This window comes from Heterocephalus glaber, unplaced genomic scaffold (genome assembly GCF_053883595.1).
Source record: "Heterocephalus glaber isolate CG9 unplaced genomic scaffold, H.glaber_assembly_v1.0 deba00000122, whole genome shotgun sequence".
Lineage (NCBI taxonomy): Eukaryota > Metazoa > Chordata > Mammalia > Rodentia > Bathyergidae > Heterocephalus > Heterocephalus glaber.
The window spans coordinates 88,674,654-88,960,210 of record NW_028258138.1 but is presented as its reverse complement, the minus strand read 5'-3'; the positions used below and the strand labels follow the sequence as shown (position 1 = coordinate 88,960,210).

Below are 285,557 nucleotides of genomic sequence, written 5' to 3'. Positions count from 1 at the left end.
TTCAGAGAGGCATCTTGGTCCTGATACATTGCCACCTCCTCAGAAACTCTCATTAAGCATTGAGATACTGTGACAAATTAATTGAAATTGAAATCACCTAAAGTTTTGACTTCCTTCAGCAATTCTTCACCTTCATGCAAAAGTGTTGCTTAGAATATTAACACTGCCTTGTTGCTCCTAGCTTCTGTGTGTTTCCAAGTGATAGAAAGTGATGGCTCAGTAAATGATAAGAGAAGCTGCTTGCATCTGTGCATCCCGGATGGTAGGTATAGTCTTTTTGTAATCTATAGCCTCAGTCACAATGCAATGCCCTCTGCATAGAGATGTTCACTGTTGAATGAGTGAATAAATAAGGAAGTTAGCTTAAACTCTTTTTTTCAGGAAGGTGGTAATCTTTTTCCATTTCAAAAATCATCTTCTTATACATCATCTTAGTGGGCCTTCATCATCATTCTTCCCGGTCCCCAGCATATGTCCCATACAAGGCAGATGTTCAGCAAATATTGGATGGATGAATGGATGGATGGACAGATGCATATTTGGATAAACAATTGCATCATACAGAAAACATCCATCTTATGTGATCCCTATAGCAATACTAGAAGGTAGGGAGAATAGGTATTACCATTGTTCTGTTCTCTAGGTGAGTACACTGAGGCCCTGAGAAGCTAGTGGCCTTGCTCAGGATTTTAGATATTGATTGTTCAGTGTCAAGCCCCATAGACTACGCTCAGAGTTCTTTCCACCATGAGAATTGGTGTTGCTTTGGATTTAAGAACATAGGCTGGCAAGTCAGATAACCTTAGCATCTACACCCTGGCACTTGCCACTTCCTTGATGTCTGACCTTTGACAAGTCCCTCATCTCCCGGCATCTCCGCTTCCTGTCTGTGAATAGGGGCAGGGGTGAGGGGAAATGATAGAGCCTACCTCTGAAGAGCACTGAATGGGGATTAGGTGGCACAGTGTGCAGTCACACTCACTTGAGTCCCTGACATGAGTCATGGCGAATGGTGATGGGTGCTGTCACTGTGTTCACTCCCATGTGACCTCTTCAGAGGACAAAGGACTGGAAAAGGTAGTGTTCAAGGGTGGGTCTTTGGGTTGCACTGGGAAAAATGACAGTATAATATCCCTGCCCTGGGCAGGTAGGAAAGAAACAGAGCAAAGAGACAGAGAATCCATTCAATCTCCCTTTCGTGGGAGCCTGAGCATGTGGGAGCAATGGGAGGAGCCAGCAGTGGGGAGGAATGACATACTTCCATTCATCCCCTTCTCTGGGATCCAGCCCTGTAAGCAGCTGGGAGCTGCTTTCCTCCCACACCCTGGCGGGCCATTCTACTGGTGTTGCAAGGCTGACTTGTAAAGATATGGAGAAATAAATACCATAGGGAAAGTAATATCTCGTCCAAATGAGCTGGGGTGTAAGAGGGAAAGGCACTGCATAAGTAAGCTGATAGCATGGTAGGGCTGAGAGAGTGTCCGTTGGGCCACAATGGCTTTTTCAACATTGTGCCCTCAGCTTTCACAGCCTGGCACATGGTGGCCATTCAGCAGATGTCTGGTGAATGGATAAATTCATTTACTCCAACCCTTTGTTTTACAAGTGAGGGCCCTATTGTCACCCAGCCACATAACAGGTTTTCAGCCTGAATTTCTTAATACAATGGAGGTACTCAAGATCTTCAAGGATTTCAGTCTAGCAGTATGGCTTACAAATGGCAGGACAAAAAGAAGCTCTCAAGAGAAGTTCCAGGCACTGAAGTTTAGTGAAAAGGAAGTGTTTGGTATGTCCCGACTCCCCCAGAAAGTAGATATGTGAACACTTAAGATGCGAAGGAAGAAGGAAAGGCCAAGCTGAGTCTGCCTCAAGGGAAAAAGACCGATAAGGCAGGTAAAGAAAAGTCTGTCCATGTAGGTAAGAATACTGAGCAACCAGGGCCAGGGATTTAGCTCAGTGGTTTCGCCTCCTGCTGCACAAGTGCAAGGACCCGAGTTCGATCCCTGATACCAAAAAAAAAAAAAGAATTCTGAGCAACCAAGGTAAACATTCACTTGGGTGTGACAGACTCATCTCTTGTAAACCTGTGAAATGCTATCAAGTGATTGAAGACTTTTTTCTTGCCAGTGTAATTCACCAAAAAGGTGTGTGAATGTCATTAGATTTCCTAGTCCTTTGAGTTTTTTTTCTTCCATTAGTAATGCTGGTTTATATTGGGTTACTCCTGGGCCGGGGATTTAGCTCAGTGGTTCCGGTGCCTGCCTCGCAAGCGCAAGGTCCAGAGTTCAATCCCCGGTACCAAAAAATAAAAATAAAAGAAAGTAAAAAAAAAAAAAAAAAAAAAAAAAAAAAATATATATATATATATATATATATATATATATATATATACTGGGTTACTCCTACTCTGACAACAAATAACTCGTATCTGTAGCACTTAAAAATTTGCAAAACATATTAGTGTACATTAAAGGACTTCATTGGTTTCTCCCAACAATCGCATGAGGTTGCCTTTTGATAGCGACTGTGGGGGCAAACTGAGGCCCAGAAGGGTCATATGCATTCCAACCCAAATCCCAAACTCTTCTCATTTTCACCAGCTGCTTTGGTTTTGGTGGAAAGCTACCCAGCATCAATAATACAAGCCACCAAGTCACAGCTGGGTGTGTCATCGGCATGTCCTAAACTTGAATGTGCACGCAGAGCTCTTGCAGTCATGTTGAAAGGCAGATCCTGATTCAGTAGGCCTGGAGTGAGGCCTTTCTAATAAGACTCCTGGCAAAGCCAGTTCTGCAAAACTTTGTTATCTTGCTGTCAGTCGGTTGTCAATCAGACAAAGAGGAAGTGTGTCCGAGGGTTTCTGTTTTAATTTTTTTTTATCTTATTATATGTGCCATAATGGGTTTTGGGGTTTCTGCAGCTGGTTCACATTCAGAAATCTTCTCTCCTCTTGCTTAGCACCAGTGAAAACGGCCACAAGGGGTCAAAACATATATCCAAGAATTCTCTAGAAGCGCCTTCTCAGGTATCATTTGGATTCGAAATCTAGTACCAAAATATTATGAATTTTATCTGGAGATCAGGGCAAAAGTAATAGTCTTTGGCAGAATAGCCTGAGCAGAAGTTTGCATAAAACAAAAGCAAACAAGATACTGGTTGATTGGAGAAGTGGCGATTTGAACTTTGTCTTTAAAAATCACTTGAAAAGTAAATAAGATGCTCATAGTGTGGGGTGTTCTTATGAAGACAGTCAGACCCAGCAGCTGACCTGAGGGGTTCGGAATGATCCGGATGAGGGAGGAGGAGAACCCCAAGGCAGGAAGATAGACTTGCATGGTGGTTCTCAGCCCGGGCTGCTACCTATGAAAGCCTGACCCAACCCCAGGGATTCTCAATTGCTTGATCTGGGACAGCCGTTTTTAAATGTTCCAGGAAAGTTCATTATTCCACTAAGGTTGAGAACCACTGCCCTAAAAGGAAAATGTAGTTTGTCCGAGGATGGGAGGAGGAATGAAGTCTTTGTGACAGTATCAGTGTGTAGACCGTTATGGGTGTTCACCACAGTTGTGTTCTTGCTGCAAGCCCTGAAATGTGGATGCTGAAGCTGTTCTGGGAGAAATACAAGGTTCGCTTCCTGTGAGTTCTAAACACATTTTTATCAGCCAGTGAGTACGTAACATTGCATCATGTGTTTCTGTTTAAAAGTGATTACTATATATGGATTCACTAAGTTGCACTCACAAGAACGACCTGAACTGAGGGGAATGAAGCTTGCATAGCAATCACAGTCTTGTTGCACGTAGGTACGTGGGTGGCACTGCCTTCAGCGCTACCTTTTGGGGACCATCTGAAACAGTGAAAGCACCAAGAAAAATTGGAAAAACATGGCACCAGATGGACGTCCTCTAGGAGCATGTTGTGTGGGGTGACTCCAATTTTTTGTAACCCTGTTCGCTTCTATAAATGACCCTAAAATGCAAGTATTGATTTGGGGGTTACAAACAGGTTTGAGCAAGTAGGTGAATTTGCATGTGTAGACACATAATAGGTGAACGCACACAGACAGCGATATCATGTTTGGGTCGAGGAGGGGGGCCCAGCAACAGACAAGGAGCAAAGGGAGCCCCGGTATCTCCCCAGCCCCTCCAATCGCCCACATGACCTGTTTCCCTTGCTACCAGGGTCTGAAGGCTCCAGATAGCCTTCTCTGTCTCATACGCATTACGAAATGAAAGCCATTCAGTTCGTGCCATGAAACCACAACAGTTCAGAATGCTGAGTTATGCCAGGAACCTGGGGCTTGCCATGGCTCTGGAAGTCTTTTATTGCAGGACTGATTTATAATACCCAAGGAGATGTGTGGAGAGCAATTACGTAAAGGCTGTTTCTCTAGGGTAGGGAAGAACAGCACGGTTTAAATGAAAAATGCAGTGCGAAGTCAAAACTTCCAATCGTTGTGTGTAATTACAGACCACGGTAAATCAATTGTACAAACGCAGTACCAACCTGATCGTATTCCAACACCCACAGGGTCAGGTTGTGACAGTTTCGAATTCAAGAAGAGGATGTAGGTGACTTGGGGTGTGCGGAGCCTCAATAACGTGCCTGGAATCACATGGTGATTCAATCAAATGTAATCAAGAAGCCAGGAGAGCCTAACCCATCCAATTTCTCTTAATTAACAACAACAAAAAAAACTCAGCTAATTAGCAGTGTAAGCTCAAATTGTAGTGGTTTTTTTTTTTGAATGGTCATTTATGTGTTATTGTTACATTTGACATTTAGATTGAATGCTTTAATGAAAACAAGAACCAATTCCCTAATCAGTAAATTGCCTGCCTAGCGCCTTGCTGGGAATCATTCATTCTCCTCCTTTTTTGGAGGAGCTAAGTTAAGAATTAGTCAGGACTGCATAATACATTCCTAATTATTTATAACCCCTTCTTAAGGCTAGGGAGAAAAGAAAAGGGTTGTTGTTTGATCAAGGCGAAGTTTAGTGTTTTCAGGCTCGGAGAATCTTAGTTCCAGTCACCCGTTTGGCTGCCAGTCAAAGTTGGCAGCAGGATTTAGGGTCCTAATGATGCTGGTCCTTGCCCGATCACTGCTGTCACCATGTAAGCCATCTTCCCTCTTCTCTGTGAGCCTTTAAGCTCCACAGGCGCTGAAGACTTTGCCCTATGGTTCAGTTCAAGACAGGATCTGGATGTGGTTTTAAATCCTTGGCTCCTTTCAAGCAATAGACTGGCTTCTTCTCTTGATGATCCTTCCTCCTGGTGACAAGGTGTAAAAAGATACCCTGAGGATTTGCTTGGTAACTTTGGCCATGGCCTTGGGACAGATGCGCTGAAAGGGTCTTGATGGCTCAATCATGAAATCCAGGCTATTTGCAGTTGTGAGTTTGGATTGCCTTGCCGGTCCCACCCTCAGCAGCAGTCTGGGAGCTGTTAAGCACAGGGTGGATGTCACATTGTGTAAATCTACAGCGCTTCTGAGCTGGGTGTGGTGGTGCATGCCTGTGATCCCAGCTCTCTGGGAGGCTGAGCCAAGAAGATTGCAAGTTTGAACCCAGCCTGGGCAACTTAAAAATTTAGTAAGACCCTGTCTCAAAATATAAAATGTTAAAAAGGGCTGAGGATGTAGCTCAGTATGAAGGCCCTAGGTTCAGTCCTCAATGCCACAAAGAAAAAGGGCTTCCTCCATGGGTATGCAAGCTGATGGAACCCCAGTTAAACATCCAGGGTCTTTTTTTTTTTTTTGGTACCAGGGATCGAACTTGGGTCCTTGCGCTTGCACAGCAGGCGGTGAAATCACTGGGCTAAATCCCCAGCCCCAGGGTCATTTTTTGAGAAGAGTGTAGGAGGGAGTCTTTTGATATCAAAAATCTGGATTTTTCTACCATTTCTCCACCCTGAATACAGTAACTAAACAGCATTTTTGAGAGTTACATTGGAAACCTTTAAAGGAAATACCTGTTTAAATCTCCTCCTGGCCACTCACTTATCACCATTGCTTTCTTTACTTGATGTCATAAACATCAGTTCTGAGTAAACTGCAGTTCTGAGTAAACCCATTCCTGGGCATCTCTTCACTCTGTGTAGATAGAAATTCACAGACAAAGCTAAGGATTAAATACATATAGATAGAACTGTAGACATGAAAAGGAACAATCCAGAAAAGTGGAGATTAACCCAACGTGCAGGAGATTGGGGCATGGCTGTGTTGTCCCCACAGTCCCCTGAGTTGGCGCAAACATCTGCTTTAATGGGTGTCACCTCACGTCCATAGTAGATGACACTGGTTTTGAGAGACTGGAAGGAGAAGATGTAGACATTTTCCTTTAGGGCCACTTGATTTGAAGCTAAAATTGTGAATGCGATCCTACTGATTTCTATAAAAAGTATATATTGGCTTCTTGTCTAACCTATTTCATAAATAATGATGCTGTGAAGTCAAACAGCAGTTATCTAAAATAGATTTTCCACTGGATGACACCTAGTTTTGCCATTTTAAAAACTGACAAAAGAGAACAAATGAAATGGACCCAAGATTAATGCAGTAATAGAAGTCTGCCAGAAACATTCTAATTTATTTCTTAAAAGCCCAGTGTTTAAGTGATAATGTGAAGGCAGAAGCATACATCTGTACTCCGCCCAAAGGCTGAGCCACGTGGAGGTAATAAGAGCTGATACCGGCGACAAGGACTCACAGCACTGCAATGACTTCTCAGGGCTGACCCTGCACCATTCTCCTTCCATTTAAATGGGGGAAGAGATACAGCCAAGTGTATTTGCCAGCCTTGTTGGGATGCTCTTTGCAGCTCTCTCTTCTTCTAGTCTCGGTTTGGTTTGGTTTGGTTTGCATGGGAAAGTAGACACTTTCCCTCACAGAAAGCATGCGGCTTCCCCTTGGGCTTGCCAGGAACACCCCATCCACCGACCACATCTATGCTTTGTCACATGTCCTCTCATCCCCGTCCCCCCAGAATGAGGCAGAGTCTGAGGCTGTTTAGGGGAATCATCTTCTGGTGTCCAGATGTTCTGAGCACTGCTTTTCCAAACATCTGAAGAAGAAGCAGAAAGCAAGCATGCACAGTTGAGGATTTTAACCTTCCAGATTTGCCTGTAATCTGTTTTCCCAATGCAATGACTGCACAGCATGTGACTTTTAACCTTAATAATTAGTTCTCCCCTTTCCTCCTCTCCCTTCCCCCTACTTACACGGATCTGTCTGTGATGATCAATGTGACTGGTGTTCTATTTCCTTTGCATGATAGCACTGATCAGATACTCTGGTTTTGTATTTTTGAAAATGTATTCTTGCAATACTATTAATCTTTTCTTCCCCAAAGATTCCCACTGCAGGGCCTCAGATTACTGGTTGTAGTGCCACAAAACCAACCAAAGAAGAGGAATCCAGAGTCTAATGTCATTTCACTACTGATCCTTGCTTAGATGTTTGCTTGCTTGCTTTCTCTCTTTCTTTTTCCTCTTTCTTTCTTTCTTTCGTAGCAAATGCCTGAAATCATTCATACAAGTAATGTTAGCAGAACTTTCCTCTTAATATTGAAAGCGTCTAATAGTAGCTAAGATGCTCTGAAAGCAATGTTCTCAGAAGAAATTCGGATGGAACCTAAAATATGCCAGATAAGCCTGCCTGCACCTCAGGGGATGGACAAACACACCCCACCCTACTCCAATCCCTTTGAAACAATAGTCTTTTATAGTTTACTGTGGATTGAGCTTTTTCCTCTTAAATTTGACAAGCATCAAACCATGTCCTACAGCAAAACTTTAAAATTATATATTGTGAGTCCCTAAAATTGATGTTTCCAGCCTAAGTGCTACTGGCATTTCTAGATTTCTTTTGGGAGCAAGTCTAGGAAATATTGTTAAAATACATCATTTGTAACATCTAAGGTATTCTTCCTACCTTGCTTTGTCTTTACTGATGTAAAGGGACACATAGCGTGTGTCACCTGAGTCATAGGGAAGTGGCCAGCACCTTCTCATTCAGAAAAGAAAACCTAAGTTGATATTTTGAAATAATGTAAAATATGTGGTCTCATTCTTATCCAATTCCTAAATTTCATACCTTTTCAGATCCCTACATTGGGGTGACTTATTTTTACAAAGTTGAGTTGTACCAACTACTGGATTGAATTCTATCACGTCTAAAAATTTGAAAATCTAACCATACGTATGTTTTCCCCTGAGAAAGGCAACATCTTGAGTTGAAAAGGTAGACAAATAGAAATGTTAAAGTTTTAAATTATTTCTATGTGCCCGGATTCATAGGGCATGATGAGGGCACAGAACCCAGCCTTGGGTTGAGGCCATAAGTTACTTGGTTTAGTGAAAGAAGGCCATATTAAGAATCTAGGAATATGGGCTGGGGATTTAGCTCAGTGGTTCCGGCACCTGCCTTGCAAGCGCAAGGACCAGAGTTCAATCCCTGGTACCAAAAAAAAAAAAAAAGAATCTAGGAATATGTAATGCCTGTACTCAAAAGAACATCAAATTTCTAACAGTTTCAGCAGCCCAGATTCTAGAATCTATAATAAAACATTAAAGCTAAAATCACATGGGAACACACAGTGTAGCTCAGAGATGGCACAGAGCCTGTCTGCGCGGGGATGCCAGCATGTGCGGTCCTGAGTTTCCCAACATCCCATCATAAAGACTGCACAGAGCAGCGGTCATCTGTCACACGAGAGGGCACTCGGTCAATAGCACATAAGGACCAGGTGAGTTGATGGTCCATATTTAAGACGTGGGATCCCCATTCAAACAATCATACATCAAATCTGCCAATTTAAAAATGTCTGTGCCTTTAGCATAGATCTTAATTTACATTAATTTAAATTTATCTCCTATGAACGCCAATATTGTCTGCGTACACATAAAATTCATTCATAGTACAGTATTTCTTCCAACTAACAAGGCTTGGTGTACACAAGGATTTTCAGGTCTTTGCTACCCTGGAGCTCACAGCTCACAGTTTAGAAATTACTAAATTAAATTCTTTCAGGAGGCTTCTAAGTCTAAGTGTGAAGAATTTACACTGATCATTTTTAAAGCACAAATTGCATTCAATGTGTACATTTAAGAAGAGCACAGAAGTATGCAGTGTATCTTTGAAAGATCTCAGTAATGTTAGTTTGGATCAAATTTTGGTGCAAGAGGCAGACTGTTTGCCTCTGTAAGTCACTCCTTCAGAGCGAGATAACCTGCCAGTGAACCAAGGAAATAGTTGGTCGTGCCTCCTAAACCTCCCTTTATCTACAAACCCTGCTATTTCCCATATTAGAAGGTAGTTCTACTTAATTTTCTTCAAAGAGTACTAAGTATCCTGAAAAATCTGTCTGAATCTTATCTCAACAATTAAAAATCAAAGCAACTTTGGTCAGGGGAAATGAGAATGCAATTTGAATTCCAGGCTTTTACGAAAATACTTAAAAGAACAGGATCCAGAGCCAGGCATCATATGTTCCCTAAAAATGTACTGAAAGGGGTCTCATTAAACATGCTGGGAGATAAAAATAAGAAGAAATCATAAGGTTAGATTTAAGACCCTTTATATTTCTGCCCCACTCACTGTTCAGCTGCCATAGCAAGATTATTTTTGGCTGTTTTTTTCATATTTCAGCTAGACTTAATACTTATTGTGTACTTTTGGGTCACTTGAATTTATAAATGTTCCCTAAAACTGTAAAGTCCTAATGATATATATATGTTTTTTCCTAATGATATAGGTATGGAGACCTACATAGAGAGAGACCTAAAATTTCTCATAGAGATTGAACGATACCCAGTACTAAGTATTAGTAGTTTCATTTGTTCAAGAGCAAAAGAGACACAATTTTGCTCCCCTGGGAAATGCTCAGTATGATTTTGAATATAATGAATCCATCCTGAAATATGCTGTCCCTCCAGCCACGCTACGGTAATGATCAAACACGTAGTACAAACTTAGAACCTCAGTTCTGCTTGCCCATTTCTGATCTCTGGCGAGTCTGTAAATGTGTCCTTAACTCGGCAGCACTGAACATTACTGTGGGCAGCTGACACCTGAAGGAATCATTAGCTGTTGGTGACAACACAGGAGTCAACAAGCAGGAGCATTCAAAAGCCTCTGGCCAGAATCATTCTGGGGCAGCTTCCACAGCTAAAAAGCTTCTCTCAAGTCTGTTTTTACTACTTTTCACTCCTGACTCATAGGGATTTTTTCCCCCCAGATGTCCACCTCTTCTCCTATGTGTCATCACTTCAGATGTGTTTAAGAAAAATAAAAGGCAGCAGTGGGATGACCATGGGCATTGGTACCTGACCTCTGGCCACCTCATTAGCTGCACAACTGTGTGGCCCATTTTCTTGTAACCTCTTCCACCCATGCTAGTTATTATTCCTTCTGCTGCTTGCTATAAAAACAAATCACTCCAGAACAAGAGGTGACACCAAAATCAGCTTTGTGCTCACTGCTGTCTTCATGTGAAGTGGCACTGTTGGCAGGGCACCTGTCGCCTGTCGTAGTCTCCTCCCCTCAGGAGGACAACCTGTGCTGCCCGTGGTCCTCGGTTCTTTTTGGAGGAATGAGGCATCTGCCTGCGTGACTTTACTTTGGTTCAGGTGTGATGCTCAGCCGGGCTCTAAAACTTCACTGCAGATCAGAAGCACGGAGCCAGGTATGGTTGTTCTCGAAGGGTGGTTCTGAGAGAGATAGTCCTGAGTTTGGTGACAGCTGTAGGCCCCAAAAGGCTTCTACTGTCATATAGAGGAGGTGGAGCTTTTGATAAAAAGTCTGAGAAATAGCCCTGGCACCTCAGATACAATTGATTTTTTTTTTTTTTTTTTTGTACCGGGGATCGAACTCCGGTCCTTGCTATTGCAAGGCAGGTGGCGGAACCACTGAGCTAAATCCCCAGCCCTTTTTCGGTTGTTTTTAGAGGCAGATGTCAAGTTCGTGCCCTATGCCCTGTGACTCAGGAAAATGTTTTTTTAAAAAGTTGTACCTGACACATGTAGGTAGGTCCTTATGTGACAATCTCTGTAAGCCCATTAAGTTAGATAAATATTTAGTTTCAAAGTTCAGTAGCCAGCAGTGTCCTGGAATTCTGGCAGCCTCCCAAAAGACGTGCTTCAGTGGTAGCGGGAAAGGGTGATTTTAAGAAATTTTTAGGTGGAAAGAAGAAAACTGGCTATATCCACTAATGGAATTTAGTGGCTATCTATGTCTATCTAATATTATTCTCAGCATCCTAGCTGTAACCACCCATGGCTGTCAGTTAATTAGTGCTTCAGGTAGTGCCTGCAGCCAGCCAGTACTGAGGTCTCCACCAGCTCAGAGCTGTGGGCCCTCTTTCCCAAAGCCAATTGTACGGGTTCAGGCTCTAATCCCAGCTGGAGGATGGAAGAGGAACCCCATTTCCACTTGGGACACACCCAGCTGGCCTCGATCAGAGGCCCTACCTCTCTGAAATGGTCACAGAGGTGCCAGGAAGCTGAGCTGTCCCAACTGAAATGTCCCCTGCTCAGCCCAGCCCTAGACAAGTCTGCCTGATTTTATATAAACACGGAGGTGGGCATGAAGTGGATTTTCTGAATGTCTGGCTTTTCTTCCTGTTGGCTTCCCTCTTCATTTTTGTTGCTACTTCCTTTTTACTTATTTATTTATTTTTCTTTCTCTTCTTTTTCCCCATGCTAATCTATTCCAATCAGATAGCAGTGCATTTTCCAGGGAGCCTATTAAATGAATTTCTTCCCTCATCTATTTAGCAAAAATGCAAGTTGTTTGAGGTCATTTTTAAAAAAACAATGTCCCCTTTGCATATTTTTTAAGGTAGATGATAGTACCTTGCCTTGGATAAAATTTACTCAAATTAGAAATTTCTCGAGTTACAAATACTAAACCCGGCAGCCCCTTTTCTTCTCCTTTTTTGTTAACGAAGAAGTTTGCAGTGCTTCGGATCATGCCCACTAGGGCTGCCCCTCTGGCCAGATGGAAATGGTGACCACATGGGAACCTGGTCACTGAGTGCTGTCAGCAGCACACACACACACACACACACACACACACACCCGCCCCACTACAGCCCAGTTAGACTTTTTCGTAACACCTTTCAGCTCTGGTCTTTATCTTTTAAATGGGGCCACAGTGATCAGCAGCCCAGGCCTTTCTCGGGGTGCTGGCCCAGAAGAAATGCAGCTTTTGCAAAAAGGCAGGACCCCTTGCCATTAGGATATCTGGTCTACCTACTGAAAAACACAGAAAGGTCAATGCCAGAAAAACAGTAATCCAAATTTGGGAGAGCAAATGTCTCCCTGGAAGGGATAGAGCCTGAGACAGAATTGAATGGCTTCCCTGAAAAATGTTTTAAAATGCATGTGGCTTAATCCCATGCTAGTACAGCAGCAGTCAAAATAAACCAGACCTGTCAGGAACTGGCACTGAGAGAATGTTATGAATAGACTTATTTTGTGAAGTTGTCACTTTACACACCCAGAAAAACCAACCAAGGGTAACCTTGGCTCCCTGGGCGTTGATGTCAGTTAAATACCTCCTTTGAATGCCTTCAATTCAATTTGGCTAGTTATGTGAGTTTTGTTGCTATTTCCTAGTTTTCTGGGAAATAAATTAAAGACCGGGGCTGTGCAGATGTTGCCCTCTGTGGAAGGGCTGAACATGCTGGTAAAACCCATCCCCAGCCAACTGAGAGCCCCATGGGCTTCTCAATGGAAAGCCTTGTTACCTGAAACTGTTTGCAGTATACAGCTTGGCATGAATCTAGGAGGCCAAGGGAAAGAATTGGGCCTTTCACTCGCAGCTGCTGGTGTCCCCCACCCTGAGGTCACGTTAGTGCAGGGGCCCCTCACTGAGCTGGTGCCACCCTTCAGAGCTAATAGTCCCCTGATTCCTAATCAGAAGGGTGAACTCATCTCCTCCTAGTTCAGCCTCCCATGTCTCCTGAATGGCAACCAGCCTGCCACCCTTCAGGAAGTCCTCCCTAATACACCAGTAATGTCAGAGTTTGTGCTTAAAAGGAAAAAAATGTCCAGCATGTTCTCTTCACTTTGGCAGACAGCCACTTTGCCAGGGGCGCCTGGACCCATTGCTCCAAATCCCCATCTCCAGAGTTAGAACTGAAACCAAATGCACACCACACACAGGCCAAGCCAGGTGTGTGGGTCACATAGGTGTGGCCCACCAAGAGGTCCACACAGCATCCTGTTTAAGGGAAAGACCCTGCCAGGCCTGCGTTCCACCCACTGTGCCCACGGGCAGAGTCGGAAGGCAGTCAGGGGACCACAGGGTGCAAAGGTACTGTGGATTCTGCGTCCCAGGCTAAAGGGGGGGCAATAACCTATTTCATTTTATTTTTTTTTTCAGTTCTCTCAGGCCAGGCACACCACAGCCCTTTGAAACGATCTGTGTCCCTTACCCCACCCATGAATGTGCCAAACCAGCCTCTAGGACATGGATGGATGTCTCATGAGGACTTACGAGCTAGAGGACCCCAGTGCCTCCCTTCCGATCATGCCCCCCTGTCTCCACAAAGCAGTGTAGCCTCTTCAGGAAGTGGTGGGAGTGAACACTTAGAAGATCAGACCACTGCTCGTAACACATTCCAAGAAGAAGGTAGTGGTATGAAAGGTGAGTGACTACTGAGGGACCATGCAGTCCCTCCCTTTGTTCGCAGTTAGAAGGCTACACAGAGGAGATAGTCAGCGAAAGAGAGGAAGAGCCCAGCCCCTCTCCCAGGCCTGTGGCATCAAGCCCTCCCTGAAAGGCTGGCCCTACAGGAAAGGGCCTGGAAACCCTTCCACCAGAGCAAGAGAGTCAACACCTTCTGCTTCATTTTCAATGCACCGAAATCCTCAGACAAGCGCATGATCCCACCAGCTACCGGAACAGGGTCATCCGTCCCTAAACCTGCTGAGCTGCCCCAGCCTCTGGCCCACCACTGTGGCCGGATCCCTGTCACTAATTCAGAAAAACAAACCATTGATCTGATTTTTCTTTTCCTTTCTAAATGTCTCAGTGCAGAATTGTAGCACTTCCTTTCTCTCTCCATTATTCTTTGATATCCAAAGAAACCTCTCCACTCTTTTCTCTGCCTGGGCCATGAAAATGCTCCCAGAGGACCTGAAAGTGTCCTCAGCCTGGTAATGGATTTGCATATAGGTGGTCTCCTCTCTTCTAAAGAGCCTCATCAAGAGATAGAGATCTCTGAGTGACCCATGATAGGCTGGAAGAGGATTTGGTGCCTTCTGTACTCCTAGACTCCAGTTGTTTAAGGCCTGCAGGTCCTTAGGGAGAGACAGATGGATAGTAACGGACAGTAGGGAGACAGGAGCCGGGCCGGCTCTGGGGACTCCAGTGCCGAGGGGATGGCTTTGTGCTAGATGAACACGGCCCTGGGGTTTGCTACTCTGATCTTTCCCTTGCTCTTGACCACCGCTGACATGGGGGACTCTGTGCCCAGTCCCCTCCCACCTGGTGTCAGCAGCTGAAAACCACCACCCTTTGATCCAGGCCTGCCCCACACACCCCCTTCCTCATCCACCGTGGTGCCTGTGTTGAGCGCTGGAGGAATTATGTGTGGCTTGCTGTTTTCCTCTGGTACAAATGGGTCTTCACAGGTGTGTGACAGGCAGCAAATGCAGTAGGTCTTTTGGGCATGAAGGCGATGCCTGTCCTCTTTCTCCTTTACTGTTTCCAGGCCACTGCTCCACAGTTTTGGAGAATGAGCTAAATCCATTCCTGAGTTTATGCTATGAGGTTTCCAGAAGCCCAGCCCCAGGTCACAGGTGGCAGGGGGAGGCTCAGCCATGCTCTTGGTAGGCCTGGCCTGGCATCCATCACTGAGCCCAGGATGCCTGAGGGAACTTCCCTCAGCTTCTTTGCAGGTGAAGTTGTTGTCCCAGTGGCCCACGTCTGAGACAGCGGAGATGAGGGTTCTAACGGGTACCTGTGAGAAGAGGCCTCAGCCTGGGCCCTGACAACAAGGGTCAGCCTGAGGAGAGGCTGATCTCCAAAAGGCCCTCCTAGGGAAGAAAGCTGTTCCCTCTGCCTGGCGTCTGCATATTTGTTTTCTTTCTTCCTCCTTTTATTTTCTTTGCTTTTCTTTATTTTGTTTACTTTTGTTTGAGGCCCTCTGTCTGCCGCATACATTCTCCCAAAATCAGTAAAGATATCTTTGTTGTGAGCAGGCATTTTGAGGTAAGACATGGATAAAGATAACATATTCTTAAAGAGACATGAATGAGAGAATAACCAAATAAACATCTAATCCTTGTTTTAGGATAAAAGCCAAAATTTGCTGAAGTTCAAGGAATATCCTATAGATACTCTTATTTGATTTCTTTCTCTAGAATTGGTGAAAATTATCTCAGAGCTTATTTAATCAGAAAATGACACAGACAACGCTGCCACATCTAAGACTTTCTTTATAGGCCCACAGATTTTGGTTGCAAAGTGGGCTGTTTGGTGCCCAGACAAAACAAAAGACCCTTTTCTATGTATTCCTACCTTTTTTGACCTATTGAAATTTTCCTTCTTCCAAAGAATTAGTTAGGATTCAGAGTATAAAATCACTAGCAAGTTAAGTGGCAAAAGAAAATTTGAAGGAAAGAACGTTATAGATGATGAAGGATTCTACTTGTTGGAAAAGTATATTTGCAGTTCACTTGACATGTTAGGTGGTGGGAATGTCCCAGAAACATTAGCCTTCCAAAGTGTCCTGGGGGCCAGTATCTATTAAGCCCCAGTTCCCCTCCCCAGCCCTGCCATGACACATCCTCTGCGAAGAACTCTTCTTCATCAAAGATTATTCAACATGGTACCCTAGGAGCGTGTTCAAGAAGCAACCCTTAGCACACAATCCCAAGGGCTTGTCATCTGATCTCCTTGTCTAAGAGCAGATCCTAGTTTAAATTTCCAAATTAATTCACACTTCTTTAAGAGATGACCTATGAAAACCAAGTGAAGTGCTTCTAAAAGGAGCCACATCTTCCACTTGGACCTACATCCTTTCCTTCGGCCCTCTGGCAGGAATAGGATCCATACCTCAGGATGCCATCCTTGGACTCCCCAGTTATATGAACAAGGAGTCTGTAGTAGAGTTTGGAAAAATCCGCAAACCTTCAGGAAAGGCATGCTGCCTGGATATTATACCTTGGGGAAAGAATAGAAAGTCACCATCGTTGAACTTGGTTTGGTGTGAGTTCATCTTTCTGGTCAACAGGTGTGCATACTTTGCTGAAATAGTATCTTCATCCTTCCCTGCCTTTCCTTCCTGTTCAGCTAGACAGACAACCCAGGTTTAGCCACAGTCACCCCTCAGGAATGCACCTCTTGGGTCAAGAATGTGCAATAAGCTCTTGTTCTTTATTTTTCACATCCATTGATCTAGCCCTCTTTTTCCTCTTGAGGTCAGCGCTCTCTGCCACTAAGTTCTTTCCCAGGTAGACCTGCTCCTACACTCAGAAGAGTAATATCATCTGCCTACATTGCTGTGTTTTCCTTTTATAGTAAAAACCTGCCCTGATGGTTTAAATTGGCTCCAAGTTCAGACTGAACACCCCTTCCATCTGAAGTGGCCTAGGCACAATCTCAAGCTAAAGGAAAAATGGGATCCAACCACTCAACTTGAAACTAACCCAAGAAGAGTGGAGAATGAGCTGGAATATGAAATTTCTCCCCTGTCCCATTCCCTGTGGAGACTGCTGGTTGTACATGTTTGAATTAAATATGATGGTTGTGGTTTCTAAATCCAATTGTTCTTGTTCTTTCCAAAACTTCCACTGTGACCTATCCCGGGGAGAAACTCCAGCTGTGAGTTGATACTCAGTTATGATGCCCTTCACTTCCTGGGCAGCACACAAGCAGAATAAGCTCTCTTTGTCCCTGTCTCCTACGATGGCTTCGGGTGGAAGGGTGGAGATTTCCCTGATTTCCCAGAAGGCAGAGCGGCCAGCTGGCGGAAGAAGCCCATTTGCCCTCACATCAGCATCTCATCCTCAATGATCTTATCAACCCACCTGAAGACTTACCAGAAAGCCAGGGCTGTTGATGAGTGATGCAGCCGAGAGAAGGGAGGATTTACAGGTTTGCTTTGGTCCTCAGTCAAGTGGGTGATGTTTTTTAGCACCTGCAGAGAGGGGCTTGGACAAGTGGGCTCTGGGGGCTCATTCTTCTATGAGCAGCAAGCAGGTGCCTAATGCAGGGGCACTGCTGTGAAGCCGTGCTGTCTTAGAGATTTGCCCTGGGTCAGGGCAGGCACCAAAAAGGGTCTTGATTCAAAGAGAGGGGAGGTCGAGGAAAGCCCCTAGAGGAAGGGAGCATGGAGCAGAGCCTCAGAGCATGGATGGCATGAAGGAAAGATGTTGGGTGCAGAGGGAACAGCATTGTGGAAGCATGAGGAGGAAGTGGAGGAGAGGGGCTGGCCAGGGCAGTCCTGTTTGTCTTTTATCCTGCAGTGATCACAGGAGTTTGTGCAGCAGAATCACCTAGATTTGTATATTAGAGAGGGAGCCTGAAAGCAGTGCCGAAGATGTACCAAGGTGCAGAAGCCAAGGGGATTCCAGATTTGGAGACCAGTAGACAGAGGATCTTTCAGTCATTAGGGAAGAAAATTAAGTTGGACCCAGGCAAACAGTAGTGGCCATGGAGACAGAGGAGTGTGGTGACGGGGTGTGCAGGAGCAATTGCTAAGTGGAGACAGTGGTGGAGTAGGAGGTGTCTAGAATGATGCCCAGGTTCCTGCCCCAGACGTCTAGATGACCCTAATGTCACCTTATAGCAAAGGATCCGGGAGAGGAGAAACAGATGATGGGGACAGCTTGGGTCTCGGGGAATCTGGGCACCTGTAGATCATCCCAGTGGAGGTGAGCGAGCCCCTCAGTGGTCCCCCTGGACCACCATGCTCCTCCTGGGTGGTTATCTGTGTGGGGGGGTACGATAGCTGGTGGGTTCTCGTCTCTTCACTATCACAAATAAACATCAGCTGGGCATTCTTACAATGTGCGGCTTTCCATCAGCACAGAAATGGGGACCGAGATTGATGTCTTGTTTGCCTAGCGACACAGTAAACAGAAAAGAAGGGACTCTTGGCTTCTGCAGCCTTGCCAGACACATAACAGTTAAGAATGGAGGTGGCCAGGGACTGAATGTATGTGGTTTGCCTTTTCTAAGGATTCCTTCTTAGATAAGAAACTTGGGGAAACTTTCTCCACCGCAAAGAAAAGAAATCGTCTACTCTGGTATAGCCAGTGTGAGGCTTGGAGTTGTTTTTGAAAGGTAGACCTTTAATCTTCTGCCTCTCTTGGAATGAGGCTAGGAAACTATGGAGAGGTGAGATCCTTTTTAAGAAAAGGAAACCTGTCGGAGCCCTTTGGAGGCGAGGTTGTGCATACGGTATCTCAGGGCCATGAAGAGCTGAGTGATGGCGTGGGAGTGACACAGCTCTGTGACTGCCTGGGACACTTTCAGCATGGCCGTCATCGAAACTAGTCATTATTTCCTGAATGTTGACTTCCCCAGGAGCTGCCTGGAATTCATTCCACTTGAACACATCTGTTGCATATCCTTTATTCCCGGGCACCAGCATGTGACCTGAATGCATGGGTCCTCAGGGCGCAGAGGGGGTTGTGCTCATTGATGTCTGAAAAGCGAATCCCTAGGATTCCCCCAGGTCCTGAGGGTCTGGGACTTGTCACCTCCACTCCTTGCCCAGCACAAGGGTTTTCAGGACGGCTCTGGCTCGCAGAGAGCAGCTTCCAGTGCAGTGCACACCCACTGTCTTACGATGCAGAGCAGCTCGCAGAAGAGCTGTGGACGTCATGGTGCGTGGGACAGCAGAGAGACATTTGCTCCCTGTGTTTGCATCTCAGACCCCCCAATGGGCCTTTCCTCTGTGCCTTCCAAGACCCATCTATGTCCCCATGTGCTCAGAACTCATCCTGGAACCCACCATAGATGTCTGTGTCCCAGGGTCAAGGAGCATGTTGGGGAAGATCCAGCTCCAAAGGAACCCAAGACTGCGCTTCCTCCAGAGGCTGGGACAACAGTAGGCTGGTCATTTGCTCTGAGATAAAGACAGGCTTTGGCAGTCTTGATGGTGTCACCAAACTTCTGCTTTGTTCCTGTCTCACTCCGCTTATTCTCAGCTGGCTTTCTTCCTCCCTCCCTCAGAGACCAGGGATACAGTCCAGTCTTGGAGAGAGGGAGCTCTCTGCAATTAGCCTGGCTCTCTGTGTGAATGGGAGTTGATCTTCCATCCACAGGTACTAAGAGCGCCACCCACGAGGCCTCCTGGGGGAAGCCGGCTGTGTGTTCCTCCTACATACGCCTTACCTTCTGCTCTTCACGCTGTTCCCCACTCTCAGCCCACCCCTCCTCTCTCTCCCCTCTCTCTCCTGAGACCCTATTTGTGGTTGGGTGCCACATGGCTTGTTGACATAGCTGGTATTTGCAGCCATTCCTACAGCAGGCTGAAAAGAACCCCGGAGTCTCATTGGAGCCCAGCTTCTGTGAGCTGTTGGACACGCCACACCACCGCTCTGTGCCTGACTTGGCCAAGCTCTAAAAGGAAAATAGGAATTGGCACAATTTAAAACATGATCCCTTTGATAAAAACCAGTGGGTAAATATGGAACATACACAAGACAAGTGTAGCGCTTGAAGGTAAGAAGGTAAGAAGGTAAGCCAGAGTGAACTGCAGTGAGATCTTGAGGGACATCGACCAGGGCAAGGGCACCAACATCATGCATGTGGAGATGGTGCTGTCACTCAAGGACTTCCTACCTGCCCACCTTTCTTCTTATCCCTTCCCCTAAAGGCCTGCCATCCCCAGGCCCCCCTTGGCTCTTTCCTTATCTCATTTTGATATTTCTTCCTTGAGTAATCTCACCTATTTCCATGGCTAAAACAGCCACTGTGCATTATTGACAAGGCAAGTTGTTCTCCTGCTCAGACTTCCCTTGCAAGAGCTTGACCAGTTCTCTCCTCCCCCTGCATGATCCAAAGGCAGTGACACTCAGGTGATCAAAACACTGATCCCCTGTGGGTTCTGACTCACCAGACCCGAACCAAAGGAGCCACCTTCTGCTCCTTGCTGTCTCCCATACCCTGCTCTTCCCTGATCATCCAGTACCATCACGTTATATCCTTTGCTTCTCCTCTGTTGCCCCTCCCGAGCCCTAAGCTCATATCTCATATCTCAGTCATCTGCTGCCCCTGCGGTGTGTTCCTCATCTTTAGCCATTCCCCACTGTTCCCCCAACCACTTGCTCTGCCCAGCATGCTCTGGCTCTGTGCTTTGTTCCCACTGCTTCTGCTTCCTGGGATGGCTTCCTTGGTCTTCCCAGGGAACTCCAAATTGCTGCTACTCTTGGCAGCAGGTTACAGGAAGCTGTCCCTCACTCCCTATGGCAGCCCCAAATGCTCATTCTTCGCTGCTCCCCTGGAATGCTGAGTATACTCAGCACCCAGGCTGCAGCCACTGTCCTTTACATGTGTGAGCCAGCAATATTTTCTGGATTAAAAGCTCCCTGCTGGCAAGAATGCGCCTTCCCCAAACCTGGCCCCCATAGAACGCACCCTGTCACCCAGCAAGGAGTTCAGCCTGGCTGTAGCCAAACATCTTTCCCTTTCTCACCCTCCATGAGAGTGACTTTCAGCTCTGAGGCCTCCACTAGTATATCCAGCTGTGTACCCACCTGCCAGAGGTGGGAGCCCTGGACATACATGTGCCTTCATTTCCCTCCCAGCCTCTCCCATTTGCCTCCATAGACCGGGACAGGGGATCGGAGGTTGAAGTTGGTGGTGCCTTTTAACACTGCTTCCAGTGGGGTGGCAGGTGGGCCACAGGAAAGGACCTGAGCTGTCCAAGCTCATCCCTGCCGACCTCTTACCGAACCTAGCATCCGAGTCATTGGGATTCCTGGCTTGAGGTGACACAGTCAGGGCTCTGGGTGGTCTGGTTTGCTTCCCTCTTGATGGAGTTTTGTTTCAGTCCCTGACAAGCGAAAGCGCCTCTCCAAGCAGGGGAGAAAGGTTAGCAAGCTTCATTCTTCAGTTCCAGTTGCAGGAAGGAGAGCGCCTAGGCAAGGAGGCCTGAGCAGGCACTCAGCAGCAGCCACCTGTGCCTGCCTTGGGGAACAGAGGCCAGGGGAGCTTACATCTCTCAGGAATGCGCCCAGAGGCAGCTGTGGAAGAAGGCCTAACGCCCGGTGTGGCCTTGTATGGAGCCTTTCCCAGGAAGCCTGCTCCCGGGACTTGCATTTTGATGAAACAAGTGAGCCAGGCTCTCCCGTCCCTCTCCACAGGGGAACTCAAGCTATCAGAAGAGTCACACAGGAAGGAGCCACCCTGAGAACTACTCCTCCTTGACTCGGGACGCCCTGTTGTCACCTTGGATTGGAAAGCACCCATCTGCCATGATTTCTTGTCTGAGCTGTGGGGCATTCAGTGAAAATTTGGTCCGTCAAGTTGGTCCTGGCTCTTTTGTGGGCACGGTGGCCTCGTGTGATACGCAAGTGTGGCCCTGGGTTGCCCAGGCGTCCTCTGACTCCTGATGGTTACATTTTCTGAGCAGTGACCTGGGACTTCTCAAAGATGTGACTAGCACACATGAAACCCGGTGACAGAGTGGTAACATGCAGTTGGCCTGAGCTGGAGCTGTCGTGGGCTTCACGGCTGCTGGCTCTGCAGCAGCCTTAGCGGTCTTTCAACAGAAACGCACACATGGTGGAGAGCAGAGTCTGGTCCGACACACTCCAGGATGTCACAGGAGGGAAAGCACCAGGCTCCGGAGTTGCTGTGTCCCGGACTCCTGATGCAAGCCTGTAGGGGATGGTACCATGTCCCTGGAAAGCTTGGTTTGTCTGTGGTTAATGACGGTTCCAAGGGGACTCTCCTTTGTCACAGTAGATTGACGGGCTTCCAAGCACAAAATGAAGTGATTTCTAGCCCGAAATAACTCAGTCTGTTCTTAAAATGCCATCCGATGTCTAATTCTAATTCTCTGGAAATTCTCCTCCGTTGCTCTTCACAAAAGAACCCCAGCAGGCCACATCCCCTCCTGTATCTTGGCTCTTCGGGTCATTCCCTAATCCAGGAGGCAGAGCCTGAGTTCAGCGTTGGTCGGGTGTCTTTCTTCTCAACATTGAAAAATCAGAAGGTTCTCTCCTGTTTTCAAATGTGTGTGGTTCATCAGTGCCTTAGAATAAAACACTTAGCAATCAATAACATGGAATCTTGCAATCAACCCGGTTAGTACTGAACAGATAATACTTAATAGAAAACGTGCACAACACCCAATTCCTTAACATTTCAAAGTGCTTTTTGCAGTCTTGCTCTGTTTGGTCCTTTTTTTTTTTTTTTTTTTATGAAAATTGATACAGTGTAGGAAAGAGCCTGTTCTAGACTGCATTCACCACCTAATTGCCCTGAGATCTAGGCTTCGTGACAATGTTTGCCATCTCTAAAATAGAAGTATGAGATGATTCAGGAAATTTTTCAAAGATTCTACAACTCCAAAATGCTGACTTAAAAGATTATGGCCAAAGGCTTTGTTCTGTTTGTACATAGCAAGGTAATAATTCTGTGGATTTTCAAGTACAGTTACCTTTTAACTTTCTTAACTCTAGAATCTTGGGGTTTATTTCAGATGTGCTTTGGAATTTCCATTATCGCTTGGTTTGACCAATCTTTGGATCTTCCAAGTTGTGGTATATTTTTATTGACGTTCAAGGAAAAGGTCAAAAATCATCAGATACATTCCGTTGCTCGCAGAAGTGACCAAACAGACACCCTACAAAAGTGCTAGCACTGGGGTCCGGGCGCCCTTCAACCCACTGGGGTGTTGGAAGGCAGAACAAAGTTCAGGCTAGGAATTCCAGTGCCTCCGCTGGTGGGGTACGACTGTGCCCCTGCTTTCTTGTCTCTGTGGAAGTGGCCGGAACAGCGCATAGAGGCCTGGCCCAAACCTGAGCTATAGACTCAGTGTGTCTAGTTGAACATCTGAGTCAGTTCTTTCCAAATCAACAAGGAATTGATCCCGCCCAGCTTTTTTAGGCATGCGCTTCTTTGGGCTCCTTTCAGAAGCTATGGGTAACCCTTGCCCGGCAAACTCCACAAGCCCACGGACCCCAAGTTAACAGCCCCTGGTCTGAAGTAGGATAAAAGCCCACCCATGAGGTGGTCAGGGTCAGCCCGAGACTTGTGCACCACCCATCGTGTGCTGCCAAAGTTAAACAAACAGTAACATAAAGATTTTTTTTCCTCTTTTCTCGCAACCATCACCCTCTTCCTTCCTCCCTTGCTCCCTCTGTCTCATCTTCCCTGCACCTTTTGTCACTCCTTCCATCCCCTTCGTTTCTCTCTTCTTCCCACCCTCGCGCATCTTGCATCCTAGATGTTCCAGCCTGGTTGAAGAGCCTGCGCCTGCACAAGTACGCCGCATTGTTCTCCCAGATGACCTACGAGGAGATGATGGCCCTCACCGAGTGCCAGCTGGAGGCTCAGGTGCGTCAGGCTTTGTGGCCCTCTGTGCCCACCATACTCTAGGGACCGGCAGGTGCTGGGAGCATCAGAGGGGGTGAGGCTGGGCGCCTGCCTGCGGGTCCCATAGCAGATGGAGGCCACGCAAGCGACCTCAGGGAAGAGGCTGGGGGTAGCGAGCGTTAGGATGAGACCCAGTCCAAGCACACTCCACGTTCCAGGGTACCAGGGAGGCATCCTCGGATTCTCCTGGGAGAAGTGGTGTTGAGCCAGCGGCCCAGAGAGTCAGGGTCTCTGCTTTGTCGCTCTCGGCTCGCCACCTCTGTCACCCTCCCCCCAGGACTTGTTTAAGTAGGGACCACTCTGCTGTCTGTTGCCCAGTCTGGTCACTAACAGTTAACTTCTAACTGGACTGATCCTGGAGGTGCTACAAACACTTAATTGAGATTGTAGTCAATTGTTTAAAATATTTTTCTTCTAGCCACCTTGAATAACATATACCAGCGATTAAGAATGAGATCTCCAGGCTGGGGATTTAGCTCAGTGGTTTTTCTGCCTGCTGCACAAGCCCAAGGACCCGAGTTCAATCCTCGGTACCAAAAAAAAATGAGATCTCCCTAAGTCTCAGACTTCCCTTCCCTGCTGCGTGCCACAAAAGGACAAAGTTCCTCCTCCCTTCTGAGGCACCTTTCCCAAGCGTGATGTCGAAGGCCAAGTCTACAAAACCCCCAGAGTTAAGCAGTTCTCTTACCATTCTGAACTCAAGTCAATAGAGCTGACCACCACCCTCTTATCCCTTGTTTAAAATGCTATTTGCATGTTTCAAGTTGACCTCGGTTTCCTTTGAGCAGTGATTTTAAACAACTGGTGGTCAGCATGGGCTAATAATACTTCCCCCGCAGGAAGGGTACCACTGGGGTGTGGCTGCTCCGATGCCTGCTGGCCTCTGAGCTCTGGTTTCTCCTTGCTGACTCAGTACCCTCGATTAACCTCTGTGGGCCTGGCTGAATACCAGCATTGAGAGCAAGACAAAGCCCGAAGTCACTGCACATTCTCAGAGAATGAAAGGCACTAATTTCAACTTCCTGACATTGCTCCCACTGCGTTTTGGATCTCGGTCACTTCTTGAGATCTCAGGGATTGATGAGAACCATTCTTAAGAGCATGTTTGTGTTTGGGTCAGAGTTGAGGGAAAAAACATCTAAGTCATCAGTTGTTCAACTTGAGAAGAAATGAGGCACACAGAGGCCAAAGCCAGAGGCTGGCACCAACTTTTCAGAGTAGTTAATTCATTTGATCCCACAGTTAAGGTGAAACAGAAATGCAGGATTTCATTTTAAAGAGTGGACTCATTCATTGCTTGAGACTTAATTATTCTGATTAAAGGAGATGTTGCTGTTGTACTTCCTCCCATTTAAAAAATTATATGCAGGGCCGGGGATTTAGCTCAGTGGTTTCACTGCCTGCTGTGCAAGCGCGAGGACCCGAGTTCGATCCCCGGTACCAAAAAAAAAAAAGTAAAAACTTATATGCAATAGTTGCAAAAGGTGCCCCAGAAGTTTGTATCAGAAGCCTGATTAGAAAAAGGACCTTCTACTAGGGAATTGGCAGTGTTTGCAGCCGACAAAGGTCTACTGGAATCCTTAGGCTCATAGTTCAGATAAAATCCACAGCTCTCTACTGTGAATTCTAACCTTAATCCAAACTGATGAGTGAATTACGGCCTGAAATTAATTTTCTATTCTGGTTTTCCTTATGGAAACAAAAGAGGGCTGTTAAGAGAACTTTTCTTATGACACCACATGTAGACCGTACTGGGCTTCATATTTCCTGAAGATGTGTAAAAAGGAAAGGTTTGAGGGGACCCAAGAGGGGCTGAAATGATGGAGGTGGAAGGAGAGGTGTGTGACCCTAAATTCTCTTAAGAGCCTGAAGAAGTGTCATGCTGGGGGTGGGGGGCAGCTGGCTCTTCTGCAGCTCACTGTCCCAAAAGTCACAGGCAAACCTTCAGCCAGATAGAGAATACAGCAAGAGGTCTGTGACAGTGGGTAGCAAGCGAGAGAGACAGATGCATACTGGCCAGCCTGCCAGCACTCGTAGCAGAAAGGATAAAGTCCCTTGTAGCCACTGAGAGGGTCTCTGAGCTGGTCCTTGAAAGGGTGTTTGGAAACATAACTTGTGTTTAATTACAGAATGTTACCAAAGGCGCGAGACACAAAATCGTCATCAGTATTCAGAAGCTCAAAGAAAGACAAAACCTCCTGAAGTCTCTGGAAAGGGTAAGTTCTCAGTGGATGAGGGCGCATTTCTACCTTCAGCGTGGCAAAGTGGGCCACAAAACATTCCCAGAGGAGAGCGTCCTTAGCAGGTTCTAGATAAGCTCTCATGGCTTCCTTAGAAAACAGGAAGTGATTTTGAAGTGAGGTTCCTGGTTCTCCATGCTTCTTTGGATCCTGACACCGGCCAACCCAGGCCTCTGATGAGGTCAAGTGCACCTTTGGTGTCCATTTGCAAGGAGACAGGCGAGGAATTAAGTAAAAATTATAAAAGAAAGAGCAGGTCAGGGGACATGCAAGAGTGCTTCCCTCTCTCCCTCTAGCCAGAGGGTCTGCTTTTGCTAATAGCTACCCCTGCCTGAGTGGTAAAACTCAACAGGTACACCCCAAGTTCCTAAGACGGGGGCAAAAGCATTGGGCGGGCAGGCAGAGCCAGCGATATGGAGACTAACTTTAGACTGACTTAACAGCGTGAGTCCCTGTGCCTCGGATAGGAACCACCTCCAAAATGGGAAATGCTGAAAGCAGCTTATTGCGTTGTGACAGATAGTTTTGGTGCCACTGTCCCTTCTTGTCTGCTTTCTGCTCGGCTTCTCTCCTTATCTTGCCTGGTGATGGCATCCTGGTAACAAGTGTTGTTTTGAGGACATGGTGACTGTATGAACTCACGTAAGGTCCAGAGATTCCATAGCTGTTGGCAGCTTCAGAGCGGAGTGACCCCTTCCCAGTAACCCAGGGAGCTTTAGCATGGGCCAAATACTGAGCTTGGCAAGGTGAAGCGAGTTGAGTGAACACAAACATGTTAATGGCATGGAATTTTAACTTATTCACAAAGGGGGTGTGTAATTTATATACACTCTGTAAAGTTATATTAATGCATGGCCCATAGCTATGTTATATATATTCAGAGAATTTCTTTTAAAACCTCTGGGTGGACAGACGAGCAGGGCTGGTTAAGGTGGGCTCTCCGTGTGAACTGCACACTCAGTGAGCTGAGGCTTTGTTGTTCATCATTTCCTGCTAACTCCTTTGCCGAGCAGCTTGGCTAACAGTGATTGTGGTCATTTTTAATCTAAGAAACTGTTCTGTTTTGGGGGACCACCCCAAAGGCCAGTTTATTCCCTTGTCTGTTAGAAACTACAGAAAATATTTTGCATGAGGAGTAGATTGCTAAGTATCTTGGTGCAAGAATGCTTTGCCCTTTCTGATTTCCGGTGCATCCTCAGGAACTCATCTATGCCCTCCTGAGATAGGAACATTGAGTCTCTGTTGCTGGGTCCCCTGCAGCTGTAGGCTCCGTCGATGTGGAGCCAGGCAGCAAAGTAGTTCGGGTAGCCCGAGGTGCCACGGCGTGCCAGCTGCCCTTTGATAAGTCGGTCATGGTCCGTGTCCCACAGTCACACCTAGAATAACACCAGCTCCTCAAAAATGCTGTCCCCCCTGTCTCCGTGGGATGGGAGAAAGAAAAGACATCCAGTGTGTGATGGCAGGGACTGGCCCACAGCAAAGCCACCGTGAGTTTGTTCACTGCATTCTTGGAGACAGGAAGCACTGCCTGTTCTGCGGTCAGGTGCTTATTCCAGAACCCCCGATGCTTGGCCACCCTGCCCTAGGACCCCGGCCTCTCTACCTGTTTAAGGAAGGGGCTTGTTGTTTCCACATTAGCATAGTGACAGACTCAGGCCAGACATTGGCAGGCAGCGCTTGGGCGGATGACACTGTTGGAAATGCTGTTGTCACACCCTTACCTGCTTCTGACATTCTTATGTCACATAGAACCCAGATTTCTAAGGAGATGCCTGGGGCCCCATCCACAGCTAGTTCATAATCAGGGGGTGTGGGCGGCCCCCAGCTCTTCTATGCGATGTACTGAGTGCTTGCTAGGCTGCTGCTTGGACTCGCTCTGCCCTCTCCTACCGCGGGTGTGCCTTGGAACAGACAGCCACGCTAGCTAATGACCTCACGGTGCAGTGCCACCTGTGTCACTAAGCCTCTCGGGGAGTCTTGTGGGCATGAAGTAGACGGCTCTGCGAAGGTGAGGAGGGACAGCTCGCTAGGAGCCAGCTGTCGCTGGGAGGGGAGTGTGGCAAGGACAGAGGATGAGGAGGGAGATCGTCAGGGGGAGTCCAGGGACTGTCAGGAAGTTCGGGCTTGGGTGTTGTGACATTTGGGGACAGAAATACAGAAGGGGTTGCTGGGCTGGGAAAAGGAGTTGGCTTGATGGGTTGGATCTGAGGGGCTACGGGACACCCCGGGGAATGGCAGGTCAGTGGCCGGAGGAGCAGGTCTGGAGTCCTGGACACAGCAGGGCCAAGACCACTCTCGGACCACCTCTAATTGGCAGTCGAGACTCCCGGAAGTGCGTGTCCAGTGGGAGGAGTGAGGGCAGACCCTGAGGGGCACCCAGTGACAGCACTGTGGCCGGGCCCTGAGCCCTGCCCGTGGGTCAGCAGTGTAGAGATCAAGAGATCCCCCCAGTGGCACAGACATGTCACACAGACACAAATGCTGCCCCCTGGAACGGTCTACCAGCTGGTCACGGCCACCATGATGAGAAAGGTTTCAGGAGAAAGGAAGGGGACAGACACAGAAAGCCGCCGTCCGGGAGGGTGTCGATCAGACTTCTCGAGCTGTTCGGTAGGAAAGGAAGATCAGACTGGTTAGTGGCAGAGATCTTTCAATGTCTTCGTCCTTCCTTTTCACCTCTCCCCCAAAGTGTGAAATGGAACACACACACACACTCACACTCAGCCTGCTTCTGCTTATTTCCGGTTAGAGGGGCAGAGTCCTTCTCTGGAAGCCTGAGCTTTTTCTTCACATGCACTTAGACCTCATCCTTGAGGACAGATCTGAGACCCTGTTTTCATCAACTGCTCCAGAGAAACCACAGTTAAATTAATAACACTAAACAATAACTATTTCCCAAGTACTCAGAACTTAGTACGAAGTACTAAGGTCTGATAATAGTAAGGTGCATGGGGTATTCCTTTTTTTTAGGTTTTACACACATCTGTGCAGCTGGGCCTGTCCTCCTCAGAGTCGGGACAGCAGCCTGTCCTGAGGGTACAATGTGCTCCACAGTCATCTCTGGGCCCCCGAACCTCATGCTGTCCCTCATGCTGCTCACTGCCCCTCTCTTCCTGAATCCCCCATGCAGTCATAGGTGGCGGTTCCTCTTGCCTGTCCCCAAAGCTTCCTGTCCTGACATCACTCCATGGGGGTCCTGGTATGGTAAGAATTTGAGGATGAGGAAGACAACTTACTTGTTCTGTGTCCCCAGGAAGAGTCTGGCTGAGGGTCGAGCTTGGCAGCTGTGAGTGAGTGAAAACTCACCACAGGCATCCTGTTATTACGTGGGAAAGATGAGGCCAGGGACATGTCACGCACGTGCTGGGGACACTTGGCCTGAAGCCATCTTTCCCAAATGCCTTATTGTCCCGTGTCAGAGAGGCACTTACCCAGCCTTCTTCCAAGGCCGAGGGAGCCAGGCCAGGCAGGGCTGGGTGACTTTGTCCCTCCTGTCGGTCCCCTGAGCAGTCGCTGTGCTGCTGTGTCGTGGACCACATTCCCGTTATCCGCTTCCACACGAGCCCCTTGCTTGGCCTTGTTAGTTACTGGACAGCTTCATTTCGCCTCTTTGCGTTTATAATGTGGATATATTTCTGGTATGAAGGATCAATAGAGGCTTCTCAATGTGGAGATTAATTCCCACAGCCAGGCACAAGTGCCACGCGGAGCCCATTCAGGCCACTTCTCCTGTTGCTTCTTGGGGTAGGCCCTCGGCATCGAGGTGAGGAATTCGTTTTTAAGAGGCAGGATGTGGGGCCCGCTGGTCCAGCCAGGCGTTTGGTTAGCTGACTGTAACCCAAGTGTTTCTTGAGACAATGGCTAGAAGTCTAGAGGGGAAAAACTAAAGCAAAACTCTGCATGGTTTCTGGGAAGTTAGGTTTTACAGCAAGTGCCGAGCATTATTTATTTTCTTTGTGGTTGCTCTTTTGTCTGTGGATCCCCCAATACCTAGGATCGATTTGGGGTTGGAGCCTGCGTGTGTTTGCTGGGGCGAGAGCGGGTGGGGCTTGGTGGCATAGTCGACGGCCTCAGACATTCATTTGCTCACACACAGGTGACACACACTGGGGTCAGGAGACAGGTGGTTCTGTCCTCACACCTAGACTCAAAGCCTAGGCTGAGCTGTTCCTGCCTCCTGCATGCCACCACACTTGGCAGGAAGGAAGTAGGCTCTCTACGGCCCTCTTCCAATAGGCAAATGAGAGCCAGGCGTGGTAGCACACACCTGTAATCCCAGCTCTCGGGAGGCTGAGGCAGGAGGATCACCACGAGTTTGAGGCTAGCCTGGGCTCCATAGTGAGCTCAAGGCCAGCCTGGGCTACATAGCAAGACCTTGTCTCAAACACACACACACCCAGAGCAAATGACTCCCTAACATAGGCTGAACAGTGGCTCTGGCCAGGTTTGGACACTACCACTGGCTAATTAGAATTGCACTTTAGGGTCGGGCATTTAGCCCAGTGGAACCGCACCTGCCTTACAAGTACAAAGTCCTAAGTTCGATTGCCCATGCCAGAAAAAAAAAAAATTGCACTTCCTTCATAAAACCCTCATGCCAGATAGGCTAAGCTCCACTTCAAACCCTCTCCCCAAACAAACCAGGCTCCTGGCAGTGATAGGCATGGCTGCTGGCATCCCCTGCTGCCCAGAGTTGAGACACCCCTGGCCCTGGCTGCCACCCCCCTCTCTAGGTTGATTCCCTGGAAAGGTTTGGGTGCGGAAACAACTGTACTGTTGGGGTCTGTAATCTCCAACATCCTTGGGAAGAGAGGATCCCAGGAATGGTTCAGGTCCTTATGCGTCAGGCTTTTAAAATTATGACCCTGCTAGACTGGTGCAACCACTGTGGAAATCAGTGTGGAGATACCTCAGACATCTAGGATTGGAAGTCACATTTGACCCAGCTATTCCCCTACTGGGTATCTTCCCCAAAGAATTAAAACAATCATACCACAGTGATATATCCACACCCATGTTCATAGCGGCACAGTTTGTAATAGCTAAAACTTGGAAACAGCCCAAGTGCCAATCAACTGGAGACTGGATAAAGAAAATGTGGGGTTTTTTTATAAAATGGACTACTACTCAGCCATAAAGAACGAGAAACTAGAGACATTTATAGCTAAGTGGGTGTACATTGAGGCCATACTCTTAATGAAATAAATAGGACACATATGTGTAAATACCGAATAGTTTCTCTGGTGTGAAAAAATATGTAAATAAGAATCAATGTATAATTGATATTGTGAAATAGGAAGAAAATGTCTGAAAGGAATAGGGGAAGTGTGAGGAAAAGAGGAAGAGACAAAATATGAGAAAAGGAAAAAATGGAAACAAAGTCTTTGTAAATAGGGAACGGTGGAGGGGGTGAAGGGAGGGCAGAGGAATAGAGAAAAAATAAGAACCAAGATACTCATGTAAAGGTACAAGATCCTGGGCCGGGGATTTAGCTCAGTGGTTTCGCCGCCTGCTGCGCAGACACAAGGACCCGAGTTCAATCCCCAGTACCAAAAATAAATAAATAAATAAATATATATATATATATATATATATATATATATATATATATATTATGACCCTCTGAGCTCTCCAAAGATTGAGTGCTTCATTAATAATCAGGGCCCTGGCTGGCAGTGTCCTTCCTGGGTCACAGGAAGAGCTGGCCCTGCAGAAGAGTGTGGCAGGGGTCAGCCCACCCAGCAAGCCAGAGAAGACCCTGGGCTGACCCCTGCCACACTCTGAGCCCCTGGCCTGTCCTGAGTGTCTTTAGCTGCACTGTGCTGGCTGCCTCAGTGTCCTGAATCGATTTAAAACATTTCCCTTTCATGGTCATTTTGACTTTGGGGAAGAGCCAGATCCGGTGATTAAGGTGAAGGAAGACACAGCATTGTGTTTTTATGAGCTGCCTTTCTGTTGGATGGTGCTCAGCAGCAACATTCACTATATTTTTTAATCACACCCCATAAAGACACTCAAGAAAGAGGATTCCAGAGCTGCTGCGGAAAGTGGCAAGAACCATGAGATATGTGTGTTTAAAGAAAAGGGGAGGATCTTGAGGGGGACTCATGGCAATGTCTTTTACTGTACTAAGTATTTTTAATTTAACTGTATATTTTAATCACACTGCATATAATAATTATACATTCTGTTATACTATACATTAAATGTATTTCCCTCCAGAATCCTCCCTTTAAAACTGTGTCTTCTGGCCGGGGATTTAGCTCAGTTGTTCCGTCCGGCGCCTGCCTTGAAAGTGCAAGGACCTGTCTCTTCCCTGCTAATAAGCTTCCCTAATTTCTGTCTCATTCGGAATCAATTCTAACGCCGCAGTCGCTATGATCCGGCTGCAGGACCCCTGTCCCTCCAGGCCCTGGAGCCTGTGCCTGTCTTCATCACCTGTGCTGGTGGCATCGTGGGCTGAGGGAAGGTGTGCGTGACCCAGTTCCTTTCTTTAGAACAAGGCAGGAGCAAGCTGCCAGCCACACTCTGGCCCCACATTGTCACACAGTTTATAAAGTGTGTGAGTGTAATGTAAGAAATGCAGCACGCTGGCAGGCTGAGGCAGGAGGATCGTCATTTCTAACAACAAGGTTTCCAGGTGATAGGGATTTTCGAACTGTGCAAATCTATCTCCCAGGTTTTCTACTGTGCTGAGGCTACGGGTTACACTGGCCACTTTTCCAAAGAGCATCTTGACCCAGGGCCAGTGGAACACAGCAAGAGACAGGGAGGCTGGCGAGTGAGGCTCCCACCCCGAGCCTCATGCAGTCTTCTCCTCTCCCCGCAGGACATCATCGAGGGGGGCAGCCTGCGCATCCCACTGCAGGAGCTGCACCAGATGATCCTGACCCCCATCAAGGCCTACAGCCCCCCGAGCACCACCACTGACGCACGCCGCCGGGAGGCCTCCCTGCTGGGCCCCGAGAGCCCGAGCCCTGACGGCAAGGATGCAGTGGCCACCAGCGCCTCAGCCAGCGCCACGGCCGGGGCCAGCGGAGGGCTGCAGCTGCACCAGCTGAGCAGCTGCGACGGGGAGCTGACCGTGGCGCCCCTGCCAGAGGGTGACCTTCCCGGGCAGTTCACGCGTGTCATGGGGAAAGGTGAGTGCCCCGGGCCTGCCTGTGCTGACTCATAGGCAGGAGGGGGCTGGGGTTCCTGACCCCTCAGCCGATCTCCGTGGGCCTTGGGCCCTGGAGATAGGAAGGGTGGTGTGCTTAATCCTTGGAATAACCCATCCTGCTGAGGAGGAAACTGAGGCACGCAGGCCGAAGGTGTCTCGGCAACATGTACATTTTCTTGCTTCCTGCCTACTCTCCCTCTGTCTGGAACCAGGGCCCCTCCTGCCCCATGGGAAGCCTCAATGGCATCCTATCCGGTGGTGTGGCTTGACGGCATACACCTCAGAAGGTGCTTGTGCAGTGCCCAGCCTGTGCATCTGTAATGTGACAGCCTTGCCTGAGCCCTCCTTCCCTCACCGTTTTCTTCACCTGCGTCATTGCTTCCTCGCCCTCCAAGTCTCAGCTGAGTCCTCCTTGGGCTGGTAAGGCTGCCTGACCCCAGGGCCGAGTGAGGCTCTCACAGCCCTTCTTTGCCCGGTTCACCCTGGGTTGCAGCCATCCAAGTGCTTGTCTGTACCCCATTCGCCCACAGCACTGCCAGCCACTTTCCGCGGGCCCAGAACACCCCACGGGTCGCACAGTACCTGGCTGACGGGAGGAGCCTGCTGCGTGCGCGTGACATCTCGGGGCGGCTGTGATCCCCAAGTGGCCCTTCAGGTGACAGTGCCCTTGCTGTCTGCCTGGCCTCCAGCTCCCCATGGTCCAGCGCTAGAATGTTGTGTTTGGTGGGATGTTTCATCAGAACTCTTAAATTATTTTTTAAATGTGGAGAATGCCAGTACTTTTCCTTTGGAATGGGGAAGCGGCGTCCTCCTTTCTTGTCCAATATTCTGGATCATTTAAAAGAACCAAGCTATCACCAAAAGAAATGGACTTCTGAGCTTAGAGTTGCAGTGGGAAACCCCACCCCATAAGTCCTTGCAGAGACTTAGACCCCAAAGCTCAGGCTCAGAAGGAGCTCTCAGCCTCCCTGGGGCTGGAGTGGTCAGAGGAGCCCTGCTGGCCCCGTGGGTGACACGGGGTTGGTGCCCCTTCCTGAGGGGGCACAGCCTTTCTTAGGGAGCCGTGCTTAATTTGACAAAGTCCCCCTCTATCAAGAGACATCCGGTGGCTTCTGAGTTTTTGTTCTTCCAAACAGTGCAGTACTGAAAACCTGTGTCCAGAGACGTGAAGTAAGCGGGATTCGGGCCAGGTTGGTTAGGGGAAGGAAGGAACCGGATACAGAAACGGTGCCCAGCTTCCCAGCTTAATCTGACGTGACGAGGACAGGGCGGGCCTTGGACACAGTCGTGCGGAATCCAGTGCCTGCGTGCGACCAGAGCCCTAGTACTTCCTTGAGAGTGGGAGAACCATGTGTGTAGAATGAGTGCATCCCTCAGAAAATCCCCCTGCACGTCTGAGTGGCAGGTTTCCCGTGCTGCCCACACGCCTGGCAGCCTGACAGCGCCACCGCCTCGCCAGAGGGGAGGTGCCGCTCGCTCATGAACTGGTGTCCACCTGCTCCCGGAGGAGGCATGACAGGCTGCAGTGAGGGGGACGCACCCAGGGGCTCCTGGACAGGGTCCTACAGCCCTCACTGCAGTGCAATGGAGGGGCCTCCGGGCCCTTCCATGCAATCCATCCGCGGTGCAAGTGGCTTTGGATTTTTTCTGATTCCCCCTCACTGCTTCCTCCAGTGTGCACGCAGCTCTTGGTCTCCAGGCCCGACGAGGAGAACATAAGCTCCTACCTGCAGCTCATCGACAAGTGTCTCATCCACGAGGTGAGTCGCCCCACTGCCACACCAGTGTCCTGCCTGCCTAGCAGTGCTCCTCGGAGCTTCTACAATAGCTCACTGTCTCCGTGTGCTGTGGGTTGGCAGCTGATGGCTGTTTGGATTTGTGATTTGTGTCAGAACTGCATTTGCCATTCGTCCCCCTGAGGGAGACTGAGGCAGGCCGGGTTGGTTCCTGCCAGACCCTCAGACACAGCTGGTGTTTGCCCCTCGGGGATACTTACAGAGAGGGAGTCGGGCCCCAGGTCTGGGCATCCAGTTCCTTGGGCACATATACCCTCCACCAAAAGCAAGACTTAGAGACAGGTCTGTCCCCTGGTCTGATGCCGCCCACCCTGGTGGAGGGACAGGCACACGCCTCCCTCTGGGGGCCATCATAGCTGCTCCCCGAGTTCCCCCCTCTTCCCTGTGAGCTCTCGTGTGCCTGATGCGGCTGGCCAGCCAAAGTCCTTTGTCACCGTGTGAGCACAGTGGAGCTGGTGGGGTGCTCAGACAAGCTGTACTCTGAAATACTCAACTGTTCCAAAGTCCTGGCTTTTTCACTGAAAAAACAAAATCTTCTCGCTAATGGTTTCCCCAGAGCAGCCAGCAGTCTAGTGACTGCCGAAGCCTCCGAGGGGGAACTTTGTTGGTGCCTTTATTTCGGAAAGTGACAAGGCCCTCTGCCCACAGGCCAAGACCAGCCTTCTGCTGGGTCCAATCCCAACGCTGCCTTTGTTTGGGTTACACCAAAGTGACAGAAAGAAGGCAAGCACACATGGAAGGAGACTACCACCCATTCCTTCCATAGATATTTACTGAGCAGCTTCTAGAAAAGCAACATGGAACCTGCACTCTGTCCCACACCCGCCCAAGGCCCGAGGCCCAGATACTGCAGGACGGGCACCTTCCACCTCACCTCGGGCCACCCAAGTCCTCCTGAGGCCTCTGTGGAGCAAGGCTGGGTCCCCAGGCTTGGAGCATTGGCCTGTAAGGGGCATCTGGCTTCCTGTCATGCTGGGCACCTGGCACTGTCTTCCTCCTTTGCCTCCTTGGCAGCCACAAGTGACTCAGTGCAGAGATCTCACGTGCTGGTTGCTGGAGGGCAGGAAGGAGCTTGTGACCAGTCTGTATGCCCACATTTCACGTTCACAGACTGGGGAGCCCGTGCTCTGCTTTGGAAGGGAAAACGTTGTTCAAGCTCTGATTATATTTCAGTTCAAGGAAGAGCAGAAGTGCGCAAAACACAGCCTCCCTGGTGGAGGAGACACACTGGCTCCTTCCTGGCTGAGGCCACTGGGCCGGGACACAGGGCTCCCTTTCACAGCTAGGGCATGTGCTCCTCAGCTGCCCAGACGCGGAGGTGTTGACTGAGCAGGAGTCTCCCTTTCTCCGGGAGACAAAGGCACCACTCCCTGGAGCAGCTCAGGGAGGACAGGGATGCTCTCATGTGGCTTCTGAGACCAGTCACCCCAAGCTTTTCATTACTCGTACCCTGAGGTGTCTCTGGGAAGCTGGGTTCTCACAGCGTGGCCGCCATCTTCCCCCAGGCAGGCCATGTCCAGGCCTGACAGGGACATGGGACACAACTGGCTGGCTCATGGTTATCTGGGGAGTCTGTAGCCATGGACTCTTCTCCTCCAGACTCCCCACTTAGCTGCTCCCTGGCCTGACTCAGGGCTGCCGGTGGGGAACTGTAGTCAGACAGTAGGTATCGCGGCCATTAGTCAAGGCCCATAACAGAGCACAGCTCTGAAGACACAGAAACCAGCTCTCAGAAGTCCCTGGGGCTGCCACAGTCTGACTGGCCTGATACTGTCCAGCAGAGAAGAGCCAGGCACCTCACCCAGCTCTGCTAAAGTCCCCAAACTGATTTAAGGAAGCCTGGATGTCCTGTGAGCTAGCTTCGTAACCATTCCCTCCCACGCTGGCCACCATGGAGATGTTGCACGTTATGACATCCTTGGAAGGACACCTATGAAGTGAGCCGTTTTCTCCCTTGTCACTTGGAAACGCAGCAGGCCAGTGGTCCTTCTGGCTTCAGACCAGCTCTGTCTTGTGGTACTGAGGCTGTGAAGTCAGACCGCTGCTGTTGGGGCTGAAGGTCACTGCTGAACACCACGTGTGAGGAACGGGCACTGAGCACCCCAAAGGGCGGCTGGCAGCAGCGTGTGTGGTGCTGTGACTAAGCGCGCATTCTAAGTATGCTCGGTGCTTTCTGGGTGGTGTCTCCTGTCACCTGCGTGGCACCTCTCAGAGCAAGGTATTAATTTTATACCCAGCTGGCAGAAGATGTGCAGGGACCCAGGCTCTGCCCGTCTCCATCTAGAGCCTTCCTCAGATACACAGGGCTGGACTGCTCCCCAAGCCATGGCGACCAGCACAGCTGCAACTGGTGTCAACATCTGGCATTCAGCTGGTCAAAAGTAGACTCCATCCTCTTCCTGTGTAGATGCAGGAGAAACACCTGCCTCCTGCCCAGTCGTTGCAGGAGAGGGGCCAGGGAAGACCACATCCTCACCGTCCAGCTCTGAGGCCACTGAAACCACCTTGGGGTGCACCTCTTCCTCTAGTAGGGTACTGAGTCCTGCGGTTGGGTCACCCTCCTTGGTGAACACCCTCAACAGCATCTGGGTGCACAAGAGGAAGGAGCTTCCTCGAGGATCGTCAGTAACATTGTCACCGTGTGTTCAACAGCTCTTTGCTTTTGTCTACAGAGCTCTCCCGTGTTTAGGTCCTTAAAAGATTAAGCATCCTCATGGAAAATTAAGCTGTCGGTTTTTTCTTCATTTAAGGAATCTGTTTCCTTTTTGGGAAGGAGTCTCTTAGTCAGTCACTCTAATATTTATTACTACAGTACTTAAAAGGATTTCATGCCCTACTGACAAAGCTACTTGGAAGTGTTATCTCCATCATCGTTATTGCTAATCAAGTCTGGTGAATTTCCACAGTATGTGTACTAGTCCGAACCTCCAGGCACCTGGCAGGGGACCCCTGTATCACCTGGGCTCCTTACCATCTGGGACTCCACGCATCTGTGCTGCACCTGCTGAGTCACAAGGGCACTTGCTGCACATACAAGTGTCCCAGACATCCCTCCAGATCTATGCAGTCAGCTCTGGGTGTGGGCGGGGCCTCTGGGCTGATTTGAATATCTTGTGAATTTGAGAGTCCCTGCCTTGGGAACTCATGACCCTGGGCTGTGGGGAGCTCCCAGGCTCTACGTAAAGGACACACAATGTAGAGATGTATATGGGACAGTGAGCAAAACATACCTACACACCAATTCACTAGAAAAGGCCTGAGAAGACATCAGATCTCCGTTTCAGCCAGGACTGGTGCACTGGGGTTTTCTGTAGGACACAGAGCCACTTAACTAGAGATTTCTCAGCAAAACTTCAAAACGCAGAGAAGCTGCTCCATGCTCTGAAGCCCCACGGACCCCTCCAGCATGACCACGCACCATCAAGCAGATTGATTTGTGGAGTGGTTTACACTTTCTATTGATGATGAAAATGCAGGGAGCCTGCAAAGTCTGGGGTATTCAACAATCAATTTTATGATTCATTCTGGGTTAATGACCAACAATGGTCCAGAGAGCAGTCAGAGGAGGGGAAGGTGGGCACAGATCTGCCCAAATGCAGCCAGAAACAATGGTTGTCAAGAGCATAACACATCTGCCTTACCAGGTGCCCCCAATGCCAAATAACGCAAATCCTCCACACAGGTGGCTCTCAAATTACACTGACTGCTGTCTTGGACCAGACTCAAAACAGGTGAAGAAAAGGCAACTGCAGAGATGCTCGTGCTTCCCCCTATTAACTGCATGTTTCTTCCTCTACTGCCAGGCTGTCTCGCCCATTTAACAGTCCTGTTTGTCTTTGCAGGCGTTCACAGAGACGCAGAAGAAAAGATTGTTGTCATGGAAACAGCAGGTGCAGAAGCTTTTCCGGTCTTTCCCTCGGAAAACCCTCCTGGACATATCAGGGTATCGACAGCAAAGAAAGTAAGTTGAGATTTCATCCTTCGGGATGCACAGCGGTTCCTCAATATGTCAGCTGCCTGCCCTCTTCCTGGGACAGGGAAGGGACATCATTCTTGCTCATGAGGATGCTTCCATGCCACATTCCTTAAACACGAGGGGCTGGGGAAAGGCTCTCAGGGAGCAAGTGGAGGGTGAGTTCCTGGGTGTCCGCAGAGCACAGGTGGCTGACTCGCCAAAGGGGGCTCTGGGAGGACAAAAATGGGCTCTTCCATCAGCACCTTAAGTGGTAGTATAATTTTTTCTCCCTCTCTAGCTGCAGACAAGCTAATTATAGTTGGTGGCAGGGTGAAGAGCCCAGTGCTGGTCTATTTTGGTCTGAGCCGAGGTCTAATAGTGGAGCCAGTACCATTCTTGATTTTTCATAGTACTTCAGCGTCTTGGCTGCAGTTAAAAATAAGCCTGCTTGTACTTAGAATCTGTTCCCTTCATATGGCTTTAAATTGAGGATCTGGTTGCATATTAAAGGTGAACTGCAGATTTACAGGAGAAACGAAGTGAAGCGGGGAGGGTTAAGTGCTAAACAGTGACAGGGAGGGGCCAGGGATTTAGCTCAATGGTTCCACCACCTGCTGCACAAGTGCAAGGACCCGAGTTCGATCCCCGGTACCAAAAACAAAACAAAACAGTGACAGGGAGTCATTGGGGAATGGAAAAGCAAATACCCTGAAAATAATCCACGTTCCATGTTACATTTTAAAACATGAGCAGATAAAAACTTCTTCACTCGCACCTAGTGGCTTCTGAAATCATTTCATTTCTCTGCATATGTAGATCTGTGTTATTAAAATTTGGGGCATTTATTTGCATAAGTGTGCCTTAGAACATCACTGTTTTGTATTAAAGGAAATAAGACCAGCTGGAGTTTGTGAAAGGTCTTCATGCAAGATTTATTTAAATATTAGTGTTATCGGGGGCCAGGGATTTAGCTGAGTGACATCACACCTGCCTTGCAAGCACAAGGTCCTGAGTTTGATCCCCGATACCAGAAAAAAAAACTAGTGTTATCACAGTAGCACTTGTTATTTATTAGGCAAACATTTATTAGCACATACTATGTGCCAAGCACTTTAACGCAGCCTCATCCTTGTGACAGCCCTATGGCATAGGGCTTCTGGGATGGACCTCAGTCTACAGATGGCTTGGTAGGCAGTGGTCATGGGCCAGCGCCAGCCCTGGACAGAGCCTCTGCACCACGGTGGAGCCGGGTGACACTCGTGATCTCAGGCTGATGTGCAGAAAGAGCGGATCCAGCAAAGCTATTGCTGGTGCCCTGACCCAAGTGCTCCAGGACTCCAGCCCTGGTAGCCAGGGCAAGACCATCACTGGGGATGCTGGGTGCTCACGCATCATGTGCTCTCCCCTCCTAACCGCACCACGATCTCCCATGTAACCGGAGGAGGCCCCACCTCTTCAGCACCAGGCCCCGGGGAGGTGGGGTTCAAGAGGAAGGAGGTGTTCAGAGGCTGAAGTTGAAGACAGCGTCTTGAAGCTCTTTGCCCCTCCTCTCCAGAGTCCCTAACCCTGGCTCTGTCAGCCCTGGTCGGGGGCGGCACGGGCAGCTCACCCCGACCTCTCCAGGGCGGCACCAGCTGTGGCTTGGACTAGGCTCTCCCGGTACTCCAGGTCAGGTCCTGACAGATCCCTTTCTACTGACAAGAATGGATTCCGTCACCAACTGTGGATGTTCAGTTGGATGTCCCTAAAACCCTGGAAACTGTTCTTCTAAGTATTTCCTCTGGGATCTTTTTATTCTATTAATTTGCTTTGAAAGACCTACTTCTCCAGTAATAAAAGGTAACTGCAGCCCAGCCCCTGCTTGAATGATCACAAATCCCAAATTAATTGCTTATTAATGTTGCTTTATCAGTGTCTTTTCATGCACCGTAAGGTAATGGACTCCGTTAGATCTGGAGAGGGACAGAACAAGAAGATGAGAAAGGAAACCTTACTTTTGTCACTTTCTTGCCTCCCGGGAAAACATCATTATGTCTTTAAGCCTAGCGATGTAAGTAACCTAGGCGTTCACTCTAAGGGCTTAGGGGTGCTCAGCAAATCCCCCCCACTCCAGAATGTCCTGTTCCCCTGTCCCAAATAGCCAAGTTCTAATTCTAGGATTCCCGGGGTCCCTCATTTCCTGAGTGATCATCCTATCTCAGAATCCTCTCTACATTATATTGCTTAAGAATATGTCAGGTGTGGTGGTGCGCGCCTGCAATCCCAGCGCCGGAGAGGCTGAGGCCAGAGAAGCACCGTGAGTTCAAGGCCAGCCTGAACTACAAAGCAAGACCCTGTCTCAAAAAACAAAAAAAAGCAGCCTTCCTGGAAGCATACATCCTTTTTAGCAACACTCCTTGACTGCTGTTTTGCATATGAAATAAGGTTTTAAAAATCCAGCCAAAAAGGAAAGTGAGAAAAAGCTATCCACGCTAAGGAAAGATCTTAACAGAGTACTGAATCAGCTACCAGGTGGCCAAACTCCTGACTCCAGAAACCCACAGACTGATCTTCAGCTAGGAAACAACACCTGGTGCCCCGGGTCCCTGTCACCACCTGCAGGACGTCGGAGCACCATCCCCCAGAGGAAACTGCCCACTGAAGTCGCTCTGCCCTTTCCTGGCTTGCATTTCTTCCCTCACATCAGAAGTCTCCAGGGCCAGTGATTTAGCTCAGTGGTTCCCCCACCTGCCTCGCAAGCCAGTGTTCAATCTCCAGTACCAAAAAAAGAAAAGTCTCCAACCCATGAGCAGCTCAGAGACTGAGAACTTGGTGAGGTGAGCATCCAGCCGGAAACCAGAAGTTTCCCTGGCCCCGGGAGCCTGGAAGTGGAGAGGCACAGACTGGAATTCTCTTCCTGCCCCCTTTCCCCCTAGGAAATTCGGAATCCTGGAGAGAAGAGAATCATTTGCTGAGCAGCACCGCCCCTTCCCAACACCATATGCGCACTCACACACCCTCCTGCCCAGGAAACTGCCCTGCAGGCCCCTGGCCCTGGGAGCCCCGCACGCACGGCTACGTCACCGCTGCCATCCAGACACGCCGGTCTGCCCCATCTAGCGGCCGCCAACAGGAGTGGCCCAACCTCAGTGACTAAAGCTGACTCTCTTGGAAAGAATGTGCTGGTTCCTGCAACCCCGCTGGCCTGCAGCCTCCAGAACCAGGCCTGGTGGAGAAGCCGAGTTCTTGAGCGCTGAGCTCACCAGCCCGGCTAGGGGACTGCGGAGCCTCCTCGGCCCTGTGCGGGGAGGGCCTGGCATGGGGGACAGGCGTGCCCTGGCCCCGGGGCACTTGCAAGCACCATCATTTGTGGGCCCCGGGACGGGGCCACTGCCCCTCTGGACAGTCTCCTGGAGGCAGAGACATCGTGCATTGGCCAGTTATCCAGCAGGAGCTGATCGGCCGTGGGCCACCCAGGTTGGAGGGACGTCCCAGAGCCTCTCCCCTCCCAGCCACCACGCAGAAGGATCAGAGACGGACCACAGTGCCCTGGGGGGTGGCCCCAGCTTGCTGCTGTCTCGGTCACAGCCGCTCAAAGGCCACCCTGCCCTCACCCGCATGCAGCCCCATAGGTGGACAGACTGGGAAGGCAGGAGAGGGTGCCGCTTAGCCTGTGGGGCTCCTGGCCTGGCGCTGCCCCCTGCTGGCTGTGTGTCCTTGGCAAAATTATTAAGCTGTTTCCTTTCTCTAGCTGATCAAAGATGACAGTGAATGCTTACACATTTTTTTAAATTACAGTCAAAAATATGCATCCCTCTCAGAATCCTCCCCTTCACTTCAGACACACTTATCCCATCGTTCTTGCCACTCTCCGCGGCAGCTCTGGAGTCCCCTTTCCTGAGTCTTTAGTGGCGTGTGGATGCAGGACATTGAACTTTCGTGATCCTTGTGACTTTGGGGAAGAGATGGAAGTCAAATGGTGCCAGATCCGGTGAATAAGGTGGATGAGGACGCAGCGTCATGTTATTTGACAGAAACTGCTGTAAACGTTTGAACAAAGAACAGTGATCAAGAAATAGTGGGAGGGCCGGGGATTTAGCTCAGTGGTTCCAGCGCCTGCTGCGCAAGTTCAATCCCCGGTACCAAAAAAAAAAAAAAGAAAAAGAAATAGTGGGAAAAAATGTATTAGAAGAAAAGACGCATTACCATCCATCCCCCTCAAATACTCTCCATCTCTTTGATACACTTATTCCATCCTCCTTGGCAGTGTGCTTTCCCTGTATAAGGATTTTTTCAGTTTAAATGTCCACCGTATTTTTTATCACGGCTGTCCCCCATAGGGCTGAGGTCTAGGACAGGCCCTGGGCCACTTACCACTCTTCTATAGCTGCTGTACCCACTGTGTCCTCTCCTTGGCACGGAGCTCGACCGGCAGTCCCCCTACGGCACCCGGGGCGGGGGAGGACCGGGAGGACTGACGTCTCGCACTCTCCCTTTTGCAGCCGGGGCTTCGGGCAGTCCAACTCCCTTCCGACGGCTGGCTCTGTGGGCGGCGGCATGGGGAGGCGGAACCCGCGCCAGTACCAGATCCCCTCTCGGAACGTCCCCTCCGCCCGCCTGGGCCTTCTGGGCGCCAGCGGATTCGTCAGCTCCAACCAGCGCCACATGGCAGCCAACCCCACCATCATGAAACAAGGAAGACAGGTTGGTCCAGTCCCCGGGGGCTGGGAAGGTGGCCAGGCCTTCAGACTGTCCCCAGATGACCCCAAGGTGAGGGATGGTGGTTTGTGGGATTTCCCTGCCACACATAGCAAGCTGCTCCATGTTAGCCTCAGAGGATAGCACATGATACCTTTAGAAGGACCTCCTGCCTTAGCCTCCCAGAGTGCTGGGATCACAGGCTTGACAAATAGCTCTCTGGTCAAGGTTCTCAGCTGTGAGTGAGAAGCCACAGGAATAAGGCTGAGAGAGGAAATGTCCCTAGCCAGTCACGGTCAGGCTAGAGCTGACCTCGTGGTCCCATGGCCCTGCCGGCTGGCACTGGGATCAGCGAGACAGGAAGGGTCCGAGGCTCTTGGACCCCAGATCCATCCAAGGCAAAGTCACTGTGCGAACACACGCTCTGAGTGGGGCCTGCCTGTTGCTGCTCAGAAATTCTGTTCTTCTCCCTCTCCCTCCAGTAAATGGCAAGAATCTCAAAAAGAAAAACCAAACAAGACCCTTGAAAAGAGACTGCGCTGCTCATTGCCAGCATTTTCCCCAGGCCCCCACTTCCTAGAAAAGTGACAAGGAGAAGCCAGAGATGTGGAGCAGTGCAGGTCCGAAGGCCCGGGGAGAGCGTGAGCCAGCCAGGCCAGGACCCAGCCAGCAGGCGCAGGGCCTCCAGCTCTCCTGCAGTCTCCGCCCTGGGTTCTGGCTGGGCCCTGCTCCCCACCCTGGGCACCTGGACTAGCAGCCCCCTTGTGTGTTTCTCCTAGAACCTCTGGTTCGCCAACCCCGGTGGCAGCAACAGCATGCCCAGCCGCACACACAGCTCAGTGCAGAGGACCCGCTCACTGCCCGTGCACACGTCTCCACAGAACATGCTGATGTTCCAGCAGCCAGGTACGCGCCCCAGGGTCCCCAGTTCCTTCCCTGGGCTCCCCAAGGGAGAATCCTCAGCCTCCACTGATACCAAGGTCTTAGGAGCTGCTGGGACTCTCTTCTAAACTGCGCCTCACTGGCAGGACCGGCACCTGCTTGGCTGGAACAATCATACGATCTGATGGGATATTTTTGATGCTACTCGTATTTCTAGTTTGATTAAACCAGAGGAATCACTGCAGGGTTCCGTGACAGGGAGGGGTGGGAGTGAGAAGGAGAGTAAATGTGTTCATGTTGACCCTGGTCCGGGCGGCCTTGGGAACCCAGGACTGTTGGATCGCCGCGCCTCCTGAAGCGCTGGAGTTATGCGCGGCCTCACGAAGCCGCAAAGCAGTCCCCCACCTGTCTGGATGCCTCCGCCTCCACTACAAGGTGGCAACCCAGAGATAAGGTGTCCCTGCAGGGAAATACCCACCCGGGCAGGCGGCACGGGACAGCAAGTCCTGTGGGAGCCCAGGAAAGGAAGGGTCCGGTGGTCCTGGTGGGCAAGGCAACTCCCTCCAGGGAGAGGGGCGGAGGTGGACAGAGGCCAGGCGGGGTCACAGGCGGCGTCACAGGGGCAGGATCCCAGGAACCAGAGCGTCACAGCGTGTCTCAGAAGCCGAGGCGCCTGCGGGGACCAGGGGCGCTGTTTGGACGCAGCTGGATGTGGGGCTCTGAATCCGAGTGGGGGAGCTCAGACCCTGGCTCCTGGGATGGGGACCCAGGGAGAGCTGAGCAGGAAGTGGGGAGGAGGTGCCCCAGGCGACGCCCACCAGGGGAGGCCAGCAGCTACACTGGGCCTTCTCAGTGTTTCCCGCCCTGTTTGTTCTCTCCTGCATCCCTTTCCCCAGCCCCCTCTTTGTTGTCTGTGCTTTCCCCAAGGCCCAGGCAGTTTGCTTCTAAGACACTGTCTCCGACCGACCACCCCTGTGGGCCCCTCCCCTGCTTCATATCAGTGCTGAGCTACCAGCTCACACTAGGCCAGCTGCGAGCCTTAGCTTTTGCCCACTCCATTCGAGGCCTCCTATTCCCATGGCTGAACAATCCAGTGCTCCAGCAGGGCTGCTGAGCCAGGTGACCTCCCTCTGCCTGCCTGTCCTAGCCCACAGCCCCATGTTCCAGGGCAGCCACTTAGTTTTCCTTCAGTCTTTCTGCAGAGTGGTTGCCCCCAGGTGTCTGAATACATTTGCTTCATATGCGGTTTTTTGTTTTAAACTCATCCCTTTCTCAACCATTATGAAGCCACCTCCAGCCAGGCCTTCGTGAACTATAGCGTTTCTAATATTGGCCCAAGCACACCACCCACCAAGGCGAGTCCACATCTCCTGAGTGCAGGTAGCCTGGTTGGCGCCCGGAGCCACCCCGAGTGCCACGAAAGGCAATCTGCACCACGCTGGGTGGCCAGGTGCACTGGACTCAGGACCCCTGGAGAGAAGGGAGGCTGCAGAGGTCTCTGCCAAGGGCATTGCTCCTCACCATTTGTCCAGGCTGCAAGTGCGTGCCCTCCCTTGACAGTTAGGCATGGTTGTCAAGACCAGTGTCACCATGTGAGCTTCCTCTGCTTCAGGAAGAGCTGGCCTCCTCCTCAGGGATGGCGCCTGTAACCTTCACGCCGACCTCTGGCACATGAGACTTCTGGGAACTTGTGGCCAGGCACTGGGACCAGACTGCAAGGACTTTATCAGGATGGCAGAGATCGGCAGGACAGAGTGGGCTTCGTCTTTACACAGAGAGGAAACAGACTGTAAGATGGGCATGGGGGCACACGCCTGTAATCCTAGCACTTGAGAGGCTGAGGCAGGAGGATCGCTGCAAGTTCCAGGCCAGGCTGGCTGCATAGTGAGTTCAAGGCCAGCCTGAACCACATGAGGCCCTCTTAAAAACAACAACAACAACAACAAAACAAAGAGGGTTGTGACTGATCCACAATCCAAACTTGAACATTCAGAAAACGGCCTTACAGTAGAAGGTAATGTTTTTCCCTCTGGCCCTCAGATGCCATCAAGCGTTTATTTCAAATCACATGGGCAAATCTCGAAGACGACTGTGCATTCAAAGGAAGTATTGACTCTGTGAACTTAAAAATCACTCCATCTTGATGGAAGCCCTTAAATATCACCAAAGAATACAGAGCACCCTGGGCTCTGAATCAGTGATCAGCCACCCTGCTTGGATTTCCAAATGCTTCCCTCTTCCTGAGTGCACAGTCCAAGGCCCCTGGGGACAACAGCTCACTGGCCTTGGCCATGAGTGAGGAACACTCGGCTGGGCCCCTGGGGTGAGAGGACGAGACCTCACTCACTCACCCTGGGGGACATGAGCTTGAAATGAGTGTGGAACCCAGCACGAAGGGCTTCCCGGCTGGGGAGCATGTTGGGAACTGTGTGGAGAGCGACCCCTTACCTGGGAGCAGCTCTGCCCCTTCTCCTTACTCAGCAGAGCAGGCTCAGCGTCATGGCAAAGTGAGGTCCAAACCTTTCCCCGGACCGCCTGGCCTGTCACTTGCTCTAAAGTCCTGAATAAATCTGCTTGTGACACTCAGCTTCAAGCCCTGGCAAAGGGCACTGTGGAATTGCACCTTGGGTGCCACCGATGTGACGCTCAGCCACACGGGCTCCTCGGGCAAGACCCTGCACCGACAACACCTCTTGGGGAGCTGGAGCTTTCCCCACGGGAGGCATCATAACCCGGGCCTGAGACTGGACTGCTGTGTACTTGTACAGCGTCTGAAAAGGCACAGCTAGAAAGACTTGAGGTAGCCTTTGCCCTGGGAATCCTCACTAAATTCTGGAATGCTCTAATGGTGAGGAAAGGAAGAATTTCTAGTTGTCTTCATCGCTTTCTCGTTGCTAAGACACAAACCTGACACCCTCAACCTAAAGGAGGAAAGGCTTATTTTATCTCAGTCTCCGTTCACGGTCGGTCAGCTCCAGAGCAGAATCGGCACTGCAGAGGGGCCCAGCGGAAGACTGCTCATGGCAGGGTGGCCGGGAAGCAGAGTGAGGGGAGCAGCCCCACCCCCAGCGACCACATCCCCTCCCAACAGCAAGTCCACTGTAAGCGCCACAAGCCAGCCACCCTCCAAAAGCCCCACCTACCAGCCTTCAGGGGACCTCCTTGATCCAAACCATAGCACTAGTACAGGCTGAATTCTGTGTCCAGAATGCTTGGAACTAGAGTGTTTCAGAGATCAGAGCTGTTCGGGTTTTGAAATATTTGCATAGATTTTACAATGAAGCAAGCCTAACCTGAAAATCTGAAATGCTTCAAAATCTAAAATGTGGGCGCATCATGTCTATATGCAGAGCTTCAGACAGCCGATTCTGAGATAAGGGCTGCTCAGCCTGTACTCAGAGCTGTGCGTGAGCTGAAGAGCCACCCTGCCTTGACACCACGAGGAGGCTTGGGTGGCGCGGGTCTTTCCCCTTTGCCTCGCACTGTGTCTGCCTGGGCCACTGCAGCTGAGGCTGGATTCGTGACGGAGCCTTCGGGTTTAGTAGCAACAGCAGAGGTGGCCTGGCACTTCGTGTGGGCCCACGGGCCAGGAGCTGCCCAATGCCCCTCCCTGGCTTTAGTGAGAGCTTTGCCCACCACACCACACACGGCTGAGAACCGCAGCCTATGATGGAAGCTGCCATCTACCCAGCTCATCTCCCTCTGTCTTCTGTGCACGGCGAGATGCCATGGATCTGTTTTTATCAAATACACAATTAAAAAGTCACACTATTGGGAAACTCTGCAGTGGGAACATATGGGCTTCTCCTGAGAGTTAGAACTGCTCAGAGCATGTCGGGGTCACGGCTCCCCAGGGCAGAGCAGGGGACGGCCGGCAAAGCAAGCTCCCCTACTTGCCACCTAAAAGAGCAGCCACCAGGGCGCGGAGATTTTGGAGCACAGAGCCCTACGTTTCTCAGCCCCCCTTTTGGAATGAGCAATCCCGAGCTTGGAAAATGGCACTTTGCTGCATACTGGCAAGAAACCCTGCAGCTGAGACACTTCTCTCCAAATGTCGAGCATCTTTATTTATCCAAATCTCTCCACAGTGTTTGTTTAAAGGGGAGCGCTAGAGAGTAAACGAAATCTTACAATGAGCATATGGATGGCTATAATTGCTGAGGTTTTTTTTTTCTCATATTTGCTAACTAGCTATATATAAAATTGTGTTTCTATTTTATAGATTTCACACCCCAAAGGCTAATTTTTTTCCATGCATATGATTTTCACATGAATGGATGAAAATACGAAAATACTCTTCCCTCTGGGATTGTTAAGATTGTCTAATTGCCCCAACCTCGCTCCTAGCAGCAACCAGTGGGTGGGCACAGGAGAGATTCCTGTCATTGTGTCTGGCTCCCCACTTCCCTGGGAGCTCGAATGGCCCTGTCCACTCAGGAGCGAACTTAGTCTGCTCCCCTGTGCCTGCCCTGCCGATCCATTTTGCCACCTTCTCTTTGAGAATTTTAAATAACGGAAACAACATCTGCCTCTGAACTAACTGGGAAACACATATTGCAAAAGAGTTTAAGTTAAAGGAAACGGATACTTTTTGGTTTAGCCATTGGTTTCCACTTCCTGTCCCACCAAGCCACCAACGTCCTTCATGTGCCCCCTGGTGGAGAAGTGAGGAAGCGGGCAAATGGCCTGAAATCTGCGGGGGAGTTTTCCCCACTTGTTTTCAGGGGGAGGAACTGAGGCGGGAGGAAGCAAACAGCGGTGGGAGGGTCTCACAGGAAGGCGTGGCAATGCTGAAACTTGGCAGTCACCTAGACCAGACTCCAGAGCTTTCTTCCGCCTCCCTTCATAGGACTGCATGGTGTTTGGCCACCAGAATTCCCTTCCACTTCGATCCATTTTTACAGGGTGTTAGCAAATTATAGTACATGTTCCAGTGATTGAAACTGTATTACAGTGATCAAGGCTGCTATGAGGCCCCTCAGAACACCCCCTCCCATTTCCCATGGTTCTCACCACTTTCTGCAGCAGCTCTGGAAGTCCTCATTCCTGAGTGTCTTTAGGAGGCATGATCAAAAATATAGTGAATATGGCTGCTGAGCGTCATCCAACAGAAAGGCAGCCTTGTAAAAACATGACTCTGTGTCCTCATCCACCTTATTCACCAGATCTGGAACCATGCGACTTCTGGCTCTTCCCCAAAGTCACAATGACCGTGAAAGGGAAGTATATTGAATCAGTTGAGGACATTAAGGCAGCCATGACAGCACAACTAAAGACACTCAGGAAAGAGGATTCCAGAGCTGCTCCAGAAAGCAGCAAGAACAGTGGGATGAGTGTGTTTGAAGCAAGGGGGGAGTATTTTGAAGGGGATCAGTACTATGGTAAATTTTTTTAGTGTAATCATTCACCGTATTTTTTAATCACACTGTGTATGAATCTTACAAGAGATGTGGGACAAGAAAGATGCTCACAGGCCCCAAGGGGTGAGGGGCAGGGCCCAGCAGGGAAGAGGATGGGGCTCCGGGGCTGCCCCCAGAGGGAGGGTGCAGATGTGCCCCGGAGTGGGCATCTCATCCTGCCCTGCCCCAGTGCCTGGAGCTCAGGGTGGGGACTCACAGTCAGCATGCAGGTCACTGGCTCTGGGGACCCAGGTCTTGTCCCTGCTCCATGTTAGCCGCTGGCCTCTCCCATCCCCACCTTGGGACTGGGTTTGCCCGGCTCACTCAACAGGTGTGTCCTACCTGCTCTTCTAATGAAGCAGAGATGCACGGGCCTGGGCCTGGGCCTGGGCCTGGGCACTGGAAGCAGAGCTAAGTTCACTGTGTCTGTGTCAGTGGAGGCTGAGTCCTTCCTGAGGAGACAGTGGAGCCCACCCTGCAAAGGCAGGAAGAGACAGAGCCACAAGAACATTGGTGGACTCCTTTCCGGTCCACCCTTCTGTCACTCTTAGGCAGAAGCTTTCTTTCTCCCAATAAATTTTTCCTACTCTTAAAAAAAAAAAAGAACATTGGTGGACTGGCATTCTGGCCAGAGGGAACTGCAATGCAAAGGCCCTGGGGTAGGAAAGAGGGCTTAGGAGGGGACAGGGGAGAGGTTAGGAGGCAGGGAGGTGACAAGGGACCAGATCCCGTGGGACCTTGCCGGCCTCAGCCGGGGTTGGCTCTTGCTCAGGCAGTTTGCCCCTGGAGGCTTCTGAGCGGCAGTGAGAGACCATGACTCTGAGCAGCTATTTTTAGTCCCCAGTTTTCTTCCAGCACCTGTGGCCACAGTGCAGAGTCTGACAGCCCTCAGACAGCGGTTCGACCTGTGTGACTTGTCTTTCAGGCTGGCCCCGAAGGTCCCCATGTCCTGCTGGGGAGGCCTCACCTGGCGGTGCAGCCACGTGGCATCGCCATCCTTTCTCCTGTCCTTAGAGTCCCTGTCACCAGCATAACCCTTTGTCCCTGCAGAATTCCAGCTTCCAGTGACTGAGCCCGACATCAACAACAGGCTGGAGTCCCTGTGCCTCAGTATGACCGAGCACGCCCTGGGAGGTGAGTGTCCTTTCCAGTCTCACTCCCCGAGCTGTCTGCCGTCCGCACCCTGGTGGCAGCTCGGGAAGGGGAAGGGCTCAGAGAGAATGGGCAAGTGTGGATGACCTGCATCTGGCCGCCTCCTGCCCCACGGCTCTCAGCACTGCTCCAGAGACACAAAGCCCTGCCCCTGTCCCCAGCACCTCCTGCCCAAGTCCCAGCCAACACCGGGAGCTGGAGTGGCTTTCAGTGGGAACATCCACTGCAGCATTGGACACTTTCCTGCTCGGCACTAGGTCCCCAAGGCCCAGCCAAGTGTATCCCAGCATGCTCTAAAAATAGTTTTTTTGAAACAAAGATCCTGCTTGTTTTTCTAACTCCCTGTTGCAAGCAGCTTGCCTGACGCCTGGAGCCCTGAGCAGCCCAAGCTGTCCCTCACCATGTCACAGGGACAGGTTGGATGCGCCTGTCCCCAGCCAAGCCAGGAGCAGGGCTGGGTATGATGGGCTGGAGATTCTGGTCTGCAGTCGTCCTGGGGTCCCTCCATGCCCTGCTCTAAGCACTCACCTTTCATCAGCTACATATTTGTGGACAGGAAGCAGGCAAGGGATGGGAGCGACGTCTTCGCCTTTCCTAGGACTCTGAGCCTTCTCAGCCCTCTCCAGTCTGCACACACGTTCCTGCCCCAGGACAGGCCACCACCCAGCTAGGGCCAAGCCCTGTGCCCCCTGGCAGCAATGAGCAGAAAGGCTGTTGTTGTCAGCTTCCTCTCCAGACAGCTCTGTCCCCAGACCTGGGGGTTTCTGATTTTTAGTCCCAGAAAACACGATCTTATCCTGAAACCAAATATGAAATAGATAAATGTCCTGCATGGAGCAGAGTGGAGGTCTGGGGCGACAGCTGCCCAACTTCAGTACCAAGAGGGTCCAGAGCCGTCATGACCAAACAGGTGGAGAAAAGACCCCACCTCTTCCGCAGCTTCCCCCACCCCGGGGGTGCCTCGGAACGCCATTTGCAAACCACTGCTCTCCCTGGCCATTCGGGTCCTAGACATCTGACAGCCTCACTGGGCCATGCCTGGTACCTCTGCCTTACCAAGGAGACTGGGTCAGGTCACGGCCCCTAACAGGTCCTGGTGGATAGGGACTGAGGAAATGTGAAGCAGAGCCAGTGGCCTTAAAAGGGAAAGCAGCAGTCATCCTGCTGCTGTGTGGACACGCCTTGAAAACATGACACTCAGTGAGTGTCGGAGCCTGTCAGCATGAAATGCCCAGCCTAGGTTGGTCTACATACAGGGACAGGGCACACATTAGTGTCGCAGGGGCTGGGTAGGTGGGACTTGAGCGTGACTCAAGGCGGGGAATAAGAGATCTCTTTTGGGGCTGATGAAAATGCTCTGGCATTAGAGAGCGCTGCTGGTCATATGCCTTTGTGACTATACAAAAACCAGCATGATCTGCCGCCTGCCTCGCAAGTGCAAGGACCCAAGTTCAATCCCCAGTACCAAAAAAAAAAAACCAGTGTGAAATTTATGGTCTGCAGCTTTGTCAATTTAAGCTTTTCAAAGGAAGTGATGCCGTTCATGGGTCGTGAGTTAGGACAGCGCCTCCTGAGTCCACACTGGCCCCTGCCCAGGCCCTCCTGCCCGAGGGATAGGGAGCCCGGCTCTGCAGAGTCAGCGGGACCATGGCCCTTCTCCCTGAGGTTTGGTAGAGCTCTGATAATTGGCATTTTGGAAGCTTTTCAAACTGCTGGGTCCTAACATTACCATCATCAGTGACAAGAAGGCCAAGTGCTCTTTATTAAGGCGAGGTCTTCGTGAAAAAGGCTTCATTTTTTTTTTTTTTTAACCTGCTCTATTTTTACAGAATGCCTCTCTGAACTGATGGGGTTTGGCTAATGTTTTCATCTTGTTAATCTCCTAAGCCCTTTTATTGCTGTGTTTTTTCTCAATAATCCCCTCTGTTGGGAAGTTGTGTAAGCAGTTTCCTGAGCAGAGGATGGAAATGAAGCACAGGGTGGCCTGGCTGGCACTGTGGCCATGTGTCTGTCGTGCCACGAGGACAGCGCTCTGCTGGCTGGCCCCTTCCAGGATAGGATGCAGGGAAAAAGACTTTGGGGACAGAATGCCAGTGAATTGCCATTTAGGGGCAGGAAAACAAAGTAAAAGCAGATCTCTGCTTGCAACTCAGTATCGAGGTCTTGGGACATCACATCTCAGGGCAGCCATTCTAGGAGAACCTCCAGGTCCTGTGTGCCCATAATTTGGGGCTTTTCTCAGTCTCCTCCAGTAACTGCTACCCTCCTGGTGCTGGGCCCAGCCAGGTTTGTCCTTGGCCTTCCTTCCCCATATACTGTTTCTTCTCCCTGGGGTGCTGGGTGGCTCTGCCATATTGGTTGCCACATCTCTAAGGCAGTCATCAAGCATTGTTGGGTTTGCCCTGGTTAGTGGGCTGGGCATTTGGGAAAGTGAAATGCCAAGTCTGGCCCTGGTCTTCCTCCTGCAGAGAGCCCTGTAGGCAGAGGCACTCATAGCTGCAGAAGCGAGATCCTCTTGCAGTATGTCGAGGGTCATGTGTGGAGAGTTACACGTGGTGCATCCTCTGAGGTTCTGGGATTCACACTTCACCTTGCTCTTTCTTCTCACCTTCTCTACTTACGCTTTCTTGGGACTTACCAGCTCCTAAGAACTGGAGACTTTGTGTAAATTCCTTTATCGAGGCGCTGAGCTGGCATTTGTTGAAAATGTCATGGTCCCATGGGCGTGCCGCCCCCTGGAGTTGTCAGCACATAGCTTGCACAGCTGTAGTGACTCTGGACTCCCTCATTGGTCTTTTTCCTGAAGATGGACAGTCAGCCTTGGACAGTGAGTCCTGCAATGCATTTCAGGTTGGGTTAGTTGAGATCTTTGTGTTTCTAGCTCCGCCTGTTTATAGTTATAGAGGTTTGGCCTCAGCGAGTGACCCTGGCAAGAGTGTGCACTGTGTTCCAGAGATGAGGGAAGTCTCCCAGCACATGGGACCTTGACACACACCTATGGGCGTGTATGCACACACGCATGCACACCTGATCTCCCAAGACCAGTTATGGCTGCAGCACCACAATACAGAAGGCTCAGGGTGACCCTGCAGAAGGTGAGGAGTTAGCAACTGGAAGTCCACACCTGTGGTCCTCTAGGACTGATGCTCTAACAGCTCAAACACTCTTGAGAGCCGCTGCTTTTCTTAAAAACTTCTCCCCAGACTGTACGGAATTTAGCAAGTATGCACACACAAATACAGGCAAAACCGGAGATGGCTGAATAAGACCAGTGGGTTGTATCCGGCTTGGTGTCTTAACTGTGTTACTATGCTGTCCTTTTGCAGATTGTCACCACTGGGGGGAACCTGGCAGGGTACTCGTGGCCTGTCTCCAGACCAGTTTTTACAGCTGTACATGAACCCATTCATTATTAGCCCAGTAAGAATTTCAATTAAAGAAGCATTTCTCCTCCAAGTCCCAGCTGCCAACTAGGGAAGCCCTGGGTGGGCTCGTCACTTCTCCAGACCTCTTAACCCCCACCCCCAGCTCTTCCCTGGAACGCGCTCCCGCCAAGTTCTGCCTAGTGAAAGACCTGCTGTGTCTTGTAGGCCAGCACCACCATGTTGGGGCTTGGATTGAGCCACATTGGCTGGCTTTAAGGTATCAGCCAAAGCTGGTAGGCACTGCAGCACCCCCTTGGGCTCAACCAGCGCTCACTGAACACTGCCTTTCCCCTGCCTATGCTGGCTGATCTGTGCCTCTTCCTGCCCACTAGGCAAGCACCTTGTCAACTTCAGCATGGGCCCCTGTAGGGTCCTCTCAACTGGCCCTTCTGCCACCTGCCTTGTCCTCCTTCAAACCATCTGGCACAGCCGCCAGAGGAGCCATTGTAAAACCAGAGCTGGCTGGTCATTCTCCAGCTACAGCATCCACACTCCTGCTCCTGGTACAGAGACCCTTGGGGGCTGCTCCAGGGACTCCCCTGAGATGCTACATAAGCAGACAGCTTGGCCATCTATCTCACTCATGGCCCCTGTGATGTGCCTGCCCCCCACTTTGTAGCTCCAGTTCTCTAATCTGGGGCCATGGTAGATCCAGGGTGGCCTTGTCCTCTCCTACTCACACAGGCTCTCTCGGGGCCAAGTGACCACCCATCTGCCTCTGGTGTGCCCGCCTTTGATCAGAGTTGTGGAACAGAGAGGGGAGATCAGTGTGCATCAGCTGTATCTCCCTGGTTTGCCACTTCATCCCCAGTCTTTCATGAGGGACTTGGGGTGAGGGGAACATGAACTATACAGGTCACTTGTGTGTCTATTTCAGCCCATCTCCTGCCACTCAGTCCCCTGCCCTTCATCCTTGTATTACTTTCCTGTCTCTAGGATACAATACCAACACCTACACCTTAAAGGAGCAAGGCTTATTTTGGCTCACCTTTCCAATGGGTTCAGTTCATGGCTATCTGACTCCAAAGCAAAAACAGGATGCCAGAGGGCATAGTAGAGGAAAAGCTATTCAACTCATGGCACCCAAGAGGCAGGAGAGAGGGGAGAAGCCAAGGTCAAGAATCTACTCTTGGGCTGGGGATTTAGCTCAGTGGTTCCGTTGCCTGCTTCACAAGCGCAAAGACCCAAGTTCTATCCCCAGTACCAAAAAAAAAAAATCTACTCTTCCAGGTCACATCCCCAGTAACGTACCTCCAACCAAGCCTCACCTCCTAACAGCGCACTCATCCATGAACTCATCCATGGAATCCACTGATGAGTGTTGCACCCCATGATCCAATCACCTTCCACAAACTCAGGGGGTGTTTTAGATCTAAACCATACAATCCTAAATCTCTGACCCAGCACCACCATTTGATTGTTGTCAAGCTTATGCATGTGCCAAAGACCCTTTCCCGCCACCCCCTCCTACATCCTTCTTGCCTGGAAAATTCTTTCTCCTACCAGCATGGTCTCCAAAAGTCATTTTTATCTCTCTGAAACTGACTGTATCTATGGCCAACTTAAATATTCCCTCCACCATGTTCTTTGTTTTGGTACATATTCCTTCGTGCAATGGTCACTCGAAGCTTCGTCATCTCCTTATGTGTCTGCACCCTGCCTGGCCTGTTAGGAGGTGAGGATCCCATCTTCTCATCATGGCTCCTAGGTTTAATATGCACCACCACCACCACCACCACCCCCGGCAAAAGTAGCTGTTCCTCAGATTTTGAGTAGCATTTGTAAACTAATCCCTTATCTGTTTCCGGTCTAGGGACACAATGTACGTGCAGATTGGTATCTGTGGGGCAACATGGAAAGGTTTTGTTCGCCTCTAACCTCGGTGTGGTGCTTTCCTTCCCAGATGGGGTTGACCGGACCTCCACAATCTAGAAGCTGAAGATGAGAGGGACCGCACTGGCTGTGAACTTGACTTCAGGGTTGCACAGAATCCTCCAAGATATTTTGCAGCCTTTTCCCCCTGGTCCCTCGCCCATTTTGATTTTGTGAGAGTGTAGGTCATCCTTGTAAACATATCAGTAGACCCGGGATTGGTTGTCATTTGTTTCTGTATGGGATAGTTTGGTGTGCAGGGTTGGGAGGGGTCTCTAGGGAAATAGGGGACTGAGAGGGGTTGGAGAGATGCAAGTGGCTTCCTAGGTGGAAACGGGGGGGAAGGGTACTGCCATGAAAGAGATGAGAGAGAGACAGGACCTGGGGAGCCCCCTCAGAGGACCTGGCTTCCCCGTCAGGCCATAGAAGAGGATACACGTGACCAAAGCAAGATGGTGGCTCGTCTGTGTGTGTCTCCCCTGACTGGATTTCCCTGAGCGGCTTGCTTGAAACAGCTGCACAAGAGGGCCACATGGCAACAGGGGCAAGAAAGAAGAAATTCCCTCTAGCAAAATTTCAGATAAACTTTGACTTGTGTATTGTTTACATAAGAATTTTAAAGGGTACATAATGTGTAAAGAGTTTGGGTGGAACTTCTCTTCATACTATGGTTTTTGTAAAGGATCTATTGTTATGGATTCATTTTTTTCCCCTCTATTTTTATAATAGCAGCAGGATTGTCTTTTAAAACAGCTGCCAAGCTCTGCTTTTTGGGAAGAAGGATGTAGTCACACAAGCCTGAGCTGTCGCCTCTCACCATTAAGGGGCGGAGCATGTGAGTGGACTCCGGAAAGAGCACAAGACTAGGCCAGGGTAAAGCATGAAGGCACCATGTGATCCATCTCAGATCCACTCACAGGTCACCCAGAGAGTCTAAAAAAGCCTGCAGCCTCTTTCTGGGCTGGATTTGCTTCTCATCTAAAGACCTCTGTCTTCCCACCCACCATGGGCTTCATCCCAGCCTCTTGGCCTTGCTCCAAAACACACAGGTGAGTGCAAGTTCCCCTGGAGGAGGAAGGGCGCCGCTGGATGCTTTCCCCTGGCAAGAGGCCTGATGCCTGGAGGATATGCTCGAAATGTCTACAGTGGGGTCGGTCATAGGAACTTGAGTCTGGGGGCTGCAGCCCCTTCACTCTGGCCCTGAGGAGGAGGAGAGAAACGCCCAGCAACAGTGGCCAGAGGGCCAGCCAGCAAGTGTCAGAGGGTGCAGAGAGACACTGGGCCACATGGCCCAGCCCCACTGTGCAGGTGGCCACGGAGAGCAGGAGTAGGAAAGGTGAAGCGCGACAGCTCCATCCAGACCGAGTCAGTCAGATTTGCCATATTGTTCGCTGATTTCTCCATCCACGCAGAAGGGCAAAAACCCCACCCATTACACGGTGAGAGATTAACAAACTGTGGTACCACAGAGTAATAGCTCTGTTTCTTAAGGGCAAGAAAGACTGTTGCAGAATTTGACACAGTGAAGGGAATTAGAGGAAAGCAAAAAGGAACTGTTCTCTGCACTGGAAAATTGGGTTGTGTAAATGATGGTATGAATGCTCAGCCGGAGGCGCGATCAGGGAGCTGGTACAAGGCCTGCGTATTACATGGGTGGATTTGGTGCTTTTTTTCTTAAGAGAAGTCAGAGTCAAAGAGATCAGACCGTGGAAATTACTGCGCTTGCTTACGATTATTTTTCTAAAGAAGAGTTAATGAAGTACACATAGACTTAAATGGCCTTGATAAAATCCAAACAGCTTTTTTACCTTCAAGATTAAAAATGTACACCCGAAGAGCTGAGAGCACGGTAACCAGTCGGAGCCTTTGGTGAGCACAGGAAGTTGGAGTCCATAATTGCATGCAGTGCTGTTAAAAAGGAAAAGCAGAAGCTTCCTACCCCTCCGTGGGTGACTCAGTCCTGAAGGTGTAAATCTGTGTGCAGGAGAAGGCAGCATTTTTTTAGTTGATTTTTTTTTTAACCAAGTGCCATTAACATCCATCCTGGCCATTCCTTGTCAGCACGGCATAATGTCAGGAATGTGCAGGGATGGACGATCACCTGGAAGGCAGGAAGAGTAAGGCAAAATGTCGAAGGCCAGAGGTAAGGCCAGAGGGTTTGAGGATGTGTTTTGGGCATGCTGAGAAAGTTAACGAAGAGGAGAGAAAATGATGGTTTTACATGTTGAGAGAGGAGGAGGACTGTTTGGATCTGCAGCAGAACCCGTACGTACGTCTATGAAGACTCATCCAGAAAACAGATTGTGAACACAATCACCTTAGCATGAATCCTTTAAAAGGAAGATGACCTTAAAGTATTTGCAAATCTGAATTTCTATTTATTCCTTCACTGAATATAGAAACAATGGTTATCTGATTATTAGAGATATTATTTTGGATATGTTACTTATTAACTTGCTATGGCTGGTAACCATGATAAAGTCTGTTATTAATAACAACATAATTCTTTTTTTAAAAAAGAAAAGAAAAGCTTATTTTTCATTGACTATGTATAGATTTATCTACTTAGTTGTGTTTTTTGCTATGTCAGTGTTTTAGTTGTTGTTTTTCCTTTTTTGAGTGTTCTGATGAATTCTAGGAGCCTGTCCCCGCCTTGTTTTGAGTCCTGTGTTGACTGCAGGTATACAGCTCAATTTAAAAATCCTAAAGCAAAAAGAATTTTATTTATAAAAGAATCCAACAGTTGCATGCCTAAGGCTGTGAAGTCGGATATTTAGTAATAAAGCGGCAGTGCCTTTTTTTGTATTTACCCATTGACCCCCCCCAATGCAACTGTTTTATATTAATAGTAAACAATTTAAAATCTCAGAGTAAAATCTATTTCACTACATGGATTTCTCCCCCCTTGTTCTGATTTAAGCAGTGTGTGCCGGCATCTCTATGCTGTCCGAGGGACGGCGGTGTATACAATATTGTTATCATGTACGATGTTTTTTGGTGCTTTTTACTCATAGTAGTTTCTTACCAGAAACAGTAGGAAGAAACACATGAATTGTGTACAAGACATGAAACATGCTGCTGATACGTTTTTTTCCACTTGCTTTTTGAGTTTGACTTTTTCAGCGAGAGCCAGGGAGCCGAGTGGACTCTGCTGGGTCTGCCTGCCAGGGGGGCTGTTGGCACCAAGCTCTCAAATCCTAGAGACAGTGGGTCCCTCCTAGGTACTTGGGATCAGAGCTGCACCCAGGTCCACCTCCCATTCGCTTGAAGTGACACTGAGGGAAACCAGGTTTCCTTTTGAGGTGGCTGCCTTTTATGCAGTGGGAGCCTTCTCTCCGGGTCTTTGTTCTGCACCTCTTGTAGCTGCCACAGGTGCAAGGTTTGCATATGCGTACCCCCGGGAACCTGGGCCGTTGGCCACAGAAGGGCAGCGAGGGGAGGACACGCAGGCCCCGTGCGCTTCCCCCAAATTATGCGCCGCTGCCTGCTGTGGCCTGGGTTCGGGGAGCAGCCTCTAGGAGACACCCGCTTGGTGCGCCTGCCTTTTACAAGCAGCACCTGCGGAAGGCTCATTTGCACATGGAGCTGTGATAACACTAATGTTGTGTTCTCTTTCTTTTTCACAAGTCATCAGAGATGTTTGCAAAGTGAGTTTTTGGGTTTTTTTGTAATCCCTTTATCTTTACTTAAAGGTGAATGTGTATTCCTCTGGGAGGAATAGGAAGAAAACAGGAATGTTAATAATGTCAAACAGAAGACTTCCTCCCTTATTAATATATAACCCTCATGTATTTATGCCTAATGTAAGCTGACTTTTAAAAAGCTTTCTTTTGTTGCATGCCCCATGCAGGCATCTGTATTGTATATGCATGCCTTTCGTCCTGTTTTCCTGTATAAAGTTAGTGAACAAAGAAATATTTTTGCCTAGTTCATGTTGCCAAGCAATGCATATTTTTTAAATTTGTCATATATGGAAACAGCATGTTTGTTACATGTAAAAGCTTTACTGATATACAGATATACTAATGTTTGAAGATGCTGTTCTTTGCAAGTGTACAGTTTTCAAATGTTACCAGTGAAACACCCTTGTGGTTTAAACTTGCTACAATGTATTTATTACTCATTTCCTCCATGTAACTAAGAATCATGGCTATATTTCATATCAACATTATATTGAAAGTGAAAGGGAAATGATTAATACAAGGTTTTGTAACACTGGTGTGTGTCTTTTATTCTTTTGTCAGCATGATCAATTAGTAAGCAAGAACTGAGTCTTAGAAATAAGCCAGTAAGAAAGCAGAAACATGAAATCCATTAATGTTCTCACTTGACCCTGCTATACAAACTGTCTTCACATATGAGCTACTATACTTCCTTAACGGCTTGGGAGAGAGGGGTATCAAAATTTAGGCAGTTTGATCTGTCCCCAGAAGAGCCAATAAATGTTGTTGCCCGAGTTAGGGACAAGTCTCTAAATCAAACTCTATAACCTTGCAGTTACTATTGTATAGCACCCTCCCATGTTTACTGCCTTGGAAATAAGTCACACCTTAATTGTGGTATAAAGAAACAGCAGCTTCCTTGGAGTTTTACCTCCACGTGGCATGGACTATAATGGAAACACTTGTAATACTACCTTGCTATATAATCTATATAAAGGTAAGTTCTAAAGTTAAGCATATGGCTGTAGAACAGCCAGATTTGCATTCTGACCTTAGCATTGTCTAGCTATGTTACATTATACAAGTTACTGAACCACATTAGTCACCTTTCCATCGCTTTGACAAAATACCTGAAATGCACAACTTAGAGGAGCAATGGTTCATTTTGGCGTGCAATTTCAAAGGTTTCAGTACACAGCCAGCTAGGTCCAAAGCAGAAATACCATGGTGGAAGGGCTTGACAGAGGAGAGCAAGGAGTGGCCAGGGACAAAATATATCCTTCAAAGTCACACCCACGGTGACCTGCTTCATCCAGTTAGACCCCACCTCCTAATGAACTCATACGGACTAGCCCACCTGATGAAGTTAGTGACCTCACCGTCCGTCCGCCTCTAGGCAACTCAAGCCATCAGGTGGATACTCAGGGTTTCCGTTCTGTTTTGGCCTGTGATATTCAAAGTTGATGTAATTGGACATTGAGTCCAAAAAGAAGTAAAAAGAAAACAGGCAGTAGAGAGTATTGCCACCATAACCTAGGAATCCCAGGGTTCTCTGAGGCAGCCACAATTTGACACTGTGATGATCGCACAAGTGAGTCCCTTTCTACCAGCCTCAGCTGCTCCGGAGACACGAAACATCCAAATTAGTCCCTGGAATCATAAAGAAATGCCTTGGAAGCTAAGATCTAATGTGAAGTTCCTCGTAAAGTTGAATTCTAGGAACCCGAACGAGCTGGAGTATTGTAAAGGAAGATGAGATGAGCAAAGGAGAGAGGATTTGAACTTTATCCCCAGGGATTAAAGGGAGAGCCAGGGCAGCACTTTCTTATCCATAGTCTGATGCTTCTCTGGGAAAGCAGAGAGATTCAGCCTGGACCCGACCACCCTGGAGCACCCACACTGTCATATCCCCCTTCCCAGCAGGCAGTGCCAGCACATTAAACCCGCACAGCCATCTTGCAGAGAGTTCCATGGGCTTCTACACACACCATTCCCAGGCACCCCAGTCTCTGCCTCCCCACACTGCTGCTCAAGCCATCTGTAAATTCCACTTGTGGTACTGGTTGGTTTTACCAGCTCACAGAGTCTGGTTCTTTTGTAAGATACAATAAAAATGAAATGAAACTTAACATCTCCCTCACCACGTTCTATTAAATTCAACAGGCAAAATGACGCTGTCAAATCCCTCCAGAGGACCCCATTCTGCTTCCCTCAGAGCTCAGGTGAGCCTGCAGGGTCCTTGTGGGAGATCACCGGGGGTCTGGTGGAAGCCACCAGTGGATGGCTGGACCCCACCCTCCATTCTCCTACAGAGAGCCTTGGTTCTGAGGGATGCCTAGAAGTTGACCCAAGAACGAGTGACTTGATCCCTAGTCATTTCCCAGGACTGAAAACAAGAGTTAGGAAAGGGGAGATGGGGGAGAAAACAAGAGTCCAGTACTGCTAGTGGGAGGTGAGATCCGGAACGGGAAGTCTTCGGAAATGAGTATCTCAGAACAGTTTCCAAAGCAACCCTTGGAGTGTGGTTTCCACGTTCCCAGCCTCAGGGCCTGGCCCTGATGGGTTGAGAATGGAGAATGCAAATATGGATGAGGAGGCACTTGGGTGTTGGCAAAACTTAAGCATGCCATCCTGTGAGAGCTGAGCACCCCACTGGGGCAAATGATGTCCCCTGTGTTCTCCCAGCCTCCAGCCTGGCCCAGTGGCTCCCTACAGCCAGCCTCACCCCTGGGGTTCTGGTCCACAGACGCTGACATCTCTATGATATAAACCCAGGAATTCAATGTCTGAGAATTTCCTGCCTGGAACATTTTTCACTCTTAAGTGGTTTCTACTTCAATTTTTTAAAACCAGGGGAGGAACATCTTGGCGACTTTATAAAGCTTGTGCTTTATAAAAAGACTGCTCTGTGTTTACATTCGACTCAAAGTACATGTTTTTCAGTGTGTGGCACAGCATTTTGAGGTTTGACTTTTTTTTAAGTCGGATCTGGGAGAAACAAGATCTGAGCCTTGAAGAGTGAAGGGGTCCCCTAAGAGATACTGGCACTGGAGCTGCCAGTGAACCCTCCTGCAGGGGCACAGCCGGCCGAGTGTCCCTGTTTGCTCTAATGTCCTTAGGAGAAATGTGCAGGTTGTTTTGTGCCATAAAACTTTTTTTTTTTTTTTGGTACCAGAGATCGAACTCGGATCCTTGCGGTTGCTCAGCAGGCGGCAAAACCACTGAGCTAAATCCCCGGCCCTATAAAACTCTTTTAACAGGAGCAAACAAATGAGGTCAGATGAACCTACAAAACTCCCAAATCAAATCTGTCCAATTGGACCTCACCACTTTGCTTTCCGTTAAGTTTACGCAGATCTGACCACTGGGAAGAGAATCAACATTAATTCCCTGTACCCAGCTGGGTTTCTTTTAACATTAGCCCATGAGTCTGTTACTCATTCAAATGTGCAAAGACAGCAGGACATGGGTGAGAGAATGCAATCCATACATGACAAAGCGTTTCTCTCCAGCTATGTCCAACAGGGCAGAGCACAGGCCTTCTATGCCTCCTCTCCTGCCTTTGCATCACCACCAAAAGCACCAGAAGCAAGGACCATTTTTAGCGTATGAACCAAGACAGTAGCTAAGTAAGACCCTCCTACAATCATCAGCCCACAGAAAGAAACTACCTTACAAGAGCTAAAGAAACCAGGTGAGAGACCATATTACCTAGGTTTAGCCTATTATTAAGAAAAGACACATTGAAGGAGACAGGAAAGAGAGAGTGGCCTGAATTACTCTTCCCCCAACTCCAAGCAGCACAGCATGGAGAGAGGGGACTCCCACTTGGGGAGGGAAAGGGATCTAAGTCCACACATTAGACTTGAAACTCAGTACCAGGCTGAGTACCACTGGTGGACTGAGCCGCCAGACCTGTGTTTCCCAGGGGACCAAAGGACTGCCTCTACCACCCCTCCCCTGCCTTGGACAGGACAACACAAAGTAAGGCTGCAGCTTCTCAGGGGCGGGAGCAGGAAGTGTGCAGGAAGAACGCATGGGAACTCAAGTGCCAGGCCAGTGAAACCCAACACTGGGCAGATCCAATGGTCCCATCGGGAGCCGGAGCCTCTGGACCTGCCCAGGTGCCCCCATTACTCAGACTTCTATTCCAGTCAACATCATCTGTGGCTGAATGCAGCACTCTCTGGCCACAAAGAGGCCACAGCAGTGGGCAGCTCACAGCAGCATGGGCCTTGGTCCTGCTCCTGTGCTATGCTGATTGCAGGCAGCTCTGGGTCCTGGGTTTAACAGTGTTGCAGCATGGATGGCCACAGGGCTGGCTACACCATCCCTCCCCCATCACAAGAAGCATAACTTGAAGAGAGTAATTATCTGCTTGGTGAAAGAAGAGGAAGAAAGTCACCAAGGAGCCTGAAGCCAGTACCTCCACAGGGAGGTCCAAAGTGCATAGAATCCCATGGATATGGGTGAAAGCCTGCTGAAACAGACTGCCCTTCCTAGGTACTCTTAGCTCATTCTGAAGAACACACCAACTGTGGGTTTAGGACAAACTTGGGATTGGATTTCCCTCTAATGTTGAAACAGTGACGAACACCAACCATGAACTTGCAGTAAACTTGTGCTTAAAGAGCCATCTAGTCCTGAAAGGCAGTCTCAGAAAAAAGGACCAGCCTGCTTAAAATTTCCGGAAGGACAAGTACAGACATATGTTGACAAGCATCAGAAACTTTCAGGAAAGCATAACTTCATCTAACAGACAAAATAAGTTACCCAAAATACACCATAAAGCAATCAATATGTGCAAACTCTAAGAGAATTCAAAGTAATTGTTTTAAGCAGATTCAGTGAACTTCAAGAAAACACAGAAATATGATTAAGTGTTCTACTGGAGAAACTTAACAGGGAAATGAAAGTAATTTTTAAAAATCAACCAAAAATCCTTGATCTGAAATGTACACTAAGCAAAATTTAAAATACAATAGAAGGCATCAATGATAGAATAGCTTAGAAGAACCAGTGAGCTCAAAGATAGGCTATTTGAAAATATACAGATGGAGGAGGGGAAAAAAGTGAAGCAGAATAAAAAACTCTTAAGGAAACTTGGGGATGGCATGAAAAGAGCAAGTGCTCAGGTTATTGGGGTTCAAGAGGAACTTGAGAACCCCAAAAGGGTAGAAAGCTTCTTTGAAGAGATAACAGAAAAGTTCCCAAACTTAGAGGAGACAAATATCCAGATACAGGAAGGTCAAAGTCACCAGTCAGATCCCATTCAGCCAAACTCTAAATATGAAGGGAGTTCCTCTAAGGAAAGCACTATATACTGAAAAGAGAGATTGATTTGGCAAGAGGAAATTAACTATTGTAAATATATACATAGCCAATACCAGAACAGCCAAATATATAAAGCAAATATTAATAGGCCTAAAAGAAGAGACTGACTTCAATAAAACAACACCAAGGAACTTTAACATCTCACTTTCAGCAATGCACAGGACACCTAGACACCTAGACAATCAACAGAGAAACAGCAGAATTACACAGCACTCTAGACCAGAGGAGCCAGAACACACCTACAGAATCGCCTACTCAAAAGGCACATGGAACATTCTCCAGGATATATCTTATCAGGCCACAATGCAATAACAAGTAAATGAATGACAAGAAAACTCGGAGCTACACAAATACATGGAAATTAAACAACTGACTTCTCAGCAACTAATGTATCAAGGAAAAAGGAAACTTAAAAGTTCCTTGGAACACATGAAAATGAAAACAGAACATATTAAAGCCTATGGGAAAGAGTAAAAGTAACACCAAGACAGACATCTGTAACCATCAGTGAGCAGACAGATTTCACCTCAAGGGACTAAAAAAAAGCAAGAACAATCCCAACCCAAAACTAGCATAAGAAAATACATAATAAAAATCATTTCAGAAATAAATTAGAACCTAAAACACAAGCCACTGAAAACAATACAAAAAAATCAGTTTTTTAAAAAGATAAATTAAATTGAGAAACCCTTAGCTGGACCAAGAAAGGAGAAAACTAAAGTTAATAAAATCATAAGTGAGAAGGAGATTTTATAACTGATGCCTCATAAATACAAAATAAAAATTATCAACTCTACACCAAATTTGATAATTAAGAATAAGTTCCTAAACACATACACCTTACCAAAATTGAAGAGACAGAAAATCTGAATACACGATAGTGAATAAGATTGCATCAATAATCAAAAGTTTTCCAGCAAAAAAAAGCCCAGGAACCAGAAATCTTCACTGGTGAATTCTATCAAATATTTTAAAAAGAACAAATACAAATTCTTGTTCAATTATTCCAAAAAACTAAAGAAGAAATTCAATCTATGAGGTCAGCATTACCCTGATAACAAAATCAGAGATGGGCACAACAGAAAAAGAAAGTCAGAGGCCAATATCTTGATTTTATGGATGCAAAGTTCCTTAATCAAAACTAGCAAACTAAATCCAACAGTACACTTAAACAATTATTCATTATTAGTGGGAGTCATTGCAGGATACAAGGATGGTTCCAAACACACAAATCAATAAGCCTAATAGACCACATCCTAGGAAGGGCAAAAGCATATGAAAGTCTCAACAGATTCAGAAGAAAACCATTGATACAATTCAACATCTCTTCATGATTAAAAAAAAAACTCTGAACAAACTAGGTATAAAAGGAACACTCTCAGCATAATAGAGGCCATATATAAGGAGTATAGAGTTAACATACTGCATGAGAAAACGCTGAGAACTTTCCCTATAAAATCTGCAATGAGCATGCCCCCTTGGAAATGAATAAGTCAGTTGTCACTGTTTGTGGATGACATAATCTTACACGTAGAAACTCCAAAGACTGTACCAAAGACACTCAGAAAGTCCAAGGACCCAAGTTTGATCCCTGGTACCTAAAAAACAAATAAAAACACTCAGAAAAAAAATACATGAATTTGGGAAAGTTGCAGGATAGAAATCAACATATAAAAAATCACAATATTGCTACGTTGTATATATGAATATATGTAGCTGTCAGTCTCAGGTCCCTCCTGCCCCAGGCATCAGGCTCTTGCCTCTTAGCAGGCAGAGGAGGCCCGGGCTGGCTCATCTTGCCTTTACTCACCCACACACAGGCACAAGCAATCAAGGTAACACAAGATTCATCTGCTTCCCAATATCATTAGCACATGCTTTGTAAACAACTTAACCTCAGCTGTCTTAACTTTTTCCTAGAACCTGCAATGTGCAATCACCCCTGAGTGCAGCCTTTCTCCTTTATGATCACAGACGAGGCCAATTAGGGCTCAATTCTCCTCTGAGATATATATATGAGATATGCCAATAGCAAGTTACCTGAAGATCAAAAAAGCAATTCCATTTTCAGTAGATACAAAACAAGATACCTAGGAATAAAGTTAACCAAGGAGTGAAAGATCTCTACAATTGAAATTATAAAACCTTAGTGAAAGGAAGAGGACCCCAAAATGGAAAGACACATCATGTTCATGGACTTTAACAATCAATATCGTTAAAATGTTAGGGGCCGGGGATTTGGCTCAGTGGCACCGCACCTGCCTGGCGAGTGCAAGGTCCTGAGTTCAATCCCTGGTATCAAAAAACGTTGTTAAAATGTTCATATTATCCAAAGCAATCTATTAGATTCAATGCAATTCCCATAAAAATACCAATGACACTCTTCAGAGAACTAAAAAATAATCCTAAAATTCATATAGAACCACAAAAAACACTGAATAGCCAAAGCGATTCTAAGGAAAAAGAAGAAAGCAGGAGGGACTACACACCTGACTTCAAAATACACGGCAAAGCTACAGGAATTGAAACAGCACTGTATCAGCATAAAGACAGACATGTGGACCGATGAAACAGAATAGAGCCAAGAAATGAACAGAGAGACCCAAAGCTGGGTAGAATCCCATGGCATATGACCACAAAGTCGGCGAGAGAGATTTAAAGAATTGCGCAACTTTAAGGGCAAGCAAGTCTGAAACTGTACAGCAGCAGCTGACAAGCCGGGCAGAAACTGATGTTTCCCTCTTGAGACAGATTTTCCCAGAAACCTCCATTTTTGTTCTTAGTCCCTTCATCTGATTGGATGAGACCCACCTCCATCATCAATCATCAAGGGTAATCTCCTTCGCGTCAAGAAACGGCAGAGTGAACCACAGGTACAAAACACCTTCAGAGCAACACCTAGATCGGTGTTTAATACCTGGGGAAATGAGGCCTGAAACCACCTATCAGAGGTGTCACCTGTCATTCTGCTAGTTGATGCCAGGTTCCTTTGTATAGATTTACGCTTCCTGCAATGAGGGATGAGAGTGCTTTCTTTCCTATACTCTAACAAGGTATTTACCACCTTTTTCACATTCTCCCCTCTAACACACATCAAATACTACATCACCTTTCTCTTGTATTTCTCTCCAGTGGGGTGAGTGTCTGTTTACATCCTCATTTACATTTTCTTTGGGCATTCTCAGTATAAAGTATGAAATCTGAGTCCAAACATAGTTCCATGGCTACAGTATTTATTAAATAACCTTCCTTCCCTCCATTGATCTGCCATGTCACCAACTTCCTTTGTGCATTCTTTGTCTATTTCTGGGCTTCCTACTTATTTCAAAATGTGTATTCCTGCATCCACATACCCCATTGTTTTCATTACTGCAACTTTAAAATTTCATGTAATATCAAATAGGGAGATGGATATTTAGGAAGATCATTCTGACCTCATTGTTGGAAATGGATGGCCAAGGGCAGAGGAGGGGAGCCACCAGTGGCTAGATCTTCCTTCAGACAATTCACAAACTCAACAGTGTGGCAGAGGGGACCCAGAGAACCAGACCAACCTGTGAGACTCTAAGGAGACAGCAGTGGGCATAAAGGAAGACCAAAGAGTGCAGACCCCATATGAGTACTTGCTGTAAGGAGACTTTGATGAATCTGCAAGTCTTTTGTATTAGTCAGCTTTCCCGTTGCTGGGACACAATACCCAACACCTACACCTTAAAGGAGGAGAGGCTTACTTTGCCTCATGGTTTCAGGGGATTCAGTCCATGGTCAGTTAGCTCCAAGGCAGAAACATCATGGTGGTAGGGCATGGCAGAGCAAAGCTGCTTAGTTCATGGAGGCCAGGAAGCAGAGCAGGGAACAGTGCAGAGAGGAAGGGACAAGGAACCAGATATAGTCCTCAAAGCCACACCATGATGAGCCACTCAGACACAACAAGTGTGTGTGCCACCAATCCCCTGGGCCAATCGAGCTGAACCTGCACACTTTTCCTCTCCAACACTGGTCGCAGGCTGAGACACAGCGTTACTGTGGGCAGAGGAATCCTGCAGAATGGCCATCGTGGGACATCTGTTCAAATAGGACCCCTTGTTGAGGGACAATGGTCCACACAGCCATGGGTGTCAACCTTCCCGCACATTGTGCCACCTGGCAGCGATCCCCGGCCCAGAGCCTCTGGCTTCCTTGTTCAGAAGCACGGTCTCGGCAGGGTACGAAGCCCCAGGTGCTTCCCACGGGCAGCGCTGGGGAAACCACTTCTCTACTTCCAAGGTGCAGGTGCTGTGCTGCTGCAGGCTGCGCAGGGGTGGGCAAGGGAGCAGTGCGCAACAAGCCAGGGCCCTGCCACTCCCCGGGGTCCTCCCTGTCCTCAGAACTTCAAGGTGTCAGCAGTGCAGCTCAGCCACCTCTCCCACCCCTCCCCAGCTGGTGATGCTTTGCCCACCACGGAGGCCCTGTTCTGAAATGTTACCTTAATTAGGTTAATGAATTGGGCTCCCTGGCCTGCGGAACACGTGGACCGAGTGACGAATTAGTCAGAATTTCCCAACACGATTACCCTCGTATCCATCAGGGGAAGTCAGATTACAGGGTGCTAGCGGACACCCCAAAACCTCAGTGGCTTAAAACCACAGAGGCTCCTCTCTCCCCAGGCTGCGTGTCCCCCTTCCAAAGGTGCGTGGCCACTCAAACTCCAAGGGGACTGGGACCTGTGACCCCACCCTGCCCGGAGAGGCGCAGGGTGAGGACCCCAGCTGTCACACAGGCCACCCGAGCCCACGCAGCCCCTCGGGACAGCGAGGTCCCCTCCAGTGGGGACATCAGCCTGTGGCAGACAAACTCCGGTCGCGTTACCTGGCCTGGCTGCTTCTCTGGAAGGCCTAAGCGGTGCAGGCAAGGTGGTGGCCTCCCGTCCCCTGCCACACTGCGGCTGGCCGCAGTCCCCCGAGGCAGGCCCAGACTCGCGTTGGTGCCACTCCTGCCCAGCTGCCGCGGACTCCAGGCGGCTGACTTCCTCCATGGCTCTGCTCCAGCCAGGCTGAGGATCAAAGTCCCCGGAGCCTGGCCCGCCCCCCACCGCCCAGCAAGTGGCTTCTGAGCCGGGCTCTTGCCGGCAGGGGCTGTCAGAGGCTGCTGTGACTCAGTCTCCCTTCAAAGGCTGGGTTCAGCGGTAGCCTGCAGGAGGCCAGTCCGCCCGAACGTTTGAGGCACTGCCTCAGAAACTGGAGTGCGGCACCAGCGCCCACTCGCTCTCCCACCCACTTCCACTGCCAGTGAGCTGCCTCAGCTTACCCTCCCGCCCCGCCTGCGAGGCCCCTCCCCGCGTGGACCCGCCTTCTCCCGGGCCCGGGCTCCTCCCAGGAGGGCCCTCCCCCTTCCAGCCTCAGCCCAGGCACAATTTTCAGGGTGCTTTGCTTTTTCAAATTTTTTTTTTTGTACCAGGGATCGAACTCGGGACCTTGGACTTGCGAGGCAGGCGCAGGAACCACTGAGCTAAATCCCTGGCCCTGTTTTGATTTTAATATTTGTACTGGCCGGGCTTGGTGGGACACACCTATAATCTCAGCACTCGGGAGGCTGAAGCAGGAGGATCATCGAGAGTTCGAGGCCAGCCTGGGCTACATAGTGAGACCTGACTCAAAAACAAAAATTATATGGAATATTAGTATATTCCCCCTACCTGGGTACCTCAAGGAAGTTCTGCAAGCTGCCGGCTGAGTCCCTGGGGTCACGGAGCCTGGGGTCCCCCCTCCAGCTCAGCCCTGCCACACTCCCCAGCTGCGGGTCCTCAGGTGAGAGACTGTGCCACTGTGCCTCAGTGTCCTTGTCCAGGAAATGGGGGTGCCCGGCAGCGGGGTGTCCAGGAGGACTGAGCGGGCTGTGTGCGCAGCGCCCCGGAAGAGCACCTGACACAGGTGTGCTTCCGATGTCCCCCAGTCCACATCCCGCAGCCAGCGAGAGCCCTCTGATCAGCGGGCAGGCAGAGCTCGGGGCCTTCCCAGCCCCTCCCGGCTGAAGCACCCACAAAAGCCAAGCTGCCTGTGGCAGATCCTCTCTCCACTGCCTGGGGATCCACGGGTCGCCAGCAGGGGGGCTGGGTTCAGACTCCTGGGACGTCGCCCGGTGCGTCCGAGAGAACAGCCGTCCGGCCCACCTTGGGCGGTCGCCCTGCAGGGCCATGTGCCCAGACGTGGGGTCCTTCCTTCTGCCTGGAGAGAGAAATGAGGGAGGCTGGACGGGCAGCAGGTCCTAGCCCGGGACAGGGACACCGTCGAATGGGCACATTCTGCAAATGTGAGGTCGGGCCCTGCAGGCCAGGCAGCGGAACCCTCAGGGCAGAGCCAAAGTGATTTAGACCTCACAACCCAGACTCCTGCATGCACACGCACCCTTACAAGTGCACACAGTGCAAAGTCCCCCCAACACGCACACGTGCACACAGGTGCACCATGCACACACCCAGGGTTGTTATGCAGGCTCTGCAACACTTTTACTAATGACAATCCCTCAGGGCCTAACAAGGAGGGGAAATGTCACCTTTTGCTTTTTCCCTGGCCGATCTGTCAAAAGGAGGCCCAGTGAGGAAGGAAGTGGCAGGGCAGCTGGCGCCCTCTGGTGGACAGTGACTTCTCACACCGCACCCTGCTGGGGGCAGAGCTGTAAAACACCAAAGGCGCAGTCTAAGGCTCAGCCCTATCCCGCACCCTCCAACCCCGGAGGGGACCGAGATGGCGGAGATGCTGCCCTTGCCCTCACGGCGCTCTCAGTCTCTCAAGTCACTGTCTCTCCTAGCCCGGGCTGTTCTGCCCGGTGTCCAGATGGCAGCTTGAACGTAATTCCATGCAGTCGGACGCGCCACGCTCGGATGCCGCCCAGGTTCTGCTCGCCCGTGAGTTCTCATGCTTACCGGGACACTGTGACCTGCAGTGAGCGCAGAGAAGGCGTGAGACTTGCCCGAAGTCACACAATTCATCGATGCTACAGGGTGGCTTTGATTCCCTTTTAACTCATGCAAATGACACGAGTTCAGATTTTACAATGGTGCCCGCAGTGAGAGCCCATGCCCCGCCCACCTGGCCGGGGCCAACCTCAGTCCTTAGTTTCCTGTGAATTCCTCTCTATGCATTTTGTGCACATAGAAGTTTTTATTTGTATTAGTACATGATTCCAGTGCATGATGATTATACTCATCATGGGGAGTTGGTACATGCACATAACATATCTTAATTCTTTCAAAAGTTTTTTCCAAAAAGGTACAAAGGGTAGGATGCTACACAACATTCTCAGCCTTGCCTTTTAGTGATGTCGCTGAAGATTATTCCGTGCAGTGAGTGCACAAAGTTATCGTGCTCTTTTTGAAAATCCATATAACCCCCGGGCATGTGGACCTGCCCATGGCAGATGGGCATTTAGGGGTTGCCAGTCCTCTGCTCCTACAAAGGCGCTGCAGTGAACCTCCTTGTGCATTCCTCCTTTCACGCCAGTAGCAGTGCTGGGTCACTGGAAATGTACTTTGTGATTCTGATCGGTGTTGTCAAACCTCCCTCTTTTCCTGTTCTACCAGCTGACACCCCCTCCATTGACAGGAAGTGGAACCTGGGACTTCCGGACTCCACAGCCAAAACTGTCTCCATGGTAGCCCACACCCCCTGGCCACACCCCCAGCATCATGACTGGGATTCCAGCAGACAAGCACCACACATCTGGTGACCCACCTCTGGAGCAGTATGTCTTGTGCAAGACAGTTGTCCTGACTTTCAGGGTACAATGTCCATCCAGTCAACAAGCAGAGCTCCTGGACAACTGGGCCCAGGGTGGGAACTGCACACACCTCCCCAGGCTTCCAAAGAGGGCAGAAAAAGGGCCTCTGACCCCCAGGCCTTCACAGCCATGGCCTCTCCTTTGGCCACTGTTGCAACCAAATTTCTGCTAGTGTCACACAATACCTGAGAAAACAAATTTACAAGAAGAAAAAGTTCATTTGGCTCATGGTTTCCAAGGTTTCAGTCCATGGTTGGCTGGCTCCATTGCTGTGGACCTGTGGCAGGTGAGAACATCATGGAGGAGAGGCATGGTGGGGCACAGCTGCTCACCTCATGGCAGCTGGGGAGCAGAGAGAAAATGAGAAGCTGGGCCAAGATCCCCCCCTCCAGGTGACGACTCCATGACCTACTTCCTCCTACCAGGCCTGTCATGGTTTAGACCTAGATGGTTCCCCAGAAGGCTGTGTGTCCTGAGGTGGGGCTTTCAGAGGTGATTGGGTCATGGGGTGCTATACTCAGTGGTGGACTCATCCCCTGGGAGTTCAGAGGTAACTGCTGTTAGGAGGCAGAGTTTGGTGGAAAGAGGCGGTCACTGGGGGCATGACTTGGAAGGGTCTACCCCTCCTAGGTCCTCCCCTGTCTCTGCTTCCTGGCTGCCATGGGATGAGCAGCTGTTCTCCACTCAGGCCCTTCCACCGTGCTGCTTCTGCCTTGGAGCTAGCCAACCATGGACTGAACACAGAAGTCAAGATGGACCTCTCCTCCTTCAAGTTGTGAGGGTCAGGTATTTCGTCCCAGCAACAAGAAAGTGACTGAGATAAGAAGGGTCCTGCTACAGGGAACCGTGGAGACGCCAGCCGCTGCCTGGTGCTCCATCTTCCCAGTGGCCCGCTGCTGAGCAGCACAGGCTCCCTGGAGAGACAGCAATAGAAGACCTAGCACCTCACTGCTCCCCCTGAACGCAGCTCCCTTCTGCTTTCCCTGGGCTGCACTGGCATCAAGGGACACCTGGTCAGCCACTGCCAGGCCACCCTTCGTTCTGAGGGGACTGGGATGTGGGGGAAAGGTGCAAGGGACAGAGGACACTCAGCCCAGTCACCTCATCATTCCCTGAGGCTCCTCCAGCGATGGGAGACAAGGCTCCAGCATGGCCTGCATATCCTGTCTGACCACCAGCCTCAGGGGCCCCGGGTGTCAGGAAGCCCAGCTGGGCCCCACTCGACACCTGGGAGAAACGGGGTGGAGATGGAGCCTGGGGAACGATCCAGGCGGCTCCTGGGAAGGCCACCCTGGGCCCCCTTGTGAGCACAGTGGGCAGGGAGCCAGGCGACCTGCCCTGCCACACCCTCCCTCCGTCTGGTCAGGCATGACAGCGTACTGGGGACCTTGCCCTAGGGACTCAGCGATGACTTCCCCAGTGCTCCTTGAGTTGCAGGGCAGCACTGATTTAAAAAATAAAGAGAAGGGCCGGGGATTTAGCTCAGTGGTTCCACCGCCTGCCTCCCAAGCTCAAGGTCCCGAGTTTGATCCCCGGTACCAAAAAAATAAATAAATAAAGAGAAAGTCCTTTCACTTTCTGTCTCTGTGACTAACACCTGAGGTAATCACCTTAAGAAGGAGTCGTTGCTTTGAGCTCATGGTCTCAATCCATGGTCCTGTGGCCCTGTGACTCTGGGCCTGCAGGCACATCATGCAAATGCCAGATGCGCACAGCAGAGCAGGGCTGTCCACCTCATGGCCACCCAGAACTGAAGAGACCGCAGGGCCAGGTTCCAACATCCCCTCAAGAGCTCGGCCTTGGAGCCTAAGCTCCTCTCTGCAGGCTCCACCTCCTCAGTGGTCCACCACCTCCCCACAGTGCCACAGGCTGGGGATAGGAGCTTCTGGGGGACATTTCAAATGCAAGCTGTGGCAGAGGGCCTCTCCTGCAACATTTCAGATGCAATGGCCAGCCCAACTGGCAGCTGCTTTTCTCTCATGAGGGCAGATCCCAGAAGGAGAGCTCAGTCAGTTTGCTTTTGGGGGAAGTGGGTGTGACAGGATCTTGCTATGTAGTTCAGGCTGGCCTTGAACTCATTATATAGCCAAGGCTGGCCTTGAACTTGCAGTGAGCCTCCTGCCTCAGCCTCCCGAGTGCTAGGATACAGGTGTTTGCCACTATGCACACTCTTCTTGTCATATGTCAAATGTGGCTTCTGCTACCAGAGCAAATTACCTCCCAGTCAGGTGCAAAAGCAATAGGTCCATGGTCCTCACATAATGGGTAAGAAATTTCTTCAATGCATAAGAAATCATTTAGGTGAGATCAGTATGGTAATTATGTCTTTAAAAAAATAAAGAAAGAAAGGAGACCATATGTGTGATTCCTACTGCCCTGTCTGAGGGTGCGGTAAGGAGATGTCAGGGACTTGGTTCAGGATAATATGAAGGTAGACATCAAACCAGATTGGCCTGACCGTGGTGACCACCAGAGCTGGGCTGCAGTCTCCCAGAGGCTCGCTGTACCACTTGTCTGCTGCTGTACCTGCCTGGATTTTTCTATAGTAAAAAGGAGGAGGGAGAGGAGGAGGAGGAGAGGAAGAAGCTCAGAGAGCTTGGTGAAAACTCAGCCCCTTGAGGGACCGAGGCTGCACAATCAATGACAGTCAGGGCCCGGACTCTGCCCATCAAATTCCAGCAGCAAACCACAGCTGTGCACCAGCTGGGGCTGAGAGGCTGAGAACAGAGGGGGACAGAGGGGACAGCAGGACCCTCCCCAGCGGCCCCCATGCAGGCCTGTTTTGTCCCCACCCTTAGGTCCACAGCACCAGGCAGATGACCAGGGCTGCGGCCTGTTCTCTCCCAGTCCTGGTCCTGCTCAGCAGGAAGAGCGGTGCCTGGGCGAGCCCGAGCAGATCCAATCTTTATTAAAATCTCTGCACACGATGCTCCCGAGTTGGTGCTTTGTTCCTGGCATCTGGAATCGCACAGTTTCTTACATGTGGCCCTGAGACAAAGCAAGTTTGACCGACGGGCCCTGGTCCCAATCCTGAAGAACCCCCCGCCAGGCTACGTTTGAGCTCCCGAGTTCCCGGGTCGGCGGTGGCCCTGGAGGAGGTTTTCAGTGAAGCCGGCAGACTCTGAGGTCACTGTGGAGGCCTGGCGGGCCAAGCCGAGCCACAGCAGTGTTACAGCGCTTTGGCAGGCCCAGGACTCAGCCTGGAGTTTGTCACCTCTCAGGAGGCCTTCACGGCTGTGCCTGGGGGTCCCGCCTGACCCAGGAGGCCCAGGCTTCAAGTTCTATGTGGGTCCTCAGCTCTCGGCCAAAGGCCTTGCCCCCCTGTCTGCTTTACTTAGTGGGGGTCTAGGTCTGGGTTTTAGGGGGCTTTTAAGGTTTGTACTTTTTTTTTTTTTTTTTGAGACAGGGTCCTGCTCTTCGGTTCAGGCTGGCCCTGAATTCACTATTTGGCCCAGGCCACCCTCAAGCTCGCAGTGGTCCTCCTGCCTCAGCCTCTGGAGTGCTGAGATTACAGGCATGCGCCACCATGCTCGGCCTTCTACTTCTTTTTTTTTTTTTTGGTACTGGGGATAGAACTCAGGACCCTGCACTTGTGAGGCAGGCGGTGGAACCACTGAGCTAAAGCCCCAGCCACTGCCTTCTACTTCTTAAGAAGAAAAAACATCAAAAGTGAAAAGCACTGACTTTGATATATGGGGAAGTACAGAAAATATGGCCAGAGAAGATAGGCAACTGGTAGGAATGTAAAATGGTCAACTATATGGGAACACAGCAGTTTCTAAAAACTTTAAATGTCCCCTTCCCTGTGATCACATTCAGGAGAAATGAAAGCATGTGTCCAAAAAAGACTTGCATATTAATGCACATGGCAGCTTTCTTTGTAAAACCCCACAACTGAAGCTAACTCAAATGTCCATCCACAGCTGAAATGATAGAGATGCAATAGAATAGCATGCAGCAATAAAAAAGGACAAGCTATTGATATGCACAACAGCATAGACAAATATCAAAATAATTAAGGTGAGTGAAGGGAGTCAGACAAAAAGGAAACATCATGTATGATTCCATCTGTATGTAATTTTCAGAAATGCACACTAAACTCTAGTGCCAGAAAGCAGATAAGTGTTAAAGCTTGTTTTGGGAAAAATCATTAAGAGGAGTTTCAGGATAAGGATATGTTCACTATCTTGGGTGTGGTGCTGGCTTCACAGGTATACAATTGAGTCAAAATTTACCCAACTGTACACCTTAAACTTGTGCAGTTCACGTCCATTCTATCTTAGCAAATTTGTAAGAAAAAAAAGTTAGAGGAGGAAAATGGCTTTAATAAGATGCAGTCAGGAAAAGGGAAAGACTGCGGCTTTATATAAGGCATAGCTGCCTATGTCTGGTCATTGTCACCAACGCCACCACAAGGTGAGCCCTGCAGGCCCTTTCTGTACCCCCAAGCCCGCTTTCCTCTTCCTGCCTCCACTGTGGAGCTAGAGCAATGAAATGTTAGCTTCCTCCTCTCCTTGGTGACCAGAGACAACGTAAGCACCGTTTGGGCTAATGAAGTCTAAGTGGGAAAATTCTAGGGATGGCCAGGAAAGCTTTGGCTTTTCTGATTTCTTAAAAGAGGAAGGAGACAAATGCAAATTGTGCTTCCTTCCTCCTTCCATCCTGCCCGGAGTGCAGGTGTGATGTCTGGAACCATGGGCCTGAGGAGAGGGACACCAAGTCACAGTGAGCACCCCCACCTAGCTTCAGTCTCCCCGCTCTGTGAGGGAGATAAATCCCTATGCCACAGCCACTCTGCACCACCGCCTTATCTTTTATAGATGAATGCGTCTGTAACTTATCCATTCCCAGAGGAGTGGGTGGAGAGCAGCTGAGGCCATGACGCAGTCAAGAGAAGTTGAGTGTATTAGTCAGCTTTCCTGGGGTTGGGACCAAATGCCTGACATACACAGTTTAAAGGAGAGATATAATTTGGCTCACAGTTCAGGGGATTCAGTCCATGGCCAGCTGGCTCCAAGGCAGGAACATCACAGTGAGAGGATGTGGTGGAATAAAGTGCCTTAGTTCATGGGGTCAGGAACCAAGAGAACAGTATCAGAAAGAAGGGAGGAGGGGCCAGATAATATCCACCTGGACACACCCAGCAGTGTGTGCTACTAATCCCCTAAGCACCTGGACAGCCAACCAAGATGCCAAGTAAGCTTAACTGTGACAGAAAAAGAATGGTCAGGTAGAGGGAAGAAACTAGAAGGAGTCCGTAATGAGGAGGGTTTAGCTCTAAATACCTCAAAATCCTCCAAGGCTCTGATTGTGCAATAGTAGCCATGAGTCACTCCTCCTTCCTGGGCCTGGAGACACACCCAGACACACACGCAGAGACAGGACAAATGGGACTTCAGCCCCTGTGCACCCAGGAGGACACTGCCTTCTCCCTTTCTCCACCAGGTTCAAAGGGTCAGGCGTAGGGTGGGGGGTTCTAGGAGTGTTGTCTTTCAGGATAAGGGGGAAAGGGGCCATCATGGGACAAGCCCTGCTGTGAAAATAATCTCCTCTCTGAGCTGTGAATTGTAATCGGGCATCTCTAACATGAGAGCAGCTATAACAAACACAGTAATAGGTTTTTATTGATCCCTCACCAGGCTCCAAGCACTTCACTTGCTGAACACTCTATAGATAACATCTGATTTAGAAATCTCAACAACACTATTCAGCATTATTCCTGTTTACAAATAAAGAAACTGAGGCCCAGGGTGGTTAAGTAACTGGCCCCGTCACACAGCTGGTGAGCATGACTCACATTAAAGGACACCACTCAAACTTTCGATTCTTGGGGTCCCTTCCATGGGAGAAGTCACTCCACCACTGCCTTTGATGTAGCAAAGAGGTTTATGAAATCCTCAAGGTAAAGTTTTCTGTTTTGGCTGTTATTTCATAAAATCACCAGGCTGGTTATTCTTCCAAAAGCATCTTTCTGCAGTAGACTGAAAAATAGCTTTTCCCCCTTGTTTGTCACCATGTCCCTTATGAGGCCATAAAGGGGAAGAGTGGGACTGGCCAGAACCGTGCTGGGAGACAAGGCAATAAACCACCCCAGGCTGCTTTAACCTGTGGAGCCCAGTATTCTTGGCTATTACTACTGTTGTCTTCAAAATAATTAATATGCACTCAGTGCCCTTTTTTAAATGTATTAACTCAATTTCCCCTCAATTCCTTGAGGTGGATACTATTATAATCTCATTTTACCTTTGAGGACCATGGCCCACCAAAGCTCACACAACACACGAAAGCTTTTAGGCAAAAGAATCTCCTACTCTTCTCACACATGGATCCTGGGACAGAAAACAAAGCCTTGAACCTCAAGTCCACAATGGCACCTCTTGTGGTCCTAAGCACTTCCTGTTCTGCCCTCTGCCACAAGGAGCCCCTCACTGCCCCACAGCGCCCCCATCAGGCCTGGGGGTCCACAGCCAACTCCTCAAAGCTGTTACCAAGGCCTGTAAGATGACTGAGCTTCCTCTCCACGCCTGTCATCAAACACACCCTCCCATGTGAGCAGTTGTTCAAACACTGACAAAATTTAAATCCAATAAACCCAGAGAAAATATTTTATATTATGAAGATCAAATTCAATCTACAAGAAAGCACTCTGAAAAACACAAAGCTGTTTGACCGGGATTAATGGAAAATGCTGTCACACCTTGAAGTCCAACCAAATTCTTCGGGATCCTTCCAGAAGGCAGGCTCCTCTCATGGCAGCTGCCCAAGTGTGTCACGCCCTCTGTCCCCAACATGCTCTCTTCTGGCCACTGCAAGTCCCACACCAAGAGACCCTGAGTCCCTTTGCGGCCAGGAGGGCTGATGTAAATCCACATGACAATGCTCTGATAGTCTCAGCCTCTGATTCCCCACGAGCTCTGGAAACCCCAGGGTTACTGTTACCTCAGCAGAGTTCTGGGCTCCCCTATGCCAAATTTGCTTTTCCTATTGGGAAAACTTTTCTCCCTGGAAGAGGCCAGGGGGTGCGGCATTGGCCACCCAAAGCCACCCGGGCCTGCTGCATGGGGCATCACAGCGCCCTGTCCTCCCTGCTCTGAGCCCCACAAGAGGCCACTCAGGTGACCCAGAGCTGGCCCTGGGAAGGTCCCTCAGCCCCTGGCAGTCCCCAGCTCCACCTACCCCAGGGATAACTAAGGACACTTCAGCACCACCTCCCCACGGACAGTGCTTAATCCGAGGTACTAAAATTAGCAATGAGATGTCCACTTTCCACCTACCAAGCTGGCAAATATACTTTAATTGTAATAAAAGGAAACCACACGCAGCTGGTTGGAAACACATACAACCAGATAGGCTTGGTGTTGCGCACATGTAATCCCAGCAGCTCAGGAGGCTGAGGCAGGAGGACTGCATGTTTAAACCAGTCTGGGCAGCTTAGCGAGACCCTGTCTCAAAATAAAAAACTTCTAAACTTTTTTTTTAAAGGTCTGTGGATGTAGCTCAGTATTGAAGAAAAGAAAAAAAAAAAAGCAAAGGGGAATGGGAAAGGAGAAAAAGAAGAGAAAGAAAAGTAAGAAAAGAAGAGAAAAAAAGTAAAGAAAAGAATGTATAGGGCTAGGGATTTAGCTCAGTGGTTCCACCACCTGCCTCGCAAGCACAAGGTCCAGAGTTCGATCCCCAGTACCAAAAAAATAAAAAAAAGAATGTACAACCAAGCCAGGAGTGGTGACATACACCTACAGTCCCAGAACTCTGGAGGCTGAAGCAAGAGGATGGCTTGAGTCCAGGAATTTGAGACCAGCCTGGGTAACATAGTGAGACTCTATGGGAAAAAAAAATCTTTCAGAATAATATTTAGCAATACCAATAACAGGGTTTGTAAAAAGTGCTAAATTTAAGCCTCAAGGATGTTCATTATAGCAATGATTATAATGGCAAAAAAATAAATTGGACTTAACCTAAATGTCACATAAGAGGATTAAGGAGGGACGGGATTTAGCTCAGTGGCATCATGCCTGCCTTGCAAGTGCAAGGTTCTGAGTTCAATCCCTGGTACCACCAAAAAGAGAGAGAGAGAGAGAGAGGGGGGATTAAGGAGATAAATCAGAACATTTCTGTATCATGAAAATGAAGATGTGGAATAATTTAAGGACATAGGGAAAACAGTTTACAAGATGATATTAAATGGAAAATCAGGTTACAAAGTAGAACAATGCTGTTTTTAAAAATTATATCCATATAGGGCCAGGGATTTAGCTCAGTGGTTCCAGCGCCTGCCTCGAAAGCACAAGGTTCCAAGGTCAATCCCCGGTACCAAAAAAAAAAAATATATATATATATATATATATATATATATATATATATATATATCCATATGCACGTTTGCATGAGAGAAAGAGATCTATGCCCTGAAATGGATATTTCCAAAGGTTAGTAGTGGTTATTTATGAGTTAGGTGATAGGTGATTTTTATTTTCTTACAAAGGTTTTCTACATTTTCCACATTTTCCACCATGATTATGCCATCATTGGTAATCATAAATCTGACTGAGGCGAGAGTGTCCTGAGAATCCGAGGCTGCTGGGCCAACCTGGCCACATTCCAAGCTGGGAGTGGTGCCTTCTGAGACCCTGGCATGGTCAGGACATACTGGGGTCATTCTGTTCTGGGGCCCTGCCACTGGGGGCCATTTAAATATGGTCAGCATTTCTCTGAATGGAAATAGTACCCAAAGACCCAAGCCCCATGGCATACTGTCACAAAACAAATCTCAGTGCAGCTCTGTGAGATTTGCAGAGTTTTACTAAACAGGCTATCTTGGTGGCTTAAGGATTGAATATCAATATTCAGGTTCATTGTATTAATCACTTTCCTGTCACTGATACCGAACACCTACAATTTAAGGAGGAGAGGTTTATTTTGGTTCATGGTTTCGGTGTGTTCAGTCCCTGGTCTGCTGGCTCCAAGGCAGATACAGCATGATGGAAGGGCCTGGCAGAGGACAGCTTTTCATGCCATGGTAGCTGGGAAGCAGAGAGAGAAGAGAGGAGCTGGGGCAAGAATATACCCTCCCAGGTCACAGCCCCAGTGACCCACCACTTCCAACTGGACCCCACCTCCAAATAGCAGTCAGATCTGCACTCATCACAGATGGATCTACTGATGAGTGCAGTGCCTCCATGATCCACTTCCTTCAAGGCTCTGCCTCTGAACACAGGGTTTGGGGGAACATTTTTTATCTAAACCCTAACGCTGAACTCTGAACAAAAGACCACACTGAAATCAGAGCCCTGCTTGGTCCAGTGTTGCATGGAAGACACCTTCCTGGGGTACATGGGAACAGAAGGAATCAGTCAGACCCATAGCAGCTTGTGTGGTCCCCAAGGTCAGCCAGATCCTAGTGAGCAGTGTCCCCAGGGTGAGGGCTCCGAGCCTGCTGCAGGCCCACAAAATGCACACATACACTCAATTATGGAGGGTGTAGAGATGTCCCCAACCTGCAAGTCCTGTCCTCTCAGGGCGCAGTCGCATCTCAATCACAACACAGAATTCTCCTCCACCTCTGTGTCGTGCAGACTGGCGCTGGTGAGGCTGATTCCTGCAGGGAGCTGAGAAGCCCCACACTCTCATCAGGGAAGTGCTGTGGGCCAGCAACCTGGAGGAGTCTTAATAATCCCCGGCATCCCACTGAAATGTGCCTGTCCCCACGCATGCCAGGGTACAGCTGTCCCCTGGGACGGCTGTCACCACCAATGGGCCACCACCCTTCCCCTGCAGAAAGAGCCTTTCATCTGTAACCCGTGTCCCCTCTTCCCCCAGGCTTACAACTTCTACAGCTTTGAACCCCCAAAGTTCTCATAAATATACTCAGCTCCAGATGACCAGGCCTTTCTCTCTCTCTCAAAATCTCTTTCTGATCTATTTAAAAGTGTATACTTTTAAAGTCCTGCCTAATAAATCCCTTTATGCCTCTTAAAAATAAGCAATCCTCAGCACTGTAGAGAAGCTGTGACCAAAGACACCACTGAAAGAAGGACTCGGACTGGGCCCCGGCCCAGCCCAGGAGCCAGGGTGAGGGAAGGGCCCCGAGTCCTTACAGAGAGCAGCTGAGTCAGGCCGAGGCTCCAGACACCCAGCCGCCGGCCACACAGCCCCCAGAGGTCAGGTGCACTCGACACCATTGCAGAGGAGCTCAGCGCCGCCTGAGTCCACCGCGGCCGGCCGCTCTGGAGCTGGGCCCTCTGGCTCTGATCTTCTGGGCCACCAGGAACCAAGCTGACAGGAACACAGATGTCTGCCCACCGGGCCATGGGAACGAGCCGAGCATCCCACAGCCTGAGCCCCACGCAGACTCCAGGGCCCTGTTGTGGAAAGAGAAAGGCCTGGAAGAAGAAACGAAGCAGTTCTCCCTCCCAGCCGAGCAGCCATGGTCCTCAGAAGCGTCCCGGGCAAAGGGAAGCCCAGGTGAGGGACACAGCGGTGGACGGGCCAGGGCCCAGGGGTGCTGGAGGGCAGGACTGCTGTCTCCGAAGCCCCACTTCTATTAACATGAGACCATAGGCCTCCTATAGACGGCCTTACACAACTGTGTGTGTGTACATATGCACGCACGCACACCTCCAGCCCTAGGAAGGGAAATTCTATCTCTTGCTCATAACCAAATTACCCTGTTTTCTGACCTTAAAAAAGAACAGCAGGTTTCCTTAGACGATTTCAAACCTTATTAGCCACAGTGGGGAGTGACGCTGTAATGGGCCGTGAGGCGCAGCCTGGGTGTCTGTCTGCGAGTGGCCGCTCTGCTTAGCAACACCGCCGCAGCCGGCCGCTTTAATTTCCTCGCCAGCCTGATAAGGAGCTGCAAATGCAATTTGAGAGGCTGCAAGCTGGGCGAACTCGCTGGGCTTTTAGATGAGTCACTGGGCATCCGGGCCCCTGTGCTGAGCTGTTTGGAAGGAGAGAAATGAACTCTGATTTGTGGGCCGATAGTGCGGGGCCGATGCAATTTTCTCAGGGTCTGGGAGCCGCAGTCCCTTCCCTCCCGCTCTCTGCTTTGGTGTCACCCTTCAGGAAGGGAGGCTTTGCTCTCCTCTCAGCCCCCACTCGCTCCACCCCTGGCTTGCTGAATTCTTCCTGTAGGCTTGCAACCAAGCAGGTCTAGGCAGACAGGTAACAACGACGGAGCAACAGCAACTAATGTTTTCAAGCACTTAGTAAACCTACTCTGGTCTTTTACATAAACATCTCTGTTAAACTGGGCCTAGTGGTGCACGCCTGTAATCCCAGCACTTGGGAGGCTGAGGCAGGAGGATCACCATGAGTTGGAGGCCAGCCTGGGCTACATACACAGTGAGACCCTGTCTCAAAAAACAAAACAATTTGTTTTAGTTGTTAAATAAACTGTTAATTTTTCTAGCAAAAGAAAAGACAGTACTATTTCCCCAATATTCAAATGAGCCCACCAAGGCACGGAGGGTGGCAGCCTGGTGAAGGCCAGGGACATGACTGCCCCAAGCAGACCTCACCCCACCAAGGGGCCTCGGTGCTATCTCTCAGCCAGCACTGGCCTATCTTTCACTTTTCTAAAAGCAGCAGGAAATCCAGATTTTCACATAAAAGCCCCTGAGTTTAAACATCAGCAATAACCCAGGCTGAAGACTGTCCCAAGAACCCAGCATGTCTGGCGGCCACATCCAGCCAGGGCCACAGGTTTGCAGTCCCCTCCTCCTCAGAGGTCCGAGTCCTGAACACCCCAGGCCTCCAGGACCCGGGTCGCCTCCGTCCTGCCCTCGGACCCTTGGTCCTCCTGGCTGTGCTCAAGGCCTCTCAGACCGCACACTCCCTGCTGCCCTGGAAACGCCCCCCCCCCCGACCAGGGTCACCATGGCTCTTGCCCTCTCCTTGCTCTGCTTGGTCTCTGCCACCCTAGACTGCCACCTGGACCTCCGTGCACTGAGCAACCTTGCTCACTCCCCTTGTGCAGCTCTGGATGCCAAGTCCCAGTCTGCTTGCAGGAGACGAGATGTCCCCATCCACCAGGCACCCAGGAAGAGAAGAGGTGACCTCTCCTTCCACCTTTCCTGTAGTCAGACCCTCAGTGACTGGATGATGCTCAGCTACTCAAGGAGGAGACCTACTCTCCCAGTTCTCTGGCTCCCATGAGGGTCCCCACAGACACAGCCAAAAATAAGGAGCAACACAGGCCCCCCGGACCCCCAGTCTGACACGCAAAGTTGACCATCATGCATATGATACAAACATCCACAGAGTCCATAAGAAAGCAGCAAGAGACCACAAGGCAAAAGAAATAAAAGACTAACAGGAGTATTCTGAGGGAGATTTATGGCAATGTGTCTTTTACTGTGATCATTATATTTACCGTAGTTTTCAGTGGTACCATGTGTGTGTTTAGATGCATCCCTCTCTGAGGACAGGGTGGTGTCACATTTCCTTATACCCCAACATACAACACAGTTTCGCCTAAGGGAACAAAGCCTTAACAAAGCCACTTAAGGGAAGCTCTGCGTCCTCCCAGCGATGGGAACTTTGGTGACAGGGAGGAGCTAAGGGGCAGCCCCTGGGCAGGCCCCCCAGGCACACAGGACTCACCTGTTCTGCACACCTGTGAGTGGGGCTAGCGCCTGACGTCCGTCTCTAAGCCTCCTTTGTCTAACTCCTCAGTGGGGAGCTGGACAGTAATGACACAAACCACGGGACCTGCACGGTCTGAAACATTCCCTACCCGGCCCTTTCCAGAAAAATTTTGTGAGGCTCTGACCTAGAGCACCCAAGTCCTGTGAGTCAGAGAAGTAAAGACACAAAAATTCAGATCAGAGAAGGTTAGATGACCGCAATGTTTCCTTTACTTCATCCAAGAGTTGACAAACTTCAATGTTATCCTTTCCCCCGCAAACACCACGTAATTTGTAACACTGAACAATACTTCAGGTAATCATACAGATGCTACCTTTAGCTTTATTTGTTTAGCTCCACAGGTGTAAAGATATACATATTTCTCACTTTTAACAAAGTAAATTAGGCACCTAATTTTTTAAAAAAATCATATTTGGCAGACAGAGAGCTTAGAATGTAAGCAAGGGTCCTTTGTCTTCTCCCATCTCCTTGGTGAAAGAGATGACCATTTATAAGTTTTTCAGCCAATTCTTCTGGTGGTTAATTAACTACAAATTGTGCTTGAATTGCTCTTTCTTGATTGAGCGGTGTAGATGTTGTCTAACCACACTCGGGGTTGACTCCTATCCTCCTTTGTCCCAGAGCAGAGGTTATCTCACCGTTTTTAGTTAGCTCTCCAGTCGGTGTTTACAGTACAATGGGGTAAGTTTTCCTCACCAGGTACAAGCAGCAGCCAGAGGTTATCTCTGCTCTTTTCCACACATTTCAAGGCTGAACTCTGTGTGCCCAAGTGAGCTGTTCTAGGTCTCACTAATGATCTTCCCAGAGCTCAGCACATGGGAAATTGCTGGAGAGATGACCCATCTGGACAGCGAGCAGCACAGATGTCGCTTTAGACGAGCTCACTGTGCTCAGGTCACAGGGATGGTCCCAAACCTTCCCTTCCAAGTCTCCAGAGGCAGAGCTGGAGCCCCTGGCTTCCAATCCTGAGCAGAATAAGAAGGAAAGGGGGAGGCAGACAGTCTCACTAATTGTCAAAGGACAAATTCCCCCAAACCTGCCAAGCAAAAGCAGCATGGCCAGCCGTGCTGCATCCTCCAGTCCGGCAGATGAGATGCTGGTGAACCCTGTGAAGGATTCACAACCAGACCCAACCAGTGCTTCCACTCAGCCTCAGAACTTTGCTCAGTGGGAGCCCAAGAAATAAAAGTGGACAGTGGATGGCATGGCTTGTGTCTAGATGTCCCCAAAGCCTCATGCAGTCATAGGAGGCTTTTTCAGAGGTGGCAGAATCTAGAGTGTGTGATGCTGGGATTCAGGGCATGTGGTTACTGAATCAGTCCACTGATTGGTTTGGCACCAGCCTAATCCTAGTAGTCTGGATAAGATAAAAGGGAGAGAAAGATGAGGTTCCCTTGTTGCTTTGCTACTTCAGTCCACCATGAACTGTTGCCCCTCTGCCATGTGCCACCCTGCCTTGGAGCCAGCCAATTATGGACTAAAGCCTCCTCAAAGTGTGAGCTAAATAACCCTTTCCTCCTTTAACTTTGGGTGTTGGGTATTTTGTCTCAGCAACAAGAAAAGTAACAAAGACAGTGGATCAGAATCCAATCCATTTCTAAGTGAAGACCCTAAAATGCACAGTGAAACACCCTGCTGACAATTGTGCAGGCTTTGTGTTTACAGCTGACTTGGAAACTAGAGCTTTCTTATTACAAACAAGGCCACAGTGAAAACCTCCCTCACAGATGTCACTTTCACACATGCAACCACATCGGGAGGGTACATTACCCAAAGCAGACCCACTGGGGCAAAGGATAAGAATTAATCATTGCTATTTGTGTTGTTGTAAGTGGTACACACACATACACACACAAACACAAACACACCACATATATATACATACACACTTTTAAAAAATCTAATCTTTGTATTCTATTATCATTTCTAGATGCAGAATGTGCACAGCTACATGGCTAAATTAAATTCTATCTTTTATGCGTGACGTGTGTTAATTCTTCCAGGCTCAGTGGGATCGATTTGGCCTAAATTCACGTCTGAACCAAGCACCGCCCCATGCTGTGTCTGCCTGGAGTCCCTACCTTCTAAGCCCCTATCATCTACACTCTGGCTCACACTCTTGTTTACAACCCTCCTCCCAAGTGCATCCTGGCATTCACACCTTGAGCCCAACTTCAGTGATGCTCTACTTTCAGCAGAACTGACGGTGATCACAAAGGCAGAACCACACTGATTTCACTACTGACCAGTCCGAATTCCAGAGCCTGGGTTCAGTGCCACACACCTGTAATCCCAGCTACTCAGGAGGCCGAAGCAGGAGGATCAAATTTTGAAGCTACTAGTTTAGTGAGATCTTGCCTCAAAATATGAAGGGCTAGGGTGTAGCTCAGTGATACAGTGCTTGCCTAGCATGCATGAAGCCCTCAGTTCAATCCCATTGCCACACACAAAAAACAACAGCAGCCTGCTTTTGTGGCGGCATTGCTTGGATTACCCTGACCAGGACAAGCAGAATGTGCTGGGGAGAGGCTGACCAGGCCCCTTCTCCTAGAGGTGACTTTGAAGAAAATAAAATTATTTTCCATTAAGCTGTATTTAGAAAAATGGTAATACCCTTTTAGATTAAAAAAAAAAACTCTTTTAAAAATGATTTTTAATAAAAGCCTGAAAACCCTATTGAGAAAGTACTATTGGACTGAGGGTGTAACTCAGTGGTAGAGCACATGCTTAGCATGTTTGAGGTCTTGGGTTCATCCCCAGCATCAAAAAAAATGAAAAGCTGTATATGCATCACCTCAGCCCCTTAAGCAGTGTGTCCAAAGCTCTTTGAAAGCTAGAAGTTGGATCGCCATTTCATCTGGCGGCTTCCTTGATTGGATTTTCCCTGAAAACAATATGTCCAGGTATTGGACAAGCTGAGAAAGGAAAGAAATGTCTGCCCCATTTCCAGTAGGAGAGCATTTGTAACACACTTGAGGCCAACCTGGCTAGTGAATGTAGTAAAGGGCTCTACCATAAATCTAGATGGCAAAAGTATTATCCACCTAGTAATACACTGCATTTGTAACATGAAAGTGCTACTCCAAGGGTGGTGTCAATTAGCAATAGCTTGCCAAGAAGGAAATGTGAAATTCTGTGAGAGTCCGTAAAACATGAAGAGGCTGAGGCAGGGCAGCGCTGGTGTAATAAGACAGTGGAGTGGATCCTGCTCAGTTGGAACTGCTTGGAGCCCTGACTGTTACTGAAGATGCACAAATCTACACAGCAATCTTTCAGAACTTATTACACACGCAAGCAGCACCAGTTAAACTGGGCAAATCTGAACACTGGTATAGCATGTCTGTGTCAATATCCGGGTGGTGACAAATTTGCTAAAATTTAGCCAGGGGAACCTGACAAAGTACACGCGTGTAGTCTTCCTTCCAGCTTACATAAAGCTACAATTATCTCAACAATACTTTCAGCATCAAGATGAGGGTCTGCAAAGATAGTTGAGGTGCAAAGCTCCCCCCATGGAATAGAGATTAATTTGTGTGCTATAAAACTCTTAGCAATGGCTGGGGATTTAGCTCAGTGGTTCCGCCGCCTGCTTCATAAGCGCAAGGACTGGAGTTCGATCCCCGCCACCAAAAAACAAACAAAAAAACCTCTTTAGCGATAAGGCAGTTAGGCTATAAGAGGACATCTACATCTTGCAAGGCTCAGGGGAGGGAAATAACTGATCTGAAGCCACCAATCCTTCCAACCTAGGGAAAAGGAAGAAACCAAGGAGTGACTTTATTTGTTCCAAGAACTCTATGCCTAGAATCTTGTTCTTAGGAAATAGAGATGGCCCTGTACCATTATTTATCATAAATTGAAAAGCCAGCCCATCATTATGAAAATAATCAGTGTGAATGATACACCATGGAATGCCAAGAGCTGATTTCAACACTGCAAGATGGAATGAGACTCCAGGGTCAGGCACTAAGGTAGGATCGGGAAAGACGTGGACTTCATACTTTGGGTTCAAAGTATTGATGGAGAGTTACACCAGAGAATGGGAGAGGCTGGAAGAGTGAACCCCGAAGTGTTACGAAGGAGCTTGAGAAAGAAATTTGAAACAATCTGGGAAAAGGTCAATGCAAAATACAGATATGATGTCAAGTGATCACTGAATTTCGGTGGATATGACAATGTGCTGGGTTTTTTTTTAATTTTCCCCTTAATTAGTGCTGAATACATACAGATAAAATTGCGTCTGGATGGATTTGCTCTGAATACTAACATATGTCTATATTACTTACACAATTTTAAAAGAAAACAAATATTAACAGTAGTTCTTTCTGAATTGTGCAATTTGAAAACTAGTCTTCTCCTTCATTCCTTGCTATGTTTTCTAAGTTTTCTAAGATGGAAAACTATAAAAGTCAGGTCGGGAGGTAGGGTATGTTTAGAAAAATCAGACCAGAGAATAAATTATGTATACACAGGTAATTGCGGCACTGACACTATTGGCCCGGAGAGAGTCCCTTCAAAGGGGACTTTACCTTTGGACTCATGAACTGCGTGAACGTGGTGCCCTTACTCATGGGGGCTGGGACTGATGGCTCAGTGTCACCCACACGTCTGTTCTCCTGCCCAAATTGCTAGAATAGGGCCAGTGGCTTGCTGGTCTCGATAGCTAAATCTTCCACTCATAGTTCTCAGCTTAAAGAACACAGCATAATAACCAAAGGGGATTTTTTCTTTTTTTTTTTTTTTTTTGGTTTTTTGAGACAGCATCTTGCCATGGTTGGCCTCAAACTTGTTGAGGTCCTCCTGCCTCAGCCTTCCAGGTGCTGGAATTATAGGCGTGCAACACCACGCCTGGCTACCAAGAACGAAGTTTTAAAAAGTACTGAATGGGTCTCCAGAGGGGGCAGGCACACGTATTGTCTAAAAGTTTCCTAGGAGAGAGCGGGTGGGGCCCAGACACACAGAATATATGGTTCCATGTTTTTGGAAGGATGCAAAAAAATGGCATCACAGTGGCTTTGGAACAAGGAACTGGACATTGGAACAGAGAAGGAGACCTTTCACCTCTCACCGTATATTCTTTCAATCCTTTGAAAATCCTACACATGTACACCTCAAGCAATCAAATAAACCGAAAAAACCTCCCCGGAGGCTCCGCTTTCGGGGCTCAGCCACCCAGACCCACTTTTCTTGGCTGAGGTGAGCACAGTTCTGCAAGGTGGACACTTTTTTTTTTCTTTTTGCAGATGTTTTCGCTAATAAAAATTTTCAGAGAAAGAACTTCAAAAGAACTGGACATAAACCCCGTGGTTCTTAACATTCTGCCAGTCACAGAATCCCCTCCTCGCGTTAGGCTCGGCGTCTCGCGTCAGGACCGTCCTTGATTCAGGGTTTTCATTTGGTGTCTCGGATGAGAGCAGTTGCCTGGCTCACTCAGAAGTAGAGGAAACTTGTCTTCCATGTCCTTCTGTCCCGTTTCAATTTGCACTAAGCACTAAAATCGTGAGCATTCATGTGTGACCAGACAGAACCCCAACATGACAACACATGCCTGTCAAAGTCACCCCGAGTCACACCTTCGAGCTTGAATGACCAAGCTGGCTGCACACACCTTGAAAAGCGTGGGGTGCAGAGAGGCAAGGGTCACCGGAAAAGGCTCACCAGCTCCACGGTGAGCAGGGGGACCCAACCTGCTGGGTCCATTGGTCAACAGCAAGATCGGGATGCTGGGTCCTGCACCTAGTGGCAGGCAACACAAGTGACTGTCTCCGCCGACCCCAACACACTCAGAAAACAGAAATGTTTTTTTCTTATAACAATTCTTCCAGATTGGGTGTTGGGTAATGCACACGCGCGCGCGCGCGCACACACACACACACACACACACACACTCTCTCTCTCTTAAATCTTCCATCCTCCAAAACATCCAAATGCAAGAAACATAAATTATCTGTCCTTAAGACTCAAGGTTACACAAATTAGGAACATAGCACAACTAGGACAAGTAGGATTTAAAATGTATCTTGCCCTTATTTTGTAAAATAGGTATGAAGGAGTAATTAAAATGAATTTTTGAAATTTGGGTCTTTGACAAGTTGATGATTATTGCATTTTGGAGTTGCAACAACATTAAAACAATTTCAATGGTTAAAAAAAAAAAAGACTTAGGTTTCATACTGATTTTATTTATTTATTTTTTTTAAGAATTCATTGTTGGAGCCAGGGATTTAGCTCAGTGGTTCTGGCACCTGCCTCACAAGCGCAAGGTCCTGAGTTCAATCCCCAGTACCAAAAAAAACCAAACAATTCATTGTTGCCTGGTTCACACATCCGGTACACAGAACCCTTTTTATTTTTTTAAATTTTTTTAGCTCTTAGCATACAAAGATTCTGCAGAAATAGTTAAGCACCAACACAGAAGTCTCTCCTCCTACCCCTGCAGTAAGTGATTTTGACAACTGCCAGGCAGAGGCGGTCAGATGAATCTGGAGGGGGTTCAAATTCACAGGCTCCCCACTCCCAGGCCAATGGCCATTCAGAAACACCCAGAACTGAGGTTCTGAGTGAGCAATTTTGCTCTGAGGTTCGTTGTCTTTGCTTGGTTAAGGCACTTCTCAAATGACCAATATGAAATTAATCAGGGGTCTCTGCTACTCCGAATGGTTTTACACTGATTTTTATTTACCTTTTTTTCTATTAAGTTTGTCCCTGAGTTTTAGAAGTAAAATGATCCTGCAAAGGAAAAACATCTCCATAAAGAAATTTACCAGTCAAGATAGAATGTGACTATAAAAATTTGTAGCACCACACATACAATGGGAAACTACATGGAGGCAAATAAGGGGAAGCTGGGTGTGGTGACACATACCTGTCAACTCAGCACTCAGGAGGCGAGGCAGGAGGATTGCCATGAGTTTGAGGCCCACCTGGGCTACACAGTGGAGTTCAAGGCCAGGCTGAACTGCATAGCAAGGCCCTGTCTTAAAAAAAGGAGGAGTCTCATCTGTCTACTTGTTCAGCACATTTTCAGATGTGAGAAGAGCCAGGAAAAAGAGGAAGAAACCCACATCCTAAAGTCGGGAGAAAATCAGCAGCCCCGGGAAGTTCAACGCAGCCTTCTCGCCTCACCCACAGTCCAGCCACGTTCCTCTGGGCAGCATGGTCAGCTCCAGAGCTAAAGGATTTCGGAAAAGGTCAGCATTGTGGACTCGGCTCGAAACAAACAGCACGATGTAGACATACGCGGGGAGGCAGCCAGATGCCCCGGACAGCACGCGGCAGATGTGCGGAGCAGCACCGGAAGTGGGCAGAGCTGCATAGAAGACCCTGTCACTTCCCGGGGAAACACAAGTGCTCCTCTGGGCCGATCTGAATCTCGCGGTTCCCCAGGGACAGGCTCCCAAAGTGACCGGAACCTTGTGGTAGCCATGGCTTCCGGTTGCCATAAGCCTTCCTTCCACCGAAACCGAAACCCAGGCAGCCAGCACACTCCACGCGGAAGCCAAAACAGCCATGTGGTAGACGGTGTAAACCAGCCGGGGGGTGCCGAGCTTCCCCCAAAGCAGAAGCCCAGATACAGTTGGGTACAGAGGGACCTTAGTCCCCGTCGTTAATTGGTTCTGGCAGGTGCTCCTGGTACCAAAAATGATGAACTGGACAAACTGGGCCAGAAAGGGTAGCGGGTCACAAGGCAATTGACAATGACAAAATCTGGCTTGTGCATCAAGCACCAAAGACAAGTACCAGGGTGAAATGTATGCATCAAAATTCACGGAGTATCAGATTCAATGAGTTGCAAAGCAGTCAAGTACCAAGGTATGGCTGTAAATCGTAAGAAGACGATGGGAGGGAGAGCCGAAAAGAATCTCTAAGATTCTTAAGAGATTTAAGAAACAGGTTAGCAGCACAATTCTAACAGTTAAATCTTGGAAGCAGCCTGCATACCCATCTACAGAGGAATGCATGAAGAAAATGTGGTATTTATATCCAATGCAGTACTACTCTTCCATAAAGGATAAATTTGTAGGAAAATGGATGCACCTTGAACCACATTCAGTGAAATAAATCAGACACAAGAGCTTAAATATCACATGGTTTCTCTTATATGAGAAACCCAAAGTATAAATAGAAAAATAAAGGATAGGTAATAGCAGCAGGGAGATAGATCTTTCTCAAATGGGAACAGGATCAAGAGATAGAAGGAGAAGGGAGAGAGGGAAAAGAGATGAAGAAGGAAGTGAGATGTGCTATGTACATGCACCAACTCCACACAAGGAATGTAAACATTACACACTGTAAACACGTACTAATAAGAAATAAATTGGGCTGGGGATTTAGCTCAGTGGTTTCACCGCCTGCTACGCAAGCACAAAGACCCGAGTTTGATCCCCAGTACCAAAAAAAAATTAATTAAGAAGCAGGTTAACCAATGACAAATGTATGAATCTCATTTGTTCCTTGACAAATAAACTACTAAAAATGTATGAGCCATAATAGGAGAAAATTGAACACTGACTGGATATTTGATATTAAAGAACTAGTTTTTATATGGTAACACATGGCATTTGTTATGTGATCCTTTTTCATGATTCCACTCCATTGAGATATTACATTTATGAATGAAATGATGCCAGGGAATTGCTTTGCAGGAATCTCGGAGGAATGGGGATCTAGAAGAAACTAGACGGCCACGAGTTGAAACTGCCTGAAGCTGATTTGTATCTGGGGTTTGTGTGCTGCTGTACATTTCATTCTGCATGACAGAAATTGAAAATAAAGAAGCAAGTGTCTCCAGAGGGTGAGGGGTCAGTGCCTCGTGTACACCTGATCTTGTCCGCCCAGATGCCCTCTCCTCGCCCCAGCATCCTGGTGCGCCCTGTGCACATGGAAAGCCTTCTTCCATGCAGTTGGCTGATGAGGAGTCTGGGAGCAGACTTGGGAACAGCAACTGGGGTGACCGGGACACCTGTGCGAGGAGGCTTCACGATGTCTCCCAGCTGTGATGAGGTTGTCACCCAGGCTGCAGGAGGGTTCTGCAGGAGCAGGGGCCATGCAGGGGCCGGAACCCAGACCCACAGAAAGCAGAGGAGGCAGGCACTGCCCAGGAGGCTGCCACCACCTCAAGTCAGGACAACAGAGGGATTTGAGGGACACTCGGGTTCCTGATCCTCACACCAGACCTCCCCTCCCCATGACCAGAAAGATGCTGAAGTCAGCTAATACCCAAGCACACATCAAAGAGAGAGGCAGGCAGAGCCTGGGACTGCTTCTGGCTACCACTGAGATGCGCGTTCTAACAGCTTAATGGGTGAGCGAAACCCTTGCCAAAACAGAATTAAAACAGTTGAATTCATCGACGCACAATCGTCATACTTCTGGATGAACAAGAAACGTTCGCAAGAACAAAGTTATAATGCTTTAATAATTTAAATAGAACCAACTTCAGAAACACACAGGCACATACATAAAATTCAAACACACACTATAATTTGCACAGTACATTTAAATCCATCAAATTCTTTAAAATCCCCCAAAATGGACTTGGTGTCAAGGACATGAAGAGGTAATTTTGAAGGGCTACAGACCAGAGTAAAACAGACAAGGCCACTCCTTTGCATTTACTAATGAGACAACAACCCATAGACACATCAGACTTTTGTAAAGAACACCTCTGAGGACTGTCGGGGCAAGGGGTCATTGGAAAGGAACACAAACGTTCTCAAAAAGGATGAATTTATAACTCAAGATGTCTTTGGTCCTCCAAGTCACACTTGTTTGTACTTTAAAATACTAAACATGAGTTGAATGCTTGCAATTCTACCTAGAAGTGGCTAAATACTAAGCCGGCTGTTTATACCAGGTTAGATTTTAAAAGGAACTGAAAACCAGCCACCACTGTACTTTAGAAACTCCATATATAGAAAGGCTAGGGAAGAGATTTTTGTAGTAGAGGTTTTCAAAAACAGAAGCAAACAAAGAAAAAGCCACCTCTGCCATCTGGCTTCACTGTAAGCAGAAGAGCAAATGGGTGGCAGACACAGGAGGGCCAGCAGGAAATCGAGCACTGTGGTGAATTCTGCTTGAAGAGTGGGCTGGCTTTGGAGAGCTCTATCTCAGCCAAATAAGAGGCTTTCTTGGGCTGGGGATGTAGCTCAGTAGCGGCACGCTTGCCTGGCAAGTGCAAGGTCCTGAGTTCAATCCCCAGTACCAAAAAAAAAAAAAGAGGCTGGGGCTGGGGATGTAGCTCAGTGGTTCTGCTGCCTGCCTCGCAAGCACAAGGACCCGAGTTCGATCCCCGGTACCAAAAAAAAAAAAAAGAGGCTTTCTTGGGGAGCAATGATGCTCATGTTTGATAGGGGACTTAGGGGTTGGATGCGGCCCACACTGCCCCAGTGAGGCAACTCTTAGAGAACGAGTAATAAGGCATCAGCTTCCTGGACTAAAGTCCTTGCTCCCCTGAACAGCAGGGCTGAACTCGAGCCTGAGGGCGGGACAGGACAGGTGCAGAGCCCAGGGTGCAGGCAGTCACCAGCATGTGGCTGGGCAGGGGCCAGCACGGGGCCTTGTAAAAAGCTTAGACAAAATAGCTGATAAGATCCAAAGGGAATGTGTGGAGGCCTCTACATGGAACATAGATTAAGAGCCTATGAGACTTCTCGAGAAACTTGGTGGCGACTGCTTCTGCAGGGTCAGTACCAAGCCTCATAGAAGAATGGCTTTGAAGAAAAAAGGCAAAGGTGTCTACACTCCAACTGGTATCATATTCTCATCAAGGCACAGAGAGTTCAGTGTCTAAGTCCCTGTGTGTGTGACAGGAGAATAAACTCGTAAACAACTTCAGGAACTAATTTCCTGCACTTGAATTAAAAAAGAAGAGAGGGTAGAAGTGTGCCTTGTTGGAACTCACAGCAAAATAAACAGATCTCCCACCACCTTCCCTCGGTGACTACATCACACGGGACAGCTCATAAATCTATAACACATGGTGCCCCAGTGGGTTAACAAACACGATCGGAATCCACGCAGCAATCCTGTCTGTGACAGACCATGTCAGCACTTCAGATGTTCCACGCTTCTGTCGGAGGAGGAGGAGGAAAAAGCAGTGTTTTGGCCGCGCTCCTGGATGCTCCGATGCTGCTGGGTCAGATCACGAGAGGATCCCAATGCCATGGCCACACACGGGTCCTCCTCCTTCCAGCACCCTCAGGCATCAGACCAGCAGCGATTTGTGCACACAACCTAACACTATCCACAGTCCACGTTAATACTGCCACTAAAAGGTGGCAAGAAGAAAGTAGAGGGCTCACCTCTTTAGTAATTATTTTTATTTGACCTCCTATAAATAATTTTTAAATACAATTAGTGACAAGTTCACATCTGTAACATCTGGAAATGGAATGTGTACAACGACGACGAAGACACAGTGCCACTGGCAGTGGGACCCACAAGCCGGCCTCCCTCAGCTTTTGATGAGGGTCAGGAACTCTTCTCGAGTCTTCGGGTCCTCCCGGAAGACGCCCAGCATCGTGCTGGTCACGGTTTTGCTGTTCATTTTCTGCACCCCTCGCATGACCATGCACATGTGTCTACAGGAGACAACAAAGATGTAAAGGAAAAGACAGTGCTGGCCGGTTTTTTTTAACAGAACAGACTGAAAAGTCAACCTCGGTTCAGTTACTGTGTCAAAATATCCCTCCTTAGACATTACCTAAAACCTTTTTTGTGGCAGGGTTTGAGATGCGGGCCTTGCTATGTAGTCCAGGCTGGCCTCGAACTCACAGTGATCCTCCCACCTCAGCCTCCCCAGTGCTGAGTTTACAGGCATGCACCACACCAGTGAGTTAAAAAATAAATTTTAAAAGAACTTTAAAAATAATAAATTTTAAAAATAATAAAACACTTTTCTTTTTAAAAAGTATCTTCAGTTGCCCTTTGTACTAATTCTTAGTTTTTACTCTGTTTTTCAAATGTGGAACAAAGATTAGAAACTGATTGGCCCAACAAAAGACTAATAAACAAAAAAAGAGGGGTCGGGGATTTAGCTCAGTGGTTCTGCTGCCTGCCTCGGAAGTGCAAGGTCCAGAGTTCGATTCCCGGTACAAAAGAAGGAGAAGGAGAAGAAGAAGAGACATAAAATGTCACTGGTTACACAAATCCTTACAACGAGGATGCCCTAATCTGTCTAGGATTCATTCCCTCCGCCTCCACTACCCTCGGAGGAAAAACCTCTCTCACACTCCGGTTCCTGGCTCAATGGGGGTCAGCAGTGGCTGGCATGTGGCATCAGCTGTGCCCCGGGATGGCACTGGAGCGGGTCCCGACTTACGTGGCTTCTACCACCACCCCGACTCCTGCGGGCTGCAAGGCTTCGGTGATGGCCACGGCGATCTGCTTGGTGAGGCGCTCCTGAACTGCGGGGTGACGGGCTCAGTTAGGAGTCGGAGGCGACAGTAGGCACGTCGGTGTGTGCGCGCGCGCGTGTGCGTGTGATGTTTAAAGCTTAAAAAGCAGACTGCTGTGACATTGAAGAGCCACAACATGCCAGCTTTCGCCAGTTGCTTTGTCTGCTGGCCAAGCCACCAGGAGCCCCTTCCAAACCCTTCACCTGAAGAGTGGGAAGGATGCAGCCACCTCCCGTGGGGAAGGAATTACATTCCCCGGGTCTGGAGCAACCACAGAGACAGAGTGGAGCGATTACACAATCAGCTCGCAAGAGGGCTAACAAAGGGGCTCATTATTGAGTTGCCAAAAGCTAACGATTTAACGTAAATAATACAGTCCCTTGTACTGACAAAATAACTTGCTTTGAATACATACAAGAGGGTTCGCTGAAGCGTGCACTGGCCTCAAACAGACAAGCCCCACCCCCGCCCACCAGCGCAGCGATTGGCTGAGCCAAGCCGTGACACAGCCAATGGAATCCAACAGCCAAATGAATGAGATGGAGGGGGAAATGTTTAAGATCTGTTAGGTGGAAAAAAAAAACTGGGAAAAAAGAAAGTGTGGCCAACCATGTGTAATATGAGCCGATTTTGTTTAAGTATTCATACAAATAAGCTGCTTTGAAAAGGTCAGCCTACGCATGGAAATGGGAAGAAATGTGTAAATACAACTCATTGTTTTTCTGTAGGTTTGAAACAGACTCATGATCCTACCGGGTTTTAATTTCTATATCACAGTCATTAGACATGTAATATAACAAAAATACTTTTTCTGTAAGAAAAAATATTTTATGTAATGAAATAAAGGCTGTAAAAGTTTACCTTGTAGTCTTCTGCTATAGATTTCTACAATTCTGAAAAAGAAATTGTTGTAGTCAATCATACATTAAAGTGAAATGGCTGAGACTTCTTCAGAAGACATAAAACAATAGTGGGGTATAGGCAGGAGATAATACATGGAAAGAGAAGCCACAAGTCCCCAGGGAGATGGGGTCTAACGGGAAGCCAGCAAGGACTATGCAAAACCGAGAGAAGAGGGGAAAGGGGAGAGAGAAACCGGGTGCATCTCTACAGTGCTGGCTTACGAAAAGCACCATTCAAGATGAGTAGCAAAATCTTAAAACTCTCAAGTCAGTCATCAAGTTTAGGCTAAGTCTCAAGTGCTCTGATTAATCATATTGTTTTATCAGAGCTTAAAGATCACGTTAAAAATAAAAGGACTACTTGTTAATTACCAGCAGGTCAACTACTACCCCAACTAAACGTACCAGGGTAATCAGATTAGAACAGATTAGATTTCTCCAGACATCTCTTTATAAGATGGGTTTGTAGAAGTGCTTTGTATGATTAATCTCCCCAGAATAAATGCCTCCTGGCCCCCACCCCCAAGAACTCAGCAGCAGGCACCCCTGGGCACTACCACTCAGACAGGCCGTCCCCTGAAGTCAGGGGCATTTGGACTCCTCTTCCTGTCCCCACTGTGCACACAACAGGCAAGGAATTAACTATTAAACAGGAACCTAGGACAGGATGATTCTCAGGCTCATAGGTAGGAGTTAGATTTCTTATTGGGTCAATTTTCTGTACTCATTACTCCTGGTGGTTTTCTGGTGATTAATTTGTTATATAAGCAGGAGGTGTCATTGGTTTTAAAAGTTTAAGTATTTCTTTCACATATTCATTTACCTCTCTCATTTTTCTTTTTTTAATTTATTCTTTCTTTCTTGGAGACGGAGTTGTGATATGTAATTCAGGCTGGCCTCGAACTTGAGGCAATCCTCCTGCCTCAGCCTCCTGAGTCCTGGGGTTATAGGCATGCACCTGCATGCCAACTCGTCCTTTTTTTCTTGAGTCGAATTTTGGATACAATATTGGACCACAGTGTTAAATGCATTGCAACAGGAAAGCTTCTAATACTTCATGATCACAATGGTGCCTGCCTGCTTCCGGCAGACAGCGGCTGCTTGCAGGTCAAGCATGTCATCCAGGCAGATTTTTGTTACAGGCCTCTGTGATCTCAGGAGAACACATCCCCGTCCTCAGAGCTTATCATTTCTCCTTCCTGGTTGTTTCTGTTTTCAAGTAAGGACTGAATTATACAGCTTTTCTGAATTAAAAATCTTTCTTTTGCCCTCATTCTTAAATGAGGATTGCTCGAGAGGTATCTGCTGAGGATGGAATTCTAGTGTGATATCGACAGTCATCTGTCTTTCAATACTGCTGCTGCCACAGCCATCACCAGTGGACCTGAGGCTTTTCTCAGGGTGCAGGAGACCCTCGAATTCAATTCTCTCCCATCTTCCGCTTGCCTGTGTTATATTCTGCACAATCTCTTCAAACCTTTCTTTCAGTTTACTATACTTTCACCTGTGCCTATTCTGCTAGGTAATGAGCCTATTACTCTTGGATGTCACTTATCATATTTTTGTCTTTATTTCTAGAAGGTACATTTTTGTTTTTGTTTTTGTTTTTGGTACCGGCGATTGAACTCAGGACCTTGTGCTTTCGAGGCAGGTGGCAGAACCACTGAGCTAAATTTCCAGCCTAGAAGGTACATTTGGTTCTCCTTCCAGTTGGCCTGAAGGCTTCTGACTCCTTGGTCAACCATGAGCACTCTTACTTTTTAATATCCTTGTCTAGAGCTCTGCATCTGATCACCCCAGCACCTGTGCTCTGTCCACGTAGGGCTTGCTTTCTCTTACTTTGGGAAAATCGTGTTCCCTGGAATTTCATTTGGGAGAATTCTTAGAAGCCGGATGAAAGATTGGGACTTCATGGTTTGAGCACTGACACTTAGCTCTGCACGCTGCCTGCAAAGTCACCTCTCTGGGCTGCCGTAACTAAGTCACTGCCTTGGGATGAGGGGGGCACATGGTGCAGGATCCAACCCAGGGTTGGGCCTGCTCTGCACTGAGCCACATCCAGCCCAGCCCAGAGCTTTCTGAAGGCCCCATGGGCAGTGGTGACTCTGACCCCAACCCCTGGGACTGACACAGGCCTGGGGCTCTGTGGGGACAGTGTGGACAGGGCCCAGACTCGGGGCCCGTGCAGCCAACCCCTGTGGCCTCTCACCAGTGTCACCATCTGTCCCCATGGGGAGAATCAGGCCCTTCACCCCACTCTGGGCATCAGCAGCTGCTGTTGATTTTAAAAGAAGCCACTGTTGCACTGGAAGAACCATATTTGGGTTTGAAAACAGTATTGGAACTAACAAGTTACAGTCAACTTCTGGCCATTCAGAATTTTCACAACTACATTCATAACTGAGACTGATCTACATGCTAGCAGGCTTTACCCAGCTCGGCTGTCAGGAAGGGGCAGCTTCCTCAAATAAGCCGTGTAGCTTTAAAGATTCTTCTATGCTCGTGAATGATTAAAATAACACAAAAACCAACGGTTACTTGCAAGTATGAAAGAACATCTCTAATACTGACTGAGTCCCAACCAAAACATGGGCAACTGAAATGAGCAGACACTTTTCAGAAGTACAGGTGGCAGGGCCAGTGATTTGGCTCAGTGTTGCCAGCACCTGCCTTGAAAGCGCAAGGTCCTGAGTTTGATCCCTGGTGCCAAGAAACACAAAAAAAAGAAGTACAGATGGCAAATAAATACACGAGAAAATGTTCAGCACCTCTGCCATTAAGGAAATACAAACCACAACAACACTAAAATCCAGGTGTGGTGGCACACGCCTGTAGTCCCAGCACTTGAGAGGCTGAAGGAGGACTGCCGCGAGTTCGAGGCCAGCCTGGACTACATAACGAAATCCTTCCTGTCTCTAAAATAAAAATAAACAAACAACCCCACTGAGATTCCATTTTACTCCAGAAAGAATGGCCATCATCAAGAAATCAAATAATAAAAAAATGTTGGCAAGGCTGTGGGGGAAAAGGAAACTAAATCAGTATGGAGATGCCTCAGAAAACTAAAACAAGAAATTCCATTTGAGCCAGATATCCTCCCCAGAGTCTTAAAGACATCATATTACAGTGATCCATGCACACCCATGTTCATAGTGGCACAACTCACAATAGCTAAATCTTGGAAGTAGCCTGTATGTCCATTAACAGATGAATGGATAAAGAAAATGTGGTATTTACACACAATGGAGTACTACTCTGCCATCGAGAAGGATAAATTTCTGTAGGAAAACAGATGCACCTTGAGACCATAATGTTAAGGGAAATAAATCAGACACACAAGCTTACATACTGCAACCCAAAGTATAAATAAGTTAAAGAGCAAAATAAGATATCATATGAAATAGGGAGATAGAGCCACTGCAAATAGGAGATGGAGGGAGGGAAAGGCAAGAGGAGAAAAGGAGAATGAAGACGCATTGCGCACTCGTAGCGCCTCCCCCACATGACGCTGTGTGCTACAAACGTGCTAATAAACATAAAACGCCTACAAGTGGACCGGACTGGGTCTTTCCCTTTCCCATCTCGCCCCCTTTTTAACAGTCACTTGCACATCCAGGTTTCCTAACTCACCGGGTTCCCTTTCCTCCATTCCCGTAACATCCCTGAAGTGTCCGAGGCCTACTTCCAGTTCCACAGCCTTCCGTTCCCACCTGTCACCACGTGTCCTCTCAGGCCAACTTTGCAGCAATCCCTGCTACAAGGTTTTCACCTCTGGGACCTGTGATTTCTACTCTCTGGGGGTTTCCTAAATTATTCAAAAGTTTGGATTTTACCTTAAAAGCCATGGGAGACGAAGAGGAAGAGCAGGATTAAATCCACGCTAGGGAAAGAACACAGGAACAGATTTCAGGACCCTAAGAAGGCAGAGGCAGGAGAGTCTCCGGGCAGAAGATGAGAGGAGTCCTGCAGAGACTGAAGGAAGCCCAGAGGGACGGGAAGGGGCGCTGCCTGCAGCAGGGCCCGCTCGGCCTCACCCCTCACCCAAAATATAGTATTTACAGTGTAGCAAAGATCAGGAAGTGAAAACGAGGCCAAATAAATACCAAAAAAGGAGAGCGGGAGGGGGTGTAAGAAGAATTAAGATGCGCTGTGCATATGCACCAGCTCCCCACAATTAAAACATACCAAACAATGTCTGACTATAGAAGTCTTACATTGCTTAATGGGGAAATAATACTGCAAAGCAGAACCCAAGACACCTGACCGTGTGCAGCACCCGACCAGAATGCGTTAACACCACGAGACGGCGGAGGGACCGGGAATAAAATGCGAGCGAAAAATAAAAAGCACGCGAGCAGCAGGACCCTTACCATCGGGAATGGCAGAGGAAACCCATGGTGCAGTTGTCCTTGTGGCCATCAGAGAAATAAACAGAGCGCGTGTGGGAGGAGGGAGGGGCACAGGGGGATTTGGCACTGGCTCCGCAGAGGTCAGCACGGTCAGGCAGGACCAGAAAGGCCCGGCCATGCCACCACCAGGCGTCTACCCAAAGGAAACAGCCGGCGTGCAGAAGAGGCGCCTGTTGCACACTTTATCTCAGCCCTCTTCACAGTACCCAAGCCAGGAGGGCAGGCTGGGTGCATCAGCAGACGACGGATAAAGAAAAGACAGTATTACACGGTGGAGTACTACTCGGCCATGAAGAAGGTGACACTGTCATCACAGGGAAATGGACAGAATGGGAGAACACATGAAGGGGAGTAAGCCAGACACAGGCAAGTGTCGACTGTCTCCTCTCATGTGTGGAGACTAAAAAGGAAGGGGTGACAGTCAGTACCCCTGAGGGCACCTGTGGAGGCAGAGATGAGAGGGCACTCCCTTTGGTACTTTCTGTCTCTGCGGCTCTAAAAAATTGAAATTTAAAAAGAGACAAGCAAGCCAAAGGGAAATTAGAAAATTTCAGAAAGAATTCAACTTCGCCCTATTAGAGAAACCCAAATTAGGCTGGAGGTGAAGCCCCACGGTAGAGGTTTCCTGGCACGCACGAGGCTCTTGGTTCAACAGGAAAGGAAAAAGGGAAACTCAAAAAATAGAAAAAAGAAAAAAAAAGGGGAAACTCAAATCAGTAGATACCATTTTTCACTCAGCATCTGGCAAAGTTGTAGAAATGTTATGAAAGCCAGTGTTAGCAAAGGTGTGGGGAAGACACAGTGTTGATATATTTCATAGCAGAAGTCAGCGTGATCTTTCTGGACCACAATTTGGTAAGACCCGAAATTCAGCCACCCTAACCTAGAAAGCTCTATTCTGGTAATTTATCTTACAGGCAGATTCAAAGTGTGCAGAGGTAATATATAAAAACATATTTGCCAAAGCAATCTTTTCCTTTGGACAACAGTCTCAAACTACAAATGATTCTTATCTATATCAAAGATTGGCTAAGTGAATCTACCCATCCATTGAAGGAATATTATATAACCCTCAAGAGATCATTGGATACTCTTGACCTTCCAGGAACCTCAAGGTATTTAAAATCAAAGAGGGGGTCAGGGACTTTGCTCAATGGTTCCAAGGCCTGCCCCGAAAGCGCAAGGACCCAAGTTTGATCCCCAGTACCAAAAAAAATTAAATTGGGCCGGGAATTTAGCACAGTGGTTCTACCACCTGCCTCATAAGTGCAAGGACCCAAGTTCAATCCCTGGTACCAAAAAATAAATAATTAAATTAAATTAAAGAAAAAAACAAGCTGTATTATAGCATATAGGGCATAATCCCTTTGGGGGTTTGTTATGCTAGGTTTTTAAAAATTATACATATACAGGGCCAGGGATTTAGCTCAGTGGTTCCGCCGCCTGCCTCGCAAGCGCAAGGTCCCGAGTTCAATCCCTGGTACCAAAAAAAACCCAACAAAAAACCAAAAAAACTATATGTATATATTTGTGTTTGCATAGATATTTTCCAAAAGGTTAATAAAAGAAGTATCTATAGTTCTAATTCTGAAGAATTTAAATAGGCAGGGAAAGCTTCTGTTTTATTCATTCATTGATATCTAACTGGTTTAGATTTTTTTGTTTTTGAGACAAGGCCCCCGCTATGTGGTCAGCCTTGCCTTCACCTTCTGGGTTCAAGTGATCCTCCTGCCTCAGCCTTCCAAGTAGCTAGGACTACGGCCACATGCCACCTTCCTGGCAGTGTATTATTCCTATAATAGAAGAAAATAAAATAGGATGTTCCCTCTGTAGTCGAATGCCCACCTTGCCTTCCTCTGCGGTCTCCCAGTCATCCTTGCCTAAATCTTTAAGTCCATCCATGAACCTGGCCTCAGCAACTGCGTAACTGGGACAGCGCCTCCCCCCACCATCAGCCTCTGCGCATGCGCCGGCCACACCCACAGGCGCTTCTCACCTGTCTGGGTCTCTCATCCCTGTCCATCTTCCGAATTCAAGATTTCAAGATTTCATCACATTCCTTCAAGTACTCTAAGGCAACGAAACAAATTCCGTGGCTCTTTACCAACACAAGGGGTTTCTATTCCAACTAAGTTTACTCTTGGACTCTCCCAGTTGAACCCGGCCAGCTCCCGCCTGGCATTTTGCTGCTGCTTAAGCTTTTCTGCCTGACATTTGACTGCACCGGCACTGAAAGGTCATCCGTTGGAGACAAGCAGCGAACAGAGCTCACACACAAGATTAAAACGAGCAGGGAGGCTCGGCTAAGATGAGCAGTCTGCTTGGTTACTCTTCGCTCCTTAAATATTCCTAGTTCTCGGAAGCAATGGGCAGCTGGATCAGCCCTTCGTTCCTTTTCTGTTTAACAGACCCTTGGTTCCAGGCTCTGACAGAACACCTAATAGCGTACAGAGTGGTTTGGTTTGCGGTTACGATTTCTTCTCAAGTTTTAATCTTATTAATGTAAACAACTCCTCGTGGGGATAAGCAACTCCTTTGTGCTGCTGCAGGATTGATTATTTGAGACCTGTTCCTGTTCCTGGGAGAGGAAATGCTTGGGACCTCTGACTCCTGCATCCCAGGCCTGTGACCCCCACCCTCCGCCTGTGTGCGCAGGCAGTGTGTGGAGGATGCTGGGGCGCAGGGTGTGGGGTGGCCTGGCCCAGCTGGCCCGAGCCCCCTGAAGTCTGAAGGAGCCGGGAGAAAGTAGGTGGGGAGCCGGGAGTCCATGGGAAGCCTGCGCAGTGCTGCCGAGGGAGGACGCAGCAGCACTGAATGCCCAGAATTCAGACTGAGCTCCAGAACTGTAAAAGTAACCGACTTCAATAGCTACTGCTATTCAGGGGCTCACGAACCTGATTTTACATATTACTTGGGAGCAAGTCCCCAGAGGGAGTGGCTACTTAAAATGACTGAGATTCACTGCCTGGATCAGCACCAAGGCCCTTCCTCAGCCACCCCTGGGCGCAAGAGGTGACAGCCCTACTGTGCAAAGCGCCTGGGCCAGGATCTGTCATCTCCTCCAGCACCCAGCAGACCTGCAAGCAGCGAGGGTGCTGAGCAGGGATGAGGCCAGGAAGCGAGGAAGTTCAGTGCATTTCCTCTACCTGCTCGCCCCTAAATTCCTAACACAGATGAAGGAGAAAAATGGAAGCAAAAACAAAGCAAAGGGAACAGCATGGCAGAGAGTGGTTGGATCCCTGGTGTGGTTTGTACAGATGGACACAGGACTGGAAAGGGTCGGGCCCTGGGGAAGGACCACAGCAAATCCCAGCGTCTCCATGGAGAAGTGGCAGGATAAAGAACCAAAAGGAAGACTGCAGCCGAGAAGAGCGGATCTGGAGAGCGCCCCGTGTCAGGGGACAGGGAGGTACAGCCCACAGAGCCCAGGGACCCAGAAGTGAGGACAGGCTCCTGGGTGCCCAGGAACCTGGGCACAGGTACAGAGGGAGTCGGGGTGGAGCCAGGCCCCCCAAGGAGCTGGGGTCAAAGTCTGAAAACAGAGACAGGCATTCAGGAGGCTGAGGCAGGAGGATCACCACTGAGTTCAGGGCAGCCCGGGCTACATAGTGACTTCAAGGGTGGCTTAAGCATAGGGAGATGGCTGCCTGTGTCTCCTCTCCCACCTATCACTGTTAACTGAGCCCCCTGAAACCTGGGCTGGATTGAAGGTCACCCCACATTCCCTGCAGTCAGGGAAGGCTCTACAGAGGAAGCTGCGGGTGAAAACTGCAAGTATGTGCCTGGGAGGCAGGGGATAGGCAACACAGGACGTGAGATGACAAGAGCACCCCCACTTCAGGACCAGTATTCTGACGCCTTGGTGACTGCACAGTCTTGGCAGAGGTATTCCAGACAAGGTCCCGCAATGTAAGCCAGACTTGACCTCGAACTCAATGATCCTCCTGCCTCAGCCTCCCATGAAATGGGGTTACACGTGTGCACCACCATGGCTGGCTGCAATTATAAATGTTCAGCTGCGACCTGAGTTCCAAGTTAGAGCCAGACCCAGGAGAGAGAAGGCTGGGTGAAGCGCTGGCAGTAGACAGGGCCGGTCTGATCGCCACACGCTCGTACTTACCTCGCCAGCTTGCTGAGGCCAAGGACTTGCTTGTTAGGGAGATAGCCGATGTGGACCTTCGAGAGGAGAGAGAACTCGTGAGCCAAAGGCAGGGAGAGCACTGGGACATTAAATACGGGAAGGAACACAGGAAGGGGACTGCATATTTACGTGTAAATTCAACATGATGACAATGTACCTTCAAAACATGTGAAGCCTTAAGACCTAAATGGAATGATGATGGGAATACTTCCTAAATTAAGTAAAGACAGTAAAAGGATGGCAAGTGTGGTGGTACACGCCTATAATCCCAGCACTCGGGAGGCAGAGGCAGAAGGATCACAGTGAGTACGAAGCCAGCCTGGGCTACATAGTGAGTTTAAGGCCAGCCTGAACACATAGTGTGACTCTGACTTAAAAAAAAAAAGTAAAGGGTTACTACACAGCACTTAGTCTGTTACAAATGACAACTGAAGCCAGGCACACACCTGTAATCCCAGGCTCAGGGGACTGCAGCAAGAGAGTCACGAGTTCAAGGGCAGCCTGGCTAGGTGGTCGAGGCAAAGCCAGCCTCCAAAAGCTCAAATGACACATGTAAAGCATGGCTGTGACACTCGTGCTAAAGTTAAGTTCTGCGTGTCTTTTGTCCATGGAGGAGAAACGTTCACAAGAAGGGACTCGGGACCCTTAGTGACATCAGACAGGCCAGAGAGACTGCTGCTGTGGCAGGAACTGCACGCCTCAGTGCTGCCTCTCGCCCAGCATGGTGGGCTCAGGACCCCAGGAGCCTTGTTGCACGGGGAGCTCAGTGCCCTTGGGGGCCTGGACACCTGGCTTCCAGCGAGCTCCATCACCCCAACAGGGAAATGGCTCAGCAAAACAGGCCCCAAGAATGGGTCCCACGGGGCTGTGCCAGGGGAGCCTGCCTGGCAGTGTAGGGGCACCAGTGAGGCCCTGGCTGGTAAATGCCAGCCACTTTCCAGCCCAGTGGTCAGTGTGAGGAAAGGCTAGTTCTCTTAAAAGCCTGTAGAGTGGGGCTGGGGGTTTAGCTCAGTGGTTCCGCCGCCTGCCTTGCAAGTGCAAGGTCCCAAGTTTGATCCTCAGTACCAAAAAAAAAAAAAAACCAATAGAAAAGCCTGTAGAGTGATTACTGTGAGCAGTCAATTAGCTGGACATAAAACTACAGGGCTGCAATCCCAACTATACTGGAGAGGGTGAGGCCAGCCTGGACAACTTTGGGAGATCCTGTTTCAATCAGATAGATGAGGGCTGGGGATTTAGCTCAGTAGTTTCACCGCCTGCTGCACAAGCGCAAGGACCCAAGTTCGATCCCCGGTACCAAAAAAACCAAAACAAAACAGATAGATGATAGACAGACAGACAAGAAGGTAAGTGGTAGAGTGCTTGCCTAGCATATATGAGGCCCTGGGTCCAGTTCCTTTATATTAAAAAAAAAAAAAATCACATCCACACTTGTATAAAGACTGTCGATCTAAAGGCCCAGGGTATGCTGTGCACCTCCATGACTGACCTAAGAGTCCTCAGTAATCTTTCATCTACTAGAGCCATCCTGTAACAGTTCAAATTCCACCTCATCGCCTTCCTGGTAGGCAGGAGGAGAAAGGAAAGTAGTGGCTGAGTGTCAGATGTTTCAAAGAAAACCCGAAGAGTGAAAGCTTTCCCACAGGACTGAGGCCTTGCACATACCTGAAACTTTTATGCTTGTGTGCAGAGCTACAATGTGTTACAGTCAGTACTATTTTGGGCCTTTCTTAAGATTCCAATTCATTTAAATGTCCATTTTAGAAAATCATCACTGAACAATACATCTAAAGGTCAGGGTTAGCAAGGACATGAATGCAGCAGAAACTACTATACTACACACCTGAGCTCAGGATGAGGTGGGGCCCAGCCAGGCCAACAAGGCCCTATACTCACCCAATGGGAGCCTGACTTTCTCACCCACAATGGAGACCAGAGGGGGGGCCTACGGTCCCCCTCCTCCTCAGCCGATATGGCAGCCTCCTCCCAAGGGGACAGAATACCAGGTCCTCAGCCCCGTGTTCACCTCTGTCATCAGCATTCACCTTAGTAACATGAAGCTGTAACTAATCTCCTGACCAGAAATCCAGAGGGCTAAAGGAACCCGGAGGAAGTGAGGAGGGATCTCCATAGACACCCAGCCAGGGCCTCTCAACGGGAGAACTGGGTACGGGGTGGGGTGGGGGGCTGTTTTAGGGTAAAGAGACTTAAGAGACATCAGTAGATGGAATGGAAACACAAATGTGACTCTTAGCTGGGTTCTTGTTTCAGGAAATCAACAGTAAAACGAGAGAAAATCAGAAACATTTAAATATGGGTTACTTATTAATGCTCCTTAGAAATCACTGCTAATTTTGTTTGTGGTATTGCCACAGTGCCTAAGTAAGTTGAGAGATGGATATTAACTGATAGCATATGTAAATATTTTAGGGATGACAATGATTAAAAGTTGGCGGGCTGACTGTAACATACCTTATATTCCTTAATATGCTGAAGTACTGCTAACTTATTAGATGGCATCTTAAATTGGGTTTTCTTTTGGAGGGGGGTTCTTTTTTAAAGATTCATCATTTAGAGAGAGAGACTGGAAGAAATTATAGAAAAAAAGAGTACTGAGGACCCTTGACTTACAAACTCAATTCGTTCCCGAGGCTGGTTGTAATTCGAGTTGTTCTATTGAAGGCTCAGGCTCCTCTACACAGCCTTCAAAGTCCCTCTCCTGTACACAGGCAGATCTCAGTGTCCTTAGAGAGACACTGGCCCAGGATTTCTCAGGTACCCCACACAGGAAAGGATGTTGGAGTGTTCCTTCCAGAACTCTTTAAGAGTTAAATCTGTATCTGAGACCATCTGGAGGCACAAGTGGTTGGCATTCAGGTTGTAATTCAAGACTTTGGTTGCAAGTAAAACTAAAATTCTGGTCATAACCCAAGTTGTTCGTATGTCAGGCCAGTCATAACTCAAGGATCCACTGTACAATGGCTGGGATTTGGTTCCACATGGTGAATGGGGATCTAGATATAATGTGATAACTGGAGAAGCTAGTTTTGGGGAACATGAACTTACTATACCAGTCTTTCTATTGTTACGTATGATTGAGATTTTCCTGATAAAACTTTTTTTAAAGCGATACCACTACACACAATGGAATACTAATCGTAAGACAGGAAGTGCCAATGTTGGCAAGAATTTGAGACAGGGGCCAGGGGTTTAGCTCAGTGGTTCCGTCGCCTGCCTCTGCAAGCGCAAGGTCCCGAGTTCGATCCCCGGTACCAAAAAAAAAGAAAAAGAATGTGAGACAGTGCTCCCATGAGCTGCTGGGAGTATAAATTGGCACAACCACTTCGAAGAGCCATAGGTCAGCACTGAGTACGGCAGCCGTGGGTTTACACCATGGGCCTGGAGTCCCACCCATGATGGACTCCTAGCAGAAATGCATATATAATACATGCACCAAGAGAAAGCTCATGCCAGCACTGTTTTCAGTAGCTCCCACCCCCCCAAAATAGAAACACAGATGTGCAAAGGTCCACTGAGATCAGGATAGACAAGCTGTACATTTGCACAGTGTGATAATATATAATAACAAAAGGCACGAACATCAATGAATCTTACAGCGCAGACAAAAGAAGTCAGATACAAAAGAGGCCAAACTGCAGATTCTTTCCACGTACACATGACGGAAAAACAAATCTAGTCTCTAGTGTTGGAAGCTCATGTGCTGGCTACCTGCGGGCCAAGGGCTGGGGCAGAGCTTAAGAAGGGATAGGAGGCCCAAGGATTTAGCTCACTGGTTCCGCCGCCTGCCTCACAAGCGCAAGGACCGGAGTTCAATCTCCGGTACAAAAGAAAAAAAGGGACAGGAAGGAGGTCCCTTCCCAGAGGTTAGTCATGTTCTAGCTGTTGCTCCATGAGTGGTAAGAGGTGCCCTTGCTATTTCTGCATTCTTCCATGTTTTACTTCCACGAAAAAGTGAAAAATAAAGTAAACTGGGCATGGTGGCACAGGCCTGTAATCCCACAGACTCCAGAGGCTGAGGCAGGAATATCACAAGTTTAAGGCCAACCTAGGCAATTTAGAGATCCTTGTATCAAAGTAAAAATGTTTTTTTAAAGGGCTAGGAATGTAGCCTCATGGGAGAGTGCTTTCCTAGCACGTAGGAGGTCCTAATTTAATCCCTAGTACTACAAAAAGCAAAACAAACAAACAAAAAAGTTAACAAAAAATGAAGCAAAGTTAATGCTTATTAAATTTAGGTGGTGGGTATATAGGTTTTCATAATACTGTTTCCTAAAAGACTTCTGTTTGACTATTATTAATAAAAAGTCAAAATAAAACAAAAGCATTGTGGAGTAGGGGAACAGGACAACTCTGTCCTAAATCCACATGTTCTCAAAAGTATATGTTATGGCTTGTGTCTAGATAGCCCCCTAAAGCCTCATACACTCATAGGTGGGGCTTTATGAGGCAGTTGGATCTAGGGTGTGTAAATATGGATTAAAGGTGTGATAACTGTATTAGTCCACTACTTGGATTATCATGCCTCTGGGTGTGGCTGGATGGATTAAATGAGGACAGAAGACCCAACATATCCCAACACATATGTGAGTGGCACCAACCAACAGGCTTGCAGCCTGGATGGAATAAAAAGGGAAAGAGAGGCTTGCCACTGCTTCCTGCTTCCTGCCTGCCTTGCCATGGACTGTTTCTATTCTGTCACACCCCTCTGCCATGCTGGCCTTCCTTGGAGCCAGCCAACTATGGACTGAAACCTCTACAAACTGGGAACTAAAATAAACCTCTCCTCCTTTAACTTGTGGGTGTTGGTATTTTGTTCCAGCAACACAAAAGTAACTAAGACATTATGTTTAACTGTAACAAACTAGATAATACATTATCTAGTTGCATAAGATTCCTTTTTTCTAATCTAGAAATGGTTGGCTGCAAATCAAAACCTCTGCCCCCCAAAATTCTGCAGTCATTACTGCTCATGTCATTCCATATACACATTCATCTTAGATCAAACATTATTCAGCCAAAATAAAGACAGCAAAGGATTTTAGAGCCTGTGGCAGCTACTTTTTTAAAAATGCTACTTTCACCTCATTACCTTAACCTATTAACATGGTATTTAGTACAGAAGGCTTGCCCTAGGCGCCAGCTGCTATTTTGCTTTTGTTTTTGTAGAATTTCAAGTTTTGGATGAGCCAGGTTTGATGAAGAGTAAATATTTGTGCATAACTGTAAATATCTGGGGGTATTAGGAATTAGCAGCTGGTGATTTCAAATACAATTATCCTAACTTTAAAACTTTCACTATGCTTTTCTAAACTGGTAGGGAATGACAAGGGAAACCTTACCTTTCCAACAAATGGAACAAGGTGATGTTCACACATGGAGTACATATCGATGTCCTTTACAATCACCATCTCATCATGATCTTCATCAAATATAGCATCATTCAGGACATCTGAAATCAGAGGCTTGCCTTAGTAACCTTTCCAATTTTATAGAAAAATACAATGTCCAAAAGCCTCTATGATTAAATATGAAAAGATAGTAAACATTAAACAGAATATTGATCTTGCAGAAAAAGGAAATACAAACTAAAATGAGTTAATTTTCCCATTCAAATTAGCAAAGTTTTTTTCTTTAAATGATATAAAAGAATCCTTAAAAAAAAAAGAATCCTTAATACTGTGCTACATGGGAAATGCAGGATTATAAATATTTCTACAGTATGATAAAGAGGGGTGAAGAGGGAGAAAACAGGTATGCCAGAATAAAAGTGGCTATTTCTGGTGGTAGAAATGGGCCACTTTCACTCTCTTTTTCTTTTTCTGTTTGGTTGCGCTTTTTTTTTTTTTTTTTGGTATCAGGGATTGAACTCGGGACCTTGCGCTTTCGAGGCACTTTTGGGTTTTTTGTTTTTGTTTTTTTTTTGGTACTGGGGATCAAACTCGGGTCCTTGTGCTTGCACAGCAGGTGGCAAAACCACTGAGCTAAATCCCTGGCCCTTTGGGGTTTTTTTTTTGACACAGGATCTCTCTATGTAGTTCAGACTGGTCTTGAACTCACTGGTCCACACTGGCCTCAAACTCATAACAAACTCCTGCCTCAGGATCACTGTGAGGTTAAGGCCAGACTGGGCTACACAGTGAGTTCAAGGCCAGCCTGAACTACACAGTAAGACCCTGTCTCAAAAAATCAACACCAAACAAATGATTTAACCTCTATTTTCAATTCCCCAAATAATTTTGTAGACCTATAACACTTTTCAGTTACTATAGGTGGGCATCAGACTTGTTCTACCTAAACCGTCGCCTTCCTAAGGAAATAAACCCCAGTGTTTGTATGTAGACACCTCACTGGGGAGGTCTGGGGGACACCAGTGACTTGGGCAAGCTATGAACCCTAGCACACACGGCAAGCTACAACAGGCGTCTGAAAGGCCTTCCTATTATAAACTGTACTAGCCAAGCTTCAGAATCTTATTTGCAAAACAGAAATTAATGTGAAGATGCCTGAGGGATGCTGAGCTTTCTGATGCTCGAACTGCAAGAACACCCTGACCTGATCCTGGCGGGATGAAGGACAAGAGCCCCATCCTTGCCATGGCAACCCAGCCGTGGTGCCCAACCCTCACCATGGCAACCCAGCCATGGTACCCAATCCTTGCCATGGTAACCCAGCAGTGGTATCCAAACAGCAGTGTAGGTGAATGCCTGGTGACAAGGAGGATTCTTCAGCTCTACTGTCTTCAAAAGAGAAAAGAAGCTACAAGCAAGGACAGTTGCATGTCCTTTTACAAAATAAATATATACCTAGAAAAAGTCCTGCGCTTCTACTTGCCCAGCTTGGCAGACCCAATATGGCAAGACACTTTGCTGTGTGACTGTAAGGACTTGAGGGACACTCAGTCTTCACAGTATGACCTGGAGAGGAGAAGAGATGAAGTCCTTGGAAAGGCAGGCTGCATGAGTCAGGCGCAACTCGCAGACGTCCGCCCACAGCCCTGACCCTAGTGCCTCAGGGCTGGCAGACCCTGAGTCACATGGAAAGCAGTCACCAGCCCCGAGTCAGGCCAGTCACAGACGCGGGGGACCGTGCAGCTGGCAAGTCCTGAGTGTGGCCAGGGAAAGTGTGTGCAGTGTAGACCACACAGATGACACAGAAGTGACCTCTGCTAGGAGTTGCTGGTGAAAACCCAGGGAGGAAAAAGCTCACTGTCATTCTGGAAGTTCCTTCTCCAAAAGCAATTTTCTATTCTGAATATTCTGCCCCAATCTTCCATCATATTTTGGAAGAAGTCCAAAAATAGCTCCTCAGTGAGCCTGAAGTACCCTAGATTTCTCCAAGATGTTGCTACAATGTCACTTCCTATTGAGCTTATTAACGTCTTCGGTCATACAAGAAATAGTCCTGAAAGTAAAGACAAACAGAAATTTCCTAAGGAGCAAGAGGACTGTCAAATGTCAGACAAATTCATTTTCTGTGGCAAAAAAGGAAAAAAAAAAATCCCCAGACTAAGCATGGGTGACAGCCACATGCCGCTGTGGGGATCTGGTTCTCATTTACTGGCTCTGGGACCTTGGGCAAGACATTCTGTGCCTCAGTCCTCTTGGCTGTGAAATGGGCATGAATAAAGCACCAACTTCACAGGGACGTCATGGGGATTAAATATGCTCATCACCATGTCAGCGAAGTTAGTCATTGCTCTTAGAATCAAGGCCAGCAGAATTGCTAAACTATGGGTCTTGTGTACACTAAAGTTAAAAAGTGATAATGTGCCTGTGGCAGAGTCCAAAGGAGAACAGTGACTTCCTGTGAGACTTTAGAGTGGAGACACCTACAGATGACACTTTAACCAAATGACTGTGGCTAATTTTACCAGGAGGGAGACAGGACGCTATGTACTCCTAGTATGACACGTTGCCTCTGTGGGATTCATTCCAATAATATAAAACGATATTCTAGTCATCAGGAAAATGGAAGGATGTCCTACAAAATACCTAAATAAGTACTCTTTTAAATCACCAAGAAGCCAGATGTGGTGGTACACACCTGTAATCCCAGCACTCTGGGAGGCTGAAGTAGGAGGATCACAAATTCAAGCCTCGCCAGGGCATCTTAGTGAGAATCTGTCTCAAAATTTAAAAAGGGCTAGGATGTCACTTAGTCTGAAGGCTCTAGGCTCTATACCCGGTACAATCAAAAAACAAAAAAGACATAGAAATACTGAGGAACTGTCAGATTGGGGGAGATAAGATAAACAAAACTAAATGCAATGAAAAAACTAAAATCTGAATGAATACTGCAGCTTATACTATTGTACCAATATTAATTTCTAAAATACAATAATTGTAACCATAGCCATGAGATGTTTCATTAGAAGGAGCTTTGAGAAAGATATAGGACAACTGTAGTGCTTTTGTAATTGTTCTTTAAGTCTAAAATTATTTCAAAATAAAAAATACAAGATGTGAGACCGATCTGGCTGCGACATCTGTCACCCCACAGATCGCCAGGGTTGACTCAGCTGATCTGGCTGGCTAGGCGGGTGTCCCTACCTGCCTCTCTCACCGCTCTATGTGAGGCCCTTCCAAAGCTCCCAACCAGGTCAAAGAGGGCAACCACCCCCATAGAGGGACCGTTTCCTGGGTCACGGGTATGCAGGTAGCTGCGTCCTCCTGCTAGAACCTCCAAACGAGCTCTCAAAATAAAAAAATACAAATAGAACAATGTCCATCAGGCAAAAGTATAAACAATGTTGTGCTATTTGGTGTTAAAATAGAGTGAATTAGGGCCGGGGATGTAGCTCAACAGCATAGCACCTGCCTGGCCAGCGTGAAGTCCTGAGTTTGATCCTCAGTACCAAGAAATAATAATAAAAAATAAAAATAATTTTTAAAATAGAGTGAATTACATGTAAGAACACAGATGCAGATACCAAGAATTTGTTTATGGTTGGATTTTTTTCTTATAGCAAAGCATATATTGGTGCATTTTAGGCATACATAATGATAACACTCATCATAGGGAGTCTGCACCTGTACATCCCACCTAAGTAGTATTCTCAGTGAAAGAAGCCACATACATACACAGAAAAGACAACCGTCGTGCACAGCATGATGACAGGTCAGCCAATGACAGATCTCAAATACAATGGCAGTCCCATAAGACCACAGCTGTCTTAGTTTGTGTAAGTGTGATCTATAAGGTATGCATGATGAAATCACCTAGCAACTGTACCTAGGTATCAGATTCAGGGAAGACAAAACTATAGTGACAGCAGACGGGTTTATCAGGGGCCAGAAAACTGAGACAGAGGATTCGGCTACAAAAGCATAGCAAGAAACTTTTTTGGGTACTGAAAAAGGCATCTATCTCACTATACTGGTGACTGCACAACTATATATATCTGCCAAGTCTCACATGGTGTGTCCAGAGCTCGTGAATGCCACTGAACCCTAGTTATACCCTAATCAAGCTAACTTTTAAAAATAAGTTTTAGCCAGGGATACAGCTCAGTGGCACAGCACCTGCCTGGCAACCACGAGGTCCTGAGTTCAATCCCAATACCAAAAAAAAAAAAAGAAGAAGAAGAAGAAGACTAAAAATAAGTTTTAAAAATGGTAGTACAGAATGTGATCATTTTGCAAAGAAAATCAAGAGAGGAAGATTAAACATATACACACATACATGTTTATCTACAGAAAGAAAGACCGGAAGGATAAATCAAACAGCTAATAAAAATGACAGTCTATGAAGGACAAAGAGATAAGGGAGATAGATAAAAATAAGACATCCACGAATATAATTATTTGACTTTGAACACAAAAGTATTTACATCCTCAAAATAAAATTAAACCAAAAAGAAAAAAAGACTAGTAACTGTCATATGGCTTAATGCCCCATGTGGTAATGGAATACTGATACGCTGCCTAGAGCTCCTTTCATCAAAATGAACACAGACTATAAACTCGAACTAGCTGAATCATTTTTCTTCAATAATGAAGTTTCCTGGCCATATTTACTTATGTTTTGCTCCAGTGTATCTGAAGGCGACCATCTGTGAATAATAAGAACAAAACACTATCACAGATTGTTTTAATTTCCTGCCTGTTATCAGCAGCAAGAAGGTAACCCTGGAAACGAGGATTTATGGCATTCTATTTCCTAGCCTGGTCCTGGTCGCACAGGAAACCAATGCAGCCTTACAAGTTACAGGTTCATTTGCACCTGGCCGCAGGTCCCTGGCTCGTGGCTTTAATGACCAGGCCATGACAGCAAAGAGTACCACCAGGAAGCTGAGGAGGTGCAGGGAGAGCCCACCGTTTGTCCAAGCAGGGATATGAGAGAACTCCTGGGAAAGTCTCCCCAAAAGGAAATTTCCATCCAACAGATATTTTGAGGGGTTGTCCATTATTTCTATTTTTACTAATGGTTCAGGAATTAATGTTACGCAACTTGAGGTGGCCCATGTGTGTACTCCTAGCACTCAGGAGGCTGAGGCAGGGGGATTGAGGTCAGCCTGGGCTCAAGATCAGCCTGAACTTAGATGTCTTAGAAGATGAAGGATGGCTTAGGATACAGAATGTGCATCCACCTGAAGGGACAGGGAAAAGATACCAGGGTCTGCCTCTGCATGAGACACAAAGGGAGGCATGTGGCTCCTAGGACTGTGATACGGCGTCATACAACCCTCCTGGGTCATAAGCTAGAGAGGATTAGTGTTGCATCCTAGGCTCTGGAGTTCCTACAACGCCCTGTCACACCATGCACAAAGCCAGAGTGAGACACGGATCTTCTGGGTGCATCCAATTAATACGACTGTCTCTATCTACCCTGTGAGTCACTTCCTTAAAATAGAGCTTATAATGAGAGGACTCTGAGCCTAGCACAGTTACGTATGACTGTAATCCCAGTGAGTCAGGAGGCTGAGCCAGGAGGATTGCAAGTTCGAGGCCAGCTTGGACAATTTAGTGAGACCCTTTCTCAAAATTTTAAAAGGTCAAAAAGGTTAGGACATAGCTCAGTGGTAGCATGCTTGCCTAGCATGCACAAGGTCCTGGGTTCAATCCCCAGCACTACAAAAAATAAAAAATTTTTTACAAAAGGAAAAGAAAGGGACTCCAAAGAAATTCTTGTGGCCAAGGGAACCTAAGAATTCTCACTGCAGCCTACTGGTAATAGTAGAAATTGGAAGAGGTGTAAATGGGAAGAATATTACACAGTTTGGGTAGAGTCATTCAGAAATACGAGCCAGCAGTGAAGGTAAATGAATCTGAGCTGCATTTATAAATCCCTGAACTCATGTTAACGGGAAAAGCAAGAAGCAGGAGGATATGTGGAACATGACTCATTTCATTAAATGAAATGGTGCTGCATGCTGTGTGGGGACACATAATAGAAAACGGAAGGACACAGACAGACAGGAAGTGCGGAACCACTACCGGCGCTCTCATTTTCGTCAAAGCTCACCTGGCACTAGGCCGCTCCAGACACTGCTTCTGCACTCAACCAGACGGAGCTGGTGTGCACTGCCCACGAGCTGAGACAGGGACAGCTAGGGCGACGCGAACGCACTTCACAAACAGCAAGCGCTCAGGAGGAAGGGGCCAGGGTACTGCACAGAAAGGGAAACTCTGGATACCTGGGGGGGTTCACTCTTGTCACCTTTGGCAGAGAGAAAGTTGCATTTTTCTTAGGCTCTGGGCGGGGTGGACCCTGGACTCATGCTGCGCCCAGGCTCCTCCTCCAAGCCCATTCTCGGTTCTGTGAGGGGCCTGGGGGTTTTCTATACCGAACCAAGGAAGGAAAAGCGCCTGCCTTAAACTATTCCGATTCGCTGGGGAAAACTGAAGGTTATCTACCAATCACAATCCCATCCTGGCCTCAGCTTACTACTCTGAATATTTTGGAGAGATCAAAATTAAGGCCTTGGGGGCCGGGGATTTAGCTCAGTGGTTCCACCACCTGCCTCGCAGGCGCAAGGTGCCAAGTTCGATCCCCGGTACCCCCTCCCCCACAAAGGCCTAGGAGGCTAAGAGAACAAAAAGTATAGTCAAGAAGTCATAAAGGAAAGAAAGGAAGGAAGGAAGGAAAGAAACAAAGCAAGCAAGCAAGCAAGCAGGCAGCAGGGTCTCACTATATAGGCCAAGCTGGCCTCAACTCAACAGTCTTCCTGCCTCACCCTCCTTCAGGCTGGGATTACAAGTACTTTATGTGCCACCATGTCCAGGCTCTGAATTTAGTTTTCTAATTGTATAATTCTGTATATCTTTCACAATCCAGCTGTTAAACTAGAACTAGAATTTACAAAACAGATGCCAATAACAAGGCCTTCTTCACAGCCATTGGAAAGGAAGCACACACCATCTGGATAAACCATCCATTTGCTTCAAAAGGCCCCATGGGCTCATCCGGTATCATCCCACATTCACTTCCTACAGACAGTGTCAGGAAACCCTCGGCAACCCCTCCGGGAAAGTACAGCAGAGCAGGCAGCCACCACCTTCAGTGACAAATGCTGACGGGACGAGAACAGTGGTTCCCAAATATGGCGAGTACGGCTGCACGTCAGAGAGTACAGCTTCCCACGCCACCTTGAGAAAGCTGCTTCAGAGTTTGGCCACAAACCCAGGACCGTGTCCTTTAAAGAACCCGAGAGAGGGTGGGGATGGAGCTCAGTGTGGTGCACTTGCCTCACCTGCCCCAGGCTCTGGCTTCCATCCCCGACGATTGATCAATCGATCAAGAGCCTCTGATCACTGGAAGGCAAGGAAGGAGGACTGTGCATGGAAACATCGCAGCCCTAACCTGGACGGACCAGCCAGCTGGACGCTCCAGCCAACTCACTCAGCATCGGCCTCAGAGTCACACAACTGAGTCTGCTGCTCCCACACTAAACACGACAGTATAGCCATGGCCTCCAGAAGCCTAGGACCCAAGGAAAGAAGAGCCCTAGCTATCAAAAGATTTGGACAATGATAGTTAACCCAAAGGAAAACTTGAGGGCTGAGAGGAGGAAAATATGGCTGCATTAAAGAGTAAGATCTGGGGAGGCTGCTGGGTTTAGACGCACACATCTATAGTTCCAGCCACTCAGGAGGCTGAGGTAGGAGGATCACATGAGCCCAGGAAACATAGCAAGAGCCTACTCAAAAGCAAATATGACATCAGGAAGCTAAGGTGGGAGGATTGTTTGAGCATAGGAGTACAGTGCCCACACGGGCATCACAGTGAGGGACCACAGCTTCAGAATAAAGAACAGTAAGAACTGACCCAGGACCTACGGTTGGGCAGAAGAGAGGAGGAGGGAGGGTTTGCTAGAAGGGGAAGGAAGAGAAGTATATGTAAGACAGAGTGGGAAATGGCCTGCTGTTGGGCCTACCCAGGGGCAGAAACTCCATTCCCTTCTATTTCTGACTCCTTTCCAGGTTAAGTTTTACATTTAATTCATATCCTCTTTCAAGCCTCGCCACACTCTGCCTTAGTCAAAGCTGTTTATTTATAGGCCTGTTGTACAGATGAGAAAACTGACCCTGGTATTTGGAAACACTAAGCGCCTGAAGAAAAGCCTGCTAGTTAACCAGGGAAGGCTGGATTCTGACTTCCATCTTCTGACTCTGGACCAGAGCTTTGACCCTCAGCCACCACAGTCTGAGCCTGGCCTACCAGAAGTAGGGACAAAATGGGGACCCAGAGATAGGACCCCGCGGCAGGTGGTGCTGCCACCCAAGGTCTGCCATCAGGTGACAAGGCCAAGGACCAGGGAGAGCAAAGGAAACAGAGATCAAACCCAATTTTTAAAAAGAAAAGCAAGCCAGGTGTGGTGGCACACGCCTGTAATCCCAGCATCCAGGAGGCTGAGGCAGGAGGATTGCCATTAGGTCAAGGACAGCCTGGGCTGTTAAACAGCAAGATCCTGTCCCAAGAAAGAAAGAATGACCAAGTGAAATAAAGACAGGAAAGAAGGAAAAATTAGTTATTGAGGCTGAAGGAGAGGACAAGGTCCAGTTCCCAGAGCAAAGAGCGCCTCAACCCCCAGGACCAGCAGGGCCCACTGCCGGTGCATGCCAGGGGCAAAGTCAGGTTTTACCAACCCTTTATTTAGCTGCTATGAGGGAAAGGCAATCATTTAATACTACTTTGACCTTTGCTTTTTGAAATCAAACGAATAGTTTCGGGGAAAAGGAGAATCTCATTAAATCTTCAAACTAATAAAAAAGGCTTTAAAAAAATGAACTTCTGGAGAAGTTGGTCCTAGAAAACCCCCAAGAATCCTCTCTGGGCTGGGCAGGGCAGGGCTTGGCAGTACAGCATGGGCCCCGAACGCAGAAGGCCCTGAGTTCAACACCAGGGGCAAAAATCAGAATGGATCCCAGCGCCAACCCCAGGTCTTCACTGACAATCTGCAGGCCCAGCTCTGAGGCCATGGGAGCACACGACTCTCCCCTCCCACTAAACAGTTTCCCAGAACTCAGCCAAGTCTTTAGCCCTAAATCCCATTTTCTAAGAATGCAAGAAATGAAAACAAGAAAAACAATTAGACAAGCCAGGTGTGATGGCACACACCTATAATCCCAGCACTCTGAATGGCTGAGGCAGGAGGACCTCAAATTCAAGTCTAACCTGGGCAATTTAGTAGTTACACTATCTTAAAAATTTTTAAAAAGGGATGAGGATGTAGTTCGGTATGAAGGCTGAACAACAAAAAAAGTGAAATATGTTTCAGGATAATTAACATCTCTGTTGTAGCATAAAAAATAATCAAATTGGGCCGGGGATTTAGCTCAGTGGTTCCACCATCTGCCTCAAAGCACAAGGTCCCAAGTTTGATCCCCCCACCCCCAACCAAAAAAAAAAGAAAAAAAAAATCAAATGTGCCAGGCATAGTGGCGCACACCTATAATCCCAGTACTCTGGGAGGCTGAGGCAGGAAGACTGCCACAAGTTCAAGGCCACCCTGAATTACATAGCAATCCTGACCCTGTCTTAAAAAACCAAAATAATAATAATAATCATCAAATGAAAATTGTATGAATCCCAAATGGGTCTTGGCTTTAAAAAATCATTAATAAAAGATATTTGAGACAACTGGAGAAATATAAATATATACTAGGAATTGGATGAAATTAAAGAATTAATAGTTAATTTTCCTAAGGATGGAGTAAGTGGTTAAGAAGGGAAATTCTTCTCAGATACGACTCTGATTTATTATCAGTAGAACAGACATTGTGAGCAGGGGAGCACACTGATTTGGAATAGAGGGGTAGGTATATAGATGTCCATTCCACAATGTTGTTTATTTTTGTTTTGGAAATTTTACATAAGAAAAAATAGGAATAAAAAATCTAAAAGCATGGTCCCAAATACTGGTTTTCTGGGCACTGGTGTTACTCTCCAGCTACTTTAACAACCACTTTCCTACTTGCTATGAACCCTTATAACAGAGCTAATGAAACTAGCACCTGCTCTTCTCTGGTAGAAGTAACCTTGACACTCCTCAGGAGAGGGCCAGGTCATCCTTAAATAAACGCTTTGTCAGTCACAGGGCTCTGGCTCACAAGGGCCCAGACCCGACCCAACCCAGAGGGACGATGCGCAGAGGAGGAGCCCTTTCAAAACATCTGCATTACAAGGAGACCCATTACCATAGCAACCATGTGCATGCATGGCATGAATGTTGCCAGGGCACTGCAAGTATCTGGAGGCACTCATGGGGACCCCGCCAGCTTCAGGAAATCAGAGTGAGCAAGGAGGTGATGCTCAGACATCGTAGTGCCCAGGAACATCGGGACAAGAATGAGCCATCAAGGGACCCGGTGAGGTGGCAGGGTTGCCATGGCGAACCCATACTAGCTGTGCATCCATCCTGGCGAGAGGAATCTTCGCAGACACACTTGTTTCAGAAACACCACAAAAATGTTAGGATTAGATGGGCAAACGGAATTCCCAACAATTAAATTTAAAGCCAACTGATTTCCTTGTCCCTCTTCCAAATGACTTCGTTGAAAAAGGGCCCCGCTCCTCCAAAAGGTCACTTTCTTGGGATGGAGGAGAAACATTCCAACAGGAAAGAAAAACTGGCACAGGACCAGCACTGCCCCTGGGAGGCAAATCCTAAAGGTCCTGAGGGGTGGGTGCTCTTGGCAGCAGAAGGCAGATGGCTCCTGATGCCCCGTCCGGGGGTACCACTCCATTCTGCCCATGCAGTCACACACTGCTTACATCAGGAAGGGGACAGACAGGTCCCTGCCAGGTCAATACCTGTTTCCTGCCTGAGCCCCACAGGGAGACCCCTTCCTCACTGGTAAGGAACATCCCACCACACCCTATCAACTACAGGTGCAAATCTGTTTTCACCTTTTTCAATGAGACTCTGCTCCTGTGGGATGTTTTCCAGTGGCTTCTGTTAAGCTGGGCTCTACCTGGTTTCTACTAGGTACAAATACAAAAGGAAAACATGTTACGCAAAACTCATCATATTTCATGCCAACAGCATGTGCTCCTGGGAAAGCTGAAATATTTGGACCAACCAGACCTCAAAGGAACTGAACCCAGAATCAGCAACAGCCAAGTTTCTAATCTGAACCTGGGTGTGAACCTGCAGAATCCTAGACAACCAACTGTCCCTGATAAATGGAGATGGGCAGGTGGCCTCCCAGAGTTAGCAACCAAACCCAGGAAAAAAAAATAGAGAACACATAAAAGGGCCAAATACTGCAAAAGACTAAGCCGCAGTGTGGACTGAGACACAGTGGGTTTTTTGGAATTATCTATGCACTGAACTAAAATACTAAACTTCCTTGAGGAAATAATGACAGACGATAAAAAAACATGTAATGGGGGCCGGGGATTTAGCTCAGTGGTTTCGCCGCCTGCTGTGCAAGCGCAAGGACCTGAGTTCAATCCCGGGTACGAAAAAAAAAAAAGAAAATGTGTAATGTAGGCAAAGGGCTGAAATGCAGAAAAACCTTACAGCCTCGATGAGGAGCCACAATGGAGGCTCAGTCAGTGCTTACAGCAAAGAGGAACCCTATCTGATTTTAGGAAAATCACTTTGCCATCGGAAGGCTGGACCAGGACCACGCTGGAAGCAAGCGATCACCAGAGTCAGATGCTGGATGCAGTGAGGGGAACCCAGGGCCAGGCTGTGTGAGCACAGTTAATTAACCAAGGAGTTCCGGGAAGGAGCACCCAGGTCACACTGAGGGCCTCACTCTGAAGCCCAGACCAAGGAGCAACACGCATTCAGATCACATTGTCAGCAAGGCTGACAGCGGCCGCCACAAACCCAGCACACTGGACAAAGGAGCCAGGCCTACTAAGGAGTTAAATACTGAGGGGTTGGGGCAGGGCTTAAAAGGCCCTGGATTCAATCCCAGCAACACAAACAAACAAACGTGCTTGCTCTGAAAACATTTAATGTACAGTATAGATAGCTGTGTTATTGTTTTCTTTTTATTGCAAAACACTTAAGTCATACTTGACCCCTGGTGACTCCTCAGGCTATGACCCCGACACATTAGTCCTGTGGATTTCTTAGCACAAGGAGACAAGGCATAATAGTTACATATTGAAGAACATACAAAATTCTACTGAATGAAATATTGCCTCAACAAGGTTCAGCACCTTCAACAAGGATGAACTCTGAAGACATTATGCCAGGTGAAATAAGCACCATCTATGCCTGGCATTTTTCTTAGTACTTTTAGACGAACCCTTTTCACAGTGGCCCTGTGGGGTGAGTGGGTTGACAGCAGGTGTGGCAGCTGAATGAGGCACAGCTGGTAGAAACATGACTTGAAGCCACTAATCTGGCTCCAGCTACCACATCTCAGGACCTTGTGCTTTCCCTTTACTCCTTTTGAAACTTTCCTGTCACCTCTTGGATCTGCCTCGAGTGTCTCCTTCGGAGTTGCTGAGTTCTCTCCCTCTCTTACGTGGCTCACTGCCTCCTCCCACTCCTTTGAGGAAGTCAGATGTTTCTTGCACACTTTCTTAATTCTTGTAAGAGCCTGAGCAAGGCAGCTGGGACTTTCCTCATTGCTAGGACAAAATACAGTGGTACCTTGATTCAGAATCTTAATTTTTTCCATGATTCTGGTCGCAAACTGAATCGGATGAGAACTGAATCAAATTCAGTGGTTAGGGTCAATGTTGACCTTATGGGAAAATTTGATTTGGTTCTCATCTAGTTCATTTTGGGACCAGAATCATGGAAAGAATTAAATTCTTGGGCCGGGGATTTAGCTCAGTGGTTTCGTCGCCTGCTGCGCAAGCACAAGGAGCTGAGTTCGATCCCTGGTACCATAAAAAGAATTAAGTTCATGAACCAAAGTCCCACTGTACCCAACACCCATAAGATAAAGAAGGAAAGGCTTATTTTACCTCACAGTTTGTAGAGGTTTCAATCCACAGTCAGCTGGTTCCAAGACAGGATGGCACAGCATGACAGGACAAACAGTCCATGGTATGGCAGGCAGGGGTAGGAAGTACGGAGCCTCCCTTTCTCATTTATCCCACCCAGGTTACAAGTCTGTTGGATGGTGCCACCCACACTCAGGGTGGACTTTCCTATTATCCACACCCATAACTATGCTAAACCAATCAGTGGGACCACTTTAGTTATCACACCCTTAATCCAGATTCACACACCCTAGATCCAGCCACCTCCAAAAAGCCCCACTTAGGAGCACATGAGGCTTTGGGGAACACCGAGATACAAGCCCATGACAGTAGGTATTTTCACTAATTACAAAAAGGACAAGATGACAATTAAGTTTAAAAATATGCCAATAATTAATAAGGGGACAAGCTTACATGTGAACTCATTCAACAAAGACCCAACTTGTAAACACGGACATGTACTGCTTAACAATGGTGTACGTTGGGGCCGGGGATTTAGCTCAGTGGTTCTGCCGCCTGCCTCGAAAGCTCAAGGTCCTGAGTTTGATCCCCGGTACCAAAAAAAAAAAAAAAAAAAATGGTATATGTTTTGAGAAATGTGTGATTCCACAGTTTTGTCTTAGCATGATCATGAGAAAGCCGTTCACATGAACCTAAATGGTAAAACCTGCTAAACCCACTCTATACCCATGTCACATGGGATCAGTACAGTCCACTGCTTTAGGATCTTGATGAACAAAACACCACCAGATGAAATCCAAGTACAGAAAAACTGCCGCAGTCCAGAGACACAGTGAAGGGTCGGGGATTTAATTCAGTGGCGCTGCACCTGCCTCACAAGCACAAGAGCCTGAGTTCGATCCCTGGTACCGCCAAAAAAAAAAAGAGAGCCGGGGATTTAGCTCAGTGGTTCCACCACCTATCTCATAAGCACAAGGTCCTGAGTACAATCCCCAGTACCAGAGGAGAGAGAGAGACAGACAGACAGACAGACAGTGAACACAACAAGGTGGATGAGGCTGTTGCTGGCCCAACACAGCATTTTTATTTTTTTAGTTTTCTGAGGCCAAGTCTCACGGTGCAGTCCAGGCTGACCTTGAACTTGTGGCAATCCTCCTGCCTCAGCCTCCTGAGTGCTGGAATTACAGGTGTGCCCCACCACAACCAGCTAATACAGCATATTTTATGATAAATATTTTTAATACTTCTAAAATAAATTCTAAAATAAAAATCTTATTGTATTAAGTACATAAATCAGTAGCAGAGTGGTTTATTATCCATCTAGTACTACACACTATACATAATTGTCTGTGCTATACTTTTATACAACTGGCAGCACAGCAGGTTTGCTTACATCAGCAGCAACACACACACACACACACACACACACACACACACACACACACACACACACGAGTAGTGCACTACACCACAATGCCATATCCTTCTGCCTTGGAGCCAACCTACCATGGACTGAATCTCCTGAAACCATGAGCCAAATGAAGCCTCTCCTCCTTCAAATTGTGGGTGTTGAGATTTTTGTCCCAGCAACAGGAAAGCCAGAGTTGCTGCTATAGTTTGGATCCATAATGTGCCCCCCTCCCCATATGTTAAAGGCTGGGCATCAGCTAGTAAAGACTTCAGGAGGTGAGGCCTGCTTAGAGGAAGTGAATCACTAGGGCGTGCTGTGCAGGGCTGATTCTATCCCCACCCCTGGCTCACTCCCTGCTTCCTGGCTGCCATGAGAGGAGCAGTTTCATTCTGTCCTGCCCTCCTCACAGGCCTAGGAAAAATAGATCCAGCTGGTCATAGGCTGAAACCTCTGAAACAGTCAGTCAAAAGAAATATTTCCCTTGTCTGGTTGTTTATCTTGGGCATTTTGTCACAATGATGAAAAATGAACAAAGAAAATTGGTCCTGGGAAGGTTCTGTGGCCATAGCTGACCATGTGGGTTAGAGGCCTTCAGAACTGGCTGGCAGGAGTCTGAAAAGGCTTGGAGGTGCTAGGTAGGAAAGCACTAGAAGGTGTAAGAGGATTCCGGGAGGGAGCTGGGAAGACAGGGTGCTGACAGGAATGCAGACTGGTAGACTCCTCTCGAGGTTGTAGATGGGAACAAGGACTGGTTTGGGGATTAGACTACCGGGCATAAACTACATCCTGAAGAACCTGTACCCCTTCTGTCCATGTCCTAAGACACTGTGTGAGGCTGAGTTTAACATGTTCACAACAGGGCCATAATTTGTATGTCCAGTTGCTGGCAGCTCTGAACCACCCAGGGGTTCAAGCCTGCGGGAATGTGTTAAATGGTGAAAGCCTAAGGGATCTGGTGGAAGAAATTCCAAGGCAGCATGGCATTCAGTCTGTCATGGATATTGCTGGCTTTTAGTCAGATTTACAGTGGCAACTGTGAGCAAAAATCAGAGTGGAAAGATTTGGAAAACTTGTTTTGCCAGAAAAGACACCCAAGTAAAATCAGGGCCAAGGAAGTTGTGGTTGTTGAACAGATTAGCACCATTAAAAAGAACCCAAGTTCTTTGCACCAGAACAATATGAAAGATATCTTGAGGGCATCTCAGGAGTCGGCCAGACCCACTGATCGGAGGCTTAGGAGTGCGAAAGTATGAACTCCCTTGAAAGACAGTGCTTTCAGGAGAGAGTGTCAGGAAGATCTGCTCACACAGGGAGGCCCAGGAAGCTGTTCCCCCACATTCCCTTCACCCACCAGCCACCCAGGCTCTCAGGTGACCTGCCCAATGCACAGTGGCCCAAGTGGGTCTGGTTACTTTTGGTGCTGGTAGCACATCTTGGCATCCTCCATGTGGTGCTGGTTTTGCACGCACGCACACAGAATGCAAGAGTCGTGGGGTCCCAGAGGCCTCCAAGCCAACTTCGAAGGCAAGCCTGGGAAGCCAAGCAATGTGTGGCAGAGCTGGAATCCTGCAGGCAGCCCCCAGAGGGCAACGCTTGAGGCTGTGAAGTGAAGCCAAAGCTGCAGCGGAGACCCTATAAAGTCAGAGATGTGCGAACTCTGCCTAGTGTGCTGCAACCTGCAATGTGGCCCCAAGCCCTTTGGAGCTTGCATCATGCACTGTGGACCCCGGCTGCCACATGCGGCGCTGCAGGATTCAATGTCTGGCCTTCTACATTTCAGTCTTGCTTTGGTCTGACTGATCCCTGGTATTCTTTTATTTTTTTTTGGTACCAGGGATCAAACTCAGGTACTTGAGCTTGGGCAGCAGGTGACAAAACCACTGAGCTAAATCCCCGGCTCAATCCCTGTATTCTTATTCCTTCCTTTTGGAATAAGAGTGCTTAAAGTGCCTGCCCTACCAATGCAGACGGAAGTATGTGAGGGTTTAGGTTTTTTTGTTTTCTTTGGTTTCTTTGGTACTGGGGATCGAACTTGGGACCTTGTGCTTTCGAGGCAGGTGGTGGAGCCACTGAGCTACATCCCGGGCCCTTGTTTTTGTTTGTTTAATAGGGGCTCATAGCTAACAGTTTGCCTTGAGTCTCAGGGGAGATTTTGGACTTGGACTTTTGAGCAAGGCTGAAATTTCCAAGGCTATGGAAACTCTTGGAGATGCAGAATGTGTTTGCATTGCAAGATGGATATGAGCCTTTAGGGGCCAAGGGTGAGATGCAGCAGTTTGAATCCAGAACATGTCGAAGGCTTGGGCCCCAGCTGGTGGCACTACTGGGAGGTGGGGCCTGGATGGAGGAAGGGGTCACAGGGGGCAGAGAGTTTATTTTGTCCTTGGTGGGTGAGTGGTTCTGTGCCACCCTGCCCTTCCGCCATGATGTTCTTCCTCTCCACAGCCCAACAGCCACGGAGCTGTGTGAACTGTGCCGAGCTAAGAGAGCCTTAGAGACTTCCCCAACTAGGGGAAGGGCCGAGGATTTAGCTCAGTGGTTCTACTGCCTGCCTCAAAAGCCCAAGGTCCCAAGTTTAATCCCCAGTATCAAAAAAAAAGAGAGTTCACCAACTAATGTGTGAATTCTGTCTGAATCCTGATTCAAATAAATCAACTCATAACAAGATGCCTGTGTGAAAATCAGAGAAGCATAAACACTTGCTAGATGTCTGACAGGAGGGAATTATTGTCATTTTCAAATGTGATCATACATGATGGTTTTTTGAGTCCTTATATTTTAAAGATATAGTGAAGTATTTATCAATGAAATGATACGTCTGGGATTCGCTTTGAGAATTCAGGGGGAGGATTGTGAGACAGGAGGGAAAAACAAGAGAGCCTTACATGTATGTTGATACCACACACACTACACAATGAATACACACAGCTCATTATGATTGTGTGTATATTTGATTACCTCTGCAAATTGAGTTTAAACATTGCAATCCTAACAAAACAAAGAGTTAATGAGTGGTCTGTCCTTAAGAATTTAATTCAACCCAGGCGTGGTGGTGCACACCTATAATCCCAGCATTGGGGAGGCTGAGGCAGGAGGATTGCTGAGTTCAGGGCCAGCCTGGGCTACATAGTGAGACTCTGTCTCAAAAAGCAAAAAACAAAAAATAATAATAATTTAATTCAAATAGTCATAATTATGCTGTGCAATTTTCTAGGGGCTCAAAGATGAATTCAGAAATCCCCTCTTCTCTAAATGAGCCTAAAAACTCTCCTACTAAGACTACAATGACACAAAATTCTCGGTCCCCTCAGCCTTGAAACTAATAAATAATTTACCTCACTTCAGATCTGTAACTCATTTCCAATCCCCCCTAATCTAATTACCATAGACTCAATAGAGAATTTATAACTGTAGGGAACAGTCACTTGCATAACCTGGAATTAAGAACTGTTCATATGCAGTAATCCAGGATTCACAATCTAGGCTCCCATGATTGGACAGTGGCCCTCTCCTGGCTAATTTTAATACTGCAGTTTGATTCAACCCAATACCTTGCTGGAAAGACAGAAGCAAGCAGCCATGGAGTCCTGGATGGGAGCTCAGTTATGGAGGAGTTTCTGAAACGGGACAAAGAAAAAACAGGAAAAAAAATGCAAAAGGCAAGGTGGATATTCAATCAAATTAGTAAAACATTATGATTAAGTTAAATACAATGTCAGAGGTTGCAATGAGTCCCGGCTCTGCTCCTTTCTCCGAGCCCATGGAAAAAACACCAGCTGCCACTTTCCCTGGCTGCCCCAGACAGGACTCGGACAGGTGCCAGCCCAGCAGTGCTCTCTACTATTCACACACCAGCCGCTCAGGCTTCACCTCCCGTCCACACTGCACCTCTCAGTGCAGAAAGGCCCTGCGGCGCTCTCACCAACCTGGCTTTCATCAGCAAGGTCCTTCCTGGGATGCTGGCAGAGTCTCTCTTCTCCAGGGCAGGAACTACACTCTGCCTTGCTCAGTCTGTGTCCCCCGAGGCACTCGCTGACTTTAGGGGAAACTGCAGTACAACTCCCAACTGTCTTAGGAATGGCAGGCTCATGAGTATGAGCTTGGCTGAGTGGTGGCAAATCCACCCCATTATTTATACGTGTGTGTGTGTGTGGAAGTCCTAAACTCAGATACCTTAGAACACGACCTCACTAGGAACAGTGTGGCTGCACCCGTAATCAGCCAAGACGAGGCAGCAGACAGAAAGCGGATCCTTAATCCAACTCGGCTGCTGTCCTCGTAAGACAGAATCTGGACACTGACAGAGGCAGAAGAAGAAGTTTCAAACCAAGGAACATAAAGGCCTGGCAGCCACCACTAGAAACCAAACAGAGCGCAGGAAGGACCCCCAGCTGCTGGCTTCATGGGTACTGTGGGTCTGCTGACAGCCGGACTTCAGGCTGTGAGCCTCCAGGACTTCCTTGCCATCAACCAACTGCTGTGCAGCCCAGAAAAACACCTGTGCGCCTTTATCTCCCGCGTCACAAAAGATGCTTATGGATATATATATATATATATATATGAATATATATATAGTGTGTGTGTGCCAGGGATCAAACTCAGGACCTTGCACTTCCCAGGCAGGCACGGCACCATTAAGATAAAAATTACTGGGCTGGGGATTTAGCTCAGTGGTTTCGCCGCCTGCTGTGTAAGCGCAAGGACCAGTTCAATCTCCGGTACCAAAAAAAAAAAAAAAAAAAAAGATAAAAATTATTAATGAGTCAGGATTTAAATGTGCTGCACATTCAAAAGAGCATACCTTAATAAGATGAAACTTTTCACAATACCTCAGAACTTGGCTGTACAATCACCTTTCACCATCATCCATGAGGTAGCAGTGATGATCTTACTTCCTGCCTCTCTTCACATCTCAGATACTGTAACAAGGTTTAGTCACCCAGCAGCCTGAACTAATAAATCAGTTTGTGATTCCAAAGAGAAATCTTTTCTAACTACTACCACACTTCAGGATAAAGTAGCTAAGACTCATTTTTTTATAACATTTCTAATTCATCTACAGAAAACAGATGCAATCTTGTCGTGGCTGAGGCAGGGGATGACTTTCTGATGCACTCGGTCACCTCACACTTCGAGGTACACCTGCTTCCTGAAACTGGGGACACTGTCACCATGATTATGAGAACTGTCGCGGCACTCTGGGTAAGACAGGCCGAAATCTACCTTACTAGAAATGCAGCAGAAGGGTCGAGCCTCCTGTATTCCCATAAACTCATGGAAAAGGGCAATGGACCTTGAGACCATTCTCTTAGGCAAAATGAATCAGACGCATGTGTTTAAATAACACACTGTTTCTCTGGTGGGAGAAACCGAAAGTGGAAAGAAGGAACAACATGTATAATAGGTATCAAGAAATGGGAAGAAAATGTCCAAATGGGAAGGAGAACAAAGGAGGGGAGTGGGTGGGGGAAAGGAAGGAGGAACAAAAAAAAAAGAATAGAAGGAAAAATGGAAACGAAGCTTTTGTATACAAGGAAGGGAAGGGGGTTGCAGGGAAGAGATAGGAAAAAAGAACCAGTAGGATACATCATGTACAGGTACAAATTCTGTATGATGAATGTGATCATTATGTATATCTCAAATGTATCAATAAATGTTTCGCTTCAAAAAAGAGAGAAAGTAGATAATGCCAACAAAAAAAAAAAAAAAGAAAGAAAGCACAATGGATAGGACAAGTTATATTCACTGGACCTCGGGTGGACAAAGCCATCTAAAAGGTTGTTCCGTGTGCACCTGGGAGGGGCAGGGAATGAGAAGCGTCAGTCACAGGAGCCTCATGGAGCAGGAGTGGCAGACCCTCCAGCTAGGTGTGGGTCTGAAGAGAAGACCAGTGGCACCCAGGAAAGGTGCCTCAGGCAGGAAGGAAAACGTTGATGGGTGACAGAACCAGGATGTGGCTAAAATGAAACGGGACAGAAATAGACAATGATGAGTGGGTCCATAGACAATGATGAGTGGGTCCATAGACAATGATGAGTGGGTCCGGACCCACTGGAATGAAAAGAAGCCAGGTCCTGGGAGAGGGGTGGGCGCTCACCACGCTCCCTCTGGCCCACCAGCGACAGCCATCGGCGACCGACAGGGACAGGAAGGCAGGACAGCCTGCCTGGGACACCTGCTCACGGAAGAGACCACAGGTGCTCCCCTGGTGAGGCACAAGCATGGGAGGACACAACAGCGTGAGGGGTCCCAGGGAAAAGGACAAATGGCCCAGAACACCAGGAAGCGGCCGCAGTCCCACGAGAGGAGCTGAAAAACAACACCTGCAGCCACAACTCTATTTCCTACCATTTAAGCCAAAGCTACTGACCAGAAGTTGACAGAGATATAAAAGATACAAAGTCCTAGACCTTGCTCACAGGCTTAGAAAAATGAGTTTCAAAATATATTCCTATCCAAACGTAATCTATACTTGTCACTGACTTTATCCCCAAAAGAAATAAAAAATTGGGGACCATGCGGGAGCACTTTCTCTACTACTGCACTTGAAGATGCCCCTCCTCCCACCATCCCTCCCTTCTCCTCCACCCAGTTAGCCCAAGACATGGGCACCGCCACGTCCCATTCATTCTTTCATGTTCAGTGCCAGCCTAGTTGTCCTCTCTGCTGTCAGGCACTTTTTTTTTGGATCGGGAATCGAACTCGGGACCTTGTGCTTTCAAGGCAGGTGGCGGAACCACTGAGCTAAATCCCCAGCCCTCTGCTTTCTTCTCACTAATTATTTAGCTCTTTTTTAAAAACCTCAATATTAAATCCTGAAGCATGATCCTTTACATGTAGCCTTGCCAACTTTTCACTACAACCCACAGCGAGAAATGCATTTTACTTCTGGGCCGGTGTACACCCCACCACCACACACACACACACACACACACACACACACACACACACACACACACACACACACACACCTGTAAAACCTGTAGAGCAGTTCCTTAAAGCTCTTATCCAGGCACAGGGCCACACACTGTAACCCTAGCCACAGGGGAGGCTGAGTCAGGAGGATCACAAGTTTGAGGGTATCGTGGGCAACTTAACAAGACCCTGTCTCAAAACATAAGCCAGGTGTGGTGGTGCACACCTAGAATGCCAGCACTCTGGGAGGCGATGGCGGGAGGATCACAAGTTCAGGCCCAGCCTGGGCAACTTAGTGATTGAGCACGACGACCCTGACTCAAAATGAAATAAAATGAAGTGAAATGGAACAGAGAATAAAAAGGGGGTGGGGGTGTAGCTCAGTGCAAAGGCCCTGGGTTCAATCTCCAGTACAGCATAAAATTTAACTTAAAAGATAATTCCTCAGACACAGGACTATTATCTAGAATATATAAAGAACTCAAAAAAATTAGACTTCCCCAAAATAAAGACCCAGTCAAAAAATGGGCAAGTGGATGAACAGACACTTCTCAGAAGCAGCACAGTCAATAAATAGATTTTTTAAATGCTCAACACTGCTGGTCATTAGAAAAATACAAATTAAAACAACACTGAGATTTCATCTTACTCCAGAAAGAATGACCATCATCAGAAAATCAATAACAAATGCTGGCAAGGCTGTGGGGATAAAGGAATCCTTCTACATCGTTGGTGGGAGTACAACCACTACGGAAATCAGTAATGAAGATTCCTCAAAAAAACTAAAACTAGAAATTCCATTTGGCCTCACTATCACCTTCTAGGTATCTTCCTGAAAAAACTAAAGACATCATATTACAACGATACAGGTATACCCATGTTTATAACAGCACAACTCATAATAGCCTAAGTCTTGGAAGCCGAGCATATGTCTATCAACAGATGAATGAAGAAAATGTATTTACATTGGAACAGGGATGTAGCTCAGTGGCCCCACACCTGCCTGGCAAGCCCAAGGTCCTGAGTTTGATCCCAGGTACAGGAGGGAAAAAAATTTAGAAAATGTAGTTACACATAGCACAGTACTACTCTGCCATAAAGAAGGATAAACTTGAGTCATTTGTAGGAAAACAGATGCACCATGAGACCATAATGTTAAGTGAAATAAATCAGGCACACAAGCTTAAAATCACACAGTTTCTCCTATGTGTGAAACCCAAATTATAAATAAAGAGCAAAATAAGTCAGACAATAGGAAGAAGGGAGATGGATCTTTCTCAAATGGGAAGAGGGTAAAGAGATGGGGAGAGGGGAAAAAGAGAGGAGGAAGAGGGGATGAAAAAGGAATTGTGATGTGCTATGTACACACACCAACTCCCCACAAGGACCGTGAACATGAGGTGCTGCGAATACGGACTAATAAAAAAGGTAAAAATGGGCTGGGGACGTAGCTCAGTGGTAATTTCCCTGCGTTTAATGTCCACTACAGCAAACCAATGAAACATTCTTATCTTATTACATACAGTAAAATAACCTCATCCATTCATCCCCAGCCTGCGTCTTCTTTTTTTAACGCAGGTGACCTGGGTTATAATCAGACATGCTGTAGATAAGGCGACCTGACTCATCTCACTGTGTTGCAACGCAAACAAGCAAGAGTTCAGCACTCAGGCTGCCTGCTCTCTCACCTGTGGACTGTACCCCTCGGCCTCAGCTTCCTCGTCATGGGGGATAAAAGAAAAGCACCTCACAGCTGAGGGTTAAACAAAACCACTTGCATAAAGCACCTGGCCCCTACCACGTCCAGTGCAGAGCTGTTCATAATCTCCAATGGTCCATGTATTTTATTGTGGTAAAATATAAAGTTCTTCATCTTAGCTACTGAAAGAATGCAATTCATTGATACTCACAGTACTGGGCAATTTCATCACCCTGAAAGGAAACCTCATATCCACTCAGCAGTCCGACCCCAGCTCCCCTCTTTCCTTGCTAACACACACTGATCTGCTTTCTGTCTCTAGGGTCATGGACTCTAAAATAATATTAACACTCACCCAGAACAGTTTTCTAGCAAGGAAGGAAGTTTAGTCCTCATGGCTGAATCTCAACTCAATGCTTTTTCTCCAGCAAACCTGTGACCACTTAAGGTGATTCTGTAACCAGGCTGAGGCAGAAATCTCCTCTCCCCCAGGGTAACTGCTAGGTTAGAGCGCACTCTCGGAGGAGGGGAGACCAACTTGGGCGCCCACAAGAGGCAGAATGGGCAAACCCAATAAGGTCCCTCTCCATTATGTCTGGGGACACCATTAAACCAGCCAACTCGCCTACAAAGTGAATGCAGAAAACCGAGTGATTGCTGGACATGGTGGCGCTCGCCTGTGATCCCAGCACTCCGGAGGCTAAGGCAGGAGGATCGCCAGGAGTTCAAGGCCAGCCTGAACTGCATTGGGAGACTGTCTCAAAACAGGCAAAACAGAGTGATTATTTTCTAGCTTTGCATTTTGAAACTGCTTGAGACTCTAAACTTTCGCCATTAAGAAGTTAAAAAAAAAAAAAGTCTGAACTCCACTTTTTGGCTTCTGGAGTGATCTTTCCTCTTGGGGTCCCACCCCTCTCGCACTTAGATTTCCCACCCTTCCTTCAGGGTGTGGAACCGGGCAGGAGTTACTGTTCCTCCCAGCAAGAGTTCCCTGAGTTGCTCCACTGCTCTCCGGGAAATGACCAGGCGCTTTGCCTGGAAGCTGCACTGTTTTCCTAGCACACAAGGCAAAATGCTTCTTCAGTCAAAGAAATAAATGGCACCAAGACGCCCAGAAGGTGTGGGCTCAGAGGCAAAGACTTCGATCCCAGCAGAAGCCAGGTTTTTTTTTTTTAAATAAAGAGCAGGGCTGGAGATGCTGGTCAGAGGTCCAGAGCTGGGCCCTGGGTGTGATCTCCAATACAAGAAATAAAAAAGCCCGGCCTGATCACCGGACAAACGGCAGCCAAGTCTCTCGGTCCTTCCACCTCCTCACCTGGCCTCCGAGCCCTACACGCCGCCCTCGGGCTGCCTGGGGACGAGGGGGAGCATGGCTCGCATGGCTCCCTCCGGGCCAGGCGAGCGCCCTCCACTGGCGCAGCAGCCTGGGGCCGCTGGCTTTTTTTTTTTTTTTTTTTTTTTTTTTGAGCGCGGAGGAGGAGGAGGAGGAAGCCTCCTGGTAGCAACGGATCCCGGACCCCGCACACCTCAAGCTCTAGGGAAGCCGCACCAGAACTGTGCCGAGTTCTGGCGAAGTCCTGAGCTGGGGGTAAAGTCGAGGTGGATAACGGAGAACTGCACCTCTGCAGGCCCCAGTCCCTGGCAGGTGAGCCAGGTGCGGCTGTGCGAGCCCCGGGTGCTGGATGCGAGTGGGTCGGGGCTTCGCTCCCAGATCTCCCGAAGGCGGGGTCCCGCAGATGGGGTGCTCGGGGTCCGCGGTCTGGCCCCGGGTGCAGAGGACAGCGGGCCAAGTGCAGAGGTCGCCGCCTGGCCCCAGCTCCAGCTCCAGCTCTGCGCTGCGGGCCGGCGCCAGGGCGGGCTAGGGAAGGTAACAGCAGCGCCGGCCACCTCCGCCCAGAGCGGGGCAACTCCGGAACCTCCTGGCGCCGGCGCCCGCCCGCCTCCCGCGCCCCCGCGCCCCGGCGCCGACCTGCGATGGTCTCCTGGTAGCCCTTGGTGAAGAACTGCATGGCCGTGGCCGCGCGCCAGGGCGTCTTGAGCAGCCCCTGGCGCTGCGGGTCCTCGCCCAGCGAGCGCAGGATGGACGCGTAGGCGGCGGCCAGCGCGGGCAGGCTCAGCGCCTCGTCCTCCAGGCTGCGCGGCCGCTCGCTCCTCCAGCCGCCGGTGGCCGGCGCGCCCCGCGCCTCGGGGAACCCGTTGCTGCACCGCGCGCCCTGCGCCTTCTCGGCCGGGGCCGGACCCGGGCCCTTCTCCATGGACCCGCGGTTCCGCGCGGGAGAGACCCAGGGGCGCCTCGGGGCCACGGGCAGCGACCTGTGGCCGGAGTCAACGGAGAAGGCAGCGGCGGGAAGACGACGCGCTCGGACCCCGGGAAGCTACAGGCTGCCTGGCGCGCCAGCGCCGCTCTTTTATAGCTCGCAGGCTCGGCGGCGGCGGCGGCGGGCGCTCCCATTGGCCGCAGCCGCTTGCCGTCACGCGCTGGCCCCGCCCTGCGAGCGGGCTCAGGAGCCCATCGCCGAGCGCGACTCGAGTCTGAAAGCCGCGGGCGTCGGGGACGGGCACCGCCAGGGCACCGGGTGCGCTCATCCGAACGGCTCTGGTCTCGCCCTGGCAAGATGAGCCAACAAGTGACCTTGCCGGGAAAGAGACCGAGATGCACCCGAGAGGGGAGAGTGCAGCCTTGTGCTTTCTGGTGAAGGCAAGAGGACTGTCTCTTGAAACTTCTTCGATGGCTAACCTCTGTCCGAAGTGAGTCCCTGGCACCTCCAAGAGCCCCCTCCTAGGGGTCCCCGGGGCTGGGTCTGTGCGGCCGGATCGCCTCCCCGCTCCGCGTTTAACTTCTGACCCCCGGGTCTTGCTCGACACCCGGTGAAGTTTCCCTTCCATGCCAAGAGTCCGTGACCGGCCACGAGAGGGGCTGGGCAGCTGGGCCTCGGCCCTGCGTCATCTGCAGGAGCTGCTGACTCCCTGCCGCAGAACCAGGCAGGGGACAGTTGGAGGAAATAAACGACCCTAGCTCTGGATTAGTGACAGCAGCCGGAGGGAATCATCTTTGTTCTTGAGATCTGCAGAAAGTAGCCACAAAATCTGTCACTTGGCCACAAACCTCCAACTGGCCACTCACCAGCACCCATCTCCTTTACAAACGCCCAGATCAGAGTCCCAGGAAGGGGACACTTCGGGACAACGGTCGCTGTCACCTTTTATCGGCTGGTAGTTCATGGTAATAAAGTTCTCTCTCTACCACCACGGTGGCTGGGCAGTGCTTGTCTTCCCCCATTTTGTGCCCTAGCATTTGTGGCCAGGACTTTGACCCAGGAGAAATTGATTTCCAAGCAAAACAAAACAAAAAAGACTTTCATTTAAACCCATTTGTGTTTGGGGGGAGGTTTAATTGTGGAAATTTGGGGTTTGATTGATTTACAGTGACGTGCAAAGCTCTTTTCCCCAGATGTTGGTACAAACTGTGAAATGCTATGATCACCTGACGCTTAACCAATGACATCCGCTGTGATTGTTTTCTTTTGAGATTAAAGACTTGGACCTTTTTGCTCACTTGAGGGATAACGTCATAAACCAAAGATGAGCTTTAAAATGTCCATCAAATTAAGATCTTTCTTGTTTCAGAGAATTTATTTATTGATACCAGGGATCAAACTCGGGACCTTGCGCTTTCAAGGCAGGTGACAGAACCACTGAGCTAAATCCCCAGCTCAGAGAATTTCTAGTGCTGATTTTTCTGCCTAATAAACTATTTGTAGGTTTGGGATCAGACAAGACAGGAGAGAAGCCCCTGGAATTATTCTCTATTAATAAAGTAGCTCTCATTGTAATTTGTAATTAGTATGTATTGTATGTCTGCTCCAGGCATAGCCCTGCTCTACACAAAGAAATAAGAACACTGCCTCAGAGTCACCTTCAGTCTAACATGAAAAATTTAATGGGGTGTGGTGGCGCACACCTATAATCCAGCACTCAGGAGGCTGAGGCAGGAGGATTGTCATGAGTTAGAGGCCAGCCTAGGCTACATAGTGAGTTCAAGGCCAGCCTGAACTACACAGCAAGACCCTTTCTCTACAGAAAAAAAAAGAAAAATTTTAAATAGAAGAAATGTAGAGCATTTGCCTAGCATGTGCTATCCCCTGGCTTTGATTCCCAGCACAATAACTACATAAATAAAATTAAATAGAAGAAATGTTTGTGTTAAGAGTTTTAAAAGAAACTTATTGAATTCTCGTATACATTAGATACCAAATTTCATAAACCAAGAAATAGGAACATCCCTCAGAAAGCCTCTCTGACATTTTCTGGATATTTATTGTAAGGTTTTCCCAATGCCAAGATCCTGCAATATTTTTTTCCCACTGATCGCTCTGCCTACTGTCCACCGATAGCTCCTGGTCAGAGTTAGCTTCGGGGTCTCAAGCTGTTCCAGACATAGCTGGAGACAACGTGCAAAGCTGGCTTTGCATCTCACAGATGAGAACACAGACAGAAAGGGAGATGCTTCCCACATGGAGGAGTTAGACGGAGATGCTTTCCACAGAACATCCTCTGGTGCCGCCAATCTACTGCCTTTCTTTAAAACACTTGTAAACCGTAACAAATATCATATTCCCCAAAGACAATTTCCAGTGAAGTTTTACCCTAAAAATTAACATTTTCTTTGAATACCGCTACTGAGGCAGCAACACATGTCACCCATTCCCAGTGCGGGGTCTCTGGATTTGTGCTGTATCATTTTCTTGTTTGTAAATGGAGGTAGGAAACCAAGGAAAACCTGAATAAACTCTCTAGCTTCTCTTGCTTGTAGTCACTTGATTTCTCACCAGTTTTAGAGGCCCTGTAGCTAAGTAAGCCCCTGCCGCCTTGGGCTCTGCCATAGATAACACCCCGAAAGCTGGGTCACAATGGTAACCGCTGCCTGCGTTGTTTTTCGGGATTCGGAGGTAGCTGAGTGGCTGAAACACACCCTTCACTTGAGCCTGCACAATGGTCTGACCGGTGACCTTCTGATGTTAGCGAAGAGTCTACCCTTGCAGCACGAAGGCTTCCATGTTCTGACCATGGAATTTCCTTACCTCTCATAACCTTTCCCTAGGCCTCAGACCACCCTTCCCTCCTTCCTTCCTGTCTTCCTGTCTTCCTTCCTTCCTCTCTTCTTCCCTCCCTCTTTCCTTCGAACTTTCTTTTTCTTTGGACCTTGTTTCTTTTTTTTTTTTTTTTTTTGGTACCGGGGATCGAACTCAGGTCCTTGCGCTTTCGAGGAAGGCAGCGGAACCAATGAGCTAAATCCCCAGCCCATGCACCTTGTTTCTTTATCTCATAAACTTTAACCTCAGAGAGGCAGATTTGAGATTTGGGGCTTCCACCTCCCACATCTGGCATGTACAGAATAAACCCTTCTTCAAAACTTGGCAGCTTCATGCTTGTATGGTGGGTGAGCTGGGCCTCACTTGGCAACAGCAATGCCTTTCAGCCACCTGTCCAAAGGCAATGCTATCACAGTTCACAAAGTTTAATAGCAAAATGTAGCCAGCTGGCAGGGTTGGTTGTAAGTGGCCAAAGGAGAAAGAGGAGGCACAAACTAATAAAAGAGAAGGACAAAAAGAGAATTTATTAACACAAAATAGTTCAATAGTAGAACTGAACATTTGTATCCAGAAATTGTAGCAATATCCATGTTTCTAACTCAGTAGGAGTTAGAAAAACCACTGCACCCCGCCTCCGAGTTTCTTTCTATCAAAAAGCCAAGGGGCCAGGGATTTAGCTCAGTGGTTTCACCACCTGCCTCGCAAATGCAATGTCCCGAGCTCAATCCCCGGTACCAAAAAAAAAAAAAAAAAGCCAAGAATTAATTCTTTTATCTCTCTCACTTGTAGGGCAGTGACAAAACAGAATCAGGTAAGAGTCAGTGTCGATACTGATCACTGCAGGGCTGTAGAAAGGTACAGTCACAGCTGGGGATGGTGGTGCATGTCTGTAATCCCAGCACTGGGAAGGCTGAGGCAGGAGGATTACCTCGAGTTTGGGGTCATCCTGGGCTACACAGTGAATTCAAGTTCAGCCTGAACTACATAGTGAGACCCTGTCTCAAGAAAGAAAAAAGAAAAAAAGAAAGAAAGAAAGAGTCCCTGTCAAAGGGAACAGATAAATTAATAGTAGGCATTTGATGTTAATTGGAAACAAATTTAAACGAACTAGATGAAGGTTCTGTGTCTGAAACTCAGACTGCGGAGGAGACTCTGGATGAAGGTGGGACACACCCAAGAAGCTGTCGTTACCCTACGCCCAGCTCCCAAAAGCAGGACAGCGGGGTCTGTAAAATCCTAAAACGACTCAAGAATCCACCAACAGCAGGCTTGTCAACCGGCAGTCCACAGGGGAGACACATGGAGCACTCTGGTGCCATCTCAGGAGAATGAACAGATGCCGCTAAACCAGGTGCCATTGTGCACGCTTGAGACTCTGGCACTGTGGGAGGCTGAGGCAGGAGGATCAGCAAATTCAAGCCCTGCTCGGGCAACTTAGCCAGATCCTCTCTCAAAATAATAATAATAATGTTTTTAAAGGATGAGGATGAAGTTCAGTGTGAAGGCCTTGGGTCTAATCCCCAGTACCACAAAAAGGAAAGAAAGAAAGAAGGGTACTAATGGAGATTCGACAGCTGGGCTCTGTCCCAGAGCACAATCCCTCAAGGAAGGAAGGGCGGGACACATACTCCCTAGGGTTCCGATCTAGAATGTTTCCCAGAAGTCTCCAGTGCTCAGCCTCGGGGCTTGGGGAGGTGGCTGGATTATGAGGCCCTGTGCTCATGAGTGGATTGGCCCATGGACAAGCTGGCAGCTGAAAGCTGGAGGTGGGCCTGGCCTGGCTAACGGGAAGAGGTGAGTCCCCAGGGGCAGCCCCGGGAGAGTTCCTCTCCCTTCCTGGCTCCTCCTGCACCCGCTGCTTCCTCCATGCCTGGAGAGGGCAGCTTTCCTGCCCTTCCTGTGATGTTTCTCCCACGGGCAGAATCTCCTGAAGTGAGAACAAACGACACCTCTCTGAGGGACATGAAAGTGACGACACACTCCTCAAGCCTCAAAGTGTAGCAGTTGGAAAACCGTCAGGCTGCCTCGATAATGGGAGTTGCTCTCAATCGAACCAGAGAAATGGGGCATTGGGAAAACAGCCCGGCTCCCTTGCGAACATGTAGCAGCAGAAGAAAGCTAAACTAGACTAGGGCAGAGTCAGTACCCCATCTGATGCCTGGAACCAGAAGTGTTTCAGATTTCAGAGGGGTGTTTGAGGGGGTGGAACATCTGCATAGCTTTATCAGTTAAGCATCTTTAATTCAAAAATCTGAACTCTGAAGTCCCAAATAGGTACTCAAAAAAGTTTCAGATTTTGAAACTAATTAGACTCAAGTACAAACAGACACTATTGTAAATTGACTTACAGACATGAGGAAAGGCCTGAGAGTGAATGCAGAATAAAAGGCAGAGATAAGCCTGGTATGGTGGTGCACACCTGTAATCTCAGCTGCACAGGAGGATGAGGCAGAAGGATCACACGTGTGAACCCAGCCTGAACAGCTGAGGGACCTCGCATAAGCCTGTCTCAGAAACAGGGGTGAGGGGCTGGGGATGTAGCTCAGCACACAAAGGAATAATAATCATTATTGTTCCTTTTTTTTTTTTTGGTACCAAGGATCGAACTTGGGACCTTGCGCTTGAGAGGCAGGCGGCAGCACTACTGTTACTTTTTTAAAGGGCTAGGGATGTAGTTCAGTAGAACGATCCTGGGTTCCTTCCGCAGTACTGCAAAAAAAAAGGACCAAGATGAAAGCTGTCGAGAAGACAAAGGTGACTCAGCTTAAGGACAATTAGGGTCCCCCCAGGTAGACAGCTTGATGAATGGGAGGGATTATAGTCAACCAAAACACAAAACCAAACAAAAATACACTATTAAGGGCCAGGGATTTAGCTCAGTGTTTTCGTCACCTGCTGCGCAAGTGCAAGGACCTGAGTTCGATCCCTGGTACCAAAAAAAAAAAAATCCAAACAAAAATACACTATTAAGACAATTGTTATGACAACTATATAAAAAAAAAAGCTGGACCTAAATATGATGTCATATACAAAAATCAACTTGAGGGCTGAGGATTTAGCTCAGTGGTCCTGGCGCCTGCCTTGCAAGCGCAAGGTCCCGAGTTCAATCCCTGGTACCAAAAAAACCCAAAAAATCAACTTGAGAAAAAAAAGTTAGCTGAGATATATAAAAGACCTACGATGGATCCTTGACTCATAAACTCAGTTTGTCCCTGAGGGCTGGTTGTAACTCAAGCTGGTCAATGAAGGCTCAGGCTCCTCTACACAGCCTTCAAAGTCTCTCTCCTGTACACAGGCAGATCTCAGTGTCCTTAGAGAGACCCTAGCCCAGGATTTCTCAGTGAACCCCACACAGGAAAGGATGCTGTCATGCTCCTTCCAGAACTCTGTAAGGGTTAAATCTGTATCTGAGACCATCTGGAAGCACAAGTGGCTGGCATTCAGGTCCTAACTCAAGACTTTGGATATGTTAAAACTTACATTCCAGTCATAACCCAAGTCATTCATATGTCAGGCTGGTGGTAACTCGAGGGTCCACTGTAAGTATAAGAGGTAAATTATAGGGCCAGGGATTTAGCTCAGTGGTTCCGTCGCTTGCCTTGCAAGAGCAAGGACCCGAGTTCGATCCCTGGTACCAAAAAAAAAAGAAGTAAATTATAAAACTTTTAGAAGAAAATTATAACACTGTTAAAAGACCTAATTGTAAGAGGTAAAATTATAAAACTCTTAGAAGAAAACACACAAATTAATTCCATTTCTTTGAATAAGGCAACTGGATTTCTTAAAAATTACACCAAAAGTGGATGCAACAAAAAAAACTTAAGTTAGATTTCACCAAGATTGAAAACCTTTCTGCTTCAAAGTATGATGTCAGGAAAGGGAAAAAAGTGACACCCAGGTGTGGTGGTACAGACCTGTAATCCTACCAGTCAGAAATGGAGGCAGGAGGATCCCTGTGAGTTCAAGGGCAGCCTGGGCTACAAAGGGAGACCCTGTCTCAGAGAGAGAGGGAAAGAGAGAGGCAGGCTAATATCTAGGACATATAAAGAACTCACACGGGGTCTGAGGGGGTGATTCAGTGGTAGTGTTTGCCTCACTGGTTTCAATCCCTTGGCCTTAACAAAAATAGGAGGAGAAGGAGAAAGAAAAGGAGGAGGAAGAGGAGAGGGAAGAAAAAGGAACACTTGCAATTTTAAGAATAAAAAGACTCCTAACCCAATTTTTAAATGGGCAAAGATTAGGGTATTTCTGCTAAGATACATATACACACAGCCAATAAGCACATAAAAAGATGCTCAACAGCATTGCCATGGAGAAATGCAAATCAAAGCCAAGGGCCACCACCTCCCATCCACTAACGTGGTATCTTCAACTCTTCTGCCAGGAGACCAAGCAGGTTTCTGATTGGATGGCCTAGACCTGACGTCAGAGTGGGGATACAAAATTTCCATGGGGGTGAGTCTTTGCACAGACAGAGAAACTGGAAGTATTATTTCTTATTAGTAACCAAAAATCAGAAGTCAAAATAATTCTGAAATTATAAAATTATCAATGGGATATGATTTAAGATTTTCAGTAACCGATTGTATGCAGTTAGGTAAAACTGCACTGTAGATACTATGAGTTTGGGTTTCTGTTTTGGTGAATCTTTTTTAATGCATTCAGTTAGGTTGCAGAAGTATGGAATTATACCTGGGAGGATGCATTTCACTGAATAATCCCTTCAGTCAAACACCCATATTCTGCATTCCCAACCCGCCATTATGAAATTGGACAACTCAACAAGAAAGCCTGTCTAAACTGGCTATGGTATAATCTCAGCACTCGAGAGGCTGAGGCAGGAAGATTGCTATGAGTTTAAGGACAGCCTGTAATACATGGCAAGACATGGTCTCAAAAAACCAAAAAAGAAAAAAAAAAGAAAGGCTGTCTAACTTAAACACAGTGACAATCCTGGGCAGTGCTCTGTCATCCAGGATGGGCCAATCTGGACACAGATTGATATATATCTGCAATGAGTGTCACCTCGGACACAACAGTGGCTGAGACAAGGCCGTAGGTCCCTTCTGTACATTTCCACTCATCGCCTCTCTCAATTGCACAGTAGCTATTTTGGGAGAAAGCCTCGCTTACCCAGAGTGCAGGATTTGTTTTCTAGTCAATAGATGCCTTCAGTGGTAATTTAACTGTCAATGAGAAATAAATAAAAGGTGCTGAGATTCGGTGAGATTGGAGCAATTCGAAGAAGCTCTGTTGTTTCTGAATGTATCTCCCTCTCAGTTGCCGAGGGAACTGCATTTTAATGTCACACATCCAGCCTTCTTTCCTGGATGTAATTGTCGTTTATCTGATGCCTTGGTTGAAGCTGTTCAAATGTTTGGCTGCTGGCAAATATTTCCTAACATCAGTTCTGACAGTGACGGATCTGAGCAATTTTAATACATTTTAAAATCCCACTCACTTGTTAAATAACCAGGGAAAGAATCCTGTATAAACTGAAAAGAATCTTTATACCCGAAGTGCCTATGCATGTGAGTCTGTGAAAGTGTGTTTTCCAGAGCACACCCGGGTCTTGCAGGCCTCCGGCAGTCCCTGGTAGACGCTCATCCCATATCCTCCCACCCCTTCTCTGTACCAAACCATCTCCGACTTACTTCAGAGAGGCCATGTGTCTAGACTTGGCCAGGAAAAGAAAATTCCATTTTCCAAGTACCCTGCAGCTACAATGTCCATGCACATAGTTCTGAGGTGGGATAGAAGAACGAAAGGTAGAAAGGAGATGAGGATATCAGAACTGAAAATTGAAGAAGACTGCATCTTCCAGCTGCAGCCACCCACGGTGATACATACCCACCTTCCCTTGGTAAACATAGGCACCTTTCCTCCTAGACCATCACACCCAAGATTCCTCAGGAATATGGGAAATCCTTGAACAGGTTTAACTGAGAAAGTAAAGAGCAGGAACCTGATCCCAGTGAAACAAGTTAATTTGTACCAACCTAGGTTGTGCTCTACAAGGCTGAAGAATGAAGCTGTGGATCAAAAGGAGGAAGTTAGGAGGGACTGACGGAAATCAAGAGGGAAAAGAGCTCCAGACGGGTGCTCACCAGGCCCAGATTCCGGTTTCCGGTTTCCGGTTTCCGGTATCCGAATGGATTGTGTTCTTTGTCCTGCTCTTCTATGAATAAGCAGAGCCAGGGAAGGGGCTCCTTGCAAAGAAAAAAAGTTCAAAAGAAACCGGTTCTTTTGCATTTTTAATATTTCCCCAAGTCTTGTGTAGAGATAAGGGGGAGCCACTTGTTCAAATGGGAAAGGAAACAAGAGAGGGGGTAAAGGGAGGGAAGGAAGGAAAAGGGATTTTAAAAAGGAAGGGAAAAATGAAAACAAAGCTTTTGTAAATGGGGAGGGGAAAGTTTGAAGGGAAGGAAAGGAAATGGGAAAAAAGAAGATTTAGAACACATTATGTATAGGTATAGGTACAGTGTCCCTGTGATGAATGTGATCATTGTGTGTGGCAAATATGCACTAATTTTTAAAAAGTAAATTTTTTAAAAAAGAAAATGAGTTCAAGAAAAACTGGTTCTTTTGAATTTCTAATATTTCTCCAAGTGCAATCTTTTTGTTTTGGTTTTTGTTTTGAGACAGTGTCTCACTATGTAGTTCAGGCTGGCCTTGAACTCCCTATGTACCCCAGGCTGCTCTGGAATTCCCAGAGATCCTCCTGCCTCAGCCTCTTGAGTGCTGGGATTACAGACCTGCACCACCACACCCAGCTCTCCATTCTTATCCTAACCTATCTTTTGTTCTTGTGGGGTTTTTGTTTTGTTTTGTTTTGTTTTGTTTGGTACCAGGGATGGAACTCGGTCCTAGTGCTTATGCAGCAGGCAGCGAAACCACTGAGCTAAATCCCCGGCCCATTTCGTGGGGGGGTTTTGTGTGTTTTTTTACATTTTTAAATTTAACCAGCTGCTTGAACTAAGTCTTAGCCGTGGGTTATTTTCTTTTATCTCATTCTTTCTTTTATCTGACCCAATCTTAGCACTTATGAGGCTGAGGCAGGAGGATCACTGCAAGTTTGAGGCCAGCCTGAGCTACATAGTGAGACCTTGTCTCAAAACAAAAAATAAATAAATAAATTTCTGCCTAATAGATGCCTTTGTGCCTCTTACTGAATCCTGAAAATTATCTTTCAGTGACAGGAGTCAGTGAACCTGCAGGGTGGGTCGGGGTCCTTATGTTGATTTCAGGAGCCTCCTCAGACGCTGTCTGGTGACAGTGCTGTCCGGGGAGTTGTCACTGGGGTTGCTGGGTGGCCCTTCTGGGAAGGACCTTGACGGGGACATATGCTTTGCACTGAGGAGACCTTTATACCTCTCCCCTTCTCCTTCTCGTGGAGAGCCAGGAGCCACACTGGAAGTCACTTGGCTACACCGGAAGATGGTGGACCTTCTTGTGCCCAGCAGGCTGAACATGTGCTCGGAAGACAGAACAGAAAGGCAATGCCCCAGCCAGTTTTCCTTCACTGTGACACAGTACCCGACAGCCACAGTCTTGAAGGAGAAAATGTTTATTTTGACTGGTGGACTCAGTCTATGGCCACAAGACAGTGACCAGCTCCTGTGGGCCTTTGGCATCAGCGAAAAGCTCCAGGAGCTGAGAGACCGAGGAGTCCGGGTGATGAATAGGCTACAGGGTTGGCAGGCACACCAGGAAGTTAGGGCCAAGAGAAACACGGTAGTTACCACAGCCATCAACCAGGCCCATTAAGACAGAACAGTGCACCAATAGGATACTCCTAGGCTTCCCCACCCCACCCGGTAAGGGACACACGAATGCGCAGACACAAAAAGTGTTGAAGTGACACAGATCCCTCTGCTTCCTCACTGTGTAAAATGTACACCTCTAGGTGAGGCCCCAAGATGCTAAGGAGACATGCACTGCATGAAGAGGCAGGACAAAAAAGAGCACAGAGCTGAGCCTGCTGGCAAACACCCTGGGAGGCTGAGGCAGGAGGACTGCAAGTTTGACCCTAGCCTGGGCACTTAGCAACTCAGTGAGATCTTGTCTCCAAATAAAAAATTTTTTAAAGGGCTAGGGATGTAGCTTAGTGTGAAGGCCCTGGGTTCAAGCCCCAGGATTGCCAAAGAAATGAAAGGAAGGGAGGGATGAAAGGAGAGAAGGAAGGAGGAAAGAGAGAGAGAGAGAGGCCTGGGATGAACAGCCCTTCCGGGATGCTCTCAATGCCCCACAGGCGCGGCCCTGCCCGACCACAGCCCCTCCCAGCAGCACATTCAGTTCTGGCCTGGCCAAGTGTGAACCCAGGGGTGAATCAGAGCCACCCTGACCCACCCACCCCAGGCTCTGCACACTGCTGCGCTGCAATTGAGCACCAAGCACAGGATGTCTGGGGGGACATTTATGGTCCACACCCTAAAGGCTGGTTGATCCTGAGTCCCTGAGAACAACACCCCCTTCCGGACCTTTCTTTGAGAAATGGAAAACAACTGATTGAGCCACTGGTATTTGAGGGGCTTTCATTCTTCACTAGCAGGATAAAATGAAGTTAGGATGAATTGCAGTGCAGATAACCCGCAAGGGGAAGTTTCAGTGGGATCGGCAGCCAGACACCCACAAACCGTGACAGCAGAGCACGGACTCGGACTCCCCGACACCGCACAGACTCTACTCACACCACTGGAGATGACTGAAAGTTAAAAGCGTGGACCAAACCCACGTGTCTCCATGGGGCAAGCTCCACCCCTTCAGCCCCATCCTGAAGGGCTGTGTGCTCTAAAGTTTCAGAGAACTTAAGAGGAAAGCTGTGTAAACATTCCTCCTACTTTCTCTCTCAACTCCCTAGTTTTAATTGGCCCATTTGTTTCCTATTTATTTATTTATTTTTTTTTGGTACTGGGGATCAAACTTGGGACCTTGTGTTTATGAGTCAGGTGGCAGAACCACTGAGCTAAATCCCCGGCCCTATTTACTCACTTTTTGAGTCAGGGTCTCACTATGTAGCCCACGCTGGGCTCAAAACGCCTGCTGACCCTCTTGCCTCAGCCTCCCAGTGCTGGGATCACAGGGATGCACCACCACACACAGCTCATCGTTCCTCTTCTTTTGGCTTCTACACCTGCCAAAATCTGCCCTTCTCATTTTTATTATAGGCACAACAATCATTATTCTTTAAAGAAATACAACACGTCCAAACTGGTGAGCTTGTATACATGTATATATAGGAAAATCTCCTTACTGAAACCCACACAGAAAGACACAGGAAGAAAATAGAAAAAGACACAGGAAGAAGCGGCTATAAAATGTGTGAAGGGAGCCGGGTGTGGTGGCACACGTCTGTAATCCCAGCACTCAGGAGGCTGAGGCAGGAGGATTGCTTCGAGTTTGAGGCCAGTCTAGGATACATAGTGAGTTCAAGGCCAGCCTAAACTGCATAGCAAAACCCTGTCTCAAAATAAATAAATAAATAAATAAAAATAAAACCAACAACAACAGCTTCCAAAAAATTTGTGAATGACTTTGGGCGAATTTGTCTAACTGGGAGGTCAGTGAGACCCCTAGAATGCTGACGTCCCAAAGTGTGGGCTTAAACAGGGCACCCCAAACTTCGATCGTCCCACACCTGCTGATTCTCACAAGTGGCCCTATTTCTGAGGCTATTTTAAAGCTCTGGATTCTTCTCCATACAACCAAAGACTTCGGGAAAGGGCAGGGAGGGCTCCAGCCTCCTGCATGAGAGTCACTGACCTCGAATAAACTGGCACAGAGAACACAGCTCTCTGTGGCCAGGCTATGGGGTAGAGCCAAGGACAGGGACCAGATGGAAACCAAGACAGGGCCAGAAGCTGGAGGACCCAGCCCTGGGGAGTGGGGCTCCCACACTTCCCTAAACCAAGGGCAGAGCCACGCCTAACGCCCACTGGGCGGCCTCCTCCTCACCTGGGAATGCATGGGGCAGAGTCAAAGGAAGAGGATCTTCCCCAGGAGCCTCTGCCAGACCGGGCTGTGATTTCCACCCACCGAGGTGCAGAGAAAGAACCAAATTCGGCAGTTAGCCTCGAGGAGGTTCATCCCCAGTGAGCCACTTACTGGAAGCCATGCAGCTTGGGCAAGTCCCTTACCTGCCCTACTTCATTTGCACCTAAAATATATGCTGGCCGGGTGTGGTAATGCACACCTGTAATCCCAGCACTGGGAGGCTGAGGCAGGAGGATCCCCCTAAATTGAGTCCAGTCTGGGCTCCATAGTGAGTTCAAGGGCAGCCTGAACTACATGATGAGACCCTGCCTCAAAAGATTGAGCGACAGAGGAAAAGGTGCCCAAGCTAATCCAGTCTGACCAACCTAGATTGCAAATCCTACCTTTGTCCTTGGCTGGATGACCTTAGGGAAAATACTTGACCTCCTTGGGCTGCAGGTTTCTCACCTACGGAAAGGAAAAAGTCATTTTGATGAGGGCCAGGGATTTAGCTCGTGGTGCCATGCCTGCCTTGCAAGCACAAGGTCCTGAGTTTGATCCTTGGTACTGGAGGGAAAAAAAAGTTGTGCTGAAGATTAGAAATAACGTATGCAAAAGGCCCTGGTGACAGAGCTGAGTAATACCCATTAGGATGATCACAGCAATTAGTCATTCCTTATTTTTCTCTTTTGCCAACTGTCTATGGCTTTACCAGCAAACAAAGCAAGCCTCTACGATTAACAAGCCTAACAAAGGCTTGATTCAGTGTGTGCAGCTACACCTGTCTGTCCACTTAGCGTCACACACTGGGGACCGATGTGCTTATTCGCCTCCGGACACAGTTTCCCCGGCAACACAGATCTTGAGCCAAAGCAGGTGATTTCCTCTGTCATTCACGGCCACCTGGCCCCGAAAGCATCTGAGGTGTTAGTGTTCTGCCTGTGGGGAGATGGCACTTGGTTGTTTACACACAGCCTCCTCGGGGTCTCATGTGGAGCAGAGCCACCTGCTGCGGGGCCAGAGTCTGTCCCAGGGCGGCTGGTGAGGTTCTGCACCCCAAAAAGGGAGGAGAGCCTCCTTCCCAGGGTCTGGCCCCAAGAGGGAAGCAGTGGCCAGGATCAGCAGCAGAGAGCCCTACAACCCTCCAGCCTCCTGCCCACCAGGCTGAGCCTGACCTTTCCTCCCTCCCACGGCACCTGACGGGCAGTGACAGCCCGGTTATTGCCTAGCCACTCAGCAAACAGTGCCGGGGTGCGCACTCTTCATTTGAAATTCTCCATCCTTCTGAGTTTGATTAAAAAAAAACTTATGATTTTGATTCTCTACAGGCAGGACATTTACTTTGCTATTCATTAAGTGGGTTTTTTTTCTGTGATTGCTAGGTAAGTTTATCATATTTTTTTTTTGGTACCAGGGATTGAACTTGGGTCCTTGCGCTTGCGCAGCAGGCAGCGAAACCACTGAGCTAAATCCCCGGCAAGTTTATATTTTTATTTATTTATTTATTTTGGGGGGCGGTACCGGGGATTGAACTTGGGCCCTTGCGCTTGCGCAGCAGGCAGCGAAACCACTGAGCTAAATCCCCAGCCCAAGTTTATCATTTTTTTTTTTAATTTCTAATACATTTACTTTGACATTCTTTTGAGGAATACATGGAGAAACTGACAATTGGTTGTGTTAGTTTACATGTTCCCTTGTTCTCATTACATTAAACGTATCTGTAAGAAGGGTTTGCTTAGCATCCCAGGAAAAAAAAAAACTGTTCACATTCTTTAGGTCTGACCTGTGGTAAGGAGAGGGAGGATTAGAGAGTATCAACTACTGACCATATGGAAGTTTTGAATGATATAAATTCAGAGGTTCAGACCAGCTGAACCAAAATTAAAATGTACATGTAAAAAATGATTTAGATAATGGGAGAGAGGACAGAGAGAGCCAGGAGAGTGGGGAGTCGAGCTGAAGTGGGGGACGGAGGCTTTCAGACTAGCATGTGGCGTTTCCAATGGAGGGCAAGATGGTCGGAACAGGAGAAGCTGCAGTCACAGTCTGGACACTGGAAAGGTTTGATTCCAGTGTGTTTTCAGATATGTCTTGTGAGTTCATCAGACGGAGAAAACTTCCATGTACATCCTTCCCACGTACATTTGTCGGGTTTTTCTCCTGTATGTGTTCTTCTGTGTGCTTTCAAGTGGGAGCTTTTAGTGTACACTTTGTTGCATCCATCATAGTCGCATCTGTGTATCCTCCGCTTCCTTTGTGTATCTGGGGATTCCACAGGTAAAGGTCTCTTCCCAGGCTGCACTATGACTGAAGGGTGATTCTCTTGCAATAATGCTTGCGGGGGGGACACTGAGTTCGTTAAAGGGGGTGTCATTTCTTCAGGATAATAATCTGTCCTCTGTGGTTCGGTCCCAGGTTCTATTTTAATTTTTTTCTGTAATATGGGCTTCTCATATGATTCAATTACAGGAACTTGCATGTTACTGCTTGAATTTTCCATCTCCTCTGACAAGGAGACCATGAGCGGCTGCTGGAGGTGGCTGGTGTAAAGGGGACGAGTTGCACCATGACTGGCTGGATGACGGGCAGGATGCCCGGGCTCCGGATTCCGTGCCGAGAGAGCAGCTGCCATCACTGAGGGCATGGACAGAGGCATGCTGAAGGGCTGGACACCTGGCGAGGAGGGGGAGTACTTTTTAATTGGCAGGCTAGAAGAAGGCATGCTCAGCCCCGGTGATGATCTCCGGTGAGAAGATGAGAACTTCAGGGAGGGGGGAGAATTCCCAGCCGAAGGTGGTGAGCCACGCTTGTTCACTGTGAGGTCCACTGGCTCCATCTGTATTCCGTGCGATAGGCCTTCTGGCGTCTGGAAGAACTTCTCAGGCAATGGTGTGGAGTAAATGACCCCGTACTTGCTGGGCTTCATGGACTCCATGTAATTGGATGGGTAGAACTTACTGATTACTGGGGCCTCTCTGGGAAACTGCATGCCGAATGCCTGTCAAGTCATGAGCAACTCACCAAGACAGGGTCCATGGCCTCCTGTTTGACAGGGACTGGGTCAAACATGAGCATTCTTTTAGTTAAACTTTCTAGGGTGTTCTGGTGTTCGGCTTTGCGAGGTGCGGTGCCGAGCGCTGCCGACGAGAAATAAAGGCCCGGCTCCCTGCCACCGGGAGCCCCGCGAGCGCGGTACTGTCAGCGCCGCGCTGTGCTCCGCTCCGGCCGCAGGGCATGGGGACAGGACAGGGACGGGCACGGGCACACGTGCGGCGCGGCTCGGTGGGCGCTGCGCTCCGGCTGGGCTCGGCTCGGCCCGGCTCCGTGCGGCTCCGCTCCCGGCTCCCCTCTGGCTCCTGGCACCAATTCCGGGCAGTCACATGACGCCGGCGCCGCTCGCTCCAGTTTATCATATTTTTAATAATGGTATGAAGTTTGCATTAGAAAAATATTTTTTTTTTTTGGTACTGGGGATTGAACTCGGGTCCTTGAGCTTAGGTAGCAGGTGGCGAAACCACTGAGCTAAATCCTCGGCTGAAAAATAATTATTTTTAATGGAATTAAAATCTCTTGTCATTTACCTGGATGTTACAATCATTTTGCTGTAGCTAGTCATTCATAACTAGGCCACAAAAGGTCCTAGGTTCGATCCCAGGCACCAGAAAAACAAATCAAAGCCCTTTCTTGGAGCTTTTGGAACACACAGGCACCTCTGTTATCTGTAGTTACCTGGTGTAGCACACTGGACTCCTGGCCATACCCAGCTGGGACTTGGGACCCACAAACACTCAGGAGGCTGAAGCAGGAGGATCGCCTCAAGTTCAAGGTCAGCCTGAACTACACAGCGAGACCCTAATTATTTAGGAATGATATAAGGGAAATAAATGTAACTTCCAACATGCTAGATGGCTGATATGCCAAGTCCGTGTTCCCCGAAATTGAAGAATAAATTCTAAGGAACAATGGAGGTTAAGAGTAGGAAAATGTATTGGGGGCTAGGAATGGAGAATAAGAATGGGGAATAAGAACAAGGAGTAAGAAGAGCTCCTGAGAGACAGGAGGGGTCCCAAATGGGCTGCCAAGGTGCCTACTTCTCAACGGAAGTTTTAGAGAGCAAAGTCATGGGGGTGGCCACAACGTGGGTAAGAACTGTAATCAACCAATAAGATCACAGGTATAGCCGCTTAGGTAATATTGTCCCAATGTAACAAGGGTGTGTGGATGACATCATTAAGCTTGGTCAGTGATCTGTAGTCTTGGTCTCAGGGTGGGAGAGGATGCGCACCGCCCCCCCACAGTAAGATACACTTGATCTTAGCCAAAAGGCCGAGAAGCGATGCGCCCAGTAAGATAATATTCTCTCTATAAGGAAAGCCCAAAAGGAGGATGGCACCAATAATCTCAGGCTGATCACCCCTTAGGGAAGCATGCCAGTCTGGCCCCTGTGGCTTTAATCTTCTTCAGATGGCCCAGCCACAGCTCCTGAGTGTTCTCGTACTCTGCACTTACTCTCTCAGGGGACCGGCCCTGTCTGACTGCCTACGTTTCTACCTAACTCTGCTGTCTCTAACAGTCTCCAAAAACAAAAACAAACAAAAAACCTCGACTAGCCGGGGGTGATGTCACCTGCTGGTGCCCGGCCTTCCACACTCAGTGTTTACACTGCACACTCGAGTGAGCCCATGCGGCACGTGGGCTTCTGTGCCTACTCACTTAACACACAACCTCTAGTTCCAGCCAGATGGTCTTAATGGCAACATTTCCTTCATTTTTACGGCTGGACAGTACTCCATTGTGTACATAATCATAGCTTCTTAATATAACCACTTTTAAAAAATGGCTTCTTTTTTTTTTTTGGTACCGGGGATCAAACTCGGGACCTTGCATTTGCGAGGCAGGCGGCGGCACCACTGAGCCAAATCCCCGGGCCAAAAAGTGGCTTCTTAAAGGAGGAACCTTGAGACCATAACGTCAAGTGAAATAAATCAGACACACAAGCTTTTGTATCACAGGGCTTCTCTTATATGAGAAACCCAAATTATAAATAAAGAGCAAAATCAAAGATAGATAATAGGAAGTAGGGAGGTAGATCTCTCTCAATAGGGAGGGGATCACGAGGGAGGGAAGGGAAAGGAGATGAGAAAAGAATTGAGATGTGCTATGTGCATGCACCAACTCCCCATGAGGAATGTAAACATTATGTAGTTCAAACGTGTGCTAAGAAAAAAGAAAAACAGTGGCTTCTGACTTCACAGTTAAACTGATAAAGTCTCTTGCAACAGAGCCCTTCTGCAATTGACTAGCAGGCAAGGACAACCACTGAGAGGAGATGGCCTGGGCCATAAATCTGTACCACTTGTATTAAGCCAATTATTCCGCTTTTAAATACCTCCGGTTACTCCATACCGACAAAACCATCGGAAGCCTGAGCACACTGTCAGGCTTGACCTGGTCGTGAAATGTTTGATGAATGTGCTCTTTAATTCCAGGTGACAGTTTGACAAGATACAAAAACCACAGCAAAACAGGCAGCTGATGCAGGTGCTGTCCCTGCCCGACAAAAGCTGTGGTATCTTGGGCCAGACAACACAGAGTCGGATGGGCTATTCCCGACACAGAGATAGCAACTACAAAGTACAGCACCTTCTCGATGCCAAGCCACCTGAAAATACCCACACCTGCCTCGATCGCTGCATGGACCCCAACCCCAGGTATTTGCTGACTCCCAAAAATGACAGACGTGCCAGACCTCTTCCAATGCCCTGCAAAGCTTCCTGTCTTTGCTTTGTTCAGGGCTGGTGGCCTCTTGGTTGCCATCAATCTACTTCTTTTTTTTTTTTTTTATTTTTTAAAGACAATTATTTAAGACCTTTATTAACAGGTGCTTGCAGTTTGTTGACTTTTTTGAAAAAATCAAGTTGTAAACTTTTATTACAAATTAAAAATGAAGTTCTTAAAAATCTCAACCTAACCAGATATGAAACAATTTAAAAACCTTTAAAGGTGTATTGAGAAAAACCAGGCTTTTTTAAAAAAACACGTTTGTCATTACCAAAAAGAGACATCTTTACGTAAAAATAATAAAAACCCCATGCTGCATAGATAATGCAGATAGTTCTAGTTATCTGGTCAATGGGCAAAAAGCAAGCACTTAAGGTCTTCAGTTCCCAATCTTTTGTTCATTTCTTATTGCTGGAATTTCATATTCGTTTCTTCTTGCTGGATGACTAAACTGGATGATGGTAGAGATGTTAAGCCGAAATTTACTCAGCCCCGCCCTGCTCAGCCTCGGGAGCGGACGAATTCTCAGCTGGTGGATCGGCTGCTTTTGTCTCTTTGCCATCTTGTGGTTTAGGGTTCTCTGGGCGTCTGCGTCGGTAATTGAAGTTTCGGAGGTACCAACGTTGAGGTGGCTGCTGACCTTGGGTCTCATCTCCTTGATTTTCCTTACCCTCTTCATTGCCGTCCTCTCTAGGCTGTCTTTGGCGAGGAGGTCCCCTACGAAATCGTGGTCTATAACCTCGATACATATTCTGTCTCACTTGTCTACCTTGTTCTCCTGCACCCAGGTTGTCAGCACCCTCCATCACTTCTCCCTGCACAGGAGGGTTGGAATACTGTGGTCGACGCCCGTAGGGTCTCCGCATGTAGTAGGGTGGGAACTTTCGCCTGCGGTAGGGCCGGCGTTGTTGGGCCTGGCCTTCAGGAGCGCTCTCCGATCCCTCATTCTTTTCCCCACTCTCACTACTCTGGTAATTCTGCTGGTAATTGCATGGAGGACCCCTACGACGTGGATAAATCCGCGTCTATAATGGTTCCGGTCTGCTGCATATTTACTGCCTTGAACTGGAACTCCACCAGGGCCTGTAACATTTGCTGCCTCCGCACCCTTTTCTCCTTCGACAACATCGAACTCCACAGTCTCTCCATCTCCTACACTGCGAAGGTACTTCCTGGGGTTATTCGTCTTTATGGCAGTCTGGTGTACAAATACATCTTCCTTGGTGTCATTCCTGTTGATGAAACCATATCCATTTCTTACATTGAACCATTTTACTGTTCCCAAAACCTTCCTTGCGATGACTTTCTTGTCCCCGCCGGCAGGGCGGCCTCCGATGTGAGGCCGCCCGGGACCCCGCTCCCTGCCGCTGCCCGTGAGACCACCACGGGCAGCGCTGAGGGCGGGGGCGGCAGGCAGCTGCTGGGTCTCGGCCTCGCTGCTCATGGTTGCGGTGATGGTGACTGGGGCTGGCTGCGGCAGCTGCGGCTCCTCCAGGGGTGTGATAGTAACTAGGCCGGCGGCGGCGGTGGGGCTGCTCAGGGCTCTCTGGGGTCCGCTCTCCGCTCCCGCTCCCGCTCGAACTCGCCATCAGTCTACTTCTGTCCAGGTGAATAAATTCTGTGCCTCTTTGCTTTCACTCATCGCTCGGGGCGGCGGGGGGGGGCCTCATCCCTCCACGCCGTCTGTTACACACATCACAAGCCCTGTGGCTATAGGGAAATTACCCAGTCTCTCTCAGCTCAGCCACTTTGTCTGTAAAATGAGGAAAATGAGTTTTATGATTCCAATTCCAGGAGATCTGAGATGGGTACCTCTCTCGTGCTAAGCAATCCATTATAGCTATTGGTAAATGCATGTGTTTTACACAGCACTCATTTCGGGTCTAAACCAGTAGGAAAGGGCGTGCAGGGCTTGCATTAGCAGGCACCAGGTGAGACCGTGCTGTTGGCCAGTGTTCGGGAAGCAGCCTGAGGGAATGCCAGTCGGGTGAGTCAGCGGGATGCGTTATCTCCTGACCCAGCAGTGCCAGGCCTGGCTTTGGCAGGAGGTGCCAGCCCCTCCCTGGCAGAGCCACAGCCTGGCGACAAGCGTCTCTGCACCCGCCCTGGTCAGCTCCGTGCCCCAAGCAGGTTGGTGGGCCACTTCTCTCAGCCACCACACACAGAGCACAGCAAAGGGCAGGGTGTAGTATTTTTCTCCAACCCTCAGATGTCTGTAGACATTGTCCCAAACAAAGTTTCTTTTTTTTTTTTAAAACAGGGTTTTGCTATGTAGTTCAGGCTGGCCTCGAATTCATGGCCAGCCTCCTAGTGCTAGGTGTGAGCCACCATGCCCGGCTAAACAAAGTTTCATAATGGACCCTACATTTGAAATTGGCTGTTATTTTTCAAAGACACTGAAATGCATAGTGCTGAAAAGAAAGAAAAATTACTAGATCTTTCAGTGTTTTTATTTTTATTTATTTTTCCAGTACTGGGATTGACGGGATCGAACTCAGGACCTTGTGCTTGTCAGGCAGGTGCGACGCCACTGAGCTAAATGTCCAGCCCTAGTGTTTCTGAAAGAAACATTTTAGGGCCGGGGATTTAGCTCAGTGGTTCTGCCGCCTGTCTTGCAAGCGCAAGGACCGAAGTTTGATCCCTGGTACCAAAAAACAAAACAAAACAAAACATTTTGGGACTTTTAGGAGTCTTTTTTTGTTTTGTTTTTTAAGACAGGGTCTCACTATATAGTTCAGGCTAGTCTCAAACTCACAGTAATCCTCCTGCCTCAGCCTCCTGGGTGCTGGGATTATAGGCTTGCACCACTACCCCTAGCTTCTGCTGCTATCTCTTAACTAACTTGGGGAGATTTGCTTTAAACCTACTGCCATGAAACACAAGAAAGTAGCCTGTTCACTGCCCCTACCCACAGTGACACCACTTGTCTTAGTTCTCTCCCGGGTCTCCTCTGCATCTTTAGTCAACATCTCTGATCCTTCTGGCTTCGGCAGAAAGCCCAGACTTCCCACTTGTAGGGAGGAATTCTGTTCCCTCTCCTCTTATATCATCAGTTCATACTATCACATCCTGTGCTATCAGGCCTTGGAACCGAAGTTCTCTGCAGAAGCTGCACCCATACTGAAGATGTGCAGGCTGCTGGACCCTGATGAGGAACCATGGAGCTGGACAGGTAAGAGGCTGGGGGTTGAGAGCCAAGGTCATACGAGGTGTTCATGGATGCCCTGTCCTCCACAGCCATAAAACCAACAAAGCTGTGACCGTGGCAGCTGCCCCTTGAAGCATCTGCCCAAGTCCTGGTCCTGGTGATCTATGCCTTTCTTTGCCTGTGACCAGAAGCTCACTCGACCTCTTCCTTGGTGGAACATGTCGTTCCGGGTAATTTATAGCTGTGTTCCCAAGCCAAATATATCCTGCAAGTGTCTAAAGTTTAAAATGTGTTACGGTAAAACACACATTGCCACGAATCCCTCTCAAAACCCTCCCCCTGGCTTTGAACACACTTCTCCCACTGTTCTTGCCTCTTTCTGTAGCAGCTCTGGAGTCCTCTTTCATGTGTTTCTTTCTGAGCTGTGATAAAAAGTAGTGAGTGCTGTTGCCAGGCGCCATCCAGTGGAAAGGCAGCTCTGAACAGCATGATGCTGTGTCCACATCCACTTTAATCACCGGATCTGGCACTGTGTGACTTAGGGCGCTTTCCCAAAATCACAGTGACGGTGCAACAGAAATGTTTTAAGGGCCAGGGATTTAACTCAGTGGTTTCGCCGCCTGCTGCACAAGTGCAAGGACCCGAGTTCAATCCCCGGTACTAAAAAAACAAAACAAAAAGAAATGTTTTGAATTTATTCAGGACATCGAGGCAGCCACAACAGCACAACTAAAGACACTCGTATTTAGCTCAGAATAAACTATTTTCTTATTTCCCTTAAAGCAGTCATTATTTTACGTCGATCTCACCATGGAAGGGTCCACAGCCCTTCATTGACAGGAAGGCGTCACCTTCCCATGCTGTGTGGCCCGTCACTGCTGGGCCTCCTCGGCCCCAGCCAGCAGGGCGGTGATGGTGAGCTCCCCCAGAGAACTGTGCGGCACCGAGGGGCGTCACTCCACCTCCCACAGACCCCACACCCCTCAGTGTCTACCAGGCCTCAGGCCGATCGATTCCTGCCCCTCCCTCGCCACCAGCCCAGGACGTGCGGGGTCCCTGGCAATGACGCAATTGCTGCTGGCTCCTTGGAAGATTTGCTCATTTTCTCTTGTGCAGAAGGCTCCCGCTAGCTGTCAAGAATGAAACAAAATCAGGATATTTCATATTAATTCAAGATCTCTGTCGTTTCCCAAACTGTCAGATCGGGTAACTTGGGACCTGCATTCTTGCAGCAATAGGCTGGGAGCAGCCATCTGCATCCATGGGAAATGGTTTTCAACTCTAGAAACACATGGCTGCAACTGAAATGCCGGCTCCAGCCCGACTCTCCCCTCAGGCTCCCCTGGGCAGACTGCCCTTACATCTGCCTTGCTCAGTGTGGTGAATGGTCCACCAACCAGGGATCCCTCAGTGGCATCATCAGGGAGCTCGTTAGAAAAGCAGAATCACATCCCACCCTAGCCCTGCTCATCAGTCTGCATTTGGCTCTTTTTTCCCCCCCGAATTTACTGAATTCCTGCATGCATGGATGTCTCTTCCGCCCCCCCTGCCTTCCTCTTCATCACCGAGCTTGCAGACGTGTTTACTTTTTCTTCTCTTTTCTTCTTCATTATTTAATGTTGTCTCCAGAGCCAAAGGAAAGAATGTGTGGTCCCTGAGTCCACAAGCAAGGGACCAGCCGAGTCGGCCTTGGAGCACCAGGGTGCTGAACACTTCGACTGAGGCCCATTTTCAAGTGCTGTGCAGCACAGAGGGGAGAAGGGAGAGGAGCTGACAGATGTCACTGGTCCTCAGAAGCACCCCCAGCGCCAGTCTCCAGCCGCCCTTGGATCCTTCACTGCGCCAGCAGCTGCCGGAAGCAACCCTGAAATCCCTGTCAGGGGAGGAAGCGGGCAGCTTGGCAGAGGCAGGCAGTTGCATTTCTTGGTTGTGCTGGCTGTGTTTTTACTTTTAGCATCACAACTGCTACTCTGCACTCGTCCCAGGCAGTCACCCAAGTGTCTGTGGAAGTGAACTTCAATGTGAGGTATGCTTTGCAGATGGAGGACTCTGAGCTGCTGCGAAGACAAACTGGTTCTGATCTTTTCACCGTTTTGGGGTCCAGAGTTTTAGCAGAAAAGAAAAGGAAGAGAATGGAGGGGAGGGGAAAGACAAAGACAGGTCTCAAACTCACTAAGTAGCTTGGGCTGGCTTCAAACTCACAGCGATCCTCCTACCTTAGTCTCCTGAGCACTGGAAATTACAGGCATGCACCACCATGCCTGGCACTTTGTTTTCAGTAAGAAATTGTAGGCTGCAAAAAAAAGAAAAAAAAAGAAATTGTAGGCTGCAGGTTTCCTCCTGCTAGAAACTGAACATCCACCAAAGTGGCCTAAAGCAGTGGTTCTCACCATGGGCCACGTGTTCCACCCTGGAAGCAGGCTCCCGTCTGATGAGATCTGACTTCACTCAGAGCGAGGCTGGGCCCCTACGCAGGACTCCCACGTACAGCCAAGGCTGCAGGCCACTGGCCTGGTCAGTGAGCTGCTCGGGGTCTCCCGGCCCGAGTCTGGAGGTGGCATCGCAGGCACAGCTTGGGCACTCAGCCGCCCCCCACCCCAGGGTCCCCTTAGTCCTTCTTGGCCTGTGACCAGGGTCTCCACTCTCGGGCACAAATGGCTGTTGCAGCTCTGACCATAAAGGAAGGACTCAAATACAGTGAAGAAAGTGAGGTCAAAGGGCACAGGATTTAGCTCAGCAGCACGCCTACCTTGCAAGCACAAGGTCCTGAGTTGATCCCCAGTACCAAAAAAGAAAAAAAAGAAAGCGAGGTCTGTTGGGAGCAATGCTACATAATTCTAGGGAAAAATCATTTGAGTAGGCCTAGTTCTCCTGCCTACAGGGCAGCAATAACTCCAAGACATACTTCCATTTTGGCCTCAGGTCACAAGGGAGATCTCAATGATCCCATGATGCTGTAATCCTCCAGGACAAGACCACACCTGTGGGAGACACCCTGGGAGGAACCAAATCTTCATCTGTGTAGTTCCTGGGAGGAACTAAATCTTCATCTGCATAGTTCCTCATTGTTCTTAGATTTCCGCTGCCCCCACCCAGTCTTTTGTTACACCTTGTTCATCCCAATATGATACTGAAATCTACATTATTCATTTGTTACATTTGTTTCTTTGGATGTACTAAATAAAAGGTGCTGCAAGCTAGGGCTTCTTGTCTTTGCTGCCCAGAGCAGCACTGATCAGACCCAAAGCTCAGCTTCTTCTCAGTCTCATTTGTCTACCTTTCCTGTAATTCGCCGTGTGCTGCCGTGGCTCGCAGGAGACCAGGATTCACTGCAGAGGTTCTGGTAATGTCCCCTTCCCCTGTTCCATACAGAGGTCAAGCTGGGTGTGGTGGCGCATGCCTAGAATCCTAGCACTTGGGAGGCTGAGGCAGGAGGACTGCTGCCAGGCTGAACATAGCGAGACCCTGTCTCAGTCAGTCAATCAATCAAAACCATTTCCCCATGCTGGGGAGTGAAGAATAGAAATTGCCTACCACTAACTACAAATGCCACATTGGGGTTTTTCGTTGCCCATTGTAGGATACCCCCACTACCATTCTCCCCAGCCTCTCCAATGCTGGTGTCTTACACAGCTAGTGTACACTATGATAACCAAGAAACTGGCATGGATACAATCTGTAGAACTTGTCCATTTTTACCAGTACATGCTCACACCTCCTGTGTGTGTGTGTGTGCTCTTCTATCATGTGTGCAGCCTTGTGGAACCACTACCATTACCTACACACCCATCTATACCAGCATCAGGTGTTCCTCTTCCCATGCCCCTTCCTATCTTTGGCACTGGGGATTGAACCCACGGCCTTGCCGTGGAGCTATATCCTCAGCCCTTTACTTTTCATTTCGAGACAGGGTCTCAGTCACTAAGTGGCCCAGGCTGGGCTCGAACTTCCAATCCTCCTGCCTCAGCCTCCCAGAGTGTGGGGTTCACAGGTGGGTGCCACTAACCCAGCTCTGGCCACCCCTTTCCACCTGATCTTGGCCAGAAGGCTGAGAAGCGACTGGCCCCCTTTATCGCACCTCCTTCCATCTCCCTCTGTAACTCTGGAAACCACTGTCTGTTTTCCTTTTCTTTATGCTATTCACGCATGCTCTGAGTAGAGCGACGGAGTGAGCATCTTTTCGAGGCTGGTTTGGTCACTTAGCATCACTTCCTGGAGGTTAACCTGAGCTGTCCAACGCTGACAGCTGGACCTCAGGGTGGTGGCCACTAGTGAGGGACATCCGGGACTTTCCAGTTTCTGAGTGAGACGAGTTTGTCTCCGTGAGATAAATGTGTGAGCAGGAAGCCGCTGCAGCACCTCACTGCCCTGTCCAGTTTTGAGAGAAACCAAGCAAGCATCTTCTCCAGTACCTTCTGACACCGCAGTCTGAAGAGTCTGGGTCCCACCCTGGCTGCCCTGAGACCCGTGCTGGCTGCTCAGATTGGATGCCGAGCGTCTTCCCTTGCGTTTCTTTGCTGTCTGGCCATCCGCTTAGTGAACAGCTGTGTGCATCAGAGCTCACTTTCTGGCTGGATTGTGTGGGGTTTTTTTGGTTTTGTTTTGTTTTGTTTTTTTGGTACCAGGGATCGAACTCGAGTCCTTGTGCTTGCAAGGCAGGCGGCGGAACCACTGAGTGGATTGTGTGGTTTTGGTTTTTCCTCCTTCAATGATGCATTTCAAGAGTTCTGCATATATTCTCGATAGTCCACTACTGCTTGTAATCAGCTGCTGTAACCCTTCACGGGGGAAATAAGGTCATGATGATGAGCCTCTATCTCATCCGAGCACGTTAATGCTCCTCCCTCTTCACTGACTAAACTCTGTATCAGCCCCCAGCCAGCCACCTTTCACTGCGCTTATCCTCATGCCACTGTCTTGCCTCCTGAGGCTCTGCAGTAAGATCTGGAACTGGAAAGCGTGGATCCTCCAATTTTTAAAAATTCTGCTTTTTCAGATTGTTTTGGCTATTCTAGGTCCCTAGAATTTCTCTATGAGTTTTAGGATCAGCTTGTCAATTTCTGCAAAAAAGCCAGCTGGGGTTTTGACAGAGATTGCACTGAATCTGTGAATCAGCTTTGGGAGTATGGTCACCTCAACAGTACTGTCAGCAAGGTGTGGTGGTGCACACCTGTAATCCCAGCACTCCGGAGGCTGAGGCAGAAGGATCGCCTGGAGTTTGAGGCCAGCCTGAGGTACACAGCAAGACCCTGTCTCAAAAGAAAAAACAAAACAAAACAGTACTGTCTTTTAGCTCATAACTGAAGCCTTATTCGTGAAAGGGTGGTCTTTTCCACAAATGGTTTTATGTATGTGTACACACACATACCTGAATATTTACATATACACCCACACACACGTAGGCTGAAATAAACCACTCAAGGATTACATCCTTAAGAATTACATACTTAGTACAATAAATTGAGGAAATGAAATGAATGTCTACAAACATGCTTTGCAAAATAGTATAAATAAACCTTCACTTTAGGATCCTGAAATTCAAATTAGTTCCTATGTATTCAGAATGAAACCTAATAACAAAGCAAGATGAGACGGGTAATAAATAGCACAATAAGAGTAGTTAACATTTGCATAAAACATTACTGGGTATTAGGAGCTAAGGGCTTTTATCTCCTTTTGTTATCTAACAACCCTATGACTTAGGCATCATTCTCCTCATTTACAGAAGAGGATGGAGGCTAGAAGCCCCCCAGGTTACCCAGCTGGGCAGTAGTGGGAGTGATACACAGTGCATCTGGGGCTGAGGGGCTGCTCCCCTCACCCCGTCCCACCCCCACCCTAAGGCTCACTACATGAGGCAGAGGTGAGAAAAGCAAAGACCTGAGCCTGTCTTGGAAAAGTCCAGAATTCCACAGCAGGATGCATGTGCACCAGTGACCTGCAGGAACTTTTCTTGGCCACAGCTCACTGAAGGTTCTCACATTTGGACAGCATCTCCTACCTTCAATGACAGCGGAGTGGATTATGGGAAAGGACATGAGCATTAAGACCCAGCTGGCGCGATTCACACGGCTGTCAATCATGTCAATCATGCTCTGGAAGACCCAACAGAGGCGGCCCAAACCAACCCAGCCTTTGAAACCACTACCTCTTATGCCCTCACAAGCCTGCTCACTCTAAGCGTACCGTCACCCTAATAAACTGCTTTTTCCTTACTGTTGGGTGCTCGTAGCTCACAAAAACCTAGAAACCTGTCCTGGTCCATCAGCCACGGTAACTAGAGGGTCTTCAAGTTTGACTGCTATAAAGGTCTTTCAATACCAGCTATTAATTTTTAAAATCAGAAATATATTATTCCTAACCTAAAGCATCATGGAATAAGGAGTATCTTTGCATCTAAATTTTCAACATATTTATGTCTAAATTTTCAACACATTGTTGCTTTCAACTTACGAAGTATCTCACCTTTTACCTCACCCCACCCCATGCCTGACCTGTGGCACTGCATTCTATTCATCTCTGCCTGCAACAGCCAAATTCGGGGAAAAAGTATGCTGTGCTGGCTCAAAAGCAAAGAGTTAAATCCTTTCCCTGACTCTAACTACGCACCCTTGCTGGCCACTTGGCTGCCCAAATGAGACCATTTACTTTGGTAAAAAGTGTTTATCAAAGCCAGTGGTGAGGACAGAGGGGCCTCCTCTCCCAAAGCACGCTCTCAGTGCACACAGGGCTGCTGGGCTCTTCCAACTCGAGGAACAGTGGATCTGTTCAGCTGGTTCAGCCCAAGGCTCCCTCCCTGTGCCTCGACCTCCCAGGCCAGCATCGAAGCTTCTGCCATTCGTCTGGGTTGGGGGGGTGGGGGTCACACTTATGCCCTAGGCCCGCTGCTCTTCTTGAAAGGAGAACCTTGAACTCACTATGTAGGCCAGGCTGGCCATAGTGATCCTCCTGTCTCAGCCTCCCCAGTGCTGGGATCATAGAACTGCACCACCACACCCAGTTGAGAATCTCACTTTAAAGCTCCATCTTGGGGTGGAGGTTACGTTATCAAGACTTCACGAGGGCCGGGGATTTAGCTCAGTGGTTCCACCGTCTGCCTCGCAAGTGCAAGGACCTGAATTCAATCCCCCGTACCCAAAAAAAAAGACTTCAGGGACTCGCTCACAGAGCCGGGCCAAGGCTGCCAGGCAGCGTCTCCGAAGGCCGTGGTTCTTGAGAGCCTGGCCTCCAAGGAGCCCCGCTGTGCATAGCGTGTGGGACTGGGCTGCATGGTGAGCGGTGGGGTCACGGGACACAGAACATGCGTGTTCTAGAAACACTTCCACCCTGTGGACAGACAACATGGAGGTCATAGAAGCCACATATGGAAATGAGAACATTTTATTTATCTAAAAAACAACAACCCCCAGGCTATACAGACAACTGACGGCCATATAATGAAATTTCCAAAATGTACACACAAAGTCTCACCTATGGAATTATGTACAGGTTTAGGGCCCACATTGAGAAGAAGCGGGGGCCTCGGGTCTCCACTGGCAGAGGATGGAGTCTCTGCTAGCTCGGGAGGGGCTACAGCCGGTTCTTCCCTGGTCTTGACATAAACCAAACGAGGAAATTCCTAGTAGGTACTTCAGTGTGCAGGGGTGTAAGTCCCTGGTTTTGAATATTTTTGAAAATAAAATAATAATCAAGCCGGGACAGTGGCCCGGGAATAACCAGGATCACAATGGCTCTGCTCCACCCGAGGGCAGAGTAAGCACCAGATGACTGTTTTCACACATATCCCTCCCGACACACTTCTTCTCCAGGGCTGGGATCCAGCTCAGGGCCTCTCGTGCACTAAGCTGCACCTCCTGCCCGCTACATTATCTATAAACACAAGAAGCTATCACTTAGCTCTTCAGAAGTCTCGTGCCCTAACACATACAATAAAGGAGGAGAAAAAGTTCAGATTCCCCCAAGAGGAGCAAAAATGTCATCGCTTTCCTCAGTCACTTCTGCTCTTCACTCCTGCTTAAAAGCAAAGGCTGACAGCTTCTGATTAGCAGAAAGATCAAAAGGCTTTTGCTTTTTGGGCAAATTCAGATTCTCCTCTGCTGCTTCCTTGTGGCTTTCTTTGTCGTGACCTTCATCTTCCACACGTTTCCGCTTCTTTGCTTCAATTCCGGCACCTGCAGCTTCTCCCTTGGCCTTGTTAGTCCACCCCTTGGTGAAAACAGTAGGGGGAAAAGAAAAGATATTTTAAGTGACAACAAAAAATTGGATGGAAATGATTACATTCCAGGTAGCACTCTTACATATAAAATAGATTAATCAGCATCTGAATTGTTAAGCTAATTATTAAGGGTTCTAATTACAAGCAGATCTTTCTTTGGGAAAAATATTTGCAAACTATTGGACAAAGGTTTGATGTTCAGAATATTTAAGGAACTTAGAAAATTCCATAGCACAAAAACAACTCAGTTAAAGAATGGGCAATACATTCTAAATACATCTTCAAAGACACACAAGGGGCCACAGGCACTGAAGAAATGCCCAAAATCAGTAATCACCAAGGAAATGCAGGTCAAAAGCACACTGAGCGGGTGGGGGATGTAGCTTAGTGGGTGCCACCGCCTGCTTCGCAAGAGCAAAGTCCTGAGTTCCCCGGTACCAATATAAAAAAAAGCACACTGAGCTATCACCATATGCTGTAAGAATAGGCATTAGCAAAAAGAGCAACGAACCAACGTCCCTGTGTCCTGGGGGTGTAGGCAGAGGGGGCACGCACACTGCTGCTGGGAGTGTCCATGAGGGCAGTCAGCATAGCTGGGACCAGAAACTGCGGGCTCCCCAGGAAATGCAGCCCCAGACCAGGATGGCTGACGATGCCCCCAGACCCACGCATGGGCACATCCAGAGACCTCCGTTCTGGGAGAGAACCCACACTCCCAACAGGCGAGGAGGAGCAAGCACGCACTGACGGATAAGTGGATAAAACAATGAAATACAACACTCTCCCACTGTCATACTGTCAACTGCACTGCAGAGACAATGAAACCCCTGGTCACTTAGGACAACATGAGGAACTGGAGAGCATGTGAAGTGAAAGAAGCCAGGAGGATAACATGGCATGATTGCACTCATTTGGAATCTAAAAAGTGTGACCGGGCTGGAGACATAGCTCAGAGGCAGAACTTGTGCCTAGCATGCACGAGGCCCTGAGTGCGACCCCCAACACTGCATAAATACGTAAAAATGAAAAGTTATGCTGGGTACAGTGGCACACGCTTGTAACCACAGCACCTGGGAGGCTGAGGCGGGAGGATCACAGCAGGCTTGTAGCCAGCCTGGGCTACCTCATGAGTTCAAGTCCAACCTCAACTACATAGCAAGGCCCTGTCTTGAAAAACAAAAACAAGTTGATCTCACAGGCTGAGAGCAGAATGGCAGTTACCAAGGCTGGGGGACGAGAGGAAGGTGAGCAGTAGGTACCCACTATGAAGTGCTGGCGCGCTTCTGCACAGTAGTGCAGCTGCGAAACTGTGAGCTTGGGAGAGCGAGAAGGGGTGGGAAGCTTTCACCATGAAGAAGCAGTGAATGTCTGCACAGACAGGTGCAGTACATCTCAATCCCATTGGAAAGGTACACAACTGAAGGGTACTGAAACCTAACATGGTACCCAGTTAATACGCACGATTCTTATGCAGCAGTTAAATATCTAAAACACTTCTAAAAACATGAAATCTTTTATCCTTAATTCCAGAGCATGCTAAAAAACTGACGTTCTATTTCTATATTTCAGTCTAAACTCAGCTTGTAATTATTCATATTAAGTACAAAATATTATAAATGCAGGAACTTTTTGAGATAATTGTAGGGTGTTTTTTTTTTTCAATACTGGAAACTGAACCTAGAGCCCTGGCATTGAGCTACAGACCATTTTTACTTATTTATACTATTTTGATACGGGCTCTTGCTAAGTTGCCCAGGCTGGTTAAGAACTTGAGGTCCTTCTGCCCCAGCCTCCCAGAGTGCTGGGATTACAGGTGTGCACCACCACATCTGGCTGACACTTAATTTTATGCATTCAAAACCACATCCACAGGCTGGGGATGTGCCTGAGTTCAAGCCCTGTCTTTCTTCTTTATTCACTCAGATGCCAATGTATCTAATTCTGCAGAATCTTTATTCCCTTTAGAAAAATTGACAAAAAGGCAGGAAACACAAACTTGATGAACAACTTGTAAGTGGGTTGGGAGTGGTCAGGCCAGATTCTAACTTCATTATTCAAGACCCATGGCAAATGGCTGGGTCGCTGCAGAGGTGGCAGAGGTGACACCTGGATGCCACACAGGACCCCAACTTCCCAAGCACTCCCCCCCCCAGTATGGACAGTATGGCCTGCTCTCCATGGGAAAGGTGCGGACAGAACATGACACCCCCCTTGTCCCCACAAAAGAGTGTTCTCGGGCAAGCAGACAGCTTTTTAAAATTCCACTTGCCAGGACCGTAATGTAGTAGTTCAAAGACAACGATTAGCACCATTTTTTTCTTTGGTGCCAGGGATTGAACTCAGGTCCTTGCGCTTGCGCAACAGGCAGTGGGCACCACTGAGCTAAATCCCCGGCCCTGATTAACACCATTTTTGCTTTTGATTTACAACTAATGGATCTTTTCTTGGAGGCATTTCCCAAACTACGAACATGTGGGGACTTATACAAATTTAAATACTTAACTGCCCCAAAATTAAGCATCGGCTTTCTGTAGTAATTATTACAGATCCACATGTTGGAAAATGACATTTTCGTTTTTTAATTTCCTCGCCACCAAGAGCTTTATGCGGTATTCAATTTTCTAAAAATAGATAAAGGCATTTCTATGAAACATTTTTAAGCCTGGAAAATTCACTAAGATCTTAATCTCTGCACAATTATCCTTACCTTCCTTTCTTCAGCAGACAGAATTCTAAAGCGTATCATTCCTTCTTTTATTATATCTGCTTCATCTGAAAAGTCAGGATTGTCAGACAAAATGTTACTTCTATTTTCTTCCAACCACATTTGGAACCCAGTCTTTGGCCTAAAATAGCAATTGTATGAAAAAATTTATGGTCAGTACATAGCTTACAGAGTTTTATGGTCTGAAACAGTCTCACTACGTGGCCCAGGCTGGCCTCGAACCTGCAGTTTTCCTTCCTCAGCCTCCCAAGTGCTGATATTACAGACATGTATCACCACCTGGTCTTACCGTTTTACGTCAGTTGTGAGGTCTTCACATTCCTACACAGAGGAAGGGAACCCATCACCGTGAATACTGTATCACTGTGAGTGTCCAGGGACTGCAGGACTGATGAACGGAACAGAGGAGCCAATCTGGAGGGTCACTCGCGGTCGTGTCCTCTGAGTGCAGGGCCATGATGGCTCCAGGCCCCCATCCCAATCTCAACCAGGGCCCTGTCATCCATCCCCTCCTCATCCTGCTCTCTTGGTGACCTGGCGCGGATGTGGCCCAGCTGTGGATTCTCTCCGGACCGCTGGTTGTGAGTGGAGGTCAGCAGGGACCCTCACAGTTTCTGGCAGGGCCACTGCAGGGATCCTGAGGGCTGTGTGCAACTATTGGCTGACCTACTCGCAGTGGGCTGGGACGTGCGAGCATGAGGGTCTCCACTGAAGACAAGGAAAGGAGCGGTTCACTGCAGGGACTCAGAAGGCAGGAGCCAGGCTGAGGGTCCCCAAATTTACCCACCGATACTGCCTTTCTCTACGCCGAAGCTGCCCACAGCCTAAATAATAAGTTAAAAAACACAACAAAGATGCTAGGGAAAATGTGTGTGGCAAAATTTTAAATGAGACCTGGGTGTGGTGGTGCACACTTGTAATGCCAGCACTAGGGAGGCTAAGGCAGAAGGATCACTGAGAGTTTGAGGCCAGCCTGTGGTACACAGCAAGTCCTTGTCTCAAAAAACAAACAAAAAGTGTTTAACTGCAAACAAAAATACAGGATATAAAATTGGATTTCTAATACAAACCTCATCAAGTATAAAAGCTCAAATTCACTACAAAGCATTAGAAGGAAAGGACCACCTCTATAAAACAGTAAAATCGAGGGCTGGGGATCTAGCTCAGAGGTTCCACTGCCTGCCTCACAAGTGCAAGGTTCCGAGTTCGATCCCCAGTACCAAAAAAAAAACAAACCAGTAAAATTGACTTGTTTTTGTCTAAACTTTTAAACTGGTAGAACAAGTCATTAAAAAATATTTAGAGTATGACTATAACCCCATGCCCGATGTTTGAAAATACAAATTTTAAGTAATCTTAATTTAATCATTCCCAGAAAAATATTACAAACAAAAATCAATGCTAAACAAAAGTTCTTGAATTTCTAGACATTAGAAGACTAATTTTAATCAAATTTGGGCCAACATTACAAGTCTGACTAATAGCATGCAATCTTCTGCATCTAAACAGCTATTTTTCAAAGGAAAATAAAACTGAGTTTTTCCTTCTGATTCAGTACATCAACATCTGTGACAAAATATCTGATTAAATATGGTAATTTCTTAGAGATTTCAAAAGGTATGTTCTCCATAGAGGCAACTGAGTACGAAAAGCGGAATATGAAAAGCAGAATTATTAATCTTCTTAAATAAAAGTTTTAGTTTAAGATATAAATCAAATTTAGAATGAAATAGGAAACAACCACAATTTAAAACCACAGCTATTCTCTTCTGTTCCAATTAAACTAGTTAAGAAAATGAGATATTCAATGGTAAAAGAAAATGGTGACTTTTTAAATTTAATCGTTGTATCTACGATACGACCAAGAAATTCAGTAAGCTAGGTGTGGTGGTGTGTGCCTGTAATCCTAGCTGTGAGGGAGGTGGAGGCAGGACGGTCACCTGGACTCAGGAGTTTGAGGCCAGTCTGGAGACACAGTGAGACCCCATCTCAAAAAAAAAGGAAAGGAAGGAAAGAAAAGAAGAGAGAAGGGAAGAAGGGAGGGAAGTAGCAGGCTTAAAACATTCTGTGTTGGTGGAGATACATAAAATGATACAACATCAATATAAAACAACGTGATGATAACTAGCAGAATTAGAAGTGCATAATAATTGAAACCGTAAAGGAATACAAGATACAGATACATAAAAATAATATTATATATATATTTTGTTGTTGTGTGTGACAGGGTCTTGTTATGTAGTCCATGCTGGCCTTGAAATCATTATGTAGCCCAGGCTGGACTCAAACTCTTGGTCATCTTCCTGCTTCAGCCTCCCGTGTACACGTTATGTGCCACCACACTTGGCTGTCATATATATTTTTTACCTTTTGCTGTTGTCCCGTGTAACTATACTTTGTTTTTTTGGTATTTTGAGTCTTACTGTGTAGTTCAGGCTAGCCTTGACCTCACAGTGATCCTCCTGCCTCAGCCTCCCAAGCACTAAGATTACTGGCATGTGCCACCGTGCCCAGCTTATACTATTAAAAACAAAACTGAATTTGTAAAATGCAGCGTCCCAATGAAAGGTGGCCACAACTGCAGACATATTTAACCAGCGCTGTGGCTTCCTGGGTGCTATCGTGCTCAGATGCCCAGCGCCCTCGCTGTCTTATACGCAGTGTCGTACCCAGGAAGCAGACCCAGCCCTGCAGCAGGGAGCCCGGCCTGCCACTGACCTCGGGGTCTCAGCATGTGGAGAGCACACAGCGGGGGCTTCAGGGGATGCATCTTTAGGGTTTTCCTCTTTCACTCCCTCGGTCTTATTGGCCTGAGAAGTTCTTTTCTGGAAATAGGATGCTGCAGATGCCTAGAAAAACACATTTAGTAGTGCTATATCAAATAGAATTTGTCACAAGCAAATTCTGACATATGCAAAGAAACATTTACAATTATTTAGAATTTGTATTCCAACAAGCAAAGTTTTAATCTCTCAGTTGAAAATAAAAACTGTGTAAGTAAGGGCTGGGGATTTAGCTCAGTGGCACCGTGCCTGCCTCACAAGTGCAAGGTCCTGAGTTCAATCCCCGGTACCAAAAAAAAACCCCAAAACCCCTATATAAATAAACTCTTTTTTTTTTTTGGTACCAGGGATCAAACTTGGGTCCTTGCGCTTGCACAGCAGGCGGCAAAACCACTGAGCTAAATCCCCGGCCCATAAATAAACTCTTTAAGAGAGTCTGTCTATAGTAGTAATAAAGTTCTTGCTGTTTAAAAAAAAAGAAAAAGAAAAAGAAAACAAGTTGGGTCACACAAAACCTGAAAGCACCGTGCGTCACATTCTGTGTTTCTAAGTGGGTACAATGGTGGAAAATGGTGAAGATAAGTAATAAATCTATTTAATAACAAACGTGGGGTGAAACACAGAGGATGGTGGACAAATTCAGAAAACAGAGCAAGGGCTGAGTACTGTAACCACCTACAGTAGACAAGGCTGCGCCACACCATCTGGGAGGTTTTATAATGAATGGAGGGACGCCGAGGCTCTGAGGACTGACGGAGACACACAGATGGAGACACGGAGACACATAGAGACACACAGAGACACACACACACACACGTGTGCGCGCGCAACTCTGGGGCAGAACCCTATCAGAGGCCATTCCAGAGCTGGACAATCAGCTTGGAAGCGGTGGAGCCCCTGCCGTGCCCGGCAGTGTGGGCGCTGGGACGCTACCTGCTTAGACTTGGGCTTGGGCATCAGGGGCTTGATCACGGGTGACCTCTCACTGCCGGCTGCTCGGCCTGGGGCAGTGGGCTTCCAGGATGACTTGCTCATACTGTCTAAAATATTCATTGAACGTGATGAGTTCTCAGACAGGGCTGGCTCTTTGGAATTGGCTAATACCTAAGAGCAAACCTGGGTTAGCATTTTATGTTAAAGAAGGAAACAAAAGTCTCAACACATTCATTTTTCCTTTAAATTTGTCACAATTGTATCGTGGTCTCATCCTTGGAAATGACATGTAGTTACCATCCACAGTAAGACCAAGTCTATATTCTCAAATACCACAGCCCTGAAGCTGAAGCATGGCCCTAAGCCACCAGTGCTTAGAAGAGAAGGTGAAAAGAACCCTTGGCCCAAGGGTGAACTGGTGGCTCTTGCTTTCCTTTAAACTGTCCGGCTCCAGGGAGGCATTGGAACACTGCTTGCTATGGTCGTGTATTTAAATTATACAAAACATCGCTGGAAAGTTTACCTTGAAGGGGTTTACTCGTCCTTGGTTGCTAGGAGTAACTGCACCTTTCACAAAAAAGAAATTCTTACTTAACACTAGTGGCAAAAAGCAGACAACTTCTAACTTCTATAATACTAGGTCGAATACTTTCATCTGGGCCGGGGATTTAGCTCAGTGGTTTCACTGCCTGCTATGGAAGCGCAAAGACCCAAGTTTGATCCCCAGTACCAAAAAAAAAAGAAAAAAAGAATACTTTCATCTATATACAGTATATGAAAACAAGGGCACACTGTAACTTTACACTTTTATTAACAATACAGATGACTTCCTTCCTATTGCAAGACAAAACAACATAAGGTGGGAGCTCTCCCTACCTGCTACTGTGAAACACACCCACTTCCTCCTCTTCTGGATGCCAACCATTGGGGATCCCCAGGCCTATGCTTGTTTTTCTCCACTAGCCACACACCCTCCCAGCGTCTGCTCACCGTGGCCATGGTTTAAGCTACACCAGTGATTTGAACTTCACATCTCTCAGCCAGACCACCTTCCCAGCTCCCGATCCAAATGTCTCCGGGATGCTCCACTTAGCTCACGGTGATCCCTCAGCTTTCTACCTCAGCCTGTGGCACTCTAGTGCCCTAGAAACTGGGAGTCCTTCACACTCTGAACTCTGGCTCTGGGCCCGGAAACGTTCACGACTCTCCCACCCTTGCCCCTGCCTCGGCCCCCACCACTGCTCAATCGCATGCAGACAGCTTCATGGGCTTCTTGTAGCCGGAATGAAGACCACACCCTCAGCTGCTGCTCTGCCACCAGCCCATCCTCCTCGCCCGGAAGTGCTCCTCACAGCACCCTAATCCTCACACGGGCCTGGCCTCTGCTCCCCCTCTGCTGCCTGGCTGCCTTGTTCATCTTCCGGTCTCTGCCGCAGACAGCCACGGGGCCTTCCTTGGGGTCCCCACCATCCTCCACCACTGCTGAGACCATATGCTCTTTTAACACTATACACATGCTTTTCAAGTTAGTATTTATCTAAGTAACATTTGTACTCAACTTTTTCCTTTTTTTTGGTACCAGGGATTGAACTTGGGACCTTATGCTTGTGTGGCAGGCAGTGGAACCACTGAGCTAAATTCCCGGCCCTGTACTCGATTTTTAAAGGAATATCAAAGTAATACACAGACACAGTTTTAACAGTCAGTACACCCTAGGGATTATGTAAAAACAAATAGGGACCAGGGATTTAGCTCCGTGGTTCTGCCGCCTGCCTCGCAAGCACAAGGTTCTGAGTTCGATCCCCAGTACCAAAAAATAGATAAATAAATAAATAAAATAAAAAACAAACAGAACAAAACAAAAACCCCAGAGCAGGGGATTTAGTTCAGTGGCACTACGCCTGCTTGGCAAGCACAAGATCCTGAGTTCAATCCCTGGTACTGGGAAAAAAAAACTCCAAAAAACAAAAAACCAAAATCCTCAGCAGTCCTCTACTCTAACTTTTTGTCTCCAATCTCACTTCCCAAAATCAACTACTTCCAACTCCTTTTCACTGTTTTTCCAGCACCCTGAATGTTTCTGTGGTGACACCCGTATCTGTCCACGACATGTCTCCCCAGCAGGGCTAAAATCACACTAAGGCAAGGACAAACATACATGTGTACTTGAGTTCTGCATCTCTATCCAACAAAATGCCGGACATACGATGGCATTCAATAAATATGAGTTCAATGATCCACTTCACAAGTTACATCTCCGATAAAAATAAAACAAGTCCCCAAGGGGAAAGTGTATTTAAGCAGATAAATCACTTTAAAACTACGTGCAAAACTTTCTTGAGATTACAAATTTATAAGTATTTCTCACCTGACTTAATGGCTGGCACATCAGAGGAATCTGCACTTTTGGAAAATGATTTCTGTCCTAGATGTAATTAATAAAAATAATTCAATGTAAATGATGAAAGTAAAGTCATTCTTATTATCCAATGGCTTGAAAAGGCAGGGGAACTCGTATCCCTTTGCCAGGACAATGCGGACAGCCACAGTCATGACATTTCCCATCTTCTGTTCCTTGCACACGTATCTCACCATGCTCATGGGGTCTGGGATTTTCTTCTGTCTCATCAGCTTCTCCTCTGTTCCTCACATCTTCTTCCACCTGACTACGAAGCCTCGGCTGGCTCCACTCTGTGGCAGTACCACTGTAACTACAGACAACAGCTCAATTCCATGAGGGGCTACAGAAATACTAACTTAATATTCGGAATGTTAAAGGAAAACTCAACTGCACTTTTTTACCCAGCATTCAGCTTCTGTCTGAAATCCTCTTCTTCCTCTTCCTCTGCCTCGGATGCTGCCAATTCAGCTGCCTTCTCTACAGCAAGTTCACTAAGTTTTTGGGCCAATATTAATTTCCGAGAGCGAGAAGCATATTTAATGGCTAAACTTACAGCATTTTGAGTCATTAGATCTGCAAGTTCCACACAACGGAATTCTCGCTCCAGTTTACAAGAAAGCTAAACCAAAAAGGAAAAACAAAACACCTCAAATTATGTTCAGTAAAAGCTTTTCAAAAACAGTACTGGTAAAAGAGAAAACAGCTTCCTAGATACTGTATCACATCAATTCTAAGATGTACAATTTTACACATTAACATTTCTGCATGCTGCCTGCCTCGAAAATGCAAGGTCCCGAGTTCAATCCCCAGTACCAAAAAAAAACAAAACCCAAAACATTTCTGCAATTGGAGAGCATCTTACAATTAAAGCTGGGTCAGCTTGGCAGCATTTTTTTGTTTTAGTGGCTTAAGTGAAGAAAATAACAGTGTATGTTACAATCAATAGTTGCTTCAATGCAATGTTCTATGACACATCATTTTAAGTTTTCAGTTTACAAAGAGAGTAAGGAGCTCTTTAAAAAGTCAAATGTTCTTTTTTTTTGGTATTTTGGAGACAGGGCCTCCCTATGTAGTCCAGGCTGGCCTCAAAACTCATGGCATCCTCCTGCCTCAACCTCCCACATGCTAGGATTACAGGCATGCATCACCACGCCTGGCTCAAATGTGGTTCTTCTAAATTTGTTTTCCAGCTGCCACCCACCCTGACAGGGTAGAAAATTTAAGACACAAATTGTAAAAAAGTCAGTTACTACCGTGAGAACTGGCACACAAATGGGTGAACCAGGGTGAGAAGTAGATTTGCCCTTAAATGTTTAAGTGTGACTATGATCTTCGACCACCAGGAGAAGATATCCAACTTCCAAGCGAACAGCTCCATTCCTTTAACATGTCTTAGAAAACACCACCATGTGGTCTAATTTTTGGCAACTCGGAGGTGACTCCAGTTCACAGTGAGGAAGGCTGGTATCTGAAGACCACGAGGGTCTCGTGATTCAGAGCAGGAGGAGTAGTCTGTTACTTAGCCCCCAGCACAGGAGCTGCAGATGATCCTGCCCTGAGGTCCTTCTCGAGATTTCCAGGACCACCTGTGCCCACAGTGCTCCTCAACCGGGGGAGCTGTGTCTGTCTCGGGGGTGCTTGGAGAGGAAAGAGGGTGATGCGGCTGAAGGAAGACACGGTCACTGCCCTCAAAGGGTGACAGTCAAGGGCAGGCTGAACACAGAACAGGAGCGACTAACTCATGCGAGGACATGAACACAGGACTCGGAAGAGTCCTTGCTCCAAAGATAAATGGAACTCAGCATCCAAGGTACCAAGGCTGGCCGCTGGCTGGAGACAGATTGTTACCACAGGTGGTTATCTAACTGGAGGAGGATGACAAAAAGCAGGTGTCTCTGCAGCAGTGGCCGGCCCTGGAGATGTGGATCAGCGCCAGCCGAGCTGCAGCCTGTGATGGGCCGAGCCTGAGCAGCGGCTCCCACGTCAGGCACACAGGCAGCTTCGAACAGACCAGGGCCACAGCCAGGGAGGCAGCACCGGGCTTTATTTCTGTTGGTCTCAGCTACAAGGTGGTATTTTAAGTATTTTAACAGCAACATCAAGTAGAAAACAGAACTTTTAGGAAGGAAAAATATGATGAGATAAAACTTAAAGACTCCCAGGGCCGGGGCTGTAGCTCAGTGGCACCGCACCTGCCTGCAAGCGCAAGGGCCTGAGTTCAAATTCCCAGTACCAAGGAAATCAAAACAAAACAAAAAACATAACTTAAGACTCCCAGGTGCTTATTCACATATCTTTCTTATGCAGATGCACAATCTATATAGAAAACATTTAACTTTAATTTTTTCAGTGTACTTATTTTACTTACTGCAAGCATTTTCATTAAAAGCTCCTGTTGCTCTTTTACTGCTTGATTTTTAGTGCTCTCATCATATTCATAACCATTCTTGGCTAAGTAATCCAGGTGGTTGTGAAATATAACTGAACGCCAAAACTGCTCCTATAAAAACGGATAAAAATGCTCAGAGCCAAACATTACCTAACACCAGGCAAGTATCAAATATTTACCTTCAGATTCAAGTTTAAGAATGCTTTCTGAAATCCTCTTTTCTATAAGTTTAATTTACAATTCAAATTCCGGTGTGATATTCTGGCTTGGGTCTAACTTCTATCCTTAAAAAAAGGTAGGTGTGTGTGTGTGTGTGTGTGTGTATGTGTACACATAGTGCTTGGTTCCTAGCTATTATAGTTAATGCTCAGAGAGCTTGGTAAATTAGCATTTTAAGAAGATGACCTGCTTCTTATTTAGAGTAACTGCCAAATTTCAAATGACTTTTTATATCCCAGGGCTAGGATGAGCCAGGCGTTTTATGTCACACAATGTACGAGGACCTGCCAGACCCTGGGCAGGTGGCCTTGCCTCAATAAGGCCCTGACAGCCAACAACAGAATAACAAATACTCAACACTGGGCATTGTGATGACTGTAATGACAGCGCCACCGTAAGACTCTCACGTACCTCCATCTGTCCTTTCTCTGTTGCAATCTGACAGTAAGGAAGCTTAAAGGACAACACAGCCACCGCAGGGCGTGGAAGGGTGGGAGGAAACCGAGAGCCTTTACAAGGGATGCACCTGTCAGGAAAAAAAATCCCACCATAAAAACTTTCTGCAATGTCACAAAACTGCTAATAATCAACACTTTCAAAAGTTAGTAAGTAGGGGGTCAGGGATTTAACTCAGTAGTTCTGGCACCTGCCTTGAAAGCACAAGGACCCGAGTTAGCCTAACTGGGTATAAAGATGAAATCTCCATGCGCTTTAGGTATTTCCAAATTCCCTTCTCATCTTAGCTTTATTAAATAACCATCATTAAAAGTGGAATTGGCCCTCTTCAGGCTTTCCTTAGCAACTTTCCTTTCCAATACTACCTATCTTGCTAAGCTGTGCTTTAAACACTTGCCATGGGGTTGTTACCAAGTAGCCGACGCCAGGTTACAATGCCACACTGCACCTTCACTTTCACTCAGTGCAGTGGGTTTGGAAACCTTGGGACAGATGGTACTGTGTGGTAAGACAAGAAGGTGACATGACTGTGATTATTAGGTATCGGGGAGAGTGGAGCAGTATCTGGTATCGAGAGGAAGCTTCTCATCTATACCGCTCTGCTAAATCAAAGGTTGTCTAATAGGGCAACAGTGTAGATTTGTCTATAAGTTTTTGCTGACCAGGCTAAGACATTAAAGGAGACCCATCGTGAAAAGAACTTAGGCAATTTAATTAAAAAGTATCTGTTAACTGCAGAAAGGTGCATGTATAACACACATACATACACACACCTATCTGTAGAAACAATACTCAACTTAAGCACTCCAAACGACTAAGAGGAAACTACTAGAAAACAGTAAATGCACACTGTAGGTACCATGGACAATTTTCTTGTTTTCCTAAAGTTACTTTATAAACAATGCTTCTAACATCTGTCCATGTCATTCACAGTGCAGCTTTTTAGTCAGGGCTGAAGCCAAGGCACTCCTGATGGTAAATACTCAGAAGAAAGCAGGGCCATGGGTTTCCTCATGAACAGCTCCTACTATTAAATGCCTACTAGAGGAATTAAGAAGTGCAATACCGGGCTGGAGATTTAGCTCAGTGGTTCCCCTGCCTGCCTTGGAAGCCCAAGGACCCAAGTTTGATCCCCGGTACCAAAAAAAAAAAAAGAAAGAAAAAGAAAACGAAAAAAAAGAAGTGCAATACCAGAGGTTTTTCAAACCAAACAGATGGAAACACCTTTCCTTTTTTTGGTACTGGGGATCGAACTTGGGACCTTTTGCTTTCGAGGCAGACAGGGGAACCAACTGAGCTAAATCCCCACCCCTCAGAGTTCCAATTTTATTGAACATGCATCTTATCTTCTTTCTTCCCTTTCCCTTGCCTGGTCTTATAGAAACCCGCAGTCAGCACAGAGTTCGAGGTAGCAGTGAGAAAAAGATCTTGCGGAGACTGCCAGGCACCAGACTCTCAGCCACCATGGTTAATGCTCAGACACAGGAGGAAAGGCAGCAGATGTGTACACAAAGGCAAGCACAGTCACATCCATCACACACGCACGAACAAATGCGGACCACTGATTTCTGTCCAAACAGTATTTTTTTCTGCATCTCATGTTTAAAAAAATTTTACAATTCAAATACTTTATTGATTTATTCATAGCAAACAATTATCACAAAGAAAAAGGAGAAAGTGATTAGGATCTTGTTAACAGTCACTTTGTGTTTTTTTTTTTTTAGATGGGGGAGGCGGAGGCAGGAGGATCACAAGTTTGAGCCCAACCTGCGCAACTTAGTAAGACCTTGTCTCAAAATAAAAAATAAAAAAGGGCTGGGAATGCAGCTCAGGGCAAAGGCCCTGGGTTCAATCCACAATGCCCTGACTGCTGCCCCTAAACCAAAACTTCACCTAAAAAAGACTTTACCTCTGTTAAATATCCCCCTCATGGAGGAACTAGAGGAGAAAAGAAACATTCTGACTGCTGGCTGGTGGGGTTTTGCCTACTATGAATGAGTTTCCTTGAAACTATGTCCCTAAACCATTTGGAGGAAGAAATGTGAAAAAAATAAACCACAGCTTCTACAAAGACAGAAGTGCTGTCCTTCAATTCTTCGTATGAAGAGGTGAAAATATAGCAAACTGCAGAAGGCCAGGGCCCATGTCAGAGGGGCCTCCAGTCAGCCAGTCTGGCCTTCTCTTGCACTGGGCAGGGCTCTGATCCCACCCCCACCAGGGCACTGTGCAGAGCGCACGTGACTACACAAGCTCTCCTTGCAGCCCCAAGCTCCGATCCATCTGTGCACAGCACAGAACTGTGGCAAACCCTTGTGAGATCTACTTTTCATGCTCATTAGAACCCTTCAATTTTTAAAAACTAAAGAGAAAAGGAAGTTTGCTGTTTACAGAGAGCAAATTAGACTCTAGCACAGCAAAATCAGTTCACTCGGTTATGAATTAACTAGTAGTGACCATGAAAACATCATCAGTGGAAACTATAAAGGTAGATTTGCTAACTAAAGTCAATTCAAAGGGGGTAGGGATGATACCTCTACAAATAGGTTCTTAAATTCATAATTAAAGAAAGGTAGGCCGCGGATTTAACTCGGTGGTTCCCGTGCCTGCCTCGCAAGCACAAGGTCCCAAGTTCGATCCCTGGTACCAAAAAGGAGGGAAGGAAGAAAGGAAGGGAGGAAGGGAGGAATTTTTGGGCTGGGGATTTAGCTCAGTAGCACTGTGTCTGCCTCACAAGGGCAAGGTCCTGAGTTCGATCCCTGGTACAGAAAGAAAAAAAAAAGGGGGGGGCCGGGTATTTAGCTCAGTGGTTTCGCTGCCTGCTGCGCAAGCGCAAGGACCCAAGTTCGATCCCCGGTACCAAAAAAAAAAACAAAAAAAAGGTATTTTGCCTTAATGAATGAATTTCTAAAATATAAACATATATATACATATATATATATTTTGAGACAGGGTCTTGCTTTGTAGTTCAGGCTGAACTCACTATGTAGCTCAGGCTGGCCTTGAACTCATGGCGTTCCTCCTGGCTCAGCCTCCCGAGTGCTAGGATTACAGGGATGTGCTACCACGCCCAGCTCTGTAAAAAATATTTTAACAAAATGTAACCTCTTTCCTTGTAAAAGATCCCTGAACAAAATAAAGGGATTATTACTGCTCAACTGGGTTAGAAAAAATATTTTAAAAGACCAAAGAAACTTGAAATGCAAGGTTAAGCACTTTAAGGACAGTAAAAAACCCACAATTCTCATAACAGCTAATGTTCAATTAACGCCAAGTGCTAAGTTCTGCCTCACGCACATCCTACATTTACAGTAACTCGCTTCCTCTTCACGGGGATTCGGATGGATGGGCACGTTTTGGTTTTGGGGAGGAAAAGCGGCCCAGGGGTCTAAGCAGCAGAGCTGGCCACACAGTGAGCCGGTCAGCCTGGTCACTGCTGTAGGCAGTGTGGTGCCACCAGGCTGGCCAGCCTCTCCACAGGAGTAGCTGGCTGCTGCCCTGACCACCATCACCAAGAGCAAACAGAAGCAGCACAAATTAAACAAGCACAGGATGGACACCTCGCTAGCAAAGACAGGTGAGTCGCATACACACAGCTGAGGCCACGGATGGGGCTGCAGGAGTTGCCTCCCTGGCCTTTCCTGTGTAGGAGGGAAAAATCAGTCCTCTCTGCAGGCCTCAAGACACGAGCAAAGCTGGTACAGAAAGTGCAGCAGGCTGCACTGAGCAGTGTGATTTCCAATCTCTGAAAACTACTCAGGTTTATTTTCCAGAATAAAGCCAGAAAAAAAGGCAAACATCCTGAGATCAACCAGCTTATCTCGGCAGACACAAATAAGCAGGCTCTCATGAACCAACTTCTAGCACTGCTCAGTGTTTGTCTGCATAAGGCTTCCTTCTCTTGCGACAGACTGTTCCTGCAGGAAGATACCTTTATTCCTTCAATGAACTTGTGAACTCCACTCCCATATTCTTTTTAATACAGAAAATGCAGGTTTGGGGCCTCAATCGAGCTGTGTGATTTCAGACAAGCTATTCCCCCTTTTTGAACCTCTTTGTGATACGGAGGAAGTGAGGACAAAGGCTGATGTGCAGCGGGCTCAGGATGGACCCAAAGGGAGAGTGGTCACCACTCCTTTGCCCCTGTGGGGCTGCTGAGCAACTGCTCAGGGCCAGGAATTTGCTGAACTACCATGAGCGGCTCACAGGCTGGACACCAGATATTTCCACTTTACATACTGAGAATTTCATCATGTATGGCGATAATGTGATTTATAAATACAAACTTGTATTAAAATACAACTTTAGGTCTGTAAAAGCTACTGTTATTATGAACATGACATTAAATGTAGAACTACTATCATTCGGAAGTTGTGAAATATTTAAATAGGCTTTTGTATTTATCACTGGGCTAGATCATTTATATAATCCTTCCACATCTAAATGCTGTTCAGAATCCATTATTTCTTTACCCACGTTGACTTTAACAGTTAAATGTTACCAGCTATAGTTATTATGTCTTTTTGTTTTTTGAGACTGGGTCTCCTTATGTAGTTCAGTTAGTTCAGGCTGGCCTTGAACTCCTGGTGATCCTCCTGCCTCCATTCATCAGTTGATGAACATTTGCACTGTTTCCACTTTTGAGCTATTAAGAATAAATCTGCCAGGGCTGGGGATTTAGTTCAGTGGTTCTGCCACCTGCCTCGCAAGTGCAAGGTCCCAAGTTTGATCCCCAGTACCAAAAAACAAAATAAAAAACAAAGAATATATCTGCCAGGGGTACTGGGGCACACTTGTAATCCCAGCATTCAGGAGGCTGAGGCAGGAGGAGTGCCACAAATTGAAGCTCAGTCTGAGCTCCATAGCCTGGACTACACAGCAAGAACCTATCTCCAAAAAACGTAATTTATATTTTGTTCACTAAGTTTCAAGTAAAGCAGGTGGTTGAAAACTTCAAAGCGAATGCAAACATTCCTCGTTTAGTGACTATGGAAAGCAAGTTCCTCACTTCGGCTCACTCAGCCTCCTCCGAGGAAATTCAAAGTACCTTCTAAGACAAGGCCCACTTCACCCAATTTGCAGCCGCCCACCTAAGCTGCTGGGGGTTTTCGTGGATCCCCACCACCCAGTAGTGGTCGGACTTCCCCTTGCAGTGCTCCCTGGTGTCACACACGGGCGTCCACGTGTTCCCCAGCCCTCGGTTAAGCATCCGAACACAGCCTTCAGAATCCACATAGCAGGGCGTACCTGGACAACAACAACAACGAAGAAGAAATCACTTGGAGACACAGCCCCTACCTCAAAATTACACACCCAGGGCTTGATGTTCACTTCAAAAGCAAAAACAAAAAAAAAAAGGGGTGATAGAAAAGGCAAATAATCCAAGACTGCTCTCTGTAAAACTTTATTAACTGCAGAGTAAGCACTAACGCAAGAAAACTGCATAGCATATGACTAAAATTTGCCAAATACAGAAAAAAACACAGTTTCAACGAACACTGTGCCACTTGCTGAAGTATAACTATTTTTGAGCCAATTTCAACAAACAAAATATATGTGAAGGCTCCTCTTAAGAGACTTGATAAAACACCAGAAACTGCTACAACATGGTGCTATAAAGAAAAATGTCTTTGTTACTCTGTTTTCTCCCTCTTTTCTTTGATGACCTTGACACTTTTCTGCCCTCAACTCCTAGGTGAGCAGCTGTCAGGGAACGCATAGGTACCACTGTGCCCCACTTACTCTGCAATGCACATGGCAAGCTGTCTAATCACCCTTCCTACTCTGCAAACATCGGTTTCCCGGGGACTGCGTCAGACTGGTTCATGGGGAAAGAAAAGCTATATAAACAGGAGTTATCATTAGTCAAGCATAAGCGATCATGTCCCAACAGGAAATCAATCCAGAAGTGGCCGATACTTTTCAAGACAAACAGGTTTTCCAGTGATACAAATGAGGGGCATAAATCCCTAGTAGCAGAAAACACTGATGCCCTCGAGAGAGGGCTAATGGTGCTCTAAGGCAAGGTCTTCCTCTCTGTCCTTCAAAGCATGTCATGAGTCACCATAAACGGGCCTCACACTGGCCAACAGAAACACTGCATGAGCCACTGATGTAATTTTTCATCCACAGGGCTACTTTAACAAAGAAAAAACAAAAGTTAACTTTTATCATATAATGTATTTAATCCAGGATATCCAAAACATTACCATTTAACATGCAGTCAGTGTAAAAAGAATTGAGTTACTATTCCTTTTCTCACATTAAGTCTTTGAAATGCAGAGTATTTTATACTCACATCTTAATTCACTAGCCACATTTCAAGTGCTCAGTAGCTACATGTGGCTAGGAGTTAACTGCAGTAGACAGTGCAGCTTTGAAAAATTCCTAATCTTGAAGCAAAATCCGCTGGAAAAGACACAACTTTACCATCAATTTACATCTCCTCTTTGCTATCTATCCAATAAATGTATATAAGAAAAATAAAGCTCCCCTTTTTGGAAGTTTTCCAATCAAAATGCTTAAGAGATCTTGTACATGAAACAATGGCTACTTTGCCTAACAACTGTACTTTCCAGTCTGGCCGACATTAAAATACAGAAATATAAATGTAAAATATAGGCAATTTATCATTAAAGAAAGTATAAGTAAAACAATGAAGTCATTTTCCTCTTGAAAGGTATCTTTAAAGAAACAAATCAGTCTTGCCTTCAGCTGAAAACCCAAGCCACGTGAGGTAGGATCTCCTCGTGAGGGGAAGAGGATCACCACGCAAAATCTGCCTCTTCTTTTTCCCCAGCTCCAACAGCTGAACTCCAAGACACTGGTCTCCATCAAATCCTGTACCTATCAGAAAGTGGAAATGTAAGTCCGGCGTCAAACATTATTCAGCAATACTGCCATCCACATTATTTTCGGAGCAGACTGTGTGATAAATTCTTAAGCGAACTGGCACTGTTTCTAAGGCTAAGCCAGACGAGGCACCGCACTGGGATCAGAAGCAGAACGATAGTTACACGGACTGTTCCTACAGACTGGTCCTAAGAGGTCACTCCTTCACGCGGGAAATACTTACAGAGAACTTCCTAGGTACGGGCACTGTGTTAGGCAAAGGGGCCACAGGGATAAGTGGTCATTGTCTGCAGGACATCCATGGACAGGCACAAGACAGACAAATCAAAAAACAGAAAAAAAAAAAAAGCTACCAAAGAGTTAAATTAATAATGTGATGCAGAGTGCCAAATTGAATGGTTATTTTAGACTGGAGTCATTTGGAGAAAATAAAATTCGAACTGAGATAGGAATTGCACGTTGGGGCCAGCAAAGCAAATATTAGGGGAAGACCACAGTAGGCAAAGGGAAAGCTTAAGGAAAGGTTGGCAGACAGGGACGAGGTGAGTGCCCAAAGAAGGCGAAGTGTACGGCAGGGCCAGGAGATGGGAATGAGACAAGGCAGCAGGACAAGGCAGAGAGCTTGACTGAGATCAGATCATATGGGGTGGTAATTGTCTCGCCAGCTGTGCTGAGTTTGACTGTTATTCCACTCAACTGGGGCAGAGCTGAGCAGAAGACTGCGAAGACATGGTTTGTGTTTTGAAAAGACCACTGGCTGCTTTGTGAAGAATACACTGTGAAAGGCAAGAACCAGAGATGAAAGATGAACCAGGATGCTAGCATGGTCTGAATAATGCCACGAAAACTGGGCCAGGCTGTGGATGGAGGAAAGGAAGAGACAGGTATAGAATGTGTTTCAGTTTGAGAGGCCTGTTCAGACTCTACCTAAACATGTCAAGTGAGCTGCTGGCTGTGTGAGTCTGGGGACAAGAAAGGGAGTTGCTGAGGTCATGGATTGGGAAGTCGGGGACACAGGGATGTACCCAAGGCCGTGGTTTTGGATGAACCGCCCAGAGCAGCTTCTCCAACTTGCATGTTTGGGTCTATGAGTCACAACATCAATTTAAAGAAAAATGAAATTAAACAGTAAACACTGCAGGGGAATGGGGAAAAAATAAGAACCAAGATATATCATGTAGAGGTACAAATTTCCAATGATGAATGTAACTGTACTGTATACCTAAAAGGTACCAATAAACTTAATAATAATAAAGAGTAAACATTGTCCCTGAGACTTTTCTTCTGTCACACTTGCAGATATATACAAAGTGGCACTGCAGGGCTGGGGATTTAGCTCAGTGGTGCCACCCCCTGCCTTGCAAGTGCAAGGTCCCGAGTTCGATCCCCGGTACCAAAAAAAAAAAAAAAAAAAAAAAAAAAAAATCTGGTAATTTCCATTGTACTTCATGTCATGGCAAACTATAAAAGACTGAGAAAAAAAAACCCTACCTCTGTGATAAACAATGAAAAGCTGCTCTCCGTGTCCTGCCAGTGACACCACGGGCCCTGGCAGACTGAAGACCTCATTCTGCACACCCCCAATGGTGAACAATCGCAGGAGCAGGGCGCTGGTGGCAGCGGCGGCCCAGCCCTGACCGAGGCAGATGGCTTCGACATCCTCCTTCTGCGGCATGTCCACCATCCACTCCTTGCTGGAGTCCCAAGAACTGAAGTGCAGGCAGTGAAGCTTGCTACGAGTGAAGACAGACAATCCAACTCTTACACGTGGTGTTTTTGAGTCTGTGGAAGCTGCCTATAATAAGGCCAGTGTTTCCCTATCATGTACCACTCGTTCAATTGCTTTAAGAAGGATATTTATAAAATATCCTTAAAGTGAATCTATTAAAACCAGTAAGCCACATTTTTGAAGGATACAGAATGATAAAGGAAAAGGCTCACAACAGAATATTAAGCGAAAAAGGGGAGGCTAAAAATTGTTAAGTGTTTTCTGGGTCAAAATGAATGAACCCCACGTTGGAGCACTGGAAACTGCTATTTGCAAACATTGCTATCACATTTAGAAATATGTGCACTACCTAAGTTTTTTGTCTGAGAAAAACTATCCATCTATAAAAATTGCCTTGACAAAAAGTTTTGGTTTGACTAATCATTTTGCTTAAGTGATAAGTATGCAAGGTGGATCCTTGATGAGCCAACAATGCATTGTGGATACACATCTATGTTTATGCACTATTAGAAAAGAAATGTTGCTTTGAAGCAATATTTGCAAAACACACAAACTTCTGTATCTGTATTTGGAAAAAATAAAACAGGTTCATGTTTCAAAAAAAAACCTGTTAAGTGTGATTCTACACTGTAAATGCACACAAAACCACAACTATGATTTTTTTTTTTTTTTTTTGTACCAGGGATCAAACTTGGGACCTTGTGCTTTCAAGGCAGGCGACGGAACCACTGAGCTAAATCCCCAGCCTTGACCCCAGTTTATTTGATTTTATTTTTGTTTGTTTGTTTTGTTTTGTTTTGTTTTTGTACCAGGGATCGAACTCAGGTCCTTGTGCTTGTGCAGCAGGCGGCGAAACGACTGAGCTAAATCCCTGGCAACCCCAGTTTATTTTAATAAACTGAGTCAATTCAATGATGAATGAAGTATTGAGATGGTAAATGTACAATTTAGGAAACCGGCGCACATATTAAAACGACCCATACGGTGTTTCTCAGACTTGAAGGTGCACTCAGCCACTCAGGAGCCTGCTAAACTTCAGACTGTGGTTTGGAAGTTGAGGCGAGGCCTGAGAGTCTGCATTTCCAACAAGTTCCCAGGCCACTCACAACTCTAGTTTGTAGACCACACTCTGAGCAGCACGGAGCAAATATATGTCATCAGAAGGATTGTGATTTCAAATCATGAAGGGGACATTAAAAGTAATCACGGTCATCAAGGAAAAAGATCAAGAGAGGGTAATTGGGCTATAAAAAGAGAAGATTTTCTTTTCTTTGAAAAAAACTACATATATTCTACATGCAAGGCTTTCCCATCATGATTTTTATCTATACATCAACTTACCAATTTACCTAACTACCTACTAAAGCATGTAAAGAAGCCCAAAATATATTAAGTAAGAACAAACTGCTGTTGCTGAGGTCTTCTTTTCTAAAATTTCTTTTTGGGGTTGGACATGGTGGCACACACTTGTAATCCCAGGACACTGGAAGGGTGAGACCGAAGGATCACAAGTTCGCGACCACCCTGGGTTATACAGTGAGACTCTGTCTCCAAAGAAAATAAAAATTTCTTTTTGTGCTGAGGATGAAACTCAGTGGTAGAGTGCTTGCCTTGCATATGTGAGGACTTAGCTTCTTTTTATTTTTTTGGTACCAGAGATCGAACTTGGGGCCTTGCGCTTGTGAGGCAGGCGAAGGCATCACTGAGCTAAATCCTTGGCCCAAGGCCTTAAGTTCTTGAAAGAGAGGTTTCAAATCTAACCTATGACAAAAAACCAGATCAACAATTGTCCAAGGTTGGGACTGAATTAACTGTAAAGGGATATGAGAGAACATTTTGGAGAGATTTTTAAAAATTATTAGCTTGATGGCAGTAGTGATTACATGGGTATGTACACATTTGTCTACATATCAGACTAGATATAGCATGTAATTTTATTGTATATAAATTATGCCTCAACATAGTAAATTTTAAAAAGAAAACTTCAGAGCCAGGTGTGGTGGCACACGTCTGTAATCTCAGCACTCAGGAGGCTGAGGCAGGAGGATTGCAGCAAGTACAAGGCCAGCTTGAGTTCCACAGTGAGTTCAAGGCCAGGCTGCAATGAATAGAAAGACCCTGTCTCAAAAAAAAAATCAAAAGAATAAAAATAAAAAGAGAACTTCACAGGACGTGATGGTACACACAGTCCCAGCACTCGGGAGACTGAGGCAGGAGGATTACCATGAGTTCGAGGCCAGCCTGGACTACTTAGTGAGACCATGTCTCAACCCAAAATAAAAAATTAAAAAAAAAAAAGAAAAGAAAACTTCATACAGAAAGGTATCTAGAAAGATACACATCAAAGTGTTAATCGTGGTTATATCTGAGAGCAGAATCTCGAAAGGAACTTTCACCTTCTAGAAATTTTGTATACTAACAATGTAAAAAATAATCCCATCTCCTGTGCATTATAAGTTAGTTGCACCATGTCATTTTGGTTTGTAGTTCAGAGCAGGTAATGAGGGACAATCAGAGCAAGAGCATGTTCTGTGATATAGATGTGCCGTTCCTCGTACCAAATGCCTTTTTCTGCAATTTCACACTACAAAAAACCCATCACTATACTTTTAACTTTTGTTGTTAACCCAACAATTCTATCCAGCAGTTCAACAGTGTCCAATTCTTTTTTTTTTTTTTCCAATTCTAACAACCCTGAGTCTACCTTGCTAGGTCATCAGTGCTCTCGCATGCCAACAAAATAGCTTCGTGGGAAAGATCTGCCACTGTGTAATTCAAGGTGTTCGACAGGTGTGTCGCATGGTGCACGGAGGTGTCGTGGAACTCCACATCTATGGCATTGTCTTGCTCATCGTTATAGCAGCGAATAATTCCAACAGAGTTCCACACCTACAAATATGGAAGATGAAACACAAGTCTGAGAAAAACGGAAGCTCCTAAAATTAGTGGGCTACTGTTGTACAAATTAACAAGACTGTAAATCAAACTCCATCAAGGTTTAAGTTAGGCAAGTTACTGTATCTCATGTAACTAAATATTTTTGGATAGCAGGAGTAATATCAGACCTAAGGTACATATGTGCTTATTTATTAGCAACTGAAGTGTTTAATATTTAAAAATAAATTATATGACTGTCATTAAAAAAGTACTTTATAAGTGACTTCTGAAAAACCAAACCATTACATTTCTCAAAAGAAACATTCCAGAGATACAAATGACATCAGATACTTTTCTATTCCAGCTAACTAGTTTACATTATAGGATACATACATACATACAATTTTTTTTTTAAGGAAGACAATGTATTTTTCTTTTAGGAAGACAATGTATTTGAAGATGAAGGAGAAAAAGAGATGATAGAAAGCTACTCTGGACAAGTAGGAAGAATTCAAGTGAATTGCTCCAATACACATTTTTTTTTTGGTACCAGGGATCAAACTTGGGACCTTGCACTTGCCAGGCAGGTGCCAGAAACACTGAGCTAAATCCCCGGCCCCCAACACACATATTTTAAAGCAACACAAATTGATACCATTTTTATAAACTGTCTTCCACTGATGTACATGACAGGTTCACACTAGATCCTAGAGTTTCTAGAAAATTATTGTTGACATTTTATGTAGTTATGTAGTAATGTTAACCATAAGATATATTAATAGGGCCAGGGATTTAGCTCAGTGGTTCCGCCACCTGCCTCGCAAGGGCAAGGACCAGAGTTCGATCCCCAGTACCAAAAAAATATATATATATTAATAAAATTAATGCATACTAACATATTAATAAAATTTACTAATAAAATTAGTGATGATTACTAATAAAATATATATCACTGGATGGTTACTTATGGCAACAGTTTTATTAATATTACACACAACTTTAGTATATATGTGAGGACTGTATTTTAAAAAAACAACAAGCAAATCCTTAGAACAGAAAACCTCAAATACCAACAAATAGAAATCTTAAAAGTTTAAATTCTCAAATCTGAGGACAATAACTAATCATTGATTCAAGAAATACATATTTAATGCCTTTAATGCCATATCGTGTTCTAAATGCTAAAACAGCAGTTTAAAACACCAAATAAATGGGCCGGGGATTTAGCTCAGTGGTTTCACCACCTGCTGTGCAAGCGCAAGGACCCAGGTTCAATGCCTGGTACCAGAAAAAACAAAAACAACAACAAAAAAACTCCACCAAATAAAAACCAACAACAGGCCCGGGGATTTAGCTCAGTGGTTTCTCCACCTGCTGCAGAAGCACAAGGACGCGAGTTCGATCCCTGGTCCACCCCTCAAAAAAACACCCAACAATAAAGGCCTGGAGAGACAGCTCAGTGGTATAGCACCTGCCTAAAATGCATGAGGCCCTGAGTGTGATCCTCAGCACCACATGCACAAAAATAAAACTCAGAAAACTCTGCTCTTGCGGAACTTACATTCCAAGGAAGTGAGCTGGAGGGCAATTTTTTCCCACCCATAGTACTTATCTTTCTCCTTCTCAGACATTATACATGGAGTTGCCTGCTAAAAAACATCTTTTAACTAGTATTCTGGAATCCGTGTAATCTTGTATTTAAAAATAAATCTACAGGGCCAGGGATTTAGCTCAGTGGTGTCGCCGCCTGCCTAGCAAGTGCAAAGTCCGGAGTTCGATCCCTGGTACCAAAAAATAATATCTACTGTGAGAAGTAAGGTTTGGAAGTACAGCTGTAAGACAGTCATATTTATTTAGGCTCATTATGTCATTATGCCTAGCAGAATTTTATTTAATTGATTTACAATAATAATGTTGAAATAAGATTAAAACTGAGTTAAACCAACCATAAAATTATAAACCAAGTGGTGTAACCCACTTAATCAGGGTTTTAAAAAACTTTTTATCCAATGAAATAAACCAGAGTGAGAAGAGATGCCAGCACACTACGTGAACAGTGGGGTGCAGACCCCAGACGCACCATGAACCTGTGGGTGAGCTGCGAGGGCGTGGACCCCGGCTGGAACGGCTTCTGCCTCGGTGTGGGCCTGGGCCCCTCGTACAGCAGGCTCTGGGTCGGCACCGGCGGGAGGTGGTGCATGCTCCCTGCCCACCCCTCCTCCTCCTCCTCTTTGAGCAGACCAGACTTCAGCATTGTAATGTCTGCAATGTGAAGAAGAGCTGTAAGAGAACTCTAATCCCAGTGAGCTGGGCAATAAAAGTGACAGTGGACTCTGACAAGCCCTGCACTGTCCCAGGGACAGGAGTGACGGCTGCGCTGCGCTGCTGGTGTGGACTGAGAGGCAGCACCAGCCTGAATCAGCAGTCCCTGCTCTCTGAATGCTAATTCTAGTCAGTACTGACCCTGCAAAATGAAAGTGAGAAGTGTGTAAGACAACGGTCGTCTGTGAGAGGTGCCTGCCCTCCCAGGTGCTTGTACTGTGAGCCAAATGACCTGACTTTCTCACTGAATGCCAGCCGACTTGGTCGTGCAGACTTGCGTGAATGAAGTGAGCCTGTCACTTGATAACTGAGAGAATTTGTTGCCAGTGATAAAATTTGAGCTTTCAAACAAAAATGAGAATATTGGAAAACTTGTATTTCCTCTCATGAGCCTGACAACATTTGAACGTTTAAAAGTTTGGGGAGGTTAGCGACGATACTAACAAACATAACTTCTATGGGATAATGAAATGCATGAACGAGAGGACGGCTGTAACCCTCAGGAAACCATTACTCTCCAAATTGCCAATGCATGGTAAAAGTCAAGTAAGAAGAAATAAAATCCATTCTGAGTTCAAATCAGACCAATGGATTTCAATGTAAGAGAGTTTTAAAAGTTCACTGAGGTCTCAGATTCCACAATACAAGTACAGTAATCTTTAAGAAACTGCCACCAACCAGGCATGGTGGCACATGCCTATACTACCAGCTACCAGAAGGCTGAGGTAGGAAGACTGCAAGTATGAGGCAGCCTGGGTGACTCAGCAACACCCTGTCTCAAAATAAAAAGGGCTGAGGTTGTGGCTCAGTAGTAGGGGATTTGTCTAGCATGTGCAAGAGACAGAGAGACAGGAGGGGAGAAGGGAAAGGAGAGAAGAGGAGAACTGAAGTGAAGTGGAAGTGGGAAAGGTAAGGAAAGAAAAAGGGAAGGGAAAACATGAGGGAAAGGAAAGAAGGGAGGGAGGGAGAGACAACCTTTTGCCAAGTTTTGGTGAAGTATCAAAGAATTTCCATAACTCTTTGAGCAGGTTATTTAAATACTTCTCCCTTCACAAATTCCACATTTGGAATTTTCTTCGCATACTTCAAGCAAAGCTGATATATGGCAACAGATTTAATTGAGAAAATGAGACAATCCTGGTGTGCTGTGGCAGACATTACAAAGACTGCAATGCTGCTCTTCTGGCTACTTTTTGTTTTCTGTTAAAAAACACTCAGGTTGGGCCAGGGATGTAGCTCAGTGGCACCGTGCCTGCCTGGAAAGCACAAGGTCCTGAGTTTGAGTCCCAGTACAAACAACCACCACCACTACCACCACTAAAAACCACTCAGGTTTACATGTGAGTTTCTACTATAATTTTTAAATATTTTTAAAATTTCTCCATTTTAATTTCTAACATAGTAAATAAAAATTAGATGTTACTTCTCCATATAAACAAATGTTCTTTGGAGGCCCTTTGAGAGTAAAGGGCGCCTGTAATTAAAGCATTTGAAGACTGTTCTAGAAATAGTATGTGATTTAAATGGAGGATGATTCACCACTGTGCACTGACATTTTATTTGCTAATGGTCAAATGTGTTACTTTTTTTATTTGTTTGGATTTATTTTGGGTACTGGGATCGAACTAGGGACCTTGCACTTGCAAGGCAGGCAGTGGAACCACTGAGCTAAATCCCGGGCCCAAATGTGTTATTTTTGCATGTAAGTTGTTACAACAGGTACTTTATTTGAAGGTTTCAAATTATAATCTCAATTTCCTTAATAGATACATTATTCAGGCTATATCCTTCTTTTGGAATTAGCCTAGCAACTTGGATCTTTGAAAAAGTTTGCCCATTTCATCTACATTGTTGAATTTACGGGCACAAAGTTGTTCCTATTTTCTTCTTATCCTTTTGGTATCTGTGGTGTGCTGACTCCCAGGAAGATGAGTAACATAAACTTTCTAGTAGTCACATTTAAAAAGTTAAAAATAATATACTGCATTTATAGTGTTAATCTTTCCAACATGTACTCAATATAAAAAATTGACTGTGATGGTTTACATCTTTTTTTCACGCTATCTTCAAAATCTTATTTGATTGCGTTTTACACTTAAAACACATTTCAATTTGAGCTAATGTCATCAAAATGTTCCCTGCCAAACGTGGAAGCCGTATCGGACAGCCCACATCTACACAATCGATATTAACAGTTTGCCTTTTTTTTCTTTACCGGTCATGATAGAGATTTATTCACTTCATTGATCTTTTCAAGGAAGTAGTTTTTGATTTCAATGATTTCAGTTTCTCTTCTGTTGATTTTACTGAATTTTGCTTTTATTATTTCCTTCCTTATTTTTGGAGTTTAATTTCTTTTACTAGTTTGCTAAAGCAGATAGATTATCCAATATTAAACTTAACTTTTTTTTAAGGTAGGGTCTTGCTATGTGTTCAGGCTGGCCTTGAACTCACTAGGTAGCCCAGGCTGGCCCTGAACTTGCGGCAATCCTCCTGCCTCTATCTTCTGAGTGCTGGGATTACAAGCATGTACCAGTATGCCTGGCTCAAAACTTTCCTTTTCTTTTTTTTTTTTTTAAAAACTTTCCTTTTCAACATAAGGATTTAATGTTATTAACTCCCTTGGTATTCCTCTAGCTACAATCTACAAATGGAATAATGCCTTTAACAGTTTTAATTTAAAAATTGAAAATATTAATCAACAAGGTGGATTATCACATGCACAAAGGCAAATTCATACCTACTGAATTTTCATCATCTTCTAGGATGTGACTTCGCGGTCTAGAACGACTGGAGGCCACCATGAGGTCATCATCGTCTTCATCATTTATAATCCCTCTCGGAAAAGAGGGGGTCTCAGTTGTCTTGTCATTGAGAAAGTCACCCATATTGCTGGTATCATCTCCATCAAAAAGATCATCGTAATCCTTTTCCACACTGCTAGAGACCTTGAATAAAGAAATTAACACTTAGAAAGTATAAGTGTCCTGGAGAAACTCAATTACTTGAAAAGCAATCTGTTTTTAATTGTTCAGTGGTAGGGATCGAACCCAGGGCCTCATGCATGGGAGGCAAGCGTTCTACCACTTACCTACATCTCCAGCCTCAAAGGCCACCTTTTAATATGCATTAATAAATTCTGTCAAATAGGCAAATGCCTGGGAGAGAAGTGTAACTAGCAAATGTATCCGTGAAAACCATATTTATATATATGTAATAAGATCCAGTTCTTATTTTAAATGCTTTGTGGTCAGGGGCAGACATGGAAGTGAATTTAGGGTATACTCCAAAATGTAAGGCAGGAATTTACTTCTCAAAAGTCATTCTCCAGCACAGAAGTCACCAGGTATTACTAATAAAGTCAGTATGAAGTCTTATTTTGTAAGACATTCTCTTACTTTGCACAAGACACTACTTAGGTGAGATACATTTGCTCTACACAATCCTGCTTAAAGCTAGAGGTTTTTTGAATGCTTAGAGAAACAAGGTTGTAGAACCAATACAAAAACAAAGAGGGCAAGGAAAGTAAACACAGGCTGAATCATTACTTGTTAGGAATATGAGCATAACTCCTGCAAGAGTTGGGTGTCACTGTGGAAGAGTAAGACACATGGCAGGGGTCACGCATGACTCCCACGCTGCGGGACAGCCATCCTACACAAATGTTAGGGGAAGGGAGTCACAGCTCAGTACTACAAAATGCTAATGAGATCCCAATGACAGATTAAAAGGGTTCTCTCACAAACCTTTAAATAAAATGGAAGTAAACATGACTGAACTGCGGAAAATTAATGTTTAATAAAATGGTAACAGAAAAAAGTTCTAAAATCATTCAAACATATGATTGGATGAATAATTAAATATATTAAATGCTGTAAGATAATTTAACCATTCCAGCTATAGTCCTATGGACTAAAGTTGGCCAAAATCTTTTTTGGGACTTTCTTACTGGAAAATAGGGGTTTTACTATACATTAATGAAGGCAGAAATAAGTACTGTGAGGAATAAAAGCCAAAAAGACAGAAAAGTTAACAATTTCAGAAGAGGTGACCCTTGAACTAAATAATTTTTACTTAATTTACGTTTGTTTTTATCAGTGTTATGCATATATATTCCTTTGGCACAGTTTATCATAAAAATGAGAAGTCTCCTGCATAGCCCCCAATTTTTCCGGCTGCTTTGTTTCTTGGCTATTCTCTTCTTACTCATAAACAATATTCTAGAAGGCCAGGGATTTAGCTCACTGGGGCTGCCGCCTGCCTTGCAAGCCCAAGGTCCAAAGTTCGATCCCTGGTACCAAAAAAAAGCAAGCTCACTCAACAGTACTCTAGAACTGTTCATTTTGGACCATGACCTGTGTAGTAGATCCTATGAAATCCCTTCTGTCGAGGATGAACAATCTGTGCCCCTTTATTCCCACTCCGCCCTCGGATGTCTGGCACACTGCTCTCCACCCCAGTCCTCCTCATACCAATACATCCTCACTTCAGTTCAATCGACACAGAGTGGTTAGGTCTCAAGATCATGTAAATACTATTCACGGCTGAATAAAAATGCTAACAGTCAGCCTTTATACAGCGTGCTAGACTGTCTTCTCACTACATGTAATTCATTTCATCTTCACAATAACCCCACTGGCAGGCACTATTCCTTCTTATCTCACAGATGTGGCATATGTGGTCCCTTTTCCTTTCCTCTATAACTTTCCGTTTTCCCTGCAGTTAGAGTCTCTTCTCTCTTTAGTCTTTTCTTCTGGATGGATTCCTAAAGATGATTCTTTTCTTTTTTTCTAAAGATGATTCTTCCAGTGAGCTAGGAATCTCTACATTTTCAGTTCAGTATTCCCTACCCCCTCATGCAACTGTACTCAGCAGCCGGGACCAAAGACCTTCCCTACCTCACCTTTTCCAGAAAATAAACCGCCATCATCCAGCCAGAGTGTATGTGGGGATGGGGCGCCATCACCCAGGTGTGCACTTGGATATCGAGCTTGGAGCTATTTGCTCATCAAATCAACCCTGCTGTTGCTGACCTCCCTTTTACAAGAATGTAATGCTGCCAGGCTCCAAGTCTGGGGGTTCAGTCAGGCAAATGGGAGTTGTACCTCAGCTTCCCCAACTGAGGTCTGAGGATTCACTTTTGTGAGAAGCTAGTTTCCAACCATCCTTTTACTTTCCAGCCTCCAAAATTCTTTCTTTTTTTTTGTACTGGGGATTGAACTCAGGTCCTTCTGCTTGCGAGCCAGGTGGCGGAACCATTGAGCTAAATCCCCAGCCCATAAATTAGATAAAACTGTTTTGTTTTTTGGGGGTACCGGGGATCGAACTCGGGACCTTGCGCTTGCAAGGCAGGCGCCAGAACCACTGAGCTAAATCCCCGGCCCTGTCATCATTACTCTTCATGGATTATGCATTTAAAGTTTTTTTTAGAGCATGGGGGTTTCATGGTTTAGTGAGGTTTCAGGAAGAGGACAGTAGAGGGCCGGGGACTTAGCTCAGTGGTACCACTGCCTGCCTTGCAAGCACAAGGTCCTGAGTTCAATCCCCAGTATCAAAAAAAAAAGGAAGAGTACAGTAGAAATAAATGCACATATTTAGTATGCAATCTTTAGCAGAGAGTCTAAAGCACAACATGAAACAGGAAAAGGTACATAAAACAGACAGCATGAATGATGAACAGGCAAGGACATATAAACAAAGTGACTTACCCAAACAACCGGAGTAGAAGGGGTGCACAGGGCGTGCTTAAGAGTTAAGGCAAATTCAGAGCAGAAAGTGTATAGATCCAACTGGTACCTGCTATAGGTATTAACTCTAAGTTGTAGCTGTAAAACATTTACCTGACAATCCTCAAAATACCAGGATACTAACACAGAATTTTACAGAGGACATTCCTTGGAAAGGTACCCTATGGAGGAAGTTTCCCAGTAAAGCACATTTACTAGGGAAAAAGTAGGTCGAAGAAGCTTAAATGTAGTTTCCTTTATCACTGACAGAGTTCCGTCGCTCGTTACCTTACTGCCTGATACCTTCCCGCTGGGCGCACACACATTCTCTAGCAGCCCCAGGTTCCCCTCGGTGTCCGTGTAAGATATTCGACCACAGGTAGGGTGCCAGGCCAGGCCACAGATTGCATAACCTTTCTCATGTTTCACCCTAAAAATTAAAAAGTGTGCTCTTAAAATACTGTCAGGAAGAATACAAACTGCACACTTCTTTAGGTAAATTTTAGTTAGAAAGGGTAAACAACTTTTGACAAGGTAAGAGCTATATATTTTCATTATCATTAATAACTGAAACTTTGAAATGCTTCCTAATAAAACAAAACAAAAAGACTAATACAAATGAGTGAAGGGCAGGGATTTAGCTCAGTGGTTCCGCTGCCTGCCTCACAAGCGCGAGGTCCTGAGTTCGATCCCCGGTACCAAAAACAAAACAAAACAAAAAAATGAGTGAAGAACAAAAAGGCATACTAAAGCATACCTTTCCACACAGTCTTTGGTTTCCACATTCCAAACTATAATTAGGCCATTAATACTACCGGCAGCTAAATATCGCCCACAGGGAGACCAGGTTACCACATTGAGGCTCTATAAAGAAAAACAGTGAGTAACAATTCTGTGTAATATGAATATTCATTTTATTACCAAGTTCAGAGTTTTACATCCTTGTTCTATATTATTCCTAATTATATTTGAAAAAAGGAGTGACAACCCAAAGGTTTTTATTTTTGGTACCGGGGATTGAACTCGGGTCCTTGTGCTTGCGCTGCAGGCAGCAAAACCACTGAGCTAAATCCCTGGCCCAGGTTTTTGTTTTTGAGACAAAGTCTGACTATACAGTCCAGGCTGACCTAGAACTCAGTTTGCTAATTTTTAAAAACTTTCTTTTTCAGTAATATTCACCTACATTAGCAGCTGGTACTTTATTTACCACCAGAAAACTATAGCAGCACAATTTTAAAAGAAAAACGTAAAAACTATTATTATCATGGGAAGAGATGGTACAAGGTGTCCTCTTAGCATTTACCCGAGATGAAGCAAACTGTAAGCGAAGCATGGTGAGCTTTACTAAGCCGCCGCTGACTTGCAGCGCTGTGACTCCTTGACTGTAAAATACACAATGTGCGCCAGGAAAGAGAGACTGAGCAAGAGAACAGAGAGCAACCACCATTTTTTTTTTTTTTTTTTGTACCGGCGATCGAACTTGGGTCCTTGTGCTTGCGAGGTAGGCAGCAGAACCACTGAGCTAAATCCCCAGCCCCTACCACCATTCTTGCTCTAAATTTCAGAGATAAGAGTAGGGGGAGATGGAGGAAGGGGGAAGGGAGGGAGGGTGGGAATTAGAGTGGTAGAGAAACAGACTAACAATCTTTCCTGCTCTAACATTTCAGAGACTATGATCCAAGTCTCTTAATAAAGCCAAAGACTGACTCCGCAAAGGAGAAAGATCAGATGGGACATACAGGTATCAATTATTCAGTTACTGGTGAAACACTGGTGAAAGGGACAGACAGGAGACACCCACATCACAGCCTGGAGCTGCTCTCCATGCACGCCTGACCTCGGGAGGATGTGGAAACTGTTCCCTGAGGCCCAGTGCATGAGCACGAAACCTACCTGTGAGATGGAACTATTGGAAAGATCAAATTGATTACTCCAAGTTTCTCTTCTATATAGCTTCACAGATTTTTCCACAGGAACTGCCAGTAACTATTAGGAAAGAGGCAATTCAAACAAAAGGTGACATTACACTCAATAAAGAGGAAAAAAAAATCAAGTTCATCCAGATAAATTTACAAAACAGAAGAGCAAATCTGTATTTTAACTGACAACTAACACAACTCGGCAAATTACTTAAAATTTTGATAAGCAGCCGCCTGCTGCGCAAGCGTCAAGGACCCGAGTTTGATCCCTGGTACCAAAAAAAAAAAAAAATTTTGATCAGCAAAAAAAAAAAAAAACAACAAAAAATGGTGATGATCACTACTGCTTGTACCAGAAAGTAGAGAATTACTAGTTACTGGTATTTTTAATACAGTTTCTTGAGAAATCTAGGTTCTTTGGACCTAAAATTTCATCTCATTTGCTAGAAGAAAACAGTCAAAATCCTCTATCTTAGAGGGAAAAAAGGAATTTGTCTTCTTACAAAGCCTTCCAAAGAACAATTAGTAGAAAAAGCAAAAACTGAAGGGGCAGAGTGCATAACTCAGCAGCACAGCACAAAACTTTAACCCTCAGGACAAAACAGAGAAAATGTGTATGTTTTTCCATGTTTATCCTATACATATAGACACATATACATGTAGTTCAACAGTAAAGCCATGTCAAGTTTATTAATTTTTAAATTAATTAGATTAATTCATGCTTTGAAAGCAAAAAAAGACAATGGATTTTCTTATCATTTCAATGCAGTAAGTATACACTTAAAAGTCACAGGACTTAAAAGGACAGACGTTTTTGTTTTTTTCAAGAGGGTCTTGCTACATAGCCCAGGATAACTTCAAAAACTGGCTGCACAACCCAGGCTGGCTTTGAACTTGCAATCCTTCCGCCTCAGCCTCCTGTGTGCCAGGATTATAGGTCTGCGCTGCCACACATGGTTACAAAAGGGTGTACAGTATGTGAAAGTCTCCCTCCCACCCCTAACTCCTACGTCTACTTTCAAAGGCAAATATAAGACACACAGAATGTATATCCAAATATATTTAAGTATTTATAGAAATACTTAAGTGTACACACACACTCCTCTTTTGTATTCAACAGTAGCCCCTATATCTACTGTTCCACAGTTTGATGTTTTTCACTTCACAATGTATCTTAAAAGATTATTGCATGAGGACATAAAGAGAAATCTGATCCTAACAATTGGAGAGAATCTCTCACTTTCAAGACTACCAGTTGCCTGCAAATGAACATTTAGGATGGCTCCAATCTTCTGCTGCTACAAAGAGTGCCCTGAGTTTGTTCTACAAACTGTAGAGCGAGTATATATGGACATGATTATAGGACATCCTAGGTTCGGTCCCCAGCAGTGCAGAAGTAAATCAGTAAATAAACGAAGGCCACAGCCTCTTTGTACACATGTCTTTCCCCGTCTTTTCACTGGGTTCTTACTGCTGCATAAGAACACTTTGTACATTAAGGAAATTAACCCTTTCTTACAGTGTTTCAAACTGTTTCACCCCAATTTGCCATGTGTCCTGACTAGTATTTTTCATTGTGCAAAAAATGCTTTAGTCATGTTTAATCTTATTTTCTGAAAATTTTCATATAAATAGGAAACTTGAAAGAATAATACAGCAATTATCTATAGATTCCTCACAAGAGGCCTCCGAGATGGTTCTCAGCCATTCTCACCCCATGGGATTCAGGCCTTTATTGCTTTTTTCTACCTTTATCTACTAAATTCCTGTATATTTGTGTCTACTTCTGTTTAACAGACATGTGTCTACACACAAGTCAGTAGCAAACTTTTCATTCCCATGGTTTTATGTTTTAATATAGGATTGAATTAAGATTTTGTCACTTTTCTTTTTTAATACTTTTATTTTCCACATGGACTTTTGACTGCATTCTACTGGTCCTCTCAACCATCTTCTTTGTATTTTTTTTCTTTTTTTTTAATTAAGTTTATTGGCACATTTTAGGTCTACAATACAGTTAGATTCATCGTTGGGATCTTGTACCTTTACATGATGCATCTTGGTTCTTATTTTTTTCCCCATTCCCCTGCCCTCTCTTCACCCCCTCCACCCTTCCCTATTTACAAAGACTTTGTTTCCATTTTTTCCTTTTCTCATGTTTTTTTCTTTTCCCTTCTTTCCCCTACCCCTCCTACTTCCCCTACTCCTTTAGACCTTTTGTTCCTATTTCAATTACCAATTATACATTTTGATCCTTATTTATACTTTTAGTTTTTTGCACCAGAGAAACTATTCGGTATTTACATGTTTGACCTATTTATTTCACTTGAGTGTGGCCTCAATGTGACTCTGTTTAGCTATAAATGTCTCTAGTTTCTCGTTCTTTATGGCTTAGTAGTACTCCATTTTATAAAAAAAACCCACATCTTCTTTATCCAGTTTCCAATTGATGGGCACTTGGGCTGTTTCCAAGTTTTAGCTATTACAAACTCTGCCGCTATAAACGTGGGTCCACATATATCATTGTGGTATGATGCTTATAATTCTTTTGGGAAGATACCCAGCAGAAAAATAGCTGGGTCAAATGGGACCTCTAATCCTAGTTTTCTGAGGTATCTCCATATTGATTTCCACAGTGGTTGCACCAGTCTGCACTCCCACCAGCAATGGAGAAGGGTTCCTTTCTCCCCACAACCCTGCCAGCATTTGTTGTTGGTTGATTTCTTGATAGAAGCCATTCTTACTGGGGTGAGATGGAATCTCAGTATTGTTTTCATCTGCATCTCTTGAATGACCAGTGATGTTGAACATTTTTTCATATATTTGCTGTTTTTACTTGTCTGAGAAATATCTGTTCATTTCAGATGCCCATTTTTGGAGTGGGTTTTTATATTTAGGGGGTCTGACTTTTTTTGAGTTCTTTATATATTTTAGATAGTAGACCTTTGTCTGAAGAACAGCTGTAAAAATTTTTTCCCACATTGTAGGCTGTCTCAGCTCTGTTGGTGGTTTCTCTTGCAGTGCAGAAGCTTTTTAATAAGATGAAATTCCAGTTGTTGATTCTTTGTGCTAGTTTCTGTGCTACTGAGGATTTGTTCATAGTCTTTTCCTATGCCAAGGTCTTCGAGAGTTCTACCTATTCTATCTTCCAGCAGATTTGGTGGTGTGTTTTAATATTTAGATATTTGATGTATTTTGATTGTAGTTTAGTGCATGATGAAAGATATGGTTCTAGTTTTAAAATTTGGCAAGTGCAAAGCCAGTTCTTCCAGCACTATTTGTTAAAAGTGGCTAACTTTCTTCCAGAGGTGTTTGGTTCCTTTGTCAAAGATAAGGTGGTTGAGTATGTCTGGAGTTGTTTCTGCATTTTCTAATCTATTCCTCTGATCCTTTAGTCTGCTTTTTTTGCCAGTACCATACGTTTTTATCACAGTAGCTTCATAGTATAATTTCAAGTCAGGGATTGTGATGCTTCTGGCCTTGCCTTTCTTGCCCAGAATCGTTCTTTGTATTTTTATATTTGAATGCTGTTAGAACAACTGATTAATTTAGGGAAAATCACTATGTTTATGTATTATCAAAAATTCTTTAAAAAATGGAATTTATTTATGCAAGACTTCCTTTACTCCTTAGCAGGATGTTAAAAGTTTTCTTCATGCAGATCTTTCACATCTCATAGTACAATTATCCCCACTTACTTTATCTTTTTTTTTTTTTTTGAGATAGTATTGCTACATAATTCAGGCCACCCTTGAACTCATGGTGATCCTCCTGTTCAGCCTCCTGAGTGTTGGGATTACAAGTATGTGCCATCATGCCCAGCTTACTTTATCTTTTTTCATTTCAGCAAAAGCATTATTTTATTCTACCATATTTTCTAAATGGCTACTATTTCTATATGGGATTGTTATTGCTTTGCATACTGATTATGTTTTCAGCTACCTTACTGAATTTTCTTCCTTTGCAGTGCTGGGAATTGAATCCAAGGTCTCACCCATGCGAGGCAAGCACTTTAACACTGAGCTATACTCCAGGCTCCTGAATTTTCTTTTTTTTTGGTACCGGGGATCAAACTCGGGTCCTTGTGCTTGCGCAGCAGGCGGAGAAACCAGTGAGCTAAATCCCCAGCCCCTGAATTTTCTTAATATCTGTAACATTTTATCTCCCATCTGATTTTCTTGGGATTCCCTCCTATACAAGCATGTTTGCAAATAACATTCTCTTTCCTTTTAAACTTCTCATAAATGGGTTGTCTAACGGCACCAGTTAGTGCAAATAAAATGTGCAGTATCAGTAATATCAGTAATGAGACTAGACACGATAAGACTGTTCCTATAGGAACAAGCAGGAATGTAAAGAGAAATCTTAATTTAATTAACAATAAATACACTTAAGAATCTTTAAAAAGTTGAATTATTTCTTAAAACATTTAAATATTAATTATCTGTCTTGGGCTCTAAAATTTACAATCCAAATGTAACAGTTACAGTTAAAATTATTTTTAAATTCAAAGGTGACAAAGACTAGATGAAGGGCTGGGGATTTAGCTCAGTGGCATCACCCCTGCCTGGCAAGGGCAAGGTCTTGAGTTTGATTCCCAGTACCAAAAACAAAAAAAAAAGGAAAACAAAAAAAAGACTAGACAAAATAATTCAAAGGTTGAGAAATAAAGCCATTTACCTTCCCGCTTTCCGGCTGCCAAGCAAGTCTGCAGATGGATTTTGCATTTATCACATCGTTGCACTTGTGTAGCAGTGGCCAACTAACAGCACATGTCTGATTTTTGAAAAAAGAAAATCTATTTTTCTTTATGAAAATTCTCCCTACAAATGTATGTAGAACTGAGTACATTTAATAAGTCTCTTGAAAATGTTATATATCTCAGAATAATCTAGTAATTTAGTTATAATAAATACTTCATTAACCTAAATTCTTTAAGTCTTTCAGAAGTATGAAGAATAAAAGTTTGAATTAAGAGTAACTTTTGAGCAGAACAAGCAAACAATATACCAAAAACAGTCCTCAAAAAAAAAATTAATACAGTCCTCGATATATAAAAAGCTTAATGTGTCTACCAAAATAAATAAAACTTGAAAGATCCATTGTAAAATGTTGTCAAAATCAGACCCAAAGAGTTTAAGAGCGAGAGGAACTGTGGCTACTGAGGGAGATTTTTCTTATAGGCCACGTTATTTCTAGAAATCCCAAGCTTGCTTTTAAAAATTTGGGAAGACATAACCATTTCCTCTACCAATCTAGAGAGCATTTTCTTTATACAGACTTTAAAATTTTTATCAAGCTGGGTTACAAGTTGTACATGTGTTTAGAAATCAACCGTGGCCCATACCTTACTTATTCTTGTGCCCCTAACATCAAACACAAGGCCAATACATGGTAATTATCTTGGAAATGTATCACTGAATCTCCCCATCCCCCCGATTTACAAAGCCTCAAAAGTAAAATACAAATCTACTATTCTCCTTGGGATTGGAGACAAAAGCAATTAGTCCTCAACATACTTTTGCATTAAATTATCCTATGCTACTTAGAGGAACAAATTTCAAAGAAAAATAACTATTTGACCTAATCATACAATATGTAACACTCATTATGTTACAGAAATGAGAAAAAAAATTTTAAATTCAAATTACTGAGTTTACCTGATCTGAAATTTTCCACACTCTGACAGACCCATCACAACTAGCTGATGCCTGTAGGAGAAACAGATTTCTCTATAGTCACAGCCAGAACACTAATGGAGAATGGTTCAACAGACTCAGCCCATTTTCTACCAACTGGGTGGAAGGTTCTAATTCTCTTTCCATTTTAAACACATTAAGAAAAACCACAAAAAAAGAGAAAAAATAAAATAAAATAATTACCACAAAGATGTCTTGAGGATCAAAAGAAAGACTTAAAACAGGGGCATCATGTCCTCGAAAAGTTTTCTGCTGGCTGCTATCCATCACATCCACAATTTTGATGAGAAAATCACTATGAACAGTAAGAGTAACACATGTGTCTAAGCACAGACACAAAAGCCTTTCCCAAAAGCTATGTCTCAAATATTTCACAATCATAAAGGTGAATGCTGTAACTTCTTTACAGAAACTTCCAACTTTAATGACTTATCACTTAGTTTTGCTTTATAAAGATGCTAAAACACAAGCCAAGATTTCCCATTATGTTAAAGGGCAAACAATGCCCAAATGGTTTTAGTTACATCCTAAACTTCTATTATTTGCTAACCTAGTTACAGTTACAGTATAGCCACAATAATTTTTTTTATTTTTAAATTCTTATCACTCCATGTTTGCAATACATAATGATTATGTTCACCAAGGGAGGCTGGGACATGTACTCATCTTCATTCTTTTTTGGTACCAGGGATCGAACTCGGGTCCTTGCACTTGCGCAGCAGGCGGCGAAACTACTGAGCTAAATCCCCAGCCCCGCATCTTCATTCTTCTTTTTTTTTCCCCCCGCATCTTCATTCTTTCTACATCTCCTGCACTTCCCTTCCCTCCCCTCCCCTCTTCCTCTTGGTTCCCTTCCCATTTGCAAAAGATCTATCTTCCTGGGTCCTATTATCTATCTTTTATTTACTCTTTAATTTACTAATACAGTGGACCCTCAAGTTACAACTGGCCTGATATACAAACAACTTGGGTTACAACCAGAATTTTAGTTTTAACTTACAAAGACTTGATTTATGACCCAAATGCTAGCTGCTTATGCTTCCAGATGGTCTCAGATACAGATTTAACCCTCACAGAGCTCTGGAAGGAACATGACAGCATCCTTTCCTGTGTGGGGTTCACTGAGAAATCCTCGGCCAGTGTCTCTCTGAGGACACTGAGATCTGCCTGTGTACAGGACAGAGACTGTGAAGGCTGTGTAGAGGAGCTGAGCCTTCAATTGACCAACTTGAAATACAATACAATCAGCCCTTGCGAACAAATTGAGTTCATAAGTCAAGGATCCACTGTATGTTGGCCTTCTCATAGCCACAATTGCTTTAAAAATTACTACACATTTTATTCTACCTCAGCAATTCAACCAAAAACATTTTTTGTATGACAAATAAGCCTCAAGAGAATCTATGAAATTTCTGATGGTACCTAAAATAATTAAATAATTTGTATCAAGCATTATCTTTCCCCAATCTTTTTCAGCATTTACTCAACGGGCTGTCTGAAAAGCAAAATATTTCACAAAAAAATTTGTCTTTACAGACCTTTGCTAAATAAGACTTAAATGAAGTGAAGTGATAACAAATAAAAGTAAACAGAACCCTAAAAGCACAACCCTGAAACAAATGAATGAGGCCTTTTTCTCCTGACACTGATTTTTCTGATGTCGAAGGCCCTTACCCTGATCCAGCGGCAACTTTGGTTCCATCCCCATTGAAGACCACGTGGTTGGCGTTGGTGGTGAAGCGTGTGAGAATACCGTCGGGAACCCCTTCCGGAAACGTGTGCACCTGGACGGTATTGTTAGAAACCGCAGTGACCAACCTTCTGTTCTGAAAAAAAAAAAAACAAAGGTAAGAAATATCAGCATAACAAATTCAAATCCATCCAGAGTATTTCCATAGTTAAAAATCCCATAAAAAACAAAAATTCTTATAAATGTAGTTCACATCAAGAGAAAAATCATTACTCAATGTACAACCTTCCTGAAATGTCTATTAATAAGAACTGGCGGGCCGGGGATTTAGCTCAGTGGTTCTGCTAGCTTTAGAAAACCTAATTCTCTCTACCAGCCAATCTTTTAGCGTCTAATTTTTCTTTTACCTATGGTAAGAAAAATATTTAAGTAGTATTTTTATAGATCCTAAATACAAAAATGAAGGAAACTCGAGAGCTTATCAGAAAGAAATGAGAGAGGACGTTAAAAGCACACCTAGTTGGGCCGGGGATTTAGCTCAGTGGTTCCAGTGCCTGCCTCACAAGTGAAAGGTCCCGAGTTCGATCCCTGGTATCAAAAAAAAAGCACACCTAGTGGCAACCATCACGTTACCCTAGGCTTCTGAAATAAAATCAATATGTCTTTTGAACTAAGATAAAGCCAAAATGGCTGAACGGCGTGTCCATAAACCAACAAGGTCTGCGGACTGTCACCACCACAAGGACCTAGAAGACAAGCACGGGACAGATTCTGTCCACAGCCTTGGAAACAGCCAAGACTACTGGTAGGACACCTCAATTTCAGACTTCTGGGCGCTTGAGCCGAGGGGCAACAACTCTAGGGTCTGACGCCACCAGGCGTGTAGCAATTTATTATAGCAGCAGTAGCAAACTGATAGGAGGTTTCCATGACTTCCTTTCCTTACAGTCTTTTTCACATACAAAAGCAATATGTACTTACTGTGGGAGAAAAAAAAATATCAATGTATCCTGAGCAGTGAGTTCACTTACTCTTATGAAGTAATCTCCACTATCATTTTGGGGATAAGTCTTATTAACCCTTCTACACCCATGAATATGTGTGTGTGCACACACGTGTGTATGTGTGTACTTTTAACAAGCATAAACATCTTTTCAGTAAGGATATAGTTTTTTTTTAAATGGCTGCATAGTATGGCTTTACCAAAATTTACAAGATGCCTTCTTTATTGAAGGATGAATCCTCAATTGTTTCTTTTGCTATTACCATATTATTACTAATATCCTTGTGCACAGGAATGTGAAAGTGTGTATTTTCCTAAGGAAAATAGCCAGAAGTGACTTGCACACCCTAATTTGCATACATAGCATCAACTTGCTTTTACCGGGGAAAAAAATACCCAACTGTTTAATTTGCAGTACTTTATTAGTGAGAATTACCTTATATTTAGTACATATTTGGCATTAATATCTTTCCTTTCAGGGAAGGTATACTTCATTATTTTCGATCATTTAAAGAAGAAAATCTGAGGGCCAGGGATGGAGCTCACAAGCACCTGCCTCACAAGTGCAGGGTCATGAGTTCGATCCCCGATACCAAAAAAAATTAAAATTAAAATTAAAAAAATAAAAAAGAATATCTAGAGTATCTGAAGACCTTTTCATCTACCTTAATTAGCCTAAGTTTAGAAAAAGTATTAATCCTGTGGGAAAGACTTTTTCCGTCTAAATAAAATATACTCAAATTATAATTCATCACAAATAAAAACCTTAGCAGTTTTTAGATATTTAATTTCCAAAATATCTCTGAGAACATCTTCAATTTGTAAGCAGTCTATATCTCATTCCCATGCATGTCTCACACAAAACAATCAAGTGAAACAGCCCTATTCTGTTGAGTAATGCCATGAGTGACCTAAGATAGTGTCTGAAACTTCTTTGCTGCTGGAACAGTAACAGGCTCAGGAATTTATAATGAGCAGAGATCTACTCGCTCATCATTTTGGAGCTGGGGAGTCCAAGAGCAAGGGACTGGCACCCAGTGAGGGTCACCTTGCCATGTCATCCCAGGGAGAAAGAGCAAAGAGAAAGAGGGCCCTGACAATGCATTCAGATGGGCAGGAACAAACCCACTCCCACAGTGAGGCACTGACTCACCTGAGGGGGCAGAGTGCTCCTAGCCTAACCCATGCCCAACATCAGTGTGGCTTCTGGGGACACACTGGAATCAGCATGAGCTAAAAGTACCACCGGGGTTTCCCACAAAGAAAAAAAGGGAGAGCACATTAACCTTTCCTAAGACTACAACCTACTTGTGTATATTTCAGCTCACTACTAATATTCATTGATCACCTTCCATAAACCATTCATATTTTACCTTTAAAATTCTGGGGCAAGTCATGGCATTTTTATACATTTTGGAATACCATAAGAGAAACAACAAAAGACACATCTATATCCAAACTTCTATTAAAACCATTTTCACCAAGCATAAAAAGGACACGCCCGTACATTTCACAATTACCTTCAAAGCACACGAATATGCCTTCTCGCCAACGCTGATGGACTTGGGATCGTCGTCATCCAAGTCTTCCCAAATCCGTACGTCGCCATCACTTCCACAAGTCACAATACAACTGTGAAGGAGACACATGCACGAGAAGTCACCCATTTCTCTGCAAATTAAGTTTTTGGGAATACTACCCTGATAGGTATTTTTAAATCAAATTAAAGAATTAGCCAATATTTTTTCTCACTTTATACAAACAACTCTTAATAACAAAGACTGCTAACTTCCTATTCTACAAAATGGAGGTGAGCTTAAAGTTTTATACAGTTCTTCCTTCACATAAAATTATTCACTTGTAATAATAGGAAAGATGAATGTGCAATCTCCATGGCAACGGGGACCATGTTTCCCTTCCTCAGAAATCCATACCACCGGTCTGACATACAGCAACTTTATTTTGTGGCTTTTATTTTTTAGCGAGGTTTTACATTTATTATAAAGGTAGGAAAACAAATATGTTCTGCAGAGTGAGTGTAGCCCATTTACAAGTAGGCTAGGCCTCCTTACCAAATAGAAGAATAAGAATTGGTCAAAGAAGCGAAAAGGGTAGCATGGTTTATTAAAGGCAGGAAAAGAAGCACACTTCACAGGGTGAATGTGGGCCAGTTACAAGGAGGAAAGAAGTCCACTCTGCCCAGAAAGAGAGAACACAGTGGAGACACAGCGACTTTAATAAGTGTTTGCTGAATGAATATAAGGCTAGACACCTGACTCAACTGTCCAGAGGTGATTAGAATGGCTAACTGTATCTGCTGTAATGGGTTTTTGGTTTGGGTTGGCAGTGCTAGGGATTGAACCCAGGGCCTTACACATGCTAAGTAAGTGCTCTACTGCTGAGCTCCACTCCCAGATCGCAAATGGTTTCAAACCTCTACTCTGCCCAAGGCTTTTACTCATTCAGTGTATGCTGTATCTGCATGCATATAAAAAAGCAAAAACAATAACATTAACATGGGTTGTCCCCATTACAGAAAGAACTATTCAAATTGGAGAAATGACACCTATTTTCCTAGCATGTCATCAGAGGTTCTAAATAAGAAATCACTCGAAGGCTGGGGTGCAGCTCAGACATCAAGCAGTTACCTAGCATGTGCAAGGCCCTGGGCTCATCCCCAGGCCCACTCACACACATGCACACACAAAAACAGACACACGTACAAAGTAACAGTGCTCTTCTGCTGCCTCTACACCCCAAGTACTGGCCTTACAGGTGAGTGCCACCATGCCCGGTTTAGAGCTCTTTCTTTTTTTTGGTACTGGGGATCGAACTCAGGACCTTGCACTTGCAAGGTAGGCACCAGAACCACTGAGGTAAATCTGAAAATCCTTTTTTAAAAAAGTCATAGCTTTCTTTTAGGTCGTGGATGATTTTTCTTCTCTAAGATGTCTCTCTCGCATTGGAAGTAGGCATTCCATGCACTCATTACCATTTCCATTCTATTGCCACACTCTGCCCTCTCTTAAAAAAGTTAAAAAGAGCCGGGCGTGGTGGTGCATACCTGTAATCCCAGCACTGGAGTTTGAGGCCAGCCTGAATTACATAAGGAGACCCTGTTTCAAAAACAACAATAGAAAAGATGGCGCCTCGTCTCCACTATGGTACCTATAGCCCCCAGCACAGTGGACACACATTTATATTTTCCAAGGAATCAGTCAACACAGGAATGGCAGTGGAAATCACGTATCTGGACAATACTGCATAGGTACAGGATTTAGAAAGATATTGTGTAAGAATTAAGGAGAGAAAATTCAGTTTTAAAAAGCCAGGAAGTTAGGACAACCACTGAATCTCACAAGCAGGCAGTATCTAGTGATCTGACAAAATTAATATGAAAGGCAGAGAAAACAAAAAATTTAAGAAAATGGAGGTGGGTAGCTTGCATCTTTTTTCTCCACTTTTCATTTTTTCATTAGTGCATGTTTGCAGTACATAACAATCATGTTTCTCAAGAGTTGCTACTTGTACTGAACACATCTTAATTCTACTTCTCCTTCCCCTCCACTCTCTCCATCTCCCTATTTCCTATTTTTTTTTTGTACCGGCAATCGAACTCAGGACCTTGTGGTTGCGAGGCAGGCACGGTGCCACTGAGCTAAATCCCTGGCATTATTTCTTATTTTGCTCTTTGTGTTTTGGGGGTTTTTTGTTTTGGTTTGGTTTTTTTGAGACAGGGTCTCCCTCTGTAATTTAGGCTGGACTTGGACTCACCGTGTAGCCCAGGCTGGCCTCAAACTTGCAGCAATTCTGCCTCAGCCTCCCAAGTGCTGGGATCACAGGTGTGCACCCCACCCCCCCGGTTGACCCTTTATGATTTTGATTTCTCACATAAAACACCTGATATTTAAGCTTGTGTGTCTGATTTATTTCACTTAGCATTATCATCTCAAAGTGCATCCACTTTCCTGCAAATAACTCAAGTCCATCCTTCTTTATGGCAGAGCAGTACTTAACTGTGTACAAATATCACATTTTCTGTATCCATTCATCGGTTGATGGACACATAGACTGGTTCCAAGATTTAGCTATTATGAATTGTGGTCACTTGCATCTTTCCAACGCCTCTGAAAATAAAACTTTTTGAAACTTTTCTGATAAGCTAACACATAGTCTGAAGCAAACAATGCTAAAGTATCTATGTGTCACTTTAGATTTCAGCGTTATTCCTGTCGTTTTCGGCGGACTGCATACTTGCTGTAGAAGAATAAATGTTCCACCATTCACACCTGAAACCGAAACAAAGAATCTTACCTGCCAGAGTCATCAAAACAGACGTCCGTGTGTCCTTCCGTGTGCCCGTACCTCATGGGCTTCTGGGTGGCCGGCATCTTTCCTTCCCCTACCTGAAAGCCAGACTCATCATTACTTTAAAGCCGAGAAAGGGAGGGAAGCAGGGAGGTGAGCCTCGCAGCCCCGTGGCCCCCACCCGAGGGGCACCAGCAGGGCACAGCGGACAGCCTGCCACGCAATAAGGGGGAAAGGGGCCAAGATTCTCCGGCAGCGGAGACTCACCCGGGTGTCCGAGCAGCAGCCTCAAAGGTACAGCAGGGACTGCCCGCCTACCGCGGCTTCCCGCGCTCTGGCGCGCTTGCCACGCTGCGCCTGCGCGGCGCCCCGCCCCGCCCCGGCGCCGAGCCGGGTCGCGGGGTGGTGACGTCACCTCGTGCCGGCCGCGGGGACTGGAACCGGTTGCTGGGGAAATGGGGGAAGAAAGGAGGGAGCAGGACGCGGAAGTGGTGGCTGCGCCTGGGGAGCAGGCGGAGGCGGTGATTGTGAAGTCGGAGACGGGAACCTTGCGTCGAGGGGAGGGGAAGGCGGGGGTTGGCAGAAGGGCATCCGCCTTCTAGGACCTGCACGCGGCGCGGAGCGGCTGGGCCTCCTTTCTCCACTTCCACGGTCGCCCCGGGTGATGGCGATGGCGATGGCGATGGTGATGGCGGCAGTTTCTCCGACGGCCTCGGTGCAGCCGCGCTCCGGGAGGTGAGTGGGGGAAGGGAGGCCACTTCCTGGCCGTGTAGGCTGGGGTCTTGCCCTTCCCCTCCGGGCTGCCCTCCCGGCAACCATGTCCGAGTCCTTGAACGGATCCAGCCCCTTCTTGGAGCACGGTTAGACGGATCTTTGGACAACTAGGGAAAAACAAAGGGGGACCTGGTCGAACCTTTCATCTTAGCCTCCTTGATGCCCTCACCTTGTCACGTCTATAGAGATAAAGGTTTAATTAATGCTTACAGCTTGCGACTCTGTCGTTCTGTAGTTCTTTAAAAAGTAACTTGTACTTCCCTATTCAGAGCTCACCAAGAGTTCACCGAAGCGCATATTTAGATCTAAAAGAAGAGCTAGAACTAACTAAACTGTATTGTTGAGTGCTTCATTTGACACTTGGCATCTTAGTCTCGGCCTTCAAGTTTACGCTTTGTGTCTTCACATTCTCCGAGTTGGTAGACCGGTCTCTGGTGAAATCCTTCACAATGATACTCTTTCATGAGTATTTATCTTTGAGAAGTTTGCTGGGTTTTGTGGTACCCACCTTTCAATTTCGATCAGTTTTAATTTACTATCTAAGAGACGTTTTTCCGTTGTAGATTTCCCTTTCAGTCTAGTTCCATTGTGAAAAGTTGCAAGCGCATTTAGACCTTGTTCTTGGCTTGGTGTCACCGTTTGAGGCGTTGCTTTTAGTATTAGGGCTCCACATAGGCTTGCTTAAAACTTGGGTTTGTGCATGAATGAAAAGGAAGGATGATTGGCTCGAAAAGAAATTAAGGATTGTGGGAGGAGAATCTACTGTTGATTTCCAACAAGAGGAACAAGAGGATTTGAAATGACAATATCTGAGTAACCTAATTTTATTTAGAGGTCATTCTTTTTGGGGATAGACTGATTTATAATTTTTTTTTTTTTTTTGCCTGAGTAACTTAGTATTACTGGAGAGAGTGGAGTTCCACAGGAGCTCTGATGATATTCATTTCTGTTTTGAAGAAATAATATTTTAGTGTAGTACTATTCAGAGCTCAGGATAAATATCTGAAAATTGAAACGAGTTACTGCTATAAAATACTTTAGATTCATCTGTGATACCAGGTGACTTTAAAACTATGAGTGGTGTCCACTCATCTGTCCTTTCTGCCTTTGCAATCAAAACATTTGAATCATAGGTTAAAGAAAAATTTCCTTTGAAGATTTCAAGTGTATGAATAATTCTAGGCTTTTTTTTTTTTTTTAATTTTTGGTACCGGGGATCAAACTTGGGACCTTACGCTTGTGCGACAGGAGCTGGAACCACTGAGCTAAACCCCTGGCCCTCTAGGCTTTAATTTTAACTCTGACACATTGTGTGACCTTGAATATACTTCTGTGCTTTCCTAAATGTCAGATCCCTTATCTCTGAGTCGGAGCTGATACTTAACTCCATGAGATTGTTCGAGTCCATAGGTGATACTTCCACGGATGTATAAAACTAAGTGCTATTCATGTCTTATATGTTACTAATGGAATACTTTGGGCAGGTACTTGGTGGTTTCATTTAAAGTGGAATTCAAATCATTACCAAGTAAAATTTTTCAAATATTAAAAGTCATATCTGGGGCCAGGGATTTAGCTCAGTGGTTCTGCCACCTGCCCTGTAAGCACAAGGACCCAAGTTTGATCCCCGGTACCAAAAAAAAAAAAAGTCACACCTGGGGCCAGGGATTTAGCTCAGTGGTGCCTCACCTGCCTTACAAGCACAAGGTCCTGAGTTCAGTCTCTGGTACAAGGAAAAAAAAGTCATACCTGTGCTTTTGTAATATAACATGTTTTCACAGTTCCATTTGTTTTGGTCAGATTCCCACAAATGTTTAATGCCCTCCGTGAGTTGCTGGTCCTGTTGAAAGAAAGAGATGTTCAGACCATACGTACAGGCTGGCACTGCAGGAGTGAAGCCTGTACTAAGGAAATAATGTATCCAAAAATTGTCTGATTATGACAACATAGCTTTTTTTTTTTCTTTTTGGTACCGGGGATTGAACTCCGGTCCTTGTGCTTGCACAGCAGGTGGCGAAACCACTGAGCTAAATCCCCAGCCTGACAACATAGCTTTTTAAGATGAACCCAGTGTCCCTGATGGGTGTCAGTTTTCCGATTGCATGCATTCATCATTAACAGCACAGGTCTCACAGGAGTGGGTAGCTGAGCGAGCCGGGAATGATGCCCTGGTGGGACGAAGCTTAAATGCAGTGAAGGTTAGTTAGCTCTGTCGTGACCACTTCAGTACTCCTAGGCTTACAAGTAGTGTTGGTTTAGGGAATAGGTGGGAAAACTCAGAAACATCATCATTCTACCAGCGGTGGTGTTGTCTATATAAATAAATACTACGAGAATCCTACAGTTTATCGGAGAGAGTATGTTGGTATCGCCTTAAGGAAGGAGCTTTGTTTTTGTTTTGTGGCACTGAGGATTGAACCCAGGGCTTCTGCATGGAGCCACATCCCCTTCATCTTCAGGTGTCCGAGGTGTGTCTTTGTGCAGATTTTCTAGCCTTTTATGTTGCCTTTTTTGGCCCCCTCTTTCCTTTGTGTTAATTTTGCCACTTGCCTGCTTCTCATATCTAAGAAAGTTTTTTTTTTTGGTACCAGGGATCAAACTTGGGACCTTGGGCTTGTGAGGCAGGCAGCGAAACCACTGAGCTAAATCCCCTGCCCAAGAAAAATTTTTAATACTGTGCTCATTTTCATTAATCTCAATGTATGTTATTTTTATACATTTTAATCCTGATTGTAAAAACATGTACAAATTTTACATTGAGAAAACAAGCTAAATGAATTTGTGGTGCAGTGTTAGAAGTAAACCCAGGGCCTTGTGCAGGCTGAGCAATCACTCTGCCATTGAGCTACATCCTCACCTCTAAAGGAGGTCTCAAAACCTTGTGCCAAGGGAGTGGCAGTGTCACAACTTTAGCTCCCATTGTACAGTTTTTACAGTGCTTATTTTTAAATATGGGATAGTGAAAAAGTGATTTTTAAATTTTTTAATTCTTTCTCTTTAGATTAAATTGGTCTCATAGAACAAAAGAGTTCAGCAAAAGTGTGAAAATTGCTTGCCTCTGGGTAATGGAAGTATACCTTTTTTCCCTCCTCAAATTTTTCTGAACATCCTATGTATTATTAAATAAGCACATATTGGTTGGTTGGTTGTTTGGTTTTTGAGAAAGGGTCTCACTGTGTAGTCCAAGCTGATCTTGAATTCACTATGTAGTCCAGGCAGGCAGTCTTCCTGCCTCAACCTCCCAAGTGCTGGGATCTCAGGCTTGGGCCACCACACCCGGCTTCTTCCCTCTTTTTGGTGGATGCCAACCCAGAGCTGTTCAGTCGTGCTAACTCACATACTCATTGCCTGACTTCTTGTGGTAAGAACATTCAGAATCTACTTTAGCAGTTTTAGAATGTGCTATGGTCACCGTGAAATGTGAAAATGCACTAAAACTTATTCCTCCACAGAATATGTATGAAACCCTTCAGTGGCGTCCACTATCAAACACATTGGGAAATACTGCACGATCAAACTAATTGGAAAGGAAGCAGGAAAAGTAGGGCAAGGGGAGGCCATGATGGCGTTAAACCAGGGACTCTCTGCTTTTTTATTTATTTTTGTTTTGTTACTGGGGATTGGTAAATCCCCGGCCCCAGCTCTTCTTTTTTAATTACCATTACCACAGTTAAAGTCTCATAAGACTTGGCTATCTCTTTAAAGGAGATATTTAAATATTTACTGGGAAATTGATCTGTATTGTTTTTGTGATGAGAAATATATGAATTTTTAAAAATTCTAACCATTTTTCTCATAGGAACAAATCCTTTTTCTTTTCTTTTTTTTTTTTCTGTTACACTCCAAGGAATTCATCTGTTGTCTGCCACCAAATAAATTCCATTTGTAAAGCCTAAGTATTTCTGTAGAATGCAAATCAAATATCCCAGACTATAATGAGAATGCTTTCAGGGAGTTTGGGGGCACATGATAGCAGGTAAACCTGGAATTTCGGATTCAGTAGGGAATGTCCAGTGCTGAATTAATACCAGAATAATGATTTGTTTGTGAATTTTTTGTATAGTGTGTTGGATTCTTATAGACCAGATTTGGTTCAAGTTAGTATTTACATGAATTCTGGCCTTAGGTGTTCACCCGCATTTATAGACATAAGTTCAATGAATAAGTAAAAATATATAATATTTGCCCCACAAGCGCAAGGACCCGAGTATGATCCCTGGTACAAAAAAAAAAAATATATATATATATATATATATATGTGTGTGTGTGTGTGTGTATATATATATATATAATACTGTGTTATCCAACATCTTAGAGATTACAAAGTAATTTTCCAAATTAACTTTATTAAGTTTTAGTTATTTTCCCAGCTTTATTCAACAGAACTAAATATTACTTAACTCTTTTGTTCCTGACAGTGCCACGTAAGACAATGATTTTGCTATGCTTTTCATTGCAGTTGGTGGTAGAACCAGGAAGCAGATGGCCACTGAATTTGCTTTCTTGAAACAGCTTTTATATAAACTTGTGTTTTAGACATCTTGCTCATTAAGAAATGATTTTTTTAAATGTCACTGTTACTCCCCAGAGCATTGTAACTTAGCTCCCTTCATAAAAAATTAAATTGAATCAAGAGCCAAAGCAGTGATTCTTTTGATCTCTCTTTTAAAAAGCTTCTTTGCAACTGCTATCAAAGATCTTAAATTTGGTGCTCGCTTGTAATCCCATTTACTTAGGAGGCTGAGACAGGAGGATCACAAGTGCAAGGCCAGTCTGGGCAAATTTATGAGAGCATGTCTCAGAACAATAAAAATAAAAAGGGCTGGAGTGTGCTTAGCTCAGTGGTAGAGCCCTTTCCTAACATGTCAAGTGCCCGGGGTCAGTCCCCAGCACTGCAAAGAAAGACAAATAAATAAATAAAATAAAATTGCAGGAATTAATGATAGGCTATTTGGATGAGTCATTCGATTTGGATCCCTAAACTGCTTTTACATGCAGGTCTCACATGTGTAGGCAAGACACCAGAGCACCTTTTGTGAAAACTCTTCAGTCTTTATAACAATAAAGACGGCTTTGCTCTCGCTAAAAGTTAATGATGTTATTCCAGTTGACAGCATCATGGGTAAATTTTTATGGGGTTTTTGTTTTGTTTTGTTTTTTCCCTGGTATGGTATGATCGAACTCAGGACCTTGAGCTTGCCAGGCAAGCGAGGTGCCACTGAGCTACATCCCCAGCCCGAATTGTTATGTTTTTAAGAATCTTGGTTTAATGAAACTTCTGAAAGGAATTAGAAAATTCTTTCTGTTCTGTGTGTTTCAGTACAGAGAGGTTACGTGTACCATGATAGGACCGATTAAATGCACTTGTTTTTAAGAATGTATTTCCTCAGGAGGATCCCTGTGAGATCGAGGCCAGCCTGGGCTACATTGTGAGTTCAAGGCCAGCCTGGACAGCATACATAGCAAGACTGTCTCAAAGAGCTCCCCAAAATAAATAAATAACATAGCCGGGCATGGTGGCACGAAGCTGTATCTCAGCTCCTCTGCAGGCCAGCCTGGACAGCTTAGTGAGACCCTGCCCCAGAATAAAAAGTAAAAATGGCTAGGGATATAGCTCAGCAATAGAGCAGCCCTGGGTTCAATCCTCAGTACTGCAAAAATAAAGACATGGAGAGGGCTTTCTATAGATTTGGGGGGCTGCTACTGTACCCTCGGAAACAGCATGCCATCTAACAAGTGACAGTCTGATAATCAGTGATGGTAATGTTATCAACCATGTATTCAATTTAATGAATTCCAATTTTTCCACTTTTTTTTTTTTTTTTTTGAGATAGGGTCTTGCTGTATAGTTCAGGCTGGGTTAGAATTCACTTTGTAATCGCTTCTCAGCCTTTTGGCTAAGATCAAGTGTAGAATTCACTTTGTAGCCCAGGGTGGCCTTGAACTCCTGGAGATCCTCCTGCCTCAGTCTCCCAGGTGCTGGGATTACAGGTATGTGCCACCATACCCAGCTTTTTCTACCTTTTAGACAATCTAAATAGAAGTTATATTTCCTTCCTACTTTGAAAACTAACAACTGGAACATAGATGATATGGCAGAACACTTTGCTTAGAAGCTGTGTCTGGAACCCAGGGCCTTGTACATGTTAGGCAAGCACTTTACTGCTAAGCTACATCTCCAGCCCTTTTTATTTTGAGACAGTCTCACTAAGTGGTCCAGGATAGCCTCAAACTTGCCATTCTCCTGTATCCGCCTCCCAAGTAGCTGGGATTACAGGCATATGCCACTACATGTGGCTAAGAGAAGGATTTCTTGATCATGAACTCATAGATTTCTAGCAAAACAATAGCTCTGTAAAGCTTATGTAAGGCTGTACTTCAGAGATAAATGTGAAGCAATAACCAGCCAGAAGATTTTCAGTGCATTAATTCTGAAATGTATGGAAAATGTAGACGCATGCAGAAAACTTGTGTAGGACGTTGGTATTTTTCACTGTTTTATGGACATCTGCAGCATTAGCACACTAAGAATAGCTAATCTAAAATCTGTGGATAATTGATTGGAGCTATTACTTCCAAGGTGGCAAACCATGCCAAAGTCAGCTTGGGTCTTGGGAGGAAAATGACACATTGCCCCCAGCTGTGAGGTCTATTGATTCCAGCTCAAGTAGCATATTGATCTCTTTTCACCTGCAAACACTGGCTGTCTTCCTCCAAATTATATTCACTCATAAAAGTATCTACTCTGTAGTTAGCATCGGGCTAGAGACAGGTAGTCCAATTTCTTTTTTGTGAGCTATCTCTGTAAAACTCACTTAAGTGCTTTAACCAAACAGCATATCTGATCTTTATTTTCAAATACATGAAAGCACATACTGGCATTTACTGAGAACCGCGCACACACAGGCCCTGAGCACACCCTTGGGTGACCCCCAGCAGGGCTGCTGGGGTGACGAGCTGTGAGAGGCATCAGCACCTGTGTTATGCAGGTGTCTGTGCTGAGCAGAAGCGAGACCCAAACCACATTTCCAACCCTTGCCTTCATGGAGCTGTGAAGCCGCACCCTTGCCAGGTACACTTGTAACAACGGTGGAAATGTCAAAGTGGCCACAACTGGCTGTCAGGGTTATGGTGAGCTTTTCTTCATAACTTTATGCCTGGCTTGACTTTTTTCACAGTGAGTGTGAATTAATTACTTTCATATTCATCAAAATGACCCATGCCCCTGGATTTAACATTAAAGTGAGCCGAAAACCTTAGGTAAGCTAAGAAATGCTACAGTCCCCAATGACCACACTCCAAAGGCATCTACTTGCAGGTATTCTGTTTCTGGTATTTTTCTAAATAGTATGCTTATCCTTCTCTGATACACTAGTTTTTACACATTGTATGTTGAGTTCCTCCTGTAGTAGATAATAATTTACTTCTATATTTTTCTCTCCATCTTATTAGAGATATACCACAATATCACAATTTATTTTCTTTGATGGCACTGAGGATTGAACCCAGGCCTCGTGCCAAGCCACATCCATACCCCATTTTATTTTGAGACAGCATCTCACTAAGTAGCCTGAAACTTGCAGTCTCTCTGCCTCAGCCTGTGCAGCAGCTGGAATTATGGGCATGCACCACAATGCTTGGCTGTGTCACAATTTTGATGAATATGTAACTATCACTCACTACTTATTTGTTTGTTTGTTTATTTAGTTTTTGAGACAGGGTCTCACTATGTAGTTCAGGCTGGCCTTGAACTCACTGTGTAGGCCAGGCTGGCCTCGAACTCATGGCAGTCATCCTGCCTCAGCCTCCCAAGTGCTGGGATTACAGGCATGGGCCATCATGCCCTGCCAATTTTTGAGTTTTTCTGTAATGAGTTATTGCCTAATCTTTTTTTTCCATTTGCTTTGTCATCCTTCAGATTTCCCAAAAGAGGGGTTGGGGATTTAGCTCAGTGGAGAGCATTTGCCTAGCAAGTGCAAGGCCCTGAGTTCAATCCTCAGCATCAAAAGGAGGGGTGGGGGGAAGGACCTCTAAATTTCCCAAAAGTCCATCTGTTTTCTCCTGAAGACCTTTCCACCTTTGAACTTGGGTGTTCGTGTGGTGATGTTGCCTGACCCCTGCTTTGGGTTCCCCAGAACTCACCATCTTTTGCATGTTGCAGGTCCCCCTTATTTCATTTCCACTTGCTTTAGAAGAGCGTGTCATCCAATAGGAAACAAAATTGTTGATAATTTGCAGGCATGAGAATGATTTTCTCCTCATATTTGACTGGCTGGGTGTCTCTTCTCAGGAACACTTTAGCATGGGTAGACTATCCCTTATCTGAAATGCCTGCCACCAGAAGTGCTTCTGTTTTCTCAGATTTTGGAATATTCCCATTTCCATTATGAGTCCCAAGGTCAGGACGGGCCCCAGTCTAAGAGTGGAATTCAAGTAGGTTTCATGTACTTTACAGAGGATTCGTGTGTGTCTGTGATTTGACTGTGACCTGTCACATGAGGTTGGGTGTGGGGTTCTCCACCCCTGGCTTGTGTCAACACTTACAAAGTATCCAGTTTTGGAGCTGAAATGGTTTTCTATTAGGGATGCCTAGCCTGTATGCCCTCTTTACCTGGAGGGTTCAGAATTTTTGGAATAATGTCCTTCAGTGTTCAGCAGGCTATTTCAGTATTTAGGTTCTGAGGGGTTTTTTATTGGTTGTTTTCTAGATTTTTTTTTTTTTTTTTTGGTACCAGGGATCAATCTTGGGTCCTTGTGCTTGCACAGCAGGCCACTGAGCTAAATCCCTGGCCCTGTTTTCTAGATTTTAATCAGCTTTATTCCAATCCTAGCATAGTGTGACAGTCTGAACCAGAAATGGTGAAGTATGCTCCCTGGGAAACTTTCAAATGTTGTTTCTTCTGGTAAATAACCCTTCCATCTTTTTATTTTCTGTGGGATGTTTATACTGATCTTGGGCTTGTCTGCCTCATTGACCATTTTTCTCATTTCTTCAATGTTCTCTCCAACTATTGTATTGAATATTGATTTTAACAGTCAAATCTGATCAGCCCCAGCCCCTTTTTAGAACATCTTATTCACAGTTGTGTTATCTCCTCTTGGCTTGGAACAAGTTGGTGTGGTTTTTGTAGTTGTTCTGGGGCTGGAAAGCAGGACCTCACTGCTACTAAGCACAGTTCCACCACTGAGCTACGTGCCCAGCCCCAGAAATCAATTTGTATTTTCTAATCCTTCTGCAGTTAATAGTTTTCCAACTCCTGTATGTATCTACCATTTGTGTGAGTAGCTTTCCTGAAAAAGTCTGCCAATCGTCTTTGGGGTGCTCAGCCGTCCTTCCTGGCATGTGGAGGCGGGTTTGGGGAGGGGCGCCTTCTAGCTTTTTACTGGAGCTCTCTCAGCTATCGGCATCTGTAGTTTTGTTTTATTCTTCTTTTCTCTTTGGCCACTGTTTCTGCAGCAAAATGTCTTCTTTTTTGGAAAATAATGAGTCTGGCTGCTGGAGTTCTGAGTCTTGCATGGAAGAGTAGACTAAGAAATTTCATCTGGTCATTCTGGTTCTAGTCCCCAGCCTCTCGACAGTCTGCCATGTCTACTATCCAAAGCCCTGGGCCTTTCCTGGTTCAGTTTCTCCAAATATTAAATGTTCTACCTGCTCTAAGCATCAAAGTAAGAGCCAGCAGGGCTGGAGGTTTAGCTCAGTGGCGCCAGCACCTGCCTGAGTTCGATCCCCTATTCCGCAAAAAAAAAAAGAAAGAAAGAAAGAAAAAAAAATTAAAAGCCAGCAAAATCTAACAGCTCTTAAGTAGATTTTCAGCCTACCTTCCTATTTTCTCCCGGTTCTCCACCCATACTTTCCATCGCACCTGTTGCTGTGAGTCCTGAACTTTGCCTGTTCTGGTGGCCCCAGGTCCACGTCACCTAACACTCCACACTGAGTCCGTTACACGCTTCCATTTTCCTTCCTCACAGTATGACTTGGGTTATTGATGTTTGCTAGTTTGAATGATTGAAGATGACGTTTTTTTTGGGGGGGGGGGTGTCAGAATCAAGACGTTGTATATGCTAGGCAAGTGCTCTAACACTGAGCTACACCCCCAGCCAAAGGTTCGTGACTTTATTTTTCTTAGTACTGGGGTAGAACCTAGGGCCTTTGAACTGAGCTACATCCCTGGCCCTGTTGTATTTTTTTATTCTGAGACAAGGCTCTTGCTATGGTGCCTGGGCTGAAGTCCAACTTGCAATCCTCCTGCCTCAGCCTCTCAGAGGGCTGGAATTATAGGCATGAGCTACCACACCCAGCTAAGTTTGATTTTCTCATTTTCCCGTTTCTTTTGGGCAGACTTCTGAGGGAAGAACATTTTCACTCAGCCATCTCAAACTGGGTGATTATTTCTTTTATAACCAGGAAAAAACAAAAAGCTACTTTCATTTTTTGTTCTTTGAGGGGAAATTGAATTACACTACTCATTAAGAAATTTAGTAATGAAAGAAACAGTAATAACTGAGGAAGTGTTAGAGTCACTGAAAGGTTTTGTAAAGAGATCTGGTTATTTTTTTTTTAAGACAGTCAGGAGGTGAGAGAGAAAGATTAAGGCCAGGCCCTGGTAAAGACAGCAGTATTGTCAAAAAACAGGAAATGAAAAAAGAAATACCACAGCTTATAAGTCAGCCATGTTGCTCATAGAGCTCCTTAGTTGCTGTTTTGATATTAATGTGGTAAATAAAAGCATCAGGCACTTTAGACCTTAGTGACACTTTCTGTTCTTCAGCCTTCTTTGTTGTTTCTCCTTGTTTATTTTTGTTCAGTGGAATTTAGTCAACAGACAGAACATAGGGTTGAATATAATTTTTGCTGTGCTAAGTGGTATTTTTTCTCAAAATTAGATAAGAAACATTTTCCCTATAGATTTTAAATGATTATATACCAGTGAGCTTGCTGCATAAAATTAGAAGTCTGATCGCCAGATGTGATTCAGTATTTTAAAATGGAATACTTTCTGTGGCAAGTCAGTATCATTTTCAGCACTTGCCAGTCATTTGCCAGTACAGTTATTTACTTATTTCAAATCATATGATTTTGAAAATGAACCCGTGTCTATAAATATTTACTTGATGGTTGGGATTTTTAATGTTCTGCCATAATCAGAAACCATAATTACAATGTTGAGCAACTGATTTTCTCAGTCACAAAATTAAGCTTTTATTTGCAAAATATTCAGGATTGTAGAACCTCTTCCCTCAATTTCTAGTTTGTCTTATTTCACTTAAAATTTCTTAAGTAAATTCTATTTACAACCAGTCGTTACCATTAGTCTTCATGAAACTCAGTACTTGACACTGAATTCTAGTATGTCTAACCAACTTCAGAGGAAAACCAGTGCCTGTAGAAATTAATTTACCTACTGTTTTCAAATGATCAGGAAAGAAATCCAGTTTTTTTTTTTTGAGCCGGGTCTCACTCTGTAATGCAGGCTGTCCTTGAACTCACTGTGTAGCCCAGGCTGACCTCAAATTCAGGGCAATCCTCCTGCCTCAGTCTCCTGAGTGCTAGGATTACAATTGCAATTGTGTATTTTCTAAAATTGTTCATAGATGGAGAGTGACTTCACACTGTTATGAAATGAGTTGACAGGACTGGATTGGGAATATCTGGTTGGCATTCCTATGTTCAGTGCTAATTGCCTGTTTTAGTTCTTACACCTTCACAGCTAAGATTGTCCATATTTCTGTGGAAGGACCCTTCCCCAGAGAAGTATGGACGGCCCCTCCGGAAGGGATGCAGTGGAGGGAGGGAGCCTTCTCAGAACCAAGAAAGACAGCATGGCTCAGTTAGTTCCTAGATACACATGTGTAGTTCCAGTACGGCTCTGAGGCTCTGTGACGTAGATTGTGCTCAGGCTGTAGTATGTTAGTATGTTACATTTAAGAGAGACAAAGACACAAAAATTGTGTAAAAGGCCAAACTCTGCCATGACTGGGGCTTCGCCTTGTGAGTATTAACCCACTGAGCCCCATGCCAGCACAAATAAATGCTACCTCCTGGAAAAAGCCTCAGTGTCCCACCTCTCTCTGCGAGAATCCTGCTTCATTTCTTGGGGACACGTCCAGGATTTGGAGAGTCAGAAAGTTCATCCCACCCCCTTTGGTGCTGAGGTGCGAACCCGGGGCTGCTGGCAGGGGTGGGGGCTCGCCTGGCACCAGCAGACTCTTTGATCCATAGGGAGATTGGCTCCTTCCTGCGTGCCAGGGTGGAAACCCCATGTGCACACCGGAACCCGTTGAGGCTCGGGAACTAGCTTGGGGAACGTCACCTTTCAGGTTGCTAAGAGCCTGGCTTCCTTCTGTTAAACCTGCCAACCCCTAGGAGGCAGAGGGGGAGTCTGATCACCTCCTAGGGTTGGGGTTGCCTGAGTAAGTTCCACAAGAACTGAAATCACAACTCTGAGGCACTGGGTGCTGAATACTGGGCAGAGGGTTGGCGTCCTTATGTGTTTGTGTGTGAATGAGACGGATAGCAGGAAGGTTCTGTCCTGACAAAAAGGGCAGAAGTGACTGTGGTCTCCGTCCTCAGAAGGGTACCTGGCAGGGATGGGGCTGAGGCAAAAAAGGGAAACAGCCTGAAAGATCATCTCACCCAGGACCAAAGTTAGGACGAAACCAGTGTGCTTACAGTGGTCAGAGGGGCACTGGAAGCATAAGTACTCCCTGCAGCCAAATAGTTCCCAGCAGAGCCCCAGCAAGAAAGAGGCCATGTGGTCCAGGGCCCCTAAAAGTGACTTTAGACACTGCCATAGAAGACTGTCAGAAGGGCTAGGACAGACTGGGCTCTATTGTGTTGGGTCCCCAAGAGCCTGTGTGATCCAGATAATTTGCGGGGGGGCTGACTTCATGGTGGATACGGGGCAGAGCTTCTGTAGTGACCCAATCCACGGTCCCTTACACAGGACGAGTCACTGTCACTGGGCCCATGGGCAGCTGAGCACACCACACTTCCCTGCTGCCCCAAAGATGCGTTTTAGGTGGCCACGATGTCATCCGTGAGCTCCTGTACCTTCCTGACTGCCCCGTGCTTTAATGGGTCGAGTTCTGGTAGGAAAGCTGCAGGCCCAAATAACTTTCAGCTCATCTGGTGTATGGGCGAAAGATAAGCCACCAGATTGGCCGGACACGTACCTGACAGAGCCAGTTCGCCAAAAGCAGTTATTTCATCCCAGGCGAGGTACCAGTTGGGGTCCAGAAACCTGCCAGTCACCTTGGAACACACCTCTCCTGCCAGTCCGGGAGGTGGGCACAGATGACTATCACCAGTTCAGGCTCTGCAAGCAGTAGAGCAGGCCTCGGCCACACTGCACCCGCTGTCTCAAATCCCAGCACTCCCATGAACCCATCCCTGCTGAAGCTGCCTTCCTCACATGTCGGGACCTCAGAGATGCCTTCTGTGTCCACCTAGCATCAAAGGCAGCCAGTCTTCACCTTCCAGTGAAAAAAATCCAGAAATGATGACAAAGGCCGGCTGACTTGGATCAGGCTGCCCCAAGTTTCAAAAATTCTCTATCTTCACGCCGGTGCTGGCTACTGATCTGAGAGCCTTTCCAGTAGATCAGCACGGCTGTGTCCTGTTCCATTAGGCAGATGTCTTGCTGCTGACCAGAAGGTTGTGGGAGGATTACGTGAGAGAAACTCAACAGCTCCTTGCTCTCCTGTGGGGGTCTGGCTGTAAGAGCTCCAGAAGAAAGGGCCCAGATTTGCCAGGATGGATGAAATACCTCGGTTTCCATTTGCCACAGGGACAGCGTCCACTTAGGTCCGAGAGAAAGCAGGCAGGTTGCTCAGTCCCAGTACCCACAACCTGACACCAGGTCCGGGAGTACCTTGGGGCCGCAGGTTTTCATAGGATTTGAATACTTAACTTCTCAGCCTTGCCAAAACCCCTTTATAAAGCCACAGAGAGGGAGAACGAGAACCTCTATGGTGGGAACAAGCACAACAAAGGGCCTTTGAAGAGATGAAACAGGCCCTCGCCAAAGCACCAAGCCTGGGGCTTCCAGACATGATTCAGCCCCTCGTCTTGCATGTCCATGAGCCTACTGGCATAACAAAGGCTGTTCTAACCAGATGTTGCGGTCATGGCATCGGCCAGTGGCATACCTCTCCAAACACCTTGACTGCTGCTCTGGGCTGGCCACCCTGTTTGCAAGCGCTTGTAGCTGTGGCCCACTTGGTGACAGAGGCTGACAAACTGGCTATGGGACAAGAACTGACTGTCCAAGTGCTACACTCAGTATTGACATTCATGAAGTATAAGGGACAATACTGGCCAACCAATGGCTGGATGGTTAGACATTGGGGGATGCTATGTAAAAATCTGCACATCCACTTGGAAGAAGTGTGGACCCTGAACCTGCAACTCTGCTGCTTGCTGGGCCACATCAGCCTGACCAGGACTGCACTGAGGTCATGGATGAAGTGTTCTCCAGCCAACTGGACTTAAGGGACCACCCCCTCAAGGGCTCTGACACTGAGTATTTCACTGACAGTCGCAGTTTTATAAAAGAGGGAGAACGTCTTGCACGATACTCCATGGTGACCCTAAATTCCATCACTGAGGCAAAGTCTCTGCCGAAAGGGACCTTGGCACAAAAGGCAGAGCTTATTGCACTGACCTGCGCCCTCCAGCCGGCAGCAAGGGGCACACATGAATGTACACACAGACTCCAAGTGTGCCTTCTCCACCCTCCATGCACGTGGGGCTTTGTATAAAGAAAATGGTCTAATAAACTCAAGGAAAAGACAAAATGTGGTAGAGAAGTCCTTGAACTCCTGGATGCTGTATGGGCCCCTAAAAGAGCGGGAGTCATGCACTGTCAGGGACACCAGAAGGGAGACACCGAGGCTGCCCAGGGAAACTAAAGCAGAGCGGGAGGCAAAGCTTGCGGCCTCCAGAGGAACAGCAGAATCAACGGCTATGGCTGCCACGCTGTTCCCTAGTCCACTAAGTGGGACCCTAATTAGTCACAACATGAGAGTACTTGGTTTAAGACTGAAGATAAAAGCTACCTCCCAGGTAGATGGTGAAAATGTGAAGACAACAGGTCATAATCACTGAGACACTAGCTCTGACTTTGGTCAGAAAGTTTCCAGGACACCCACATGGGCGGGAAGCTCTTGAGACCACTGTGGGTCAGCATTTCTATGTCCCCCGGCTCTCCAGTATGGCCCGAGTAGTGCGTGAACAGTGTGAATTACGCCTTGGGTGCAGAGCGTCCGGGGAGCCCCATTGGAAAATGTGCTTGCGGACTTCACTGAACATCAGAGTCCAGGGCTACACGCATTTGCTAATCTTAGTGTGCACTGTCTCGGGCTGGTAGAGGTCTTCCCTACCCGCTCGGAGAAGGCATCTGAGGTACCTGCTTCCTTTTGAGAGGTATCATTCCCCATTTTGAAATCCCTGCTACTATTGGGCCAGCATTTGTCACGGAGGTGGTGCAGCTGGTGGCCAGACTAAAAATTACTTAGAGACCGCGTAGGGCATACAATCCCCAAGGCTCCAAACAGACTGAAGAAACCAGACTAAAGCTGCCGAGGAGCAGACTGTCGGGAAACTCACCTGCGCTGGGACCTCCTCTTGCCAGTAGCCCTGCTGAGGGTTAGCTCATGTCCCACTAAACAAATGGGGTCCCCCCTATGAAATCCTCTATGAGAGGCCCCTCCTCTTATTAAGGGCCTTGGAGGGCCTGGATACTCTCACCCTGAGGCCACGGATGGAGGCCACAGATGGAGCCACTCTATAGCAGTCGGTTAAAGAATGAGTTTGACTGAAGATAAAAGTCTTTTTTTTTTTTTGGTACTGGGGATCGACCTCGGGTCCTTGCACCTGTGAGGCAGGCGGCGGAACCACTGAGCTAGATCCCCAGCCAACCCACAGTCTTTTAAACCAGGATACGCTGTGTGGGTAAAAACAAAATAAAACGCCCCACCCCTGAAAGCTGTTCAGAGGGGCCCATTTACCACTATCCTGTCCAGCCTGGTGTGGTAAAGGTGGCTGAGGTCGTCCCCTAGATTCACACAGTGGAGTGGAGCCTATGAGCTGACAATCCCAAAAAAGCCGGCCTGGACCTTAGAGTCACCATGAGAGACAACAGGCCTGCTCTAGCCACTCTGGAGGCTGACTGAGCGGGCACACAACAGAGCCAGAGGACACACCCAACTGGCAGCACGGACTGCTTGTGTCCCTTTTCTGTGATTGGCCACTGTTGTGTGCTGCAGTCCCTGGGTCTTAACTGTACTTGGGACTCTAGCTCTGATTTTTGCCATAGCCCTTGCCCAGACCGCCCCGGCCAGCTAGAAGTGTGGTGAGAGGTGCCCTCACCTTCCTCTTTGGGGAGGGTGTTTTATTGGTATTGGCTGTGTTTACTGAGGGCCCCATCATGTGACCAATGTGTGCGCATAACCGGGTCAGGCCAGGGAGTTACATGGACTTTATTCTACCACCCACTTCTCATGCCCGGGAAGGGTCCAGGGCACCCGCACACCTAACAAGACAGCCTATTCTATCTCCCAACAGGGGAATCAAAGTACTTGTTTTGACTACAGTACTCCTCCATTAAAGATTGGTTAGCTGGGCATGGTGGCATAGAGCTGTGATCCCAGCACTGGGGAGGCTGAGGCAGGAGGATATGAGTTCAAGGCCAGCCTGCACTACAGAGTGAGTTTAGGACCACCCTTAACTATATAGCTAGACCCTGACTCAAAAAAAAAATTGGTTAAAAGTCCAGTCCTATCAAGAAGAGGGGGATTTTGGTCAACTGGACATAAGTTGCTAACCCAGAACACCCAGTGTCAGTAACTTTGATGTGTGTGCGGCTATGGGTATTGGCCTGACATCTGTCGTACAGAAGAAACGGGCACTTGCCATCGAGGGCCCAAGAACTCTGGATACACCATGTGGAGGCTGAGATTCAGAGGGAGAACACCGACTCAGTGACATGTACACATGTGGGGAAGGCGGTTTACCTGCCCAGACTCCTGAGTTTTTATGCCCCAGCTGGAGCTGCGTTTCATGGGCTGCTTGGGAGAAAGAGGACACAGAAGCACTCCCTCAAAAGGGACCTGCTTCACCAGGTTGTCAATCAGCCTGTCACCCTGTAAATTTACCATATTAATCCAGGAGATTCCAGATGGTAATGGGGCATCTGAGCTGGCATCTGGATCCATGGGCAGAGAAGACCCAGGGACTGCTGTATTTCAAGAGTCACTACCACCCATTCGAGCCCATTCAACCACGTCCCATCAGATCTTCCATGCCTTTTATGAGGAAACAAAAAATAGCCCCCCCCCCTTTCCATCACAACCAGAAACTTGTTCCTAGCACTAGCAGAGACTGCAGCCCAGGCTCTAAAGCTCTTCTCTTGCTATCTGTGTGGGGGAACCAACATAGCGGGTCAGTGGCCATGGGAGGCTAAAGAATTAGATCCCGTGAATCTTATAGTCTTAACAGGCACCCCAACCCTGCCCCTGGGATTTGGCTTCTCAAGACCTCAGTCATTAAAAAGAATTGTTTTGCCCAATGGGAAAAAAGGTTCACGGTTCCTGTCAGAAGCCTAATGTGCCTCAGCCAAAGATTTTCTAATTTAACCACCTGGAAAACCCAATGGTGGGGGTCCCCAGCTTATCTTGAGCCAGGTCCCTATCCCTTGTCTAACTTCTCCCATCTCTGAGAGACTTGAAACAGTGTTGATGCAGCCATGGAATGGAAAGCCTCAGGCAGACGCTACTGGACATACAGGCGAACAGCCTACACTGCACCCCCCACCCCCCAGCTGGCCAGGCCTTGTATATTAAGAATAATCTGTCCATCTTTCCTGCTGCCACTTGCCCAGGGCAAGCTGCTAGGAGTCCAGGTGTATGGGGAAAGAGAAACTCAGAGAACCCGGCATGCCCTACAGGTGGGTAATTAACAGGATGATGAACGGCCTCCTAGCATATGATCCAATATTGGCCCTGCTGCCTGGGCAGCAGATGGGTCTTGGGACTACTGCACCCCCATTTACATCCCAAACCATATAATGAGACGAGCAGTTGTAGAAATTACAACTAATAAAACTGCCAAAGCCCTTAACTTGTTAACAAAACAGCAAACCACAATGCACAGTGCTATGTATCAGAACCGCTTAGCCTTGCTCCCTCAGACGGAGGAGTTTGTGGAAGGTTTAACTTGAGCAACTGCTGCCTGCAGATAGATGATGATAAGTCACAGAAGAGAATGCAGTTCAGATAAAAAAATTTAAAAAAAACCCTTCATGTCCTAGTGCCGACCTGGAAAGCCTGGGACCCCAGAAAATTGTTTAAAGGATGGTTTTCAATCTTCAGAAGATTCAACCCCCTCATAGGTTTGTGCTCCTAATGAGAGCTTGCCTAGCTCCCCGGGTTATAGTCTGTCTCCAGGCACATTGAGGCTTTGGTCAAAAGAAAAATGGCCACCACACACGAGACAATGCTCTTTGACCCAAAATAAGGGGGTCCACGCATCAAAGGAGGGAATGTGGCCGGCCCCTCGCGAGGGAGTGGGGAGGAGGCGAGGGAGTGGGGAGGAGAGGAGGGAGGACCCCATCTCAGAACCAAGAGAGACAGCATGGCACAGTTCCTACCTATGCAGGTGTCGTCCCAGTGTGCTCAGTGACGTAGATTGTACCCTGTCAGGCTGTAGTGTGTTAGAGACAAAGACACAAGAAGTGTATAAAAGGCAAAACTCTGCCATGATTGGGTATTAACCCACCTCATGAGCCCTGTGCTCTGCAATGAATGCTGCTTCCTGGGAAAGGCCTTAGTGTCCCATGTCTTCGAGAAGCCTCCTGCACTTTAACCAGTAGCGATGGCAGCAAGGCAAATAGTTCTTTAAGAAACAGGGTAGAGGGCCGGGGATTTAGCTCAGTGGTTTCACCACCTGCTGCGCAAGCTCAAGGACCCGAGTTCGATCCCCGGTACAAAAAAAAAAAAAAGAAGAAACAAGGTAGAGATGGTCAAAAAACCCCACTCCAGACTAGAAATTACCCATGCTGGAGCACAGAGTATGGCCACGAGACGAAGCGTGGCTTTTCTGGTCCATACTCCTGACCCTTTTCATGTAGTGATTATGTTTTTTCCTCCCGTGTCTAATTGGGCTTAATATTGTAAACCGTGGAAAGTGGACAGCTCGGGGCTAATGACTGTTCTCCCCCCTTAGATACACCCAGAAACTGGCCAGAAGAAACTCCCTGCCAGAAAAACTGAAAAAGCAGTCTTTATAACGCTTCTGGGCTTTGGGGACGATCTGTTAGAATGGCAGAAAGTAGTGACAGTAGTAATAAAAGCGCGGACGTGAGGCCCAAGACGAGCCGGAGCAGGAGCGCGGACCGGAAGGACGGCTACGTGTGGAGCGGCAAGAAGCTGTCGTGGTCGCGGAGGGCCGAGGGCCCGGGTGCCGAGGTGCAGGACGGGGACGGCGACGGCGAGCGGGGCCCGGAGCGGAAGCACAGCTGCTCGGCGCTCGAGCTGGACCTGGGCCACTCGTGCGGGCAGCGCTTCCTTGGCCGCTCTCTGAAGCAGAAGCTGCAGGACGCCGTGGGCCAGTGCTTCCCCATCAAGAACTGTAGCAGCCGCCACTCCCCGGGGCTTCCGTCACGGAGGAAGATCCACATCAGCGAGCTCATGCTGGATAAGTGTCCTTTCCCACCGCGATCGGACCTGGCCTTCCGGTGGCACTTCATCAAGCGGCACACTGTGCCGCTGAGTCCCAAGCCCGACGAGTGGGGCCGCACGGACCTCGCCCAGCGCGACCTGCGGGCCGGACAGCTGCCGCCCAGCAGAGCCGCGGCCGAGGCCCCGCCCTGCGCCCCGGCGCCCGGCTGCGCAGCCAGCCCGGCGTCCAGCAGCAGCGTGGAGGACAGCGACATGGACTCAGACGAGGACCTCGTCACGCTGTGCGCCAGCTCCAGGAAGAGGAACAAGCCCAAGTGGGAGGACGAGGAGCTGCTGCGGCTGGAGACACCGCCCAAGTGCCACACGCAGGTGGACTACGTGCACTGCCTGGTGCCCGACCTGCTGCGCATCAACAACAACCCCTGCTACTGGGGCGTGATGGACAAGTACAGGGCCGAGGCGCTGCTCGAGGGCAAGCCCGAGGGCACCTTCCTGCTCCGGGACTCAGCGCAGGAGGACTACCTGTTCTCCGTCAGCTTCCGCCGCTACAGCCGCTCGCTGCACGCCAGGATCGAGCAGTGGAACCACAACTTCAGCTTCGACGCGCACGACCCCTGCGTCTTCCACTCCCCCGACATCACCGGGCTGTTGGAGCACTACAAGGACCCCGGCGCCTGCATGTTCTTCGAGCCCCTCCTGTCCACGCCGCTCATTCGGACTTTCCCCTTCTCCCTGCAGCACATCTGCAGGACAGTCATCTGCAACTGTACCACCTATGACGGCATCGACGCCCTGCCCATCCCTCCGCCCATGAAGCTGTACCTGAAGGAGTATCATTACAAATCAAAGGTCAGAGTCCTCAGGCTCGACGCGCCCGCGGCCAGCCAGTGCTAGAGACCGGCCTGAGCAGCCCGCCTGTTTCCAGTCAGTAAACTACTCTTCTCACTATGCCTCTTTGAAGTTTTCTCAAGGGCAGTTGGAGTATAAAAGAAACCTCTGCCCAAAATTTTACTTTCACATCAGTTTATTTTTCTTATGATACACTAATTATTAAAGGTTATACCCAAGAGGTTAATAGATATTTTTAACCAGATGTTTGGTTTTTGGTTTTGTTATATAGATTGTATACCTAAATTTTTTCTTTACCTAATTTATATATGGTCTAGGCATCTCTGAAATTGGATAGGCATGCAAACACATTTGAATAGCCTATATTTTGTTTAAAAATAATCTTATTTGCTACATGTAAAATATTTCTTTAATCTATACCATCAGTATTCCTAAACATAAAATACTCTTTGCCCAGCCCCTTTTCATTGAGTTTTGAAATTCTTCAGTAGAGTGTTATAATTCACCTATGCTAATGTAATTCAGTTTTTTAACTTGCTAACAGGTATGTTAAAAGTAACAAAGTGGTTTCAAGTCAAATTTTGTGGGGTTTTTTTTTGTTTGGGGTGGGGTCTTTTTGCAATACCGGGAATCGAACTTGGGACCTTGCCCTTGCAAGGCAGGCACAGTGCCACTGAGCTACATCCCTGGCCCTAACTTTTTTTTTTTTTTTTTTTTGGTGCCGGGATCAAACTCAGGAACTTGCACTTGAGAGGCAGGTGGTGGCCTAACTTTTTTTTTCAGACGGGATGTTGCTCTGTAGCCCAGGCTGGCCTTGAACTCATGGTGATCATCTTGCCTTAGCCCCCTGAGTGCTGGGATTACAGGCGTCAGCAAGCCTGGCTTGTTTAAAATGCTAACTGCCAAACAAGATCACTCAAGCTTTGATTAATCTGGCCAATGAGAATAGGACATTTTGGAGGTGCATTGATCCCAGTGGGGCAGGGTCATTTGTTACATTGCTCAGTAAGCCCTTCTCTCTGCCTTTAAACTATCTTCAAAACATATGTTCCTTTCTCCCTGGGAACTTTAAAAATAATGATAACATATTAGTAGATAGTAGTTGCTACAGCAACTGGTATTTTTCTGTATTAATTTATGAACTGTTGCCCGTATTAGGCCTTTTGCACGAACTCTGAGGGGGGGGTGGGGGACACACGACTCTGCCGTTGATAAATAGCCACAAACTTCTACTGGTAACCAAAGAGTACCTAAATAATGTTTTATTATTTTAAATTAAATTTGAGTAAACATTCAAGAAATAAACATGGAGCTCACTATTGAGAAAGCCTAATACTTTTTTTCATCTTCCAGTTTTGAATACTTTTTCCTGTCTTCAGAATTAACTTGGGGCCAGGGATTTAGCTCAGTGGTTCTGCCGCATGCCTCACAAGTGCAAGGTCCTGAGTTTGATCCCTGGTACCAAAAAAAGAACGGAATTAACTTACATCTTTAATGTGGCTTCAAAAAAAAAGAGCATTTTGACAGCTACATGGCTTGTATCATACCACACAGTAGGACAAAAACGATAATATTTCAAAGAACAGGGCAGCATTCTTAGAAACGTCATTAGCCCTGTGTAACCAATAATGATAAATGGACTGATACCTCTTTTTTAAAAGAATCAATGCTAATATGGACAGATTACCCAATTTCTTTTGGTAAGCTGTCTACCCCTTTGTACAAATTGGCATTTTTTAATGCAGTTATTTCTTTATGCTGGTTTAGCTAGATTAGGAAACTCTTCTACGTGGATTGGAAGAACTTTGACTCATGAATTTCCAAGTTAGAACAAATGTTTCCTTACCGTTGTTTTTATGTTGAGACAGCATTTCCCTGTCTTATAATTCCGCTGTTAACATAAAAATGGCGTTTTTCAATAGTGGCTTTAAAATAAATTTGTAGCAATTACAGAATCAAATCAGAAAGTCTTCATTACCATTAATCTTGTAGCCTTTGTGTTCTCAGTGGTCTCCAGATGGGCTGCGTCTCCAAGAGGAGAAGCTACTCTTCTAGCCGTGCTGGGGCTCGGAACACTGTTACCCACCTCCAGGGCCAGTGTCACATCTAACAGTGACGCTTACTTCCACCTGGGCAGAAAAGTCTCACTACCTCATCTTTATTGTGGCACTTTTGTCGATCCTTGAGAGAATCTTCTCTTATTAACCAATGTCAGACTTCCTAAATATCCATCTTTGATGAGAGACAAATAGTATGGTAAGACTCACCCATGATTAATAGTTTTTTATCAGAATTTGATAAGACTTTCTGTTTCCGTGAAACAATTATTTTAAACACTTTTCTTTTAAAAATAACTTTTTATCAGTACAGAAAAACCTAAGGGATGACCGACTAGCTTATGAATATTGTGTTAAAGGGTAGTTTTTTAAAGAAAAATGAAATATAATTCTGTTGTCTTTTATAGTGGTAAAATGTTTCTATGAATGTTTAGCTTTTCATATAATTCAAACTGAGTGCTTGTGATATATTTTCTCTAGCTTTTTAGTTCTTTTCCATTCAAGGTGTTACCAGCTGTTAACATTTCTAAAACAGTGCCGTATGCATAGCCTTGAAGTCTGAATGAGAACAGGGGAGATTCATTTACTCTGGAATGGTTTGTATTTTTCCTTGGCTAAGTGAAAAGAAATTTGGAAAGTAGAAATAGAAAGACTCGAGAAGGGAATTACTTATCATGAAGGAAAAGGGAAGAGTGATAATTTCTGCTAACATTTAAGGACTGTAATTTAGAAAGGTTACATACCCCTTTTCTGTTTTGGTGAGACAGTGGCATTTGGAAGAACATCAGTATGCAAAATGTAGCTTATAAAAAATGCTTAAAAATACATTTGTTGTACTATGTAACAAAAATGAGTAAATTTCAAGAAGAAAAATGTGATAAATACAGCGTTTGAAACATTTGAAAAGGGTATATTCCGGAGTTGAGAAAGCATTAGCACTGTGGAAATGTGTAGTGCTTACTGGTGAGAGAAACTGGAGCTAAAGAACCCAGATAAAATAATTCAGAATTTCAGCATCACCTCAGGGAAAAGCCTGACAGCGAAAGGGAGCCAGCCACGTGGTGGCTGATAGCCGGTCTGGACCACACTTAGCTGCGCTTGGGGAGACATTCTGGGTGCATCAGGAAAACTCGACTTTTCTATTTTTCTCTAAAGCTTTTCACAAATGCCCCTCACCCCTTTTAAAAATCATAACATCTTGGTTCAAACTGTAATTCCTGAAATATGCTGTATTTGACTTTTTTTTAGGTTCCTTCAATGTTTTTGTATTGAGTCATGCGTTCTTTCTATAACTGTGCCATTCACCTAAATAATTCATAAACAGTGGTTTAATTTAAAGGAAGCCCTAATAGGAAGATTAAAGGAAGCTTTTAGTCAGCCTGAGGCTGGATTTATTGATTTGGTGATCAGACCTAGGTACTTTCCTGAATTTCAGCTAATGGCCAACTGTGGTCAAAGAATGACTTTTCAGTGAAAGTTTTGATTTCTTCTTATAAATTATATAGAGTTAGTGTCAGTATTTAGAAATCCTTTAAAAAGTGGAACAAACGTACCAAATAGGACTCATCATTATACAAATTACATTTCTTTTTATAAGAAAAACACATAAACCTTTATCATTTATTCATGAGCCAAAGCCATTAAGAAGATAAATCAGGTTATCAACTTCCTGTCTCTGAAGTTTGGATCATTTTATAGATCCATGTAATAGAGCACTTCCTTCCTATGAAAGAAAAACCTTGACATCTAACTCTTATAGTCTTATTTTTTTATTTAAAATATTTCTTGCCATTTTAGCTAGAATCAGAATCCAGCAAGTAGCTTATTTGTTAATCTGGGTGCAACAAATTTCACAGGAAGGTAGACATAGATGTTCTTAGAGATAACACAGTGTTTAAATGTAAAATTGCCTGTGTAAAGTTAGGTAATTTAATGCCCAAGTGAATAAAAGATTTTAGGGCGAGGAATCCTCGTTTTTACTTTGGGAAAAAGATGTCTACCCTTTTTTTTTTTTTTTGAGACTGGGTCTCACTATGCCAAACTTGTGGCGATCCTCCTGCCTCAGCCTCCCAAGTGCTGGGATTACAGGCCTGCACCACCATGCCCAGCTGCCATTTTTGTTTTACACTTTTCTTACACAAGGCCAAGAAGCAATACTATTTTTGTTTTAACATAAGCAGTTTCCATTTTTATTTCTAAAGAATGAATAGAAAGCACAAAGGGTTTTTCTTAATGGTCTACTAAAAATAAGACAAGTCTGTCTGTAGTATTCTAATATATTGAGATGCTGAACACAGATCAGCTTGTAGGTACAAAGGCAGATGCATGACTGTAATCTAAAAGAAAAGAGTTTAGGGTACATGAAACATGTCTCAAAGATAAAGAATATTTATAATTTACTTTTGAATTTGAATTTTCTCAATGCGAGATCTTCCTTTGCCTTCATTTCCTGTAAAGTGTAGGTAATACCTGTGAACGGGCCTTCTGCAGGTTAATCCTTCATGAAGCAGTGACCCTGGGAGCATACTTGAAAACAGTTCCTGTACAGCCGTTGAGTACTAAGGTGATGATAGGTTTTCAGACTTGTCCCTGAGTAGGCCCTGCTGAACCACAGTCTCTAACAGCCTTCTTGCTTGACCCGACAGCAGTCTGTCCTTGATTCTGCAATTAGATGAGAATTGCAATTTCCTTCTGCCCTTTATGAGGTCCATGGAAAATTGATATTTGTCTAACTTATTTTAAAAGTTGATTGCATTTGCAGGAAATGAAGGTAATCAGTTTGCCATGTTTATAATCAAATCTGAGCTTTCAGACTTGAGAGCCAGAGTGTAAAACTCAAGAAAGTTTACTCAAGTTACCTTGCTAGAATTGGATTCTCTATAAGCCAACTATAGACAACATATGCTTATATATACAGAGTTTAAGTAGCAACTTCGAAAAGCATTTATTTTTCGCAATCAGGCTTGTATGATCCACTCCATGCCCCAAAAGAAGTAAATGATTTCCACTCTTTATTTCTGATCTCGATGTTTAATGTTTCTTTATGGATGTAAGTTTAAATAATTTGATCTGAATAAATTTTCACATAATTAAATCTTCATGTATGAAATCCAAAATCTGTGTTTTGTTTTAAAAACATGTCCTTCCTTCATCCATTGAACTTAGAATGTGAAAAGGAGAAACTGAAATATCTGTATTACACACCACCTGTCTGTGGTACTTTTTAGTTTTCTGTGTATCACTTGGGGTCTTCAGAAGCAGAGGCTGAATGCACAAGATGGGTTGGGTGACACAGGAAGGGTAAAGGAGGAAGGAGTGGGAGAAGGAGGAGCCCTCTCCACCCCACCCAGCAGGGCCGTTGCTGAGAGGCCAGAAGGCCAGGCAGTGCACAACCAGCAAGCCCAGGACGCCTGTGGCCGAGCCGCTGGGACAAGACCCCTGCCATGCCCAGTGACAGCGCTGCCTGGGACAGCCCGGGAGGGGAGCAGTCCCACGGGGCACGAAGTGTTTTTGACCAAAGACTCCAGAAGATATTTGATGCAGTGTTTAAAATCAGAACGGATGCAAAACAAGCAAACAAAAACGGATGAACAAGATGTTAACATTTTAAATCCAGTCAGACCATGTTATTGATTTTTCTCCTTGCTTCGGGCTTCAGTGACTCGACAAGACGCTGCTGATTCACCGCTTCCTGTGAGGCCAGGGTAGGGCTTCCACAGCAGTGGGGAATTTTCCACAGCCCTGCACCCTGGGTACACACGCTTGGGTACTGAAGTTCCTCTGTTGCTCCTTTCTCAGTAAGAATTGTGCATGCCAGGAGACAGAGGTACATTCCCTCTGGTGTTTATTTGAAGAGATTCATAGTCAAAGTCCATCTACTGACCACTAATGGCTTACACAAAAATATACTATATATTTTTATTTTAAAACATGTATATTGTGTGTATATTAGGCCATATGATTTTTGTTTTCTGAGACAGTCGCCACGTAGTCATTTCAGGCCAGCCTCGAACTCACAGGGGTCCTCCTGCCTCAGCCTCCCGAGTCCTGGAATTACAGGAGTGCACTACCACGCCCGGGTTAGGCCGTGTAATTGTGACATCTTCAGTTACTCGCTAGCAGTTCCTCCAGGGCTAGGGCCATGTGTCAATCATCCGGGGCTGACACAGTAGGTACTTACGGCCGGGGACTTAGCTCAGTGGCGCCGCACCTGGCTGGCAAGCGCAAGGTCCAGAGTTCGATCCCCGGTACCAAAAAAGAAAAAGTTTATTCAGAACTTGGACATGTGAGCTGGGCCTTGGTACAGTGGTAGACCGCGTGTTCAGCCTGTGCCAGATCCTGGGTTCGAGCCCCAGTACGGAAGGAAAGATGCTAGACGAGGTGCTGATACGCATTAGCCTGGCCAACTTAGCAACTTAGTGAGAGTCTGTGGCTGGGGATTTAACTCATTCCGAAGGCCCCAGGCTCAAACCCTGGTACCATCGCCACCAAAAAATCCGTAACAGCCAGCTGTCCCTGCGGCAAACTCCACTGTCGACCGCCAGCAAATGGCTTCCTCTTCCTGCACTCACCTAGGCCCCCTCAATTTTGCCCCAGGGTCTGAGTACCGCCTCACACCCGCCCTGCTGCCCTGCTCGGAGCGAGGCCTGGCCGTACAAGCCGCAGGCTGAGGGAATCCAGCTTCTGCCCTCGAGCCGGCAACCCAGCATGTCCTCCGGGCTGCCCGGGACACCTCAGCAGTCACTAACTTGTCCTCCGCCTCCGGGGCCTCCGAAGACCGCGAAGCTTTTGGGCGCTGGGGGCGCGGTCCCGCCGGGGCCCAGCTGAGGGAGCGCGAGCGCTGCGGGGGGGGGGCGGGGACAGGAAGGGGCTGGGCTTCGCAGTGGGCGCTTCCGGTTCCGGCGCCAGGAGGAGGGCGCGCTGCTAGTGCCGCCGCCGTCGTCCGTCAGTCAGGCTGCGCCCGCGTCTTCCGAGGCCGGTTCCGTGGGACCCATCGCCGTTGCTGCGCCGCGCCGCGGGCTCGGATCCTGCCAGGTGAGGGTGCCGCGGGGATGAAGGGGGCACGGGGCGGGGCGGGCGGTGGAGGCCCCGGGACTCGGCCGGGCGCGGGCCGCGGGCTCCCGGGGGCCCGGCCAGCAGCTCCCGTCCCCTTCCCGCGCTGCGGCCCGGTTGCCCCGGAGGAGACGTCGAGGTCGCTGACGTCAGGCGGGCGGCCCCTCCCCCACCCAGCGCCCGACCCGCTCCGAGGCCGGTTCGCTCCGGCCGATCCCGGACGCCTTTGTTCCAGGGGCCCCTCGGCCCGACCTCTCATCCTCGCCGCCGCCCCACTCATTAATGTCTCCCGGGAGGAGGGAGAAGCCCCGATCGGTGCTTCCGAGATTGGCGCCGCGGATCGTGGGCATCGCGACAAGTAGAAACGCTGCTCCCGGAAGCGGTGTCGGCCTGCTCGGTCCCCGACCTTCTTCCAGGATCGAGCAGTGGCCTCCAGACCGCCGATCCCGTTCCTACAGCAGTGATTTTAACCGGATGGAGCCAGTGCGGCAGCACGAACTAGGCCCCACCGGAGAAAAACGTAGTATTGCACCGCACTGCTAGAGAGATACACACTTGGACACCTAGTGCTGGTAAAGGCGGTTTTGATTTCGAGCCCTCACTACAGGCTTAGCCTGTGGAAATGGTTCGTGATTTCGTGAGTTCTTTGTTCAGTAGTACTACTCTGGGGGCAGGAAAAATTAAAATTTTACTTGCTCATGTCTCTCTGAGCCCCTGTGCAAACCTAATTTGCTTCAGAAACAGATTTCAGTTGAGTTGAGCGCGTATTGGAAGTTCCTTCCAGGAGAATCGGGGCTCACTGTAGTTCAGGCTGGCCTGGAGACCCCAGCTCGCCATGTGGCCCCAGCCTGGCTTCCAATTCCCGCCATCCTCCTGCCTCAGCCTCCCGAGCGCTGGGATTACAGGCGTTCATTACCACGACGGGCCAGGAATTTATATGTTCTGTAGAGGAGAGCAGAGTCCGGGCTGGAGGCTGTACCTCGGGAAAGTGTCAGCCTGTTGGAGGCCCTACATTCTATCCCCTGTAGCAGGGAAAGAAAAAACCCGCAACCACAGATGTGTAGATTCACACTAAACAGGGATTGATAAAAACAATAAGTAGCTTCAGGTCAGATTTTGCCACCAAGTAAATTGTGTGCCAAACTTAGGAAAGTTTCTTTTGAGAGATTTCTGAATTGAAAACCACAGACAGGCTTTGGAGCTATTACAGGGTCTGGAGAAGATGTTTGTTGCTCTCTGCAGCAGTGATTTAAGAGCTGTTTACGTAAGCAGATCTGGGAGGTGCGTTTTTACCTTTGAGCCTTGGAGATTGGGCCGCCCCAAGTCTAGCCAGCCAGTGAGGAGTTGCAGTTTTATCCAGACAGTCTGCTCTTGATTTTGTACGTCCACAGCAGGAAGAAAGAATTTGGTATTTGTTGCCTACCCACTCTTACGCGAAGTGCTTGATGGGGTACAGTCCCCTTCCGTCCCCACTCAGCATTACTGGCCCATCTGTGTAGATGGAGAAAATGAAATTCATCAGGTAGCTGTTAAGCTAAATGACTCAACGCTGTAAGGTTTCTCTGCTAAATGTTACTGTCACTTTCTTTTCTTGGCATTTTCCAACCAGTCTCAACTGCTTCTGCTTCCCCTCAGCCAGTCTGAGCTCCCTCTCGGCTCTTCTGCAGTTCTCCTTCCCCCAACTGCTGCTCCCTTGTTTTTCTTCCTAGATCAGAGACGCCACCTCTCCGAATGTCCTTCCCATCCTGCTCATGTCCCCAAAGCCCTGCTCTGCCTGGCTCATAGGTTCCAGTGAGTGTCTGAATAAAGGTACAAGGTTTTCCTGGGAATTTTAAATATTCAGAAACTTTCCATCCCAGTTGGTTGAATTACCCAACATAAAAAATGGAGTATAGTCTAATAAAATACCCAGTACCAAATCTAGCCTATTTCTGATTGAGAATTTGTTTTCAATACATACCATCATCTTCCTTCCCTTTACTAAAAAAATGACAGGCATCCGGGCTGCCTTAATTTCCTTTAGATGTGTGGGTAGCACCTTATTGAACTGCTTATTAATTATCTGTGAGGTAGCAAGGACTCAGAACTGACCGCGGGGAGGTGCGCCTTTGCGCTAGGTGTCCAGCCTCTGACTGCAGCATCTCACACCAACACGGCTCAGCACCACGACCTCACCCTGAGCCTCACTTCTCAGTCATGACTGTGTGACACACAGGGAGTTGGCTGTCCAATTCCCTGTGACTCATTATCTTTTGCATTTTAGTTGAAAACTTGTTCTCTGGATCAGAATTGTTCCTGTCCGGCACAGCGGTGCGTACTGTGACCCCAGTGCTCTGGAGGCTGACAGGCAGCCAGCCAGGTGACTGGGCAAGGCCCTGCCTCCCAGAATTAAAGGGGGAGCGTCTCGGTGTGAAAGCCGGAATGCACTCCCCAGTACTGAGAATTACAAATAACTGTTCTTGCTGCTCAGAAAATTATTTTTCAAATGATGGATAGACCACCATCAAGTGGTAATGGAAAGTTTTGCAAATAGTAGTTTTTGAGTGTTGGAGAAAGAAGAAAATGAAAACATTTGATTATAAATTTTTTTTGACAAGTTCAGGTTTACCTTAGCCTCATCTTATGAATAAGCTTACTTTTTAGAGTAGGTTTTTAGGCAGTGTGGAGGTTTTTACATTCTTCAACTTTGCTCTTGTTGAAGTGCTGACGTCCAGCCCTGATTTTTTTTTTTAACCTTTTTCAGATGAACAAATGTGTACCTCACAGAGCAAAGTGGAATGGTTTAACCTCCACCCTGTTTGTTTGTTTGTTTGTTTGTTTTGGTACCAGGGATGAACTCAGGACTTTGCGCTTGTGAGGCAGGTGGCGGAACCACTAAGCTAAATCCCCAGCCCCCTTTCTTTTTTTTAAAAGTCTCACAAAGACACTAAATTGCCCAGGCTGGGCTCAGACCCAGAGTTCTGGGATTACAGGCATGAACCACCATGCCCAGCTTACTTTTCTTTTGAAGCAAAGCTTTTATCGGTACATTTTAGATATACATAATGATAACATTCCTCATAGGGAATTTGTACCCGCACCTGACATATCTTGCTTTTCTTCCCACCCCCACCCTTCGACCTGTCTTTCCCTCATTTACCAAAGCTCTGCAGCCTGAATTTCATAGTGAGACTGTCTAAAAAAAAACACCTTTCAAGGGGCCGGGGATTTAGCTCAGTGGTTTCGCCGCCTGCTTTGCAGGTGCAAGGACCCGAGTTCGATCTCTGGTACAAAAAAAAAAAAAACAAATAACACCTTTCAGTATCTGAGATGACCTGTTTCTCTTCTTTGACTTGTCACTGTAGTAAGACATTAAAATTCTTTAAAATTTTATTTGTAATTATGATTTATCATGAGAAATAATTTCAAAAAAGGAAGGAAGGAAGGAAAGAAAGAAAATCTGAACTCAACGATAGCCCAGGCTGGCCTGGAGCTCACTGCCAGCCCTCCTCTCTCAGCCACCTGAGCGCTGAAACATTCGTTAAAAATATGAAGCTCCTGTCATTAAGTTGGAATTGTGGTGGAGATTGAAGCTCTGTGTAAGAGGCTGAGCTCTGCTGTCACCCAGCTAGGTTGGAACCTCTGCTCCGCTGTCACTGCTCTAAGACCATAAACCCGTTAACTTGCTAAGCTTCCTTTTCTCCAGCCTCAGACCCTGGTGATGCTAGAGCTTGCAGGGGAAGAACTTGCCTATTCTATGAAAAACCTCGGGTAAATCACAGTTGTCATCGGCAGCCGTGATCTTAAAGATGGCTTGCCAGATTAGTTTACAAAAGTGAGGTTATCTGGTGATTATTGCTCAGAAGAGTCGGTTTTAGACAGGAACTCAAACCATAAACATACTATAAGAAAACAAGGCAGTTTTTAAGAACATCTTGATGTGAAGAAGGCCTTTGTACCTACATCACAAATTCCAGAAGTGTCTTGTAGGGAAAAATTAATAAGCCAAACAAAATTTAAACCTTTTAGTACCAAAAAATACCATTCAAGAGGTAGAACAGTTTAAAAGGAGGGACTTGGGAAGAAAGTTTTTGGCCCATTTGTTTCTTTCCTTGATGTCTTACAAAGCAGCGAGGGGAAAAAATGATTTACTACAAAGTAGTGAAATGATCAAAGGCAGAAGAGTAGCCACTCCCTTCCCCTACTTATGTAGAAGTCGAAAGACAAGCGAGAGAGACAGTGAGGGCTGGTGGTTGGGAGGGCAGGAGCAGATGTTCCAAAATAAGGGAAAGAGATATCTTGTTTGGGGCCGTTATAGGGCGGGGAGAGTCCTCACACACCTAAGACCTGTACATCCTGTTGCTCATCTGCTCTGACTTAAAAATTGATGGGGGTTTCTCTTGCATGAAAAACCTGAGACTATAAGAAAGGAGCAAATAAAGGAGAGATGGGAAGGAAGGAGAGGAGAAGGGGACCTGGGTAAGGTGGCGGGGAGCAGGGCGGGAGGCAATAAAAAATAATCATGATCCTATATGTGTGTCATTGCAAGTCCCCAAGAGAATGTGACTATGATTCATAAGCATATGCTAAAAACTGATAGGGCCTTCCATCATCTGCCCCGCAAACACAAGGTCCTGAGTTCGATCCCTGGTACCCCCCCCCCAAAAAATTGATAGGGCCAGACCTGCAGTGCAGTGCTTGGTACTTCCCTACCACACACAAAGCACAAGATTCACCCTGGCGCTGAAGTGAGTAAAACGTGAAAGGTAGTCCAAGGATGTTAGCAAATTCACAGGAAAAGGAATACGAGTGAGGTGCTAAGTAAATATTCTATCTTCCACTTACAGAAATGTAGGTAAAATAAGATGCCAATTTTTAACCTGTCATGATTTAAAAGTTTACAAATTTAATATCCAGAGATTTTAAAAAAGAAAGGAGTGACAGTGTAAACCATATGGGCTTTGCAGGTAGATTTGGGGTGAGCTTGTTGCCTCCAAATCCCACTTCTGGGCCTTTTTCGTGATCATGATTGCACATGAGCAAAGATAAGTATTTAGAGATGTCACTGTCCAGAGCAGCCTAGCCTGCCACAAAGATCCTTTGGATGTAGGCTGAACTGTATGGCAGGCTGGGCGTGTTGGCACACGCTTGTAGTGCCAGCTACTAGGGAGGCTGAAGCAGGAAGGTCAGTTGAACCTAAGGGTTCAAGACCAGCCTGGGCCACACAGTGGGACCCCATGGGTAGATAAGGAGTCATTTTTATCTGATGCACAACCATTAAAAGGGGTGACGTTGATGGAGTTATATCAGCTTCTATGGAAAAATTTTCCTCTAGAAGAAAAACACAAGACATAAATGGTGTAGATTCCATTTAAGTAAAAATGTGTTTATGAAATTCTTGCGGTTTCTATTGCTATTGATCTCCAATTTCATTGCACTATGGTCTGATAACATACAGGGGATAACTTCAGTTCCTTTGCACTTACCTAAATATGTTCTATGAGCAAGTATGTGGTCTGTTTTGGAGAATGACCCATGTGCAGCTGCAAAGAATGTGTATTCTGATTTGGTGGAGTGGAACACTTTGTAAACATCTGTTAAGTTCTTTTGTTCAAGAGTTTGATTGAGTTCTAGTATTTCGTTGCTTGTTTTTTGTCTAATTGATCTGTCTATTTGTGACAGTGGGGCATTGAGGTCCCCCACTACTACTGTATTAGAGCTTAATTGATTTTTCATGTCCATTAGTATTTGTTTTATATAGTTGGGTGCACTAGTGTTTGGTGCATAGATATTTATGATTGTCATCTCTTCCTCTTGGATTGTTCCCTTTACAAGGATGTAGTGTCCTTCTTTGTCTCTCAGTGTTGGTTTGAAACCCACTTGATCTGCAAAGAGGATAGCTACTTCTTTTTTTTGGGTTCCTGTCGCATGGCATGTATTGTTTTCCACCCTTTAAGTTTCAGTTGAGTTTCTTCTTGAATTAAGTGTGTTTCTTGTATGCAGCATATTGTTGGATCTTGCTTCTTGACCCATTCTGCCAGTCTATTTCTTTTGATTGGTGAGTTGAGACCATTAACATTGATGGTTATAACTGATACGTATTGACTTATCATTGTCATAACTTTTTTTTTCTATTGGATTCTCCCCCTTTGCTTTTAATTTCTTGTCCTGCCCGGTGGATTCATTCTGCTGGGCTTCCTGGAGTTGTGATCCTCATTGTCTTTTCCTAGGATACTGTCTAAAATTTTTTGGAGTGCTGTTTTGGTATTCATGAAGCTCCTAAGGTGCTCTTTGTCATGGAAGTATCTTATTTCTCCATCAATTTTGAAAGATAGTTTTGCAGGGTACATCAATCTGGGTTGGAGGCTGTTTTCCTTTAGGGCTTGCAATTCTTCACTTCAAGCTCTTGTTGCCTTGAGGGTTTGTGTTGAGAAGTCTGCTGTGATTCTGATGGGCTTTCCTTTGTATGTGATTTGTTTCTTTTCTCTCACTGCTTGTAGAACTTTGTTCTTCTGTTGGGTTTCTGGAATCTTAACAATTATATGCCTATGTGTAGATTTTTTTTGATCAAGGCTAGTTGGAGTCCTATATGCCTCACTTATCTGTATGTCAAGTTCTTTTCCCCTGCTTGGGAAGTTTTCTGCCATCACTTCTGTGAACAGTTTTTTTATGTCATCTGCACTCTCCAGTTTCTTCGTTGACTCCGATTCATCTTATGGTATTCTTCTTTGCATCATCTAGCAGCTGCTGGATTCATTTCTCATGGTTCCTTACAATTTTAAAGCAATTTTTCTTTTCCTGGTCACTAATTGCAATCTTATCTTCTATATCTGAAATTCTGCCCTCACATTGGCTCATTCTGCTGCATAGACTTTCAGTGGAGTTTTTAATCTCCTGGAAATCTGTTTGCATCTGTTTTATGGATTCCATTTGTTTCCTGTGTTGGGATTCCATCATGTTCCTTAGCTCCTTTTTTTGTTTTTTGTTGGGTTTTTTTTTTTGGTACCAGGGCTCAAACTCGGGTCCTTGTGCTTGCGAGGCAGGTGGCAGAACCACTGAGCTAAATCCCCAGCCCAGCTCCTCTGTTTTTTTATCTGTGTCCTCTCTAGATTTATTAATCATGTCTTCCACTATGGGCACAATCTCTGCTGTTATGTGAGAAATTGTTTCTGCTTTCATTTTCTCCAGATCCTCTTGTTGCTAGTTCAGGGAGTCCAGGTGGTTGAGTATCAGAGTGTTCCATCTCAAGTTTCCCTTTGGGCTTGCTGTAGGTGATCTGGAAGTCTGGTTCTGAAGCTTGTTTATGTGTCTTCTCATTGTGACGGGGCGGAGCGGGGGGGTGGGGGGTATTTGTTGCTGGTCCCAGTGCGGCTCACCTCCTCTGTGCTGGGAGCAGTGGCACGTTGGCCTGGAAGCCTCCTCTGTCCCATTTCAGTAAAAAATGTTGTATGCCTAGATAGCTCTTTTTAAAAGAGTTTATAAGAAAAAAAAAGAGTTTATAAGAGGGCTGGGGATTTACCTTAGTGGTTCTACCACCTGCCTTGCAAGCGCAAGGTCCAGAGTTCGGTTCCTGATACCAAAGAAAAAGTTTATAAGAAGCTGGGCATGGTGGCTCACGCCTGCAATTCCAGTACTTGGGAGACTGAGGCAGGAGGGTCGCTGTGAGTTCGAGGGCAGCATGGCCTAGTGAGCTCAGGGCCAGTCTGAACTACAAAGGAAGACCCTGCCTCCAAAAACCAAAAAAGAGTTTATAAGAAATGCTAGATACTCACTTTGAAATTTTCTTTCTTTTTTTTTAGGAAGATGTCTGATGAGTTTTCGGTAAGTTAATATTTTTACCCTTGGTAAAGATTTTTGGCACTTAAGGAAAAACATGGTCCTAACTGGAGGCCACTTGTGTCTTTTTGTGGTACTGGGGCATCAAACCCAGGACCTTGTGCATGCTAGGAAAGCCCTCTACCATTGAGTCGCGTCCCCTGCCCTTCCAAGTCTTTTAATTTTAAAAAGATGCTTTCTGTGATGCTTGGATATTTTGGGGCGTGTGATTTTGATAGGTGATTTTCCTTTATTTATATACACTGAGCATGTTTGAAAATGTATTCAGAAATATCTGCATCTTGAAATGAAAAATGTTTGTGTGACTTTTCTTGTCTTCTTTTACCATTATAGTAGTAATAATCCCACTGTTGTTGAAAATCATTTCATACCGGACACTGTGTTCGGTGCAGTGTATAAGCTCTCATGGAAGTCTCAAGTTAATCCTGATAATGAAAACAAGGGTGTGTGACTTTCATGAAGTAAAGCCAGGCCTCACTTCCAGATCCCGACTATAAATTCCACCCTCAATTCTGTACTGATGCATTAGCACAGTACAGAAACTAAGCATTGGGTGAATGCTTGGATTTAGAGGAGTTGAGCTTTTTCTGAAAATTTTGCACTCTAAAGTTGATATGTAAACCAGGCAAAGTAGCACAGCCTGTTATCTCAGCACTTGGGAGGCTGAGGCAGGATCCTCGCTGTGGGTTCAAGGCCAGCCTGAACCACGTAGCAAGACCCTGTCTGAAAAAGCCAAAAATAAAGTTGATACTCAGATGAACACCTCAAGTCTCCTGTTAAATGCTCAGCCTGTGGAGTGGCTGTGTATTAAAGCTTCTCATCTGACTGACTGGCTGATCTCCTTGGGTGGTGATCACGCGTGGCTGACTTGTCCCAGGAGATGAAACCCACCTCTCTGTCTTCCAGTTGGCAGACGCGCTCCCCGAACACTCCCCCGCCAAAACCTCTGCAGTGAGCAACTCCAAATCCAGCCCAGCGCCCCAGGGCTGGCCCAGCTCCAGCCCCTGGAACAACCCGAGCGCTCCGCCCTCCCTGGCGTCCGGACCCCCGCCGAGCGTGACACCCTCCACCGGGCCTTTTGGAGCCACACCCCCAGGAATGTACCCCTCCGTGCCTCCTGCTGGACCGCCCCCGGGACCCCCGGCCCCCTTCCCTCCGTCTGGACCCTCGTGCCCCCCGCCCGCGGGCCCTTACCCCGCCCCGGGCACGGGGCCGTACTCCACCCCAAACATGCCCTTCCCGGAGCTCCCCAGGCCCTACGGCGCGCCCGCAGACCCGGCCGTGGGCCCCTTAGGTCCGTGGGGCTCCGTGTCTTCTGGATCTTGGGCGCCGGGCATGGGGGCGCAGTATCCCAGCCCCAATATGCCCTATCCTCCGGGGCCGTACCCCGCTCCTCCGCCCCAGGCCCCGGGCACAGCACCTCCCGTTCCGTGGGGCTCGGTGCCACCAGGAGCCTGGGGGCCACCGGCACCATACGCCGGCCCCGCAGGCTCGTACCCCACACCAGGACTCTACCCTGCCGCCAGCAACCCTTACCAAGTGCCTTCAGGACCCTCTGGCGCTCCACCGATGCCTGGTGGCCCCCACGTGAGTGTCGCTTGGTTATTTCCCAGCACAGCTGAGTTTGTCTCCCACTCGGGAGGGAAGGTTAGAAAGCCTTTCAGACTTCTAGGAGAGCGACTGTGTGAGTAAATCTGCAAACTTGAGGCACAGCATTTAAAAGGATGAGGGCAGAAGGGTTCCCTGTACTAAATACAGAAGGGAGAATTTCCCAGGGTCCCCGAGACTTGTGTAGAGGAGTCCTGTTCTCCGCTGCACCCCGGGCCAGCCCTGGCAGATGCGCTCCACTGGCTCTTTGGTTGCATGTGGGTTTTTTTAACCATATGGTTTTACAATATCACACCAATGCACAGGTCAATAAAAAGCCATCTCTGCCTGTCTGGCGTGATGCAGAGATTTCTAGAGGCCCTAGTTCAGGCAGCTCTCCCTGCTGTTTCTCAGCCTCAATTCTGTTAAATTCCTGGCAATGCTGAACTGTTCTTCTTGCTGATCCATTTACATGTCTTTTTTTTAGTACCAGGGATCAAACTCGGGTCCTTGCACTTGCACAGCAGGCAGTGAAACCACTGAGCTAAATCCCCGGCCCTACATGTCATTCTTTCTGTCAGCCAGGCAGGGGTCAGCTAGACAGTTAGGTTGAGGAGCCTCTCTTTGGGGCTGTGGCTGATTAGCAAAGCACCCTACTTCTCCATGAAGAATGCAAGTACACATCTAAATGCAGAGTTAACGTTTCTGCTTGGGAACAGAAAAGATCTGTAAACTCTCAACCCAACCCATAGGGTAGCTGTAAAACAGCTGAAAGTGTCCCCAAAACTTCATTCATATAAATTCTTGCTATGTTTATTCTCTTAAAAAAGAAAGGTTTTTTTTCAAAGTAAATGAGATTATTTGTTTGGACTTATTAAGCAATAAATTTATTATAAACCACAGCAAGGAGTTAAACTGTTTACAAAATCTCGAAGTTGACTTTCTTTTTTCTGTTGCAGTCTTACCATTAAGTTAACAATGGACGAAGAGATGACGCTTTGCTTTTTGAAGTACATACATGTGCACATGAATGCATATATAAAAACTCCCAGTCTCTCTATTAGAGGGCATTCATGAAAGAACAACTCTTGCGCCTCTCAGAAGATATCTGCCTCTTGTACTTGGATATGTAGTGCATCGAATGGATACAATCAGATGTAAATGTAGAAGTAAATTGAGCAGATGTGATTTTTATTTGGCTTTCATGGAAAGTTAAAGTGATTATATTGAATAGCTCATTGCTAAATTTTAAATTTTGAAACCACACACTTAAAAATGTAAGATAAGGATTATTGTTGAAATAATTTGCCAGTGAAGTTGTAGATTCTAGGTATTTTTCTATAACGTCTTTTACCCCTAAATAACTGAGAGGTTTGTTTTTTTTTTTTCGGTACTGGGGATTGAACTCAGGACCTTGCGCTTGCGCGGCAGGCATCAGAACCACTGAGCTAAATCCCCGGCCCTAAATAACTATGAAAACAATCACATTTTATTCTAAATAAATGATGCCCCTTAGCATTTTGAGCTGCTGTCTGTGGATTAAATAAATCTAGGCATGCTAGGGTTATTTTTTGGATATACATTGTCAGGTGTCACATTCATCATCCAGCCACCGTTCATCTTTATCCTTGAGCTATTAGTAAAAATCTTTTATGCCACATGGGTCACTAACATGTGCCATTTATGAAACTGGTTTTTTCACTCAGTGCTGGTGATGGAATCCAGGGCCTTGCACATGCGAGGCAGGCTTTCTACCACTGGGCTCCTCTCCAGGCCTGACTTTGTCCTTTTAATCCAGGCCACGTGTGTGTCAATTACATTCTTAGAGAACCAGCGCTGTGCTTGACGGTGGATTGTGAGGTGTATGTTGTTTTGTTTTGTTTTTTGGTACCGGGGATCGAACTTGGGTCCTTGCGCTTGCAAGGCAGGTGGCAGAACCACTGAGCTAAATCCCCAGCCCATGAGGTGTATGACTGGGAAGAGCTCGAGGAAAGAATTCTCTCCTTTGTTTTAAACCTTAAACAAGTAAGACCTAGGAATTGCTTCTTCCAAGTGATTTTAATTCTCGAAGAACCTAAGGCAGATCCCGTGCCAGGCTCTTCCCTGCAGCCTCCCTGTCCCCCCAGTTCCCCAGGAGCACAGAGACTGGCACACACGGGGCTCTGTTAGAGCAGAGCAGTTGTGCTTGGAGAGCCCAAGTCAGACAGGCATGGCAGCGTCTTTGTGCAAGTGGAGTCCAAAGCTTACCTGTGTTTCAGTCTGGTTAGGTCATGTCACTGCTCTTGCAGTTTCCCCAATCTGTGAAGTGTTCATGGCTGACAATTCAGTTCTTTGTTGACAGGCAGATAAATAGAATTGAGTATCCTCTTTGAAAAAGTTACTTTAGTTCTAACACTGAAAATAATAGACTGTAGATTTCCACAGCTGAGTTTGAAGCAGTGACCATGTCGTTTCGATAGTGTTTATAATACAGAAGAGCCTCAGTAGCTTTTTGCCACCTTGTCTTTGAGTCAAAGTCCTAGGCTTGGGGTAGACGTGACCTTATTTTATCAGATAACATTTTGAATGTATCCATTGGGTCTCTAAAATGTATTGTGAATTTCTCAGATGCATATAAGAAAAGATTTATGCTGGAGATGTTTTTACTTTGAAATAAAATATTCAGTAGTTTACCTTTCCTATAATTAAAATGTCAATTGCTGCCCATACCATGGTTTGATAGCTACCTCCTTATAAGAAAATAAGATAGTCACCTTTGAGAGGAACATTTAGCATTCAAGCCTCCTTTAAGTAGTGGATAGATCCTGTGTTCAGAATTGACCAAGGTAGAAACTAATTTGTTCAGATAATATCAGATTGACATGTTCTTAGGCAGATCTTACACAGTGGCAAAAGTAGACAGATTGCTTTCACTTCTTTGCAAGGACCGATGAGAGCTATTCATAATACCCTAGAACAACTCAGCGCAGCCCAGCCGCCTGTCTACAAGCCGGGTAACTAGGTATCCTACATAGTTAAATTACCCATTAGTCAGTTAACCAGCAGGATAGGAAGGAAAGTGAGGTGACAGCAAAGATACCTCTGTTCATAGCTATCTTGGTTGTCCTGCCTTGGAATACATTAACAGCTCTGGCTTTAGATGCAGGATTTAACATAACGCTAAGGATATAGAACAGAAGGGTTAGCACATGCCAGAATCTATAATCATGGTGTCCATGGTTACAGGAAAAAAATCTTTTTGCTAAAGGATTTGAAGGGCCATAAACCCAAGATTTGAGACACCACACCCAAGAGGAGAGAGTAACTTTGCTGGTGACCCATCCTGCCCACTGTTTGCTGACACGGCCACGCTAACCATTGGCCTACCTTCCTCGCCTGCGGTGGTGGTGGACCTGCAGTTAGCTGGCAGCATCTCGGTTCCTCTTGGGCACTGAGCCAGAAAGTGCTTTCACGATCAGGGTAGAGTCAAGAAAAGCAAAAGCGTCAGTGGACAGATAGGAAAAAGCATCCAGAGGATTTTCCCTTCTTTCTAAAGGAACACTGGTTTCCAAAATAAGTCAGGCTAGGCTGCCATTGGTTTATGGAAGACGGCTTGTTAGCAGGCAGGCTCGGTCATAATGCAGATTATAGATATGCTGATGTTTGGGCTTTAGACAAGAGTTTTTAAATAAGTTTGATTGAGATTGTTGATGCGTTCTGAAGTTAGTCTTAGGTTTTGAAATGCTGAGCCCCAAAATGACCATGCAGATGAAAGCCTAGCCCCAAGTCCACATCCCCACTTAGCAAGAATGCTGCTCACAGGAAGGCTTCAAACTCTGGACTGTCTGCTGCATCCCTGCCACCTCTGAGTAGTGATGTCGTGGTCATCTGGGAAGATGCACATTCTCAGGCTAGGGACACCTCACTCATCTGTCCCTTGCACTGATTGTCTTCAGGCCGAGAAAGAGGTCTCTCAGAGCAGTCACCACCGAATGAGCTCTCCGAAGTCAGCTCGCCTGCGACGTGTATTACCTCACAAAGTTAGTGCTACACCTTTGTCCTCGAACGTAGGCTCTGAAAACTCGGTTAGATGAAAGCAGCTCTGCTCCGCATTGCACTTCGTTGTTCTGAGCAGTGCTGTGTCCTCCAGCGTCAGGGCTGCGGGCTCTGGAAGTGGGCCTAAGGCCAGACTGGCCTGGAGCACATGGATCATCTGCTTAGGAAGGAAGTGGTGGGGCTCCGCTCAGGGAGGACAATCGGTAAAGCAGTGCAACAGACAGCCACTGTTCTATTTTCAGAACTCTGCCAAACTGAAAACATTTGCCAAACAAAACAAAATTTGCCAATACAATAAAATGAGCAGTATTAGAGTACCACGCGAGCTTCTGGCCACAGAAAACATCTGAGGACTTCACGCAACAGACCAAGTGTCTGATCCTGGTGCTAGGCCAGAGGCCACCCCGTCTCCAAAGGGACGTGCTCTTGGGGACTTTTGAGTTCCCACCCACCCAGGCTCGGGACCTGGCAGGGAGCAGCAGGACACCTGCTGCTGCGGGCTCTAGTCGGGCGCGTTAGAAAGGGCCATGCGCTCACAGGTTTCTTTCACTTACACTATTTTCCAAGATTGCCACGTGATCACTGCAGCCCTCCAGTGTGCAGACGAGTGGGAGTCTCCTCTCCCGGATGAAAGCTTGTTCACTGCCTGTGACTTAGGAGCAGATGTGGATTTCTGGCCATTAAGTAGACTTCTTATGTGTGCTCTATATAAAAGTTTTATAGTTTTTTCTTTCTTGTAATTGTGATTTTTTTTCATTGGCTTAATAACAAGTTTAACGTATGTAACTGACTTTGCATTTTAAGTTAAACTGCCCAAAATGTGATTGGAGACATACACATTTGTTTGTATTACGAACTGGTAGAACTGTAAAGCAATCTGTTTGTAACGTTAGGTTTCATTACCTGCTGCTGTATTTGTAAACGACAAATGTTGCTTTAAGAAGTAATTATAATTAGGAACAGACTATGGATGTGATACTTGATATTTTTTAAGATAAACTTGTTTGCTTTTGTGTACTCTACCTGTAAGCTTTTTTTAAAAATGTATTTTTATGGTTTCACAGTTTTGCCATGTATTTTATTCACCAGGCCCAATTCAGGGCTTCCAAAGGCAAGTCCAGAGCCTCACTGACTGCAAATTCATGGTCATAAAGAAAACAAGGGGGCCAGGGATTTAGCTCAGTGGTGCCACCGCCGGCCTCACAAGTGCAAGGACCTGAGTTCGAGCCCCAGTACCAAAAAAAGAAAACGAGAGCTGGGCAGGGCAGCACGCACATTTAATCCCAGCACTTGGGAGGCTGAGGCAGGAGGATTACCACGAGTTCAAGCCTAGCACCCGCTGTGTAGCAAGTTTAAGGCCAACCTGAAACATAGCAAGACCGTCTCAAAAAAAAGGCCTGTAATACCTCCTGCGGGTGACCTGCATTCACTAAGAAATTTAAATAGAGTGCCTAGAAACAGCCTTCCTCCAGAAACATCCCCTGGCATATGGTGTCCACTATGACAGTCGCCTCCTTCCCTTCAAGGCGAGGCCACTGTAACCGTGTCATCCGTGGATGTGAAGTGGGGTCCCTCTTCTCTGCCACCACTCCCAGGTTCTGTGATAAACAGTGACTACTTCCACGCTGGCTGCTGCACATTAAGTGAGGGCTGTAGTCAGCCTGCTGTAGTTGACCATTTCCTTTCCAATGCATGTGCCAGCCTTTCTTGGAACTCCAGTGTGAGTGAGGCTAAGAATGAATGAAAGCCGGTATGGTGGCGCACACCTATATTCCCAGCACTCAGGAGGCTGAGGCAGGAGGATCTCTGTGAGTTCAAGGCCAGCCTGAGTTACACACTGAATTCAAGGCCAGGCTGGACTGCATAGCAAAGCCCAGTCTCAAAAGAGTGGCATGGAATCAATTTCCTGTTAGTATCTTCCACAGACCGCTGCTACAGATGCCCATGTCTCCCAGCTGAGGTTTGCTTCAGTAGTAGAATCCTGAGCCACCCAGGTGCTAAGCCGTCAGCAATGTGAAGGAAAGGGGAAACTGGGAATTTTGCTGTTCTCGCTTTGGTTACATTTGGTGTCAAAACTCATGTGGTGTGATGGTTATTTAGCATGCCTTAAAAGGTGGGTAAGTAGTTTTAAAGATAACTTCTCTGTCAGGGATTTAGCTCAGTGGTGCTCTGCCTGCCTGGAAAGAATAAGGTCCTGAGTCCGATTCCCAGTACCAAAAAATAAAAAGTAGCCTCTTTATTACTGTTTTGAAACAGAGTCTCCCTGTGTATTTCAGGCTGGCCTTAGAACTCCTGGCGACCCTCATGTCTCAGCCTCCTGAGTGCTGGGAGTACAGGCGTGAACCACCACACCCAGCTAAGACAGTTCTTGCCTGCATTTACTTGATGGAACTAAGTAAGGCTGGGTAGTTGTGGAGGTTACACAGCTCCCGTGATGTGGAACTGGGGTTAAAGTCCTGGGTGCAACGCCACACGCATTTAAAGTGCCTGGTGAATCATCACACACTTGAAGTGCTGGGTTAGAGTTTGAGCACTGCATCTTCATCATCAAGGCAGAAGGAGATGAAAGGCGTTGGCCAGACACAGGGTCAGGACGTAGGATGAGGATCACCCCGGGCCGGAGGCACAGCCAGCACCCAGCTTCGGTGCAGGCCAGGCCGGGGGTCCCAGCTGCTGAGACGAGAGGGCCCTGTTGGCAGCAGGCTGGGTGGACGGTGGGGAGGCTCCACAGTTCACTTTCACACTCAACAGCGCAGGATGTGCTGGGTGACAACCTTCACTGTGACTCGGTTACCGCCACACACACGACCCCGGGTCCTGAACCTCATGTCATGGCCAGATGCCTCCTCAGTTCCCATGACCAAGGACAGTGCTAATGAGTGGCTGTACCAGGCTGCTTCAGATGTGGGGTGCACATTAAATGGAAGGAATTTCTGGTGAAATCTGACCCGGGCTGAAAGACTTCAAAGGGCTCACAGGGCTGTTTTTATTCTGAGCTTTGAGTGGAGCCCTAGGGTGCTCCTTTACCTGACACCAACAATGCTCAGAACTGAGGGGAAGCCAGGTGAGGTGGCGAGGGCCTCTAGGCCCAGCACTGGGGAGGCTGAGGCAGGAGCATCTCCAGGAGCTCCAGGCCAGCCTGAACTGCATAGCGAGACCCTGTCGCAAAACAAGAACTATGAGGGGCAGAGCGGAACACGCTCCCTCTAGCCAGAGAGACCTGTTTGGTGTGGCAGTACAACCTGAGCACACACAGCTAGTGGAGCATCTGTACGGTTTCTCTTCAAAGTCAGGGGGCGGGGGGGTAAGCTGGGATGCTCAGAGCCGAGGTGTGATAAAACACTTCTGGCCAGCAGGCTGCCCTATGAGCAGTCACATCTCCACTTGCCTGTGGCAGTTCTGGTTTATGTCTCCTAGGCATAATCATTAATGATACCCCAAACCTAGATGCATTCTCCAGTGTCCTGGTTTCAAGAATAATTCTATGGTTATATTAAATGTAGGGGAAGCCTGGCGTGGTGGTGCATACCTGTAATACCAGCACTCGGGAGGCTGAGGCAGGAGGATCACCACTGAGTTTTTAAAGATGAGGTCAGCTGATCTGCTGGAACTAGAGACAGTGCTTCCCTGAGAACAAGGACAGTGATTGCAGGAGATGAGAAACCCTCTGGGGGTTGTGGCTATGCTCATCCACTCCATTATAGCGAGGCTCAAATGTGTGACACTGCACTTCCATTAGTGACTTTTTTTTGGTAGCTCTGGGGATTGAACCCAGAGCCTTGCTTATGCTAGGCAAGTGCTTACCCACTGAGCTACTTTCCTAGCTGACACTGCATACTTTAAACAAACACTATTTATATTGTACATCATTTACTTCAATAAACCTTTTCTATTTTGAGGTGGTTATTTTTTTGGTTTTGTTTTGGTTTTTTATTTTTAGATAGGGTCTTACTATGTAGACCAGGCTGGCCTCAAACTCACAGTGATCCCCCCACTTCGGCCTCCCAGTGCTGGGATTACAAGTGTGTGCCACCACATCCAGCGAAACCTTTTCTTAAAAAATCATTTTTCCAAAAACAAATGGAGGACCTACCTTGAAAAGCAGCGAGTATTTCTGTAAGCCACGCTTTATGCTCCTTGTAGTCAACTGTTTTTTGTTTTTCTTGGGGGGGGGGGGGGACTCAGGACCTTGGGCTTGCCAGGCAGTGGCAGTGCCACTGAGCTACATTCCTGGGCCCAAGGGCGTCACTATTTCTTTTCAAGATCTCCAACCTCGCAAGTCAGGCACTGTTGTTCCCCTTAGGGAAGTACAGTACCCAGGTAACTCCCGCAGTCACCCATGCAGAGGAGACACAGGCAGCCCTCAGAGCCCAAGGTGCGACCTCGTTACCCATGGTTACACCTGCGCCTGCGCACAACCTGCTTCCGGAGCCTCCAGCAGTTGCGGCCTGGCAGAGACAAACGTGAGAGCAGGTGGAATGCTGGTGAGGCTTCAGGGGAGAAGGAAGCTTTCTACACTGTCAGTGGGGGTATAAGCCAGTACAGCCACGACGGAGATCAGTGGGGGGATTCCTCAAAACACTGAAACTAAAACCGGTCGTGGTGGCCCACCCCTGTAGTCCTAGCACTCGGGAGGCTGAGGCAGGAGGATCACCGTGAGTTCAAGGCCAGCGTAGGCTACATAGTGAGTTTGAGGCCAGCCTGCGCTACAAAGCGAGACCCTGACTCAAGGAAAAAAAAAAAAAAAGAAAAAAGTAAAACACCAAAATGAGAAGTTCCACTCAAACCAGCTATTCTCCTCCTAGGTATCTTCTCAAAAGAGTTAAAGACCCCTTATCATAGATACTATGTTTTGTTTTGTTTTGTTTTTGGTACCGGGGATTGAACGGTCCTTGCGCAGCAGGCAGCGAAACCACTGGGCTAAATCCCTGGCCCGATAGATACTGTTTATAGCAGCGTAACTCATAATAGCTAAACCTTGTGAGCAGCCGGTATGTCCATCAACAGATGAATGGATACAGAGAATGTGGTATTTCTACACAATGGAGTACTACTCTGCCATAAAGGATAAACGAGTTATTTGTAGGAAAATGGATCTACCTTGAGACCATATGGTAAGTGAATAAATTAGATACATGAACTTCAATATTACATGGCTTCCCTTATTTGAGAACTCAAAATATTTTTTTTAAAAAGATAATAGGAAGTAGGGAGATAGCTCTTTTGCAAATCAGAAGATCAAGAGATGGAGGGAGGGGAGGGGAGGGGAGGGAGGGGACTGAATGAAGCTGTGTCCTGTCCATGCCCCGGCTCTCCACTGCGCGCTGCAGATGGATGCTGACAAAAACAACTTTAAACTGAGAGGCTCAGGGATATCTTAGTGTTTGCCCCATTTAAGAAAAAGAGAAGGGAGAAAAAGGAGATGGAGACAGGGACGAGGGCCCCAACTCCATGTGGGGGCTGGGACCCAGAACACTGCGGTGTTCGCCAGCCTGGGGCGGGGGCGGGGCGGCGGGGGGGGGCGGGGAGAAGGAGGGGAGAGGGCGGGGAGAAGGAGGGGAGAGGGCGGGGAGAGGGAGGAAGGAGCTTCTTCTCTTGCTACGGGGATGGGGATCTCGGAGCAACTCCCGACAAGTTGTGACTAGAAACCCAGAAACGCCTAAGGCTTAGACCCCAGAGTGCGCCCTTTCACACCCAGCATCCCCTCTGCTCCTGAGAGGAAGTTGAGCTCCATGTCCCTGGGCTAAGTCGCACGCTGTCACCCGGGTTAGGGTTTTCCCACAGGGCATAAGGACGCTGATGCACATCTGTGGCATGTCACCTCCTGGCAGTGCTGCTGGCCATGAGGAAGTGTCCTGAGGTTACTAAGCAGTGTCATTAAATAACTAAAGGAAAACCCCAGGGGCGTGACGCCAACCCCTTGCAATCCCAGCACTCCAGGAGGCTGAGGCAGGAGGATTGCCACAAGTTCAGCCTGAACTACAACAGCGAGACCCTATCTCAAAAAAACCAAACAAATAGAAATTTTTTAAAAAATCAACTTTGAATGTTTTTGTATTAAGAGTTCCCTTGTGATTAGAAAGTTGTTTTGTTTTGTTTTGTTTGGTATTGGAGATTGAATTCAGGACCTTGCACTTGTGAGGCAGGCAGCGGAACCACTGAGCTAAATCCCCAGCCTGTGATTAGAGTTAACATAGATAAGTTATCCAGGCTGGCTGGTTTCCACCTTCCGATCTCCAGGGGACCGGAGAGACCCTTGCATGTTCTTGGTCTGAGGGATTCGTGCTTTGGTCACAGATGGGGACAGCGGCCTGTCCTACGGGGTCGGTGCTGTCCAGACCTGCGGGCGGGGGCCATGTCAGCCTTCCCTTCCAGGCTGAGTGCGGCAGGACATCGCCATGTGACCAGGACCCCAGAGAGCCCGGACTTGGAGACGCCATGAAGCGTCCCATCGAGGTCACTGTGCCAGCTTCACACAGCGAGGCCATGGGGGTCTTCTGGACCCATGGGGTGTGTGTTTCAGCTGCTTCTGCAATGTATATTTTGCTATAATAAATCTTAGCAGCAAATGTATAGCTTGCTATTAAAATTTGTGAGTATTTCCAGTAAACCTCTGAAATATGAGTATCAAAAAGAAAATATAGGGCCAGGGATTTAGCTCAGTGGTTTCGCTGCCTGCTGCACAAGCGCAAGGACCCGAGTTCGATCCCCGGTACCAAAAAAAAAGTTCCAAAAAGAAAATATAAATGATACAAAATCTCTCCATCCAGAGATAGCCATTTGTCTAGCTTTAAAAATAAATTCTGACCAAATCATCTTGCAAAACCCTATTTTTTTTTGAGACAGGGTCTCCCTATGTAGTCCAGGGTGGCCTCAAACTCACAACAATCCTCCTGCCTCAGCCTCCCAAGTGCTGGGATTACAGGTGTGCAACGCCATGCCTGGCCCTCAATGCTTTTTGTTTCAGCTTTTAAAGTGTGCATTTATAACTGCAATCCTTTCTCACAAGGAAATAGACTATTTTACTTTATAACAGACTACTATCAAGGGGCCAATAGAAGGCAGAAACAAACAACCCACCCTTCTCCCTCCGCCGAGGAAACGGAAAACAAAACAAAAAATTTCACGGCAGTATTTAGACTGGTGTTTGACCAAACCACCTAACTACGTTATTACGTGAATTAAGCCTCACAGGTTAGTTGTCTGTTTGCTGAGCAGGAGAGGGCAGATGAGCCCAAATCCGTGCCCCACGGCCCCAACCCCAGCCCTTGGTCCCCTTGGCCGCAGCCCGGCCAGCGCGACCCCGACCAGGAGAGGGCGCTGCCTCCCACCTGTGCTGCATCCCCATGGGAGCCAACGGGATGGGCGAGGCGGACGCTACTTTCCATTAATTACTTTTCACAGCGTTGGCATAGTCAGTGCTTGTGGACTTGTACTGCACTTTCACCAAAACACCGCATGATGATACTTAGGCCTTGTGATCAATAGGAGCCGTCCCTTGGCGTTCCTGGGGACAGACAGAGACACAGACACACACACGGCTTCCAGACCTGGCAAGCGTGCCCGAGGCTAGGGAGGGAAGAACCCGGGCGCCTGCCCTCTTGAGCCAAGGACTCATCTGATCCGGGTCCCTAATTAGAAACGGAAGCTCACATCAGGATAGGTTTTCTTTAGTTTTCATTAATAATTAAAAGGTTCCCTCCTGTGCTTGCAGTTTAATCACAGCTAGCATTTGTGCAGCGTGAGTCTTTGCGGAGGGCTTTCCCATCCCCGAGGAACCGGGAGGGTGCTAATTATTCCACTGCAGGTTTGCCTGGGCTCTGAAGCCACGCCTGGGAGGTGCCAGAAGCCTGCGCCTGCCCTTGGTCCCAAGTTCTTTTCCTTATCGTATGCTGTTATCTCCAGCACCCTTTCAAGCTGGACTTATGCACACACGGCACCCAGACTGTCCACTTCTGTGAACAGGGGCAAAAGAGCACTAGCCCACCTCTAACAGCCAACGCCACTCCCGCTACACTGCAGGGAAAAACAAGAAACTCAACTCTTTTTTTGACACAGGCTCTCACTATGTAGCCCAGGCTGGCCTCAAACTCACTATATGACCAACTACCTTGGCCGGCCTTCCCTCCAGTTTCAGGTCCCTCCTGGCCCAGTGGCACCACCAGTGGAGACCTCTGAGCCTTCCCCACCCAAGCACCACTGGTGGGGGACCCAGGGCCAACACGGAATGACAGAGGTCCAGAGTGGGTTTAACATAAGGCCAGCCAGGGAGCTCTCACCTCTTAGCAGGCAGAGGAGGCCTGGTCTGGCTCATCTTGCCTTTATTCACCCACACACGGGCATAAGCAATCAAGGTAACACAAGATTCATCTGCTTCCCAATATCATTAGTACACGCTCTGTAAACAACTTAAGCTCAGCTGTGTCTTTTTTTTTTTTTTTTTTTTGGTACCGGGGATCGAACTCAGGACCTTGCGCTTTCGAGGCAGGCAGTGGAACCACTGAGCTAAATCCTGGCCCAACCTCAGCTGTCTTAAGTTTTCCCTAAAACCTGCAATATGCAGTCACCCCAAGTACAACCTTTCCCCTTTGTGCTCAGAGACGGCCAATTAGACCTCAGTTCTCCCCTCGTCTCTGACACTCACTGTGTAGCCCATGCTGTCCTTGAACTGTCAGGGATGGCAAGGATGCTCCACCGCTCGGCCAGACACCCATCTCTTTCAGCCCAAAGGTGTAGCTGGTGCCCCAGATCAGAGAGAGGTGAGGCCCAGGGCAGTGAACAAAGAGGCTGGGACTCGAAGGCTGGTCCTAGTGAGGTCACAGGGGGAGCCAGAGCCCTGTCCTGGGCACACCTGCTCCTCATTCACTCCAGCTGCTTCCTGCAGGACCCAGTGCTGGACAATCTTAAAGGACAGAAGTCTTGTGTGTCAGAGCAAGGGTTGGCCATCTCTGTGCATCCGCCAACAGCACTTGGCCCAGGTATCTGCTGCCCCTCATCCCACACAGCTGAAAGTCCCTTCATCCCACTAAGCTCTGTGGTTTATTGGAGCAGGCGGAACAAGAGAGCAGGTTCTGAGAACTCCAACAACAGGACCAGACAGCAGTGACACAAACACGCGCGTGGCATAGACAAAAACCTAGTTGGCCAACTAGTCAGCCAGTTACAGCTTAACCAGTTAGCTGTTCACAGAGTAGGATGGGCTATGGGCTCCAACCAAAGCTCAGTCACTGTAGCTAACGTCTAGGTTGGAGTGGTTCTTGTGAGTGCCAGCCCGACGCCATGGCCACCGCCATCTTTATTGAGCAATCCACTCCCTTTTAGTATCACAGCCACCACGTCAGGGTGACGGGAGCTTAGGGCACCCTGGATTTGCAGTGTGGCGTCTGCATGGTCACACAAATGAGGCAGAAGAAAGACCTGGCCGCTCATGAGGACACAGTGCACCAGGGAGTCTGTGAGGACCTGGAAGAGGGACACCAAGAGTTCAGAGCAGGCCCCCAGCCAGGATCTCCACAAACCAAAACAGATGAGGGTCTGTGCATTGAACCACCGAGCTTACCTGATGTGTAAGAGTCTTGACAGTCCAACGTGCGTCATGTGGAACCAGACGTTTCAGCAATGGCTGAGAAGCCACTCCATTCGGCTAGGAAATAATCCAGCCCCCATAACTGGGTAAAATGAAGCTAGGAAGTGAGGACAGGTGTGTCAAAGGTAGTCTAGGTAGTTTAGGTAGTCTAGTCCCATCAAGGGAAAGATGGGAGGGAAAAAATCAAGAAGGGCCAGAGTCTCACACAATGGGGAGCCTGGGAAGCCATCCACACCTTCCGATGCTGCTGGCCACTTGGGAAGGGTTTCGCTGGGCAACGTTACCTTAAAGTCTCCAGTAGCTGTGTGGCCCCGTGGTCCAAGGCCTCAAAGCTTCACTGCAGTGTGGATGGCAGCAGGACCCATGTCTGGTCGCTTTCGGCCAGGTTCACGCCACACACTATCCACTCAGGCTGTGTGCTTTCCACCAGGATCCATCTCCCACCCATTTGAGCTGCCCTCTCCGTTCCCACATGGGCGAGCCCAGCCCGAGAGTCACCTGCTCTTTCTTCAAAGCCCATCTCCCTTGTTCCAGGAGGAGCCAGAGTCAAAGGACCCTGCCCCCTCTCGACCACCCTGCCTGACTGTGCTGTCTGCCCACGAGGAGGCTAAGTAGGAAGTGTCATTGAGACAAATGGTCAAAGGTGGCTCTTGTTATGCAGACAAATCTTTTTTTTTCCAATCCTGAGGATGGAACTCAGGACCTTGGGCTTGTGAGGCAGGCGCGGTGCCACTGAGCTAAATCCTTGCCCCAGAAGACAAATCTTTTCCCCTCTCTCCTCTGTAACAGGTTCTAACGCCTTAGTCCTTCCTTTTCCAGTGAACCTCACAAAAAACTCCTCCAAATCAAAACTTCCTCACTGTGACCACTGGAATCCCAAGTTTATTTCAGATACAGTTTACTCACTTGTCTAAGAAAACATCCAGGTTCTGGGAATTCTGGTGCCTGAAGTTCCCAGGGGTCCAGATGGAGCAATCTCAGACCCCAGGCTCTGTCCAGGGTGCCACCGTGAACCCTCAAAGGTCCTATGCCACTGCTCTCCCGTAGCACAGGCCGACCTGAGCACCGCCATGCTGTGCACTGTTTTGGCATAAACCACGCAGATGGAGCCCCAGAGGTAGAGCCCTAGGCCCCAGAGGCCCCCAGAGCTCCTTGCCTTCCACCAGCCTTACTGACCTACAGAACCCACGTCGGCCTTTTTTCTTTTGCTTTTTCCAGTCCTGGGGATTTAACCGAGGGCCTTGCACAAGCTCTACTCCTGAGCTACCTCCCTTGCTCTGCCTCAAACTTGCCATCCTCATGCCTCAGCCTCCAAAAGCGCTGGATTACAGGCGTGCACCAGTATAACCCACGGAGTGTTTTCTTACCTGACTCAGGTACCTGAGACTTTCTCACAGGACCCAGTCCTGTTTCAGTCACATCATCCAAACCCAGTTCAGATTTAGAGTTTGCTTAAAAAAACTCAGTTCCCAACACACATTTGTACCAGCTACTGCGCAGGGGGTACAGAGTTTGAGACTGATAGGTCTCCCACTACCTCAGCAGCTATTATGTATAGTAGCTGCCCTCTTCCTATTGTGCCTTGCCCCCTCCCCTGTGTGACATCATGCCAAGATGGTTGCTCCCACCAAAGAACAAACCCTTCTTCCCAGCATGCTCCTTTTCCCGCCTAGAAAGTAACCTAATACTCGCTCACCTCCTACCACCTAGTGACATCACCAGCTCCTCCATTCCCTAGTCACTACCTCACTCAACCCCACCTCAGCCCCTACAAACCCCACCCCAGTCTCTATAAAAGACTTGCCCTGCCCCGGCCATATTGCTTTTGTCTCTCCTTTGTTCAGAGACAGCTCAGCAGATCTATTCCCCTAATAAAGGCTTGTTGTGGCCTGGTCTGGTCTTGGTCTTCGGCCTTTTAACTGACAGAGACCAGCCTGGATAATACAGTGAGATCCTATCTCAAGAATAATATAAGACAAAGGCAACAAAACACAAATCCACGGAGCTTGTGGGTGTGGGAAAGCTCTTATTCACAAACCCCAGCTGTGGAGGGACAGCAGGCTGGGGCTGGCTGCTGCTAGGCCTGCCCTCCTCACCCGCCGGGGCTGCAGCTTTGCTGTGGATCTTGCTGGTCACAACACAACTGTGAAAAGGGCAAATTCCTCAGAGCAACTAAAACTAGCAGTTATCTGAAGGGGGCCAAAGAAAACAGCTCAGAGGGCAGGCAGCTTCCAGAGCCAGAGCAAGACCTGAGAATCCAGGCAGCAACTCGCTCAACCACACTGCCAGTGGAACAGAAGGGAGGCCAGGTAGGATTCAGCCTCACTAGTCAACCAGTTAGTGATAGCCTGACTGGTTAGCTGTTTACAGCTTAGTGAATTGGCTACAGGGTCTCCTGCAACCCGCTGAAGCTCAGTTACTACAGTTAAACTCTAGTTTGGTTTGGGCCCAGGGTATGGACCCAGTTGAAAACCAGGACCGCCTGCCACACATACACACAACATACACGCGTACACACATACACACGTACAACACACACACTCTCCCTCACTCCCGATGCTGCCTGGAAGTTTCTGCACCACCCTGCCCGAGCCCCTTCATCTTTGTGTCACTGCATTTCCACTGCTTTGGTCCTCATCCCGTGCCCCTCCCACAGGCAGAGCAGCACCCTGATGGAGCCTGCCTGGGGCCTGGGCCTCCTCTTCCCTGCAGCGGTCAGTGGTCAGTGGTCAGAGGGTCACAGGCGCACACAGGGCTCCCACACCGTGAGCCAGGCGGTGGGTGGGCAGAAGCAGAGCCTGGGTCATGGGCCCTGGGCCGCAGCAGAGCCTGGCATCCTCTAGTGTAGCTGTAGCCGACGCACAAAGTCATCACCAACTCGGTGCTCCAGCGGGCGGGAGGGTAGGGGAGGCGCATTTCCCAACTCTGCCAAAGCCGTGGTCCATTTATTGTGGAGGCTCCCGGAAGGGGCGGAGGAGACCCACTTTCTTCTTCCTCCTCCTTTTCCTCTTTTGGTCTTTTAAGGGGAGGGGGGACCGGGGATCGAACTTGGGACCTTGCACTTACGAGGCAGGTGCCAGAACCACTGAGCTAAATCCCCTGCCCTTCTTTTGGTCTTTTGAAACAAGGTCTCACTTTGTAGTTCAGGCTGGCCTTGAACTCATGGCAATCCTCTTGCCTCAGCCTCCCCAAGTGCTGGGATTACAGGTGTGCACCACCACGTCTGGCTGGGAGCTTCTTAACAACAGATAAGCCTCAAATACAGACATATACGTTGAAGTGTAGAATAAACGTTTTGTTATAACAGCGTATGTTGGGCTGGGGATTTAATTCAGTGGTGCCACCACCTGCCTCGAAAGCCCAAGGTCCTGAGTTCAATTCCCAGTAACAAAAAAACCAAACAAACCAGCATATGTCTAAGGGTGAATAAATGGAATTTTTATTCATTCTAGAATGAGTATAAATTTGAGAACCTTTTGAAAGGCGCTTTGACAATATCAAGAGTCTAAATTGCCAGGCGTGATGGCACACACCTGTGATTCTGGCACTCTGGAGGCTGAGGCAGGATAGCCACGAGATTCAGGCCAGCCTGGGCTACATAGTGAGTTCAAGGCTTGCCTGGACTGCACAGTGAGACCCTTCTCAGGAAAAAAAAAAAAAAAAAAAAAAGGAAAAGAAAAGAGTATAAACTATTTTCATACCATTTTGTTCAGGAATATAATTTTTTTTTCTTTTTGGGGCCAGGGGGTGTACCGAGAATTGAGCTCAGGACTTGCGAGGCAGGAGCGGTGCCACTGAGTTAAATCCCCGGCTCTGTTCAGGAATATAATTTCTGGGAATGTCTCCTAAGGAAATTTTTAAAAACCCTCAAATATGGAAAATTTACATGGCAATTGCTCTTTTTATGGCTCTTTTCCCAAAAATAGCCCCAAATCTGAAAGCAACTAAAAATTCAACAAATGGCAGGCAAATGGTTAAATGTGTGCGCCCCATGGAAACATCCTGCAGCAATTAAAACTAGGGGAAGCTGTGATAATGAAGAATGTGCGGAGGAGAACGTCATAACGTTGTGGAACTCGGAACTTTTAGCTGACGTAAAAGTTCATCGCAGAGGAAGGAATGAACAGGCCCGGGCCTCGGCCCAGGCTAACTCGGGTAGAAGTTCCCGACACGCACGCGGCTGACTGACGCCGCCGGGATGGTGGGGAGCTCGGCTTCCGGCCCGGGTCCGCGCTACGCGGGTCCTGCGCGGCCCAGTTTACCGCCACGGCCCCGCTCCATCCTGGCTCGGGCGGGGCTCGCCACGCATGCGCTTCCCTGCCGGACAGGGAACAGTTGCACCTCCCACCGTGGTGCGCGGGCCGGACGCGGGCAGAGGCAGGATCCAGGCAGCCAGGCCTGCGAGCGTGCACAGCCGGCCGCCCCTGGAGAGGATCTGGGTATGGCCGGGGCCGCGCTCCGTCAGGGCCGCTGGTTGCCGGCCTTCGGCTCCTCCAGCCGGGAGGGGATCAAAGCAGTCCGGGTCGCCTGGCGAAGACGGGTGGCGTCTCGGCGCCCTTTATAGCCCACTTGTTGCTGTGCAGACTCCGGGTGGGGGCGGAGCTCAGCGGCAGAGCAATCGCCTGGCGGGTGCGAGACCCTGGGTTCGAGCCTCAGCACTGCCAGCATAAAGAAACAGCATAAAAACGCGGGCTCCTGATAGCACTTCAGTGTCAACTCCGTGTAATTTATGATGCGTTCAACAAGACTGCGTGGCTACTCTGTGCTTGGTATGAGCTGGGAATTTGGATATCATGCCAGGCATGGTCGCACACACCTGTAGTCCCAGCGCTCTGGAGGCTGAGGCAGGAGGATCGCTGTGAATTCAAAGCAGGCCCTGGACTACACATAGAGATCCTGTCTCAAAAAAAGGGGGGGTGGTTGGGGATTTAGCTCAGTGGTTCTGCTGCCTGCCTCGAAAGCACAAGGTCCCGAGTTCGATCCCTGGTACCAAAAAAAAAAAAAAACCAGAGAAAAGGAATTTGGGTACAATGGAAATAAGATGTCATCACAGCGACTAACAGGATGCAATTTAACCCAGAGGTATTGCTGGCCACGCCTGGCCACCAGACGGGGAGCTGATGCTGGGCAGCAGGACACTGTGGCCTCCCTGGAGGAGCTGTCAGCCTTGCTGCAGGGAGTCCGAGCTGTCGGAGGACCCGGACCCGCAGCTGCTTGCTGAGCTACTAGGAGAGCGCAGGGCCAGCGAGAGGAGAGACCACGCTGTCGCTTTCACTGGGGAGCCTGGAAACCCGGGTGGCAGCCGGGTAGCAGCTGGGCCCTGTCTGCATTCCCATGGGCGTGGCTTTCGGTCCTCAGCCCCACCCGAGTTCCACTCCGCACCGCAGGCCTCTGTGGACGCTGGAGTGAAAGGAGCCATTCACACGCTCACGGCTGCATGGAGCCGCTTGGCGGATGATTTCTTGGTTACTCAGCACCCATAGGACGCCTGTCCCTGTCGGGCTCACAGGGCACCCTTGGGAGCCACTGTCACCTGTCACTCAGCCCCGGGAGCAGAGGAGCAAGATTTGGGACGGAGGAGCAGGGGCTTTGGAAGCCTGGTGGCAAGCCCTGTAAATTGTGTTAGCCCAGAAGCACTTTGCAGGCCAGAGTTTGGGGGCTGGGGCCAAAGTCCAAAAGGAATGGGTGGTGCACGCCTATCATCCTGGTGATCGTGTGTGTGTGTACACACTTGTGTGTACGGTAAGGGGAATGTAAGGGCATTGTCAGAGGAAAGAGAATGGCATTATTACAGTAACCCTTAATTCCTTATCGTCTTTCCTGAACCCAGTTGAACCAGCAATGGCTGTCCTTGTCCTTGGGGAAAGCACAGGATAACAAGTCTCCGAATGACTCTTAAATGGTTGGAGGGAAGCTGGGCATGGTGGTGCACATCTGTCACCCCAGCACCAAGGAGGCTGAGGCAGGAGGATCACTTCAAGTTTGAGGCCTGGGCTACCTAGTGAGACCCTGCCTCAAACAACAACAGCATGGGCCGGGGATTTAGCTCAGTGGTTCCACCGCCTGCCTCGAAAGCACAAGGTCCCAAGTTCGGTCCCCAGTACAAAAAAACCCAAAAAAACCCCAAAGCGTTGGAGGGAGAAGAGGTCATGGCTGCACGGGTTAGTTATTGCCAGAGTGAGTTTTCCTAGTGTCCAGCCCCCTGCATGCCCTTTTCCTTTCTTTTCTTTTGTCCATTGCCGGGGGTGACTTCAGGGGTGTGTGCTCTAACACTGAGCCCCTTTTCTTTTTACTTTGACATAGGGCCTTGAATAGTTGCCCATACTTGGCTCAAACTTGTGATCCTCCTGCCTCAGCCTCCCAGAATGCTAGGATTACAGGTGTGTGCCATCCACCTAGCTCCCCTCTTTTTCACACTCGAACACTCCCACTTTCCCCACGAGGTCCTCACCAGGTGCAGCTGCCCCCCACTGGACTTGCTGGTCTCAGGGAACTATGAGCCCAAATCTACCTCTTCTCTGCGTAAGTTACTCAGCCTTGTGTGTTCTACTGTAGCAACAGGGAATGCACGGAGGCACAGGGTGCCCGAATCAGGCCTGCAGGGGCTCCTCCTAGTGCTCTTGCTGTTTTTTCTGTGACCTTGAAATCCTATCAGGTTGAAAGATTTCCTCAAAGTAAACAGAACAAACCCACAGGGTGTGGTCAGGTGCCAGCTCCACCGGCTGCTGGCAGACAAGAGATCAGTGCTGATTCAGGCTCTGAGCCTGCAAGAGGGGATGTGTGTTACGAAAATTAGGTCACCCCTAGACCACAAACTCAACTCAGTTTCTGGGTTCCTGTCTGCAGAGCAGAGAGGCTTATGGCCATTTCGGATCAGATGGTTTGTAGGCACCATGCACCAAACAGAAGAATGGTTGGTAAATGCAATTTGTTCTGGGACTTAATCTCTTTTCATAAAAGCATTACACTTTAAGTTAAATCTGCTTTTGTGACAGCTCATTAATAATGTGAGCTTTTTTAAAAACTTGAGACAGGGTCTTGCTATGTAGTCCAGGCTAGTCTTGAACTTGCAGTGATCCTCCTGCCTCAGTCTCCTGAGTGCTGGGATTACAGATCTACACCACCTTGCCAGCAGAAGGCTGAATGTTTTAGATGTGATAATCTCTACCGAAGCACAGGGATCCATGGAGGCTCCCGTGAGGCACCCGGCTCCCTAAGCAAGTGCTTCCTGGAAGAGACAGGTATGCTCACAGGCAGCCCACATCTGTGGCCACACATCTGGTAGTGGCCTTTAGCTGTGACTCAGCACAGTGATGCTGTTTGCTCTGCTTTTTTTGGCAAAGTCTCTGAACTGCTACTTACAGGATTTCCCCCATCTTGCTCCCCCCTCAAGCTTTTTGGATTATTTTTTATTCTTTTGGAATGAGTTGTTTTGTTTTTGAGCAACTTGAATATCTACTCATCCGTACTCAAGGGGCTGAAATTAAGACAGACTTCCTCACAGGACCTCTAGGTGGACATCAACTAGTTTTTTTCTCAAAGCAAGAAAAAGCCAGTTTTGCTGGGTGTGGTGGTACATGCCTGTAATTCTAGCATTTGGGAGGCTGAGGCAGGAGGATTGTCACAAGTTGGAAGCCAGCCTGGGACACATAGTTCAAGATCAGGCTGAAGTACATAGCGAGACCCTGTCTCAAAAATACAAAACAATTGGGCCGGGGATTTAGCTTAGTGGTGCCACTGCCTGCCTCAAAAGTGCAAGTTCCTGAGTTCAATCCTCGGTACCAAAAAAACCCCCCCAAAACAATCAAAAATCCCCAGAGAAAAGGCTAGTTTGGGATCCCTCCAAAGGTTCCTTAACCTCCCCGCCTGTGCGGAGAGAGATGGTGCCCCTGGGAAGAGGAACAGAGGTTCACTGCCCTTTCCCTCCCCCTGGCTGTGGGGAGCGGCCCTGGCCCCACCCAGGTTCCTGCAGGGCAGCACCCAGAGGGCACCTGGCTCGAATTTCCAGCCCTGCCCAGGGAAGTCCCAGAGCGCACACGCGCGCGCACACACACACACACACGCATGCACGCACACCACCGCACCCCCTGGAGCAGGCTGAGTCATCTGGGTGTGGAGCCTGCTGGGTCACATTCTTGCAACATAGCGAGAGCAGAGCACAGAGGAGACAGAGCCAGGGTTTTGTAACGCTTTCTGCAGGCCAGCTCACAGCTGTGCGTGGCTGGGAGGAGTGATCCCAAGCACACCCGCAGTGCCCAGGGCGCCAAATCAGGCATGGGTCAGACCCCATGGGGTCTGAGGGCTCCAGCAGGCAACATCGGGAGGGTGAAGCCTGATGAATGAGAAAAGCTAGTGCTAGGGGAAAGTGACCCGGAAGGGACCTCTCTCTGCAAGGCTCTTTTGGGCCCCTGCTCCCCTGCACTGTCCCCAGGACTGGCCTTGAACTCCTGGCTGGACAACATTTAGCAAAGCTGAAGGCAGCAGGCACAGCCCCGAGTGCCCAGGCAGAGAGGTGCATTTCACATCCAGAGCTGTTTTGAACACAGTATCAGTTTGGACCTCTGAAACCGGAAGACGAAAGCCCTGTTCTTGGAGATAACTCAGGTAGAGGCAGGGCAGCCAGCCTCGGTGGGGACCACAAGTCCCAGATGCCAAAGTTGTGTCCCTGGCAGCTCGGTGCTGCTTCTGTCAGGCAGGGATCTGAGGACCGACCCAGGCCCTGAGACCAAGCTGAATGCTGTAAAATCTCCCCTAGACCAGACAGAGGAGAAGCCAACCCCCGCACCCTGGCATGATGACTGCACCCTGACACCACCTCCCCTCCTGGACGCCCCGGGCCCAGCATTTAATTGGCAATGAGACACTTGTTTTCACCCCTAGAGCAAAGTATGGCAAAGCAGATGGCCTCTGCCCTCTACCCTGTGGTCATTTTTCTCCTGCTTCCTGAGCTTGGCTGGGAGAGGAGGGAAAGCCAGAGGAGCCAGGAGGATAGCAAGAGGAGCTCCTCTACCTGGTCCCAGTCCATATCCAGGCCTGTGGCGTGGGACAGGGCATGAGTGGCTGGCCGTGTCCCCTCAAGCACAGGTGTCTAGCACCTGCCCTCCCATGTGGTCTCGGATGTGTGCTCCCAACACCGAGGGGAGCTGGGTGTGCAATGCAGATTCACCTTTGCCTCCGGAAAAGCAGGTCGGTCAGAAGTCTGCTTTCTGGAAGTTGGGCAGGGCCCCGGGAAGCCAGGCTCCCTTGCGTATTGTGGGCACCGGGTGGGGGGGTCTCAGTGTGCTGGACACTGTAGCTATGCCCTCCTGCTGTACCCGTTTCCCTCTCCTGGGTGCTGGCCTTGTGTATTTGATAAGGGCGGCTGGACCCAGCAGGTGTGGGATTTGAATCCAGGTTGCTATGTACACAAGCCGGTGTGCTGCCCACAGGACCAGGAGACCATGCCCGCCTTTTCTGCTGTCTGATGTTCAGGCCATTTGGTCATCTCTGGCCACCAAAACACTTCTCAAATTTTCCATGTTTTCTTTGAAGATTTCCAGGAGTGATTGTCAGGTCACTGTGATTTGACTTTCATCTTTTCAATAGATTTGATTTGAAAGCTGGGGGTGATGTTGCATACCTGTAAGCCCAGCACTCGGGAGGCTGAGGCAGGAGGATCACTGAGAGTTGGAGGCCAGCCTGGGTTACATAGTGAGTTCTAGGCCAATCTGGACTACATAGGGAGATGCTGTCTCTAAAGGGGAGGGGCCTTAAATAGATTTATTTGAATTGATTTATTTATTTGAGACTGGGTCTCGCTATGAGTTCAGGCTAGCCTTGAACTCATAACCATCCTCCTGTGGGCACTGGAGCAGGTGACTCTCACATCCAGCCCTGTAGCTGGTGAGAGGGGAAGGGGAGTTTTCCAGAGAAAATTGGGGCCAGCCAGTCCCAGGCTCCTCAGGAAGAGTGAAGGAAGTGGCCCTGGGACGCCCACCACCAAGGAGCCCCGTCACAGTGACCCTGCATGGTCACAGCCCCCACTCGCCACCCTTCTCATCGCCTGTGTCCCTGTCGCCTTAGAGTGACTGTGACTCACAATAAGAAATAGAGCACATTACCTTCACACTGCAGCCCTGAGCCGATCACGAGGTGCGGCTGCCAGCTTCATGTTCTGACTTTGTCGTTTCCCTGTGGTGTGAGTTTGGCCGTATTTTGTATCGGCCCCGAGTTTCCAGCTCCTCGTCTATGGAGTCGGGATAATGACAGAGTCCTGTTTTCATTGCCAGGATGGGAGAGCAGCAAAGAAGGTGGGGACGAGTGTCGTGAAGCTGGAACCACAGAGGATTCTGAGCGTCTTTCCCTCATTCTTCTGCAGCCCCTCTCCCAACTCCCTCTTTGGGTTTGACAGCCATGAGGTCACGTGGGCTGGCTGTTCTCTCCCAGAGTCCTGGCTCTGACAGGCACCCCATCCTGAGAGTCCCACACCACAACATCCTGCCCACCCCTTGCCTCCCATCAGCCCCTTCTCACTGCCTTGGGGCGGTGCCCAAGGTCCCTGACTCACCCCGGCCTCCCGGAGCCTCTCCCACCCCCTCGGCCTCTCAGATTGGACTTCCTAGATCTAGACCGTGCACCCTTTCTTGATGGTGACCACCGTAGGAAATACACTGCACTTCCTTTACCCTCAGTCCACACGAATAAGACTCACGGGGCAGCAACGTACTCTGACATTTCTAAATTCATGATCTACTGAATGAACTTTGCAATCCAAGGACGAGTCACCTCCCACAGTGGGCAAACATCACTCCCAAGCATGGCTCTGATCCACTCACTACTCCAGCGAGAACTTTCAGTTGCCCCTGTTATCTAGGGGCTTTAGCACAAGTTGCCTGTGCTTTTGTTAAAGTCCTTGTACAGAGTGACTCCAATTTGTCTCTATGTCAATACCATTTGTTCTCTCTGGGGTTGGGCAATTTAATAGACAGCACTGAATGGGAATGAGGGCTAGACCAGATGGCCCAATTGGTTTCCTCTCCCTCTGAGAGTTATAACCTTGGGATTATAAATGTTCAGAATCCCACTCCCAAACATAGCTCCTCCCTGGTCCCTGCATTCTCATGTCTCTTTGTTCACATTCCCTTCAATTACCTCTCCTGGCTTTTTTCTGTTGAAATCCCATCACCATCCCACAAGAGCAAAGACGCAGGAGGAAAAGTTAGAACTCATGAAGGGAGGAGAGTTGGTCTGCCGGGGCTGACAAGTTACCTGTAGATGATAAGAAAGAGGCGCAGCTGAGAGGTCAGGATCCGCATGCTGTCTCTTTCTTCTTAATAGAAGTCATGGAGTAGAGGGGGTCAGTGATGGCTGCTGAGCAGGTATCACATGCTCAAAGGTGAGGTTTAAGGAGACTGATTTACCCAGAGCTGGAGACAGTGGATGTTTTCTCAGTAGTAAAACTGACAGTTCCCAGATCTAGTCAGCAGCAGGCTGCCACCACCAGCCATAGCTCCCTTTCCTACCAGCCTCAGGACCCCAAAGGGAAACCACCAATACTCTTCACTGTGTTGCTAAGCTAGGGGTGCTACAGAGTAGGTGCATTAAATGTGTTTTCAATTTAGGATATTTTCAACTTACAATGGGTTTAATCAGGAGTTAGCTCCATTGTAAGCCAAGGAGTGTTTGTAAGCCATACATGTTTTGTTCCCTCTCACACACCAAGGCACCAGGGGCCTTGAGAACGGGGTCTTAGTCACATTCCCATTGCTGGGACAAAATACCCAACTCCCACAACTTAAAGGAAGAGAGGTTTATTTGGCTCAGTTTTCAGAGGGTACAGTCCATGGTCTGCTGGCTCCAAGGTGTGACGGACCAGCCGTCACCAGTCGAAAGGTTCCTGAATGGGGGAAAGGAGGACTGAGAAAATAAGACAAAGAGACAGAGTCGGGAGGGCTCCCAAGACCAAGCAAGCAAGTTTATTTACACCTCTCTTATACACTCAGTGAGTTAGGTCATTAATCATTACCTTTATACAAAAAACACCTGCTTCCTTGTTTACTAGTTTTTTGAACATTCCCCGCCCTCAAGGGCTATTTTGTTTCTTGAGGTTACAGAACATTTATCTTGTTTCTAAGGCAACCTCTGAAGGTAAGCATCGGAGTTGGCAAGGACACGGTTCCCCATAACATAATCTCCTATTTACAACGGAGGGTAAACTTAAAATGGAGCTTCTTTGGCTGACACCGCTCCCCACACCAAGGCAGAAACAGCCTAGTGGAAGGGCCTGGTGGAGGAAATGTGCTCACCTCATGGCAGCCAGGATGCAGAGAGAGAGAAGGGAAGAGCCAGGGACAAGAATACACTACAAGGTCAGGCCTTACCTCCTGACAGCGAGCTCAGCCATGAACTAACTCACCCATGGATGAGTCCCCTGATGAGCATGGTACCTCTGATCCAATCACCTCCCACACACAGACTTTTGGGGAACATTTTAGATCTGAACCTCAGCAAGGCTAATAGTGAGGGCCAGGTGGGTGGACCACTCATGTAGTGATGGTATTTGTGTCAGGTCCTCTGGGAGAGCCTGCACCCCTGACAGGACTGGGAGAAGCTGGCTGTGGCCCCAACACTCCCCTGGGAGTGAAGAAGGGATGCTTGAGCACCAGAAAAAGGTCCTAGTTATTCAGTGAGCAGTGACCCGCTGCTAATGGGGAAAAGAGAGAAGGGAGCCAATTCCACCTTTGAGCTTCGTAGGAGGTTTCTTAAAATGTTCAAATAGCAAAACATGATTTACAAAATCATGGAATATTTTAGTGTTTGTCCTTTATTGTTTTTTGTTTTTTGGTACCAGGGATCAAACTTGGGACGTTGCACTTGCAAAGCAGGTGGTAGAACCACTGAGCTAAATCCCCAGCCCTAATGTTTGTCATTTAAATTAAAATTGCAAGATGAATATTCTCTTCTTTCCCTCCTGTAAGCTCAACTTTGTGTGTGAATTCACAGCCCCATTTGAAGGTAGCACAGAAGTCCAGATTTAAAGCCATTTCTGGTTTGTTTGTTTTTGGCTTTTTTTTTTTTTTTTTTTTTTGGTATGGGGGATCAAACTCAGGACCTTGCACTTGCGCAGCAGGCAGTGAAACCACTGAGCTAAATCCCCGGCCCTGTTTTTGGTGTTTTTGAGACCAAGTCTCGATGTGTAGTCCAAGCTGCTCTTGAACTCATTAGGGAGCCCAGGGTTCCCTCAAACTTCTGGCAATCTTCCTGCCTCAGCCTCCTGAATGCTGGGATTATAGGTGTGCACCACCAGGGCTTGATTTCTATGCATGGCTTCTCCACTTACTCTAATGTCGGGAGCTTCCAAATGCAGGAGCAGGCTCACCCAGAGCCACAGGGGAAGTCGCCGGGAGACTTTCGGCCAGATTCGTGATAAACACCTCAAAGGCCAGAGTGGGGAGTAAGAGGGGCCCTTGTGTCCAAACAGGAAGCACATGATCCCTGATCCACTGTGATAATTTGAGGAACTGTAAGCACTCATTTCTTAAAAATAACAGCCAGAGATCTAACCAAAAATATCACATGCCAGGTGTGATAGCGTGTGCCTGTAATTCCAGCTACTGAGGAGGCTGAGGCAGGAGAATTGAAAGTCAAGGCCAGCCTGAGCAACTCTGCAAGACCATGTCTGGAAATAAATAAAACCAGAAAGGCTGGAGATATAGCTCAGTGGAAGAGCACTTGCCTGGCATACACAAGGCCCAGGGTTCAATCCCCAGGACCACAAAACCAGCAGACAAAACACTAGCACATCTACTCCACAAGATTTCAGCTTTAGGGAGCACTGGTCAAAGGGTCCACTTTGGAGAGTAGGATCTCATCTCTTCTGGAAGGAAACCCGAGCCCTATGACCCCTTCTGTGCCCTTGTGTGGTTGAAATGTCAAGGGTGGCACAGGTAGAAACCTGGCTGAGGCACTCAGCCACCTAGAAAGTGCTGATGCGTAAGGACACCTGCCCTTCAGAAAAAGCAGATAAGCAAAGGGGAATGAGCAGGAGGATAACAGAATCAATGATACTGCAGAAAATACTTCTTTCCCTCCTTTCCTCTCTTCCTTCCTTCCTCTTTGTTTTTTTCCCGGTACCGGGGATCGAACTCAGGTCCTTGTGCTAGTGAAGCAGGTGGCGGAACCACTGAGCTAAATCCCCGACCCTCTCTTTTTGATTTTTGAGGCAGTATCTCACTATGTCACTCAGGCCAGGTTTGAACTGGCAATCCTCCTGCCTCAGCCTCTTGAGTGCTAGGATTAGAGGCTTGCTCTACCATGCCTGGCCTAAAATATATTTTTCATATCACCTTCATCTTAATTATAAAGAGGCACTAATGCATAGCTGCTACTATTGCGCATGTGTGTTTTGTTTGTTTTTTGACAAACAGCTCTGTAATTATGGTTCCCCACTGGCTTACAGCAAAATAAAAAACATTAAAGATTTTTCTTTTTAAATCCTAAGGGGAAAAAATACACAAGTGGAAGGACTATCCCCCCCCTCCGCAACCCAACCATATTTCTATCTGTAAACATATTTATCTTAGGTAGCTTCTGCCCACCAGAGAAATGCTATAAAAGAGAGCTGGCTGCTTCGTGTTTATCTTGGGTGTTATCTCATAAAACAAGAGGAAAGTGTACAGGAAGCACCACGTCAGTTGCTGAGTTGTAGGAGCCCCAGCCACGTGACTCCAATGAGGCTTCTGGAAGGAAGTGACCGTCGAGTGCCTTCCTTTCATTGCCTGTGAGAGTGAAGGCTCTGGAGCCGTGCTGGGTGACTTCCACTTCCTTCCCGCCTGCCCACACTTCACACCTTCCCATCGCCAGTTAAGAGCCGCCTCTCCAACCCCACTGTGGAGAGCCCAGGGCCCTCTGACTCCTTCTTCACATCTGAATTTTTAAAAAGGCATCGCCGGCCACTTCTTGGCTTCATTCGGTGCCTGGGGTTTTGTAGGCACCGGGGATAAAGCAAAGCAGTGACTGAAAAAAGAGCCCAGACTCGATCTGAGAGTCACCCAGTAAAGGCCAAACTGCTCTCTGTGGCGAGGGCCCTCCTCACTCCTGAGTCTTCCCTTCGCCTCTTCAATCTCTTGCTTTCCCTTCCACTTGAGTCTTGTCCTGGGCGGTGCTCTGTTTCCCCCAGCTCTGGCTCCAGACGTCCCGTCCCGAGAGAACAGCTAGCTGTATCCTCAGCTTCTCTTCAGCCGCCAGACCATGGGGTTGGCGCCGCCCACGGTGCTCCTGCAGGTGGGCGACAGAGGCCTCTCCTGAGTGGTTGCACACTGTGGCCCTTCTGTCCTTCTCTCTGCCTTTCCTCCTTCTCTTCTTTCCTTCCTTCTTGCTCCTGACCTCTACCCAGGAGTGGGTGCCCCTGACCACCTCCACGGGAAGGAAGCCTTTGAGGGTCTCTACCCTCTCCCTTCCTCCCACCTAGGAGCCGTGGCCCCCACCTCCTCCGAGTGGGCTCTCCTGTCACCCCTCTCCCTGGCGCCGGCTGGAGTCTCTCCTCAGCTCCCAGCCTTTACTCTTGGTTGCCCGTGGACCCTGGGTCTGAGCTCTGCAGAACCAGCCCTGGTTCCCCTCTGTGTCCAGCCCACTCAGCAGCATCGCTTCCGGGCAGGCACCTCGCTGAAGCCTCCCAGTCATGAGATCACACACTTCCTCCCTTGCTCGGCACCCTGGATGCCACCCACTGGTCATCAGCCAGGTGGACGGAGGAGAGGAGCCCTCTCCGCACCCCTGGAGACTGCGCTGGCTGTGCTGAGAGCACCCCTGTTGCCTCGTCCTGTTTTCCTGGTCCTGTCTTGGGCCTCCAAAGCAAACCCTGCACACTGGGACAAAGCAGTGGGCAGCAAGGCTGCTCAGAGCCAGGCTATAGCCCTGGGCTCACCCGGATCTGTGACAGCACTGTGTCCACAGCATGCAGGCCTTCGGTGCCGGTTTCAAGCTCGATCTGCCCCTCCTCAGGGTGCAGCCCTCACCAGTTGCTGAGTCTGTGTTTCCCTGAAGCAGCTCGAGGAGCCTGAGCCAGCCCTACCCTCAGAGTCCACAGTGAAGGGAATCCCTAGATCGGCTCTGGGCAGGAAATAGCCCCGTGCCAAGGCCTCTTCACACGGCACCGGGTGCCCTCGCCCCCGCCCCATGTCCTTGGCCAGGGCAGCTGCAGAGGCCCTGCCTTTCGGACTCCCAGGAGGAATAAACTGTCCCCTGCCCCGTTCTCCCATCGTGTGTGTCACAGTCCTCTACCTACCTGGCAGTGACCCCTCGGGCTGGACCGTGCTGTTTGTCCGTGGGTGTCTTTCTACCTCTGTGTCCTCTCCTTCCGCCAGGGCCCTGTGGACCAGTGGTCAAGATCAGACATGTGACACGGGGAATGAGCGGATGGATGAGTGGATGGATGGATGGCTTGGCAGAGCTGGGGAGGCATAATGGTCACACTTGAAACTATCCTCGACTCTCCCTGCAGATTCCAGTTTGCTTTCTGGATTTCTGTACCCGGAGCAGTTAAGCTCTTCCCTCATCCCCTACCATTATATGCTAACCTATCGCTGGGGATCGGTTCTCCAGCTCCAGCTCTCTTTGCTCCCAGGAAGAGCTTTTTATTAACTGCAACGTTATAACGCTCATTCTTATCTCCATAAACTTAAATTGCACTTTTCAAGGCCAAATCTCCATGACCTAATTTCCTTCCCTGCGTCGACTGGACTGGAGGGACAGAAGCTCCCACCTCGCAGACACCACGGCTACTAACGATAGCGGGCATGTGGGGGCTGGAACTTAGACCTCGGAGTAGGGAGCACCCCGCCCCCCGCCCGTGTGTGACTCAGACGCCCCTTTTCATCAGTGGCCTTCCGCGGCTCGTGGAACTTCCTGCCAGAGCTTGGGCTGCTCTGGAAGGTTCCCCACCTCGGTTCAGCGCTCACAACATTGCTGCAAACAGTGCTCCCTGCTTCTCTGCACAAACCAGCTCCCCGCAGCCAGCGACCCAGCGCTGTGCTGTTTGCAGTCGGTTGTCGCAGGCTGGAGGAAGCATTGCAAATATGCACAGCCGCTGCCAACGCTGCCAGCGGGGAGCCAGTCGGTCCTGTCGGCCCCACCCTGCCCCACAGCCAAGTTGAATTTTGCATTTCTGCGATACTTATCAGAGGCAGGTGCGGTGCCTCCTCCCTCGGCTTTCTGCTGGGTGCAGAGGGCAGCGGATTGGGCGTGATGGCTCAGCCTTGCGGTGGGGGGAGAGGTAGCGGCCTGAGCTCACAGAGGAGCAGGAGGTGACCTGGGCGAGCCCGAGCTGACAGGCGGGACAGGCAGCTGGCACGGAAGGGCACTGAGACACCATCTTCCCGGAACGCTTCCTCCCGCGTCGGGGTGGGCAGTGTGGGCTTCATGCGGAACCCTGGGACACCAGGCAAACAGCGGTAGCCTTGGTGGCAGCACCAGGAACCGCTTCACCAGGGATCAGACCGCAGCGCACACACAGGACATGTCCCTCCGCAGGTGACCCGGGATCCGACAGGCCCAGTGAGCGCCTGTGTTTTGTATTCATTAGAACTGTTCGGTAGCCAGTGACAGAAACCAGCTGCAACAAGTCTAAGCAGAAAGAGACGTTTAAAAAAAAAATAGGGAAGCTGAGCATGGTGCACACCTGCGATCCCAGCACTCGGGAGGCTGAGGCAGGAGGATGCCAGCAAGTTCAAGGCCAGCCTGGCCTATATAGAAAGTCCCTGTCTCAATAATAATAATAATAATAATAATAATAATAATAATAATAATAATAATAAGGGAGTGTCAGGAGTGATAGCAAAATCCCAGTCCAGTAGGGAGGGCAGGCTCAGGAATTTAAACACTTTGGGATGTGCTACTGAAGACTGAATTCATCTTTGGAGAACAGTTTTCTCCTCTCTTTGTGTCTCTTTTGGGGGGCAGAAGGTGAGAACTGGGTCTCACTACATAGTTCAGGCTGGCCTTGAACTCACAGCAATCCTCCTGCCTCAGCCTCCCGAGTGCTGGAGTTACAGGCATGCTGAAGCCCAGGTTGGGCCCGAGGGACAGGTCAGGCAGGGCGGTGGCCCAGCCCAGGTGGGGCTGGAGCGGGACCCCCTCCTAAGCAGGCCATGGGTCCCCTGGGCCCCGCAGGGCTCCTGTTGCAGCCAGGGCAGGAAGACCTGGTTACCAAGCTTAGGGACACGGCTGCCACCGAGCCCGTGTGTCCAGGGACCGGGTTGTGATGAGCGGGAAGGGCTGGCTGCAGAGTGGGGGCGCCATAGCTGTCTCAGGCCTGCACCAGCCACCGGGAAGGAGGGACCAGGCTGGACGGCAGACACCAAAGACCTGTCCTAGGCACAAATTGTGTCCCCGTGACGACACCCAGCCGCTGCTCTGGGGCTAAGTCCCCCCAGCAACTGTGCCCTGCTCCTGATGCAGAAGCCGGCTGCTTCCCTCAGAACTGTCCCAGCGTGCGATGCCGCTCTGGTCACTGGAAGCACTGACACTGCAGAGACGCAGACAGCAATGAAGGCCAAGCGTGTCGTGGGTCCCCGGGGCCCCAGGTGAGTTCTGCAAAGATCGCTGTGTTTCCTGTTAGGACTTCATGTCACTGTGTCCCTCTTTATTTTTCATAGAGTGTCAGCTCTCCCTACCTAGGCCCACTGGGGCAAGTTTCTGGGAATGTCACTTCTCTTTTCTGGCTCATTCCCTCTTTTTTTTTTTTTGGTAGCAGGGATCGAACTCGGAGCATTGTGTTTTCAAGGCAGGCACTGGAACCACTGAGCTAAATCCCCAGCCCACTCCCTCTTTATAGATCCATAATTTCCCTATACTCTCTGGCCTTTCTTGGAAATTCTATTTATCTGTTAAAATAGTGACTCTAGAGGTGGGCATGGTGGCACATGCCTATGATCCTATCCTGGGGAGACTGAGGCAGGAGGGTTGTACTGAGTTCAAAGCCAGCCTGAGCTACATATTTGGATCCTGTTTCAAAAACAAAACAAGGGCCAGGGATTTCACTCAGTGGTTTTGCCACCTGCTATGCAAGTGCAAGGACCCGAGTTTGATCCTGAGTACCAAAAAATAAAAAAACATAGTGACTCTAAATTTTTTTCCTTCTTTTCTTTTTTTAAAATTAATACACGCTTGGGATATGTAATGAATACAGTCATCGCAGGGAGCTGGTACACACACATAACACACCTTAGTCCTCTTCGCTTCCCCTTTCTCCCTCTCCTGTTTCTCCATCCCTAGATCCTGTTCCCATCTCCAAAAAGGTCTACCTCCCTGTTTCCTGTCATCTACCTTTTATTTTGGTCTTTAAACTATTTGTACTTTGGGTTTCTCATATAAGAGAAACCATGAAATATTTAAGCTACAAGTGTCTGATTTTCTTCACTTAACATTATGGTCTTGAGGTGCAGCCATTTCCTATGAAAGCCTTGAGTTTATCCTTCTTTCTTCATGGCAGAGTAGTGCTCTATTGTGTGTAAATAGCACTTTTTTTATCCATGCATCTGCTGCTGGACATATAGGCCACTTCCAAGATTTAGTTTTTATAGATTGTGCTGCTCTGAACATAGGCATGGGGGTGTCCCTGTACATGGTGCCCTTAACCCTCCGGGTGGATACCTGGAGGAGGTATAGCTTCCTCCGCTTACTTTCTGTCTCCTTTTTTGCTTTCCCCTTTTGCTCTTATCTCCTTCTCCATTGCCTTCCTGGCCAGGGTCCTTCTTCTGTCCAGCTGAGCTGCGTTTCTCGGGGCCTTGCTTCTTTACTGAGACCTGAAATCTCCATGTCAGGCAAACCCACCCACCAGGGGCTTTCGGATCTCTCTGTGCATGGACGTTACCCTGTGGAACTTTTATTGCTCTTACAAGATTGCCTTTGATTTACCTTGGAAGCATGTATATGGGCTTGGGGTTGGGTGCAGCAAGCCGCTGGCTGTGTGTGTACAGATTATAAACTCCCACGCATGCCCTGACTCAGTGAGAGCCTTTTGTTAGCTTTGCCCAGCACGGGCCTGGCAAGGGGGCCCTCGGGGTGGGCAAGTGAAGCAGGGAAGACCACAGACCCCCGCATGCCTGCCCGCCCACCTGCAGGATCAGGTGAAAGGA

General features: G+C 47.1%; 5 protein-coding genes, 4 long non-coding RNA genes and 2 pseudogenes across 35 annotated transcripts; 3 read left to right on the top strand and 8 right to left on the bottom strand.

Annotated features, from left to right (window-relative positions):
• Window positions 1-2,433: 2,433 nt before the first annotated feature.
• Window positions 2,434-60,337, top strand: Samd4a (sterile alpha motif domain containing 4A). Its single transcript, XM_087181690.1, has 10 exons — window positions 2,434-13,647; window positions 23,414-23,523; window positions 25,692-25,778; window positions 32,632-32,944; window positions 34,639-34,724; window positions 38,603-38,721; window positions 43,197-43,398; window positions 44,172-44,298; window positions 50,724-50,807; window positions 56,154-60,337. Exons 1-10 carry the CDS (start codon window positions 13,443-13,445, stop codon window positions 56,180-56,182), a joined length of 1,362 nt encoding a protein of 453 aa, XP_087037816.1. The 5' UTR covers window positions 2,434-13,442; the 3' UTR covers window positions 56,183-60,337.
• Window positions 34,719-81,168, bottom strand: LOC110350162 (uncharacterized). 6 transcript variants are annotated; one of them, XR_015439251.1, is made up of 5 exons: window positions 71,650-81,168; window positions 69,967-71,321; window positions 43,069-53,659; window positions 36,301-42,813; window positions 34,719-35,300 (listed from the first exon to the last, which is right to left on the bottom strand). It is a non-coding gene; the product is annotated as an uncharacterized LOC110350162 (long non-coding RNA). The 6 variants fall into 6 exon arrangements; XR_015439243.1 differs by having other exon boundaries at window positions 36,301-44,947; window positions 45,796-53,659; XR_015439250.1 differs by having other exon boundaries at window positions 36,301-46,039; window positions 50,016-53,659.
• A 486-nt stretch (window positions 81,169-81,654) lies between these two features.
• Window positions 81,655-96,664, bottom strand: LOC110350157 (uncharacterized). 3 transcript variants are annotated; one of them, XR_015439237.1, is made up of 4 exons: window positions 83,550-84,278; window positions 82,968-83,231; window positions 82,368-82,478; window positions 81,655-81,893 (listed from the first exon to the last, which is right to left on the bottom strand). It is a non-coding gene; the product is annotated as an uncharacterized LOC110350157 (long non-coding RNA). The 3 variants fall into 3 exon arrangements; XR_002396546.2 differs by having other exon boundaries at window positions 82,368-83,231; window positions 83,550-96,664; XR_015439236.1 differs by having other exon boundaries at window positions 81,655-83,231; window positions 83,550-96,664.
• A 161-nt stretch (window positions 96,665-96,825) lies between these two features.
• Gch1 (GTP cyclohydrolase 1) lies at window positions 96,826-138,158 on the bottom strand. Of its 6 annotated transcripts, none has more exons than XM_004835499.4 (7): window positions 137,744-138,145; window positions 114,196-114,306; window positions 112,732-112,841; window positions 107,351-107,406; window positions 98,781-98,812; window positions 97,844-97,928; window positions 96,826-97,103 (listed from the first exon to the last, which is right to left on the bottom strand). In XM_004835499.4, exons 1-7 carry the CDS (start codon window positions 138,027-138,029, stop codon window positions 96,977-96,979), a joined length of 807 nt encoding a protein of 268 aa, XP_004835556.1. In that variant the 5' UTR covers window positions 138,030-138,145; the 3' UTR covers window positions 96,826-96,976. The 6 variants fall into 6 exon arrangements, 5 of the variants coding, with proteins under 5 accessions (XP_004835556.1, XP_004835557.1, XP_012930100.1 ...); XR_015439231.1 differs by lacking the exon at window positions 96,826-97,103 and adding an exon at window positions 110,003-110,221 and having other exon boundaries at window positions 97,872-97,928; XM_004835500.4 differs by lacking the exon at window positions 114,196-114,306 and having other exon boundaries at window positions 137,744-138,158.
• Window positions 138,159-152,445: 14,287 nt separating this feature from the next.
• LOC101706289 (Krueppel-like factor 3) lies at window positions 152,446-154,036 on the bottom strand (annotated as a pseudogene).
• A 2,660-nt stretch (window positions 154,037-156,696) lies between these two features.
• Window positions 156,697-158,196, bottom strand: LOC101705948 (Y-box-binding protein 1 pseudogene; annotated as a pseudogene). The gene has a single exon (XR_015439215.1). The product of XR_015439215.1 is annotated as a Y-box-binding protein 1 pseudogene (transcript).
• An 8,936-nt stretch (window positions 158,197-167,132) lies between these two features.
• Window positions 167,133-214,392, bottom strand: Wdhd1 (WD repeat and HMG-box DNA binding protein 1). Of its 11 annotated transcripts, none has more exons than XR_002396524.2 (26): window positions 214,279-214,392; window positions 214,018-214,109; window positions 211,224-211,335; window positions 208,685-208,836; window positions 207,194-207,305; window positions 206,972-207,022; window positions 205,992-206,087; window positions 201,286-201,378; window positions 200,150-200,256; window positions 199,681-199,822; window positions 196,407-196,614; window positions 193,425-193,606; window positions 191,172-191,356; window positions 188,230-188,471; window positions 186,595-186,732; window positions 184,977-185,133; window positions 179,845-179,959; window positions 179,194-179,325; window positions 177,227-177,444; window positions 177,017-177,135; window positions 176,793-176,849; window positions 174,948-174,991; window positions 174,425-174,595; window positions 173,427-173,557; window positions 170,691-170,755; window positions 167,133-167,973 (listed from the first exon to the last, which is right to left on the bottom strand). XR_002396524.2 is itself a non-coding variant. In XM_004835496.3 (26 exons), the coding sequence occupies exons 2-26, from the start codon at window positions 214,092-214,094 to the stop codon at window positions 167,773-167,775; spliced, it is 3,381 nt and encodes a 1,126-aa protein (XP_004835553.2). In that variant the 5' UTR covers window positions 214,095-214,109; window positions 214,279-214,392; the 3' UTR covers window positions 167,133-167,772. The 11 variants fall into 11 exon arrangements, 7 of the variants coding, with proteins under 7 accessions (XP_004835553.2, XP_021117501.2, XP_021117508.2 ...); XM_004835496.3 differs by having other exon boundaries at window positions 170,691-170,829; XM_021261842.2 differs by having other exon boundaries at window positions 170,691-170,829; window positions 174,948-174,985.
• Window positions 214,393-214,404: 12 nt separating this feature from the next.
• On the top strand, window positions 214,405-240,468 carry Socs4 (suppressor of cytokine signaling 4). The gene is made up of 3 exons (XM_021261873.2): window positions 214,405-214,746; window positions 234,008-235,311; window positions 237,319-240,468. Exons 2-3 carry the CDS (start codon window positions 234,103-234,105, stop codon window positions 237,364-237,366), a joined length of 1,257 nt encoding a protein of 418 aa, XP_021117532.1. The 5' UTR covers window positions 214,405-214,746; window positions 234,008-234,102; the 3' UTR covers window positions 237,367-240,468.
• A 1,775-nt stretch (window positions 240,469-242,243) lies between these two features.
• Window positions 242,244-256,918, top strand: Mapk1ip1l (mitogen-activated protein kinase 1 interacting protein 1 like). Of its 4 annotated transcripts, none has more exons than XM_013074606.3 (5): window positions 242,244-242,402; window positions 244,130-244,211; window positions 250,199-250,220; window positions 251,142-251,822; window positions 252,782-256,918. In XM_013074606.3, exons 3-5 carry the CDS (start codon window positions 250,203-250,205, stop codon window positions 252,791-252,793), a joined length of 711 nt encoding a protein of 236 aa, XP_012930060.1. In that variant the 5' UTR covers window positions 242,244-242,402; window positions 244,130-244,211; window positions 250,199-250,202; the 3' UTR covers window positions 252,794-256,918. The 4 variants fall into 4 exon arrangements, with proteins under 4 accessions (XP_012930060.1, XP_012930057.1, XP_004835551.1 ...); XM_013074603.3 differs by having other exon boundaries at window positions 244,130-244,229; XM_004835494.4 differs by lacking the exon at window positions 244,130-244,211.
• A 4,486-nt stretch (window positions 256,919-261,404) lies between these two features.
• LOC110350155 (uncharacterized) lies at window positions 261,405-267,197 on the bottom strand. The gene is made up of 3 exons (XR_002396534.2): window positions 266,811-267,197; window positions 265,417-265,540; window positions 261,405-265,319 (listed from the first exon to the last, which is right to left on the bottom strand). It is a non-coding gene; the product is annotated as an uncharacterized LOC110350155 (long non-coding RNA).
• A 10,178-nt stretch (window positions 267,198-277,375) lies between these two features.
• On the bottom strand, window positions 277,376-283,085 carry LOC110350150 (uncharacterized). The gene is made up of 2 exons (XR_002396521.2): window positions 281,708-283,085; window positions 277,376-280,698 (listed from the first exon to the last, which is right to left on the bottom strand). It is a non-coding gene; the product is annotated as an uncharacterized LOC110350150 (long non-coding RNA).
• Window positions 283,086-285,557: the final 2,472 nt, after the last annotated feature.

Excerpts from the sequence above, each read along its gene's own strand:
- Samd4a (XM_087181690.1), top strand. The coding sequence starts at position 13,443 with ATGAATGTGCCAAACCAGCCTCTAGGACATGGATGGATGTCTCATGAG. Across the intron at positions 13,648-23,413 it reads AGAAGGTAGTGGTATGAAAG|ATGTTCCAGCCTGGTTGAAG; the intron begins GTGAGTGACTAC and ends CTTGCATCCTAG. Across the intron at positions 25,779-32,631 it reads TCCTGAAGTCTCTGGAAAGG|GACATCATCGAGGGGGGCAG; the intron begins GTAAGTTCTCAG and ends CTCTCCCCGCAG.
- Wdhd1 (XM_004835496.3), bottom strand. The coding sequence starts at position 214,094 with ATGCCGGCCACCCAGAAGCCCATGAGGTACGGGCACACGGAAGGACAC. Across the intron at positions 206,088-206,971 it reads TGTGGAAAATTTCAGATCAG|ACATGTGCTGTTAGTTGGCC; the intron begins GTAAACTCAGTA and ends TTCAAAAATCAG. Across the intron at positions 177,136-177,226 it reads AGACAGAAGCTGAATGCTGG|TTACAGTGGTACTGCCACAG; the intron begins GTAAAAAAGTGC and ends TGTTGTCTGTAG.
- Socs4 (XM_021261873.2), top strand. The coding sequence starts at position 234,103 with ATGGCAGAAAGTAGTGACAGTAGTAATAAAAGCGCGGACGTGAGGCCC. Across the intron at positions 235,312-237,318 it reads AGTATCATTACAAATCAAAG|TGGTCTCCAGATGGGCTGCG; the intron begins GTCAGAGTCCTC and ends TTGTGTTCTCAG.
- Gch1 (XM_004835499.4), bottom strand. The coding sequence starts at position 138,029 with ATGGAGAAGGGCCCGGGTCCGGCCCCGGCCGAGAAGGCGCAGGGCGCG. Across the intron at positions 114,307-137,743 it reads CTACCAGGAGACCATCGCAG|GTCATACTGTGAAGACTGAG; the intron begins GTCGGCGCCGGG and ends TCTCCTCTCCAG. Across the intron at positions 97,929-98,780 it reads CTATAGCAGAAGACTACAAG|TTCAGGAGCGCCTCACCAAG; the intron begins GTAAACTTTTAC and ends GTCACCCCGCAG.